We start from the raw sequence: 272,426 nt of genomic DNA on the forward strand, positions 1-272,426 counted from the left end.
GATTGTTAGGGAGAGTAAGCCTTGGTACTCGGAAGGGTAATGGAGCTACCCAACTGTTGGAATTGTCCTTGAAGAACTCTTCATCCATAATCTTGATGAACTCCTTGTCTTCGACTGAAGGGGCAATCTTGTTGTCATCACGAATAGTCTGGTACACTGAATCACCAAAGTCCTTTTGAGAAGTGAGCTTGCAGTTAATACTTTGAAGTGCTTGATATGGAACTTCATTTTTGAAATCAAGTCTTTCCTTCACATAATAGTGCGATGGACATTTCATCAATTGACAGGTAACATTAGTTTTGTAGGAAGCTACATCCAAGAGCTCGTGAGATTGGTCTAAACAGACTTCTCCTATTATCACCCATCCAAGATCAAGTTTCTGGGCCTGAGGAGCATCATCTGGACCGTTACATAACTCTCTTATTTTATGAACTCTAGGAATGTCTCTCCCTAGTAGAATCAAAATCTTAACATCCTTGTTAAGTGGTGGAATGTAGTTAGCAATGTGGCTCAAATGAGGGTGATGACGTGCAACCTCTGGTGTGGGGATTTCTTCTCTGTTGTTCGGTAGCTGATCACATTCGATTAGCGTTGGAAGAGGAAACTCTGTGTCCTCATATTCTGATGCGACTATGAAGCCATGGGCTCTTCTTCCAGAAGTATTGACCTTTCCTGCACATGTCTGCAAGCTATAGGACCAGGTCTCTCCTTGAATGTTGAATAGGTCAAAGAATTCTGTACTGGCCAATGAGTGATTGCTCTGATCATCGAGTATGGCATACATTTTTATGGAAATTTGTGGACATCCTTCAGGAAAAACCCTTACAAGTTATATCTTGCTACAAGACTTGCTATGAAGCCCTTCTCCACATACCTCTGTACACCTTGTGGTTACGGGGTCGGAATATTGCTCAGTTCTCTCCCCGCCATCATCTGATGTAGTCTTGGGGTTGCTGCCGGGTGAAGGTTTCCTTTTGAACAGGTCTGAATGAAGAGCGTCCACATGTTTGGCACTGTTGCAGAGAGAACTGATGGCGATCTTACAGTCTCTAGCTAAATGATCGGAGGATGCACAACACTTAAAACAGATATTATGCTCTTTGAGAAATGACTTGCGTTCTTCAATAGGCTTGTCCTTAAATGCACGACATTTGGAGAGAGAGTGTGGCGCATTATGAATAGGACACTGTTGATTAAGATTGCTTGCTTTGATGTCTGTAGCTAAGACGTTGGATGCGATCGCGGTCTTCCTCACGGCAATAGGATTCCTTAAATCCTTGGATTTACTGTTGGTGGCAGTACCCCTTGAAGTACTTAAAGGAATGGTGGTTGTATCTGGATAGAAGAAGCTTGGGTCATTCTTGGATCTTGCAACCTTCCGCACGAACTCTGAAAAATAACAAAAGGGAGGGAAGGAAACATGATGTTCATACTTATACTTAGATCCTTCACTAGTCCACTTTCCCTGAAGATAACTAGGCAACTTTGCTACAATAGGATTTACGCCCTGAGCAGTGTTTAAATAGCTAAGACCTGGTAAACTAGGATCTAACTTAGCAATTTCAAGTTCTTGAAGGAGGTCACCTAACTCTCTAAGCTTATGATTGTCCTTAACAGAGATTTTAGGAAAGTCGTTTAGTCTCTGGAATAAGGCAGATTCAATGACTTCGGGGCTCCCATAGTCTTGTTCTAGACGTGCCCAGGCAGCATCAAGGCCTGCTTTAAAGTTATAAATGTAGACAGATTTAAGTCTCTTTACTTGTTCTGAAGATTGACGCCCCAACCACTTTATTAGTAAGTCAAGTTCTGCTTGAGGTTCAATGTCCAAGTTCTTGGTTACCGCCTTAAATGTAGATCTCCAACTCCTGCAGTTCTCTGGGCGGTCATCAAATCTAGACAGTCCAGTTGTAATCAACTCTCGTCGAATCATATACTTGCTGAACTCTGCAATGTCAGTGCTTTCAGTTTTTATAGCCACAGGGGGTACTGATGGTGCGTCGTCTTGGACCATGGTTGGTATATGATGTTGGCTGGTAGGTAGAGAGAAAGGTGTTGCAGATGGGTTTAATCTAGGTAAGGGTCTGTCGTCTGAAGGTCTCTGAGCATTTGAAGTTAAAGAGAGCTGTATCAAAGGGGGTATAGAGTTCATTCTGTAGTCTTCTGCTGTGCCCTTGTAATCTCTATGCACATAGGGTTGTGGTGGCACATGAGCTGCGTAGGTTGATTCACTTGATTTTGTGACGTGCGGTAGTTGTGGAGAGTCTGTTAGTAGGTGTGTCTAGTTGACCAGCTTGCTTTGGCGACACATTGCCTTCTGATCCACTTGCTGGATGATTATGAGAAGAATCTCCAACTGTAGGTGGGACTGTATTGTCATGATTCTGAGTTAAGACAAACTGTAGGGTCCTTTCAACAGGGTCTTGACAAGCAGCCAAGCTGGTACAAGCTGCTCCTTCTTCTTCCAATAGGGCTTGTTCCAAGACAGATAACTCTGCTAAAGCTACTTCCTTTTCTCTATTCTTCTGAAGAATTTCTAGCTGAGCCTCTGTTTCTGCTTGTATTCTTGCCTGAATGCGTTTAGCGTCTGCTTCCTTGCATTTAGCTTCTGCTTCCTTGCATTTAGCTTCTGCCTTGATGGCTGCTTCTTTTTCAGAGCAGGCGGCTTGAACCTGAGCTACTGCAACCTTTTGGCGAGCTTTGAGTATTTGGTCGCTCAGTATTGACCTTATAGAGCAGGACCGCAATGACTTAGAAGAAGATTTATGATATGAGCGGGCAGACCTAGAAGATTTTCCTGAGTGTCTGGAAGAAGCAGAGTTACAGGGTGTAGTTTCATGTAGCTGTGCCAATCTACCTTCTATCTGTGCCTTTGCTTCAAGATATGTGCTATGCCTCTGCTGGTCATTAGAAGTAAAGTCCTTTAATTCCAATGCAGCTTCCTCTATGTTGGAATTTGACAATAGGGAATAGTACTTCTCAGAAAGTCTTTTATAATTCTCAAATGCCTTCTTAACCCTTGAGAGAGCAGTGTTCAATTGCTCAGAGTTGTTGCTAGTTTCATTAGTGGCTGTTATACAACTTAAAGTTTTTTCCCACAATGCAGTCAGGTTACTAGATGTTTCTTCCTTACTTGCTTCATAAACCTCCCTTGCCTTCAAGGATGGATGAGGGGCTCTGACAGGACGAGCAGAATGAAGTAAGGAGTCTGCTTTATCTTGACTAAATGCAGGTAATTCTGTGAGATCTCTGTCAGACACAATAAGTACTGTATTTCTGGTGTCTTGTTAGAAATCTGCCAGAGCTCAGCTCTGTAAGTAGTGACTTCTGTTAGTAAGCAGACTGGGCTGAGGTGCTGGGTATTTGATACAATAGCTAGCTATTGCTGGAACTAGTTCCAACTGGATACCTCAGCACAGAAGGCTGTAATAGTAATGAAGCATTCAGTAGGTGTCTGGTTTCATATGCAGAGTAATGCTTCTGGTGACACATAGGTGTGGTACTCACGTTTCTGAAGCTGGAGATTCATGGAAATGTACTTTCTGAAGCTGCAGAGATAACTGTGTGATGGATTACTGGAAATGTATTTTTTTTAAGCTGCAGAGATACCTGTGATGAATTCTTCATGGAAATTTACTGTTCTGTCTCAGCATCGATTGTACCTGTGACCTCCTTGTAGACCCCCAGTCTGTAAGTGTGTGCAGCAGGTTGAATAATGGCTTTAACAGATAGTTTACTCAATGAATAAAGACATCAGAGGTGTTCTCCAATGCTTCTTTATGCTTCAAGTTAGCAAAGGCATAACGTAGAGACTTTTCCATAGGTAAATTTCCAATGAAGTTACACAGCGTCCACACTCTGCAGTCTCCTCATAACAACTAAACAAAATGGGAGTTACAGCAGGAAAATGGAGGTGGGAGCAACCAACTAGCCAGAAACAGCAGGGGTGCAAGGAAGATACCAATAACATAGCATAACATAACATGTAATAACAACTGCTAGACAGTTAAAGCTGCGTGGCAGCACAGAGTCACTCTACAAGGCCAACTCTCCTTGGTTTAGCAGGATACATGTGCAGCACTACTCCCAAGGGAGCTGCTGATGATAGGTTCCCCTGGGTTACCACTAGCAACGGTAGAAAATTCTTCAGTGTTTTTACCTCAGGCAAGGACCAGTCCAGTTTTTTTGGTTTTTATGTTTTATTAGGAACTTGGACAGGAGAAGGGATGAGTGGGATACTCCAACTGAACTGAACTATGCACAATAGGCAGGGACGATCTGAAAAATGCTGATTAACGCTGGTTAACGCTGAGTTGAGTTAGTCACGGCTAAGCAGCTATTTCACTTGGCACTTGCTGTTAAAAGAGTCACTTGAGCTTCCTGAGGTAATCCTTTCCTAAGGCGAGCTACTCCTTGAAAAAGACTGTACTGCTAAACAACTTCAGGGCCCTTCCTGGCTCCCCCTTTATCCCTAATCTTTAGGGCTTAACACTTGGCACCCCCTTTACTACAACACTCTGGGTTAGCTGGCTCTTTGATCCCCTTGACCTCTCTGGAGGCAGACCCCTGGGCAGGTATTTAAGTACTCACGATACTGTTTTTCCAGAGGTCTTCTGCCCAGCAGCTCCACTTGGTCAGCACACTGGATCCTGTGCAGCACAGCTCAACCCCTGGTCCCTAGGCCGACTGCCTGGACCAACTTCCTCACTTCAGCAGGAGGAGAGACAGCCGTTTACCTCCTCCTGGGACTTTGCTCCCGCCAAAAGACACCCTGTCATATGCCCCCTCCGGATTTATTCCCAATCCCAGGATGTATTGCGGCAATGCCCACCCACTGGGACAGTCAAACCCTGATGTGCTATTGGCTAGGTTTCATCCACTGTCCAACAAGGTCCCTCATTGGATACAGTGGGGAGACTCCCCAGACTCAACAGGTCACACCTGGAAGCATGTGACAGGCTAACTAACAGATCAGGTCCTCCTGATAAGCAGACACACATATACTTTACCTAGCACCTACCTAGGAGGGTTCTACACATGCATTAAAATAACCTACTTACCCAAACTTCTATTATACATTGCTCAAAAAAAATGAAAGGAACACTTTCAAAACACATCAGATCTCAACGGGGAAAAATATCATGCTGGCTATCTATACGGATATGGACTAGGTAATGCTTTAGGAATGAGAGGATGCCACATCGTTTGATGGAAATTAAAATTATCAACCTACAGAGGGCTGAATTCAAATATACCCTGAAAATCAAAGTGAAAAAATTATGCAGCAGGCTTATCTATGTTGTGCGAGCTGGAGCTGGTGTGGTCCAGGGGGGTATGGTGTGGTCCGTCTGCTGCCCTACCCGGCCAAAGGAGCACCAGCCGATACTGCACACAGATATAAATGTATGAGTGATATAATTACTTCCACTTAGTGATACAAACAAAAAGTCCACCCAGAAGTCTATATGGGTGTGTATTAACTGAACAAAACAAAAGATCATACAATAACCAGCCAGTGACATAGGTATACTTATATACAGTGGGTACTGAAAGTATTCAGACCCCCTTAAATTTTTCACTCTTTGTTATATTGCAGCCATTTGCTAAAATCATTTAAGTTCATTCTTCTTCCTCATGAATGTACACATAGCACCCCATACTGACAGAAAAACACAGAATTGTTGACATTGTTGCAGATTTATTAAAAAAGAAAAACTGAACTATCACATGGTCCTAAGTATTCAGACCCTTTGCTGTGACACTCATATATTTAACTCAGGTGCTTTCCATTTCTTCTGATCATCCTTGAGATGGTTCTACACCTTCATTTGAGTCCAGCTGTGTTTGATTATACTGATTGGACTTGATTAGGAAAGCCACACACCTGTCTATATAAGACCTTCCAGATCACAATGCATGTCAGAGCAAATGAGAATCATGAGGTCAAAGGAACTGCCTAAAGAGCTCAGAGACAGAATTGTGGCAAGGCACAGATCTGGCCAAGGTTACAAAAAGATTTCTGCTGCACTTAAGGTTCCTAAGAGCACAGTGGCCTCCATAATCCTCAAATGGAAGACGTTTGGGACGACCAGAACCCTTCCTAGAGCTGGCCGTCCGGCCAAACTGAGCTATCGGGGGAGAAGAGCCTTGGTGAGAGAGGTAAAGAAGAACCCAAAGATCACTGTGGCTGAGCTCCAGAGATGCAGTCAGGAGATGGGAGAAAGTTGTAGAAAGTCAACCATCACTGCAGCCCTCAACCAGTCGGGGCTTTATGGCAGAGTGGCCCGACGGAAGCCTCTCCTCAGTGTAAGACACATGAAAGCCAGCATGGAGTTTGCTAAAAAAACACCTGAAGGACTCCAAGATGGTGAGAAATAAGATTCTCTGGTCTGATGAGACCAAAATAGAACTTTTTGGCCTTAATTCTAAGCGGTATGTGTAAAGAAAACCAGGCACTGCTCATCACCTGTCCAATACAGTCCCAACAGTGAAGCATGGTGGTGGCAGCATCATGCTGTGGGGGTGTTTTTCAGCTGCAGGGACAGGACGACTGGTTGCAATCGAGGGAAATATGATGCGGCCAAGTACTGGGATATCCTGGACAAAAACCTTCTCCAGAGTGCTCTGGACCTCAGACTGGGCCAAAGGTTTACCTTCCAACAAGACAATGACCCTAAGCACACAGCTAAAATAACGAAGGAGTGGCTTCACAACAACTCCGTGACTGTTCTTGAATGGCCCAGCCAGAGTCCTGACTTAAACCCAATTGAGCATCTTTGGAGAGACCTAAAAATGGCTGTCCACCAACGTTTACCATCCAACCTGACAGAACTGGAGAGGATCTGCAAGGAGGAATGGCAGAGGATCCCCAAATCCAGGTGTGAAAGACTTGTTGCATCTTTCCCAAAAAGACTCCTGGCTGTATTAGATCAAAAGGGGGCTTCTACTAAATACTGAGCAAAGGGTCTGAATACTTAGGACCATGTGATATTTCAGTTTTTCTTTTTTAATAAATCTGCAACAATGTCAACAATTCTGTGTTTTTCTGTCAGTATGGGGTGCTATGTGCACATTCATGAGGAAGAAGAATGAACTTAAATGATTTTAGCAAATGGCTGCAATATAACAAATAGTGAAAAATTTAAGGGGGTCTGAATACTTTCCGTACCCACTGTACAACAGCACTAACTTTCAGTTTTGCAGAGGTGAAACAGAGTTATAGGCAGCATGGTATATGGGAAACTCACTGCAATCCCTAATGACACCCACTCTAAGTTCCTTAAAATACAGTCCCCATCACTAGAATACAACAGTCCAATGAACCTACACCACTCCCTCCTTTCGCTCTAAAATCACCCTCTATGAAACCAAGGCAACCACCTGCTTGGTGTAACACTCCTGCGTTTTTATTGTAAGCTGGATTTGCAGCTGCAGAATCTCCACTCAGTAGTCATGTAGAGATGTGTTGGAATACCAGATCCAACTCTCCAGACTCATCACTGTGGGCCTGTCTGCTTCAGCATACAGATATACACACACTTAATAAGATGTTCCTGGAGTGATAGGATGTATATGATAGTATGTGTAACGCTCCTGCGTTTTTATATGGTGTGGATTTTCAGCTGCAGAAATAGTTCCACGTCAGCAGTCATGTAAGAGATATGCTGAGATACCATTCCCAACCTCAATGACTCATCATGTGTGGAAGGTCTTATTTCAGCCAGTAAATACACACAATTAGCAAGCTGGTTCTTAGAGTGACTTTATGCATGTGGTAACACAATGATGAAGGTTGAGGGATAGGTTGAGTGGAGGTGGTAGGTGATAGACACTTGAAGGTGAGACAGTAGCAGATTGATGCAGGAAGGTTTAGCAATGTTGTATGATAGCAGATGATAGAATAGCAGGTGGACATACAAAAGAGATCAACCCAGTGCAGAAAAGTAGCAGTAGTCTCAAGAGCTAGCAATCTAGTTTATGCAGATGTGATAAACAGTCTCTACTATGCAGAGCTAGATAGTGTAAGCTTAGTATAAGTTTATAGAGAATTCCCCTGCGGGGTACTTAGCACTATTAGCGATACAGCCGAAGGGTGGTTCAGGAGAGGCGGATGATCCAGTAGCGGGATACAGGGATCAGCGCAGCGAGGTTCCGTCAGCGAAGTAAGCTTGCAAGCATGGAAGCTTCAAGCAAGGTTAGCATCCAGATAAGGGTGTTTGAACGAACACATGTGAGTGAAAACCGACGCCTTAAATAGCCATCTAGTCCGGCGCTGAGTGATGACAGCTCCAGTCTTAAAGGTGTATGCGCACCTTTCCAAAAGTAAATGGTAGGGCGCATACACTTGTGGAAAGTGTAATTTAGGGTACCAAAGGTACCGGAACATTACAATACCCCCCCCTTAAGGCCTGCTCCTGAAGGCCTCTGGAGCTGGTTTGTCTGGGTATCTCGCATGAAAATTGTGGATTAATCTAGGGGCATGTATGTCAGAGGTGTTTAGCCAGGTGTCGTCTTGGGGCCCATAGTTCTTCCATCTAACCAAGTACTGAAGTCTTCTTCTGTAGATACGAGAATCCAGAATCTCTTTTATCTCGTATTCTTCTCCACCTTTAACTTGTACAGGAGGGGGAGGTGGAATATTAGGCCTTATTCCTTGGTCCGGAACATGGGGTTTTAGTAGCGACACATGGAAAATGGGATGGATTTTTAGGTCCATTGGCAATGTAAGCTGCACTGCAGCTTTTCCAATAAGTTTCTTGATTGGGAAAGGTCCCAAGAACAGAGGTCCAAGCTTTTTGCTAGGGATCTTCAGTCTCAAGTTTTTTGTTGAGAGCCAAACGAGGTCCCCGATAGTATACTGTGGAGAATGATAGGTCTGAGACTTGAATCTTTATTGCGAACAAAAAAGAGTCCTGCTGCTGTGGAAGAAGTGGAAGGTCTAATAAAACCTTTTTCCAAGTTCTCATCCAAATAGGTTTTGAGATGGGCAAGTTCATCCTGTGAAAGAGGATAAACATGACCGAACGGCAATTTGCTATTTGGGAGTAGATCAATGCTACAATCATAGTCTCGATGAGGAGGTAATGCTTGAGCATTTTTCTCAAGAAAAACCTCAGAAAGATCCTGATAACATAGTGGTGCAAACTCATCTGTCACCACAGACAGAATCTTCCCGGAAAACGGGAGGTTACACGTTTCCTCGCAATAGCAAGAAGGGAAGGTCAAGGACCGTTTCTTCCAATCTATGGTTGGTTGGTGTGTGTGCAACCAGGGAAGTCCCAACACAATGGGAAAGTGGGGTGATGGTATTAAATCGAAGGTAGAAGTCTCCCTATGAGACTCGTTAATAGTGACTAGAAGTGCTTGTGTCTGATCGGTGATCGGACCAGAGGATAACGGAACACCGGTAATAAGACTTACTGAGACAGGTTTGAGTTTAGAAATAATAGGAATTTTATTTAAAGCAGCAAAACATATATCCATATAATTTCCACAAGATCCTGTGTCAATCATGGCCTTAGTAGTAATCCTGTTCTGGTCCCACTGTAATGTCAAAAAAACAGAAATGTAGGGGTTAGTGAATGAAGTTGTCAATCCTCCTAGAGAGACATGTGAACACTCACCCTTCTTTTTGTTGACTAGGGGACAGACGTTTATCTTGTGATCCGGGGATGCACAGTACAAGCAGAGATTTTCATTTCGTCTTTTGGCTTTTTCCATAGTTGATAGCGGTGGGCGTATGGTTCCTACCTCCATAGGAACGGCCAGACTCCGAGAGGAAACGGATAATGGCATTCCCATCTTTTCAGCCTTTCTTTCTCGTAGTCTTCTATCTATGGTAATACTGAGTTGTATTAATGCATCCAGGGTTTTTGGCAGATCCGCTCGGGCGAGCTCGTCCTTAACGGCTTCTGATAGGCCAAGCCTAAATTGGGTTTTCAGAGATGCATCATTCCATTCTGATTCAAGGGTCCATCTCTTGAACTCTGCGACAAAGTCTTCCACAGGCCTCCTTCCTTGTTTCAAGGATCTTAACTGAAGATCAGCAGTACTCTGCCTATTGGGGTCATCATATAGGCTAGTGAGCTCTGCCAGGAACAAGGCATAGGAGTTGAGAAGCTGGTAGTTTTTCTCAAAAAGAGAATCTGCCCAGGCTCGAGGATCGCTTGATAGGTAAGAAATAATAGTACAAACCTTAATGTGATCAGTAAGGTAGGTACGAGGTTTTAGCAAAAAAAGTAACTCACATGCGTTTTTAAATTCGCGAAATTTTTTTGCGATCGCCTGTAAATACCAAAGGGGGATTTATCTTGGGTTCAGGGGACTGAGCAGAGGTAAGTTGTGTCAGTCTAATTACCTGCTGCGACAGAGCCTGATTGTCTTCTTTTAATTCAGCAAGTGCGTGTATTAACGCAGATACTTGCTGTTTTAATTGTGTCACCTGAGTGGTTATTTCTGGAACTATTTCTGCTGAATCCATTTTTGGGTTCGTTCAATCTGTAACGCTCCTGCGTTTTTATATGGTGTGGATTTTCAGCTGCAGAAATAGTTCCACGTCAGCAGTCATGTAAGAGATATGCTGAGATACCATTCCCAACCTCAATGACTCATCATGTGTGGAAGGTCTTATTTCAGCCAGTAAATACACACAATTAGCAAGCTGGTTCTTAGAGTGACTTTATGCATGTGGTAACACAATGATGAAGGTTGAGGGATAGGTTGAGTGGAGGTGGTAGGTGATAGACACTTGAAGGTGAGACAGTAGCAGATGGATGCAGGAAGGTTTAGCAATGTTGTATGATAGCAGATGATAGAATAGCAGGTGGACATACAAAAGAGATCAACCCAGTGCAGAAAAGTAGCAGTAGTCTCAAGAGCTAGCAATCTAGTTTATGCAGATGTGATAAACAGTCTCTACTATGCAGAGCTAGATAGTGTAAGCTTAGTATAAGTTTATAGAGAATTCTCCTGCGGGGTACTTAGCACTATTAGCGATACAGCCGAAGGGTGGTTCAGGAGAGGCGGATGATCCAGTAGCGGGATACAGGGATCAGCGCAGCGAGGTTCCGTCAGCGAAGTAAGCTTGCAAGCATGGAAGCTTCAAGCAAGGTTAGCATCCAGATAAGGGTGTTTGAACGAACACGTGAGTGAGAACTGACGCCTTAAATAGCCATCTAGTCCGGCGCTGAGTGATGACAGCTCCAGTCTTAAAGGTGTATGCGCACCTTTCCAAAAGTAAATGGTAGGGCGCATACACTTGTGGAAAGTGTAATTTAGGGTACCAAAGGTACCGGAACATTACAATACCCCCCCCTTAAGGCCTGCTCCTGAAGGCCTCTGGAGCTGGTTTGTCTGGGTATCTCGCATGAAAATTGCGGATTAATCTAGGGGCATGTATGTCAGAGGTGTTTAGCCAGGTGTCGTCTTGGGGCCCATAGTTCTTCCATCTAACCAAGTACTGAAGTCTTCTTCTGTAGATAATTTAGGGTACCAAAGGTACCGGAACATTACAGTATGGAGGTGATGTGCTGAAGGGACAGGTGTGAGCAGTGACAGTAATGGTAAGCACTTGATAGTAATGTTCAGGAGAGTAGTAGATGGTAATAGGTAGAATGCAGATAGGTTAGTAATCATGTATGGTAACAGGTGGTAAGGACAGCAGATGACATAGACAGGATAGACTAACCCAGTGCAAGGATAGATGGTAGTAGACTCAAGAGCTAGCAATCTATGTAACAGTGCAGATGGTAGAATTTGTATGCATAGATAGTAACAGTCCTTAATGTGCAGAAGATGATAGTGTAAGTTAGTTATGGAGGATTCCCCTGTGGGGTACTTATCACTAGTAAGGTTTAGTAAGTAGAGGGGTCCAGTAGTGAGGGAGTGATCCGGTAGCGAGATACGGGATCAGATGCGAGGTTCCGGTCTGTTCCAGGTAAAGGCAAATAGCTGGAGGTTCCGACAGCAAGACAAGGCTTGTGAGCATGTAGACACACATTGAACGAACAACGTGAGAGAGAATGCTGGCGATTGAAATAGCCACTCAGCGGCGCTCAGCGATGACGTCATCCGTCTTAAAGGTGTATGCGTTCCACCTAACTAGAAAGGTGGGACGCAATGTTTTGAAAGGAAAATGGTAAATAAGGGTACCAAAGGTACCAGAATCTTACACTTGGCTGGACCCCATGGATTTCCCAGTTCCCTTGTCTCCCATCAAATTCCCCACCTCCTCTCTTTTCATCCTTTCTCCTTTCTTCCCTTATCCCCTCTTTTTTCCTATCCAACACTCCTTACATTCCTCTTCCTTCAGCTGGAACCCTCTTCGCTTATTCCTAACCTCTTTTCATTTACCACTGGCAACACGGATATTAATCACTGTGGATTCCCACAACACGGAGACTACCTACAGCTTTATAATCTCCAACATAGTCTTAGCATACTGCACCATTTTATTCTAAAACACAGCTGCCAGTTGTCCTCCTAATAAGTGTATACTACCCTTGTTATACGCCAAAGTTTCTGCAACACTTTTAACTTCCCCCACTTTTTTTTTCTTATCCCCCCACAGGGTAGTTAGCTTATTGCTCTGTAATCCTAACATTTTCCTGTTTTAATATAATGTTAATCTTCACACTTTTGTATACATCTAGAAATGTAAAAAACCTAATAAAACTCTTTGTGAAAGAAAAGCTTTATGTGGATTTAAAGTATTTTGGAAGCCTCAAAACCTATGTCATTAGATTTCTCGCAGCTAGGAGTTTAAGCTGTGAAGAAGATTAATATCAATAATATTCAGATGTGATGAATGGCAGCTGAGGCCAAACTGCAGAATATTGTGTGATGATAAAGTGGGCTTGCACCCCATACAGTGTTTTCCATCCCAAACTCGCTTTATGGACCTTGCTTTGTGCACTGCTGCGCAGTTTAGATTGAACAGGAAGGGCCAACCCCAAACTGTTCCCACAAAGTTGGAAGCATGAAATTGTCCAAAATGTCTTGGTATGCCAACTCCTTAAGAGTTCCCTTCACTGGAACTAAAGGGCCATGCCCAGCCCCTGAAAAACAACCCCTACACCATAATCCCCCCTCCACCAGATGATTAGGACTGGGAGGAGTGGCTCAAGAAGAAGCACATTAAGGTCATAGTGGCATAGTCAGTCTCCAGAAAATTTATGGAGTGACCTAAAACCACTGACTCTGAGGAAAGGGCAAGTCCCCAAAACATGTCATCTCAAATTTGGCGTTTATAATCTTTCCCCCATTGTCTCACTGATACTCCGTGTGTGGACCCTTGCTGTTTACAACATCTGCAATCTGTTACTGTGTCCCCTGTCTGGCCGCTGACATCCGGTGACGCCATGAGCCAGCGCGGATCAGGACACAGGAAGTGCTGGAGGAGCCGGCGAGCCCTGTGTGTGTGTGGCTGATCCTCCTGTGCGCACATTGGTGTCACCACATCCAGCTCAAGACACCGTGGACTGCACCCTCCTCCACTCCTCTGTGATGCACTCCCTGGTGTGATCCTTCACCTACATCACAGACAGCCCCTTACCATCGGCTTTCCTGGATACATTAGCAACAGCACCAGCCACCCCTGCAGGTATTGTTCCATTGTCCATGTTTCTTATGTTGACGAGGTGGGGTTATTTCTTTTTGCCATCTTCCCATCGGAGCTTCTGTGGACAAGTTTTTAATCATTTTATCACATTAAACTGTGACATTGTATTCCAAGATGTTTAGCCTTGGTGTATTTTTCTGTGTTGGTGAGCACTAAAACTCCGTCTTTGTTTCATGTACAGTATAGTATGCACTCAATACAATACTTGGTTGGGGCTTCTTTTGCATGAATTACTGCATCAATGTGGCCTGGCATGAAGGTGATCAGCCTGTGGCACTGCTGAGGTGTTATGGAAGCCCAGGTTGCTTTGAAAGCGGCCTTCAGCTCATCTGCATTATTGGGTTCTCTATGGGGTTTAAGTCAAGCGAGTTTACTGGCCAATCAAGCACAGTGATATCATGATCATTAAACCAGGTATTGGTACTTTTGGCAGTGTGGGCAGGTGCCAAGTCCTGCTGGAAAATAAAATGAGCATCTCCATGAAGCTGGTCAGCAGAGGGAAGCATTAAGTGCTTTGGATTTCCTGGAAGGGATATACTGACTTAGGACTTGATAAAACACACTGGACCAAGACCAGCAGATGACATTGCTCCCCAAATCATCACTGACTGTGGAAACTTCACATTGGACCTCATGCATCTTGAATTCTGCGCCTCTCCACTCTTCCTCTAAACTCTGGAAATTTGATTTCAGATTTGAAATGCAAAATTTACTTTCATCCGAAAAGACCACTGAGAAACAGTCCAGTCCTTTTCTCCTTAGCCCAGGTAAGACTCTTCTGAGGTTGTCCGATTCAGGAGTGGCTTGACACAAGGAATGCGACAGTTGTAGCCCATGTCCTGGATACGTCTGTGTGTGGTGGCTCTTAAAGCACTAACATCAGCCTTAGTCCACTCATTGTAAATCTCCCCCAAATTCTTGAATGGCCTTTACTTCACAATTCTCTCAAGGCAGCGGTTATACCTGTTGCTTGAGATGATATTTTTTTTAGATGCACCTGTGTACAGTGCCTTGAAAAAGTATTCCTACCCTTTGAAGTTTTCCATATTTTGTCATGTTACATGTATTTTATTGGGATTTTATGTGATAGACCAACACAAAGTGGCACATAATTGTGAAGTTGAAGGACGATGATAAATGTTTTTCAAAAAGATTTACAAATAAATATCTGAAAAGTGTGGCATGCATTTGTATTCAGCCCCCCGATACTTTGTAGAACCGCCTTTTGCTGCAATTACAGCTGCAAGTCTTTTTGGGGTATGTCTCTACCAGCTTTGCGCATCTAGAGTGAATTTTTTGCCATTCTTCTTTGCAAAATAGTTCAAGCTCTGATTGGATGGAGAGCGTCTGTGAACGGCATCCGGGAAGAGAAGAAGGAAACTGGCGAAGGTGAGGGCTGAAACGCACCGTGGACTGCAAATCCTACGCCAGTGATGTCATAAACTTGCGACGCGTTTCGGAGCATGACAAAGGAGTGTGCTATCAGGCTATTGCCATACGGCGCATGCTCTAAAATGCATTGCAAGTTTATGACGTCACTGGCACAGGATTTGCAGTCCACGGTGCGTTCCAGTCCTCACTTTTGCCAGTTTCCATCTTCTCTTCCCGGATGCCGGCCCATACACCCACAGAGGAATTAGAGGAAAACGGCCTGCTAGATCTGCTGGAAGCACACAAGCCCCACTGTCCAGGAGGTCACAGAGGGACTCTTCATCCTCATTCTCAGGCTTTCTACATTCATGGGATATGTGAGTTTTGAACAGCTTGTCATTCCACATTAAATAATTTGCAGTCTGCATTTAGAGGCGGGATTGCAGTTGTACCATACTCCCTCCATTTTCGGATGATGGATGAAACAGTGCTCCATAAGATGTTCAAAGCTTGGGATTTTTTTTATAACCTAAAACTTCTCCACAACTTTATCTCTGATCTGTCTGGTGTGTTCCTTGGCCTTCATGATGCTGTTTGTACACCAAGGTTCTCTAACAAATATCTGAGGGCTTCACAGAACAGCTGTATTTATATTGAGATTAATTTACACACAGGTGGACCCTATTTACTAATTAGGAGACTTCCGAAGGCAATTGGTTCCATTCGATTTTAGTTAGGGGTATCAGAGTAGAGGGGGCTGAATACAAATGCACGCCACACTTTTAAGATATTTGTAAAAAATGTTGAAAACCATTTATCATTTTCCTTCCACTTCACAATTATGTGCCACTTTGTGTTGGCCTATCACAGAAAATCCCAGTAAAATACATTTACGTATTTTGTTGTAACATAACAAAAGGTGGAAAGTTTCAAGGGGTATGAATACTTTTTCAAGGCACTGCACTTCAAAGAGAGAGCAAAGAACAATAAATATAAATACTGAAAAAATAAAGGAAGGAAAGGAGGCGCCTACCTCTATTCACTTGATTAACGTGAATAAATATCAACAAATACAATGTAGCTGCCCCTTTAAGTGTGTGTATAATCAACATTTAATCCATGTATATAATGTAAAGAAAGTTGGCCCAAACATAATAAAAACTGGAAAAACAATTAACCCCTTTATACCTAAGCCTTTTTCTGACATTTGTTACTTACAAGTTAAAATTAGTATTTTTTTCTAGAAAATTGCTTAGAACCCCCAAACATTATATACAGTATCTCACAAAAGTGAGTACATCCCTCAAATTTTTGCAAATATTTTATTATATCTTTTCATGTGACAACACTGAAGAAATTACACTTTACTACAATGTATAGCAGTGAGGGTACAACTTTTATAACAATGTAAATTTGTTGTCCCCTCAAAATAACTCAACACACAGCCATTAATGTCTAAACTGCTGGCAACAAAAGTGAGTACACCCCTAAGTGGAAATGTCCAAATGTTGCCCAAAGTGTCAATATTTTGTGTGGCCACCATTATTTTCCAGCGTTGCCTTAACTCTCTTGGGCATGGAGTTCACCAGAGCTTCACCGGTTGCCACTGGAGTCTTCTTCCACTTATCCATGACAACATCACAGAGCTGGTGGATGTTAGAGTTCTTGCGTTCCTCCACCTTCCATTTGAGGATGCCCCATAGATGCTCAATAGGGTTTAGGTCTGGATATATGCTTGGCCAGTCCATCACCTTTACCCTCAGCTTCTTTAGCAAGGCAGTGGTCATCTTGGAGGTTTATTTGAGGTCGATATCATGTTGGAATACTGCCATGTGGCCCAGTCTACGAAGAGAGGGGATCATGCTTTGCTTCAGTATGTCACAGTACATGTTGGCATTCATGGTTCCCTCAATGAATGGTAGCCCCCCAGTGTCTGCAGCACTCATGCAGCCCCAGACCATGACATACCCACCCCCATGCTTGACTGTAGGCAAGACACACTCGTCTTCGCACTCCTTACCTGGCTGCCGCCCCACACGCTTGACACCATCTGAACCAAATAAGTTAATCCTGGTTTTATCAGACCACAGGACATGGTTCCGGTAATCCCTGTCCTTAGTCTACTTGTCTTCAGCAAACTCTTTGTGGGCTTTCTTACATAGTAGGTGAGGTTGAATAATGACAATAGTCCATCCAGTTCAACCTGTGTAGGTGTGTGTGGACGTATTCAGTTCCCATACCCCTGAATGTTTTGATCTTGGAGATGTATGTCCAAGAGTCTTTTAAAAGTAGCCATACTCCCCGCAGTTACTACCATTTGTGGAAGCGAGTTCCACAATCTTATTGCCCTTACTGTAAAAAACCCTTTGCGTAGCCTGAGGTTAAATCTATTCTCTTCTAATCGCATTGAATGGCCTTGTGTTCTCTTGCACTCCTTGCGACTGAATAGTTTATTTTCTATGTGTTGCACATATGCTGAAAGTATGGTCAATAATTCCAATGTGCGAAGGGATCGGACCGGGTGAAACCAGAATTATTTTTATTGAGAAGTTTCTGCAAATACAAGGACATGAGTGAGGTATGATTCTGAGGGACACAGCACTTCTATTCTGTTCATACATACTATTACACATCTATATATATAATAATATCAACATTTTCATATACAGGAATAACGTTCTCATAGAAAATAATAACCAATTAAACATGTGCTGATATGTTGTTACTCCTTCTGCATCACAGTGGTCTCATAGTACAATCTAATACAGTAAAACCTTGGTTTGAGAGTAACTTGGTTTAAGAGCGCTTTGCAAGACAAGCAAAATTTTCAAATAAATTTTGACTTGATATACAAGCGATGTCTTGATATACAAGTAGCCTCAAGTCACAGCTGAGTATAAAAGAGAAGAGAGGCGCCTCTAAGTGTAGCAATATGGTTACATTTAATGAAGGTACAACATTTAGCAACTCACATGGTTGATGATTGGAACAGGCACATCTAAGGATGCAGGCATCCAGGCTAAAGCTGTCTACATAGGACCATCCTCCGCACCGCCATCTACGTCATCCCTTCCATGCTGCCCCTCGCTTTCAGATCGCTTTACTGCAGGGTGGTCTTCCCGGTCAGGATTACAGAATGGCAGTCGGCGGTGCAGAAGACAGTCTATGTGGACAGCTTTACCCCGGATGCCTGCATACTTAGATGTGCCTGTTTTAATCATCAACCATGCGAGTTGCTAAATGTTGAACCTTCATTAAATGGAACCATATTGCTACACTTAGAGGCGCCTCTCTTATCTTTTATACCCTGTAGCTCCTGCTGGATTTTGCTTCTAATCCCCTTGTGGAAGCGGCTATTTGTGGATGGACATTTTATGGTTATATAACCTGTCGCAATGCTATAATCTTTTTATATGGACTATAAACTGAAGGACTTATGAATAAATGGTTGTGGAACAAATTATCTGAGTTTCCATTATTTCCTATGGGGAAATTCGCTTTGATATAAGAGTGCTTTGGATTACAAGCATGTTTCCAGAACGAATTATGCTCGCAATCCAAGGTTTTACTGTATAAGATATAACAACATAACACTATAATAACCACATTCCTGGTACACTGTAGTCATGTGATGTGACAGTGTGACCCATTAACATTTGTGCAGTATGTTATTCAATCACACAGTAGTGACAGGAGCCTTTACTGATCACAGGGATATAAATTAAATGAATTTCGCCCTGTTTATAACCATAAATATACTCCTTCTTACCTGCAATTACAAGGACATGAGTGAGGTATGATTCTGAGGGACACAGCACTTCTATTCTGTTCCCCAGGAACGAAAGGTCTAACTTTTTAGTTCCTCCCATGCCTTGCTTGCAGTTGAACTTTGTGCTGCCATCTACTGGTAAATTAATAGAAATGCCATAAAACGGAAATGTTTTTTTATGGGGTACCTGACATCCCTTACACTCTCCCCCACAAAATTTGATGTCGTCCCCGACATATGCAGATTTAGTATTAGAACCATTCCATTCCCCATCTCACAATAGCCATTGGGAGCCAAGGTTAAGTAGTAATCCAATTACTGGAGGAACCGTCCTCCCTGCTACATCTACTCCCAGTTATGTCACAGTTTCCCACCAGGTCCAGAGCGCTCATGTACCTGGTGAGATATTGTTGCATATAGCCAACCAATTAGTAAACCTCTACAACACAGGTTTGTGTTGGTTATTGAGAAGAGGGTTTGATGGAGAACTAGGGAACATCTTATTACTTCTGTCCATTATTTTTTTAAGGTGGGATACCCATGGTATGTTATTAATACAATACAGCATAACCACCTAATACTCTCTATCGATTTTGTTGTCGGCCGACTTTACCTTCTTTCGACTCCTAAATGTCCCATATCTTCATGTAATTCTTTCAACACCAATTGATGATATAACTTGGGCAACACTAGTTGAGAACCTGATGATGTTTTCCGTCTCAAGATTCCATCTTCATCGAGGTATAGCTCGGTCCACTGTTTCATTAGTATAAAGAGATCAAGTGGTCCACCTTGTCCTTCCTGTTTTGATGGGAACCGATTTTGGCTCTTGTACTTCCACACTGGGCCAATCACAGTCCTAATGGTCCCTTTTGGTATTTGAGCTACCTTATTTTGGGTACCATCTATTGCTGATGTCATATGGGCGATGGTTACTGGACACAGCCAAGGCATTTCTTCCTTCTGATGTACTTGAAGTGCTTGGGTTATGCATCCGACGATTTTGGGGTCAACTTCTTGCGAACACTGTTGCATGTATTGTTGAGGACTTAATGGCATACGGGAAAGTACATCTGCATCCGCATTCCTATTTCCTGGACGATACTTGATGGTGAAATTGAAGTCAGCTAATTCTGCAACCCATCGATGACCTGTTGCGTTTAGTTTAGCCGTAGTGAGGACATTGTCAGTATATACTACAAAGGATGGACAGTAGTATAGGTAGTCTCGGAATCTATCACATATGGCCCACTTCATCGCTAGGAACTCTAGTTTTCCCGAATGCATGTGATAGTTCTTCTTGGCAGGTGTGAGAGTTCTAGACCCGTAAGCGATTACCTTTAACTTTTCCTCTTGCTCTTGGTACAACACAGCTCCTAGTCCTTCTTGCGAGGCATCACAGTTTAGAACAAAGGATTTGCTGTAGTCAGGGTAACCCATCACTGGAGGATGAGTTAACACCTCAATAAGCCGGTTCAGCACTACCTGGTGGTGGTCAGTCCAGACTATAGACTGATGAGAGGGTAGTTGACCTCTTAGCTTTGGTGATGGCTTCTTCTTCTTCCTGGACTGGCTAGTTGGTGCTGACGATGCAGCAGGTGTTGTATCCACTGACAGTAATTCATAGAGGGGTTTTGCAATTCTGGAAAAGTTTTGGACGTAAGGGCGATAGTAGGAAAGGAATCCTAGTAGTTTCCTGAGTTTTCCAACAGTCTTTGGCTGGTTGTTCTTCAATGCCAGCACAGGCGCAGTGTCTGCTGGATCCACGGAATGACCATCCGTGGACTCGATCTTGCCCAAGAATCTGACTTTGTTTTGGAAGAGTTCACACTTCCTAGCTGTTAACTTGACTCCATGTTGCTGATATCGTTGCAGTACCAACCTGACATGCTCCACATGTTCTTGGAATGATCTGCTGTGAACAAGGTTGTCATATAGGTACGGCAGACAGATTTCATCCCTCAGTCCCATTAAACAGGTTTCCATGCTGCATTGAAATTCAGCTGGTGCAGAGCTAAGGCCAAAGGGTATTCTGATCCACTCATACAGACCCCAAGGTGTGATAAATGCAGTCAGTGGTCGACTGGATTCTTCCACAAATCCTTGATGGTAGGCTTTCCCTTGGTCTAGCACCGAAAACCATGAACTTCCTCCTAAGCTGTCCAGCATGTCTTGGATCCTAGGGATTGGATGGCGGTCAGGGATGGACTTCTGGTTCAATCCTCTGTAGTCACAACACAGTCTTAAACTACCGTCCTTCTTCCTTACGCACACAATGGGTGATGAGTATGGAGATTTTGACTCCGCAATCCATCCACGATTCAGTAGATCCTGCAGGTACTCTTTCACTTCTCGGTGCAGTGGTTTTGGTACAGACATGTAAGTTCTCCTAACAGGTGTGTTGTCTTTGAGGCGAAGTTGCAATTGTAGGGAAGGAATACATCCTACATCAGAGTCATCTTTGGCGAAAGCATTGCATTCCTCCCTTAACATCGTCTTCACTACCTGTTGATCCTTCTCCGGTAGGTGTTCGATAGCCACTGGTGGATCCCAGTGTTCTCGAATAGCATCGCTTACCGGTGATTGACTCGTGTTTAGGTTATCCACTCGACCTTCCGGCCCTGGTCTGGATGTTGGTGGCCGATGAGTTACTGAGTGAGTGGCCACACTCACTGATTGTTTCAGTTTCACCTGAGCTGGGTAAGTTGCCTTTATGGGCTCGAGGCACCCCATCCTCGTCTGACCTGATAAAATAATGTCCTGCTTAGTTGTGTTTCAAACCGGGATGAATAGTTTGGAAAATTGTCCCTTTTGGAGTGATACTAATGTCTCACCTACATGCAGTCCATCAGGCCAATGATGGGCCTCATCAGGTGTAAACAAAACTGTCTGATCTTGCAGTGCTGGTTTGGGGTGAGCCCTACACCTGAGATACGTCCCAGTGTTTGCTGGAATTCTTTGGCTCTTAGTACCAGTCTTTAGTGTAGCACCACCAGTTTCCCTGTGACTGGCTTGTAGTAGACTTACAAGGATCTCTGTTTTGGTGGTCGACAGTTCCATTGCTGTCCCTAGTACATCCACAAAACCTGGAATGGCTTTCTTTCCTTTGGCAGATGTCTCCTTGAAGAGTTCTTCAATGACATTATGACCGATGATGGGCTTTTCAGCTACTTTCTCATCCTCCGATACCACAAGGGGCACTATTAACTTTTGGCAGGTGTTACTTCCCGATGTTAGCTGAAAAACTACCTCAATCCACCCAGAGAAGGGAATCTCAGTCTCATTAGCTGCTTTACCTAGGAGGACTCCGGGCCCAAGCAATTCTTCAAAAGATCGGAGCACCGTATGTGGCAGAACCCGCTGTCTCCAGCTCTCATTGATAATGCTAACCTGAGAGCCAGTATCCCATAGTGCCTGGACAGGAGTATCATCTATTTCACAGTTCACAAGGCACTTTTTCCCAACGAGATTCAGTAACTTGCTGTTTTGTCTCATGGTAACCACATGAGTTGCCACTTCCTCAGCCACCTGGTAGAATCTTTGATTACTGCGGGTGGGTACCCTTTGCAAGGGATCTGGGCTCACCCTTCCAGGCGTGGCACTGATGGTGGTTTGAGAACTTGTTGCTTTGCTACCGACAAGAGTTGCACTTTGGGACACAGGGTTGGTTCTCGCACAGGTTACTGTCGGTCCCTTGACAGCAACCCTCTCCCGTTTAACTGGTTGGGACTGGTCATTTTACAGTATCTCGCTATATGTCCAGATTGACCACAGCGGAAGCAATGGTCACAGGCAGTTCTCCGACCAGTTCTTTTACAAGATTGACAACCTCCATTGCTCATGCCCATTGTTACCTGAGGCCCTTTAAAATCATGGTCTCGCCGAGTTCTCGAACCTTGGAGAAGTGTTTTCATCTCTATCATCTCTTTTTGCATCTGGAGTATCAGCTTTTCCAGTTCAGAGTTGCTCTTTGAAAGCTGTTGGATGATTGGGCTACTTGATCTTTTGTCGGCAGTTGTTGTAAGGACATCTGGTTCCTGAGGACACTGTAAGACATTGGACTGACACTCTTTCCCTTTCATTGAATTGCTGGGCTGAGTTTTCTTTTGCTTCTGTTCCCTTTCCATCTCCATATTAGTGGCTTCATTTGTTTTCTCTATGAGCACCTCATCTGGAATGGACAGATCGTCTAAATACTGCTTTAACTGGAACTTGATGTGGTCACTTCTCAGTCCAGTACCCACTGACCTTAAGAATTTCTTTTGTATCAGCTCAGCGCTGAAGTGTTCATCCGAACCTTCTCCTTGTGAGACAAACAACAGGCGGTCCTTCAATTCTATAGCTCTGAACAGGAAATTCTGAGGAGTTTCCTTACTATTCTGTGAGATGTTTATCAGTTGTTGGTACAGTTCGGGAGCATTTTCCTCCTTGTAATGGCTTTTTAGGATTCTCCTAAGTTACACTAGGCTCAGTCCATTCTTCATTTCCAGCATACCTCTGAGACTAAGGCCGGGACTAATGGCTTTTACCACAGCTTCCACAATCTCAGTCTCGGGATACCCTTTTTGTAGTCCCATGTCCATCTGGTGCATAAGGTTTGTATAGGACAACTTGTCTTTCTGTTCCTTTTCACCTATCTGACCAGCAATCTTAAAGTCCTTCCTGATTGTCACCTCTGGCAAGTTACCATGGTGAAGTCTCTGAGTAACTGGAATAGGTTCTTGTTTTGAATGAAAGCCATTTGAGTCCTGGCTTTTACTACTCAGCTCTTTTATCGGATCCTCGATCATTCTGGATGTTTCCTGGAACTTCTCCTGCATAGTGTGGTATTGTCGTTTCAGATTGGCTAATTTCTGTTCTGGTTGGGGGTCTTTCTCACTGGTGTTTGGTGCTTCGGCATTGTCCCTCTTCTTCTCTAGCTCACTGACAAATCTCTTAGTTGCTTGGAGAAATTGTGTCACGACCAGTTCATCTATCACCTCATTGATTATCCGCATGTAGTGGCGCCGGGTTTTTCCTTTCGCCATACTTGCTTCGGAGGCCTTGATAAACTGGCAAGTCTCTATGAGATCACTGACTGTCATGTGAATCAGATGCCCACTGATTTCATCTTACAACTTTTCTATATCCATCTGTGTGCGATTCCCGTGCAGCAACGGTTAATACCTTAATCTTCTCTCAGCTTCGCCACGGACAGCGTAACCACTCTCTTTCACTTCCGTGACCTTTGCGTTTTCTTCACCCGGTATGGTCAATAATTCCAATGTGCGAAGGGATCGGACCGGGTGAAACCAGAATTATTTTTATTGAGAAGTTTCTGCAAATACAAGGACATGAGTGAGGTATGATTCTGAGGGACACAGCACTTCTATTCTGTTCATACATACTATTACACATCTATATATATAATAATATCAACATTTTCATATACAGGAATAACGTTCTCATAGAAAATAATAACCAATTAAACATGTGCTGATATGTTGTTACTCCTTCTGCATCACAGTGGTCTCATAGTACAATCTAATATAAGATATAACAACATAACACTATAATAACCACATTCCTGGTACACTGTAGTCATGTGATGTGACAGTGTGACCCACTAACATTTGTGCAGTATGTTATTCAATCACACAGTAGTGACAGGAACCTTTACTGATCACAGGGATATAAATTAAATGAATTTTGCCCTGTTTATAACCATAAATATACTCCTTCTTACCTGCAATTACAAGGACATGAGTGAGGTATGATTCTGAGGGACACAGCACTTCTATTCTGTTCCCCAGGAACGAAAGGTCTAACTTTTTAGTTCCTCCCATGCCTTGCTTGCAGTTGAACTTTGTGCTTTGTGCTGCCATCTACTGGTAAATTAATAGAAATGCCATAAAACGGAAATGTTTTTTTATGGGGTACCTGACATCCCTTACATATGCTGAGATCACCGTTTAGGTATTTGTAAATCGCTATCATGTCCCCTCTCAAGCACCTCTTCTCTAGGGAGAATAAATCGAGTGCTTGTAAACACTCCTCATAATTAAGGTCCTCCAATCCCCTAATTAGCTTAGTTGCCCTTCTTTGGGCTCTTTCCAGTTCCAGCACATCCCTTCTGAGGATTGGCGACCAGAACTGGACAGAATACTCTAGGTGTGGCCGGACCAGAGTTTTATAAAGTGGTAGGATTATAGATTTATCTCTAGAATATATCCCATTCCTTATGCATTACAATATTCTGCTGGCTTTGGCAGCTGCAGCTTGACATTGCATGCTATTGCTTAGTCTATCTTCTACTAAGAGTCCCAGATCTTTCTACATTCTTGATTCCGCCAGATTTTCATCCCTAACGCGTATTTTGCATTTATGTTTTTAGTCCCCAAGTCCACCTTACACTTCTCCACATTAAACCTCATTTGCCACGTAGTTGCCCACTCTGTTATTTTGTTCAGGTGATTCTGTAAGATTTCTGCATAATGATGTGAAGTTATTGCCCTGCTTAATTTTGTGTCATCTGTAAAAACTGAGATTGAGCTAACAATCCCGTCCTCAATGCTATTTATGAATTGATTGAACAAAATTGTTCCCAGGACTGAGCGTTGGGGGACCCCACTTATCACTCCAGACCAGTATTTATTATCACCCTTTGGACACACCCCTTTAACCAGTTTTCTATCCAAGAGCAAACCTTGTGGTCTAAGCCTGCAGACCTTATTTTGTTAATTAATCGTTAGTGGGAGACCGTATCACATGCCTTAGCAAAATCCAGATACACTACATCCACAGGTATCCCCCCTATCTAACTCACAGCAGCATCATATTTAGAAGAGGCTTCCTTCTGGGATGACAGCAATGCAGACCAATTTGATGGATATGACGCTGAGCATGTGCACTCAACTTCTTTGGTTAACCATGGTGAGGACTGTTCTGAGTGGAACCTGTCCTGTTAAACTGCTGTATGGTTTTGGTCACCGTGCTGCAGCTCAGTTTCAGGGTCTTGACAATCTTCTTATAGCCTAGGCCATCTTTATGTAGAGCACCAATTCTTTTTTTTTTCAGAGAGTTCTTTGCCATGAGGTGCCATGTTGAACTTCCAGTGACCAGTATGAGAGAGTGAGAGCGATAACACCAAATTTAACACACCTGCTCCTCATTCACACCTGAGACCATGTAACACTAACGAGTCGCATGACAACGGGGAGGGAAAATGGCTAATTGGGACCCATTTGAACATGTTCACTTAGGGGTGTACTCACTTTTGTTGCCAGAGGTTTAGACATTAATGGCTGTGTGTTGAGTTATTTTGAGGGGACAGCAAATTGACACTGTTATACAAGCTGTACACTGAGTCACTACTTTACATTGTAGCAAAGTGTCATTTCTTCAGTGTTGTCACATAAAAAGATACAATAAAATATTTACAAAAATGTGAGGGGTGTACTCACTTTTGTGAGATACTGTATATATCTTTTAGCAGAGACCCTGGAGAATAAAATGGCGCAGCGGTCTTTCAAATGCAATTTTTTTGGAAGAAATACACTTTCATGAATAAAAAAAACCAAAACCGTAAAGTTAGACCAATTTATTTGTATAATGTGAAAGATATTGTTACGCCGAGTAAATAGATACCTAACATTTCATGCTTTAAAATTGTGCACATATTCTCTATGATCTCAGAAGTTGTGGAAAAAAACATAATTCCAAGCCCTGAGATGGCGATCTTGCATCTAAATATCCATGAGATACCTATAAAGTACCGAGTAGTGATTTTACATCTTTTATTAGCGGCAAAACTCTTAATCACAAGAAGATGGTAATCTCAGGAGATACCATCTCCATCTGATACTGTTACATTACTTAATCAGCAATGTGAGATGGAAAAAATTATGGCTACTATAAGTTCGGCGAAGAAAATATTTGTAGATAGATGGAATCCATAGTTAAATAATCTAAGATGTATGGAAACAATGGATTAGATATGGTACGTGTGTTAATGTAAGGATTGGTTAGCAGTAATGAATTTATTGATCACGAGGTAAAACGTGAATGTGCTATGGGGAACAGATCTCTCCTTTATTATAAGATCGACGTCTAGTGACGATAGTTCGAAGATAATGAGTATATATATATATATATATATATATATATATATATATATATATATACAGTGGGTACGGAAAGTATTCAGACCCCCTTAAATTTTTCACTATTTGTTATATTGCAGCCATTTGCTAAAATCATTTAAGTTCATTCTTCTTCCTCATGAATGTAAACATAGCACCCCATACTGACAGAAAAACACAGAATTGTTGACATTGTTGCAGATTTATTAAAAAAGAAAAACTGAAATATCACATGGTCCTAAGTATTCAGACCCTTTGCTCAGTATTTAGTAGATGCCCCCTTTTGATCTAATACAGCCAGGAGTCTTTTTGGGAAAGATGCAACAAGTCTTTCACACCTGGATTTGGGGATCCTCTGCCATTCCTCCTTGCAGATCCTCTCCAGTTCTGTCAGGTTGGATGGTAAACGTTGGTGGACAGCCATTTTTAGGTCTCTCCAAAGATGCTCAATTGGGTTTAAGTCAGGGCTCTGGCTGGGCCATTCAAGAACAGTCACGGAGTTGTTGTGAAGCCACTCCTTCGTTATTTTAGCTGTGTGCTTAGGGTCATTGTCTTGTTGGAAGGTAAACCTTTGGCCCAGTCTGAGGTCCAGAGCACTCTGGAGAAGGTTTTTGTCCAGGATATCCCGGTACTTGGCCGCATTCATCTTTCCCTCGATTGCAACCAGTCGTCCTGTCCCTGCAGCTGAAAAACACCCCCACAGCATGATGCTGCCACCACCATGCTTCACTGTTGGGACTGTATTGGACAGGTGATGAGCAGTGCCTGGTTTTCTTCACACATACCGCTTAGAATTAAGGCCAAAAAGTTCTATTTTGGTCTCATCAGACCAGAGAATCTTATTTCTCACCATCTTGGAGTCCTTCAGGTGTTTTTTAGCAAACTCCATGCTGGCTTTCATGTGTCTTACACTGAGGAGAGGCTTCCGTCAGGCCACTCTGCCATAAAGCCCCGACTGGTGGAGGGCTGCAGTGATGGTTGACTTTCTACAACTTTCTCCCATCTCCTGACTGCATCTCTGGAGCTCAGCCACAGTGATCTTTGGGTTCTTCTTTACCTCTCTCACCAAGGCTCTTCTCCCTCGATAGCTCAGTTTGGCCGGACGGCCAGCTCTAGGAAGGGTTCTGGTCATCCCAAACGTCTTCCATTTGAGGATTATGGAGGCCACTGTGCTCTTAGGAACCTTAAGTGCAGCAGAAATCTTTTTGTAACCTTGGCCAGATCTGTGCCTTGCCACAATTCTGTCTCTGAGCTCTTTAGGCAGTTCCTTTGACCTCATGATTCTCATTTGCTCTGACATGCATTGTGATCTGGAAGGTCTTATATAGACAGGTGTGTGGCTTTCCTAATCAAGTCCAATCAGTATAATCAAACACAGCTGGACTCAAATGAAGGTGTAGAACCATCTCAAGGATGGTCAGAAGAAATGGAAAGCACCTGAGTTAAATATATGAGTGTCACAGCAAAGGGTCTGAATACTTAGGACCATGTGATATTTCAGTTTTTCTTTTTTAATAAATCTGCAACAATGTCAACAATTCTGTGTTTTTCTGTCAGTATGGGGTGCTATGTGTACATTCATGAGGAAGAAGAATGAACTTAAATGATTTTAGCAAATGGCTGCAATATAACAAAGAGTGAAAAATTTAAGGGGGTCTGAATACTTTCCGTACCCACTGTATATATATATGGAAACCCCTTTGGTTGACGATTAAACTGAGTTGGAAGGAAGGTTCCCCCTTTCCTATTTCTTTCCCTGTCCTTTCCCCCCCCCCCCCTTTTTTTTTTGTTTTTTTGCTTTGTAGGTAAAATGCTATGATCAATAATTTTATTGCAACATTTTATATTGATATTTTTTTTTTGTTTTTTTGTGTATGTGTATTATTATTTTGTGGAAAATTACACTAAAAGAGATATTGAAAGGAAAATTGAGCACACTCCTGGAATGGCGACAAACTACGGTACTTAAAAATCTCCATAGGAGACGCTTTAAAAAAAGCTCCAAGGCACAGAGTGAGGGGACAGTCAACATTGTACATCACAGAAGGCTTTTTTTATTGGTGCCTGCACACGGTTACCTGTTTAAAGTTACAGAGAAGGTCTTGTGCTAGATTTATTGCTCTCCCTCTAATGATCACGGCGATACCTCATGTGTGGTTTGAACACCGTTTACATATGCGGGCGCGACTTATGTATGTTTTCTTTTCTGCGTGAGATCACAGGGGAACAGGGTGCTTTAAATAGTTTTTTTCTTATTTATTTACTTTTTTATTTTTACGCTATCCCTTTAAAAAAAAAAAAGTTTTTATCACTTTTATTGCTGTCACAAGGAATGTAAACAGGTACTCTTTATGGAGGGATCTGGGGTCTAAAATACCCCATATCTCTCCTCTGAAATTAAAAGCATTCCAAAAAGCCAAGTTTGGCTGTTTTAAATACTGTCATTTTTTTTTTAAATCTTTTTTAAAAATCATTGTTTTTATTATTCTAAAGTAAGCCGATGGAATAGCAATTGTAAGAATTTGAAATCTGTATTGGATTTTGGGCAGTATAATCATCTTGATTGTGTTTATTCTCCCCAACCATGAGAGCGGGCGACTCAATAATTTTTTCATATCTACTTTTATCTAATTTAACATGGGTATATAATTGACATGGTAGAGGTTTTCTAATGATGGAGTTAAATTTATTCCAAGGTATTTTAATTTTGACTTTGCCCAAGTAAATTGAAATTCCCTCTGTAGTGCCAGTCCTTCGTTCTTAGCCCGATGTTCAAAACTTCTGACTTTATTGGGTTGATCTTAAAATTTGATAATTCCCCATATTTCTTTTGGGAGGGTTATTCTGGGGTTGGTAATGAAAAACAGAATGTCATCGCTCTATGCTGCTACTTTATGTTCCTCCTGTCCTACCTTTACTCCTCCAATATCTACATTATTCTTTATGGTCGCTAGTAATGGTTCTAGCGACAGAAAGAACAACAGGGGCGAGAGAGGACATCCCTGTCTTGTCCCATTACACATCAATTGGGGGATAAATTATCATTTACCTTTACTGACGCTGTTGGGTTCCTGTATAATGCCCTAATCTATTGGGTCATTCTTGGGCCAATACCCAAGTCCTCTATTGTTCTCAGCATGAACTCCCATTCCACCCTGTCAAATGCTTTCTCAGCATCTATTGACAACAAGAGGGCTAGGGTATCCAGGCCTCTAGCTTTATGTAATAGCATTAATGTTCTAATCCCATTATCTTTCCCCTCTCTATCTGTGATGAATCTTGTCTGATCTGGATGGATCCACTCTGCCATTAAGTATTTTAGTTAGTTTGCTAGAACTTTTGCATCAGCATTTAACAATGCTATTGATCTGTATTTAGAGCAAATAGTTGCATCTTTCCATTCTTTAGGTATTACTGTTATATGAGTTAATAATGATTCTACTCTCATCTTCCCCCTTTCTCCTATCTCATTCATAAGTGCAAGGTTTTGGTACCAACATTTCTTTGAACCTTCTGTAATACCGGGTAGTATATCCGTCCAATCCTGGACTTTTCCCAAACTGTGAATTTTTTAATGCCACCAATATCTCCTTCTGAGAGATTGGTGTCTCTAGAGCTAATAGTTTGTCATTTGGTAATTTAGGTAAATATGATTCCTTTATATATTTTTGTATCCTTTGTTTTCTATTTTGTTCTACTTCGTATGATTCCTTTTGCTGCACAGTATATAAAGCGTCATAGTAACTTTGGAAAGCTTTAGCTATATATGTTGAGTGGACCATTTTCCCTGTTCTCTTATTTTTTCTATATTATTGCTTGACTTTTAACTCTAACATTCTTGCTAGGTATTTCCCTGTTTTTTTTCCCCCATTTGTATCTTTCTCTAGCAAATCCAATAAAAGTTACGTCTGGTCTCCTCTTTCAGTAACTCCCTTAATTTATCTCTTTTTAATACCAAGACTTGTATCCCACCCTCCAGGGTCTTTTTATTTTTGTTCCATCTCGTGTATCGTTGTTATTCGTCTATTTATACTAATAGTTCTTTCCTTTTTTTTTTCCTGGAGCTTATTCATATGAGTACTCCTCGAATATATGTTTTATGTGTCTCTCGTATCGTGGCATCTGAAATATCTGGGGTTTCGTTATCTAAAAAATATTGTTCTAGTTTTTTCTCTATACTTTTCCCTACTTCCGCATCCTGTGTTAGCTTTTCATGAATACTCCAAATATTTATCTTTCTCTGAGATCCAGGGAGTTTTATTTCCATATAAACTGGGGCATGGTCAGATATAGTTATAGTTCCAATTGATGTACTGCTTCTATCAACCTATGTTCTATCATAATACAGTATAATCTAATCTTGAGTGCACGGGGGAATGGAAGGAATAGTCCCTCTCCCAAGGGTGTTGGATTCTCTAAACGTCTACCAATTGGCAGTGAAAAAGCTTATCCCTTACCATGCTGAGTTGGCATCCTCCCATTGCCCATGCACTCAACGTACAGTCCAAAGATGGATCTATGCAGAAATTGAAGTCATCTGCTAGGAACAAATTACCTTTTTTAAAAAGAGTCAGCTTAACTAATATTTTCTTCAAATATCCTCTCGGGTCTTTATTTGGGCAATACACATTTACCAAAGTACAATCTATTCCCTGTAGTTGTTCCTTCAAGAAGATAAATCGGCCTTCTGGGTCAGCCAATCTTTCCTCCAAGGAGAACCTCACGTCCTTCGAGAAACCGATTGCCACCTCCTTTGCTCTTTTGGTTGGTGTGTCTCCATAATACCATATCGGATAATATTTTTAATATATTTTCACATGTGTATCTTGAGCAATGTGTGTTTGTTGTAAAAATACTATGCTAGCAAAATTTAATCTAACCTCTTCTAAACCTTGTGTCTTTTAGTTGGCATATTTAATCCTCTTACATTGTATGTCAATAATTTTAGGAAGTTCATGTTGTCTCTCCTTGCCTTTTTACCTTCTGAAATGTATTTCCTCTCCTTCTCCCACCTAGCTTGAGCCAGGTGCAGGAATAGAGGCATCCTCTATAAGCCCTCATTGAGGGCTTAAACCTGAATTCCGAAGGGGAGGTGACATCAACAGATTACCATAGAATCAGCACAATAATGTTTTTTCCTTTAATTCCCCCTCCCCCACCCTATCCATCCCACCCCCTTCCCCCAAACCTCCCACCCAACCCCTCTGAATCCCCCTCCCCCACTTAATACCTCTCTTCCCTGTAACCTCTCTCTTCCCTCCCTCCCCCCACCCACCACCTCTGCACTTGGCATGGTGTTGGTTTGACCATCTCATGGTCCTGGGGTTGGTAGAAAATTTTTCTAAGGCCCTCCTTGCCGTTCTCCTTTCCCGCTGGGTGATACTCTACCTGCCCACACGTGAACCTCATTCTCCCTATCTGGGAAAAAACTATCTGGGCTCAGCTGGGTTACTATCCCATATTCTCTGACACCTTCCTTCTCCCTCCCGTCCACCCCCACAACCCCCCACCTCCCACAGTCCCCCACCGGTGGCTTTCTATTCTTTGCAGGCTTTGGACATCACCTTAGTTCAATTTCTTTTCTTTGAAGCCAGTCATCACTGTTTTTCTTGTATTGTTTCTTCCTGGCATTTTTGGGATTGGGATTTTCAGTCTACCACAAAAGTCATGTATCTCCTCAAATCTAAGTGTTGCCATTCAGCCGTCTCTCCTCCCTTTTAGACAGGCTCTGAATCCCCAGGTGTACTGTATCCCTTGCTTTGCATTGATTCCACAAGTGGTTTCAGTAATCTCCTTCTTCCTTACAGACCTATCACAGGCCACGTTAAGATCTGAATATTGACACTTTGATAATTTATAGGTGGCTTTCTTTTCAGACTTTACCAGATCTGGGCAATTTCCGCATAGCTCTGGAATCTTATGATAACATCTCTGGGGGCATCTGCTGGTATACCTTTTAATTTTTTCTCTCTCTCTCAACCTTTATCTGTTCCGCTTCCCCTATATCCAGCAGTGGGTTAAAGATTTTTCTCATTTTGTCTGTTAAATCCTCGCCGTGCGTCAGTTCTGGTAGGCCCCGAATTTTCAAATTCTTCCTCCTACTCCTGTTTTCTTGGTCCTCCGTTTTATAGGCGAGGCTTCTATGTTCCATTCTTAGGTCTTTAATTTCTCTTCTTAGATCTTTTATTGTTTGTAAATAGCTGTCCTGCCTTTTTTCCAAGTCTTTTATCCATGTAAGTAGATGGCCCAAGTCGTTGTGGATTGTTAGCTCTGTTTTTAGAGATTTTTCTAGTGCTGCGAGCATAGCCACCATTTCACCCTTTGTGGGCAATTGATCGCTCGATGTCTGCTCTGCAATGCGATCCAGCCCTGTATCCACTTCTAGCTCTTGTTCTGATCTTGATTGCACTGTGGTGTCCAGACTTGATGATGGCCTGTTTTGCTCGCTTTTTTCTCTTGCTTTCGTTTGTTTTTTGCGAGCTCCTTGCAATTTCTCTAGGATCTGTTTGTCTAGGGTATCTTCTTGTATCATGAATTTCTTAATTGTTCCAGGGCTGGAGCTCACTTTAGGTGACTTTACAGTCACACTTCCTCTTTCTGATTTACCTCTCATACTGTAGTATTTCATTTTCCACCCCCCCTAAAACTCAAAGACCTCAAAAAGGTCATACAATCTGTCAAGATCAGATCCCCTGGCAGTCACTTAATATTGTTAACAAATAAAAACCAATTTCAGCAGCCTAATATCAAGGGGACAACAAGCAACAGGAGTAAGAGGAGATTGGGTTGGTCTCACCACTATTGTTGATTGTAATTATTATGTCCGATATTGAGCTGACAGCTTCCTAGTATCTCTCCTGGTTTTTTCCTGCCTGTTAAGGCTCTTGTTATGTATGATCCCCGGGGGCTTTCTCCGCTGCCTCCGGATCCCAGCAGAGCAAACTCTCCCTTCCTCTCCCCACCCGCCAGGCAATGCAGTGTGCTCCCACTGTGCTCAGACACCTCGCTAATTCTCCGGCCAGACTACAGGTCCACAGTGCCCACGGGAGGGGGGCCGGAGGAGGTCAGACCTGACCGGGATCAGGTGCATCAATTCCTCCCCCGCCCAGCCCGCTCAGCTATCGCCGTGGCCGGCAAGACTCCTTCCCAGGTGAGGGACCTCAATGGGCGTGAGGGGGGGGAGAAGGTACCCGTCCGATACCCATTCACACCTACCCGATACCCATCATACCCATTCAGGTTTCGATAAGCCCCCCACCCACAGACCCCCACAACCACAGCCAGGGGTTGACAGGGAGACACCCTTGCCCCTCCCCCCCTTCCTGGCCTGCCAGGCTGCATTCTCGGATAAGGATCTGGTATGGATTATGGGAGGGAACCTACACCGTTTTTTTTTTTAATTCTGTCACAGGGTTCCACTTAACCACTTAAATACAAAGCACTTTTACCCCCTTCTTGCCCAGACCAATTTATAGCTTTCATGCTCATTGGCATCTATGGGAAATCTTGGTCAGCTTGACATGGCACTGCTCCCGCACCGTAAGTGACAGGGACACCAAATTTGGGGAGCAACGAGAGGGGATCCAGAACTACAACATATCCACACATTTTAAAAGTGGAATATGCCTGTACACTACACTGATTGAACACACTATCCACTAACTACCTGCCTAATCTCTATTGTCACACACTATGTACGGCTGCCATGTAAGCAGTGTGGGGCGTGGACTTAGCACCTGAGCCATGATTGGCCAAAGACACTCTGCCTTTGGCCAATCATGGCTCTGACAGTACATTGTGCTGTTATTGGCCAAAGCATACAGGTCAGGTGCATGCTTTGAACAATCATCAGCATCAATGCACTGCAAGAACGCAGTGCATTATGGGGCGCTCATCGGTGGGTGAACTTCCTGCCGAGTGCCCCATTTGCTCGAACACCTGATGTTTGACTCAAACACAGAGCCCATCCCTAGTACCAATGGAAAAGTAATTTATGTGCATTTTCCCAAGCTAGAGAACTAATAGAACAGCTAGCAATAGGAGATTTTACTCCATTTTGCAATGTATGGAGATTCCCCTAAATCACGTTCCCAGACACGTGTATATTTGGGTTTAGTTTTGATATGTGGGGAAACATGAGCTGTATATAAAAGTGATACAAGATTACAATACCAGTCAAGTGAGGATTGTTTTTGCAAGTTTTTTCAATTGGGTCAATAGAGTCGGACAAGTCGTGGTGTTTTTGAGGAATGGTATGAATAAAATTAGATATTTGAAGAAAGCGAGATGATTCTGATGCTGGGAGATGCCAGTGTTTTAGGATATAGAGATTTTATGCCATCAAATGTTAGAAGGTCAGGTACATATTTAAGATCTTATTTTAGCCAGCACCTGTCTCCCAAGCCAATGCTTACACATCTCTCCTTCATATAAAATCATCATTTTGTGCTAGAATATTACTCAGGACCCCCAAACATTATATATACACTGCTCAAAAAAATTAAAGGAACATTTTTAAATAAGAGTATAGCATCAAGTTAGACTCCTGGGATATTGGTCTTGTCAGTTAAGTAGCAGAGGGGGTTGTTAATCAGTTTCAGCTGCTTTGGTGTTAATGAAATTCACAACAGGTGCACTACATGGGCAACAATGAGACTACCTCCAAAACAGGAGTGGTTTTATAGGTGAAGGCTACGGACTTTTTATTACCCTACTTCTCTTTTCTGTTTTTCACTAGTTTTGTATTCTGCTAGGATAAGTGTCACCACTGGTAGCATGAGGTCGAAACCTAGACCCTATAGAGGTTGCAAAGGCAGTCCAACTCCTCCAGAATGGCATATCTATTTGTGCCATTGCCAGAAGGTTTGCTGTGTCTCCCAGCACAGTCTCAAGAGCATGGAGGAGATTCCAGGAGACAGGCAGTTACCCTATGTGAGCTGAACAGGGCCATAGAAGGTCCTTAAACCATTAGCAGGACCAGTAGTTGCTCCATTGTGCAAGGAGGAACAGGATGAGCACTGCCAGAGCCCCACAAAATTACCTCCAGCAGGCCACTGGTGTGACTATCTCTGACCAAACAATCAGAAACAGACTTCATGAGGGTGGCCTGAGGCCCGACATCCTCTAGTGGACCCTGTGCTCACTGCCTGGCACCGTGTAGCTCGATTAGCATTTGCCATTGAACACCAGAATTGGCAGGTTCGCCACTGGCACCCTGTGCTTTTCGCAGATGAGAGCAGGTTCAACCGGAGCACATGTGACAGACGTGAAAGGGTCTGGAGAAGCTGTGGAGAACTTTATGCTGCCTGGTACATTGCTTTACACGATTGGTTTGGTGGTGTGTTAGGGATGGTCTGGGGAGGCATATACATGGGAGGGAAACAAGGACCTCTACAGGCTATTCAATGGCACCCTGACTGCCATTAGGTATTGGGATGAAATCCTTGGACCCCTTGTCAGACCCTACGCTGGTGCAGTGGATCTGGGTTCTTCCTCGTGCACATTACTCGGCCTCATGTGGCGAGATTATGCAGCCAGTTCCTGAAGTATGAAGGAATTGATACCATTGAATGGCCCCCACACTCACCTGACCTAAATCCATTAGAACACCTTTAAGAAAACATCCGACGCAGGTTGCACCTCAGTCTGTTCAGGAGCTCAGTGATGCCCTGGTCCACATCTGGCAGTAAATACCCCAGGACACCATTTGTCATCTCATTAGGAGCATGCCCCGATGTTGTCAGGCATGCATACAAGCACGTGGGGGCCATACAAACTACCAAGTACCATTTTGAGTTGCTGCAAAGAAATTTCAGCAAAATGGACTAGCCTGCTGCATCATTTTTTCACTTTGATATTTGAGGGGTCTTTGAATTCAGCCCTCTGTAGGTTGAAAATGTTTTATTTCCATCAAATGATGTGGCCTCCTTTTATTCCTAATACATTACCCAGTATGGATATCCAGCATGATATTTTCCCCCACTGAGATCTTGAGATTTTCCCCATTGAGATCAGCTTTGAAAGTGTTCCTTAATTTTTTTTGAGCAGTATTTTTCAGCAGAAACCCTGAGGAATAAAATGGCAACTTTTTATGTCACACGGTACTGGCGCAGCATTTTTTCAAACGCAATTTATTTGGAAAAAAACAAACACTTTCATGAATTAAAAAAAAAAACAACGCACTAAAGTTAGCCTGATTTTTTATTTTTTTTGTATAGTGTGAAAGATGATGCTACGCTGAGTAAATAGATACCGAACATGTCACGCTTTAAAATTGCGAAGAATGGTGCCAAAAATCCCCATCATATGACATGAACCCCGAAGTGGTTAAAGGTCATTGGATTGTCAAAGGCTGGGTGAAACATATGGTTATTAAGAATCCTTGACAAAGGAAGTTGGGCAGAAATTAGTCAGCTAGAAAACTTGATTCGGCTCCACTAGTTAAGAGAATATCATAGAGTAGGCCATCAATGAAGAGTCGATGAAGAGGAGGGATCCAGACTAAATTGAAAATCCGGACAGGTGAGCTTTGTATAAAAGCCAGAGAAGTTCAAATTGGAGGATCTGACGTCGCATGAAGTAGCACTAAAGGTATCTGAGCAGCTAGATAATATTTTGATGTCAGGAATACCAAGGCCTCCCGTTTTTTTTTTTTTTAGATAAAGAAAATGAGCTGAAATGCAAGGTTTCTGGGCATTCTAAATACATTTCAGCAATTTCCTCTGTTCAGTGTGTGGGACAAAATAGGGATCGGTAATACCCTGAAAAAAAAAGATATGACATTTTTATGGCATTTATCCGACCAAACCAAGATAAAGGGTATGAATGCCAATTTGATAATAGTTGTTAGTTCTCAGATAATAGGTGGGTAATTGGCAGAGTACATGAATTCCTAGGTAGACGAAATGCGGATACCCAGATAAGTCAAGGTGGGGGGGCCACGCAAATCTTTAATTCTAATTAAATTATAGCATTGAGGATCTTGGGAAATATTTTAGGTCTTTGATTTATTTTCATTGGCGGTTAGACCTGATAAGTGGGCAAACTTATTGAGATTTAGTAGCGTAATATGTGGAGAGGAGACGTGAAGAAGAATTTTATTGGCAAGAAGCATAATTTTTATTATTACCCATTTTACTTTAAAAACAATTATTGGAGCCCTCATATTATACAATCCTTTTAAAACCATTATTATTGTATTCTGTGTTTGATATAATTAAAACATTTATGCTTTCACTGTGTTTATTTCCAAAGTTCTCTACTATCAAACATACTATAGGGACTGTGTGTCTAGCTTTCTCCCACAATGCATCAATAGAAAGGAATGAAACAGGGCGAAGTAAGCTGCTCTTTGCAAGAAATGCACACTGTAATAAATGTAGGCAAAATGTTATAATACAATGACCTAGAGAAATTTAAAGAGGAACTTCCGCTTTAAGTGGTACTAACCCCCTGACATGCCACATTTGGCATGTCATTTTTTTGGGGTGGGAGCGGGTACCTAGTTTTGACAGGTACCCACTCCCACTTTCGCTCGGGCCGCCTAGGCAGCTTGGACGGAAGTTCTCTTCTCCTCCCTTCCCTGCAATCTTCTGGGACACGTCACAGGTCGCGGCGCAAGCTGTCACAGACGGGTGCCCACACTAGAGATGCCGGCGCCACGGGGAGAAGAAGATGGAGATCCGAGGCTCCCCCCAGCCGCATCGCTGGACCGTGGGACAGATGAGTATGTGTTTATTAAAAGTCAGCAGCTACACTTTTTGTGGAACTCCACTTTAAAATGCTACAAACAAATGCAGTTCAGAATTGCGTTGGGATAATTATTACTATAATGAGATTTTACAGTCTGATTTTATCAACTTGTTTACTGTATATACTTGGGTTATTCCATTATAGCATACTGTCACTAATATCCTATATTTACATTACATTTGCAGTTTTCAATAGTGAGGTGGATATGGATATCAAAACTTGGATAGTTTTACCTTAAACCTGCATCAACTATGGTTTTAATGCCCCCAAACCACAAACGTAAACGATCCCTTACTGTCCTGAGCCCCCTATAAGGCTGCTTTCACACTGATGCACTGCAGTTTACCTGCACCGCGGGTGCAGCGCAGTGCATCTGCGTATTTCCTGCGAGTTAGGCTGCGCTTATTATATCATGCAGGTGTGGTGCACTTTCTAAAAGCGTACAAAAACTCCTACATTCAGAAGTTACAGCGCCTTGCAAAAGTATTCACTCCCCTTGGCATTTTTCGTGTTTTGTTGCCTCACAACCTGGAAATAACATGGATGGTTTGAGGATTTGCATCATTTAATTTACAGAACATACCCACAACTTTGAAGTGGTTTATTTATTTTTTTTAATTGTGAAGCAAACAAATAGGACAAAATAACAGAAAAAGTCAATGTGCATAACTATTTCACCCCCCTAAAGTCAATACTTTGTAGAGCCACCTTTTGGGGCAATCACAGCACCAAGTCGCTTTGGATAAGTCTCTATGAGCTTGGCACATCTTACCACTGGAATTTTTGCCCATTCCTTTTTGCAAAACTGCTCCAGTTCCTTCAAGTTGGATGGTTTGTGCTTGTGAACCGCAATCTTTAAGTCTGACCACAGATATTGGATTGAGGTCTGGGCTTTGATTACGTCATTCCAACACATTTACATGTTTCTCCTTAAACATGTAGCAGTGTGTTTGGGGTCATTCACGCACAGAGTGGTACAGGTTTTGCTCAAGAATATCCCTGTATTTAGCACCATCCATCTTTCCCTCAACTCTGACCAGTTTCCCAGTCCCGGCTGCTTAAAAACATCCCCACAGCATGATGCTGCCACCACGTTTCACTGTGGGGATGGTGTTCTTTGGGTGATGTGATGCGATGTGTTGGGTTTACGCCAGACATAGCGTTTTCTTTGATGGCCGAAAAGTTAAATTTTAGTCTTTTCAGACCAGAGCACCTTCCTCCATACATTTTGGGAGTCTCCCACATGCCTTTTTGCAAACTCAAAACATGCCATTTTGTTTTTTACTGAAAGTAATGGCTTTCTTCTGGCCACTCTGCCATAAAGCCCAACTCTATGGAGCGTACAGCTTATTGTCGTCCTATGTACAGATACTCCAGTCTCTGCTGTGGAACTCTGCAGCTCCTCCAGGGTTACCTTAGGTCTCTGTGCTGCCTCTCTGATTAATGCCCTGCTTGCCTGGTCCATGAGTTTTGGTGGGCGGCCGTCTCTTGGCAGGTTTGCTGTTGTGCCATGTTCTTTCCATTTGGTTATGATAGATTTGATGGTGCTCCTGGGGATCATCAAAGATTTTGATATTTTTTTAGAACCTAACCCTGACTTGTACTTCTCAACAACATTGTCCCTTACTTGTTTGGAGAGTTCCTTGGTCTTCATGGCAGTGTTTGGTTAGTGGTGCCTCTTGCTAAGGTGTTGCAGCCTCTGGGGCCTTTAAAAAAAAAAAGGTGTGTATATGTAATGACAGATCATGTGACACTTAGATTGCACACAGGCGGACATCATTTCACTAAATATGGGACTTCTGAAGGTAATTGGTTGCACCAGAGCTTTTTATGGGCTTCATAACAAAGGGGGTGAATACATACGCACATGCCAATTTTCTGTTTTCTATTTCTAAAAAATAGTTTTATGTATATATTTTTCCTATTTCACTTCACCAACTTAGACTATTGTGCTCTGATCCATCACATAAAATTCAGATTAACAAAACATTGAACTTAAGGCTATAATGTAACAAAATAGGTAAAAAGTCAAGGCACTGTATATGTGGTTTTTCTTCTGACATTCTTCTGAAAATATTTGTCGTCTGGCTTTTATGACTTCAGCTCAAAGATTTCAGCAGGAATCAGCTAAAATTCTAGCTGTGGGCAACCCTTTTGGCACCACCTGCCTCAACAAACTTTGATTAAAAATGTAAGAAGCCAGGTTGAACATTGTCTGCTGAACAAAGACTGCATCCTATCACAGACAGTCTCTGTTCAGGTATTCTGAACACTATAGCCGGCAGGGTAGATTTCTTCATCCATGCAGTTTAGCATGGATCTGGGAATTGAGTGATTTCTCTCGTTTACTTGTATGGATAGTTTTGTATATCTAAAAATAAATAAGGGGGCTGCAAGAGATGTCAATGTGTATAGCTAACCTATGACCTCTGCCATTTGATGGCTTGTAGTTGAGCCAAGCTCCAGATCTACTCCACAAGCAAACATCTAGAATGGACAGCTAATATTCTTCAAGTCAGTTTGAATGCAGAGGTTACACTCTGATCTGTCATAGTAACATTCAAAATAAGGGATGAAAAATAAAACAAATCTGACTTTAATATGCAGATTTTTTATTGTGGAAGCAACAACACTGCCTTAACAAAGCTGTACATTTCAACACTGTACAATACAAATTATAAAGAACACTACCAACAGATACTTTACAATATATAGAGGTCATTGACATTAGGGGATGATAACAGATCAGAGAAACACACTCAACATCTGAATTAAAGAACAAACTGATAAAGTAGTTATTTACAGAGGAGCAACCGTTGCAAAGAAGTAAACCATATATACAAAAATATTTGCACAATTCATTTTAAAAGCCGCCCACTGCACTTTTTAGAACAGGACAGTCTGAATACGTAAAACTCTCATATGAATTTGGCACCACTAGCAAAAGCTAAAGTAATAGACATATGGAGTGTTTATAAAGCAGCAATTGAACACAACCATGGCACATGAATGGTTTGTGTACCTGGAGACCTCTCAGCCTACCAGATATAATAATAATAATAATAATAAAAGTAAAAAAAAAAAAATCAATAATGATTAAGGCACCGCAGGGTAGATACAGGATACATGAAAATAAAGTGTTTGCCACAGGTAAATTAAATACATCTCTCAAACTCATGCCTGATTGAGAAGCAGCCCCAGTCTTCCCACTGACCATTCTCTGACTACCAGACTTTATACTGGGTACGCAGCCATGAAGACAAACCTAATACGGTTCACTTCAACTTTCACAAAACTAGCTTAGGCCTGAGAATGTCTTTTGCCATGGAATGATTGAAGATGCTCCGAATGCAGCTATGAGTGGCTACCAGATGATCTTCACTGCCATCAAAGAACCACATTTTTGAAAGTGCTTTTTTGTGGCCAAAACATCCTTAAAGGAAACTGGTATCAAAGTATATATGATGGCTCAATCATTGCTGACCGCTTCTTTGGATAATGCTAGTTGCTTGCATTGTCATGCTCATCTACTTATTACTTTCTGAATCACTCACTATAAGTATGCAGATCAGGATTTCTGGTGTTTATCCTAAGCTGCACCTGGCAGCCAGGGCAGTGACCCAAAATACTGTCAGACAGACAGGCAACTAACATTTTCAGGAGACCAGCAGTGAAGCCTCGGTACTTCTCTCAGCACAGGTTCCCTAGAACTCACATTGATTTGTATGACACTTTTATTGACCTTGGTCTAAGCTCTTCTACTGTGCAATTGACCAATGCAGATGACATTACATACAGCTACCAGTCTGGATACCGAGATCCATTCTTATTGTTAAAAGAGAAGTATGGGCTTTTTTTTTTTTAAGGATCATACTTACCTTGGTGGATGCAGCATCGGTCCGATGCTGTATCTGTCCCCCGGCACCTCTAACACTGAGAACCGAAGGATCTAACACCGCAGACCGTTCAGTTCTCACAGAACTCTGCTCTGCCCCCCTCACACTCACTGGAGTTCTGGACTGTAGAGGGGACGGGAGCGGCTGGCTCAGGCTCTCAGCAGCTCACTGAGAGGCTGAGCTGGGTGCCAGGCCAGGTATGTAGATGGATCCCGACTCAATTGTCGCGATCTTGCCTGAGCCTGGATCGACTCTGTGACATCAGCAGACAGCCGACTTCATCCGGCTGTCTGCGATAAACGAGTCACAGGCATGCAGAGCGAACTGCACTCCTTTGATCCACAGGAGAAGTACAGCCAAACAGACTTTGGCTGTACTTTACATTTAAGTCTGATTATGCAACCTGTGCACTTGACAAAAGTGAGTACATGAGTAACAAGCGTAGAGAAGACTGGCAGAAGATCTGTAAAAAGTCAAATTAGTTACTTACAGCCCTCATCACCTGTCACTAATAAAGTACTGTGAGGAGGTTGTAATTTGACAATTTGCAATGCCATACAAAACAATATATTACACAATTTGGCAAGAATTAATTTTAATTAACCAAAATAGAATCCAACTCTGTACAGGTATATACATATAAAAATGATAGCCATGCAAATATTAAAAAGAATTCTACAAATGCATGAATACAAACTTGCACATGCAAGCGATATTGAATAAGAAATAAAAAAACTTACTTGAAGGAAATGTCAATACATAGTTACATAGTTGGTGAGGTTGAAAAAAGACATCAGTCCATCCAGTTCAACCTATGATGTGTGTGTGTTTGCTGTTAACCGTACATTGTATATCCCTGTATGTACAATCCATATAGAATAATCAATAGGAATATAGAGCACATGTAACAAACACCATGAGCCCAATTCCCTCTGACAAGTTCAAAGACAAATCTGCAAATCGATTTCGAAATAAAATGCCTGGCTGCTGACTGTTCCAAGTTGTTAGGGTGAAAGAGAGTACCTGTTACTCTTTCGCTCCAGAAAGGCATTTAGTATCACTAGTAAATGATGAATTGCAACTACTGGAAAGCAGTGACAAAACTAGGGCACAAAACTGATTCTAGTTCAGCATACAAAATGACCTTGTGGTGGGAAATTGGAGTACTTGCTCTTACACCAATCTGGTGAAGCATTTTTTCTTAATAACGGACCACACAGCATAATATAAAGCAGCTTTGACTGTAATTTCCAAGCTTCAGGCTGGATTTTGACTTGAGCTTTAAGGCTCGGTTCACACTATTGCGATGCGGGAAGGCTGCGAATTCGCAGCCTGTTCCCGCATCGCACACGCACCCCCGGCAGTTCACACTGCCATATGCGATCCGCTGGGGGTGTCAATGTAATCTTAACGACACCCCCAGTTTGATCGCATATCGCAGTGCGATCGTGCAGTTCGCACAGGATCGGATCGCACAAGTGTGAACCGCTGTGCGATCCGATCCTGATGCGGCAGCAAAAATGCCTCCTGTGCGTCTTTGCTGCGGGTGCGGTGCGAATTTAGCCATACAAACTGTATGGCTAAACTCGCACCGCACAGCTGATCGCATGTCATGTCGGAGCAGTGCGCTCCGACATGACATGCGAACCCGGCACACGCAGAAGTGTGAACCGGGTCTAACACACCATGAATATTGTCTCTTTGCACCAAGTCATAGGTGGTTCTTTTAATGGTCTGGTTGAAATTCAGATGCTGCTGGTTCAAACAACACTGCTATTTGCAAGATAACATTTGAAAATGGTGCATGTTCACTAACTTTTGGAAAGTTTGTTTAGATTGAACAATTACTATAAATGCATAAAAAGAAAATAACCAAATTGTTTCTATATACATTTACCAAAAAAGATGGAATATGATAACGTTATTCCTTTGCTGTGGTCACAGGGTTAAGTTCAGTTACATGCAACTTTCTATTATGAACTTGTGTGCATGACCATTTGTTTGAGTTTGAACTGCTATTTCTCTCCATTTAAAGAGTAGCTCCACTTTTGTTGAGGAAAAAAAAAAACGTTCCCCTCTGGATGATTCCTGTACATTGCAAGGATTTTAAAAAAATGTTGCAGATTCCTACCTTCTGTTATTCCGAAGAAATTCCTGTGTGCTTGTCTTTGCCCATTTGGTGAGTGAATCTGCATAGGAGTAGTTTCATAATTATCAATCAGCTGCTTCACCTGCAGATCTCTAAAAAGGAAAAATGCAGGGTCTGCATCCCTTTAGACATTATTTCCTATTGGGGGTATCTCACCAAAAATGAAATTTTTGCTGCAGGGAATGCCAGATATCTGATTTGTATCTTAGTGCAGACTTCTGGGAAAATCGGTGAGCCAATCACATAAGCAAAAAAACCATGTCTCGGGGGGGTCTCCAGGTAGCCATATTGCATTTTACAAAAATTATAGAGTTTTAGATTGAGAAGGAAAGGTCATTTTTATTAACATTCAATTACAGTATGACTTAAATCGCAATTGTATACACTATATTATTATTATTATTTTTGTGCGATTTTTCCACATCAGTGGAGTTACCTTTTAAGTCTATGTGAATGCACAGAGAGGACAAAGCAACTCAAAACAACTCCTTGAGCAACCACAAAGGAAAACTGAAGCAACACAAACACCTTACTCATTTTAAATCTGATGCCTGCATACAGGAGCCATAAAATATTTGTTACAAACACTAAACAGGAAGGTATACTGCCTAGTTTATACATCTTCTGTATATAAATTATCAAACACATTCAAGTTTGCATAGTCAAACATAGAAGGAATGTCTGGTGCAATACATTCACCTAGTGACAATGAATGTACTGTGTGTCAAGTCCAAAAATACTATAAGGCCTCATGTACACTACAGCTTCTAAATATTTTTTTTGCCTAAGCACCTAAACTCAACTCCATAAAAGCCCATCTGTCCATGTACACACAGACTTTAACCATTTGCCGACCGCTCACTGAGCTGGTACTGCGGCAAAGTGGCTCGTTATCGTCCAGCGACGTAGACCTACGTCGCTGGACAACGCCCCTTCTCGGCGGAGCGCGCGCGCCGCCGGAGGCCCGCTCCCGCTGTATTCAGACACAACGGGAGTCGGGCCAGGGGAGGAGAGGCGGTGATCACCGCTGCTCTTCTCCGATCGTCTATGATCGAGTGTGGAAATCCGCCCACTTGTGTAAACAAAGCGGGCGGATCTCCTCTGTGACAGACAGTCACAGATTATAGGATTCAGCATAGCTGAACCTGCGATCTGTGTCTGTGTCACACAATCCCCTCCCCCCACACACATCAGTAAGCATGAGGCATACATTTAACCCCTTGATCACCAATAAAGTTAACCCCTTCCCGGCCAGTGTCATTATTACAGTAACAGTGTATATTTATAGCACTGATTACTGTAGTAATGTCACTGGTACCCTCAAAAATGTCAAAAATGTCAGTTAGGGGTCCGATCTGTCCGCCGCAATGTTGCAGTCCCGCAAAAAAAAAAAAAAAAATCCCAGATCGCTGCCATTACTAGCAAAAAAAAAAAAAAACAATAAAAATGACAAATCTTTCCCGTAGTTAGTAAACGCGATAACTTTTGCGCAAACCAATCAAACTGTGCTTATTATGATTTTTTTTTTACAAAAATATGTAGCAGAAAACAAATTGGCCTAAAATGTTAAAAAATTTAGATTTTTAAATTTTTTTTTTGGGAATGTTATATATCAGAATGTAAAAAGTATTTATTTTTTTTTTTTCAAAATTGTCGCTCTTTTTTCAAAAATTAAAAAATCGCACAGGTGATCAAATACCACCAAAAGAAAGCTCTATTTGTGGGGAAAACAAGGACATAAATTTAATTTGGGTACAGCGTCGCATGACCGCGCAATTGTCCGTTAAATTAACGCAGTGCTGAATCACAAAATATAGCCTGGTCAGGAATGGGGTAAAATCTTCCGGTCTTAAAGCGGTTAAAAATACGCTCATTGAGAATTTTTTTGTCAAAGACATGTAGCTAATTACATTTTGGCCTAAATATATGAAAAAAATTGAATATATTGGATATTTTTTAACTATCAAATTAGAAAATGTTAATTCTTTTGCAAAATTTTTGCACAGAGGTGATCAAATACCACCAAAACAAAGCTCTGTTTGTGGGGAAAAAAGGACATAAATTTTGTTTGGGTACAGGGATGCATGATGCAATTGTCAGTTAAAGTCGCGCAGTGCCAAGTTGCAAAAAGTGGCCTGGATGTAAAGCAGGAAAATCCTCCGGTGGTAAAGTGGTTAAGGATCATTTAGGAGCTGCTGCAGTTAGGGGAGGTTCAACCTCCCTCTCCTGTATGTGGAAGAATCGCTTTCAGGATAGGAACGTTTTATACCTCCATGTGCAAAACGTGTCAAAATCACGTTTTGCATTTTTCCCGTGCAGTAAACATAGGTCGTATGTACATGAAGCCTAAAGATAGCTGAAAAGTGTGGTGGCTGTGCAACAAGCATCTTGAAGCATAATCACCTACTGTATGCGGTTTGTCCTAAAAAGCACATTTATAACAAGAGGTTTGCTTTCATTTCAGCAAAGGGTACAATTAAAGCGTTAGAAGCCTTATAAAACACAAGAATCCAACTGCCCAAATAGTAGGCTGACAAAACTTGAAGTGCAACTCCAGGGAAAACTGCTAAAACACAGAGTGAACCGCAGCCAATGAGGAGGTGGTGGGGCCTGAGCTAGGCGTTGTGTCTCTAATGGACGCACACAGCCAACTCAAGAGTGAATTCCCCTAGCAAAAGGCTGGCCATGAGGACACTCTAAAGGGCAAAGGAGCCAGGCGCACAGGTGGGGGACCTGAGAAGTGAAAGATTTGGGTTGCTCTGTGCAAAACCATTGCACAGAGCAGGTAAATAGGACATGTTTGTCATTAAAAAAATAAAAAGGGAGCCTTTAGAATCTCTATAAAGGGGCTGGGTGTGCATTTACTGCAACTGTCTATTAATGTAGTGTCTGCAATCTTAAAACTGTAAAAAACAGTTCATTAGACAGTATAGTTCTTGTGGAAGTACCCCCCCCCCCTCATAGACATCAGCATTGGCATCATGTATCTGCCCCAACACTAGCTTATTCACAAAACACATCCCAGATTTAGCGTGAGGCAGACAACAGCAGCAGCATTATTCTCTGCTGAAACTGAAATAACGGTTTTTAACTTGTTTGAAGAACACTAACATTACTACGCAGCAAAGGTACCTGTGAAATTATCTTCCTGGCTAGGCCACGTGGCAGTGTTTAATGATCTTTTAATAACGTTTAGCTGGCCTTAGACAGGTGAAACAGTGAAGGAAAACATAATTAACCTCTTTAGTGGTTTGCTTGGGGTAACAATTTATAAATTAAAAATATACAATGCCTTTTAATATTTTAAATAGCCATTTAATTCCTTTTTTAAATTAGCAAAATAATACTGGTTAAATGCCTCACATAACAACTAGCACCCTCCTATTCAAAACATCATTTTGGCCTCAGGTTGTATATTTGGTCTTGAAGAAGGGTCGATCCCTGATACCTAGATTAGTAGGTGTAGCCTCCGTCCCAGGAAAACGTTTTGGAGCAAGTTTGATGCCTCAGGTCAAGGAATTGGGACTTTGCGGGCTTAGTAAAATGCTATATTTATTAAAAAAATAATAATAATAATGTGCTGATAGCAAAATAATGATACAAACAATATAAACACAGTAAGTGCCAATCGGTTATAGACCCATGTGAGTAAGTGAAGATAGAACGAAAGGTGACAAGGTGGAATGGTGACTTTGAAGAACTCTGTCTGTTTAGGCTCATGAGTGTGAGCTTTGTTGAGAGAGAGAGTGTCTTGTCAGACAAGACACTCTCTCTCAACAAAGCTCACACTCATGAGCCTAAACAGACAGAGTTCTTCAAAGTCACCATTCCACCTTGTCACCTTTCGTTCTATCTTCACTTACTCACATGGGTCTATAACCCATTGGCACTTACTGTGTTTATATTGTTTGTATCATTATTTTGCTATCAGCACATTATTATTATTATTTTTTTAATAAATATAGCATTTTACTAAGCCCGCAAAGTCCCAATTCCTTGACCTGAGGCATCAAACTTGCTCCAAAAAGTATATTTGGTCTTAGCTGAAGACAAATAGAGTTATAAAAGAAAATAAATAGCAAGCAAGCAAATATGATATAAACACGGGATGATGGTTTTGTGTTTGCTTGCTCTTTTCAAGCTTTTCTAAAAGCCAAAAAGGAGCAACACACCAGAATACACTTTGCCTGTCATTTGGGGTAGAAAACGGAGGCCTACTATTTTGAAAACAGTCAACTCAGATCATGTTGGTACAGCCCACTGAACAGAGTTCATACAGCTACAATTGGAAGTCTCTGTGGTGCTGCACTAATGTTATCGCCTACCATAATACAGTGTACAATTTATGGTTGCAGCTGACTCTGAAACTAGCATTTCAAAGATTTCAGTACATTCCCAGTCTAATTTATGTGTCAGCAGCAAAGCACACAAAGCATAGAGGTAAGTACTGACATAATCTGTATGCATTGTGTAGAGAGGAGAGGGGGGATGAGAGGTGAGAGGAGGAGAAGGGAGAGGAGAAGGGAGAGGAGAGGGGAGAGGAGAAGGGAGAGGAGAAGGGAGAGGGGTGAGAGGAGGGAAGGGGAGGGGACGGGAGGGAAGGGGAGGGGATGGGATGGGAGGGAAGGTGAGGGAAGGGGAGGTGAGGGAAGGGGAGGGGAGGGGAGTGGAGGGAAGGGGAGGGAGAGAAAGGGAGAGAAAGAGGGAGGGAGAGGAAGAGGAGGACAAGACTTACCATCATCAGACTGGTCCTGCTACAATGAGAACAGCCTTTCATAAATGTGGGGATAGCAAGCAAGCTTATCAGAGCACAGAAATATTAAATATTCCCTATGAAAAAGTTGTACCTACCCTTCAATTTTCCTTCACTGTATAAGAAAGCACATAATAGAAAATGCTCATGTACGCTTTTCCTTTCCTGTGACAATATTTTGAGCCTCCACAGCATATTCATTTGTTAAAAAAAACACATTAAACGCTGAGCACGACAACAATAAATTAATGGTAATGGGATGAGACTTCCTAATTTTCCTCATAGATACCCATGAACAGCAAATGAAAGTACATTCTCAGTTCTTGATTTATATATAAATAAATAGGAAAATTATACTTCAAAACATGAGTATTGCATAAATACCTGGAAGAAGCAGGCATAATGTACACAAACACTGTACAAACTATACTGTACACAAATACACAGCCCCCTTCTCATTTTGCCACTTTTCAACAGTGTCCTGTAACAGTCCTTCACACAGGAAGGGGCATTAAATATATTACAAAAAAAAATGTGCAGGATTTCAGAGTCGAAAGGAAATTATGACTCTGACACAGCCTTTGCAGAGGAATGGAATGTCGCACCAACATTTTTCACTTTGGGGACAGATCATCCAGAGATATGAACGAAGAGCAGGAATTGGAACAGGCTGCTGGAGAGTCAGTAACGCAGCCATCTTTAGCCGCAGAGTCCAAAGAGGAGCCAAGGCTGCTACTGCTGTCAAGGTCTGATGAAAGGCTGTGGGAAAAAAAAAATCAATCAGATGAGTCACTTATTTTAAAAGGGCCGTTTTATTTATAGAAACATTGTTCTTTAATTTATTAAATAAATAATTAGGTAGCAATACATCAATATTAAATATCCAGGTAAGCGTTTATTTTGTATGGAGTGGGGAAGGATTAGGAACCCTGTTGGGTTTTACTGCAATCCAGGATTCTGCTACAGGGCCCTTCACACTAAACTGTTCAGTTATACATTATCAAATGCAAGTTAACTTGCACTGTGTTAGGGCAGCCTGTTTATTTAAAAAGGGGCTCTCGCACAAAATGCCGTGTGTTGCAGTAATGCACAATGATTTACCATGCAATTACTGCAAAGCAAACGCGCAAAGCCAGCCAAAGGGGTTTCCCCTCAATTACCGTCCTGGTGACAGTGGTTTCACCAGACAGGAAGTAAGGGAAAAGAATCTCCAACAGCAAAACAGACAGAATTAAAAAGACTTTAGAGACAAGCAAAAGTGTGCCTGTTCCAGAACATGCAAGGTTGAGGATATTACAAACAATCTAAAAGGTTACTGTTTTTCCCACGGTTCCATAATAAGAAACTAAGTGCAATAGTCAATGTGCGGTTTAAGACATCATGCATATTGTGAGAAATTCCTGGTGCACACAATACACGCACCACAGAAAAAATCTACAAGTCAGTAGGTAAAGAAAATATGTATTCAGTTACTTACATACTTGCATTTAACTGAATTGCATTTCCAGCTTTCTTGAGGCACAGGTGACTTAGCCAGGGCCTTCCGGGTGCACCCTGGGAAGGCTTCATCACCAGTGCCTTCCAGTGATAGCTCATCAGGAATGTGGTCAAACGTGAAAATGCAACTTGGTTGCGAAATGAGGTAAACGAAAAATGTGCAGCTGCCCTAAAAAATCTGCCCTCCACATCTCTCACATAAGTCAACATTTAAACATTACAAAATACAATTATGATTTTCCCTTAGGCATTAATGTTGGATGGAGTGGGAAGGCCAAGTGATCCTCCCTGTGGGGCACTGCTCTACGAGTTGCTGGCTGGAAGATTTCTACTCCTGCTCAGATGACAGCTAAGCTGGTTCTGCAAGAGTGAACTCTTCATCTATTTCAAAAGAAGAATCCACTAGGGAGGGGTGAGATGGAAATGCTAAAGCATGCATTACTCATGTATTATCATTTTTAGAAACACCTGTAATCAACATGCCTTTTACTGGCAAACAGCTATAAATTATATTGACTCAAATAGTAACAGGCAAGCCCAGTGAATCAGCGTGCTAAATGTAAACTCCACCTTTGACTTTGGCGATAAATGCAGTATGAATACACTGCAGATTCCCCAATTTACCAATCTATGTCTGGAGAGGACCCTGGATCCTAGGCACAGTCTGCAAACAGCATCAACTGTCAAATGCCAGAGCTAACAAGTAGAAAATGATTGTGTCCATTCAAAAGTCTTATTGCAATAACCAGTGCTTCCAACCACTTGAGACACTCAGTATTGCTTTGAGTTGAAACTGGGAGCTTTGATTGTAATTATCAGATTATTTTGTGGCGATCTTTAATCTGGTTTAATCCAAATTAAAAAAAACTCCCCACAAGGCAAATTACAGTTGTGACTGAGCAACAATGCTAGTCACATTTTGTGACATACAAAAAAAAATAACTACTAGATGAAGCAGTTAGAAATCTCTTTATTTTCTTTAATTTGTTATGTATAAACACAAAATAGTACATCAAAACATGTACTTCCTGAAAATACTATAAATCCCGCAAAAAAGCTCATCTTTAAAGCCTAACTCCACGAATGGTATTTGTTTGGACCAAGCTGGTCTAAGGTTATGTTCACATCTACGTGTCAATGCGGGCAGTGGTTTGCATGGGCAGGACAGCCCAATTCGTTTGAATGGGCTGCTGTTCCCTATGAAAAGCAGAAAAGAAGTCCCTGCACTACTTATTGCAGCCCACATGGGAACTGCGAGTCAACTCAGGAGTCAGCATTTCTGTAACAATGTCCAGTGTGTGTCTTTAGGTAATAATGTAGAAAATGCCTTTTTTACAGCGTCGCCGGGCGACAGGGCACACATGACCCGCCAAAGCTTTTCTTTCCTGCTCCGAGCACTGCCGAGGGAAATGCCGAGATTCCAGCGGACGTCAGCCCTGCCCTGAGCACTGCAGAGGGAGGGGTCGCTGACGTCAACCAGGAGAAGAGGAGGAGAGCTCCGGCAGGTCACATGAGCGCCCAGCGGCACTGTAAATAAGTTATTTTCTACAATCCTGTTACATAAACACACACTGGACATTATATAGTATTTTTACAGCGCGGATTGCATAATTTTATAAGGACTTTAACTGGGGTTCATTTTTGGGGTAGGTCTTATTTTCGGGGAAACACGGTTTATGTAGCATTAGCTACATACAGTAAACTGCACTGTGTTTTCTGGCAGCGGTACAGAGACTTCTCGTCCCGTTCCCGGAAAAAAAAACAGTTTGGCCTGAGCTCTGTACAACTATTCATAGGATGCCTTGTATTTTATGAATGAATACAAGACTTCCTATGATTGGTTAAAGTTGAGAACATGATGTCATCTGCCCACCTCTGCACCTTGGCCAATCAGAGAAGGCTTTGTGTTTAAAAAAAAAGCAAAAAAAATACCCAAAAAAACCCAAAAGGCTTCCTGTGAAAGGCAGGCTGATAAGGTCACAATCTCCACAGCAATCTTAGGCAGCCTTGCATTCATTAATAAAAATACAAGTTTTCTGGTGCAGAACTCAGCTTGACTTGATTTTGTTCTGGAAACAGGACGGGAAATCCCCATACTGCTGTTAAAACACATATATAATGTATACAATGTAAAACACATGTATAATGTATACAATTTTTTGAGGTGCTAATGGCCACTTCATCGATTGATGAAGGAAATACTTAATTTGGACCAGCTTGGTTTAGACAAACTATTTACCATCATAGTATCCCAGAGTTAGACTTTAGAGTTGAAGGGTCAACTTTATTTTCATTTTTTTTTTTTTTAAAGTGTTTACAGGTTTGTTGATCTTTGATATCACTGCATCCATTACGAAAACTTTACTTTACAAAATAATAGTTACATTCATGATGCGTCCAAAACAGTAACTAAGAAAGCCAAGCAATAGCACTGTATTTGCTGACTTTCTCCTCTTAAGGGTCCATTTACACAAGGGCTATAAATTGGGGTGGGAATAACATAGGGGGTCAAGTGTGGGAACTCACCCAAGATTACCACCCCCCCCCCCTCTCCTACAAAATTTAAAAAAGTGTGTGTTAGTGTATATATACCTTTTTAGAAACTAGGGCCACTTGGTAACCGGTTGCGGGCCACAATGAGCGGAGTGGGCAGATCAGATGAGAGGTCCTTGTCAACATATGCAGAGCAGACAAGGACACAGCCCGCTCTACTCTATGGGCCCTCCAATCTGATCTGCCCAGACAGAAGGGGACGGATCCCCTTCTGTTTTTTTAAGTGGATTGTAATGGGTTCCTGCAGGTATCGCTGGCTGCTGCTGTCCCCCAGGCGGGTATGGCTGGTGACTGCTAACTGGCTGTCCTCCAGGGCTGATACTGCTGGCTGGTACTGCTGGTGGGTACTGGAGGTGGCTACTGCTGACTGGTACTGCTGGTGGGTACTGCTGGCTGGTACTGCTAGCTGGCACTGCTGGCTAGTACTGGTGGTGGCTACTGTTGGCTGGTACTGCTGGCGGGTACTATGGTGGGTTACGTATACTTTGAGTTGCAAATTTCCGTCTCTATTTCTCCTTTATCTCTCGCCCCTCTCTATTCTTTCTTTCTTCTCTCTCTCACTTCACTTATTCTTTTCGCCCCCCATCCCTCTCTCTCTTTCCATCTGTCTCTTTATATCTCTCTCGCTCTCTCTATATATATATATATACAGTGGGTACGGAAAGTATTCAGACCCCCTTAAATTTTTCACTCTTTGTTATATTGCAGCCATTTGCTAAAATCATCATGAATGTACACATATCACCCCATACTGACAGAAAACACAGAATTGTTGACATTGTTGCAGATTTATTAAAAAAGAAAAACTGAAATATCACATGGTCCTAAGTATTCAGACCCTTTGCTGTGACACTCATATATTTAACTCAGGTGCTTTCCATTTCTTCTGATCATCCTTGAGATGGTTCTACACCTTCATTTGAGTCCAGCTGTGTTTGATTATACTGATTGGACTTGATTAGGAAAGCCACACACCTGTCTATATAAGACCTTCCAGATCACAATGCATGTCAGAGCAAATGAGAATCATGAGGTCAAAGGAACTGCCTGAAGAGCTCAGAGAAAGAATTGTGGCAAGGCACAGATCTGGCCAAGGTTACAAAAAGATTTCTGCTGCACTTAAGGTTCCTAAGAGCACAGTGGCCTCCATAATCCTCAAATGGAAGACGTTTGGGACGACCAGAACCCTTCCTAGAGCTGGCCGTCCGGCCAAACTGAGCTATCGGGGGAGAAGAGCCTTGGTGAGAGAGGTAAAGAAGAACCCAAAGATCACTGTGGCTGAGCTCCAGAGATGCAGTCAGGAGATGGGAGAAAGTTGTAGAAAGTCAACCATCACTGCAGCCCTCCACCAGTCGGGGCTTTATGGCAGAGTGGCCCGACGGAAGCCTCTCCTCAGTGTAAGACACATGAAATTCCGCATGGAGTTTGCTAAAAAAAACCCGAAGGACTCCAAGATGGTGAGAAATAAGATTCTCTGGTCTGATGAGACCAAAATAGAACTTTTTGGCCTTAATTCTAAGCGCTATGTGTGGAGAAAACCAGGCACTGCTCATCACCTGTCCAATACAGTCCCAACAGTGAAGCATGGTGGTGGCAACATCATGCTGTGGGGGTGTTTTTCAGCTGAAGGGACAGGACGACTGGTTGCAATCGAGGGAAAGATGAATGCGGCCAAGTACAGGGATATCCTGGACAAAAACCTTCTCCAGAGTGCTCTGGACCTCAGACTGGGCCGAAGGTTTACCTTCCAACAAGACAATGACCCTAAGCACACAGCTAAAATAACGAAGGAGTGGCTTCACAACAACTCCGTGACTGTTCTTGAATGGCCCAGCCAGAGCCCCGACTTAAACCCAATTGAGCATCTCTGGAGAGACCTAAAAATGGCTGTCCACCAACGTTTACCATCCAACCTGACAGAACTGGAGAGGATCTGCAAGGAGGAATGACAGAGGATCCCCAAATCCAGGTGTGAAAGACTTGTTGCATCTTTCCCAAAAAGACTCCTGGCTGTATTAGATCAAAAGGGGGCTTCTACTAAATACTGAGCAAAGGGTCTGAATACTTAGGACCATGTGATATTTCAGTTTTTCTTTTTTAATAAATCTGCAACAATGTCAACAATTCTGTGTTTTTCTGTCAGTATGGGGTGCTATGTGTACATTCATGAGGAAGAAGAATGAACTTAAATGATTTTAGCAAATGGCTGCAATATAACAAAAAGTGAGAAATTTAAGGGGGTCTGAATACTTTCCGTACCCACTGTATATATATATATATATATATATATATATATATATATATATATATATATATATATCTTTCTCATCTCTCTTTCTCTCTTCCTACCCCTCTCTCTCCTTCTAGATCTCCTTCCCTCATCTCTCTCTCTTTCTCCCTCTCCTTCCCTCCTCTCTCTCTACCTCCCTCTTTCATCTGCAGAGCTGATTCTTTCAGTTTTGCTCCTGTCACAGGTGGAGTGCATTTGGTCTCACTCCGCCTGTTACAGGAAGCGGCACTATACAGGAAGCATCGGCTCTGCTTCCTCTAGTGCGGCTCCTTTCCTCACACTGTGCTCGGGGATAGCGGGTCGGGAACCTGCAATCTGGGCTTGCCGAACCTCCATCCCAGAGCAGGAGATGGCACCAGGCGCTGAGTTTGTGTCGGGGGGGAACTAGCTGCTAACGGAAACAGCGTTTCTGCTGTAGAAAGTACAGAACGCTGTTCCAATGTGTTCCCACAGGACTCAAGTCCTGATTAACATGCACTAGATTACATGTTAACATGTGTTGCTGAAATCGTACCTGCTGCAGGTAGGTTGTGAAGGTCCTATGAAATGCAGTATAGAATGAAAAACACTGCAGCGCATTAATGAACGTAATGTACATTACTGCAATGCAATAGTGTAAATGGACCCTTACTGATAACTCATATGGGTTTGTAGGCGCAGACAGATTAGAAGGAGTGTGCAAATTCTAGCATATTAAACTTTCTGTGTGTTCTGACCAGAGATGAATAATAGTTGGGGATCACATTATACCAGGTCAGGCAAGCAGGGTTGCTGTTAGAAATCACGGGGCCCCATAAAGCCTATCTGGCAGGTCGAAAGTGACTGAGGACAAGATTTATCAGTTCCTTTCTCTGCAGCCTCAGCAGTACAGATGAATAAATAGGAAGCGCTCTGAGGCTTCCTGCTCATTTACAAACTGAAGCATAGTAAACATTCACTGTGTTCATTCAAGAAAGGAAGGGGCCAGTAAATTACATATTTACTGGCCTCTTCCCCCACTCTTTATCCTGAAACACCCTGTGTGCCTGCAGCAGATGCTGGCAGGAGAGGGGAGGGAAGTTAAAAGCGCTGCGGGGGGGGGGGGGGGGGCTGGACAGCAGATGGAAGGGGCACATGTGCTAGGACAAACATTTCCTGAGACACCAAGCAGTGGTTATCATCAGTCCAAGACAAATGCTTATACCATCTTACCAACTGTAATCTGACAGGTGAGTCATGTCTGGGGACAGCATGTTTGTTGTTCCTTGAAACAGCCTCTTTGGTTGGGTTTCCATTTCCATTTCAACTGAAAATGTAAATATAAAACTGGTTTATTCAAAGTCCAGAGGTTTACATAAACAAATCAATATGTTTTTTTATCTTTCTACAGGAAAAATAGAGAAAATTCCTGGCAACAATTTGGTAATCAGGAATCAAAGTAAGCAGGCTATAGTAAAATCCATTTAGAATCAGATTTTTGTATTTCTAAAACAGTCAATTCAACAGGCCTTTGACAATGCTTCTGGGTGGAGTGGCAACCAGTTGTCATATGCTCAACAATGCCCTGCAAGATCTTGCCTCATCTTGCCTCTTTCTGTTGTTCAGCATCCTGCAGCTGCCTTTTTACAGCATGGCACCAGTGTATTAGCCTTGATGGCTACACTTCAACATCGCTCCAAATCCACACCACATCTCTCTCAATTCATACTATTGCCATTCACTCCAAAGAGCCCTGTGTGCATGAGGCCTAAAAAAACAAAAACAATTATGGGATGCAGTTGACTTACTGCATCTTGGTTTGAGATCGGTTTTACAGCCTAATTCCAGGTTTTCTGTCACTTTAAAATAGATTATTTGGCAATGCTGGCCCAAACAAACAAATTCCTTTACTTATTGATGCTGCTGCTTGGAGTGCTTTGTCATACAGCATCAGCTACACACAGTATGCTGAACTGCATTCTGGTGGCATTTCAGAAAATTTCTTGTCTGATGCTAAACCAGGGGTGCTCAACCTTTTGAGTGAGCAAGGGCCACTTAAGTGATTTGGTGACTGGTTGCAGGCTGCAATTAAATGAATTGGCTGAGATGAAGAGGCAGGCAGGTTACATAACAATCTCCACCTCTGCCAGAGGAAGTCTTATATTTGTGGATCATCATTTGATAAGGGAAATAGTTCAATTGGGCCAGCTTGGCCCAAACAAACTATTTAAAGTGAACAGAAATCCTGCAGTTAGGCTTTAAATTAAAAGACACACAGCACAATTCTCCAGTGCTACATCCTAGAATTTAGTGGATAGGATCTGTGTATTTTTTATTTTTAACTTTGCAAACACATGTTTTAAGTTTTAAAAACAATGTAAATCTATGTTGAGACTGCAAGCGGCATCATGGCACCTCATAAAGGGTAACTCCACTTTTGTGTGGGAAAGAAATTAGAAAATAAAGAAAAAACAATATAGTGTATACAATTGCGACACAAATCATATTGTATTTGAATGTTATTAAAAATTACCTTTCCTTTTCAATCTGCTGCTGTTGTAATGTTCTGAAAATGCAATGCAATATGGCTACCTGGAGCGGTTCTGTACATGGAGTGTAAGCTCTTCTGAGCAGGGCCCTCTTAATCCTTTTGTATTTTATTGTATTGCATATGTACTGTCTCCCTCTAATATTGTAAAGCGCTGCGTAAACTGCTAGCGCTATAGAAATCCTTAATAATAATAATAATAATGACCACACCCCAGAAACATAATTTCCTGCTTGTGTGATTGGCTCACCAATTTTCCCAGAAGTCTACCTAAGATACAAGTCAGATTTCTAGCATCCCCTGCAACAAAAATGTCATTCTTGGTGAGATACTCCCAATAGCAACACGTCTAAAGGGATGGAGACTCAGCAGCTTTTCCTCATTAGAGCCCTGAAGCTGCCACAGCTGAAATGTGTGCTTTACTCATTAGTCCCCCTCCAGCACTGCCTAACCACCTCAAGACCAAACAATTTCATTCCCTTTTTGCCCAGTCCATTGTTCAGTTTAAAGCGATATCACACTTTGAATGACAATTACTGAATGAAATGATAATAATTTTTTGAGACAGAGCTTTCTTTGGTGGTATTTATTCACCAATAGGTTTTTTATTTTTTGCTATAAAAGTGAAATATACGGAAAATTTCAATGGAAAAAAAAAAGGTTTTCTTAGTTTCTGTTAAAACATTTTGCAAATATAAAATTTTTCTTCATACATTTAGGCCAAAATAACTGAAATCAGTGTATATATTTAATCTGTGTGAAAGTTATAGCATCTACAAACTATGATATATATTTTAAAATTATTCAGTTCTGCTTTACTGACTTCTTATTTTATTTCTTGAGGCCCTAAGAGGCCCCAGGACAACACAAATATTCCTAAAATGACCCATTGTTGGTAAGTAGACAGTCCAAGGTATTTAAATATACAAAATGGAGCATGTTTCAAACATATTCCAAACATATGAAGACTGCAATGTGCATACAGTAAATTATAAAGCATAAAGTGAGCAAAGTCCATTTAACCGCTTGCTGACTGCCCGCCGCATATATACTGCAGCAGGCTGAGCGAATAGACGTATGGGTACGTCGGTTCGCGGGACTGGTGCTGGGGGCCAACGGTGCGATCCCGCCCCCACTAGGCAGCAGGGATGCTGATCCACAGGGCCGGAACTCTGACCACCAGGTGGAGCCGCATCCAGGGATGCATCACGCAGGAGTACCAGGGCCTGGGCCATCTGGTCCAAAAGTTCCATCAGTTCTGGGGGAACTACGGATGGGTCCTAGCTCCCTTTCAGAACCCTAATCCATTCCTTAACTGTCTGTGATACCAACACAGACACAAATACCGGTTTCAAGATGGAACCCGCCAACACATGAAGATGGCGGGAAAGGGATTCCATCCGCCTGTCCACCGGATCCGTAAAAAACGGGGAATCTTCCCACAGGCACAACGGTAGATTTGTTCAACCTGGAAACGTGCTTAACGTACCGCCATGCGTCATTCACAATATCATAAAATATCTCGGGACAGGGAAAAATCTTGTCAGACTTTTGGGTCTTGCCAGAGCCAAAGGCCACCCGTGTCCCTGCTGGCGTGGGCTCATCAGCCAATTTTAAGGTTTCCCTCACTGAAACAATCAGCGCTTCCACCAAAGTGCATTCCCATGCTGCAGCTGAAGAAGACAGGTCCTCTTCACCATCTGACTGTGAGGACAGCGACCCTTCAGGTAGGGGGGCATCCATAGCGACCACATCAGCCTCTGAATCAGAGGACTCCACCAAGGATGGAGAAGGCAGTGGACGTTTACGACTATTAACCTTTTTCATGACAAAATCAAACTTTTGTCGCCAGGCTTTCTAGAGCTGCTGAAATCGCGGCCAGCGACTGTGATCCGGACTGTCCGGGAGTTGGACAGAGTGGGTCTGAGGGAGAAATTACAGCCTGGGACTCCATATTCAAAGTTGTAGAAAAACGGAGTGCTGTCACTTTATGAAGCGCCGATCGCGGTTCCCACTGCCGATCGCAGCGGTCTGCAGAGTCCCCCTTAAATATACACTAACAGCAGAGTGTGCAGGAATATGCCCGCAGAGACCCCCCAGTACTGTACCACCTTCAGAGAGAACCCTCCTGTACGGCCTGCAACAGGAGGAAGAATCACAGTGACCATGGCCTGGTTGTAAAAGGTCCGCTGCTAGTGAAATACAACAGAACTACACAAAAATGGGTGCCAATGCAGTTTAATAGGAAGCTCAGGGAAAATGGCTGCTCCATACAAGTCAATGGGAAAATTATATACGTTGCCCACACTTAAGATGGCGGCGCCCATGGCGTGCCACGTGGCCAGGGACCCCCACAAAGAAGGCATCAAGGATCTAAAACAAGACCCAGCAAGAACAAGGTACTATTGCCACCCCCCTCAGGGCGCCAGGCGCCCCAGTGACAAAGCCCCCCGTAGTACCGGGTACCTGACAGGCCAGGGGAATCTTTTAGGAGGTACAAATCCTATTATTCTCCACCCCCCCACGAGGTCAATAGGGCAAGGGGGGGGTTACATTTACTCCCACCCGAAGTGGGGGTGCTGCCAGCCGAGGGGTACGCTGCAACTCTGGGCATTCCAGGTCGTCGTGTCCTGGCGAGGCATCCGCTCGCAGGCTCATCCCCCATCTGGAAAGGGGCACCATCGTGGCGAAGCCTAGTGCGGGACTAAAACCTGCTCACGCTCGTAGGCCAGGCTGGGGGGACCATAAGCATCTAGATTATCCAGTGCGAAGCCATAGCTGGCATTGCTTGTAGATCACCAGGAGGATCGCCCTGAACATTAGCTAGCAAAGTGAGTAAAGAGAAATAAAACAAAATATTCTGAAAAGAATAAAAAACTGAGACCGAAGTCCCAGCAGGAAACCTAAGTCCTACTCCTTCTCTCGGCAGAAACAAAACTGGTTTGCTGGAGCAGAGGGTGTGTGGGTTATGCCCCGTGGGCGTGGAGATTTTAAATTTTTCCTGCCCAGAACTACTCCTGCAGGGGGCAGCATAACCCAATGGCTAATGAAGATGGAGGCTGCGTCTGTCAATGGACGATAAATATTGTGTTTTTTTTTTCAGAATTGTCGCTCTTTTTTTGTTTATAGCACAAAAAAATAAAAATCGCAGGGGTGATCAAATACCACCAAAAGAAAGCTCTATTTGGAAAAAAAAGGACATTGATTTAATTTGAGTACTGCGTCACACGACCGCACAATTGTCTGTTAAAGTAACGCAGCGCAGAATCACAAAAACTGCAAGGGGCAAATCCTTCCGGTCCAGAACAGGTTATATAAAGTGTAAAAGTCAAAATTTAGTGCTTTAAAAATTTTGTGAATGCAACCAAATTTTCTTCCCCACACCAACAGTAGCACACACTGCCTCATGAGAAGTTAATTGCGCTGTGTATTATATCACCCACCACATGGATGGTTCCCTTACAACGTCGGTTATGACAAAAAAAACGCAGGGTGGAGCCATCCTTGACATCACACTCACCGGCGGAGCTTGTGGCGGTCGTCTGTTTGGTTTTCCTTGTGAGCACCCAGTGTGTTTTAAAATAAATGTCTAGCGGTACAACACCATCTTGGCCTTCGTATCTTATTTATTCATGTGGTGCTTTTGGAGTATTGATCGAGCCATCTGTCGAGTACATCCTCATTGCTTATATCATCTATGCAGAGGCTGATATAATCTACAGCACGGTTGATCTCTTCTGATCTAGGGTTGTATGAGTCCGGTAAGTGGTGTGCTACTGTTCGTGTGAGGAAGAACATTTGGTTGCATTCACAAGATTTTTGAAACACTGGAATAGGACTTTGGAAAATTATTTAAATGGATTTTCTTCACACTATGCCTAATAATTCACTTTAAGCACAATGCATTTTGCTGCTTTCATATGTTTTTTTTTTTTTTTTTAAAGAAGCAAGAGTACAGGATTTAAAAAAATAAATAAATCATACCCACAATGATGCGGCATTGGTTTGATGCTGCATCTGTCCCTTGCCGCCTCTACACTGAGAACTAAGTGATGAAAGACCGTTGATCAATAAGTCTTCAGTGAACAGAGAGCTGGTGACTGTCAGCTCTGCTCCTCCAGCACTCCCTGGAGCACCGGGCTGTGGAGGGGGCGGGAGCGTCTTGCTCGGGCCCTTAGTGGTGCTCCAAGAGGCTGAGCCAGCTGCCAATCCAGACATCTTGGTGGATTCCAGGATTAAAGTTGGGATCTCTCCAGGCTTTGGACCAGCTGAGTGATCCCAACCAACGGAGGCTTTAGCCTGCTGTTGGCTGAATATGGGTCACAGTAGTCCAGAAGGAACTGCACTCATGTGACCTACAGAAGAAGTAGCTTTGGCCCTACTTCTCCTATAAAGGGAAAGCACACACTTTTTGTATATTTTAGCACAGTTAAGTATTCAGACGGTTTGTGTGCAGCTTACCCGTTTCACACTGGAGGAACCAAATGTTGGACACCCTGGACAAAGGTACGCACCAGGCGAGTGTGGCCAAGGGTCATTGGAAGAAAAGTGCCAAAGCCGACACCTGGCCCTTGATGGTACTCAAGGCCAATTTCTGTTCAACACCCCGTTGAAGGAAGGTCAAATTCCGAGCCACAGAGAAGGAGCGGGGATGAACCCCAAGAGACTCACACCACGCAATGTACGTCTTCTACGTACGATGTTAGATCTTCCTAGAAGTAGCTTTTCTAGCTTTTAACAGCGTTGGAATGACAGACTCCGATAAACCTCTATTCATCAGCACCTGGCGTTCAAAAGCCAAGCCATCAAAGCCAGCGACTGTAAAGCAGGATTGAATATTGGTCCTTGGGACACCAGATCGGCGTACCAAGCCTGGGGAGGCCAGTCCAGAGCCACTTAGATGACTGGAATCTCTTCTGCCTCGATCATGCATAGAAGTCTTGGCAGAAGCTTGAGAGGAGGGAAGGAATAAATCAGAGGATACTGACTTCACAGGGCCACCAGCGAGGTTGTGGCGTCTGCCATAGGACCGAGCCACTAACCTCTGCACCTTTCTGTTGACCTGAGACGCCAACAGATCCACCTCGGGGATGCCCCACCAGATACATAACTGATGAAAAAAAGGAGAGACCAAAAATGGGACTGTGAGTGAGGTCAACCAGGCATATGATTTTAATGAAGAAATACATAATCAGATACATTACAGAAAAATAACAAATGACATAAACAGATACATTACAGAGAAATGACATGTGATTGTTTATACAATTCATAATGAGTACAATTCATTACAAAATTACAAGGATCCAACAGATCACTCAGAGGTAATTTCAACAGGGCATCATAATTTATCTTATGCTCGCAGTCTCTAAAAAGTATCAAAATAGGGATATGACATCTGAGTTAATGTAGGCTCGACGCGTTTCATGGACCTCCGTCCATTCATCAGGAGCTTGCTTAAAAGATTATGTATCTGAAGAATAAAACGATGATTGTAGTATAGTATAATAGTAAAAAGGGTAAGGTTAAATAGGGAAGGTATATGGTAAGATGAACACTACCTTAGATTGTGTCAATTGTCAAAAACAATCCAATGCTGGAGAGGGAGATCAGAGATGACCCAGAGAGAGTCTGACCCGGGGGCTGAGGCATGGATAAATGCCCGACACGGAAAGGGGCACCAGGGAGAAAAAAATCATAAGTGAAGTGAGGATCATACTTCATGAACAGGTACTCCAAAAGCTGTTAAGGCACATAGGGACCAATGGGATCTAAAGATATATAAGCACATATCATATAATGTGTCATTATATTGAGAAAATCAATTTCTAGATTAAGAAACTATATAGTGTAGTATACATCATGTAGACAGGTTAACCCAAAGGGGTGCCAGAAGTATATTCGCTAAGGCGATATTCAGATAAAAAGTGCCAGGAGATTCTGCACGGATAAGGTCCATAGAATTATAAACAAACAAGGGGAAAAAGGTTTTTATGGGATAGAGTGGGTGCTGAAGAGTGAAAGAGGAGGGGAGAACCTCTTCTACCGAACATGTGCTAGGTTGGGTATTAGCTTGAAAAGTGAGAAAGAGAAGGAGAGTAGGTGATGAAAAAGTAAGTGCAGAGATATAACCCATATACCAACAGTGAATGAATGGGGTGCTCAAGTAGGGGTGCAATGAATGAGATTGAGGATTGAGGATGAAACACCTCCGGATGAAGGGACCATTCCCATTGGTCCAACGCCTGCCGACTGAGGTAATCCGCCTGCCAGTTTTCTACCTCGGGAATGTATACGAGGAAGAGGGCCGGAACAAACCGTTCTGCCCATCTTAGAATGCCGGCTACCTCCCGAGCCGCCACGACACTTTTGTGCCCCCTTGGAGATTGCCATAAGCCATGACCGTGGCATTGTCTGATTGAATGAGCACTGGACATCCCTTAAGACGATCCATCCAATGGTCCTGGCACAGTCTGATCACTCGGAGTTCCAAGACATTAATCGGTAGTCTGGACTCTTCCAAGTGTCCAGATCACCGGAGCAGATTTTTTTCCAAGGACGCCTCCCCAGCCGGACACATCCGGATACCCGGCTCATCCGGATCTGATTGTCCAGAGACTGTGGATTCTTGTCCCATTTTGCCAGAATCTCCCTTTGCAGGGAACTCGTATGGAACTGTGCAAATGGAACCGCCTCGAAAGAAGACACCATCAGGCCCAGCCCCCGCATGCAAATTCGTAGGGATGACCATCTGCTGGACAGTCTGCAATATCTGGAGTTTGTCCAGAGGAAGGAGCACTCTGGCTAAGTCCAGAGTTAGAACTAGATAGTCCAGCTTTGTGGACGGAACCAGAGCAGACTTCTGAAAATTCAGAAACAAGCCGAACTCCCTCAGAGTTCGTATGGTGATTTCCTGGTTTACCACCAGAGCAGTAGGGGACTCTGCTTGCAGAAGGAGGTTGTCCAAGTAGCCCACTACCACGATCCCCCATTGGCGTAACAAACGCTAGCACCGGGGCTAACACTTTTGTGAAGACCAGAGGAGCAGAGGCAAGACTAAAGGGTAATGCCACAAACAGATAATGCTCCTCTCCCACAGCAAAGCAGAGGAAGCGCTGGTGACCAACACATATTGAAATGTAAAGGTAAGCATCCTTGATGTCGATGGAGACAAGAAAAAAAAAAAAAAAAGAGTGAAAACTTGAAACTCGATCTTGTAGCCGGACCGAACGACTTCGTAGACCCACTTGTCTTGTACCAGGGAAGTCCACGGGTCCGGAAACCAATGAAGACGCCCCCCCATCCCCGATACAGGTGAGGGCGCACCTTCATGCTGAAGGAGCCTTGGCCGCGGGTCTGGAGAAGCCTGCTCTCGGCTTGCCAGACCAGGTTCGTTTGGATCCTCCAGAAGAGGCCCTGAAAGGCTTTGAGCCCCTGTCAGTCGACCCTGAGGGATGAAAAAAACTTCTTAAAAGCCGAGAAGGAGGGCCCACGTCTAGGATGAGGTTTCTTGCCCTTAGTAACCTGTGGAAGAAAAAGTACTCTTTCCCCCTGTGAGACCTCTAATGATGTCATCCAGGGTAGCCCCAAACAGGCGATCCCTGTGAAAGGGGAGATCAGTCAAGGCCTTTTTAGAAGTCTGATCCACAGACCAGCATTTAAGCCAAAAGACAAAGGACCACTGCTGAAAAAGAGAGCTGAGCCACTAGGGGAGCTGCATCCAAAGAGGCATCACAGATAAACTGGTCCGCCAGCTCAGCAAAGGAAGGGGGGAGCTGTTCTCCTTCCAGGTCACGGCGTAAAACCTTAGCCCCAATTAGTCAGAGTTTGCGACACCAGGACAATGGTGAATACTGGCCTCAATGCCAAACCAGCCAGAGTGTACACATTGCGGGCCACAGCCTCCACCTTCCTGTCAGCCGGATCCTTAAAGGCCAGGGACTCTTCAACTGGAATCACGGTTGCCTTGTTAAAATCAGAGGGTCCAACACTGGTGGAACAGTCCACTTCTTAATAAGGGACTCCTCATAGGGGTAACGCTTAGTAAATCGCTCGGGGACCCCAATGGGACGCTTTGGTCATCCCCACTCTTTAGCGAGAATTCTGTCAAAATAGGCAGGGAAAGAAAAAACACCTGCTGGGTCGGCAGTGGAGAAGATGGCAATGGAGAAGACAGCAGTGGAGAGAGAAGACAAGAGGAAAAACACAGCACCAGAGAAGAAAAAGACACTTTGGAGCTACGGCAGGGGACAATCTTAATTTTAAATAAAGGACTTGTCAAAAACCATCTCTTGTTTTTATATACACTACAAGGCTTTTTTGGGGGGGGGGTGAATGGGTAGGGGCAAAATGTACCCCACCACTCATTCACATTGGGGGAGGGCCAGGATCTGGGGGCCCCCTTGTTAAAAGTGGCTTTCAGATTCTGGTAAATCCCCTGCCCGCAGACCCCCACAACCACCGCCCAGGGTTGTTGAGAAGAGGCCCTTGTCAAAGCACCCACCCCCCCTCTGTTAAGGGCGGGGACACCACACAGTCTTTTTTTATTTTGGTTTGGGATTCCCCTTCAAGTTCCTCAAAGCACAACTTGCATACCACAAGTCCGACTTGGATGCGACTTCCATTCAAATTAATGGGCTGAAAGTCAGATCTAAAACACTAAACGCGGCTAAATGTGAATTAAGGCCAATGCAAAAAGCTACTAAAAGCACATTTTTACAGCTGCTTTTTCCTGGTGTCGGTACTAGCTTTGCAGCTTGTTTTTTCTAACGCCCTGTGTGCATGAGGACTTAGAAATTACACCCCAGAAAACATCCTGCTACTCCTCCCGTGTATGGCGTGTCTGGACTGATTATCTACTAGATTATCTAGTGTATCACAGAAATCAACCAATTGTATCAAAACCAATGTACTGTAATGGTTGCTTCTATACAAGTGGTCAGGGAATATAGCTTAGAGTAGGGTACAACAGCCCCCATTCCTTTAAGCCAAGGAAACCTAGAATATTGGGACAGGGTTGACCCCAGGAATGCATTGTTCACTGGCCAGGAAGTATGGGAGGCTAAAGAAAGGAAGAAAAAATAAGTTCCTGTGGTTCCAGGAGTGCAGTTGTCTGCAGGTGATGGCTGGGACTGGTCTATCATAGGAATGTAGCCAAATGTGCAGATGGGTCAGTTCAACAGGCAGAAAGGAGATCAATAAAGAGACCAGGATTAGTAAAGGAGGCAGGCAGAGGCAAAACTGCACTGGCAGTGATCAGGAACACGGTTGCTGGCTTACACTGGTCTGGTGACACTGTGGATTAGTGTGGCAGCAATCAGGAGCACTCCTGCAAATTACACTGGTCTGGTGACACTGGGGCTGGTGTGGTGATAGTCAGGGACACTGTTGCTGGAGTATATTGATCTGATGACACTGGGACTATTGTGGTCGGTGATCAAGGACAATATGACTGGTGTGGCAGTAATCAGGGACACTGAGTGGTGCGGCGGTGATTAAGGACACTGACTGCTGTGGTGGTGATTAGGGATACTTACTAGCAACACTGGTCTAGTGACATGGTTCTGCTGTGGCAGTGATCAGAGATAATAGCTGGCGGGACTGACCGTGATATCAGAGCAGCCTGCCATTGTATATGATCATTGCCATCATAGTGACACTGCACCGCCTCTGGTGACAGTATTTTTTTTTTTAAATGTTTAATTAAATATATATATGTGTGTGTGTGTGTGTGTGTGTGTGTGTGTGTGTCTGTGCACTCACACAGTTAGGTCCATATATATTTGGACATAGAAACAATTTTAGTTTTTTCAGGTATTTACCAAAACATATTCAAGCTATAGTTATATAATGGATATGGGCTGAAAGTGCACACTCTCAGGTTTAATGGGTGGGTTTATTTTTTTTTTATTTATTAAATGTTTTTTTACATAGGGTTACTAGGGCAGTGCAGCGTTACCATAGTGACATTTCACTACTATCAGGAGGGGATCTGTAATTTTTTTTACACTATGAATGCCTATTAAGGCAATGAACACTGTAAAAGCAAAAAAGTACACTGTGTTTGGCATCCATTCAGAATGCCATTTTTTACTATTGTGAAAGCTGTGATTAGCCACAGCTATCACATTATAAAAGGGCTGCTGTGATTGGCTCTGTACCATGTGATAACTATGACAAAATCACAGAGATGACAGTAGTAAGAATTGGCGTCATAAATGACAGCCATTGTTTACTACCGGACATTGGTCACAGCGATCACATGGTACCACAGCAGTCCAGTACACCAATTGGTGATCTGCTGTGTCCAATGGACATACTAGTTACAGGTTGTGCTAATACAGATGGGTACATCCTCCCAGAATGATGCTTTAACACCCAGCCATATCTGTACAGTGGCCAGGTGAAAAACGGGTAATAAGCCATCAACATTGGTTTAATCATTGAGCTCAAATCCATCTCGGATACCAGCAATGATACATTATAACACAATCTTGCCGCAAGAATACACTGCATTGACAAAAGAACTGCTTGACACAGGCGCAGCAGTGAGCTGCTAAAGTATTATACATGATGGTTCTTCTGACTAGAACCTCTAGCGGAGAGTACTCTTGGAAACCTTAAATGGCTGAAAACATATAATATAAGTCACCATTACACTGCTTATTCATGCGTGGTATGACCCTGATGCGCACTGGTAACATGAAAGTAAAAGTTTTGCATTAACCGCTTTAATAAAAGACAAGGATTTGGGAGTGATATTGATGGAAAACTCTACTATCATAATTGTTCTTACAGTGAAGGTGTGTATATATGTTTTTTTTTTTTTTTTACAGAAAGTTTTATTTGGTTAAAGGAGTTGTAAAATCAGAAAGTTTTTTATCTTAATGCATTCCATACATTAAGATAAAAAAAAATTCTGTGTGCAGCAGCCCCCCTAACACTTACCCAACGATTTCCACGAGTGTCTCAGCCATCCGAGATTCTCCCTCCTGATTGGCTGAGACACAGCAGCGGCGCTATTGGCTGCCGATGATGTCAAAGTTAGCTAGCCAATCAGGAGAGACAGGGGGCGTGGCTGACACAGGGTCTGAATGGACACAGGGAGCTGTGACTCTGGTGCCCCCATAGCAAGCTGCTTGCTGTGGGGGGCACTGAACAGGAGGGAGGGGCCAGGTTCACACAAGAGGGACCCAAGAAGAGGAAGATCCAGGTTGCTCCGTGCAATCCATTGCAACAGAGCAGGTAAGTATAACATGTTAGTTGATTTCATAGGAAAAAACGAGACTTTATAATCGTTTATAAAGTTTACATTGCACTGTGTATGTATGTTTTAGTTAGAAGCAACGAGAAATGGTATTATAGTTCCATATGCTGTTTTTGATCAAAGGGTGCACATGTCTGCTCCTACAGGCATACCTGGTATAAAGTGTATTCGGAAATCATAGATGTTGCTTATAGTCAGCCATCTCATTGCTATTTCCCCCATGTCACCATAACCTCACAGGGCCATGATATCAAGGGAACAAGATCATCTGCCTATTTAGTGTGTCATTCTAGGTACTAGTTGAAGAGAAACCTTCTTAAAAAGGAGGTCCAGCATCCCCGCGAAAAAATTAAAAGTCAGCAGCTACAAAAACTCTAGCTGCTGACTTTTAATATTAGGACACTTACCTGTCCTGGAAACCAGCAATGTCAGCACCCTAACCAATGTTTCCATCGGCTCTCAGGTGCAGCTGTCGCCATTGCCTGTAAGGGAAACCAGCAGTGAAGCCTTGCAGCTTCACAGACAGTTCTCTACTGCGCATGCGTGAAGTGTGCTGCTCTTTGTGAATGGTCTAGCGGCAGGGTAAGGAGGAGGGGAGCCGAACTTCCGGGGACCACGCTGCAGTCAGGTCTCCCCTGGAAATTTTGACAGGTACCCGTCTGCCCCCCACACCCCCAAAAGTTGTATAATGTGCCACTAGAGGGGGGAGGAAGCAGATAAGTGGAGCTTGCACTTTTGGGTGGAACTCCACTTTAAAGACATTTTACATCAGTTATGGGCAACTGGACGTACTCTTGCTGTTGTGGAGGTACTCTGGCTGCTGTGAAATTACGAAGATTACCAGCATTTATGGTAAAAGCTGGCAGGGTATTATTCTAGGATTTTTTTGTTTTAAAAAAATACAGAGCCAAAAGGTTGCCAGCATAGGTTTTTTTTTACCATACCTTTTCTTTTTATAGGGCCCAGGGCACTTGGACGAATGCAGTTGATGGGGCTCTGGCTCCTCCTGCTAATGAGAATGTGGTATATCATGATCAAAATTGAAATAGTTCACATTAAATGCATTATTTTCTACTGAATTGTTGCCCTTTCTGCCATCGGATCAGTTGCAGCTCTCAGTAAAAAAGACTTTTAAGTACCAATGTATAGACCATGAGAGCTAGACTTGTGGGCCTCACCATTACCATGCCAATTATGAACCAATTTAGTGGTCGAAGCAAAGCCTCATTCGACACTCCTCCCTTGGCTGATATTGATGTAATGTATTTTTTGCGAGACAGCACTTTAGGGTATTCAATTTCACTTTATTCGAATTTTTTTTTCTTTCAATGATTTTTATTGAAAGTTTTCACAAAAATAGTGCAAAATATACACACATAATAAAAAATCAGTGCATAATAAACGTAAACAGTGGTATAACCATAGCAAACATTAGGTAATACTTCTATAAAAGGTCGAAACTATAACGTGGCAAGGGCTAGCACCTCAAAACACAATAAACAGGAGCCTCAAGGTATCTAGAGGGACCTTCACCGAGGGTAAACAGGGCCAACCACCCCGAGCATTTAATCACACTGTGCGTACTACACAGGATAAGTGGCTAGATCGTGATCCCACAGAACCTTGCCCCAGCCTGGGCTGGGGACATGGGGTACTAAGCCCTTAGAATACAGTACCACTGTTAACCTCATATCGTAAACTGAGACAAATCGTAGAAAGAGAGAAAGAGAAAGGACAATAGAGCCACAAGAAAAGAAGAGAAAAGGGAAAAGAGAGAAGAGGAAAGATTTGTAAGATTGGACCCGACCCCGCCCCCGCACCCCACCCCCAGACCTTCCCGAGTCCATCAGGCACCCCCAGAGAGGTAGTTAATCCACGATCCCCAAACCTTGTCAAACACACGCAATTTGTCCTCCAGTTGAGCCGTCAGGCGCTCATTAACCATAATCCAATTCAGTTTGTGCCTAAGCAGCTCAAATGGTATCGTAGGAGACTTCCAGGATCTCGCTATTGTTATTTTTGCTGCAGTAAATATGAACGTTATGAGCCGCCTCTGCGCTCTATTGGCTGTATCCACCTTTTTGCCCAATAGTGCCTGCTGAGGGGACTTGAGTAGGTTTATTTGCGTGAGGGTGTAGATGAAATTGTACACTCTAATCCAAAAGCGTTGGGCCTTCGGGCATTGCCACCAAACATGAAACATCGTACCCTCTTGGCCACACCCCCGGAAACACAGCGAGGATGCTCCTGGCACAAAGGATGCTATCCTGACTGGTACCATGTACCAGCGCAGGAGCACTTTGTAGTTGGCCTCGATGATTGAAGTGACCTGGAAGCCTCTCGAGCCATGTCGTGCCAGTCCGCCAACTCCACAACCTCCCCGACATCCGCCTCCCATCGTTCCATGTATGGAAGCTTCAGGGGCGAGTCCATAAGCATATTATAAATCATGGAAATATACCCCCGTAATTTATCGTATTTGCGGCACAAAAATTCCATGGAGGTCATGGTAGTCAGATCGGACAGGCGAGACAGGGATCGCAGGTAATGATCAATCTGTGCGTACCTATAATACTCAGTGTCAGGCAGGGCATGTTTTTCTATCAGCTGCTGACGTTTGAGGATACCCCTATGATCACAAAAGTCCGCTATGCGAAGCAGCCCCTTGTTCGTCCACCACTGAAAAGATCTGGGGGAGAGACCCGGGGGGAACCCGCTGTTGTTAAGAATAGTGGCCAATGGGGTATGTGGGGACCTAAAGCCATGCGTTCTGGTCAAACGATCCCAAATGGCCATAGAATGAGACAAGGCTGGGCACAGGATGGGGGGACGATCCCTAGGCGATAACCACATTGCATGGGAGACTGCCAGGCCCGGAACCGAGCTAGCCTCCAATTCCATCCAGGGCATCCGGGCCCCCTCAGAGTGGAATCTCACCAACTGGGATAACTGTGCAGCATAATAATAGTTCAGCAGATCCGGTACCCCCAGACCACCCCTGACTTTAGGGGTGAACAGCGTCCTCTTGTTCACCCTAGGCCTCTTGTTCCCCCAGATAAAGGAAAGGACGTGACCCTGAAATTTGAGCAGGTCAGACCGCCTTAGCGCGACTGGCAGAGTGCGGAACAGATATAACACCCTCGGAAGGACATTTATCTTGATGGAGTATAGTCTGCCAAACCACGAAGGGGGCTGAATCAACCATTTATCCATGTCACCCTTCAGGCGTGTAAACAGAGGAGGATAATTCTTTGTGTAGAGTGTAGACAAGGATGGGGTTAAATTAATGCCTAATTAGGGCATAGAGTCCGTGCACCATGCAAATTTGAAAGATTTCCTAAGTGTGTCCACAGTGCGACCCTCCAGGGAGATGTTCAGTGCCTGGGATTTCGTTTGGCTTACATGCAATCCTGATACAAGCGCAAACGCATCCAATAGCGCAAATAAGTTGGGTAAAGTCGTGACGGGCGAGGAGACAATGGCTAAAATATCGTCCGCAAAAAGGGCGCACTTGTGTTCGACGCCCCCGCACACCACCCCCCGCACGTCCGGTGAAGCACGAATTTTAATGGCTAAAGGTTCCAGTGCTAGGACAAAAAGGAGAGGGGACAAGGGGCAGCCCTGTCGGGTACCTCTACAGATAGGAATAGAGTCCGAGGAGAAGCCCTTCAGCCTAAGAACCGCCCTGGGTGTACTATATAGGGTCCGCAGCAACGTGAGAAAGGGAGCGCCGAATCCAAATCTGGTCAACACGTCGAAAAGGTATTCCCACGACAGGGAGTCAAAAGCTTTATGAATATCTAGGGAGAGGAGCATGCCTCTACGATTACCCCCTCCGTCCCAATCTGATTGAATAGCCGTGATGATGTCTACAACCCGTCTAGTCTGATCCGAAGTCTGTCGACCAGGGACAAACCCAGCTTGATCGGGATGTATATATTGAGCCAAAAAGTATTCGAATTTTTTTTTTAATTCTGCAGAAATATACACATTTTTACATGCTGCATGTTCCAACGTTTCATAAATGAATTTAATATACAGTTCTACAAATGTTTCAGCTAGTTATTTGTCACAGGGAATGTGATAAGCAATACTGCACAAAGAAACAGATTTGCTGTATCGCGTTGCTCTGTTGTCTGCAGGTCCCCTGATATTCTGGGTTTAGTTGTGGCTTTCTATCATGTGACACTCTGTATATGGGTGGTGTAAAAAGTGCCACGCCCTATTAGTTACAATCACAAAATACTAAAGCCCTTGGGCTTTTTTTAGGCACCAGATACCAAATAATGACAACCACATAAAAAAGAACATACATAAAACACATTAAAAAAAGAGGGGAAAAGATTCTCAATCGTTGATATAGGTGTACCCAGGACAAATATCCAGCCCTCTACAACCTTATTACAATTGTAAGTCAAAATAACCAACAGTCCAAAAAATTACCATGTGCAATACTATAAAAAAAAATTCTATACAAAGAGGGAGGAGAAGAGGGTCACTGATGAGCTCTACGCGTTTCGCGGCCCAAGTTGCTTCATCAGAAGTACATATCAGAACCTATATTACAATCTAAATAAAAAAAATAAAAAAACAGTAAGTGTATACAGAGTATAACAATATAAATACAAATCACATTTCTTCATTACCACTTCATGTTCTTACCCAAGATGAATTGGGCTTTCCAGGTGTAACCATCAGCCCAAGAACCCCCAGAACAATGCAAGACCACTGGAGCATACTAGGACAGACTGGGCCATCACCACACCAAACCTCCAACATTTGTAGCATACCCTACATGATGGTATCAATTTATATAGTATCCTTTCTGACTGACGTACAGTCCGGGCATTAATTTTTCAACCGCACGTGTTTTTTTTTCCTCTCTGGAATATGGAGAAAAGGACAGGTAAATTATCAATGGGATATTGAGACCAGAGGGGTCCGTCTTTTGCTTTGGAATAACCCTCCAGCTCAAGTGACGGTAGCAGTTTCAAGTTGTCTTTGTTTACATACAGGTCATAAAGGGTAAGGGGTTGGATCACCCCCTTGACTCTATTGTAGAAATATAATGCACGTGGATCATTTGGAAACCAGCCAATTTAGTAACGGTTATGCGATATATATTGCATGTTTTTTTCTCTTTGTATTTATATCCTGGAAGCATGTAGTGTTCAGTGATGGTGCCTGGGTTAGATACTACCAGATATCAGGGGTTGTCTCATCGTTGTGTGCTGTCTCCTGCTTAGTGAGCCATTTGGCCACCCAGAAAGTGGGTGTTTCTTTCCTCTACCTAGAGGGAAGTGGGTGGTGGGACTATTCCTATCCTTTCCTTCCCTCAGACACCTGTGCTAGTTGATTGATCTGCCTATATGCTTGGTTTACTGGCAGTTGGGAGTTTTTTTCCAGCGTATGTCTTAGTGAGTTGTAGATACAGATTATATTGCTTGTAATTTATTATAGACAACGCATATGGCTGGTTGCAAACAGTCAGCAGTGGCATTTGGATCATTTTAAGGGGATTGTACTAGTGTATTTGATGTATATATTAGTAATTATTGACTCGAGACTGGGTGTAACTGGTTATACATAGGATTTGTGTTATAACTAGGGCTTTACACACAGTATCTCAGTATTTTTCGGGATACTATATTTTTATACCACCATCCAGGGTACCCTGCAAATGTTGGAGGATGGTGCGATGATGGCCCAGTCTGTCCTAGTATGCTCCAGTGGTCTCGCTTTGGGAATGGTGCATGGTTCTGGGGGTGTCTCTCCCTCTCTGGTAGGTCTTAGGCTGATAGTTATGCCTGGATAGCCACATGTATCTTGGGTTAGAAAATGAAGTGGTAAAGAAGAAATGTGATGTATATTTGTATTTATATAGTTATACTCTGTCATAGTATACACTGTTTTTTGTTTTAGATTGTAATATAGATTCTAATTTGTACTGCTCCTGATGAAGCGGTTTTGGACCGCGAATCACTTAGAGCTCATCGGTAACCCTTCTCTCTTCCTTTGTATAAAATGTATTTATAGTACTGCACATGGTCTGTATTTGGACAGAGCAGCTGGTTATTTTAACTTACAATTGTAATAAATTTGTAGAGGGCTGGATATTTGTTCTGGGTACACATATACCAGCAATTCAGAATCTTTTCCCCTCATTTTTTTCTGTTTTATGTATAATCTTTTTTTATTTTGTAAAAAATAAATGTATGTATGTTGATATGTGGTTGTCATTATTTGATATCTGGTGCCTTATAGGCCAAAGTGCTTTACCATTTTGTGATTGACACTCTGTATGTATAGTCTGCTGATGTCCCTTCCACAGCCACTTCCTGCAGCAGCTAGAGTCTGTACCACTCCCCCCCCTGTAGTCTTTCAGATTCTACGATTGATATAACTTCAGTCACAGCTCTGATAGTGGGTGAAATTGAATAGATCCTAATTAACATTCAATCCCACCCAGTCACACCTACAGGAAGAGTCCAAACTTCCCAAGTCCCGCCTCACAGATCACAGCATTATTCAAGTAGGAGACATCTTCATACAAAGCCTGTTCTGAAAGCTAGCTGTGCTGCTGCTGCTTGGCAGGTTTGAATGGATCACAATTAGAATTCAATCTCGCCCATTTAAATATGCCGACCAATGTGAACAGGGAGAGTCCCACTCCTAATATCCCACCCTCCCAGAGCCCTTCTCTCTGTAAAGTAATTAATTTTAATATGAAGGAAACCCCTACCATATAACCTCCCATAGCCCTTCCTCTGTAGTCCTGCAGTAAGCCATTATCATTTGGCATGCTGCAAGACAGGAATGACAAGGAGGAAGGTTATGACACATTTACACCTTTCCCCACCCACATGAAGGCCCAGAAACACCCAAAGTAACCCTAGGACCCACCCACATCAACTCCCAGAACTGGTACAAGTGACTCCCATAGCCAGCCCTGAAGCTACAGAGGCTCAAAGGATCATGGGAGATGTGAAATCACAGACACAGAAACCTGCTGGAAAACGTCTCTGCCAAGAGAAGACAGTGATTATCGCTAGCAGCTATGGCAGTTGAATCTGGCAGGCTGGTTGTACCCAAGTTGATCAATCACATCTTGGTACATTTAGCCTGCCAATTGATGGTTCGAATCTCAGCCGGTTCCTTCTGAACCTGCCAAGATTCAAACCGTTTATGGCCACCCATTAGACTCTCAGTTCAAAAAGTCTGCAATAAAATGGGCAGGGCCCTCTGGCACTACAGCGAAAGCACTTTAACTTAAATTAAACACTTAGGAGGATGAATTGTAAAGAGAAAAAGTTTTCAAAAGAAAAAATTCTGTAAGGGTAAAACCACCCACATGAATGGGCACTTGGAGGAGGAGAGCCTCTCATCTTTCTACAGTCAGTCCAGAGTTTATTCAATAAAAGCCCATCATACTTACGTTGTAAAGCGTCTTGTGGGGCTAGGTATGGGGCTTGGAGGCAAGCCATTACTGCTTACAAACATTTGCAGGGATGGAGAAAAACATTGCTGTAGGTGAAAAAGAAAATGCTATTACAAATTGATTGTCTTATATCATGTCCAATTCAGTGAGAAGCTCATTGAGTTTTAGATATTCAGGGAAAGAATAAAGTTGTTAGGTGTGTCATTGTGCCTCATTCATTCCCTGCAGGGAAGGGCAGAATTATTCATGAACTGCTAATGCAATCCACGATACAATAGAAGTATGCGAATGTCAATGCAATTCATTGCGATTTGAGCATTATACTTTCTCTTCCAGCCAAAATAGAGTCTGGCACCAGCAGGTAACAACAAAGTACTTCAACAATGGCTACTTGGTGCACGCCTGTATGGTCCAGTTTTGATGCAAAAAGAAATAGTTAACCACTTCCATACAGCTGGACGTCAAATGATGTCCTGGGCTTTGAGTGGGGATATGTGAATGATGCCTGCATCATTTTAGCCGGCGATTCTCTTTCACCAAAAGAACAATCATAGCGGCTGTCCAATAGCTTGATTTTTCATACAGGCGGCAGGAGGGGACGTCCCCCCACCCCTTTCCTCCAGTGCTTCTACTGGCTCGCCCGTGCGATCAGCGAGCCAGGGAAGAAATCCGCTGGCAGCGGAAGTACACCATAGAGAATACCGAGGACCAGATGGTCCCCAGCAGTCTCTATTGACTCTTGGAGGCCCAGACAGACACAACATTATGATGTCATGCCCTGCCTTGCAGTAGTAAATACTGCCATTATCTCGGCTGGATATCTGAGATCGTTTTTTTTTTTTTCAGGCTTTACAGCCTGTATGAGAGATCTGAGGTCTTTCTTACCCCAAAACTCTTCATAAAAAGGACCTGTCATGCACTACTCCTATTACAAGGGATGTTTGCATTCCTTGTAATGGGAATAAAATTGATCAAAAAAAAATTAAAGGGAAAGTGTAAAAATCAAAAAATCAAATAAACAATAACAAAAATAAAAATAAAAGTGCCCCTGTCAGTGCATGCAGAAGTGAACACATCGCACCCACATATGTAAACGCCATTCAATCTACACATCCACATTCAATCCACACATGTGGGGTATTCGCTGCGAATGTTAGAGTGAGAGCACCAGTTCAAGCCCAAGACCTCCTCTGTAACTCTAAACTGGTAACCAGTGTAACTTTTGCAGACGCCATTTTTTTGTTTTCTGTAATTTTGATAGTGTCAATGATGGAAATAAAATCTAACTTTTGTTGACATATTATAAGAATGTCTAATCTGTAATTTGATGCCTTTTGGAGATTTTTCCATCTTCCCTTGGCTTCTTAATGCACATTAATACAAATTTTTACCTGGGGTGCCCAAACTTTCGCCACTGTAAAGTTTGGTGGTTCAAAGTAATTTTTTTGCAAAAAAATTATATTTACATGTAGGTGCGAAGTGCCAGAACTGACCCGGTATGGAAGTGGTTAAAACACAATGTTCATATCAAGCACTGCAGCAGGTATAAGGGAAGTTCAGACTTTGATCTCAAATCACTAAATTGAAAATCTATACACAACACTGCACTAATCCAGGATGATACCATCATACGCATCAGAACTGATCAAATAAATGGCATAAATTCTGTGTTCAGACAGTAACTCCACAGAGGCAGATATACAATGCATCCAAAAAGTATTCACAGCGCTTCACTTTTTCCACATTTTGGTATGTTACAGCTCTATTACAAAATGGATTAAATGTATTATTTTCCTCAAAATTTTACAAACAATACCCCATAATTTAAACGTGAAAGAAATTTGTTTGAATTCTTTGAAAATGTAATTAAAAAAAATCAATAAATAAAAAAAAAAAAAATCACACGAACATAAATATTCAGCCTTTGCCATGACCATGACAAATTGAGCTCAGGTTCATCCTGTTTCCACTGATTATCCTTGAGATATTTCTATAACTTGATTGGAGTCCACCTGTGGTAAATTTAGTTGATTGGACATGATTTTGAAAGGCACACACCTGTCTATATAAGGTCCCACAGTTAACAGTGCATGTCAGAGCATGTCATGTATTTATATCAGCCGACCGTCCTTCTCCCTCAGTGGGGAGAGATTGCCAGTGTCAGGCAGGAAATCGGAGCTGCCTGATACACTGGCCGACTTCCCCGCTGACGAGTGGGGGCAGAAGCGCGCTGCCGGAGGCGCACGCTCACCCCCTAGCTCCTCCCAGGCAAATAACATACGTGATTCTGCCTGTAGGTGCAACTCTGCCGTCGTTTATATACAGTAAGCGGTCGGCAAGTGGTTAAAGTCCTATATATTTTCTTTCCTTTTTCTGTGTGAATAATTTTTTGGATGTGGTACCACACATGACTGAGTCACGTCTCTATATTCACTTTGTCCGGTTTACTGTTATCTAAAATGAAAGTACGAGAGTGTCTCACATTTTAGGTTGTCCCCAGAACAGTAATAGAGGGGAAATCTTCCTACGATGACACTAGCTCTGGTGACAACCTGGGATTCCCCACTTTGAAGGGATTTCCTCTAACTTCCTGTTTTGGCTATGGGATAAGAAAATCACCCTAATGGGACATAGATGGCAAAAAAAACCAACGGGGGTTATAACCCTCTCTTACTCGATCTGAAATGAAAAAAAGTTTTGCCTTTAGATCTTTAAAGAATAATTGAAGCCAGTATCCAAATTTATGTTTCCAGGTTAGTGGGGTATAGTAGGATAGCTCTGTAGGTCTTTACCCTGTAAAAGACACTATTTGAGCTCCATCTCAATAACAAGCATGGATGTAATAATCTAACACTGGATAAACCTAAGTGGTTTGTACACATTCCATTGAAAATCTACATGAAAAAGCATGACATTTCTGTGTCCTGCAAACTCTAGAACAGTGATGGCGAACCTTTTTGAGCCTGAGTGCCCAAACTGCGACACAAAACCAACTTATTTATTTCAAAGTGCCAACATCCATCGCCATGCATCACACCACCATATAGCACATCGCACAACTCAATCACACTGTAAACTTCTAGTACATAATATGTATTGCCCTTCAGCTCACAACTCTGTTGTCCGGCTACATCACATCAGTGAGCTACACATTACACATCATCATGTAACTCATAGCACACCTACTCACAATGCATCCCACACTCCATGCAGCTCATGGCACACTTTCCTCTCCATCACACATCTGCTCCCCGCTCTGCAGCTCACCACGCCCTCCCCCCTCTGTTGGGATACGGCAGTGGTGCAGTGACACTCATGTAGCCCATCATGCTCCCTCTGCCCACACACCCATAGCAAACGCCCATAGCACAGAACACGGTCACATGGCGCAGCTCATTACCAGCAGTTCTGAACTCATCTCTGGGCTTTCTCCCCAATGGATTGAAGCGGGTGCATTCGGCAACCTCCGGGCAAACAAACACTCACTTCTCCTCCCACGCTAGTCGATTGGCTGTTTATTCCCTGGACGACGGAGGTGATTGGCCGCCCAGTTGATTGGCTGTTCATCCCACGGCTGGGGGAGGTGATTGGCCGCCCTTCCTGCTGGGTCTGTGATTTGATCCCGCAGCGTTTTCTCCAAAGAGTTGTTCTCTGAGTAAAAGTGCTGTGAGTGATCTGGAGGAGGAAGGGCAGTGCCGGGACAGTGCGTGGAGACTGGGCGCTATTTCCTCTCAGTGAAGTGTCTGGAGCTTTTGTGTGTCCGGAGCTGCTCAGAGAACTATAGCTCGCGTGCCCAGGGAGAGATCTCAGGGCCGTTTGAAGGAATTTGGGGGCCCCAAGCAAAATGGACATGGAGGCCCCCCCGCACACACGCAAAGCCTACAGGAACCACAGCATAGCCATACAGTTTAAGTTCACCCACACTTTATATAAATAAAAAATGAGTACAGTGCAAATACTGCTTGAAAAAATATTTGAAATTTGAACATTTTCAACAATTGAACATTTGCAAAAAACACCACTGTACCATAAAATCAAATATACATTAAAAAGTGCACAATAACTAAATCTAACATACTTACACACACACACTCACATTAACATTTTTCAGTTCTCACAAACGTGCAAATTATCTAAAATTGTTGTTTGCGAGCCTTGTTTTCTGCAAAGGCAATCACAATGTCCTCCATGTCCAAAGACTGGCGAACATCACGCTCAATTGACATAAGTGCCAGTCCTGTGAGCCTTTCTTGGCCCATGGTGGACCTCATGTAATTTTTTTATCAGCTTCAAAGCTGAAAAGCTCCTCTCACCAGAGGCCACTGACACAGGGAGAGTCAGGAGTAGACGCAAAGCAATGCTTAAATTACTGTACAAATCCAGTAGCTTCTCACTGTATATGTAATTAAGCATGTCAAATGGGGTGTAACGTTAAAAAACCATACCCCGTGAAGAAACCATACCCCTCGTCACTTCCGGTCTGAAACAGCAGAGCAGCGCAGCAGAGCGCATGCTCAGAGCCCCGGAGACGTAATTGAAGAAGAAAGAAGTTCAGAAGTGCGCATGCTCGGAGGGTATGATATGTTAACGGCACTAATACTTGCGGCGGTAAAATTAAAACAGTTCTGCTGCAACATCAATCATCTCCTCTCCTCTCCCTGTCACTTCCCTGATCTCCCCTAATAAATATAAAAGCGGCGGCAGGTGTATAAAATGTAAGTGACGGCGATCTGTGCTCCGTGATCCGATTTTATATTTATTAACCGAGATCAGGGAAGTGACAGGGGAAGGAGCGGACATGAGGCATGATGCAGAGGAGCTGTTATAATGTAACCGCCGCAAGTTAAACTACCGTGAGAAATCCATACCCTCCGGAAGTGACGAGGGTATGGTTTTCTCACGGGTATGGTTTTTTCACGGAACAGGGGAAGTGGCTACATGGTCTGGAAAAGTGTAGAGAGATGAATTGATCTCAAGTGCCAAGTCATCAGCATCAATGTCATGGAGGTTTTTTTCAAATTTTTGGCATCGTTCATGAAGCTTTCCATTCTTTATTGTCTGCTTCATGTTGTCCTTTGAGACCTGTCACTTAGGCTTGAGTGACAGATGTGTGACAGACTGTCAGTGTGATCATATCTGTCGCTGGCCTGGTCCGGTCCACGTGTGTGAGGAGGATGTGATGACTCGTGGTGTGTCTCTCTCTGGCGAAGTTCGTGGGCCTGGTAAGGTGGTGCCACTCCCGCACGCGCTTTAGGCCGCCTAGGCTGGGTGGGGCTGGTGCGCACTGCAATGATGCGCGCCGCCGCCGTCCACTCTCCCCCTAGCGAGCCGGCGTCGCGTGCCGTCATTCCGCTCCTCTGCTGTGCACCCGCCGGCCTATCACAGGCCGTCTGTGTGTTGTGAGGCCGGCCTGTGTGTGTGAGGCGCTTGTGTTTTGGGTTTTGGGGATATTGTCAGTCTGTGTCTTGGGTCTTGGGGCACCAGGCCAGCTCAGGGGCCCCAAGCAATTGCTTGTTTTGCCTGCCTTGACGCGACGGGCCTGGGCACGCGTGCCATAGGTTCGCCATCACTGCTGTAGAAGATTCTTAACAGAAGAAGCATCCTCAAAATGAGCTTAGACAAGTGAAAACAGTATCTTTGCTGTAAAGCTAGCATCCACCTTTAGGGTGAAGGGGAGTGGGGAACAGCTGTGAAGAAGCAGCTTCTGTGGTTTTGCTGAATGGCTGCTTAAGTGGTACCAGGACTGTAAAAGTGGACCATATATTTATTACCTTTCCAATTCCTCTGGTGGGAGAGGGAGCAGGAGACACTGGTGCAAAATCAATCCGTTTTGGAGAAGAGGATTTATCCAGCTTGTCAAAATCATTGTCACTCTGTAAATGCAGAGAAAAACACATGTACCAGTGTACAGCTAACTCTTCCAAATAATATATCACTAATAAATAATGACGTTTTAGGTATTGTCTGTAAGATATGTATTCAATTGTCATTCAAGCAACAGCAACAGAACAAAGACATGGTTTAGTAGAGAAATCCATCAAACATTCCTGGGAAACTATAACCTATAAAATTACATTTTGAAAGTACTATCAATTATTTTCTAAAAAAAAAGTCGCATAATCCTGCTGGTCTGCTTTCTATGTGATTCAGGCTAGAAGGAGGGACTGCTGCTGAGACTCTAGATTGCAACTTCATGTAGTCACATGATATCAGCGGAATATTTGCTCTGAGAAAAACACTCACTAATTATGACGCAGGAAAGTACTGTCAGTCTCTTTGGACAAACAGTTGGAGAGGCACAGATGTCACAGTGGTATTCCATCCCCAGTGCATACTCCAAGACTAAAGGCATGTACACACGATCCGAAAATCAGACAAAAAAAAAAAAACAGAATTTTTGCAAAATCTTACGGTAAAATTCCTTTCTCTGAGTCCTCTGAGAGTCGCCGACCACTCATACAGTCTTCACTTATGGGTATTGACCTCTTATCCATAGGAGCAAGCTAGGCATAAGACTTGTTAAAAAACAAACAATTTGCATAGACACACCTGTAGGGGGCTGTCTTACTGGTCCAATAACCCCCTGCTATCAGCATTCCCAACTCAGTTTGGTAGCAAGCAGTGAAGAGTTCAAAAACCCCACAAAAGAGCTTCGGGGGCGGCGACCCGTCAGAGGACTGAGAGAAAGGAATTTTCCGGTAAGATTTTACAAAAATTCAAGTTTTCTCTTACGTCCTCTGACAGTCGCTGCCCACTCATACAGTCTTCACTTATGGGATGTCCCAAAGCAGTGTAGACATGAGGAGTGGGAAGAGCAACCGTCACAAAGGCAACGCAGCACCCAGGTCAGAGAAAGGAACCTTATCTGAACCAGAAAGGTAAAAACGCTGGGTAACAGAAAAGCTCAACAGGAGCAAACAAACCCAGGAAAGCAAATCAACAAAGGGGAAAACAACCCCCAAGAGACGGGGACAGACTAACGCCATGTCCCCTTCAAGGTACTGCCGCACACAGAACTTTGCGTCCAAAGGAAGCATCTGCCGATGCCAAAACATCAAGTTTGTAAAATTTTAAAAAGGTGTGCACGGACGACCAAGTCGCAGCCTTACACACCTGGGCCACCGATGCTTGATGTTGGAAGGCCCATGACGCACTCACCGCTCTGGTAGAGTGCACCTTGACAGGGAAGGGCGGCACCCGTTCCCTAATGGAATAGGCCTGTACTATCGTCTGTCTGATTCATTTCAAAATGGTTGCCGCAGACGCAGCCATACCCTTCCGAGGGCCCTCGGGAAGGACAAAGAGAGAATCCGACTTCCTGAAGGATGCAGTAGACAGGTACACCCTGATCGCCCGGACCACATCCAAGGAATGCAAGGCAAACTCCCTAGGATGTTTAGGATTCGCACACAGCGAAGGTAAGACAATGTCCTTGTTAAGATGAAAATCGGATACCACCTTAGGAAGGAAAGATTGGTGAGGTCGCAAGACCACCTTATCCCTATGAAAAACCAGGTAAGGGGAGCGGCAGGACAGGGCCGCCAACTCCGACACTCTGCGGGCAGATGTGATCGCCACCAGAAAGGCAACCTTCCGTGACAGCACAGGCAGAGAAATCTCCCTGATGTTCTCAAATGGAGGACGTTGCAAAAGGGACCCAAGGAGGTAAAGGCGCTCTCCTAGGGGGAGCCAGATGACACACCCCTTCAATAAAGGTGCGTATCAAAGAGTTTGACACCAAAGGTCGCTGAAAAAGTATTGCCAGTTCAGACAACTGACCCTTAATAGTGGTCAGCGCAAGACGCTGGTCCACACCAGATTGCAGGAAGGCTAACACCCTCGCCACCGAAAAGGAGCGAGGATGAAAACCCCGCGATTTACACCAGGCAAAATAAGCCTTCCAAGTACGGTAATAAATGTTACCGGAGGAGGCCTTCCTAGCCTTGAGTAGGGTAGGAATGACCGCCGACGAGAGACCCCGATCTCTCAGGACCTGGCTTTCAACAGCCACGCCATTAAAGCCAGCGACTGTAAAGCAGGATGGAAGATCAGCCCCTGAGACAGCAGGTCATCTCGTAACGGGAGCCTCCAGGGAGGCTCGACAACCAGCTGCATGATGTCCGCGTACCAAGACCGGTGCGGCCAGTCCGGAGCCACCAGAATCACCAACTTCAGTTCCGAGACCAACCTTCTAAGGAACCTGGACAACAACTGAATCGGGGGAAGGCATAAATCAGTCGATACCGATTCCAAGGCACCACCAGCGCATCCGAGGCGTCTGCCACGAACCTTCCCACCTTATTGTTTTGACGAGACACAAACAGATCCACATCCGGGGATCCCCAACGAGCACACAACATCTGAAACACCTCCGGGTGTAAGGACCATTCCCCCTGGTCCAGGGTCTGGCGGCTCAGGTAATCGGTCTGCCAATTCTCCACACCTGGAATGTGAACTGCCGAAATCGCCGGGACCTGCGTCTCGGCCCAAGACAGAATTTTGGTCACTTCCTGGGCCGCCCAGGCACTCCTGTTGCCCCCTTGGTGATTGATGTAAGCCACCGCAGTTGGGTGGTCCGTCTGCACACGCACAGGGCGGCCCCGAAGATGATCCGACCAATGGAGCAAGCATAGTCTGATCGCTCGCAGTTCCAAGATATTTATCGGCAGGGAGGACTCCTCCTCCGACCAAACGCCCTGGGCAGAGTGCCCAGAACACCACCCCAGCCCAACAGGCTGGTGTCCGTGGTGATCACTGTCCACAACAACAGCCCTAAGGATTTCCCCTCCGTCAGAACCGGAGACTGGAGCCACCACAGAAGATCCTCTCTGACTTGGTGACTCAAAGATATCCTCCTTTCCAAGGACTGAGGATGCCTGTCCCACTTGACCAGGATCTCCGCTTGGAGAGATCGTGTGTGGAACTGTGCAAACGGTATTGCCTCGAAGGCTGACACCATCAATCCCAGGGACTGCATGCAGGTCCTGAGTTATGAGGATTCGTTATCCCTGAGGGACCTGACCTCGTTCTGCAGAGTTCGGAGCTTGTCCTCCGGCAGAAAAATTTTGGCATGAGCGGAATCCAGGACCATCCCCAAGTAAGGGAGACGAACAGAAGGGGACAATGTCGACTTCTGAAAGTTGATGGTCCACCCGAACTCCTGGAGCGTCTGAACCGTGGTGGACAGATTGCGTGACAGAGTTTGACTGGAACTCGATCTTAACAGGAGATCGTCCAGATAACCCAGGATCGCAATCCCCTGCGCCCGCAACAGGGCCAGGACAGGAGCCAACACTTTGGTCAAAACCCTTGGAGCCGAAGCGAGACCGAAGGGTAACGCCACAAACTGATAGTGCGCCTCCGCGATTGCGAACCGGAGATACCTCTGATGACCCTCGAATATGGGGATGTGTAGATACGCATCCTTGAGGTCGATTGAAGCCAGGAAATCTCCCGGGCTCAAAGAGGCTACGACCGAACTAAGGGATTCCATACGGAATCTTTGAACCCGCACGAAGCGGTTCAGAGATTTCAAGTCCAGAATCGGACGCACCTTGCCCTCTTTTCTGGGCACTGTGAACAGATTCAAGTAAAAACCCCGAAAATCTGTCCCGATGAGGCACCGGGACGATCAACCCCTGAGCGGTGAGATCCTGAACTGCCCATTGGAGATCCTGTAAACGATCTGGGGTCAAATTAAAATTTGAGGGAAAGAACCTGTCCGCTGGACGCTATAGGAATTCGATCTTGTACCGTGATCGAATGATTTCCTGAACCCACCTGTCCTGAATCCGGGACATCCAAGGTTCGGGAAAATGGCGCAGACGTCCCCCCACCCCTGAAACGGGTGAGGGCGCCCCTTCGGGTCGAGGTGGACTGGGCCGCAGTGCCAGCATGGGCGGCTGTTGGCTTGCCCGCCAAAGGCTTCTTCTGGCCACCAGCGCCTTTGAAGGATTTGCCCTTGTCCTGTGCCTTGAAGGCACGAAAGGACCCCTGATTTGGTTTTAAGGAAGGGCCCTACTTACCGCGGAAAAACTTACCCTTGGGTGCTTGAGGCAGCAGAGTGCTTTTCCCCCAGTGACCCCCTTAACCAACTCGTCCAGGGAGTCCCCAAAAAGGCGATTCCCCGCATAAGGGATGTCAGACACCGTCTTCCTGGAAGTCTGGTCAGCCGACCAGCTCTTCAACCACACCATACGACGGATTATCACTGCGACAGCAGATAGTCTCGAGAATAAAGGGGCCTCATCCAAGGCCGCGTCACACAGGTATAAAACAGCCTGAATAATTTGGTCCACCATCTTCAAAGTAGCAGGAGGAGTGGAATCAGCCACAAGGGTGCGTCTGAGCACCTTGGCCCACTCTACCACAGCCTGAGAGACCATCACAGAGGCGAAAATAGGTTTCATCAAAGAACCCGCCACCATATAGGAGTGACGAGTAAGAGACTCCACCCGCCTATCCGTAGGGTCCCTAAACACCGGAGAATCCTCCACGGGCATTAAAGTGGCTTTGTTCAACCTGGACACTGTGTAATCCACTTTAGGGGCCACAGTCCAGCGCAAATCAGTAGGAGACGCAAAAGGATAGCGGTACTGAAACCGCTTTGGCATCTCAAAATTGCGGTTTAAATTGCGCCACTGTTCGTTCACCATTTCGTGAAACTCAGCGTGACAAGGGAACACTTGTGCCGTTTTCTGGGTTCTGCGGATCCCAAAAGAAGACCGTTTACCCGGCGGGTGGGGCTCATCCTCTAAATGTAGTGTTTCCTTAACAGAACTAATAAGCGCAGACATAGCCGCGTGTTCCCTGGCCGTCCCGGGGGGGGGGGGGGAATCGTCCCCCTCCTCATCCTCCGCCTCCCCGTCCGACTGAGACCCTTCAGGGGGTACACTGTCCATGGCAACCATATCTAGCTCTGAATCAGAAGAATGAGAAAGCCTAGGCCTTTTCTTAGAAGCCTGCTCAGACATCAACAGGTCCCCTTTGGACGATAAAGTCGCAAGGGCCGAGGTAAGGGAGCACATCGCAGAGGATTCAGGCATACCTGAACCCTCCACCAAAGCTGGGGGGAATTTGCTGTCCTGGGACTCCATGAAAATTATTTGACGCTGGCCCTTTAAATCCGTGACAGCGGCGAATCCCACCGCAATGCACCGCAATGAGGACTAGCCTGAGAGACCACCCAGAGAGGAAAATGACTGACAGCAAAGGAATATCCCCTGAAAAAACAGCAGAAAAAGCCCCCCAGAAGTGTAGCTGTACAATTACCACTCTTGCAGCACGATCCGACTGTCTGAAGAAAGGAAATGATGTCACACCGCTAGAGGCCAAAATAGGACTTGAGCCAAAGAAAAATGGTTGCCAATGTAAAGTAATGGGGAGGCTACGGGAAAATGGCCGCCGAGCACATGTAAAACTACATTGCCACACACAAGATGGCGCCCGAAGGGCGCGAATCACTACAGGGAAAATGGCTGCTGAATGCCCATAATGAAGCCAGAGCAACCTGCCCACACCCAAAATGGCGGCCCTGCGATTCCGCAGCTGCAGCGGCCCCCACAAGCAGGCCTGCACCCCCAAAGGTACACCAAACCCTACCCAGGGATTCAGGGACCCCCACAGTGAGGCCTGGCCGCAACAGCGCCCCCACAGGGACCGGGAGGAACAGCGGGACCCGGACACACAGACATGAGGGGGATAACACAGACTCCACGCAGACTGCCATGCCCTAGACAGAGGCCCCACATACACCCCTGGACATACAATGTCACAGACAGAGGTGGTAGGTACTTACCGATCCAGCGAAGGCGTGGGTGCCTCTCTGCGACGGGAAGCCTCCCACCCCTGGCGGTGGGGGTGCCGTCAGCCAAACAGGACTCTATCAACACGCGGCGTACCGCAGTTGAGACATCCTTGCGAAGTGGCCACTTTGCGGGCTTTGTCCCTGAGGACAGGGACAGGTAGTTTGCGAGGCCAGGGCGTACGCATAGAAATAAAATCAAGAAAAGGCTGAGACTGTAGCCCCAGCCAAGGGAAGTCTATCTTACTCCTAACTAGGCAAAAGACAAACTGAGTTGGGAATGCTGATAGCAGGGGGGTATTGGACCAGTGGGACAGCCCCCTACAGGTGTGTCTATGCAAATTGTTTGTTTTTTAACAAGTCTTATGCCTAGCTTGCTCCTATGGATAAGAGGTCAATACCCATAAGTGAAGACTGTATGAGTGGGCAACGACTGTCAGAGGACGTAAGAGAAATACCGCTTTTGAAGAGATCGTACGATAATCAGATCTTTGGTACAGAAGTTTCCAGAGCCGATCACGAAAGTTCATTTGATATTATCCGATCGGAAAAGCACGAAAATGTTTCTCGTACGATACCAGATCGTACAATTTTTGTTTACAGTTGTCATCCGAAAATACAATACAAATACACTACAACACATTACATCACTTCCAATTTTTTATTCTGTCATTTGAGAATTTTCGTAACTTTAGTAACCTCTCCATTTTTGATATGCGACTAGCATGCAAAAAAACCCAGACGATCTGTCGTCCGATTTTCAGATCATGTGTATTGGCCATTAGTGGCATCTTCATTTCATTTGATGAGGATTCCCATCACAAATGTAACTATGCTAAAAAATCCAAACCTGGAGTTCAGCTTTTACTGGATGAAGTAAGGGTGCATATTGACTTTTTTTTTTTAATAGCATTTTTTTAATATACTATTGAAGGCATTATTGTTAATGGTTTATAAATGCAAGAAAAAAAAAACCCAACCCTGTTAATTTTGTGGGAAATTAAGAAATGTAATGTGCTTTCTCTCAGTGTAATCTCAAAGAGTCTGTATAGCCCTCCCTGTTCTTATCTTGCAACTATGCTTTGGAAAGGAAGACAATTGGATGGACTGAATAGTTAAAGGCCTCATGCACACTGAACATTGTTACAGCTGCTGTTTTTGGCATCAGACGTTTTTTTCTGCAGCCAGTAAACTCCCCAGCATGGTATCCATGTGTCCATGCACGCATAGGCTGTTATAAGCAGTTTTTGGCAGGGGTGTTTTCTGGCCGGAAAAAAACCCCAGAACTAGTGGGTTTTGAAAGGAGTTTTTCAGCTGTAAAAATGCTCTAAGGGTCCTTTCACACGGCCGCTCCGTGTGAAAGGTCAGCTGCGGGACTTTTTTTTTTTTTTTTTCCACGGAGCGGATGACATTTCTGTCATCCGCTCCGTGTGCCCGCATATCATCCTATCCGTTTGCGGATGATATGCGGACATAATGTAAGTATATGGCACTGCGGATGTCAGCGGATGACACCGCTGACATCTGATTTTCCTTCCTTTCCATTTTTTACACGGAAGAAAAAATGGGGTTCTGTTCCATTTGTAAAAACGGAACAGAACTGAAAGGAGGAAAATCGGATGTCAGCGGATGGTATTCCGCTGACATCCGCAGTGCCATTCACTTACATTAAGTCCGCAAATCATCCGCAAACAGATGGGATGATTTGCGGACACACGGAGCGGCCGTGTGAAAGGACCCTAACTGATAAAAGCTGAAAAACGTAGCTATTCAGCGTTTATCAATGTTTTTGAGCCATAAGCTTTAGTGTAAGTATAGTTTTGCTTAAAAACGCTACAGCTGAAAAAACGCTGAAAAACACTACTGCAAAAAGCTGAAAAACTCCCTCTACAGCTTTCTACTGGCGTTTTGATAACTTCCAGTGTGCATGAGGCACTAAAGAAAGCTGGGAAGGGCTGACAGCACTCAGTCCAAAATAATGCTGTGTGTTCTCAGCCCATAAATATAATTAAAGCGCTAAATGCGTTTCTGGCAGATTAACAGATATTTTTCTATAGTTGTGGGGTCTTTAAGGCAGGCCATACACAGTACAAATTCCTTTCCTGCAACCACGGTTTGCAGGAAAGAAATTCAAACGATTCCCACATGAACACAGACAGTGCTGACAGGGGAATCAGCAATTGTCTTCAGCCAGAAGCCGTCCCCGCCAGAAGAAGACAGTGAATATCGATAGTGCTTATAGCAGCGACTTGCGATAATTGGAAGAAAATCAAGCAGGATGGTTGTACCCAAGTTGATCGATCGATCAACTTGGTACATTTAGTCTGCCATTAACGGTTTGAATCTCGGCTGATTCCTGCTAAACCGGCTGAGATTTGAACTGTCGGCCTAAGGGGGAAAAAAAAACCCACACAAAGATAATCTTCATTTTTTATTATTTTGACTTGACATAAGCTTTAAGAAAAAAAAAAAAAAAAAAAAAAAGGGGGAGGGGGGGACTGCTAAATAATATTATACAACAAAATATTCTTCACTAAGTCTGATTAAGGCTGGCTATACATAATCAAGGTGCATGTGCTCAATTCAGTATGCTTCTATGACAAATGGGCATAGGTCAAGTTGTGTAAGTTTTCTGTTGGAGAAAAAAAAAAAAACTTATGTGTAAGGAGAGTTTAAAAGGCATCCCCTAAGCATGTTATTTAGTGGATTTTTACGTAATTTTGGCCATTACGAATGGTTATGAACAAAGGCAGACAAGCTTGAAGTTCAGCCTTAGTTGAACAATGGCTGTTTCCTAAGAAGCCACCTCATGTAAGGATCGACAAAGTGCAATATACCATGTTTTTTTCATTTGGCTTTGGATAGGCTTAACTGGCAGCCCAAATCCATCAGTATCTTACCAAACTGAAGCTTTCTTCCCAGGAGAGGCTCATCTGCATTGCAGCTTGGACTTCTCTGAATAAAGCAAAAAAACAAAAAATACATAAATAAAATGAATATTGTTCAAAAACTCTTTTATACTTTACAGAGAAATCTGGAATCACTGATAGAACAAATGTGTTTAGGTGCTCTAGTGGACTTCAATGAAATCTGACTATTGCAGACTAGCAAGATTTTTTTTGAAGATAAAGCCCACCAAAACCCTGGTATCGCTTTCAGAATTTCTTAGATCTCTTGCCATGCAATCCGGTGCCATGATGTCCACAGGTCTGCATATATTCTGCAGCCATTATGCGGGATCCCATTTCCATTGTTGAAATATGACGTGTAATTTTATACACTAAGGTGGGTGTGAATTGCTAGGACTCTAAAGTGGGGAAGAAGAAACAATGGCAGGGAAATGTGCCTACTTAAATTGATTGTAAACCTGAAAGATCAAAATTAAAAACGAGCAGTCTACCTCACACAGCAAAGCAGCAGAAGTCATCTGTCACCAGTCTGGCAAGGAAAGGAGCAGCCAGTAATCTGAAATCCTCTCCACCTTCCTGCAGTGCAATAAACCGACACATAAAACCTTTTGTGTCGCCACACCCCCTCTCCTGTGACTGACAAAGAAGCAGTCTCAAGCACAAGCATGACAGAAGGGGGTGTCCCAGAGCCATGCACACAGCACTTCAACAAAGATAGCTCCCCCTATCTCCTCCGGCTCACCCAGGATTGACTGTGCATTGTGGGATTTTTCCCAAACCTTGCACGCTCCGAAACCTTGCTAGCTACTGAGTGTACATGTGGGAGGAGTCAGTGGTGTCACAACTCAGCCTCTCAAGCTCCACCCAGTGGACATGCCCACGAACCAAAGACATTCACAGGGCTGACAGGCACTGGGATCATCATACAGAGGTAAAGAGGAATGCGATTTGAATTTTATTGAGGCAAAATATAAAAACGTGCATGTCTTTTACAATGGATATAGATGGGGATTTCAACCAGTTAAAAACGTATATGTCAAGGCAAAATTAGAAAAAAAAAAAAACATTTGTAGCACATCTCTGCAATACATTACATGCACTTTCTCCTTGTTTTATCTCTTTACAGACCCTGCAAGTACAGAATACCAGCTGATCTGTCAAAAATGCACTCAGCTCCAAAGTTCTGTTGTGGGCTCACAACATACAATTTTTGTGGAAGGAGTGGCCAATGACTACTCAAAAAGTTCACTCCCATATGTGTACAATAAAGGCTAATCATTCTGTAGTACAAGATAAGAACTGGGAGCGTGCTTTTAGATAACAGGACACATGACAGCTTTAAATTTATAGCTTTTTCTGCACTTCTCAAACAAATAGAATGCTTAAAATGTATACAAAAGAGACTAAGGCTCCATGTACACGGGACGTTGTTAAAAGTCCCTTTGAATGCTGGAATTTTTAGGACGTTTGAAACGTCCGTTCGGTCGCGTTTGTACCCACGTTTAGCGGACGTTAAGCGGCGTTTGCATTTAGAAGCGTTCCTAGAGGTCAAAAAAATTATTCCCCTTTAAAATGGAAAAACACGAACGTTAAACGCGGGTCATCGCGTTTGGACGCGTTTGTGCGTTTGAAACGCCGGGAAACACACGTTCGAACGCAAATAATTGCGTTCTAAAAACAGTCCCTGAACGCAACTGCCTGCAAATGACAGGGTTCAGGGGCTTCTGAAAAAAACGCCCAACTGCTCCTAAACGGCCATTTCCAGCGTCACGTGTACATGGAGCCTAAAAGGGAAGGAATAATAGGATTTTTGTACTTACCGTAAAATCCATTTCTCTGAGTTCATTGACTGACACAGTTCTCCATATTCAGAACCATAGGGTTATATTGCCCCCTACAGGTGTAAGACACTAGGCAGAAAAAAGACTTGGCTACGCCTATGGGCAGTCCTAGGTGTTATACATCTTCCTGTCAGCTATAGGCCTTCAGTTTAGTAACTGTTAAATATTTATTCCAAATTCATAATTCGGCACTTATTGGAATTATATTATATTCACAGCAAGCTTGCAAAATATATGTGATTTTATGATTAATCATAGTATTAAATATGTGTGAATGACCTTGATCCGGTGATTAACAATGAGGTTCTTCTTCTGAGCTGAGACAGTAAAATGTCAGATAATTCTGGAGTATGTAGCTAGTTGGAAGATGACATATAAGGTATCTGAGGGATAGTATGTCATGGAAGTCAAGTATAGGATTCATGTGTATACTAGGAATAGCATATATTAGTTTAAATAATGTTAGTAATAAATTAATAGTATTTGTATGTATTTACTTAGTGTTATACAAGTCATATAAGTTGGTTATATATGTTACTTATTATGTAAGATAAATGATGGTTATTTAACATGACATCAGCCACACTAGACGTTACAAGAATAGGGTGTTACATGTGGGCTTGTCAATCAAATAGTTCAAGACTAATCAGCTTTTTGGTCATATACATATTAGGAATTATGACTTTATGGGCTTAGTACCTCCTCTTGTATAGTATAACTGACGTTAGCAGAAGTTATGATGCCATACAAGGCTTGGAGTGTGGAAAGATGATGACGTCTACATGTAAGATAAATTGCCACGCGATTCGGACACTCGAGACACAGACTAGGACACACAGACACTCAGACTAGCGAAGATCACACACATTACTTTTGCTCTACACAAATCTATTCATAGACTCTTATTTTACAACCTAAGCAGGTGTTTTGCTCTCTGAAACCTAGCAAACGTCATTTCCTGCTTCTTCTCAGACGAGAAAAGATTAACACGGAAGAAGGACACACACAGAGGAACACACATGGCTATATTGCCATGAATTCACGCTGAACACATCTTTTCCATGAATTATTGTTTTTATTCTTCATATTTTTGACCTACACTGAACTGAACTGTTATACCTTTTACATTGTATTGTTGATGCCAAGTGTGTTTGAATAAACTCACACTTTGTTTTTAAAGTCAGTCTGGCTATCAATGCTAATCGTCCAGAAACGCCTTAAGAGATTGGAATATAGAGATATATTCTATATTTTACAGTAACAAACAGTGTCAGAAGTATCAAAAATCCATAGAGGGGTGGGTGCTGTGTCCTTCAATGAACTCAGAGAAATGGATTTTACGGTTAGTACAAAAGTCCTATTTTCGCTTTCATTTATTGACGGACAACTCTCCATATGCAGTGCCAAACATGAGGGGTGGGACAAAAAAAAATACGAAGGCTAAACACAATAAATAGCCAATCAAGCAAACAGGAGCTCATCAAAAAAACAACTGGAGCCCAACCTGAACAATACACCCGCCAAAGAGGGAACAGACCCTCTAAACAGCAGCTTGCAAAACCTTGCGGCCACAACAAAGCATCTGCAGATGCCAACACAGCCACTTATAATTTAGTGAAAGTGTGCACCGACGACCAAGTGGCCGCTTTGCAAACCTGCGCCACTGACGCCTGACGACGGAAGGCCCAAGAAGCACTAAGGGCCCAAGTAGAGTGTGCTGTTACATGGAAAAAAGGAACCTGACCCTTGATAGAATGGGCCTGAGTCAATGTCTGTCTGATCCATCTAGAAATGGTCGCAGAAGAAGTGGACAGCCCTTTTCTTGGCCCGTCCGTGATCACAAACAGTGAGTCTGACATCCGAAAAGACTCTGTGGCTGTCAGATACACCCGAATCGCTCGAACCACATCCAAGGCATGCAACTCAAATTCCTTAGGATGTTTGGGCCTGGGACACAGGGAAGGCAACACAATGTCTTCATTCAAATGGAAGTCAGAGACCACCTTAGGAAGGATTGACAGACGTGGGTAAAGAACCACCTTATCTTTGTGGAGCACCAGATAGGGAGTACGACAAGATAACATTGCCAGATTGGACACCCTGCGAGCAGAGGTGATCGCCACCATCAAAAAAAAACCTTCTGGGACACCATAAGCAGGGGAATCTCTTGAATAGTTTCAAAGGGAGGCTTCTGGAGAACTGAAAGCACTAAGTTCGAATCCCACAGTGGTAGAGGAGATTGCACCGATGGAGTCAGATGTCGGACCCCTTGAATAAAAGTACGCACCAAGGAGTGCGTGGCCAGGGGTCGCTGAAAGAAGATCGTCAAAGCCAACACCTGGCCCTTGATGATACTCAAGGCCAATTTCTGCTCAACACCTCGTTGAAGGAGCGTCAAGACCCAAGCCACCGAAAAAGAATGAGGGTGAACCCTGATCGATTCACACCACAAAATCTATGCTTTCCACGTATGATGGTAGATCTTCCTAGAGGTAGACTTCCTAGCCTTCAGCAGTGTCGGAATCACCAACCCCCATCCTTGAGCAACTGGCTTTCAACACCCAGGCTGTCAAAGTGAGCGACTGTAAGCAGGATGGAAGATCGGCCCCTGGGACAGCAGATCCTCCATTAGAGGCAGTCTCCAAGGGACGTTTGCTACCAATCGCACAGATCGCTGTACCAAGTCTGGCAAGGCAAGTCTGGGACCACTAGAATGCCTGGAATTCCTTCGGCCTCCATCTTGCGCTAAGCCACGGCAGACGCTTGAGAGGAGGGAAGGTGTAGATCAGACGATACTGGCTCCACGGTACCACCAGAGCATCTGTGGCCTTCGCCAGAGAATCCCATGACCTTGCCACAAACCTTGGTACCTTTCGAGACACCAACAGATCTACCTCTGGGGTGCCCCACTGGAGATCTAGCTCATGAAACACGTTGGGTGAAGGGACCACTCCCCTTGGTCTAACACCTGCCGACTGAGATAGTCCGTCTGCCAGTTTTCCATTCCTGGAATGTGTACAATGGAGAATGCCGGCTTCTTCTAGGGCTGCCAACACTTTTTTGTTCCACCCTAGTGACTGACATAAGCCACCGCCGTGGCATTGTCTGACTGGATCCGTTCCAGGAGCCCCTGTAGTCGATCCGTTCAGTGATCCAGGCCCAGCCTGATTGCCCGAAGTTACAAGACATTGATCGGTAGTCTTGTACTAACAACCAACGTCCAACAACACTGAGTGGAGCTCAGACCAAGGACACCTCCCCAGCCGGACAGACTGGCATGCTGAAGAACTGGAGAGCGAAGCCATCAGACCAGGGACCCCTTGGTTTCTCGGCTTAGCCGATACGGATTGTCGAGAGACCTCGTACACTTGTCCCATTTCACCCGGATCTCCCTTTGAAGGGACTTAGTATGGAACTGTGCAAAGTGAACTGCCTCAAAAGTAGTTACTATCAGGCCCAGCACCTTCATGCAAGTCGGGAAGGAGGACCACCTGCTGGACAGCAGTAGATAAATCTCAGCATGCAACTTCTGGAGTTTGTCTAGAGGAAGGGATACTCTAGCTAGAGCTGAATCCAGAGTCAGACCCAGCTAATCCTTCAGGGTCTGTGTCTAGTGATCTCTACGTTGTCCATCAGGGCAGCAGAGGACTCTGCTCGCAAGAGGAGGTCGTCCAGGTATCCCAGTACAGCAATCCCCAGCTGGCGTAGCAGCGCTAGAACCGGGGCCAAAACTTTTGTGAAGACCCAGGAAGCAGAGGCAAGACCAAAGGGTAACGCCACTTACTGATTGTGCTCCTCTCCCGCAGCAAAACGGAGGAAGTGCTTGTGTCGGGCACATATTTGAATGTGCAGGTAAGCATCCTTGATGTTGATAGAGACAAGAAAATCCCCCTGATGTAGGGATGCTACCACCATGCAAATTGACTCCATTCTGAATTTTTGTACCCGAGTAAAGCAGTTCAGGGCCTTGAGGTCCAGAATCCGACGTAGCTTGCCCTCCTTCTTTGGGACCGTGAAAAGGTTCAAATAAAAATCTTGAAACTGTTCCGATACCGAAACTGGGACAATCACACTCTGAAGCAATGGGTCTTGCACTGCCCCGAAGAGATATTGCAATTGGTCCGGGGACAGATGTACACTGAAAGGAAAGAACTATTCCGGAGGGCAAGAATGAAACTATCTTGTAACTGAACAGTATAACTAAGTGGACCCATTTGTCGTTTACCAAGGAAATCCACAGGCCTGGAAACCAGGGAAGACGTCTCCCCACCCCAGGTATGGGTGAAGGTGCACCTTCATGCTAAAGGAGCCTTTTCCGCGGGTCTATAGAATCCTGCTCTCAGCTTGCCAGACCAGGGCGGCTTGGAGCCTCCAGAGAAGGAATTTAAAGGTTTTAAATCCTTGTCAGTGGAGGAAAAAATGTTTGTGAGCCAAGACAGACGGGCCACGTCTGCGACGAGGTGCTTTTCCCTTCCCGGACTGTGGAAGAAAGGTACTCTTCCCCCCTGTGAGACTCTTATTGAGGTCATCCAGGGTAGCCCCAAACAGGTGATTGCCTTGATGTAAATCAGTCAGAGCTTTTTTTTGGAAGTCTTTCCGCAGACCAACACTTAAGCCACAATACACGCCTAAGCACCACTGCCGAAACAGACAGCTTAGAAATCAGGGGAGCCGCATCCAAAGAGGCATCGCAGACAAACTGCAGCCCCTGGACCAACTGATCTGGCAATTTAGCAAAGACGGGGAATCTGCTCACCCTCTAGGTCACTGGGCAAAAGTTTAGCCCACTCAGTGTTTGCGGTCAGCTGAATCTTTAAAAGCCGGAGATTGAGAAGTGACTCTTCAAAGGGATACCTCACAGCAAAACGTTTAGGAACCACAAAGGGGCGTTTTGGACGCTCCCAATCTTTATAGATAAACTTATCAAAATAGGAGGGATAAGGAAACATTTTTGCTGTACAAGACGGCTTGTGGGTGCCAAGAGGGACAATCACCTCCACCGCAGTCTCAGTTGCATCCTCCATTTTTAAAGTCTCCCGCACAGATGTAATAAGTATGTCAACTAGCGCCTTCTCGTGCACAGCTACAGGTGTGGAGGAATCATCCTCACTATTTAATAGATCAGGAAGCGTGGCTACAAACTCCACAAGGTGGACCACGTCCGCTGCGGCAGAGTCAGATTCAGGATCGGACGAGACAGATAAGGCAGGGGAGGGAGGGGACACGCTTTTTGCTAGCCCGCCGCCCAAAGGTCACCTCCACCTTGGGAAACAAAGGACTCAGGACCACTGTCAGTGCATCAATGGATGGCTGGGACCCCGAGGGACCTGCTGCCTCTGAGAGGGGGTCAGGTAGGGAAACATGCTCCTGAGACTCCATAAGGTAAAAGGGGGAACTCACCATAAAAAGTGTCTAGCACCGCTATGGGACTCCCCACCACACCGGTAACACCACCAGGGCACAAGCAAGCAGAGCATCCCACAACCTGCAGCAGGGAGAGGGAGGGACCCCGCCAGACTAGAACCGATCTGCACCAGAGATAGCTCAGTATCCACGTGCGGCGTCCAAGAAAAAGAAAACCCAGTAGTCAACACCAGGGGAAAAGGAGGAGCTCCCACAGCCAAAATCACCGCCCAGAGGCTCCACTGTCATGGTCGACCGCTCCTAATGCATGCCTGACCAACCAAACATGGCCACCGATCAATAGATTCCCACAAGCCCCAAAGAAAATGGCGCTAACCATGGCAAAATTGCCGCCACACGCGGCATGGACGAGGCACCCAGGGGGGAGGGCTTGCAACGGCCACCATGTAGAGAGGGGATCTGGGCACAGGACCACTATCAGCGGCCAGTGCCACCCCCCCCCCAGCCGTGAAGCCCATCCGCCAGCAGTGCGGTACAGTGCAGCACACAATCCCCTACCATCTACCAACCCACCACGCTACCCCAGTGGGGGGTGGGGGGAGTACCAAGATGGCCCATAAGGAGCACCAAACAAAAGGGGGGGTCGGGGGGGGGAGGAGGGGAACCCACAGATCCGACTGTGCTAGGGAGGGGCCCACGTCCCCCTTAAATCACATCCAGGGGGAGAGGGTGGACAGTTACTCACCATACCGGGAAACCAGGCAGGCATCACTCCAGACAGAACCTCCTCACCATCAAAATGGGGGGCTGTCAGCCAGGAGGAGAGCTGCGACTGACCAAAACCCAGTTGCATGTGACCTCGCGAGGCATTTAAATCGCAGGCCAGCCCCTGTCCAGTGGGGCTATGTCGCGGCCGATCCACTGCGGAGCTGGACAGACTGGGGGGACCACTGGATCTAGATATCCAGCCCATTGCCCAGTCCAACAGTTGATTGTAGATCTCACAGGGAAAAACAGGAGAAAAATTGCCATGTAAGAGATCCTGGCAGGCAACTAGGTCCTTACAGAAAAAACTGAAGGCTTATAGCAGGGAGTGGGATGTGTACCACCTAGGACTGCCCATAGACGTAGCCAAGTATTTTTTCTGCCTAGTGTTCTACTCCTGAAGGGTGCAATATAACCCTATGTTTCTGAATATGGAGAGCTGTGTATGTTAATGAACGAAAGCGAAAAGGGAAGTTTTTTATTAGAGTTATAAAAAGTCATAGATGAAACTCCTCCACTAGGACAGGTATCCTCAAACTACGGCCCTCCGGCTGTTGCAGAACTACACAACCCATGAGGCATTGTAAAACTCTGACATTCACAGACATGACTAGGCATAATGGGAATTGTAGTTCCCGAACATCTGGAGGGCCATATTTTAAAGACCCCCTGCAATAGGATATAGCTATACCTGAGTGGCGTAAGGCCTGCTTTATTCGTTTTCACAGGACAATTGCAAAAAAGACAATTACAGCACACCACTGAACTACACTCTGTTTTATAACATATAAAGGAGCTTTTAAAAACCAGCCACTCAGCCTTAACATATAGGACTGCCAGGTCTTTACCTAATTCAGCTCTTACACCTGAACACCCCCTACGGACCTGATCAGTTTTTACAATTTTGCTATGGACCTTTGTATTAAGTGATAACTAGGTCATTAATTAAAGTGGTATTAAATTCAAAACCAAAAATGTAATATATTGAAGCTTATATGTGGTGGCTGAATTCATTCTGTTTTTTTCCCTCTGTTTTCACTTGGTGAACTGGCCAGTAACACCTCCTATATTAGAGTGCCCCCCCCCCCCCCCTCTGGATGAAGGCGCAAAGGGGGCACATTTGGGCAGCAGCATTTTCAGTGTGGGGGGAGGGTAGTGTTAGACGTACTAGCAGATTTAAATGCACTAACAAATTGAAGCCAAACTCCAGCTAACCCTTAATAAGTCAGACCGGGGCAAACTGCAGACCCAGAGCCACATCTGGCCCTGTGGCGGTCTCTGCCTGGCCCGCAATGCCTCCACTGTCAGTATGCCTCTTTGAGACTGTCCGCTTTAGCTAACAAGTGCAGAGAGATGTGCTAACAGATGTCTGTTTGAAAAGCTGCAAGGACTGGAAGGAGAGGGCTTAAAGAGTTGACTGGTACAGTGAGAAGGCTCAGTTTTGGTGGAAGAGCATGCCTAGCAGATGTTATGATGCTCTCCCACCACTCTGCTACCCAGCCATGTTTTTCTGTGTTAGCGCCTGCACGCTGCAAACCTGTTCTTCACTCCAGGTCAGGATCTGCAGAAATCCAAGTTGTACTGATCTCAGGCTCTCCAGTCACAGTGCTTGTCAATTATCTCCCTGAGCCAGTCAGTCACATATGAGTACTAAGAATGGCAGATCTGTTCATTAAATCTATGTCTGTCAGCTACCTTACTGCTTTTACTAGCCTGCCCTACACCAACACTGTGACTAGCAAAATAGCAGAGGACTTTTCTTCACTACTACTTTTAATAATCGTGAGTGTGTACACAATTTCATGAGCAGTTCTACCCATTATTCTTGGCACCAGATGTTTGTTTTTCATAAGATTACATAATTATGGACCTTTCCAGTCCAGTGGCGTTCACCCAAGGCTGTTGGTTTATTCAAAATATTTCTTACTAAACTAAACTAAACTTACTAAACCACAAGAGTCCCCGTTTCTCATGTAGCCCCTTGGGAAAAATAATTGACCATCCCGAGTTACAGCAATCAGTGGTTTTTCTTTTGAGATAATGGTTTTATAGATATAAATAACAGCTGATCATGTAAGCTCCCCTGCCTGAATGGCTTGTCTCATCCATGTAACTGATATATCTTGATATATCTGAAAGAGTGCTTGTCATTTTGAAAAACAGTGTTACTGACCAGATGAAAAAAGAAGAAAGAAAGCCTAAAAAAGAAAACTAATAGAACCATCACATCTAAGAACCAATCCTAGTGATCACATAATACCTGGTTACCAATAACTGTATTCTGCCACGTCCACTGGTCACAGGAGGGGCGAGCTGGGCGCTCCTAACCCGGAGCAGGCACAGTGTATATTTAAAACAGCACTAAAATTATAATTCTGGTAACAAGCAATGCAAACGTATTTACAAATTAAGTAAAGAGTTTTGTTTTTCAGTTAGAGATTTTTTTTTCCAAGGGACCCCTGTTAGGACACAAAAGAACAGCAGGGGAGATAACTGTACTAATGTCGGATTGTTAGTACAGTGGCACCTCCTGAGCTGTTATTTTTTTTTCGTTCAGCCCTGCTGGGTAGCCAATCAGCTTCCAGATTTTATTGCCAAAGCCCAATTTAAAAAGCTGAGTTTAGAAGAGGATTGGTTTCTATGCAGAAGTAAACCTAATTTTGCACTCTCCAGCTTTAGTAAACAAAAACCCCAAAGTATCTAAACATGGTTTATAAACATTGTTTTAGATGCAGTGTTAATTTTGACATCAAATTTTGATTCAGTTTTAGTCAGTCTTTAAACAAAAAATGCCATTTTAGTTTTAGTCGTATTTTAGTTATAGAAATTGTTGTAGTTTTAGTCTTATTTTAGTCAACTAAAATAGTGTTAATTTAGCATGAAAATATTTTAGTCGACAAAATTAACACTGAAATCAATTGGTCATTTTTTGACAGCAGCAGCTTCAAGAACCGCTATATTTACACAGCGACTCCTGGCTTTCATTTTAAGAGCTGGAAATTGCCAGCAAATATGAGGGGGGGGAGAGGTAGTGATGCAGATGGAGAGGTAGTGATGCAGATGGACAGGACGTGCTATACACTCCTTGTGTACTCCGATTAACTTTTTTTTTTTTTGGGCGTGTGTAGCAAACCCAGTGTCAACGGGTTAAAAGATTTAGCCATACACAAACATGAAATAAGTGAATAGATTTTTGCATCTCACAGGTGACAACAAAATAGTTAAATAAGAAATATATATCTGAGACAAAAAGATGTGGAAACACTGGATCAGAAGTTTTGACTTTGAGTTTATAATTTGCAAGTTTGTTCTGGAGTGACTGTGCACTGAAGCCAAACACAGCCAAGCAACAAAGACAGCTCTCTGTATTTCACTTGGTACAGATTTTCTGAAGACATAAGTTTCCTACAAGTGGATTTCCCATTTTACCTATAGATAAAAATAAAATAAAACATTTTCAAAACAATCTTGGAGAGATACTCTGCAGGGTGGCATACCTTGCCACTGAAACAGCTAATGCTTAGGCACATAAACTGTATGTGAAAGGGGGGGGTCTATGTATTCTGAACCCCTGCACTGTATAAACATGGGGAATAACTATTTCCATGTTGATACTAGATGAATATTTTCCTACACTGCTTCAAAACTGTTTATATGACAAAGCATTCTGGTTTACCACATCCCAAGAGGGTACTACAAAGCTCCAAGCAATAAATATAAATCTTACACAAACTCCAGCACCAGTGTGTGCTATAAACAAAGGATGTTGTGTGACACAGCGAAAGTAAATCTTAAAACAAAATCGATTACTTTAAGGTCACCTTTAGTTAAAAAAACCAACACACCTTCTTCCTGCTAAACCTAAACCTACTGAAAACTCAGACACAATTAATGTAGCCATACATGCAACATAAGATGGTTCTGACTTCTTGCCTTCCCTCTCAGTCTGCTAAATACACCATTAAAAGAGTTTTGTTGTATCAATTCAATAAGAGCAAAAAAAAAAAAAACGTAATCCTGCAAGCTGGTAACATCCTGTACAATCTACCTGGGCTAGCTGTTTTCAGTTTGCATTGTTTCCACCTTTCCCTATGGACTACAAAAACAGTTCTATCCTAGGTTATGGAGAACAGAAGAGGGAGAGGTGTTCTACAGTCCTGTTGTAGGGTGACAACCCTATTCCTCATAGATATGGTAAAGTAAGCACCCTGACCCTAGGACAAGAAGTATGTTGGCAAAATTAAGAATAAAGTTTTAGAAATTCAGAAAAAAAAAAGTATTGCAGCCACCACATCTAAGAACATTAAAATGTTTTGTTCTTGGGTTTAGGATGTGCTTTAAAGGAGGAGAAGCAGAGTTCTAAAGCTATTTTGACTATATTGCTCCTGGGATCTACAGTAATGCAGTTCTTTCCTGTGACCCTAAAGCCCGCTGTCATCACAGGGTCGTTCCAGGCTCTAAAAAGATCTCGACCATATGGTTGGGATCTGTCCAGAAGCCTGGACTGGCAGCTGGCTCAGCCTCTCTGTCAGGCGATGAGAGCCTGAAGCAGCCGCTCTGGCTGCCTATACAGCTCAGTGCTCCAATGAGCGTTTGTGGGGCAGAGCAGATAACCGGTGACTGACAGTATTTGTCTGTTTACTTGTTGACATTGTAAGAACCAATAAACTTGCATTTTAGATCTCATCACTGGGTGTGTGGCACCTAATTTAAAGTCCCAAGGGCAAACTGTTGCAACTTCTGTTATTTAGGGAAGGAGGTGCGTCACGGGGTGCATCAGGCCATAGTTTTTTTATTGTCACCGATTCTCTGCTCACTGAAGGCTGAGAACTGAGCGGGCAGCAGTGTTTGATCGCTCGGTTCTCAGTCTTAGTGCAGGGGGGCTAGATGCACCAGTGGATCGATGTTGCATCCATCTAGGGGAGTATAATTCTTTTTTTTTTTTTAGAAGCCCATACTTCTCTTTTTAAAGCCTTTTCTTTATTCATGCAAGATATCTTTGCTGTGTTCTTGAGGTTCCTGGCAGAGACCAGGGCAAACACAAAAGAAAGTTCAACTAGGAGCACGCAGATACAATATCTAGGATCTATAATAGTATCTCAAAACAACTATCTCATCTTTGATAAGTCCTTAGGCCCCTTTCATCAGCTGAGTCACGTTTTTTCAAAGAATAAAAACGTATGAAGTTTGCATACGTTTTTCATTCCTTTACATCAGTTTCTCATCAGTTTTTACATCCACTATTAATGCAAAAACGGATGCAAAAACGGACTGTTTGTTCATTTACATCTGTTTTTCGTCCATTTCGTTTTTTTTTTTTTAATGGAACAAAAATTGGGCTTTGATCAGTTTCAAAAAAGTGATGTTGACGAATGCGTATGTAAACTGATAATCAGACAAGTGGACAAATTGGTCACTGCTAGGACACATAGAAAACAATTGTTTTTTGTGTGTCCTATTCACACTGCAACACAGCTGGGAGCTGTGATAAAATGCAGACATGCTGTATATCTTAGCAGCGAGCCTTACAGAATCGCTCGTCACTGCACAGCAGAGCAGCACATCATGCCCCTGTACAGTTACATGACGTGTCATTATTGTACACTTCAAAGTTCAGTGAAAAAAAAAAAGGAAACGGTGTGATGCACTGAATCGCACACCAAAAAGCCCCCTACTGACCCTAAACCGCTGAACTTTACTCTCCAGCAGCTGTCCATTCAGTCCTTACTCAAGAAGCCCATGTAAGCAAACATTTTAGAGCAATGATATGTTTAACCAAAAGACAAATATAGGCAGCGCTAGCAGGTAAAATCTATAAATAAGTGCTGGATGGTAAAAAAGATATAATGTGAAAAAATTGTACTAAGAATTAAGTGCATATAATTCAATATATAAAATCATAAATGCATAAAATACTACAGTGAATATGATTAAGTGTATGCACAAATCAGAAAATTCATAAAGTGCAACAAAAAATATAATCCAGTGTCCACAAATTTTAAATAAAGTGCAAGATGTGTTTAAGGTGCAGTCCAAACTTATATTCTTCCAAAGAAGTTTATAGTGCAAAAAAGTGCTCAAAGTCCAAATAAAGTGCCCAAGTGCTCTTCAAAGAAAGTCCCCCTATGGGGATGCACTCACCAGATTTGGGATGTAAATGAGCCTTAAATATATATAATATTCCGTTTAGAAAGTCAGAGCAGCCACACGGAGACTAAAGGTTTCCCTTGTCCGGATGGATGGATAGCTGCAATCCTTTACTATGGGCTCCTTATTAGCTCCTCTCCACTCTCTCCCAAATGGTGTAATCAGAAAGAAGGAAAGAAGCCAAACAGCGGCAGCGGACACGGAAGAGAAGGACATCGCTGTATATGCCGATTAATGCCTAACTATACCTTACCTTTGTGAGTACCATTACTTTTAAAACTTATAATAAATATATTACGGGCTTCACGATGTTTGGCTTCTTTCCTTCTTTCTGATTACACCATTTGGGAGAGAGTGGAGAGGAGCTAATAAGGAGCCCATAGTAAAGGATTGCAGCTATCCATCCATCCGGACAAGGGAAACCTTTAGTCTCCGTGTGGCTGCTCTGACTTTCTAAACGGAATATTATATATATTTAAGGCTCATTTACATCCCAAATCTGGGGAGTGCATCCCCATAGGGGGACTTTCTTTGAAGAGCACTTGGGCACTTTATTTGGACTTTGAGCACTTTTTTGCACTATAAACTTCTTTGGAAGAATATAAGTTTGGACTGCACCTTAAACACATCTTGCACTTTATTTAAAATTTGTGGACACTGGATTATATTTTTTGTTGCACTTTATGAATTTTCTGATTTGTGCATACACTTAATCATATTCACTGTAGTATTTTATGCATTTATGATTTTATATATTGAATTATATGCACTTAAAGAGGAAGTAAAGTCCAAAAAAAAATCCGAGAAAAAAAAAGCCCTGTAAAGAGAAAGGCATAATGAGCTAGTATGCATCGCATACTAGCTCATTATGTAGTACTTACCTTAAAACGAAGCCCCCGCCGTGCCGCCACCTCAGCGACAGGATGGCGACATGTCCTGCCGTCCCGCTTCCGGGTTCGCGTCCTCCGGCCATCTGATTGGCCGGAGGCGCGATTACATCACTCCCGTGCATGCGCCCGGGAGCCGCCGTTCACGGCACTGAGCTCTGAAGGAACGGCACGGGTGGCCGTTCCCTCAGAGCGCCTGCGCCGATGACGTCATCAGCAGTTTGCGCTGTAAATATCTCCTAAACGGTGCAAGTTTGGGAGATATTTATAGCACCTATAGGTAAGCCTTAATATAGGCTTACCTATAGGTAAAAGTTATACAAGAGGGTTTACAACCTCTTTAATTCTTAGTACAATTTTTTCACATTATATCTTTTTTACCATCCAGCACTTATTTATAGATTTTACCTGCTAGCGCTGCCTATATTTGTCTTTTAGTCTTTCCCGGTTTTTTACTTGGTGAGCAGCAGCTTCAGGATAGATAGATATATATATAATTTTATAACTCACTAATATTTATTCATCACAGCGCGGGTATTAACTTATTGTTTTTCACATATGTTTAACCAGCAAGTGAAATAAAACCTTTCTAAGTTCCAATAAAAAACTGGAACTGAGGGCCAGGATGGACATCTACAATATAACATGAAAATGTTAGAAACGTATAAGTTTTCTTATTTAAGTAGGAAGTGTACTTACCGCTCACGGGCAGTTTCACGATTCATCAAATCGACACCTTCCTCCTAATTAAAATAAAACGCATAAATGGTAAGAAAAATCAACTGGAAAATTAAGTACAGAAGTAAAAATATGCAAAAGATATTATTCTGAATTTTGACTTGGGGAATTGCACACTCCCCTCCTAATTGCTTCTAAACCACTGTAGGACAGATTTGTGAAACAGCAATCAGAATCATTGTTTCATTTTCCCACACAAAGAGAAATAAAGCCCAATTGGTTGTCACTAGCAGCTGCTTCAGCCTTACTTTACTGTTCTCTGCTCTAGTTTACATAAGTCACCCCTAAGCTATTTAAAGAACTCTCACTAAAAGATAAAATGTTTGTTAAATCCCCTAGGGGACCCAGTACAAATCGCACCTGTCCCTGTTAAAATATGTGCCGTGTTTTAGAAATACTGTGATTTTTTTGTTACTTGACAGACTCAGCTCTTCAGAATCTTGACCATAGGGTTTCATAGCTCACCTACAAGAGTAGGACACTAGGTAGAAAAAGAGTACAGCACCCCCTATGGGCAGTCTCCTCTAGTATAAACTGCCCTCTCTGCTATAGGCAATCTAGTTCATAACAAAGCAGTGTTAAATGTATAAACTCCAATAGAGGGGCGAGTGCCGTCTCTGTTAATGAACTCAGAGAAACGGTGTAACAAAAAATCCCATTTTCTCCTATGTTCATTGAGGCACTGAAGCATTGCCTCAACGAGGGGTGGGCAAACCAAAAAAACTGGAGCAACCAGGCAAACATGCCAACCACCTAAAAGGGGTAAACAAGAAATCTTAAACAGCAGCCTGCAAAACCCTGTGGCCAAAACAAGCATCTGAAGATGCAAATTTGTAATATACTGTAAAAGTGTGCTAAGGCGACCAGGTAGTCGGCCTTGCAAACTTGAGATAGACGCCTGATGCTGGAAAGCCCAGGAGGCACTCCCAACCTGGTGGAGTGTGCCCTAACAGAGAAGGGAGAAGCCAACAGGAAAGGGCGGCAAACAAAGTCACCAGGCCTTTCCCTGGGCCATGCATGAGCATTTATAAGACAATCGGACAACCAGCAGGAACCCATAGTGGAGAGGTACACGCAAACCACCCATACCACATCCAAGGAGTGCAACGCAACCTCCTTAGGATGAGACAGCTGTGGACATAAGGAAGGCAAGACAGTGTCCTCAGGTCTAAATCTGACATTAACTTCAGAAGAAAAGAGGGGAATGGACGGAGAACTAACTTATCCTTATGTAGAACCAAATAGACTTACAAGATAAGGCCCTATTTACACTTGTGGGACCTGTGTAATCTTGAAGTCTACGGACCTCAAGTCGCATCAAAGTCAGACCAAAGTAGCGCAGGGACAACTTTGAAATTGCACAGATATGAAAGGTACTCATTGGAAATCATGGGGTATGACTTGTCATGCGACTTTGCAGTTTCAAGTTGCAGGAAAAGTTGCATAAGTGTGAATGGGGATCAAAGTTCCCAGCTCTAACACACGTCTCGTGGAAGTAATGGCAGCCAAGAAGGCAACTTATTGTGAAGGAATAAGCAGGGGAATATCCCAAATGCGCTCAAAGGGAGGCTTCCTGAGAACCAGAAGAACCACATTCAAGTTCCACGTTGGTAATCAGGAATACACAAGGGGCATCAGACAAAGAATCCTTTATTAAAAGGTGTGATGCAAGGAGTGCATGGTCGAGAAACTTGACCTTTAATGTTACTCAAGACAAGTTTGTGTTCAACACCCCAAGGCCAACACCCAATCCATCGAAAAAGAATGTGGATGGACACACAGAGCTTCGTTCCAAGCAATATAAGCCTTCCAGGTGTAAAGATATATCTTCCGAGAGGCAGACTTGCGAGCCTTTAAGATTGTGGGGTTAAACAAACTCAACAACCCCCTTCCCCTCAAAACCTGGTTTTCAGTAACTATGCCAGACATTAAAGCAGGGTGGTAGACTGGAATTTGGGACACGAGGTCCTCCCGAAGAGGCAACCACCAAGGAGGCATTCATGACCAACTGCACCATGTCGGCGTATTATGGACAACGAGGCAGTCTGGAGCTACCAGAATGACCGGAAACCCCTTCAGCCTCCATCCTGTGCAGCAAGCGAGCGAGCAGCTTGGGAGGAGGAAAGGGGTAAAGGAGAGGATACTGGTCCCATGGCGCCATCAGCGCATCCTTTGAATCAACCAGGAGGCCCCGAGCTCTCACCACAAACCGAGGCACCTTCCTGTAGAGGTGGGATGCCAGAAGATTCATGTCCGGTGTTGACCAGCTTAGTTAGCTCTGGCAAAACACATCCTGGTGCAGGGACCACACCCTTTGATCCCGCGTCTGAAAATGCCAGGAAAGCGCATTGACTTCTCCCTAGCCATACAGGCTGGCATCCGTTGTGACGATTGTCCAATAGAGGTGGAGAAAGATCTTCCCAGCTTGCAGGACAAGAGACTGCAGCCACCAGAAGAGGGAGGCGCTCAACAACCGGTCCAGACTAATCTGCTTGTCTAGGGAGGCTGTAGATTTGTCCTATTTGGACAGGATTTCTCTGTGCAGAACTCGGATATGGAACCGCGCCTATGGAAACTCCTCAAAAAGGTGGACACCAAAAGACCCAGAGTTTGTCCGCAGGGAGAAACTTTGGACTGCTCTTAGTTGAGAATCAGGTCCAGACACACCAGTCTCCTGGTCAGTGTTAGGGTAGACTTCCTGAGGTTTAAGACACATCCAAAGTCCTGAAGGGAGCACATTGTCCATCAGTGCAGCCTGGTAGTCCACTTGCAGGAGCAGGTTGACTAAACAACCAGTCAAGGCAATCCCCTGTTGTCTCAGCAATGCTAGGACTGGAGCCAGCACCTTGGAGAAAACCCAGGAAATAATGTGCATCCCTAACTGTAAAGCTTAGGAACAGCTGATGCACATGCAGGTATGCATCTTTGAGGTCTATGGATGTTAGAAAATCCCCCTAATAGAGAGTACCACTGAACGGATGGGTTCTAGCTTGAACCTCTAAACCAACACAAATCAATTCAGCGCCTTTAGGTCCAAGATTGGGTGACCCTCATCTTTTTTCAGGACTGTGAATAGATTTGAATAAAACCCTCAGAACTGTTACAGCTCGGGTACATGGACAATTGCTTCCTGTCAAAGCAGGTCCTGCACCTCCCTAAACAGGGCACGATGGCGGAAGATGAAGATTGATGGGAAAGAATTTATCTAGGTGGATAAGAATGAAATACTATTTTGTAGCCAGGCACAATCAGTTCACTTGTAGGGAATAAGAGGTTTGTGGGCCTTAGAACTAGCTAAGAAAACCTCCCCACCCTGGAGATGGATTAGGGCAAACCTTCCTGCTGAGCTGGACATATCTGTGGGCTTGGTGGGATCATAGAGCACTTGGCCCCACCGGCAGGAACCTAAAAAGGGTTTGGAGCCCTTGTCAAAAGAACCAGAGAAGTGAAAAAGTTACTTGTGTGCAGCATAGGAAGACCTGGATGTAGCTGGCCAGCTAGAACCTGTCCTAGGTTGCTAATATGATCTACATGCATATACAGCTAGACCTGTTAATAACCTCAATACAGTGCATATGTTTATATGTGAGAGACAAAAGCAGAGTTATTTACTGTGATTTCATGTTTGAATGTCACATAACAGTTGTATGTTGTGTTCACAGAAGCAAAAGGAAATTTGCCTGTAAGATTCATTTGTATGCATGTAAGGTAAGCTCAGACACAGCAGAGTTGAAACCAGAAAGCACAGAGTTAAACTTTATTACCCATAAGGAGTTTTTGGCCAATCACAGCCAATCTCACACTCAGCAACAGTCTTGGCCAATCACAGCCAGCCTTACACCCATTTTTTTTCTCTGAAGCCTCATGCTTCAGCCAGCCTTCTCATTTTCCACTACAGAAGAGAACTGAATAGACACACAGATCCACAGAGCAGTTTTATGGAAGCAAGTGGCCAAAAATAGGTAATTAACAGTTATACATGTTCCTATTGTTAGTAATGTGATTAGAGCTGTATACTGAACTAGTTATGTGTTCACTTGTAGTTCCACCAAACAAACTCTAACAACTCAAAACCAAACCCAAGCAAACAAACCCAAGCAAACAAACTCAAACAGCAAACAGCAATACAGAGAGAAATATATCCACCATTTGTTATACTGTATTCAGCACATGTTGTACATGGATTGTCTGCTGCAAAAGTGTCACTGTTATCTATGAAGAAAAGTTGAAGTTAATAAAGATATCTTAAGCGTTTGGTGTGCTCTTTAAACCTACTGCTTTCCATAGAACGGTATTAGAGGAATTTATAGAGTAACAGACAGTCTGGTTAGACTGAAGTCAGAGAGATCCAATTCTTCTAATGCCACAGCGCATAAGGCACTTTGTAGTGCTGCGCCTGCCACAGTGGAACTATTTTGCCCTTTGAGGGTGAAGTGATAGTGCTCCTCAACTTGCACAGTAAAGAGCGCATTTGAGCAGCGGAGCTACATAGAGGCCATAACGTGTGGGTTTAGTCAAACTGCAGCCGACTCTTAAAGTGGCAGAACGGCTAAGGCAAGATAGACACAGAAAGAGCGCCAACCCTCCTGCGATTCCTAGAGACAGAAAGACGCATGGTGGGAGGCCAAAGTCCAGAGCTAGAGTGCCTGCACCGCTACCCACGGAGAGACCACGTACTGCAGCCAGCTAGTTTCCCGCCACTAGGCCCAAAGCCTGCAGCACAAAGCATCGCAAGTCAGCGCAGAGCATCGCAAGTCAGAGCAGAGCATCGCAAGTCAGAGCAGAGCATCGCAAGTCAGCGCAGAGCATCGCAAGTCTGCATAGAGCATCATATCAAGAAAAGACAAGTCTCCTTGAAGACTGATATTTGTTCCAGCAACTTACAGATCGCAGTATCCTGCTCTTCAGAATAAGGTCAGAACTTTCCTTTATTACTTATCATTGCAATAGGCTTGACAAGAAAGAGACATTTTCGTGTTCAGGAATAAAAGGACTGTAAGTAAAAAACAAGGGTCAGTTGTAGTACACGGACTCTAAAGTATTTAAAGTGAATGTCATTTTTTACTGCCTGCCCCTATTGCTATTGCACTTAAAGTGAAAGTCATTTTTATTGCATGTACCTATTGCTATTGCATTTAAAGTGAAAGTCTTCTTAATATTCTTATTGAGTGTTATAGCATTTAGAGTAAAAAATGTCTAAGTCTAGTATTGCTATGCCACTGTTAGAGGATACAAGGATAGATAAGTTAGAAAGTGAAGAGCAAGGGAACGTGTCTGAGGTAAAAGAGTCAGATGCAGCATTAGTCTTGCCCCAAACTGATATATCCCAACCAGACGAACTAAGACGTTCAGAACGTATCAGAAAACCGACCGCAAAGATGCTGGAAAATTTGGAGCAAGAAGCAGCATTAAAAGGAAAAATGTTCACCAGAATGTATGATAAGTGGAAATTATACATTATAGGTGTTCGTAGAAAGCTAAAGCAAGAAAGTATAAAAGGAAACTTGAGTGATATTATAGAGATGATAGAAGAATCTGAATCAGAGCTCATGGCAGCATATGTCAACCTGCGGTCATCCACGACCCCTTCCCAGGATATTGTAAGGAACATGGACACACGTACTGCAGTCACTAAAGACTTAGTAAAGCTTGTGAGAGAACTATCATCTGAAGCTAACTATGATGAAGTTAAGGCACGAAAGAGAATGAACGAGCTCTTTATGAGAGACTATGCTAGGTCCTTAGGGGGAACCACAATCTCAAGTGGGACTTCCTTCACTAGCAGAAGTGCCAGTAACATATCGGAGTCCTCAAGTACCTTAATAGCCAAAAGAAAGGAACTGGTCGAACAACTTGCTGTCAAGAAAGCAGAAATTGAGATGGAATCTGCCATTGAGACGCAGCGCCTACGAAAAGCTGAAATGGAAGCTAAAATGGAGGCACAGCGCCATCAAATGGAAAGTCTGGAGAGGCTGAAAGAAGTCAAGATTATAGAAGCCAGACTAAGAGTACACGAAGAGGACATAAATAGTAATCATAAGTCCAAATCTGTACTAAGTGAAGATGCAGACTCCTACTTCCTTTCATACGCCCAGGAGAATGAAAGGAAATCACCAGTACGTAGTGAAGAAAAAAAGTCAGTGCCCTTCTATCCCTGCTCAGAAAGACAAAGAGAGAGACTTACCTAATTCAGAACTAGGTGAGAAAATAAAACTAGATGATCCTATTCCTAGATGTCACTGCAATGATCAGGAAAATGTTGCAACTATTGTCCCAGCAAGACGACAGAGAACAGTCCCAGCAAGACTGCCCGTTCCAGAACCTGCTGTATTTTCAGGAGACATACTGAAGTTCATAGAGTGGAAGGCGAGTTTTGAAATGATCATTGAGCACTATTGTTCCAGGCCAGTTGACAAGTTATTCTACCTTCAGAAATATGTTGGTGGAGAAGCAAAGAAAGCTCTTGAAGGTAACTTCTATAGAACAGACGAAGAAGCCTACAAACAAGCTTGGGAAAAGTTAAATGCAAGATATGGTCATCCTTTCTTAGTACAAAGAGCCTTTAGGGAGAAATTGAATAACTGGCCTAAGATAGGTCCTAAAGAACATTTCAAACTCCAAGAGTATGGTGACTTCCTGCAAGCATGCAGCAATGCCATCCCACATGTACGAGGACTAGAAGTACTGAACGACTATCTGGAAAACCACAGGATGCTAGCTAAACTACCTGAAGGAGTGGCTTCTAGGTGGAATCGCTATGTGACTGAACAGTTAGATCTAAATAAGGACTTCCCAAGTTTTGAAAAGTTCTCTGAGTTTGTCAATAAGGAAGCACGAATAGTAACAGCATCTTATGCCTTAAAATCCTTAGAAGAAAGGCCTGCGAGAGATATAAGACGTTCAAGAGCAGCTAGCTTTGCAACCAACACAGCAGCTAAAGGTCTAGATACCTACGAGAGCAAGTTCAAAGTCACTACTGGGAGCAGTAGAGAGATGGAACCGACAAATCCTCAGACTATCTTTAAGTGTATGTTCTGTGGAGAGAACCACTCCATACACAAGTGCCAACAATTGAAAGAGAAGTCCTCAAATGAAAAGAAAAAATTTGTACTTGATAATCAACTGTGTTTTGGATGCCTAAGGAAAGGCCATATTACTAAGGAGTGTAAGAAAAGGGCCACATGCAGTGTTTGCAAAGGACGCCATCCTACCCCATTACATGAAGAACGTCCAAAGAAGGATGAATCCTCAATACCTAAAGATGCTGAGGAAGAAAAGAAAGTATCAGTATTCTCTTGCAGAGTAAGGGAAGGAGAAAGCAACGGCACATCAATGGTTGTACCAGTGTGCATTTCAAATCCTAAAAGGAGGAATAAGAAGGTATATGCCTATGCACTATTGGATGACCAAAGCGATGTTACCTTCATTGATCAAGAAATCTGCAAGAAATTACAAGTGGCTACAGAACCAGTGAAGCTCAAACTCACCACAATGACGGGGAGAGATACATTAGTGAACAGTCAAAGAGTCAAAGGATTGAGAGTTAGAGGACTTCATTCAAACCTCACATTAAATCTACCTCCAGCCTATACAAAAGACGATATACCTCTAGATCGAGATTGCATACCTACCTGTGAAACAGCCAATAAATGGGAACACCTATCTGTCATATCACATGAAATGTCCCCGCTTGGTGTTGGACTGTTGATAGGCTACAATTGTCCCGAAGCTTTGGTACCACGAGAGGTAATCACAGGAGGAAAGGGTGAACCCTACGCTGTTCGAACTGATCTAGGATGGGGTGTTGTTGGAGGAAAACAGCAGATTGCAAACTCAAGACAGGTGACAGGATTGTGTCATCGAATATCCGTCCAAGAGTTACCAACTGTAAGTTCAGCAAAAGTAATCAAGATCCTTGAGTCTGACTTTGCAGACATATGGCACTTTTCCACTGCAAGTACCGGCTAGGCTCTACTCGGCCCTGCTTGGCCTGGTTTGCTTTTCCACTGCTGGTACCGCATGGTATAGGGTTGGAACGGTTCGGTACGGTACGGTATAGGTTTGCTTTTCCACTAAAGCAGTACTAAAGTTAAGTGGGTGGGATAACAACGGGGTGGGTGGGATTCTCTGACCAATCAGTGGCTAGTAGTGACTGCATGCAAAGGATTGTGGGATATGGTACCAGTTTGGTACCTGTTGGAACCACAATCGAGTAGGTACTGTTTTTTCAGGGCCGTACCGTACCGTACCGTTCGGTTCCATGCAGTGGAAAAGCAAACCTATACCGTACCGTACCGAACCGTTCCGACCCTATACCATGCGGTACCAGCAGTGGAAAAGCACAAAAGGGTGCCGAACCGGTACGGTTCCATGCAGTGGAAAAGCGCCAATAAGTTCTGAAGAAAAGAGTGTATCTCAAGAAGACAAAGTTCGTACACACTCTAGAAGAAAGAATTCAGCAGAATCAACAAGGTTATCTTGAAATGCCCTTACCCTTTAGAGAACGACCTTGTCTGCCAAATAACAGAAATCTTGCCCTAGCAAGATTGAAATGCCTGAAGAAAAAGATGGGAAGAGATCCCAAATTCAAGCAAGATTATTTTAAATTCATGGAAGGCATCCTTGAAGAAGGACATGCAGAGAAGGTGAATAACCAACCTAAAGAAGGAGAAGTGTGGTACATCCCACATCAAGGTGTTTACCACCCAAAGAAACCAGATAAGATTAGAGTAGTATTTGATTGCTCAGCAAAGTATGATGGTGTTGCATTGAACGATCATCTACTAAAAGGACCAGACCTTACAAACACTCTGCCTGGAGTACTCTGTAGATTCAGAAAGTATCCCGTAGCGGTCATGTGTGACGTTGAAAAGATGTTCCACCAGTTTCATGTGAAGAATGAAGATAGAGACTTCCTGAGGTTTCTATGGTGGGAGGACGGAGATACAGATACAGAGCCAGCAGAATACAGAATGAAAGTACACTTGTTTGGAGCAGCATCGTCTCCAGGTTGCGCCAATTATGGTATGAAGTACCTGGCCAACAAAAATTAAGAGAATTGCCCATCAGCAGCAAATTTTCTTAAGAAAAACTTCTATGTAGATGATGGTCTTATAAGTCTAGAGTCCACAGAATCTGCAATCAAACTAGTAAAAGAAAGCCAAGAGTTATGCGCAAGAGGAAATCTGCGCCTTCATAAATTCATCTCAAACAACAGAGAGGTACTGGAATCCATCAGTGACTCTGAACGTGCATCAACAATGAAGGATGTAGATCTCAATTATGATCATCTTCCAGTTCAAAATGTACTTGGATTGGGATGGAATGTAGAGAATGATGAGTTCTTCTTTGAAGTATCCTTTCAAGAGAAAGTTGCAACTAGACGTACCATTCTTTCCGCAGTGGCTTCTATATATGATCCATTGGGATTCTTGGCCCCAGTGATCCTCAAAGCAAAAGAAATACTACAAGAATTATGCAGACGGAAGTTGGGATGGGATGAACCCATACCTGAAGATTTGAGGCCAAGGTGGGAGGCTTGGATAAGAGACTTGCAGAATTTAAGAGAAGTTCGTATACCCAGATGTTTTGTACCTCGTGATTTCGGAGAGTACAAGAAAATAGAACTTCATCACTATTCAGACGCCAGTAGTTATGGTTATGGTCAGTGCTCCTACATCAGAGTATAGGAGAAGGAAAAAGTAACTGAGTATTTGTCACGGAATCAATGTGACTTTCATATGATTGCTCCACATGCAAGCCACACAGGAGGAGTTTGGGAAAGACAAATCAGAACTGTAAGAAATGTGTTAAGTTCAATGTTGAAAAAGAACTCCGGAAGAATGGATGATGCTTCACTTAGGACCCTATTCTATGAAGTAATGTCTATTGTTAACAGTCGTCCACTTACAGTTGACAACATCAATGATCCAACAAGTTTGGAACCTTTAACTCCCAACCATCTACTTCATCTTAAGTCTAATTACATACATCCACCACCTGGCAAGTTCACCAAAGAGGATTTATACGCCAAAAAGAGATGGCGAAGAGTTCAATATCTATCAGAACAGTTTTGGAATAGATGGAGGAAAGAGTACTTAGCTAATCTTACGCTAAGAAGTAAATGGCAAACACCCAGAAGAAATGTCCAAGTTGGTGACATAGTATTAGTGAAAGAAGAAGATTTACCTAGAAGTCAATGGAAATTGGCTAAAGTTCTAGAAGTTCAAAAGGATAAAGACAGACTAGTAAGAAGAGCGTTGTTACAAATAGGAGACTCAAAACTTGACAAAAAGGGAAAACGTCTCACTACTCCACTCATGTTGGAACGTCCTATACAGCAGTTAGTTGTTCTACTTGAAAGTGATAAAAGACACTTGGAAGTTGAGAACCTGATAGAAAATTCCCCAAATTCATATTCAAATCCTACTATAGAGAACATAGAATTATAGGTAATTTTGGTGGGAGTGTAGCTGGCCAGCTAGAACCTGTCCTAGGTTGCCAATATGACCTACATGCATATACAGCTAGACCTGTTAACCTCAATACAGTGCATATGTTTATATGTGAGAGACAAAAGCAGAGTTATTTACTGTGATTTCATGTTTGGATGTCACATAACAGTTGTATGTTGTGTTCACAGAAGCAAAAGGAAATTTGCCTGTAAGATTCATTTGTATGCATGTAAGGTAAGCTCAGACACAGCAGAGTTGAAACCAGAAAGCACAGAGTTAAACTTTATTACCCATAAGGAGTTTGTGGCCAATCACAGCCAATCTCACACTCAGCAACAGTCTTGGCCAATCACAGCCAGCCTTACACCCATTTTTTTCTCTGAAGCCTCATGCTTCAGCCAGACTTCTCATTTTCCACTACAGAAGAGAACTGAATAGACCCACAGATCCACAGAGCAGTTTTATGGAAGCAAGTGGCCAAAAATAGGTAATTAACAGTTATACATGTTCCTATTGTTAGTAATGTGATTAGAGCTGTATACTGAACTAGTTATGTGTTCACTTGTAGTTCCACCAAACAAACTCTAACAAACTCAAAACCAAACCCAAGCAAACAAACTCAAACAGCAATACAGAGAGAAATATATCCACCATTTGTTATACTGTATTCAGCGCATGTTGTACATGGACTGTCTGTTGCAAAAGTGTCACTGTTATCTATGAAGAAAAGTTGAAGTTAATAAAGAAGATATCTTAAGCGTTTGGTGTGCTCTTTAAACCTACTGCTTTCTATAGAACGGTATTAGAGGAATTTATAGAGTAACAGACAGTCTGGTTAGACTGAAGTCAGAGAGATCCAATTCTTCTAATGCCACAGCGCAAAAGGCACTTTGTAGTGCTGCGCCTGCCACACTGGACATCCGACAAAGGTTCTTCCCCTTCTTGGCTTGTGGGAGGAAGCTACTCTTGCCACCCGTGCGGTTCCTAATGATGGTGTCCAAGCACCGAAGAGATATTCCCCCTGGAAGGGCAGGTCTGCCAGTGTCTGATCAGCAGCCCAGCATTTGAGCTGAAGCACCCACTGAAGAACCACCACCGAGACACCGAGAGCTTAGAAAGGAGTGGAGCAGTATCTGAGGATGCATCACATACTTACTTCAGGCCCTGGTCCACCAGATCCACATGTCCGGTGTTCAAACCTTGCCGCAGAAGCTTGGCTCATTCAGTAAGCATCTCACAAGGACTGTGGCCAACACAGAATGTAATGCTGACCCCGCAATGGTAAACAGAGAAGGCAGCCAACTCTGACCTGCGGTCCACAGGATCCTTAAAAGAGTGAAACTTCTCTACCAGTATCACGGTTACTTTATTCAACCTAGAAATGGGAGGATCCACCATTGGAGAAGAAGTCCACTTCTTCAGAATGGGTAACGTACTGTATCTTAAGTGCTTCAGGGCCACAAAAGGCAACTTAGGACATTCCCAAACTTTGTAGACAAATTTATTAAACTATGCAGGAAGGAAAAACCTTAATGAATTTTGCAGGTTTGTGTGTACCCACGGGACAGTCACTTCGTCATTGAATCCTCAACTTTTAATGTCTCTCGCACAGAAGTAATCAGTGCTGTCCCTAGCACTTTCTCCTGTGTGGCTACAGAGGCGGGAGGGCTTGTCCTCTCTATCCGATGAATTAGGGGATGCATCGACAGGGCCCGCAGAAAACACAGGGGCCATGGCAGCAGAGCCTGACTCTGGTTTAAAAATATCGAAAGTAGGGATGGGCTCAGGCCTGTTCAGATTGTAGTCAATACCTACCTGAGCAATCCCGCCAGGAAGCCGCCACTGCAAACCGTCAATCATAGGCAATTAGGCATTTCCAGTGCCGCAGCTGCACATACACACGCTGCCTATTACTGGCGGTGTGCAGTGGAGAGGATTCACCACCCAACAAACAGCCAAAAGGAATTGCTGTGCTGCTGTGGATGGGTGCCAACTGAGATGGATGCTTCCAGAGGAGGGATGCCAGTTGTTAGAAACTGCCAGCCAGATCATCAACTGGCTGAGTCCCAGAGCGATTTGCCCACTAAGTCATGTCCCAAGGACAGCCCAACACACCTTCTGAGAAGTTGGGCTCAGATAAGACTGCCACTGACACACGGCTACAAGAAAATGGCTGCCATGCATATCCCCAGTCAACGACCATGCATGTCCAGAGGACTGGTCCACCGCAAAATGGCCATCCATCTTGTCCTGAAAAAACATAGCCACCAAATCACCGGCAAAATTACTACCATGGCTCCTCAAAAATGGCTACTGGTCAATGCAGAATACACATCGGCTGCCATGCGGTCTCCCAGACCTCAGGAGGGGGAAAACCCACACAGGACCCTCAGAAGGGACAGAGCATACCAACCGGAGGAAGCAGGAGATTGTTGGCACGGTATTTTATTTATACAATAAAAGCAGAGAAGGCACAGTACTGGAGTATTGTGGAGGGTTGTACCTCAAAAATCCCACAAAAAGCTTATATTTTAAAGTGTTTAAAGGAGATGGAAGGGTTTACCGTTCTTTGTGCTCTGAGTCTGTACAGTCCTCTTTGCTTTGTGTACAGTCAGAAGTCTGTCTCCTTGTTCCAGTGTGGTCCGATAGAGGTGAAGGGGGGATAGCTATCCAACTCAGCTCAGCAACCAAGGCACACATTTTATTGGGGGCAAGTGCTATGTGTCCCTTTGAGAATTTACCAAACCTTATGATATAACTTCTTTAAAGCAGACTATGAAAAAAGGTCCACTGTATCAACAGACCCACAAACATCTAGCCTTTTGTAGCAGCACAATCTGGCAGCACCCAGCTTTCCCAGAAGGAACAGAGAGGCATAGTCATGTCACTCATGCCTCCTGAAGTAATGGAAACAGGGGTCAAGATATTTTATTTTTTAATAAAACGTTTTTATTTCCCACAAAAGTGTACAATTTTCCAATGCATAAACGTATTCTTTGTTCAGTACAACCATTCCATATGTGACATCTATGGGTGATTCCATGGGATCCTGATCAATTACAGAGATTATTGCTATGTAGTAACACTTAGGACATACTTTGTGATTATATATACAGTACATGAAACAAACATAAAAGTGGCATATATGACCCAGGCCTGGCTGAACAGCACACAAAAGGGGGAGACAAGTTTAGCAGTTCTATACACGTGTCAGATGCATTAAACCAACGGTCCCAGACTTTATTATATTTTGCAGGGCATCCTCTATTAATGTAAATTAATTTTTTATAAGGCAATGTGATGTTTACGTCAACCTTCCAGTCAGATAGTCTGGGGGGAGTTTGCCTCATCCATAGTTTGGCTATTTTCCGAGCAGAAAAAGGTTTCATGCAGAAAAATTTTAGTATATTGACATCGGCATCTGGAAAAATTCCCAGTAGGCAAGATTTGGGGTCCAAAGGCAGCGGGGACCCCATGCTGTCATGAAGAAAATCCACCACCTGTTTCCAAAATCCCTGCATATATGGGCAGGACCATAGGAGGTGGTAGAATGTGCCTGGTGCTTGATTGCATAATAGACATGTAGAAGGTTGTCCCTGATTGAATTTAGCCAACCTTGCAGGAGTGAGGTATGTGCGATGCAGAATGTATATTTGAGTCAGTCTATCAGATAATTTGGGTGAGACAGCTTTGCATGTATCCAATGCCTCACTCCAGTCTTCATCCTCTAGATTCCCTAGGCCTTTCCATCGTGATTTTACATTCTAGGCTATTTTCGTTGAGGAGAGGGAAGGGGTATGCAGCATGTTATAGAATATAGATATTAATCTCTGGGGGTCCTCACTTTTGACTACCTCCATGATAGGATTTCGAGAGGGATGAGGTATCGATTCTTGAAACTGAGCATGCATAGCATGACAGATTTGTAAAAAGATGGAAAAACATACGATTTGGAAGAGTGAATTCCATTTTCAGAGCATCGAAAGTTTTAAGGAGCCAGCAGAGAGTAAGTGCGAGAGGTAGAAAATTCCCTCTCTACACCATACCTCTGAGTCTGGTACAGTCAAGAATTCTTGGAGCGTTCTGTTGTGCCAAAGGGGAGAGTAAGTGTATGTCTAGTTGGACAGAGGCCAGTCTCCATATCTTTCTATAGTGGTGCAAGAGGGAACTGTGTCCCTCTTTTTTGATGTTATCCTCGATTCCTGCTGCTATAGCACAGATAGGGTCCATTGTTAGTTAAGCCCAGGCGGGGCATAAAAGTAGGGTGAATCTTCCCTTTCAGTCTTATCTATATGGAACAATTGGGATAGTTGGGGATGCTAAGTAATATAGGCTGAAGTCTGGTAGGGCCGTACCGGCCAAATCAGTGGGATTTTTGAGTAGTCGCCATGCTAATTTATGCCTATTCTTCCCCCAAACAAAGAGTTTGAGAATTGCATCTATAGTTTTGAAATATTTCAGTGGTAAATATACATAAACACCCCAAGGTATTTGATATTTTTGACTCTCTGGAGGGGTAATTGGGCCTGCAGCTCAGTCTGGGGAGCATGAGCAATTGGGAGAATTTGTGACTTTCCCCAACGGATCCTAAGCCCGGAACATGAGCCAAAACATTCAATTGTTTGTAGTGCCTCAGCCAGAGAGGGGCCTGAATCAGCTAAATATAACAATGTGTCATCTGCATACATACTTATTTTTTCTTCTAGATCACCTATGCGCAAACCCTGTATCAATTGGTTGCCTCGGATGGATATTGCTAGGGGTTCTGTGGCAAAAGCATACAGTAGGGGGGATAGAGGGCAGCCCTGCCTAGTGCCTAGTTCAAAAGTATCCGACTGCCATCCATTAGCCGTTACCTTGGCAACAGGGGCCTGGTATAACAAGCGGACCCCCCTAAGAAATTTAGGGCCAAAGCCGTACCGTACCAGGCATTTCCACAAGTAATTCCACTCTAGCAAGTTGAACACCTTGGCCGTGTCAAGTGTTACCACCACCCTCTCTCCAACATTGTCATTATGGGCTTGCATATTTATGAATAATTTCCTTACCCGGTTTGGGAATGAGCACGATAATAGCTTCCCTCATGGACGGAGGTAGGGTGAGGGTTTTGAAAAGGTGAGTATAAAGGGTAAGCAGTTGAGGTATGAGGGTCTCGCTGTATTGTGAGTAGAATTCAATGGGTAGTCCATCAGAACAAGGGGACTTGGATCTAGTAAAGCTGGCGATTGCTGTTGCTATCTCCTCGGTCGTCAATGGGTGTTGTATCATTAGATGTAGTGGTGGTATATAGGGAACTAAAGAACCTGCAGAACATAGCCATTACCACCGGAGGTTCGGTGATCATCTCACCAGATGGGTTGCGCAGGGAGATCACCACTGGGGGTCTATTCTCACTGTGGGCCATGTATGCCAATAGTTTGCCCCGCTCTCCATCTTTGAAAAGTTTCTGTCTAGAGAAGAAAAGCTTTCTTCTAGACATCTCATATTGCAGCTGGTTAACTACCCTAGATTGCAGTTTAAGGCGGGAGGCGTTATCAGGAGATGGGTCAGTCTCATACTGATGTTCTGCGAGGGAGAGCTCTCCAGTACTCTATCTGCCCTCTCAGCTGTGGTAGTTTTAAGCCTATTTATTCGAGATATTAAAGTGGCCCTCACATGAAGTTTAAATGAGTCCCATATACTTGCAAATGAGGCAGAGTAAGCGTTTTCGTGGAAATATCCTTTCCACTCATTGTCCACCTTACCATCATCTGGTAGTAACGATAGCAAAAACGGGTTTATTCTCCTAGGTGGTTTGACTGTAGGGACAGTTACTGTCATCTAATATGGGCTATTATCTGACAGAAGCCTAGGGCAAAAAGCTGCATCTAACAGACGAGGCACTAGTATCTGGGATATAAAAATAAAGTCTATACGGGACATTGTGTTATGGGTGGAGTAGAGGCACGGAGTATGCTCTGATGCTTGCATGTTTAGTCCTCCATTAGTCAACCAGATTGAAAGATGATATCAACCTGGCAAACCTGGTGGAAGTACAGTAGGCTAGAATTCGGAGCAGGTTGTTGCTCTCTGTCCAGGTCAGGGTTTAGGGTGGCATTGAAGTCCCCCAGCCAGATGGCTGGGATAGTCAGGTGTTGTGCCATATAGTCGGGTCCGTCCGTCGAAACTGTCATGCAAAATGGAGGTGGTACATAATATGCCATCAATAAAAACTGTTCACCATATATCTTAACATGCAAGAAAACATAGTGACCCTGTGGGTCTGAGCACAGGTCACAGAATTCAAAATGCTAAATACTTAGTTACGAGTAATGACACCCCTCTTGCGTGTGGTATAAATGGAGTGATATGCCCATCCAATCCAGGGGCGTCTAAGGGCCAGCTGTAAACGGCCATCTAAATGTGTCTCAACAATAACTATGATGTCAGACTTTTGCTTTTTAAGGTAGGATAGGACGGCTGTGCGTTTGACTTTGTCTCCCAACCTTTTAACGCTCCAAGTTAGGAATTTCAGAGACGTCATAGAGGAGTGTGATGCAAGTAATGTAGGATTGTGACTGTGTAGTACCCTAAAGTCACACAAGAAGGGGTCAGCCCCCTAGGTACCAAAGCAAGTAGGAATACACTGAACATATCATTGTTCAAACAATAACATTTGTACTTGATGCATTGTACTTTTAATATAACAGTCCCCCCTCCCTCCCACCCAGCCCAACACCGACCCCAACTGGTGTAGGCATATTCCCATAACAAAACAGTAAATTGCATGCGAAGTGGATAAAACACTTCATTCAAGTGCAACAGTAACAAATAGAAAACCTGGATCTGGGCCCTAAGTGATAGAGGTTAATGCGGTAATACAGTCCTGTAACCATACCCAACAGGGTGTGTTGTGGTTGGGCTTTTGCGGCATGGTGGGGCGGATTCCAGAACGACCCTAAATCCGTAATCCAGGTCCCTCTGGTAGTGCAAAGGGGGCGAAACTTCACTGAATAAGTCTCGCATATTTTAAGACTTTTGTGACTCTTAGTAGTATTTCTCCATTCATGTAGGGGAATGTTTCTGTAGGGGAATTGGCCTTAGTGTTTTGTGCATCACGGCCATAACACTCAAGAAGTACTTGTTAGCCCCCATTGGTTTAGAATGTCTTCAATGGTGAGGTGGGCACGACACCGAATGTTGTAGGTCACCAGGTGACAAACATTGAGGGAAGGGCCCTGCTATCATAACAGGAGGTAATGGGGAAAAAGAAAACCAGGGGTGGGTAATGCAAACGGTAGACTGAAATTATTGAATGGGAGGCCCGATAGGAAATGTACAGTACCTGAGAAAAAGGTGTAGACAGGGAGGCTTGTTTTCCCCGGCAGCAGTACACAGTCGAACACTGTGCATTGTAGGTTAATTGTTTGCTCTCCTGTTGGTTTCTCAACGCTCCAGCCAGGCAATGGTATCGTCAGGAGCTTCAAAGAAAATGGCGCAGTCACTGTCTGCCGAGAAAAGCATGGAATATTTAAGGTTTTTGATGCGTAGGCATCTTTTGGCTTCTGTAAAACGTTGTCTGCGCTTTTGTACTTCAGTGGAAAAGTTAGGGAAATAGCCACAATAACATTGCCAATGGATATATTTCCCTTCACTCATGCCATACTTAGTGCCATGTCTTGGTCTTTGTAATTCAGCAGATTGGCAATAAACGTGCGCGGAGGCGGCCTGGCCGGCATGCGGTGTGCTCTTTCGATAGCGAACATGGCCAAGAAGACCTCTCTGCCATACGTTGTGATCAGCAATTGTTCTAGGAATGTAGTTGGGTCCTTCTGGTAGGCCAATGAGGTGGAGGTTACACCTGCGGAGTCCGTTCTCCATGTCGTCTTGTTTTGCCAGGAGTTGATTGATCTGGTGCTGCATGCGTTTGGAGGAATTCTGTAATGACGGGTTCGCATCCTCCACCTCCCCTATTCTGGTCTCGGATGTTTTAACCCACACCTTGAGCTTGAGGAGGTCTTGCCGGACTAGGGAAATATCCACCTTCACCTACTCAATTTTAGTGGTAAGGGTGGCCTGCAAAGCTAAGCAGAGATGACCTCCAGTACCTTGTCTGTATCCCCTCCCGCCGACCCTCCGATGTGGTTCCACCATCCTCCTCCAGGCCATCCTACTCTTTCCTACGATACTTATCCAGCTTGGTAGCTGCCTCCGATTTGGGTTTCGGCTGAGCCATGGCAGGAACAAGGACGTGGCAGGTGCAGTAGGTCGAGTGGTGGTGGCGTCAGTATAGAGGTAAAGCTAGTCACCAGGGAAGCAGGCAGGCCGGGAAGGAGGATGGCGTGGGAAAATGGCCGCCATGGGTAGCACCAGGAGCAAGGCACCAACCACCCCTCCCTCCCTGATGGAGTAGGAAGTTCACTGCAGATGGAGCCAGGGGCAGCGGACTATCAGGCTGGGGGTTCCCCGGTGACCATGTGGGGTCTGAGTCTTGCTGTAAGTGGTTAGGGTGGCTGTAGGGATCGCCCGCAAGCCGATGCTCAATGGTGACTGTGAGAGGGCTGTAGGGAGCGGTGGGGAGGCTGAGCGTCCACCAGTACCTGTGGTAGGCGAATCCAGAAGTCAGCAGGGCCGGGATGCAGTGCAGGCTGAACGGCCGGGAGTAGCAAGATGGCCGTGGACTTCCAGGACTAGGCCGAAGCCGGGGTCTTGCCAAGAAACAATAGCCGTGTGGGGAAACGTCACTTCGCTCGGGCCGCTGTCCACCCGGAATTTCGTGAGGCATTGGCTGGCTATGTGCAGGGTCCTCAGGGGGACCTGTCAGGCTGGCACAGGAGGCAGTCAGAGCACAGGATCAATAGATAAAAGGAGTAAGCTCAAGCCACACACCTCCTACGCCATGCTGCATCAGGCCACGCCCCCGTAATATATATATATATATATATTTTTTTTTTTTTTTTCTGGATGGCAAAGGCTGTAAGTAAAGTGGACCTTCCATTTGCATGGAAGGTACACTTTAAAAACAAACTGTGCAAAAAATGGAAACATCACGTTTCTGGAAACTTGGGACATTGATAGGAAATAGTGAGCACTCCTGTCTGGTGGTCACACAGGTGATTTCTGCTAAAAGAGACTAGCATGAATTTTTGCTGAGAACTCATTTTGAGTCACTGCTTATAGATGATTTAAAAGTAATTTAATGATTTTATGTGTTTTACCCATTAGTAAAAGTTTATTGACAGAGCTTTGCCCATAGAGATGGGAAGTAGTAAAGTACAATAAAAGTGCTATAGTACTAACAGAGAGTACATCTGAAATGGTTCTCTTTTAAAGCACTTTCATTCAAAAATGCAAGCTGGATCCAAAAAATGGCACCTCAAGGTATATTCACCTGTTCAACCCATTTATGATTTGGATTTGTTAACATGCAAACACAACACTTGTAGAACTTTTATGTTACCCTTTTTAGCTGATACAGACGGCTGCTTGGGATTCGGATGGGAGAGGATGATGGTGCCTACAGACAGAAAAAAACAAATATTTAACTTTCTAACTTTAGCATTCCTAATTTAGGCTCCATTCACACTTGAACGACTCCAAAGTTGTGCCTCCAAAGTTGCGCCAACTTTGGAGTGCAACTTTGATAAGACTTTGGCTTTGACCAGTGATTATGGACAACTGTTGCATTTGTATAAAATTCAGGTACAACTTTCATGCAACTTTTGAGGGTTAAAGTCTATGGCCCTCAAGTTGCATGAAAGTCAGACCAAAGTAGTGCATAAACTACTCTGAAGTTGCTGCAACTGTAAGTTGCACATATATGAATGGTTATCATTGGAAAACATGAGAAACGACTTGTCATGCAAATATGATGTCCAGAGTTGGATGACAAGTCGCAAAAGTGTAAATGGAGCCTTATTAAATTATGTTAAATGCACGGCACATTATATAGCAATTTCAGCCTTCTTACAGACACCAGACTCACATTTTCGAACAAATGTAAAAGCAGGACTTCACTCTCTCAATCAACTTTTTCTTTTCTTGCTTTTTACATTTCCTCAGTTAGTTCCTGGTTTCCGTGCCTAGGCAAATGAGGATACATCCCAGGAGTAGTTTTCCAGCCAAGCACACCCTCTTGCCTGTATGCCTGAAGTAGATGGCAGATAGATTCCAGGAAATAAATGCTACATGAATCATCTGCCCTTACTCAAGATGGCTATAGCCAGAACTGCTAGGGGGTGTTTTTCAAAGTAATTTCTCAGCAAAATAAAGCACGAAGACTCAGATGGATAGGGGGAGTTTGCTTTAAATAATAAAAATACATTAAATAGCATTTTTGTTTGTGGTGCTCAGATACAGTGTAGTTCTGCTTTAGGGATCGCATATGAACAGAGATTTCATGCTCAAGGTAATATCATGGCAGATGGTTTTAACCAACACAAAGCTTCCTGTCTGCACTGCAATCAAGAGGCTGCCAATTTGAAAACATTTGAAATCACCATATGGGACATGTATGTACACTATGCAATATTTCTGACAAGATATCCAGGAAAATGGAACCGATCTGTGTAGGATAAGCAAAACCCTTCAAGGCTAACATATGTTGCAGAATTTACCTCCTTTAGAGCGCATTCAAAACAGATGCATTCTGGCTATGCAGGCTGCTATCTCCAGACCATCGATAAGGCAAAATGCTTTGTTTCTTGTGATGTCAGTTCACACCACAGCTATGGTGTGTGCTGAAAAAAAAAAAATTTGATTTTTGTCTTACCGTAAATCCTTTTCACTGATGTTCATTGACCGACAAAGCTCCATATCTTCTTGACCCTTGGGTTCATGCTGCTCTCCATAGGAGTAGGACACTAAGTGGAAAAAAAGTTTTACTACACCCATAGGGCAGTCCCAGGGGGTTTACTCCCACTTCCTGCTCTAGCTCTTCAGTTTTGTAACAAGCAGTGTCAGAAGAACATAAACCCCAACTCATTAGAGGGGAGAGTGCTGTGTCTGTAAATGAACATCTGAGAAAAGGATTTTACGGTAAGACAAAAAATAGAGTTTTTGTAAGAACTTACTTTCTCTGAGTCCTCCGACAGTTGCCGCCCGATGAGATTAGCCTTCACTAATGGGTAATGGCGCCCTCTGCAGGAGCAAGGCTAGGCAGATTATTAATTATTATACAAAAAAAGGGGGGAAATGGTCTAGCTGAAATAGTTGGGTGTGATATCCCTGGTGACACCGCAAGTATAGCGGTCCATCCCCTGGCTCTAGGACGTGGGCAGAAAAAAAGCTATACTGGAAGGGACCAGTAGACAAAAAGAGAGCCTTTTGAGGATGGATAATAAAACCACAGGGTCACGAGTAGGTCAAATAGAATGTGTTTTATTGGTGTAAATAATATACAGTTTTAGACTATGGTTCAAGCAGAGGAGTACAGAGGTGTGGTTAGTGCAAATAAGGGTGTATATAGAATAACACTTGTGGTGTAACCAACGTAGTGAGAGGTGGTAAAAATTATCAAGTCAAAATGATCAACAATACGATACAGTAAGATATATAAGTTTACATATAGATTGCAATGAATCAAACAGTACAGTACAATAAGATGTATAAGGCTGGCCATACATGTTCAACTTTTGTTGTACAATTTTCTGTTAGATCCACCACAAACCACATAATGTGAGGTCAAAGCTAAACAACACTTTCACCTGTATTCAATTAGGCAGGCCTTCGAACTACATACTTGAAGGTAAATTTCAAGAAAATTGTACAGAAAATTGTATCATGTATGGCAAGGCTAAGTTACATATAGATTGCAATGAATCAATCGGACGTCTGTTGGGGGGGGGGGGGGGTGGCACTGGTAGAGAGATCCCTCAGGCGATTATTTATTATTAGGTTAATACAAAAACTTTTATACCTTGGCACGCCTCTAGGGGGCCATCCCTCCTGAACCCGATCTCATAATTACCTCAGTTTGTAGCAAGCAGTACCGGAAGGCAATAACCCCCAGATCCAAAAACCAGAGGGGTGGGGGCGGCGACTGTCGGAGGACTCAGAGAAAATCATTTTACGGTAAGTTCTTACAAAAATTCTATTTTCTCTTACATTCTCTGACAGTCGCCGTCCGATGATATTAGTCTTCACTAATGGGACATCGTTCAGATGGATAGTCTCGCAGCGGAAGCTGCCAGGGAGGCTCGACGACCATCTGAACGGTGTCCGCGTACCAGGACCGACGTGGCCAGTCCGGGGCCACCAGGATGACTGGTATCTGTTCTCGACACCAACCTGCGGAGGAACCTGGACAACATTTGAATCGGAGGGAAGGCATACAGCAGCCGATATTGGTGCCAAGGCACCATCAACACATCCGTGGAGTCCGTCAGAGGATCGCGAGTTCTGGCCACGAACCTTTCCACCTTTTGTTGAGACGGGACGCGAACAGATCCACGTCCGGAGTCCCCCACCGGGTACACAGGAGGCGAAACACCTCCGGATGCAGGGACCATTCTTCCTGGTCCAAGGTCTGGCGACTCAGATAGTCCGCCTGCCAGTTTTCCACACCTGGAATGTGAACAGCCGACATCGCCGGGACGTGCGATTCGGCCCAAGACAGGATCTCGGCCACTTCTTTGGCCGCCCGGGCACTCTTGGTGCCCCCTTGGTGATTGATATAAGCCACAGCCGTGAGGTTGTCCACCTGTACACGGACCGGACACCCCTGGAGCTGAGACGACCTACAGAACAGACAAAGCTTGATCGCTCGGAGCGGCAAGACATTTTTTGGCAAGGAAGCCTCCACCACCGACCACGTCCCCTGGGCACAAAGCGGGCCCAGAACTCCTCCCCAGCCCGACAGGCTGGCATCCGTGGCGAGTATCGTCCACAGCAGAGGCCGGAAGGTCTGGCCCTGCATCAAGGATGGGGACCGGAGCCACCACAAGAGATCCGACCGTACTTGGTGACTCAGAGAAATCCTCCTGTCCAAGGACTGAGGCGTTCTGTCCCACCTCACCAGGATCTCCGCTTGCAGAGTTCTGGTGTGAAATTAAGCAAACGGGACGGCTTTGAAGGCCGAAACCATCAGACCCAGAGATCGCATGCAGGTCCGCAAAGAGGAGAGATCGTTGTCCCTGAGGACCCTGATCTCATCCCGCAGGGTCCAGAATTTTTCCTCCGGAAGAAAAACTCATGCCTGAGCAGAGTCCAGGACCATTCCCAGGTACTGAAGACGAGCTGAAGGAGTCAGTGCCGACTTCTGAAAATTGATGGCCCACCCGAACTCCTGGAGCGTTTGAACCGTCATGGCCAGATCGCTTGTCAAAGTCACAAATGAGCTCGACCTTAACAAAGGTCATTCAGGTAACCGAGGACCGCAATGCCCTTTAAACACAGCAACGCTAGAACAGGAGCCAACACCTTGGTGAAAATCCTGGGAGCCGAAGCGAGTCCGAAAAGCAACGTCACCATCTGGTAGTGTTTCCCAGCCACCGCGAAGCGGAGATATCTCTGATGACCCTCGTAGATAGGGATGTGCAGATACGCATCCTTCAAGTTGATGGAGGCCAGGAAGTCCCCGGGACTTAATGACGCCACCACCGACCGGATGGATTCCATCCTAAACTTCTGTACCCGTACAAAGCGGTTCAGAGACTTTAGGTCCAGAATCAGACGCACCTTCCTGGGCACCGTGAACAGGTTGGAGTAAAACCAGCGAAACCCGTCCCGTGATAGAACGGGTACAATGACTCCTTGGGCAAGCAGATCGTGCACCGCCCCCATAAGATCTCTGAGATGATCGGAAGTCAGCTGGAGATTGGACGGGAAGATCCAGACTGACCGGCCTTAGGCTTACCTAACCACGGCTTCTTGTGGCCACCGGAAGGGTTCACCCTTATCCTGCGCCCCGAAGGCACGAAAGAAACTACGCTGAGTTTTGAAGGAAGGCCCCCGCCGTGGGCCGGAGGGACTTACCCTTAGTGACCTGGGGCAACAGAGTACTCTTACCTCCCGTGAGCCCCTTAATTAACTCATCCAGTGTATGCCCAAAAAGATGACTCCACGCATAGGGAACATCAGACACCGTCTTTTTGGAAGCGTGGTCAGCCGACCAGCTTTTTAACCAGGTAATGCGGTGGATCGCGACCCTGACCGCGGACAACCGGGCAACTAACGGAGCCTCATCCAAGGCCGCGTCACACAGCCGAGCCGTTAAAGCCAGTGACTGTAAAGCAAGACAGAAGATTGACCCTTGATCCAACAAATCTCCTTTAAGAGAAAGTTTCCAAGGAGTATCGACGACCAACCCTATCAGATCTGCGTACCAAGACCGGCGAGGCCAGTCTGGAGCCACTAGGTTGGCCGTAATCCCCTCTGCCTCGAGCCTATGCAGGAGTCTTGGCAGAAGTTCCAGAATAGAAAAGTCGTATATCAGATGACATCGGCCCCAAGGAGCCCCCGGTGCATCGGACGTTGGCCAGAGGATCTCGAGACCATGCCTTAAAACCCAAGCACCTTCCTGTTGAGACGAGAGGCCAAACAGGACCAACTCGGGAGTTCACCACCAGAGACAGAACTGAAGAAACACCTCTGGAGGAAATGTTAAGTATATTGATCAATAGTCTGGATTCTTCCAGAGTCCAGACCCCCTGAGCACAATCCGTGTTAAACAACGCCTCCCCACTCAGACAGGCTGACATCCATGGTGACCACCATCAAGTACAGGGGAAGAAGATTTTCTCTGTCAATGTGCCAGGGAGCGAAGCAACCGAAGCAGGGAACCTCTCGTACCCCGGCTCAACAGGATCAGATTGTCTAGATCAGTGATGGCGAACCTATGGCACGCGTGCCACCGCTGGCACGCAGAGATCTCTCCCTGGGCACGCGAGCTATAGTTCTCTGAGAAGCTCCGGACACACAAAAGCTCCAGACACTTCACTGAGAGGAAATAGCGCCCAGTCTCCACGCACTGTCCCGGCACTGCCCTTCCTCCTCCAGATCACTCACAGCACTTTTACTCAGAGAACAACTCTTTGGAGAAAACGCTGCGGGATCAAATCACAGACCCAGCAGGAAGGGCGGCCAATCACCTCCCCCAGCCGTGGGATGAACAGCCAATCAACTGGGCGGCCAATCACCTCCTTCGTCCAGGGAATAAACAGCCAATCGACTAGCGTGGGAGGAGAAGTGAGTGTTTGTTTGCCCGGAGGTTGCCGAATGCACCCGCTTCAATCCATTGGGGAGAAAGCCCAGAGATGAGTTCAGAACTGCTGGTAATGAGCTGCGCCATGTGACCGTGTTCTGTGCTGTGGGCGTTTGCTATGGGTGTGTGGGCAGAGGGAGCATGATGGGCTACATGAGTGTCACTGCACCACTGCCGTATCCCAACAGAGGGGGGAGGGCGTGGTGAGCTGCAGAGCGGGGACCAGATGTGTGATGGAGAGGAAAGTGTGCCATGAGCTGTATGGAGTGTGGGATGCATTGTGAGTAGGTGTGCTATGAGTTACATGATGATGTGTAATGTGTAGCTCACTGATGTGATGTAGCCGGACAACAGAGTTGTGAGCTGAAGGGCAATACATATTATGTCAGGCCTCGACAAACCCCGGGCGCCAGGTCGCATTTGCGACTAGAATTAGCGACCTGGCGCCTGGGGGGCCCTGCAGGAGGTGTCCTGTCCCTTTTGCGCCCCCACCTTCTTTCCCGAGTGCACGGACTTCCACGCCATCCATAAATTGAGGCCCCGGCTTTTCGGCCTTCTTCTGTTAGATGAGAGGCTAGGGGAACTGGCGCCCTCTTGTGGTGGCCGGGAGTAATGCATGTTCTCAATGCCTTCCTTCTCATCTGCTCTTTGGAAGGAGATGGGAAGTTTTTGCAGGCTTCATCTCTCTGTCCAGTTACCTTTGCTTAAAGGTAAGTGGACAGGGAGTGTTTTTATTATTATTAATTTATTTTTTAAATTAAAAAAAAAAAGAAATAATAAATTTTTTCATTTTTTTTATAAGAATAGAAAAAAAAAAAAAAGATATATATATATATATATATATCATTTTTTTTTTTAATAAGAATTGAAAAAAAAAAAAAAGAGTGTTTATATTATATATATATATATATAATATAAACATTCTTTTTTTTTTTTTCAATTCTTATTAAAAATAAAAAAAATGATATATAAAATATATATATATATATTTATATATTTATATCTTTTTTTTTTTTTTCTCATCGCCGTGCCACAGCCGAAGGCCCCTTTCACACGGGCTGTCTGATTGGGTCCGCCTGACAGTTTTTCAGACAGACCTGATCGGACCCCTCATTCTCCTCTATGGAGCGGTAATCGGAGGTTCGGATCAGATGGCATCGGATGGAAAAAGAGAGACAGTCTGTTTCCATCCAATTGCGCTATAGAGGAGAGTGGGGTTCTAGTCGTATTTATGTGTAAATTTAGTATCCGTTTTATTAAATAAAGCTTGGTTGTTAGTTTAAAAAAAAAACAAAAAAACTGGCTCCTAACTTTTTTAGCTGGCTCCTAGATTTCAGGCAAATTTGTCAAGCCCTGTATTATGTACTAGAAGTTTACAGTGTGATTGAGTTGTGCGATGTGCTATATGGTGGTGTGCTGCATGGCGATGGATGTTGGCACTTTGAAATAAATAAGTTGGTTTTGTGTCGCAGTTTGGACACTCGGGCTCAAAAAGGTTCGCCATCACTGGTCTAGATGGTCTTTCTTGCAGAAGTGTCATGTGGACAGATTTTGGAACTCATCATGGGAGGAACACCCTGGTTGAGGCCGAGTCAAAAACAGACCCAGATAGTCCAACATGGTGGACGGAACCAGAGCCAATGCCTGTAAATTAAATTTCCAACCAAACTCCTTCAGAGTCCGCACAGAAAAAGATCATCCAGGTACTCCAGTACCGCAATCCCCTGCTGATGCAACAATGCCAACACCGGGGCCAACACTTGCGAGAGCCCGAGGGGCTGAGATGAAACCTCTTGATAATGCTCCTTGCCCATGGTTAGCAGAGGAAGAGCGGATGACTGTCATATCGGAACATGACTGTAAGCCTTCTTAATATCGATAGAGGCCAGAAGATCCCCCTGATGTAGGGATGCCACTACCGTACGAATGGACTCCATTCGAAACATCTGTACCCACACAGATCTTGAGGTCGCTTTCCTTCCTGGATCCTGCAAACATGTTTGAATAAAACCCATAATACAAACGTTCTAAATCCGTGACCAGAACAATCACCCCTTGTAGTAGCAAGTTTTGCACCGCCCCAAAGAGACCTTGCAGGCAGTCTGGGGATAAACGCAGGTTGGAAGGAGAGAACCTCTCTGGAGGAGAAGACCGAAAACTTGATCTTGTAGCTGGCCTAAATCAGCTTGTGGACCCACTTGTCTTGAATCAGGGAGGTCCAGGGGTCCGGAAGGAAGCGAAGACGTCCTCCCCCAACCTAAACACGGATGATGGCGACCCTTCAGGCAGAAGAGAACTTGTCTGCAGGCCTGGAAGGACCCGCTCTCCACATACCAGACCAGGTCCCCAGAACAGGCGATTCCCCACAAAGGGAAGATCACATAAGGCCTTCTGGAAAGCCTGGTCCATAGACCGGTATATTAGCCATATCATGTGCCAAAGGATCATTACTGTCACAGACAGCCTAGAGACTAAGGGTGCCGCATCCAGAGAGGCATCACAGACGAACTGCAACCCCTGGACCAAATAGTCTGCCAGCTCCACAAAAGCAGGATGGAGGCTGTTCCCCCTCCAGATTTCGGCGCAAAAGCTTTGCCCATTTGGGAAAGCCAGAGACACCAATGATATGGTGAAGGACCGAACTGGCCACAGTAAATGTGGCGGACCAAAGTCTCGGCTCTCCTGTCAAAAGGACCTTTTAAAAACCAGAGACTCCTCCACTGGAATTATGGTGGATTTATTCAGCCTGGAGACCTGAGAGTCCACCACAGGTGGGACTGCCCACATATTTAACAGAGACTCCTCAAAGGATACCGTCTATCAAAACGCTTAGGCACTTAGGCGTTTAGAACAACTCTACTGACTTGCATCAATTTTGTCACAGTAGGCGGGAATAAGTGAATGCCTTTGCCACTTTTGAGGATCTCCGGGCCCAAGAGGACCGGCGCCCCCTTAAAAGGGGCCGCCCGCCGCAACGCAGATGCACAGGCAAAGTACCCTGATGGCCCCGCAGCGCTAAAAAGGACCAGGTGCCCCACACAATAATTGAGGCAATGCTATCATTCACAAATGAAGTGCACCCACAGCGCCACCCCTTCAAAGGGAGGCACCAAGCTGACCTAATAGCCTAGTAGGCCGCAAGCTGCAGCCTAGATTTTTATGGAGGCCCAGCCGCAAGTGCATGGAACCTCAGCCCGGCAGATGCCCAAAGGAAGAGCAGGGGCTTCGGCTAAACACACTGGGGCCGCCCCCCAACTGAGGCGCCCGACTCAGCCATATAGCCTAGTAGGCTGCAGCCTAAAGTTTTGTGAGCGCCCAGCCACTTGGACGTGAGCCCCAGCGGAGTCGACCACCCAGGGGCAGCGGAGGGGGAAGACGGATGCCCAAATGGGAGGCAGTGGTCTCACCCGCGGCCTAAATTTTTGGCTGGCTCCAGCCGCATGAGGCGCGCACGCACGGTCAGCCCAGCAACCACCGCAGGAAGCAAAGAGGAAATCCCTAGTCACCAACCCCCAGGATGGCAGGGAACCCTGCTCAACCCTCCGTTGCGCACAAGGAAAACCTGGTCAGCAGCCCTGTCAGCAGCAACTCCAACCAGCCCCCCTTAAGAGCATGTGGCAACAGCCAGCCCATAACCTCACCCAGAGGGGGGAGGGCAAAAGACCCACAGTGACCACCAAAATTTTAGAGGGGCTGGGGGGGGGAGGGGAATCCAGGGGTCCCACCGTCCAAGGGAGGGGCCCACGTTCACCCCAAAACCCTCCAGGGTTAGAGGGGAACAGCTACTTACCACACCAGGAACCGGGTCGGCACCGCTCCGGACAGGACACCGCTCTATCCTAATGTGGGTGGTGTCCGCCAGGAGAATATGCTGCAACTCAGGCCGAAGCCAGTTCGTATGCGTCCTCGCAAGACATTTAACTCGCAGGCCAGCCCCCGTCCACGCGTGATATTTCAATAGATTTATGTGAGGAAAAAAGAAAAGTAGTAGACCATGTCTTACAGCATACACCAGCAGCCGTGCAATCAGCACCACTCACTGTCATGAATAGGCCCTTAAGGAAATTGTAGATCTTGACTGCTTTTCTGTAGATACGTTTGTCCAGTGAACAAATATCTTTCAAAATAAATACCAAACAGGAAGCTATTTTTTTTAATTTTATTTTTAACATAAGAATGCGGTTAACAATTATAGAGGCCGCAACATTTGGCCGATAAAACCATACAAAAAAATGACAGTGTTAGGTTTGTTAATACGTCTTAAAGAGGCTCGTCAATTTTTCATCTTTCCATCTAATAAATCCTCTGCCCTTGTTATTTTAACTTTGGATAGAAAAAATTGGATTTTTGACTTACCGTAAAATCCATTTCTCTGATGTTCATTGACAGAGACAGCTCCTGCTATTCATAACCATTGGGTTATACTGCCCCTACAGGAGTAGGACACTAGGCAGCAAAAGGATTGATCACAATCAAATTCATTAATTAATTAAAATTAATTAAAATCTTTGTTTGGCAAGCATCTGTAAAGTACCCTGTAATTTTTTTTATTAACTGCAAATTTTAAAATATAAGCACTTTTGGCTTATTTTTTTTTTATCTTTTATTCATTATATCGGGATACGCCTAATTGCGGTGATCACATTACCCCAGGTAAGAGTATTCCTGCTGGGGGGAGCACATAGAGGTGGCACACTTGTTTTTTTGCACTGAGAAGGAATTGCACAAAGGATCAAGCATTGTGTGTTTTTCTTGATTTTTTTGCTTTATATTTTCCTTGCAAGCAATCATTTGCATGGACTCTTTCGTTGTTATAGGGTGATGTTTATGTTGGACAATATTTCATTAGATGTATGCACTTTTTAATATGGTTATATTCTGACTATACAGTCATTTACTATTCACATAGCGCAGCATTTATTGTAAATCAGACGATAATGTCCCCATGGGGCAACGAGCACGTCTGTGGTGTCCGCCAGAAGATCCCTTGACCGAGCCACAAATCTCTGCACCTTGCTGTTGAGCTAAGACGTCAACAGATCCACCTCGGGGACGCCCCACCGGAGACACAGTTGATGAAACACCTCCGAATGAAGGAACCACTCTCCTTGGTCCAACGTCTGCCGACTGAGGTAATCCGCCTGCCAATTTTCCACCTCGGGCGGAGAGGGCTGGAACGAACCATTCTGCCCACCTTAAAATGCCGGCTGCCTCCAGAGCCGCCAGGACACTTCTTGTGCCCCCTTGATGATTGACATAAGCCACAGCCATGGCATTGTCCAAATTAATGCGCACTGGACAACCCTGAAGACGATCCGTTCAATGGTCCAGACACAGTCTGATCGCTCGTAGTTCCAAGACATTGATTGGTAGTCTGGACTCTTCCAGCCTCCAGATCCCTGGAGCAAAATGCTTGCTGAGGATGCCTCCCCAGGCTGGCATCCGTGGTGACCATTGTCCAATACAAGGGGAGGAAGGAATTTCCCCGCAGAAGCACAAGAGATTGAAGCCACCATATCAGGGACTCCTTCGTGCCTCCTTCGTGCCCCTGGATCGGATTGTCCGGAGACTGCAGAGTCTTGTCCCATTTGGTCAGAATTTCCCTTTGAAGGGGCCTTCGTATGGAACTGTGCAAACGGAACCGCCTCGAAGGTAGACACCATCAGGCCCAGCATCCGCATGCTAATCCGGAGGGATGACCATTTGTTTGACAGCAGGAGGCGAATTGCAGCCTGCAATTTTTGGAGTTTGTCAGGATAAAGGACCACTATGGCTAAGGCCGAGTTCAGAGTCAGGCCCAGATAGTCCAGCTTTGTGGACGGAACCAGAGCAAACTTCTGAAAATTCAGAATTCAGCCGAACTCCCGCAGAGTTCGTATTGTGATGTTCAGGTTCTCCACCAGAGCAGAGGGAGACTCCGCTTGCAGAAGGAGATTGTCCAAGTAGCCCAGTACCGCCATCCCCCATTGGCATAGCAAAGTTAGCCCGGGGGCTAACACTTTTGTTAGGCATCCTTGATATCGACAGAGGCGAGGAAATCCTCCTGACTCAGGGATGCCACTACCGTTCAAATGGACTCCATTCTGAACTTTTGTACCTGCACAAAGCAGTTTAGCGCCTTGAGGTCCAGGATTGGAAGCACTTTGCCTTCCTTCCTGGGAACTGTAAATAGGTTTGAGTAAAAACCTTGAAAACGTTCCAAGGTCAGAACCAGGACAACCACCCCTTGAAGGAACAGGTCTTGTACTGCCCCAAACAGGCCCTGTAAACGGTCCGGGAACAGATGCAAGCTGGAAGGAAAGAACCTTACCGGGGGACAAGAGTGAAATGCGATCTTGTAGCCGGCCTGAACGACTTCATGGACCCACTTGTCTTGTACCAGGGAAGTCCACGGGTCTAGAAACCAATGAATATGTCATCCACCCCCGATACAGGTGAGGGTGCACCTTCATGCTGAAGGAGCCTTGTCAGCAGGTCTGGAGAAGCCCGATCTTGGCTTGCCAGACCAGGTTAGTTTGGATCCTCCAGAAGAGGCCCTATAAGGCTTCGAGCCCTTGTCAGTCGACTCTGAGGGACGAAAAAAATTCTTATGAGCTGAGAAGGAAGGCCCTCGTCTACAACGAGGTTCCTTGCCCTTAAAAGCCTGCAGAAGAAAAGTACTCTTCCCCCCTGTGGGACCTTTAATGATGTCATCCAGGGTAGCTCCAAACAGCCGATCTCCTTGAAAAGGAAGATCAGTCAAGGCCTTTTTGAAGTCTGATCCGCAGACTAGCACTTGAGCCAAAAAACACGCTGAAGGACTACTGCCAAAACAGTGAGGGGAGCCGCATCCAAAGAGACATCACAGATAAACTGCAGCCCCTCAACCAGCTGGTCCGCCAGATCAGCAAAGGCAGGGGGGAGCTGTTCCCCTTCCAGGTTATGGTGTAGGAGCTTAGCCCACTCGGTCAGAGTTTGCGATACTAGGGCAATGGTGAACACCGGCCTCATTGCCAAACCAGCCAGAGTGTACATGGTGCGGCCCACAGCCTCCGCCTTCTGGTCAGCCGGATCCTTAAAGACCGATGGACTCAGGAATCCGGAATCCTGGTTGCTTTGTTTAATCTGGAAACCGGAGGGTTCACCAACAGTGGCACAGTCCACTTCTTAAGAAGGGACTCCTCATAGGGGTAACACCTAGTAAAGCGCTTAGGGACCCCACGCGGACGCTTTGGTCATCCCCACTCTTTAGCGACAATTCTTTCAAAATATGCAAGGAAAGGAAACACCTTTGCCGCTTAGGATGGCTTGTAAGTGCCAAAGGGCACCTGCGCCTCCGTCACAGCTTTAGCTGCGTCCTCCATCTTCAGGGTCTTACGCACAGATACAATCAGTGCATCCACCAGCACCTTTTCGTGCGCGGTGACAGACATGGAAGAATCATCCTCACTATCGGAAGGTTCCAGGGGCGTGGTTGCAGACCCAGCAGGGTGACCCACATCAGCGGCGGTCGAATTAGATTCAGGATTTAATTAAACAGATGAGGCAGGGGAAGGCGGGGGCGCTTTTTAGCTAGCCCATTGCCCGCAAGCCACCTCCATCTTACAGGGACCCAGGAGGGAGACCAGGCCTTAAGGACAGATCCAAGCAGGATGGGGGGCCCTGGTAGGAGCCCCCACCAGGTACAACCCTCCCCCCTCCACATAATCCATCTTCCGGCGCCCTGCCCCCATCCCAGGGAAGTGACCAGACCGCCCAAATAGACCACTCAAATAGCCCCAGCGTGGGGGGGGGGGAGTAGGGGCAGGATAAGGAACTTGGCAAGAGGGGGTGCCTGTGGGAAGGAGGGGAACCTGAGCCTTCGACTGTCCCAAAGAGGGGCCCATGCCCACCCCAAAACTCTCCGGGGGGAGAGGGGGACATTTACTCACCATAACAGAAACCAGACGGGCACAGCTTCAGCAAGAACCCCTTTCCATCTAAATAGGGGGGCTGTCGGCCTGGAGGAACGCTGCGACTCGGGTTTAGACCCGGTTGTATAAGCCTTCACAAGGCGTTTAACTCGCAGCCACCGTCCAGTGGGGCTATGTCATGGCCGACCTAGCGCGGAGCTGAGGTCTGCGCATGCTGGTTGGCCAGACTGGGGTGACCACTGGATCTAGATTATCAAGCCTTGTCTGGTAAAACGCATAGGCTTAGGACATCATGCACAGCTCCCTCTAAATCTCGTGAGGGTTTGCCAGCAAGGGAGGAAGGGATTAGTCATAGGAGAGACAAAGAGAGCTGGAGGGGGCTGGATGAGGGCGGAGATAACAGAAGACTACAGATATCTATGAGCATTCGTCAAGAGAGAAGAGGAGAAATGTGCAGGCAAGCAGTGGGGTGTGTGTGTATCCAGGAAGTGAACAGGCAGCAGCTTCAGCCGCTCATAATTAAAATGGCTGCAGCCAGACTTCGTGGAGGGAGATTTCTGCAGCATATTTGGCAAGTACAGAATCACAGTATATATCAAATAATATGCAAAGTGGTTGGAAGGGAAGCATTAGAATGGCAAAGATGTTTTTATTACAAATTATGTGAGCAGACTGCAGTTGCTCTTTAAGAGCAAAATAGCAGTACCAAGTCTAATGTGCCGTAAACACGATCCGAAGCGGTCGTACGATAATCTAAAGCTTAGTATACAGCTTTCGAGAGCCAATCACATTTCTCCAGATATCTGATTGGAGAAGCAAGAAAATTTTTCTTGTACGATACCAGATTGTACAAATTTATTTTTAATTAGTACAGTCATCGTTCTAAAATACAATTAAAATATATTACAACACATTACATCACTTTCAAATTTTTACTCTGTTGTACAAGAATTTATGTAACTTTAACCACTTCCCACACCTCGACGTACCTGTACGTCAGCTTGAAGAAGTGGTTGTACTGGGGTGATGCCTGCAGCTAGAGGCATCACCCTGGTACTGTTTAGAGCCGGCGGTCAGCTTTCTTATGATAACAACCAATGCAGCTCAGCAGCCGTTCTGCCGTTATCATAAGGAGCAGGAGGGGACGTCACCCACCCTCCCACCACTCTGCCCGGGTCTCCCGTCCCACCGGGAGACCCGAGCGACCGGCTGGTACGTCCGCCGGCTGGTCAGAGTCCCGAACAAAGCCGGATTCAGCTTCGATTGGGTCTTTGATGAAGTAACCCAGAAGTGACGTTGGTATTTTAAGTATTTTAAATGCAAAGGAGGAATTTGGGGTCTTTTAGACTATTACTGTCAAAAGGGATGTTTACATTCAGATCAGATTTTTTTTTTTAAAAGAACAGTGAAAAAATAAATAAATTATTATTTTTTTTTTTTTTAAAGCACCCCATGTGTTCATGCACCAAAGACAACGCATACGTAAGTCGCACCAGTAGCAAATGTAAACAATGTTTAAATGACATATGTGAGGTATGGCCGCGAACGTCAGAGCAAGAGCAATATTTCTAGCAAAAGACCTCCTTTGTAACTCTAAACTGGTAACCGTTAAAAATCGCCAATGGAGATATTTAAGTATCGTAGTAGTTTGTCGCCATTCCACCATGTGCGCAATTTTGAACAGAAATATGTTAGGTATCTATTTACTCAGCGTGACATCATCTTTCACAATATACAAAAAAATTGGACTAACTTTAATGTTTCAGTTTTTTTAAATAAAGTGAAGTGTATTTTTTCCCAAAAAAATTGCGTTTGCGCAAATACCGTGTGACATAAAATGTTGCAAAAAACACCATTTTATTCCCCAGAGTTTTTGCTAAAAAATATATATATATAATGTTTGGGGGTTCTAAGTAATTATCTAGCAAAAAATACTGATTTTAACTTGTAAACAACATGTGTCAAAAATAGGCTTGGTCCTTAAGTGGTTGTTAACCACTTCCATACCGAGTCATGTAATATGACGTCGGCAAAGTGGTTGTGAGGATCCGGGCCGCCGTCATATGACGTCGCCCGGATCTCCCCTCTACTGCGCGCCCCCGGATCTCCCCTCTACTGCGCGCAGCGCGGCGATCGGGGGTGAGGCTCGTCCCTCGGACATAGCCCATCCCTGATCAAGGTAAACAGCCAATAGAAATTGGCTGTTTACCACGTGATCGGCTGTGTCAATCACAGCCGATCACATGAGCGGCTCCAGCACGAGCCGCTCGTTCTCTCTGCAATGCGCGCCCCCGGGGGCGCGCAGAGCAGCGATCGGGGACGAGTCGATCCCGATCTAGGTAAAGAGCCAATGAAATTGGCTCTTTACCACGTGACCGGCTGTGTCCAATCACAGCCGGTCACAAATGTCAACAGAGAACACGGTAACTAGCTGTCACCGTGTTCTCCTCCTCACACACTGATCCTGTGTGAGGAAGAGAGTGTGGTAACAGCTAGTTACCAATCATAGTGCACCCCAAACACACTGATTGCCCCCCCCCCCCAATAAAGAGCACCTGTCACTAGCCCATCAAAGTACCCGAGTACCTGTCACCAGCCCATCAGGTACTCAGATGACAGGTACTCGGGTACTCTGATGGGCTGGTGACAGGTACTCGGGTACTCTGATGGGCTGGTGACAGGTACTCGGGTACTCTGATGGGCTGGTGACAGGTACTCGGGTACTCTGATGACAGGTACTCGGGTACTCTGATGACAGGTACTCGGGTACTCTGATGACAGGTACTCGGGTACTCTGATGACAGGTACTCGGGTACTCTGATGGGCTGGTGACAGGTACTCGGGTACTCTGATGGGCTGGTGACAGGTATTCGGGTACTCTGATGACGGGTACTCGGGTACTCTGATGACGGGTACTCGGGTACTCTGATGACGGGTACTCGGGTACTCTGATGACGGGTACTCGGGTACTCTGATGACGGGTACTCGGGTACTCTGATGACGGGTACTCGGGTACTCTGATGACAGGTACTCGGGTACTCTGATGACAGGTACTCGGGTACTTTGAGTACCTGTCAACGGAGTACACGTCATCAGAGTACCTGAGTACCTGTCACCTACCCATCAGAGTACCCGAGTACCTTCCACCTGCTCATCAGAGTACCTGACGCCCATCACTACTCATCAGTACCTATCACGTATCAGTACTGATCATCAGTACCCATCAGTACAGTATCACCTATCAGTATCAGTACTACTCATCAGTACTTATCACCTGTCTGTCACCTGCCCATCAGAGTATCCGAGTACCTGTCACCTGCCTATCAGAGTACTCGAGTACCTGCCACCTGCTCATCAGTACCAGAGTACCTGTCACCTGCCCAAGAAAGTACCCGAGTACCTATCACCCTTCATACAGCCATCATGTCCAAGTCCAAAAAGGTTTATATACGTCCTCCGTTTAAACCTAAATACCGGTGTTATGGCAGCAGATAGCTGCCATAACCCTGGTATTTTTTTAAACGGTGGACGGTTGGCTTTCCGATAAGGGTGGTCCCAGTGGCGGATTCGCCGTGGGATCACCCTTCCGGGATGGCGGAAGAGGCGCCCCCCCCCCCTCCCGCCACGTTCCGGTCCTTTTCCCCGCTTACCGGACCCGCCGGCAGCGGGGAAAACGATCCGGTTACAGATCCTCACAGACAGGATGTCGAGTGAGGGCAAGCTTGCCCTCACTTGACTCTATGGTCTTGGAGGACCGGAGCTACGGAAAATGTTGTTGCCTAGCAACCAGTTTAAAGGTCCTTTTTTTTTTTTTTTTTCATTTTATATAATAATTTTTTTTTTTTTTTTTTTTTCTATCTTTTAGTGTACTTGTGAGATCTGAGGACTTTTTGACCCCAGATCTCACAAAAAAGAGGTCCTGTCGTGCCTATTTCTATTACGAGGAATGTTTACATTCCTTTTAATAGAAATAAAAATGATCAATTTTTTTTTTTTTTTTTTAACGGTGTAAAAATAAAAAATAAAATAAATAGTAAAAAAAAAAAAAATTAAAGCGCCCTGTCCCCGTGAGCTCGCGCGCAGAAGCGAACGCATACAGAAACCCCGCCCACATATGTAAACGGTGTTCAAACCACACATGTGAGGTATTGCCGCGATCGTTAGAGCAAGGGGAATAATTTGAGCCCTAGACCTCCTCTGTAACTCAAAGATGGCAACCTGTAGAAATTTTTAAATTGTCGCCTATGGGGATTTTTAAGTACCAAAGTTTGTCGCCATTCCGTGAGCGTGCGCAATTTTGAAACATGACATGTTGGGTATCTATTTACTCGGCGTAACATTATCTTTCACATTATGGAAAAAAAATTGGGCTAACTTTACTGGTTTCTTATTTTTTAATTTAAAAAAGTGAATTTTTTCCAAAAAAATTGCGTTTGGAAGACCTGTGCGCAAATACGGTGTGATAAGTGATAAAAAATATTGCAATAATCTCCATTTTATTCTCTAGGGTCTCTGCTAAAAAAAAAATATATAATGTTTGGGGGTTCTAAGCAGTTTTCTAGCAAAACAACTGATTTTAGCTTGTAAACACCAAATGTCAAAAATAGGCCTAGGCAAGTGGCTAGGATGCATGATGGTGCGCCTTGGATGTTAGGCCCCTCTATATGGCTAGGCTGTGAAAAAGTCTCACACATGTGGTATTGCCATACTCAGGAGGAGTGGCAGAATGCATTTTGGGGTGTCATTTTTGCTATGTACATGCTATGTGTTAGGAATATCCTATAAATTGACAACTTTGTGTAAAAAAAAAAAAAGTTTTCAGTTTTTTCCCACATTTTCCAAAAACCTGTGGAAAAAAGGATATGCTCAAACGACCCATAATGCCTCATAGAATATACGTTGGAGTGTTTGCTTTCCAAAATGGGGTCATTTTGTGGACTTTTCCATTGTATTGGTGCTCTAGGGCCTTGAAAAGTGTGATAGGTAGTAATAAAGTTTTATGTGTATTTATGCTCGTAGAACGCCTGAAGGTGCTTCTTGGACGTGGAGTCTCTTTTTGTGGCCAGGCTGTGTAAAAGTCTCACACATGTGGTATCGCCATACTCGGAAGGAGTAGCAGAATGTATTTTTTGCTGTGTACATGCTATGTGTTAGAAATAGCTTATAAATTGACAACTTTGTGGGGAAAAAAAGAAAAAAAAAATTTTTTCTTCATTTTCCCAAGAATTGTGGAAAAAAATTACAACTTCAAAAAACCCACCATGCCTCTTACTAAATACCTTGGACTGTCTACTTTACAAAAAGGGGTCATTTGGGCGGTATTTGTACTGTCCTGACATTTCAGGGCCTCAAGAAAGGAGATAGGCCGTCAGTACATCTGGTGTGATCAATTTTCAGTAATTGGTACCATAGCTTCTAGACTCAATAACTTTCACACAGACTAAATAATATACACTAATTTGGGTTAATTTTACCAGAGACATGTAGCATTATACATTTTGGCCCAAATGTATGAAGAAAAATTAATTTTTTGCAAAATTTTATAATTGAAACTAAAAAAAGTGTTTTTTTTTTTTTTAATTTTTGCTCTTTTTTTGCATATATCACGAAAAAAAAAAAACCCCAGTTGTGATCAAATACCACCAAAAGAAAGCTCTATTTGTGTGAAAAAAATGATAAAAATTTTGTTTGGTTACAGTGTAGCATGACTGAGCAATTGTCATTCAAAGTGTGAGAGTGCTGAAAGCTGAAAATTGGTCTGGGCAGGAAGGGTGTCTAACTGCTCTGTATGGAAGCGGTTAAGTAAACTCTTATTTTCGATATGCGACTAGCATGCAAAGAAAAATGGACGATTTGTCGTCCAATATTTGGATTGTGTGTACAAGCCATAAGGATGAACAGTAATAAGCACTTTAATGGATGGTGGTTGATCTTACAATTTATGAGTGGAGGAAAGGGGGGAGGGGCTCAGCTATTACAGTATAATGTATATTTTGGATTAAGTGGGGGGTAGGATGTCAATTGAATGATTACTGGTTATTAAGCTGGCAAGATACCATTAGGTGCATTGGAAGTATTGTACTATAGATTGTTTGGTATCTGTAGGCAAGATTGGAATGAAAGATTCCCAGACATCACAGAATTTTTTACCGGTAAAAACATAGCAAAATTTGTTCATAAACATAGTTCAAGTAGATCCACTTTTGTAGAATGGCTTTTCATTCTATGTGGGATAGGATGTTTTCACTGTAGTATGCAAGTACGTACTCCATTGAAGATATTTATCCTCCACCTTCCTGTCCACATTTTTATCTATTAGCACTTTTAACATACATGGTTGTAATACAGGTTTCCCAAAATAGTGAACTAACAAATTACAACGTGAAATGTATCCAAATATCAGACAAATGTCCTCAGTGTTGGTTAGCTTATTTTTTCTTAAAGAAGAAGTATAGCCAAAGCCTTTTTAGCTGTACTTCTTCTATGGATCACAGGAGTGCAGTTCGTTCTGCACTCCTGTGACTCGTTTTCAGCAGACAGCGAGCTAAAGCCCGCTTTTGGCTGATGTCACAGTGTCAATCTAGGCTTGGGAAAGATCCTGACTTTACAGTCGGGATCCATCCAGATGCCTGGACCGCCACCTGGCTCAGCCTCCCAGTGATTCGCACAGTCCAGTGCTCCGGTGAGTGCGGGAGGGGCAGAGCAGAGAGCGGTCTTTGATTTCTTAGTTCTCAGTCTGTAGCAAGTGGGGGCCAGATGCAGCATCGGACCAATACTGCATCTACCTAAATAGAATTTAGGTAGATGCAGTATTGGGACTAATCTTGTTCAATTTATTCATAAACAGCATTGATGACGGGATCATTAATTCTATATCGGTTTTTGCAGATGACACAAAATTGGACAGGGCAATAACTGCACAGCATGAGGCAGATATCCTACAGAATGACCTGAACAAAATAACAGAGTGGGCAACGACATGGCAAATGAGGTTTAATGTGCAGAAGTGTAAGGTTTTGCACTTGGGGACTAGAAACATAAAAGCACAATACACTTTAGGGGGGGGAACCTTTGAGGGAATCAAAAATGGGGAAAGATCTGGGAGTCTTGGTAGAGGATAGACTAAGCAATAGCATGCAATGTCAAGCGGCAGCTGCCAAAGCCGGCAGATTATTAGCATGCATAAAGAAAGGGATGTATTCCAGAGATAAAACTATAATGCTACCACTTTACATAACTCTGGTCTGACCGTATCTGGAGTATTCTGTCCAGTTCTGGTCGCCAGTCATCATTAGGGATGTGTTGGAGCTGGAGAGAGTCCAGAGAAGGGCAATTAAACGAATAAGGCGATTGGAGGATCTTAATTATGAAGAGCGCCTACAATCGCTTAATTTATTCTCCCTGGAGAAGAGACGCCTGAGAGGGGACATGATAGCAATTTATAAATACCTCAATGGTGATCTCAGCATAGAAAAAAAGCTATTCAGTCGCAAGGATTGCATGAGGACTCAAGGGCATACAATGTGATTAGAGGACAAGCATTTTGACCTCAGGCAAGGCAGGGGGTTCTTTACTGTTAGGGCTACAAGATTGTGGAATTCTCTACCACAAGAGGTAGTTTCTGCGGGAAGTATGGCTACTTTCAAAAGACTCTTGGACGTACATCTCAAGGATCAGAACATTAAGGGGTATGAGAGATGATTACGGCCACGCGCACCTACATACGTTGAACTGGATGGACTATTGTCTTTATTCAACCTCAACTACTATGTAACTATGTAAGAATTTAGTCTTTTTCAAGAATCCAAAACTTCTATCTTTTTAGGTGATATTGAAGCTTCTGATTTTTTTTTTTTTTTTATTATTAAAATAACAAATGTGTCATACTTACCTGCTCTTTGCAATGTTTTTTGCACAGAGCAGCCCCGATCCTCCTCTTCTCGTGTCCCCAGCCAGCACTCCTGGCTCCTCCCACCAGCTGGGTGTCCCCATAGAAAGCTGCTTTCTATGGGGCCACTCATGCGGACTCGTTCCCAAGCTGTCTGGTCTGTGTTTATGGACACAGACAAAGGGACTCAGCCCTGCCCCCGCTCACCCCTCCTCATAGACTTTGATTTACAGAAGCAGAAGCGAATGGCTTCTGATGCTGTCAATCTGTCCCATGGGGAGAGAAATAGCTGGGAGAGCCCTTGCTCTTGTGCATATCGCTGGATCAAGATTGGGCTCAGGCAAGTTTAATGGGGGGGGGGGGGTTGGGGGGGATCCTCTGCAACAGAAGGTTTTGCACCTTAATTAATAGAATTAATTAAGGTAAAAAAGCCTTAAAGTGGTTGTTAACCTGAAAAATCTAAATTAAAATGAGCGGTCTACCTCACACAGCAGAGCAGCAGTAGTCATCTATCCCCAGTCTGGTTAAGAAAGGAGCAGCCAGTGGTCTGAAATTCTCTCCACTTTCCTGCAGTGCAAATAACCGACACAAAAAAATTGTGTAGCCACACCCCTCTCCTGTGACTGACAGACAAAGAAGCAGTCTCATGCACAAGCATGAGAGAAGGGGGTGTGTGTCCTGCAGCCATTCACACAGCTCTTCAACACAGATCACTCCCCCCCACACCTCCCCCGGGATTGGCTGTTAGGCACCTGAGCATTGTGGGACTGGATCGCCCACTGGTCGGAACCCATGAGGGGGCCTGGCTAGCCGACCGAGGTTCGCGCTGTCCCACCATGAGCTTGGAGATTTGCAGGAGCACCAGTGAGGGGTTGAGCAACAGTGCGTGTGCTAGAAATCTGCTGTACACGCTGCTATTCCAAGACAAGGAAATTTGTGGGGGCATGTACAGCTGGGAGGGTAGTCCAGTGACATCACAACTCTGCCTCCCAAGCTCTGAGCCGTCAACAAGCCCCCGTAAAAGATATTCAGCTGGGTGTAACAGGAATACATAGTGGTCTAACAAGGTACAAATAATGCAATTTACTTATTATCCTACAGACTGCAAACATCTGTAAGTCTTCAATAATTATGGCACATGGGGTTTACAACCAATTTAGGCCTTTGTCCCAGCTTTCACGAACATTCTCCAAAAGGACATTTAATAATTAAAGATTACCCATGGGACCAAGTCATAAGAACTGAAGGAAAGGAAAGTGCTCTGTTTTCCAAAGCTACCAATCACCTTCTAAATGTCATCTTTTACCAGAAATAACAGAAAGCATCTTACACTTTTTTCCCCCTGCAGTATTAAAAACCAGCTCTGTTATTCCTCCATTCTTACCAGACTTTGACGATTCACCACAGTAGTGCTGTTTCTACGAGCTCTGGATCCGTAAGGCTGAAATACCTGGCAGTGATCACTGCAAAACAGAAAGTAGGTTACATTGACCACTTTCTTGAAAACAATGTATCTGCTATTAGCCAATTTGTAGAGCTGTAGGTGCCAGTGTTATTCTTGCTTCAATACGTTGCTAGTCAATAGGACAAGCATGCAGCTATTAAAGCTGAGACTCCTTATATATTTATCTGTTCTAGGGTAGAAGATCACTAAGTAGGAAAAACAGGGCAGCCCCCAAAGCTTATACTTTTACCAACAAGCCAGCACCCCATCCCTATCATGACAGAATCTGTTTAAAGGGCAATTTCCATTTATACCATTTTCTATACGATACAAAAATGTGATAAAACCACCACTTTGAAATGTGTAAGTTGATATGCAAATGAAGTGTTAGCGTGAATCTGCATTTGTTACTAATGCCTATCTTTCCCAAACATCACTGCCAAGCTCATCAACTGCCATTCCTCCATTCAGTGAGATTGCCTCAGAGGCCTTTAAGGAAAAAGAGTTTGAATTTCAGATACAGGATATGTCATTTTGTCTCTAATGCTGTGAATACTCCCTAAAACAAATCCATAGTTTCATAGTTCAGAATCCGCACTAAGGCAAGCCATACATTATACATTTTGTATGTGTGTCGATTTCCCCATCCACATATTCGAGGTGGATGGGGGAAATCACTCCCACTATCGTGTTCTGCCAGCAGGGAGCCTTCCTCGTCAGCAGAATACAATGATCAGTGTTGCCGATTAGAGATAGTGGCACTGATCATTCAGGAAAAACCTGACAGGCTGGCTGTACACAAGTTCAATAGGTTGACTTGTGTACAACCAGCCTACCTTTACATGGATCGAAAATTCATCCAGTTCCTGCTGTAACGGCCAAATGACGATCCATGTAGGGTTGGCATAACAGGATGTAGATTGGCAGGCAGCCTGTACAAAATGCTCTTACATCAGGAAAGTTAGAGTTTGCTTGTCCAATGATAATGTTTGTTGCTCTCAAGTCACAACCTTGGAAGAGAAGAGGGGAAAAAACACTGAAGACTTCAAGAACATCCCTGTATCCTTTCTTCCCTTCTTGGGGGATAACATAAGAGGACTAGATGTTAAAGATGAACTCTAGGTTTGATTTAACTTTAATAGTTTGGATTAGCTGCTCCAACCAAACTATTTTTTGTTTTTACTAACAGATGCACTCATTGCAAGTGCTGTATGAATCGTGTGTAGCATCAGCTACTTATAGTATACAGTGTGGTGTTCCAACATTGGTATGGGGACTTCCTGTCCCATTCCTGGACCGAAATAGAGTTGGGTTGAGCGATGTCCAGTCATTCACAGGAAGCTTTATATTTTATGAATGAATACAAGGCCTCCTCCTAGGAATGGCAAATCAGTGGAAGCTTTCTATGAATGGCTGATCAGCGCTCAGCCCAACTCGATTTAGTTTCAGTAATTCAGTATGCAGCGCTGTGTTCTGGCAGCGATACGCAATTTAGTCCCTGCACTGCTGCCAGAACACTTTGCTGTATACTACATAGTTATAAACCAATGCTCACAATGGGCACATCTGTTAGTGAAGGATACAGTTCGTTTGGACCAACTTGGACCAAACAAACTAAAGTTAAATCAGACCTGGAGTGGGGCTATAACATTGAACAGGCAAATAAACCCCTTGGAATCAAGTTCATCGGCGGTCTGCAGGACAGAACCTGGTGGCCCTGATTGATATGACTTGATCCAACATGAAGTCTTATTACCCAATCTGTGGCGATATAAGAAAATGGATCATGTAACTGAGTGACAAAGCTGTATTCAAAAGGATTTCCCCACTGTCAATATATTAGATTATACAGTATATACTGAGATTATCTCCTATTTTGCTGTTGCTGCCCACACTGTATTCATTTACTTTAGTGGATGTGGGGAAACTCATTACAAAGTGCTGTGCAACAACCTCTCCCTCCGTGTTTCTTATATGTGAATAATATTTAAATAAAAAAAAAAAACTCATATACAAACAATGTTGTCAAAATCTTTTCCCATACAATCTAGAAATAAATATATATATATATATATTTATATTTATATTAGGGATCGACCGATTATCGGCAAAGTTGATATATCGAGGGCCGATATACACTTTTCCCGATATATCGGAATCGGCCCCAGAGGTTACCGATATTTCGGGAAAGTGCTTGTACCGGAGTGATGCCTGCAGCTAGAGGCATCACCCCGGTACTGGCGTCCATAGCTGACAGTCGACTGTCTTGTAATGACAACCGATGTGGCCGAGAAGCCGCTCGGCTGTCATTACAAGGAGCGGGTCGCCTGGGTCTCCTGTCCCACCGGGAGACCCGAGCAACCAGCCGGCACAGTCGCCACATTCGGCTCTGATCGGGTCTCAATGCAAAAACCTGGAAGTGATGTCATGAGTGACATCACTTCCGGGTACTGTCGGGCACCGGATTTAAAAAAATTACAGTATTCAAAACAGCCAAACTTGGAGTTTTGAATGCTTTTAAGTGCAGAGGAGGGGTTTGGGGTCTTTTAGACCCCCAGATCCCTCCACAAAAGTACCTGTCAAAAAAAAAATAAAAAAAACATTTTTTTTTTGAATTTACAAAAGTATTGGCCGATACCGATATGCATTGGCCAAAATATCGGTATCATCAAAGAAAAAACGATATCAGTCGATCACTAATACATATATATATATATATATATATATATATATATATATATATATATATATATATATATATACACACACACACACACACACACAATCCCCAGCAATAGTAAGTGCATTAATATAATAGAGCACTTGTTATAAAGTCTATTAGTAATTAGTAAACAATATGATGTTGATTTACCAAAACTGGAGTGCGCAAAATCTGGTGTAGCTCTGCATAGAAACCAATCAGCTGCTAGTTTTTTTTTTTTTTTTTGTCAAAGCTTGAACAAGCTAAAGTTAGAAGCTGATTGGCTACCACGCACAGCTACACTAGATTTTGCACGCTCCAGTATTATTGAATCAACCCCTATGTGTTGACATGCAATGGTGCCCAGTGAATTCCACCACCTTTCACACTGCGTACTCCCCTTAGCAGACTGATCTATTTTGTAAGAATAGGTTACCATGTGCATTCCCCTTCAAGGGGTCTCATACAGCACTTCCAGATGTTTACAGTCCCCTCTTCATCAATATCAATGCTTTCTCCACTGGCTCCTCCACTCAAAAAAGGAAAAACTTGCAAAGTGTTATACCAACATACAAATAAACACTTTAATAAAAACTAAAAAATATTACACTCACAAATAAAGTGCATTATAAACCACAGTGCACCACTTAGAAGCCATACAAATAATCCAGGTACATATCCCTTTAAGGCTAAGACCACAGCATCACTTTAACCAGCAATCTGACAGCGACTTTCAGGAAGCCGTGATGACATCATTTCAAAGTCCCGTGCCTGTGACGAAACATGCGAGGTGGAGCCTAGTGACGTCATCATCTTAAGGGTACTTCGATTATTTATAAGGCTTCTAAAATGGTTCAATGCTGTTTCTAATGTACTTTAAGTTTTTTTTTTTTTTTTTAACTAATGAGTTTATTGTATGTTGGTACAACACTATGCAAGTTTTTCTTTGAGTGAAGGAGCCAGTGAAGAAAGCATCGATACTGCTGAGAACTTTAGTGGGATTGATAAAGAGGGGACTGGGTTGGAGAAACCACATGTGACCTATTCTTACACAAAAGGTCAATCTGCTGAGCTGAGCGCACAGTGTGACAGGTGATGAAATTCACTGGGAAACAGCGCATGTGAAGGAGCTAGGACGACACTACACTCACCGGCCACTTCATTAGGTACACCTGTTCAGTTGGTAACACAATATGCTAATAAGCCAATCACATGGCAGCAACTTAATGCATTTAGCCATCTAGACGTGGTGAAGACAACTTGCTGAAGTTCAAATCGAGCATCAGAATGGGGAAGAAAAGGGAATTTAAGTGACTTGGAACGTGGCATTGTTGTTGGTGCCACATGGGCTGATCTGAGTATTTCAAAAACTGCTGATCTACTGGGATTTTCACACACAACCATCTCTAGGGTTTACAGAGAAATTATTAAAAAAAAAAATATCCAGTGAGCGGCAGTTGAGTGGACGAAAATGCCTTATTGATGTCAGAGGTCAGAGGAGAATAGGCAGACTGGTTTCAGATGATAGAAAGGCAACAGTAACTCAAATAACCACTCGTTACAACCAAGGTATGCAAAAAAACATCTCTGAATGCACAACACATGGAACCTTGAAGCAGATGGGCTACAGCAGCAGAAGACCACACCAGGTGCCACTCCTGTCAGTTCTAAGAATAGGAAACTGAGGCTACAATTCGCATGGGCTCAGCAAAATTGGACAACAGAAAATTGTTGCCTGGTGTGATGAGTCCCGATTTCAGCTGCGATATTCAGATGGTAGGGTCAGAATTTGGCGTAAACATGAAAGCATGGATCCATCCTGCCTTGTATCAACGGTTTAGGCTGGTGGTGATGGCGTAATGGTGTGGAGAATATGTTCTTTGACCACTTTGGGCCCCTTACTATCAATTGAGCATCGTTTAAACGCCACGGCCTACCCGAGTATTGTTGCTGACCATGTCCATCCCTTTATGACTACAGTGTACCCATCTTCTAGGGACTACTTCCAGCAGGATAACACACCATGTCACAAAGCTCAAATCATCCCACCACTGGTTTCTTGAACATGACAATGAGGTCACTGTACTTCAATGGCCTTCACTGTCACCAGATCTCAATCCAATAGAGCACCTTTGGGATGTGGTGGAATGGGAAATTTGCATCATGGATGTGCAGACGACAAATCTGCAGCAACTGCGTGATGCTATCATGTCAATATGGACCAAAATCTCTGAGGAATGTTTCCAACACCTTGTTGAATCTATGCCATGAAGAATGAAGGCAGTTCTGAAGGCAAAAGGGGGTCCAACCCGGTACTAGCAAGGTGTACCTAAGAAAGTGGCAGGTAAGTGTATATAGAGTGATTTAACTCTAAGGACATTGTTTTGAAGCACATATTATTTGAAGTATTAATGCAGATATAGGAATATTGGAATACATATTGTTTACTAATAGACTTTATAATAAGTGGTGTATTAACCACTTGACCTCCGGAAGACTTACTGCCCTTCATGACTAGGCCATTTGTTGAGACACGGCACTGCGTTACTTTAACTGACAATTGCACGGTCAAGCAACGCTGTACACCAAAAAATGTATGTCCTTTTTTTCCCACAAATAGAGCTTTCTTTTGGTGGCATTTGATCACCTCTATGGGTTTTTTTTTTTTTTTTTTTGCGCTATAAACAAAAAAAAGACAATTTTTTTAAAAAAGCAATATTTTTTATTTTCTGCTATAAAACATATCCAATAAAAATAATTTGAAATAAAATCAAAATGTCTTCATAAATTTAGGCCAATATGTATTCTGCTACATATTTTTGGTAAAACAAAAATCCCAATAAGCGTATATTGATTGGTTTGCGCAAAAGTTATAGTGTCTACAAACAATGGGATATTTTTATTTATTTTTTACTAGTAACAGTGGCGATCAGTGACTTATAGCGGGACTGGGATATTGCGGCGGACATGGACACTAACTGACACTTTTTGGGGACCGGTGCTAAAAAAATATGCACAGTCACTATACTAATGACACTGGCTAGGAAGGGGTTACCATCAGGGGCGATCAAAGGGTTAACTGTGTGCCTAGCCAGTGTTTTACTATACTGTGTGAGGTGCTTTTACTAGGGGGGAAGAGAGATGGAATTTATTTATTTACACATTTCCTCCCTTCCCTCCTGTCAGAGCAGCAATCTGCCTTGTTTACGTCGGCAGATCGCAGTTCTGGCTCTGGCTCTCTGCCTGATGATCAGAGGATGTCGGAGGACATTGGGTCCCATGCACCCGCTGATCGGCTTCCACTGTGTGTAATCTACTAAAGGGTGGACCTTAAGTGGGTAATATTTATCACTGTGATTATTGCTGGGGATAACACACATTAGGGCTGCACGATATTGGGGAAAAAAGTACATTGCGATATTTGGTTTTCAACTATATATATATCGCGATATTTCTCTGGGTGGAATGCAGAAGACACTGAAAGTGTGGATTAGGCAGAGTCGGGACTCACAGTGGTAATAGGAAGTAGAAGAAGTTAGAACACAGCCCGACATGAGTGGAGCAGCCACAGCTCCTCACTGTTGTCCTGTCTGGAGCTCAGGATCAGATGGTGACCCGTCAGGCACAGGGTCCCGCCCACTGGTGGGTGGAAGGGTCGGTACAGGACCACCTTGTCCACCCGGGGGGTTTTGATCAGCTCTGCAAACTCCATAGCGGACACCGGAGGATCCCCGTCACTGTCCTCTCATCACCAGTACTACACATGACACATCGCTCCCCCTCCCTCACCGGAGACGAGTTTCCCCTTGCTTTCGGCTGTGATCCCAGCTCTGCCTCTAGTCTCCAGCCGACCATTACTCCGCCTTGCTCCGCCCATTGTCTCTCCATTGACTCTATTTACAACACATTACAGCCTGATCCCGGCCCAGTGCATGCCCCCGATGCAGCCAGGAGAGACAATGGGTGGAGCAGGGCAGAGTAATGGTTGGCTGGAGACTAGAGGCAGAGCTGGGAGAGCTGGATTGCATCGGGCTGGAGGGGCGGAGTTCCGATCACAGCGGAAAGCAAGTGTCGGCTGCCTGCACAATATTGTGTCTTCGGCGATATGAATATCGCCCACGCCCGCAGAACGATAGTCGATATCACACCGACTATCGTTCAGCCCTAATACACATTATATATTCTAAAGCAGAGTTCCTCAACCAGGGTTCCTTCAGCAATTTCTGCCTCTCAGATAAGTTCCCATTGACACCACTCTCTAGCTTTCTGTAAGGGGGTAATTTTTCCCAATGACCACAAGTGTAAGGCGTATTCTTCCTATTGACTATCACACTAATGTATCATGAGTTGTAGATTTAGAGATTTAAGCAGGGGCTCCCTCCCGGAAAGATATTATAAGAGTTCCTCTGCGTTAAAAAAAAAAAAAGGTTGAGAAAGGTTGTTGTTGTTGTTCTAGATCAGCCTTTCTCAACCATTTCAACACAGAGGAACCCTTGAAATACATTTCTGGTCTCAGGGAACCCCTGCTAAAAATTTAAAATCTACAACTCATGACACATTAGTGTGACAGTTAGTGGGAAGAATTCTCTTTACTCTTGTCATCATTGGGAAGAATTACCACCTTAGCTTAAAGGAACAATGGTGTCATTGGAAACTTATTTGAGAGGCAGAGACAGAAAATGACCCATTTGCTATATTAAGGTTCCCCCTTTTTTTATCAGCAGCAGCTTGTAATTATTTATAGATATTTATCTCCTAAGCGCAGGCACTTGCCTTTTAATTTAAGAAATTGCCCATTGCTCAAGGAACTCCTAGCAACCTCAGGAGGAACCCTAGGGCTCCACAGAACCCTGGTTGAGAAACCCTGTTCTAGTGTATGGAAAAAGATTTTGACAATATTGATTGCATACAAAGTTTATTATATTATTATTCACACAGAAAGAAAAACAGGGCAAAAGGTTGTTGTGCGGCACTTTATATTAATATACTACACATGCAGATTAAAGAGGTTGTAAACCTCCCAAAAATAAAAAATAAAAACCTGAAAGTCAAAGACATAATGAGCGATTATATATATATGATATGCAATGCATACTAGCTCATTATGAAATACTTACCTTAAAACAAAGCTCCCACAGCGCCGCCTGCACAACACTCATATGGCCGACATGTTAACCCGTCTTCCTTCCGGGTTCGCGTCCTCCGGCCGTCTGATTGGCCAGAGCCACGATAATGTCACTCCCGCGCATGTGCACGGGAGCTGCTGTTCACGGCACAGGGCTCTGAAGGAACGGCAAGGGCGGCCATTCCTTCAGAGCACATGCGCCAGTGGTGTCACTGGCTGCATGCAAAATAAATATCTCCTAAACGGTGCATGTTTAGGAGATATTTACAATACCTATAGGTAAGCCTTATCATAAGCTTACCTATAAGTACAAGGCATAGAAGAAGTTTTACTTCCTCTTTAAAGCTTTCCTAATACAGAAAAACCTTGTTCTGCTCAATCTGCCTTCCCATTCACATGCAGGAGGTATATAAACTCTGAGGAGGAGTTTGTTACTGTGGCAATATAGAATAAACTTGGTCGCCAATTGTTAAACTGTGCCACTTTCCTTTTGAACATGTTTTTAGTTATTACATTGTGTAAGCATTTTTCCTTTTATATTTCTTGTTACTAGGAAAAGTCATTTTAAAGATTAAAACATCTGTAATGCACACATCACACCTCCTTTGTTCCTGTAAACAATAGATTGAAAACCATTACAAACAGCCGTGTGTACGGCTCCATTAAAGTCAAGAGGGTTTTGCTGATCTGCATTTGAAGTATTGCCAAAGCTCTTTGGCCACTTAAGTGGGGTACACACTATAAGAAAATCGGGCAAACAATTGTCAGTTTTTTCCTCATTGTTTCACAGCAAATCGGAACCGATGAAAGAATTTTCTTACAAAAATTCTCGTACGACAAAGGCTTTTATTATTGTTTCTGATCATGCGCAGTCTTTCTTTTCTGACTATTCTTGCACAAAAAACGTACGAAAATGGTACACATTTAACGTAATTCGTTCATTTTTTTCCGTACGAGAACAATTTTGGAGATTGTTCATCCGAGAATTTTCGTAAGAAAATTCTGAATTGTCTGTAGAAAGTTCTGTACACACTATACGAAAATGGTACGAAAATTTTCGCCCGATTTTCATAGTGTGTACGAGCCTTTACTTTTGCCTCCTGTGACCCAGAATCAGCCGACAGCGGGCTAAAGCCTTGTTGTCAGATGACATCACAGAGCTGCTCCAGACTCTGGAAGGATACCCACAATTTGGTTGGGATCCACTCGGATGCCTGATCGGCAGTTGGCTTGGCCTCTCAGTGCACTTGTGAGAGCCTGAGCCATCTGCTCCGACCCCTCTCCATCCCGGCGCTCCAGTGACTGCTGCAGAGAGCGCACTGAGAGCTGAGCAACCAGCAGTCGCTCAGTTCTCAAGCCCTGTACACATGGACCGCATATCAGGCGGTTAAATAAAAACAGGCTGACATTCAGCCTGTGTGTACGGCAGCAGGTCTGACACAAGGCGGCCGAACATCCCACTTCTGTCAAAGTGGGCATGACCGAAAAAGGTCTGCTGATTGGCGTAAGATCAGGGCTCTCAGCCAATGGCAACTTTTATTTAGGGTTGGCTCACTTGCTTTTACAATGTGGCTTTCTAAGGTTCTGCCATCGCACCGGGAGCCAGGATCGCCTTTGATTGACATTTTCAAAAGTCAATAGCATTCCAAAACACCGATCTTGGTGTTTTAAAAGCTTTTAAGGGCGGATGAGGGATTTGAGGTCTTGTAGACCTCAGATCTCTCCATAAAGAGTACCTGTCACATGCCTATTAATGTCACAAGGAAGTTTACATTCCTTGTGACAGCAATAAAGCTGATTCATTTTTTTTTTTAAGCAAAAGTGTAAAAATTTGAAGAAGCGCCCTGGTTCTTGCTCGCAAAGGCGAATGCATGTACATAAACAGTGATCGTCCCACAGACATGAGGGATCATCAGATGATGGGCAGTAATCCTAGCACTGGACCTCCTCTGCAAATCTTAAGTGGTAAATTGTAAAGGTTTAAAAGCATCACCAATGGATAGCAAAATGTACATTGTTTGTTGCCGCTGCACAGGTGTGTGCAATTTTAAAGCATGACACGTTTGGTATCTATTTACTTGGCGTAACACCTTTTATATTTTACAAAAAAAATTAAAAATCCAAGAACTGTATTTTTTTCCAATAAATTGCTTTTGGAAAACAACTGTGCGTCATAAAGAAATTGCAAAACCCACCAATTTATTCTCTAGGGCCTCTGCTTTAAATATATATATATAATATTTGAAGGTTTCTGAGTAATTTTCTAGCACAAAACACTGATATGTAAACAAAAAGTGCCAGAAAAAGAATGGTGTGGAAGTTGATATACCATACCTAGCCAATGTCCCTGGAAGCCATTGAAGTAAAGTCCAAGGGTCTTCAAATTATGGCCCTCCAGCTGTTCAGGAACTACAATTCCTATCATGCCTAATCATGTCTGTGAATGTCAGGGTTTTACAATGCCTCATGGGATTTGTAGTTCCGCAACAGCTGGAGGGCCGTAGTTTGAGGATCCCTGATAGTACATTGCTCATCCCCACTAGCTTCTGAGTCCCACGGCGAGCGGATGCACCTCTGCTTACTGAGCACAGGAGGTTGGCTGCTCGGCACAGAAGCCATTCTCTGACTGAAGGAGGTAGAAAGTGTGACATCACCACCCTGCCTCTCTACCTCATCCAATCAGAGAACGCTTTGCCTCCATTTAGAGAATGCAAGGTATTCTAAGAATGGCACCTGTGTAGGACCAGGAAGCAAATAAAGATGACTGGAGTAGTGGTGTCGTCTTCTGAGTTTTCCAGCGACCAGGTATGGTGCATACACAGTTAGTCCCGGTTCACACTATAGTGACAACAGACATCGCATGTGATTCGGAGCGCACTGCTCTGAAAATCACATGCGATGCGAATTCAGCCATACAGATTGTATGACTGAATTTGCATCAGATTCAGACTGAACACGCACAGGACCCTTTTTTTGGGTTTGCAGCAGAATCAGATCGCATGGTGCTCCACACCAATGAAATCTGATTCATGTCCGAACTGTCAGCTCACGCTGCGATATGCAAACTGATCCGGGGGTGTCGTTAACTTTGTATTGACACCCCCAGGGTTCCTGCATCGCATATATGTGAACCGGCACTTATACTGCTCCATCCCGGATCAATGTAACTAGGTATAAAATATCCATACCTGGAATTCTTCTTTAACCCCTCACTGGAATTCCTATACACAAGCCAGGTATTTATGGAGTCTGGTCCCTCTAGAAAGGACTACTCAGGAATATGCAAAGTGTGGCCCTCCAGATGTTGCAGAACTACAAGTCCCATGAAGCATAGCAAGACTCTGACAGCCACAAGCATGACACCCAGAGGCAGAGGCATGATGGGACTTGTAGTTTTGCAACAGCTGGAGGACCACAGTTTGCATATCCCTGGAATGAACCCTCCACCCCCTCTCTATACTCTGCCTCAGCAGCAGAGGGGTCCTGGAGGCAGTTCTGTACAAAGTTCGAGTCCCTGCACACAGCTCAGGATGGACCTCCCCCTTACAAAACAGCCAATCCCCAGCAGTGCCCCCCAGCCTCACCTGAGCCCGTTAATATGGGGGGCACTATTGGACCTCCTCAGGCTGCCATCACTGGGGATGTCCACGTCCAGCTCCATTTTCTCCTGAGCCATGATGGCAGCAGCGATGCAGCTCCTCCTCCCTCCCCAGTACAAGGCCTTAGTAGACAAGCTCCGAGCTCAGGGCTCCATACCACAGCCAGGGAAAACGTTCGCCGCTCTCCAGCCGCCCTCTGCACTGTGTGAGGCCGAGGAAGCCCCCGCTCAGGCCCAGCTCTCCAGCCCTCCCTATGCCGAGACTGAGCAGCGCCCAGCACGCATGCGCACAGCTGATGACTGAGCGCCGAGGACGGCCTGAGTGTGCTGTGAGGAGACACCTCCGGGCCGGGGCAGACTCGTTTGTGCTCCGACTCCCCGAACAGAATAGAATTCATCAGCTATTCTATCCCGGAACACCGATCTCAGGGAAGCCCTGGATACATCTTACAGCTCGCCGTATATTGGAGTGAGCTGGAGATGTACCAATATACAGTGTGTGTGGATGTAACGCACACTATACTCAGGATAGAACGATCCTAAAGTTATTTTATTTTTGTCTTAATATCCAGTGTGCATGAGGCATCGTGTACACACGATAAGACGTCCGACGAACGATCTCTCGACAGCCGATTACAAATTTTCGGACGAAAAAGACTGCATGTGCAGACTAGAACATTTTTTTATTGTACGTGAAAACAATGTCTGATTTTCGTTTAATTAGTAGTTTTTGTCCGAAAAAAATCGTAAGAGCAAGACAGTAAACAAAAGAACACATACAAAACTATTCAACACAATAGATCACTTCTGAAGTTGAATTCTGTCCTGCGAGAATTTTCATATGAAAATAACCTCTTTACTTTCAATGAGACTAGCATGCAACAAAAAACGGACAAAAATGACGTCCGATAATCTGACCATGTTTACCAATACCACTTTCGAAGCGATCGTACGATAATTTGATCGTTCATGCACAGCTTTCTAGAGCCGATCACGACAGTTCATCCGATATTATCCGATCAGAAAAGCACAAAGATTTTTCGTTTAAATAGGAAGTAAACCCTCCTCTGACACTTTTACCTATAGGTAAGCCTATGATAAGGTGTAAATATCTCCTAAACATGTACCGTTTAGGAGATATTTACCTGACATGCAGCCAGTGACGTCAGTCGCGCATGCGCTCTGAAGGAACGGCCGCTCGCGCCGTTCCTTCAGAGACCCGTGCCATGACCGTCGGCTCCCGCGCGCGTGCGCGGGAGTGATGTCACCGCAGCTCCAGCCAATCAGATGGCCGGAAGCCGCGATCCCGGAAGACGGGCGACTGGACATGTCGCCCATCATACAGGTAAGCGGATGGCACGGCGGGGGCTCGTTCTAAGGTAAGTATTTCATAATGAGCTAGTATGCGGTGCATACTAGCTCATTATGTGTTTCTCTTACAGGTTGCAAAAAGAAGAGAATTTTTTTTTCAGGTTTACAACCTCTTTAATCAGTACAGATGTCCTTCAAAAATACAATACAAATACATGACATCACTTCCAAATTATTATTCGGTCAGAAAATAATTTTCATAACTTTAGTAAACTCTTTATTTTTAATATGTGACTAGCTTGATCTGTCATCCGATTTTTTGATCGTGTGTACGGGACATAAGTCAGGATCCCCATCAGAGTCCCCCTTAAACCTAGTATACACCATCAGAAAATCCGACGAAGAATATCGCTTTCTGAATGATCCTCCAATAATCAAATTTTTTTTTTTATGCATGCTAGTCTCATATCGAAAATTAAGAGGTTACTAAAGTTACAAAAATTCTAGTACGACATGTATTTTTCCATTTCCAAGCATGCGCAGTCTTGCTCTTCAAAATCTTTTTTGGGACGATAATCGTACTGATTACACAAAAATTGTATGATCTGGTATCGTACGAGAAAAATGTTTGTGCTTGTTCCATCAGATAATTTTGCATGAATTGTGTTCGGCTCTCGAAAGCAGTGTACTAATGATCAAATGATCGTACAAACTGTTCGAAAGCAGTATTTTCTGATTGAGTGTATGAGCTAGAAGCCTTTTACTTATGATGAGAATATTGGATGAAAGATTGTCCAGTTTTTTTTTTTGCATGCTTGTCTTATATCGAAAATGAAGAGGTTACTAGACTTACGAAAATTCTCATGTAACAGAATACAATTTTGAAAGATGAAATGTATTCTGTTTCTGAGCATGTGCAGTCTTGCACTTCAGATTTTTTTTCATATGAAAACTCCACTGATTAAACAAAAATTGTATGATCTGGTATCGTACAAGAAAAACTTTCATGCTTGGGACAATTTGGATCCAATAATTTCAGATGAACTGTCATGATTGGCTCTCAAAAGCTGCGTACAATGAGATAATCAGACGATTGTTTTAAAAGTGGTATTTTTCATCCAAATTTCTGATCACTGGGCTTAATCCAAAAGGACAAACATGAAAAGTTCTCTCGTACGAAACTAGATCATATGATTTTTGTTCAATCAGTAGAATAAAGTAATTTGAAGAGCAAGACTCAGAAATGAAATACATGACATCACTTCCAAAGTAGTATTCTGTCATACAAGAATTTTCATAACTTTAGTAACCTCTTCATTTTCGACTTGAGATTAGCATGCAAATCATACGGTTGATAATCTCATTATCTGTACGAGGCATTACATCGGGGTCAGAGTGGAGACGATTTATATCAGCTACGGGCCAGATAAAATCTTGTAGTGGGCTACATGTGACCCCCCCCATGTATGGGAGGCTGAATGTAACAAAGTTTATCGATCTACGTGGGTAGAACCAGCCTTGTCAGATTTTGCATGCAATTATAGACGCTAGCAGTTAATCACTTGTTCTCTCGAATCTAGACTGTTAAGGGGGGGGGGGGTTGGGCTGGAATCAAGCAATTTTTTTTCCTACAACCTGGGGTTGCTCCATCTATGGCCAACCTTAGGCTACATGCACACAAGCGTATGAGTTTATGCTCCGAATATGTTGGCAGATAAAATGCCTAAATGTAAGCTTATGAGTACAAACACATTCTATTGGCTAGAATATTCATTTATTTTAGCCAATGCAATAAATGTGTGTAAATGCAGGCATTTAGGTGGATTAACAGGCCTAAATTACATTACAAAACTCCTCTCTGAACAATGGTTTAGTTACTTTTTTTTTTTTTTTTTTTTTTTTTTACACCCCTGTAAATGAGACTATATGCATTAGAAAAGAAACACCACACACCTTTAAAAGCAGCATTTTATTTTCTGTCTATGTGCAAATGGCCTTAGGAAAATTCGTAAAGGGTATGTAAGACACTGTTTCAAATTTCAGCGTGCCTCCATACCACAAATGTCAGTGTGGGAGACAGATTCATTTATCGGTTGTAGACCCGTAAATTAATCTGGGGCATGCACCGCGTGTGGCGGGGCTCTGAGGCTGGAGTCTCCACACAGTGCCTCATTGGAACCATGTTTCCTCCATGCAGAGCTTCTGCGTTTAAGTAAAAAGTAGTTCGATGAAAAAGGAAAAAAAAAAAATCCCAGGTACTGAGTTGTAAACACCTTTTCTTGGACAGGAGTAGCCATCTGTTAAGCACTGTCTCCAGAAAGTCAGAGGGGACACTGACTAAATGCATTATCCTACAGATACTTTATTATGTAAGTCAATGAAAAATATATACTCACAAACCATGTGTGTTCACCACACATAAGCACTAGCTCGTGGCACGATCGACCCGGGGTATTCCAACACCAAGAGAAGCTGTCTAGGATCCAAAGTGGCTTATGCATTTCAAAGGTGAACACTCTTTTTCAGAACCAAAACAAAGTGATTCACCATCAAAACGCATAAGCCAATTTGGATCCTAGTCAGTGTCTCTTTGGCGTTGGAACACTTTGGGTCGAACTTACCGCGGGCTGGTGGCTTGGTGTGCTGTGAACCCACATGGTTTGTGAGTATATATTTTTCACTGACTTGTAATAAAGTATCGGTGGGAAAATGCACTAGGCCAGTGTGCCCTCTGTTTGTCTCTTGTAGTGCTCTTTGGACCACCCCAGTCTTCAGCAGCAAGGCCTGTTTTATCCCCTGGTAGTGCCTTAAAAGGAATGCATCTGTTAATTCGACCCTAGTCCACCACACTCATGTGCAGGAGGTGTTAAAACTGTATGTCTTGCAACCAGATGGCATTGCCAGTTCTCGGACAATAGATTAGGGTATATGAGAGCAGTGCTACTTGGCATTAGGAGAACCATTATTGCCCCAGTCCAGCTTATGATCTTTTTGTGGCAGTATGACTTGGCTCCTATGGCTGTATGTAGGCAGGTTGCCTATTGCAGTTAAGTTAGATGTTGCCCTGGCCAGGGGGAATAACATAACCTAGGTTTCCTTGGTCCAACCCACTGGTCTTGTGGCATTATAATAATAAAAAAAAATAAAGGGACAGGGGTCCAGATCCCAGGATTTGCTGCTGGTGTCATTGCCAGAGTCCATCCAAGCAGTCTGCTGTGCCATGCCAAGTTCCTGAACACCTGGCTACAGGAGTCTTCCTCAGACTGCTGGGACCTGTAGCCTGCCCTGAAGATACCAGCCCTGGATACTGCCACCATTGACTATCAATTATAGACTCGTTCCTGTGCAGGTATGCTGGGGCAGCCACAAGCCTGAGACAGGGACTAGGGATGTTCGGAAAAGACTTCACTTTGTTTGGAGTTGAAATGTTCAGAAATTTCAGTAAAGCTTTTGAAACTTTGTCCTGGCCCGGTCTAAAGTTTTGGCCTGGTATGAAGTTACTAAAGAAGTACAAAACAATCAACCAACACAGTTTTTAGAGTGGGTCAGTGAAATATATTGGGTTAGGAAGACACAAGTGGTTACCAAGGCTAACAAAGGTTTTACAAAGAGCCTGTAATGAAGCGTGTACCTGTGAGAGATGGGATAGTGGAAAAACACTGGACAGGTAGAGTGGGCATCGGCTTAGCGTGTCCCACCTCAATGCCACAAGTGATATTAGTGGTGTATGTTAACATGAAGAAGAGTTACGTACAGGTGTTAAACTGGCAGCCCTCCAGCTGTTGTGGAACTACTAGTTACATTAAGCATTGCAAGGCTGACAGTTACAAGCATGACACGCACATGCATTGGCATAATGGGACTTTAGTTCCGCTAAAGCTGAAGGACCTCCTGTTGGACACCCAGCTTTTAAAAAAAAAAGTGCACTCCTCAATCAGCACAAGCACCATCACATACATGTACGCAATTGTGCCTACACGTGGCGCCTTGACGTAGTATAAATGACTGTGGCAAGTGGTAAGTATAAATCGTCGGAAAAAAAAAAAAAAAAGTCAACTTTATTAATACACAATAAACCCGAGGACAACACACGTGCAAGACATGCATACATTTATTCCAAGAATAAAACATTACAAATATAGGCATTTGTGAAAATCTTATCTATACAAAATAGACAGCTAGCCTACTTAAAGCTCTATTTTAACAAAGTAATGAGCCATTTTCATGATAGTGTCAAAATAAAAACCACATTAAAAAGGACACAGACATAAGCTTCAAGCTTAAATATACATTATAGACCAGAAAAAAATAGGGATCCAAAATTGAAAGTAAACTTAACATTCACAGAGAATTTAAGATTTTACACTTTTTCCAGGATGATCCAAAATGTAATGAACAATTAATGGAGTAAAAAAGCAAACTCACCAAAAAAAAAAAAAAAAAAGCGTCAGAATGGGGAAAAAAAAAAAAAAAAAAAAAAAAAAAAAAACACACTATGAAAGTGATTACATCTCTGTAATACATTCACATTTCCCACATTTTTACCCTTTAAAACTGCTGCAAACATAGAAAAAAAAATCCTGCTGATCTGCCAGAAATCCAGGGTACTCCTTTCGGTTTTAGCGGACACCACAGTCCCTTTACTGCTCCAACATTTGAACCAGCATTGTGAGGCCCGCCTGTTGGACATCAGAAAAATCCATCTATCCTCACCCCTCCTTGTCTCTCTCCACATGCATACATTAATTTCACCCCCAGCAATATAATGCTGCTACCTTGACTCTGAAGATCCTGCCCACAGGGAAAGGGCTCTTGGGGACATCCAAGGAGGTGGGTTTTTATGTCAACAGGAATTGGGCTGCAAAAATTTCACAAGCCTATTTATTATGTCACAGTGAGTAACACAAGCCGTTTCTAGCTACAGTAATAAGTTAAAAATGTAAACAGTGCTGAGACATGCTCTAGAGGAGAGCGAAGATTGGGAGTAAAATTGGTTAACACTTAGACAAACTTTAAAATGTCTGACAGTAGTCAACACAGTGTGTGCCTACACATCCGTTTCCCCTCCAAGATTGCTCTTGAACAGTCAAGGGATCCCAGAAAAAAAAAAAAGAAATAATGTGTGTACTATACACAAATACACAAGCAGGGTCAAGCATTGAGACAACCATGCATTCTGCAATGAAAAATATGCACACTCCCATTATGCTGTGCAGCAGAAAAACAACGGCTTTGCATTGTGGGATCCAGCGGTGTCCCAGATCACTTTAACGTTAACTTACATAAAAAAAAAAAAAAACATTCTTATGTACAGGCACCTCAAATTGCCCTGGTCTCAGACACTCAGCACACACTGATGCTTCTCATCTTGTGACCGGTTTACTTTAAAGAATAGGCCTGGCTATGCTTTTACTTGCAAATAAAATCCAAACATGATTATTGCTAAAAAAGGATTCTTTCTGCTAGTAAACCCATGTATCATGTAGGGTAAAAACAAACAAATGTACATTTCTAGCGAACAGCACTACTTTTGCAAGGGGTTTGTTAGATGTATAATAATAATAATAATAATAATAATAAAGTCAGCATGCTCTATCAGCCAATATTGCCTCGTTTCCACTGAGCGGAGCGGTTCGGGTCGGTACAGTTTGGAAGGGTTAGAATGGTCCGGTCTATTCAGGTGAGCGTTTCTACTGCAAGTTGGGCCACCAGGGACCATGCAGGGTTTACACCAAAGGAGGTGTTTGTTTTGCTCTTTCATTTGACGTGAGCATTGATGGTTTCCTGTCCGCCAATCAGTGTAATCTATCGTGTGACGCCAGTAGCTCCGCCCTAACCGTACCGTACCATTTCCTATGGCCCTACATCTGAAGCAGGACCAGGAATGGTGCGGTTTGGTTCGGTTGTATGGGCCACTTTCATAATGGAAACACTCAAATAAGCGTACCGTACCGAACCGACCCGAACCGATCCGCTCAGTGGAAACGAGGCATATGTGTTCTATCAGCCAATATGTATTTCGGATTGTTAAAAGTGCTTTGCTTTCAACAATCATATTTGGCATTTACTGTACACTGCAACTTTAGTGGTCCTGCCATAGTTTGAAAAAAAACTTTGGAACGTTCAGCTACAGAATGAATGCATACAATTCACTGCACACTAGGTTACATGACCTAAAAGGGCAACAGATTTTTTTCAGCAATAGCTAAGGAACAAGGGCATGTTAGCACCTACAGTTTCCTCACAGTGTTACAATGCCCCCCCCCCCCCAAGAATACATACAGTCCAAACATATGGGCTTCGGATTTCTGGTAAGAGACGTCATCTCAGACTTTGCTCACCACCCTATTATTCATTACTCAATAGAAGCAGCAACATTTCTTAAGGGAGGGATCAAAGGCAGCTAATGAAAGCATGAACTAAAGAATACTGGGTAAATTTTTTTTAACCGCTTTCCGACTAGCCGCCGCAGGCAGGTTGGCTGGCACAGGCAAATTGCCGTACATGTACGGCGCTCGCTCTGGGGAGGCTAGGGGGCGAGCACATGCCCCCGCTTGTCAGCCAGGAAGCTGGTGCGTGTGTCAGGCGGCTCCGATTGCCTGACACTCTCGATCTCTCCCGCTGACAGAGAAGGACAGTCGGCTGATGTAAACACAGCCGTCCGTCCTTCTCCCTGCAATGATCACAGAGACTAGGTGATCCTGCTATATAGGATCGCATGTCTATGATCATCGCACAAGTCCAACACCCCCACAGTTAGAATCACTCCTAGGCTTACATTTAAGCCCTTGATCACCAACTGTCGCAGTTCCGCAAAAAAAAAAAAAAAAAATTGGAAAGGTGATCAAATACCACCAAAAGAAAGCTCTATTTGTAGGGGGGGGGGGGGGGGGGGGAGGACGTAAAAATCCTTCCAGGGCTAAAGTGGTTAAAGCAACAAATCTGGGTACAAACCATCCTCTCAGAGGGCAAGGCTGGAGTTCAGCTTTAATGACCCAGTCCAGTGGGTGCTGCTGTACAGGGGAATTACAGCCAGTATAAATGCTTGATTCAAGTATTTATATTCGCTGCATTTCAAAAAGCATGGCATTATCTCAATCAACATAACATTTATGCTCCTTTCACACAGTGAGTCAGTCAAACGGACTCCGCTTTTCTCAGCGGGGGATCGATCCGCCGATCCCCCGCTGAGCAGGAGAATGACAGCTGTCACAGCCCCATAGATATCTATGGGGGAATCGGATGAGAACGGACGGTCGGTCCGTTCTCATCCGATCCGCTGGACGGATGGAAAATAGGGTTTCCATCCGTCCAGATTTGACGGATCGGATGTCAGCGGACATGTCTCTGCTGCCATCCGATGCCCCATAGAGATGCATGGGGGGGACCGTTCAGATCCGCCAAAAAAACGGACAGGCGGATCTGAACGGTCCGCCTGTGTGAAAGGGGCCTTAAAGAGTATTTTTAAAATAAGTCTCTAAAGTTCTGCTTAAGCTTTTGGTCACACCAAATCAGACTTTGAACATGTGCGACTTCACCGCAAAGTTGGAGTTGCACCTATTTGAACAGTTCCATTGCCGACAATAGCAGAATGTGGGGGAGATGTACTAAAACTGGCGCACATAATCTGGTGCAACTGTGCACAGTAACCAGGTTACAGGTTATCAGCTTTCAGCCAAGTTCCACACAATTTTTTTTTTATCCAAATGGTCATCCGCAGTGCGTTTCCAAAGAGATCATTTTTTTTTTTTTTTTTTTAAATGTCTCAATACCTTTTTATGATCTGTGTACTCAGCACATCCGGTCCGGCCACCTAGGCGATGTCATAAGGCGATTTCCTATGGGCTCCTGGGATATCGGCATCATCTATCCCAGGAGTCCATGGCAATTGCCTAAAGAAGAAACTGGGCCATGCAGTGTCATTACTGCGCAAGCGAGAGATCGGGAGGTGTATGCTGAGTAGCCAGCTGCACCAAATCCCAGAAATAAACACAAGCGGGCTTCAGATGCCCACAACCTCAATGGCCCCTGCCTGCTTTCGAGATTAGGCAAGAGTTTATTGATTTAAAAGAAAACAGGAAAAAATGAACAACATTTTTTCAAATCGTAAAGTAAAAGCTCGAACGATCCCAGCGGAGCATAAAAAAAAAAAAAAAAATTGATTATGGGGAGTGAAACTCTGCTTTAATTGAACAAGCTGAATTTAGAAGCCGATTGGTTACTATGCTCAGCTGCACCAGATTCTGCGTGCACTAGTTTTAGTAAATCTTCCCCTTGGTGTACCATTGAATCTACTTTTTGCAGCCTTAGTGGAAAGATCTAACACTGCACAGTTCCTACAGCAATCTCCCCCAGGTAAATGTTGCTGCTTGTTGGGGCCCATCGGTCAGTTTTTCAGGCGGACCTGATCGGACGCTCCATGCACCCCTATGGAGCATCGGATGTCAGCAGTGACATGTCCCCTGTCACCCACTGCTATCCGAGAAATCCAGACAGATGGAAACCCTATTTTACATCCTTCTAGGGGATCGGATGAAACCGGAAGAGAGCAGGGATCTGACAACTCTGTCGCTGCAAAGTAAGCAGAGACGGACCTACCCTCCACCTGCTCAGCAGGGATTAGCAGATCGATCCCTGCTGAGCAAAACGGAGTCCACCGGGTGAAAGCCCCTAAGGGCTCTTTCACACGGGCGCTCCGTATTTCATCCCATTTTTTTGCGGATGAAAAACGGACATAATGCATGTCAATGGGATTGCGGATGTCAGCGGGTGACCATCCGCTGACATCCGATTTTCGTCCTTTCAGTTCTGTTCCGTTTTTTGGAACGGAACAGAACCCTATTTTTCTTCCATTTAAAAAACGGAACGGATGCATAATCGGATGTCAGCGGTGTCATCCGCAATCCCCATAGACCTACATTATGTCCGTATATCATCCGCAAACTGAAAAAAAAAAAAAAAAAAAAAAAATCGGAGTGGCCGTGTGAAAGAGCCCTAAGAATGCTCTGCCCCACTGATTGTAATGGATAACCCTCTTCCCACACAAAAGGTAGTAGTGGTATAAGCACTCATGGAAAGAAAAGTGCCAGCACTTTACTTCCGCCAGGCAATGATTACTTTAAATATATTGACTACCTTATCCTCAGCCAAGCCATTTTGAGAGGTCTATATTAATAGTGCAACTTAACCAAAAAAACAAAAAAATGTAAGGTATTGTAACTTTCAATTATTGGGGGCGGTGGCTGTATTCGTTTTTTAGATTTTTTTGTCAGGCTTGGATTCCTTTTTTTCACCTGGTGATCATACAGGAACATCTCCTGTCTTAGGGCGACACCCTTGAAAAGCAGTATAGCCAGTCAGTGGAGAGGGTGGTGTTGGATGGACTAGTAGAATTAGCAACTAACAATGTAAAGCCCAACTCCAGCTAACACTTTAAGCAGTTACAGCAAAAGCATTTTCTCCCCTTTTAGGGGCTAAAGGTTTTACATATAAGTGAATAAAAGCCAATAATTGTAAGCACCCCCTAGCAAAGTTAAATAGTTTCGGCTGTTAAAAAGTTGAAGAAGAAAAAAAAAAAAAAAACCCAACAGACTTACTGGCTGAATTACCAGGTAAATAAAAAAAAAAAAAAACTAGGTAATTTTTTATTTTGGTCACAGTTACACTTTAACTCGAGTCACCATGAAACTAAGATTAATTAAAAATGAATAGGCTGTTTATTTCACACATTTGTAAGAACATAGGAAGTCTCATTCTGGAACAGGCACACCTTTGCTAGTGAAAGTTAAATGCTAGTCAAAACATGACAGACATGGCAAAGAGCAATTCTTTTTGCATTCGATTAGTCCTTTTGTGCACCTGGCTACCCAGGCTTTAAATCCCTATACCATCTGGACTAATGCCTCGTACACACGCATCGATAGTTGGCCGTGAATTTTCGGCCAACGTCCGATCGGCCGGTTTTCGGCTTGTTAGTATGATGCTTTCGACAACCGACTGCGACTTTTCGACCGAATAAAATCTGGTGTGCATGCTATAAAATTTTTGTTGGCCGTCAACAGAATGGCCGATTTTCCGTCAGTCAGTACAGATTTCGGCAGACAAAAATCTGATGAGCAAGACTGGGCATGCTCAGAGCAGAAAAAACACACGGAAAGTAAACCAGCACATGACATCACTTCTGAAGTTGGTTTTTGTTGGCCGAGAAAATTTGTTTGCAGTCTAGAGCACATTTCAACCAACACAACAACACTGGACAAAAGTCGGCTGATCGGTCGGCCGATAATCGTTGCATGTGTACGAGGCATAAGGCTCGGTTCACACTGCCAATATCAGTCAATGAGAGCTGTCTTAACCACTTCAGCCCTGGAAGATTTTACCCCCTTAATGACCAGGCCATTTTTTTGAGATACGGCACTGCGTTGCTTTAACTGACCATTGCGCGATGCTGTACCCAAATAAAATGTATGTCTTTTTCCCCACAAATAGAGCTTTCTTTTGGTGGTATTTGTTTACCTCTGCGTTTTTTTTTTTTTTTTAGCGCTATAAAGAAAAGAAAAAAAAAGACAATTTTGAAAAAAAAAAAAAAAAAATTTTTTTGTTTACTTTCTGCCATAAAACATTCCCAAAAAATTTTCTCATGAATTTTAGGCCAAATATGTATTCTGCTAAACAAAATCCTAAGTGTATTTTGATTGTGTTGTTCTAGCATCTACAAACTATAAGATGGATTTATGGACTTAATTTTTTTAAAATTGTTTTTACTAGTAATGGCGGCGATCAGTGATTTTTAGCAGGACTGACACTGTGGCAGACAAATCTGACACTAAATGACATTTTTTGGGGACCAGTGCTAAAAAATGCACTGTTCCTGTATAAATGACACTGGCAGGGAGGAGGCTAACACTAGGGGTGATCAAGGGGTTAAGTGTGCTCCAAAAGAAGGCTTTCTAACTGTGTGGGGGATGGATGTGCTAGAGGAAAAGCAGGATCTGCGTATCAGCTTTGCTGAAACACAAGATCTCCCTCTGCCTCTGACAGAACAGCCATCTGCCTTGTTTACATAGGCAGACAACCGTTCTGTCTTTCCCCTGCACAATAGCGGGTGGCCATCTCGGCCGTCGGACCCGCTGTGTTCGATCGCGCGCCTGAGAACCCCTGCACAAAATCATGTACCTATACATGATTTTGCGCAGCTGGGCCGCTCTGCCGCAGTATATATATGCGGTGGGCGGTCTGGAAGTGGTTAATTAGTACTACTGAAGTTGCTCCGACTATAGAAAAGGTTCCAGTACTACTTCAAGGTGACTTCTATCAAATTAGTACTTAAGGTCGCCAGGCCAAATTGCACCGCAGGTCACAGCAGTGTGAACCGAGCCTTAAAGAGGTTGATTTACTAAAACTGGAAAACAAAATCTGGTGCAGTTCTGCATAGAAACCAAAATCAGCTTAATCGAGCAAGCTGAAGTTAGAAGCCGTTTGACTACCATGCACAGCTGCACCAGATTGTGATCTCTCCAGTTTTAGTAAATCAACCCCATTGTCACCAAAGGGTCACCTCTAAATACAAGGCAGCTTGTGAAATAAGAGCGAATGAATACTTACCTTTCCAGTGACCCTTTTGTTGAAAAGCTACTTGCCACTTCTGCCCACTGTAGGCATTAGTCCCACTGGATAGATGGAATACCTGTTACCCCGCTGCACACAGTGGGTTCTCTTGTGTGTCCTGTAGTGAGGTATGGAGCCAGTGGTATTAACTGCAGCTTGCAGTGAGGTAGCAGATATTCTATACACCCGAAAGACATGCTGTAACTGGAGAATAGCAAAAGCTACAGCTTTTTTAATACACAGCCTGCTGGAAAGGCAAGAACATTCAGTCTTTTTCCAGGCTGCCCTGTGCATCGGTCTTTAAGCTACACATTGGTTTTGCTTTTCATCCAGCTCCAAAACACAGAAACTCTTCAGTTTTATCAGCTTCCTAGTTCTCAGGAACCACTTGACAAACTAATTAAAAAGATGCCAGTTGAACTGCACCTTGAACCAATTTATCATTTGATCACCTGAAACTGGGAAACAAATGAATGTTAAGTGAAGGTTTCTGTGGTAGAAAGGAAAAGAAAACCCTACAAAAACACTGCAATTTTCAGGCACTCGCTACCTGATTTATATTGCAAAAACAACCAGCTACATCAAGGCATCCAAAAAACGGTTTCTATTATAGCAAGTAAAAAAAAAAAATATATAAATAAAATTGGTAGATTGCCCTAAACTATTCGTTTTGTAAAGTTAGCTGGAGAGTTACAACAGTAAAAAGTGGCCAAAAAAAAAAAAAACACGAGAGAACATTCAGAAACATTGGAGGACATTGACAGTAACAATTTGATTTGTCAATTTCAAGTGAAAGAGAAAATCGTATCAAGTGGACACACACAAAAAAAGAAAAAAAAAAAAAAGCCACCAATGACAAAATTACTGGTTGGCAATTTTTTTTCTGCAACAGTCAACGCTGGTCAAAATCTGTCACCAAGCACTTAGAGTACATTCTTAAACCAGGATTACAGACCTTACATCCTTTAAATTTAAAATAAATAAACACTAAACATCAAAGAGCAAAAATAAAATTCACAAAGACCTGGAAGTTACAGGCAATATAATATGTACACATACTATTCTGTACACAAAATATACAGCCCCCTACTTTTTCTGTAACAGTCCACACAGAAAGGGGCATTTATTATATACATAATAATTATAAAAAAAATAAAATAATGAATACACACACAGGGACCGGGCTTGAAGAGTAGAGATCAATTTGCTCCTTTACACTGCCATGCAGTCTCCAAACAACATGGGCCAAGACCCTCACTTTGGAGAAAGATCATCTAATGATATGAATGAAGAGCTGGAGTTTGAACAAGCCACGGGTGAGTCAGTCACACAACCATCTTTAGCCGTCGAGTCGGAGAAGCCAATGCTGCTGCTGCTATCAAGGTCTGAGGAAAGGCTGGAAATGGAGGAGAAGAGTTAATGAACTGGAGAAACCCCAATAAACTTGCTGTCCAGTACAACAGCTGAAAAGTAGCAATACTGCCTGAATTTTCTCACCATCCTATGGATACATTCCTTGGAACTCCTCGTTCCAATGCTTTTCCTTAAAAAAATGCACAGGTAGAGCTCAGCTCCAATACAGATGTGCATTATGCAAATGTTGCACCACAATTGCAAAAACCAAAATTATAAGCTGAGGGTATAGCATTTAGTAATGAAATTTTGTCAAAAGCATTATGAAAACTATTTTTTTTTTTGCATAACCACCATGTATTCCCCCCCCCCCAAAAAAAAATAATAAATAAATAAATAAATAAATTCAGCCATGTGAGGGTGCAGATGCTGGAACATGTTAAAATGTTCTATCCTAAAAAAAAAAAAAAAAAAAAAAAAAAAAAAAAGAAGAAGAAGTGGAAAAATGTGCCAAAGATGCACCTTTCCTTTAAACATGGGGTAGGAAATCACGGCACTTCAACTGTGGTGAAACTACAAATCTCATCATACCGGTCAATCTTGCAGTGTCTCATGGGACAACACTTAAGCTGCCATTGCTGACCTTGTCCTGAAAGTCCTAATTGGTGGGATCAGCAGGTCTGACGTGACTAATGTAATGTCAAAAAGATGGCCGATTTCCTTTCAAAAGGAAATCTCCACCTGTGACCACTCTGTGTAAGCCCCCCGCCCCCTAGCTTGTAATGTGTATGTAAATCCTAATAAAGGTCTTCTTTGTTCTGTTAAATATACCATTGTAAGAAGTTTGTTATTAATGCTCGATGAGTATACAAAACAAACTTGATGTCCTAAATTCACAGTAGTCCTCTGTATTGCTCAGTAATTAGACCTTCTAGCTATTATTCTGGACTACAGAATGACTAGACTTAATGTTTTGTAGATAGGGGAGCAGGCAAGTTTAAGTAGTTTTAGCAAAAGAAATCTGGGTAGGGTTGACATCACCAAGTCCATACAATGTTGTGTGTCGTAAGCGCAAAACAGGTCACATTTCTGAAATTTGCTTTGACATACGACCTCGTACATTTTAAATTGAAATCAGTCCTTTCATTTCCATGGTGCCCCACACCACTAAACTCTGGTACTGCTGCCGAGTTCCTGCCCTCCCAATAATTCTAGATAACCAGAATGAAATCTTACCAACTGTAATCAGATAGATGAGTTATGTCAGGGGACAGCATGTTTGTAGTTCCTTGAAACAGCCTTTTTGGATGGTTTTCGATTTCCATTTCAACTAAAAACCAAATAAAAAATGTAGTTAGCATTTGGCTTAAACCAGGAAAGATTTTGGTTTTGGACTTGTACATAAGATTTCTCAGCATGTGCATGCGCTGGTCTTTCCTTTGGAATTACAGAAAGAAAAACAAATGTAGGAGTAGTATACTACCACTCAGTATGTACTTTACAACTGGCAGCCCTGATGACTCCATATAAGTTTGCTTTCGCATGACCTAGATACATCGATGCCCCACCAACAGGTACACCATAATATTATCTGTCATGCATCCTGTAAGACTCTCACACAAGCAAATAGGATTATTAAAGCCATGTTATACCTTACCTTTTCTTTTTATGGGACCAAGTGCACTCGGGCGAATGCAGTTGATTGGGCTTTGACTCCTCCGGCTAGTGGAGATAAAAAAAAAAAAACACATTCTTAAACAGTCTAATTACATAAAATATTGGTGCCAAGTGCTAGAATCATGAACCTGACCAGGACTATAAAGGTAATAATTTTGTCTTTAGAAAAATTGAGTATAAAGCACACCCTTGCGAAAATAACTCAAAGAAAGCAGTAGACAACGCTGACCCTTTTGAACACCAGGGATGCTATACAAGCAACCACCAATCCAGAGAAAGGCTAGGAAACTCAGGGCCTAAAAATAAATCCTCTTGAAATAGAATGTTTATTGACATACAAGCTAGTATAGTGCGGTAAATACATCTCAGCTATTAAGCATAGATTAATGACTCGAGGCTCCATAAGATGGAAGAGTGCCAGGTTTCAAAAACCTATTAGCATTCAAAATGTATGAACTATGCAAAGTGCATTATTTTCTGTGATATTGCATGCTATATACCTTACGTGAACAGTGAAAAGTTTGACTAGGACTGAGACTCCCATTTACACTTGTATGACTGGTCATGCAACTTTGGACATGTCCCCGCTGGGCAAACTTCGTAATTATTGCTGTACCAGCTGCTAGCAATAATCACATGTAAAATCCGGAAGCCTGGTTGTACCCAGGTTGAATGATCAACATGGGTACACATTCAGCCTGCCCATACGTGGTTTCAATCTTGGCCTTCTAAAATGGCCGAGAGAAGAGCCATCTATGGCCAGCCTTACCCTTAAAAAGCCAAATCTATGGAAGTAGAGCTACTGCCCCTAGCAACCAGAGATTGTTTTCCGTCTGTTGGACAATATATTTAGGCTTCCTTTTAATCACCTTCACAGCAAAGTACAAACCAAAAAAAAACAACAAAAACAAAACAACGTAGAGTCCTAAAATACAATACTTACGTGGTAAATCGTCTTGTGGGACTAGGTATAGGGCTTGGAGGCAACCCATTGCTGCTCAGACACATTTGTAAAGAAGGCGAGAAACATTGCTGTAAGTGACAAAACAACAATGATGTCCTTTGATCTGTACAAGCATTTATATTTAACAAAGGAGATTTTTTCATCAGAAGAGGTGGCAAAATTGTTACAGCTTACACAGTTTCAGAAATTGGTTGGCATTATATTGGGAGAAAAAAAAAATGTACACACATTCTAACCTGTAGTTAAGATATTCACACTTTTAATCATGTAGGAGTTTTATACTACCACTCAGCCTGTTCTTAAAGGCTGGCAGCCCTGATAACCCCTTTGGTCTATATTGCATGTGTAAGAGTACATGTGCCCTATAGGAAAAGGGCACATAATGTCAATTAAACATGCTTACCTAGAAGGTGTTAACCTAAAATCAGCAAAAGTAAATTCTAATGCCTTTCCAGCAATCAGTGTTGGGAGCAAATTGTCCATGTGATGGCCCAGGAGAGCTCAATATACCTAGACCTGCAGGTATATGTACCTTGGAACTAGAACCTTTTCAATCTTCCTAATGGTGGATACTGCATTCATTCTTCTATTTAAGAACCCTGAAACTAATAGAATTACACACTCCCAGCCACTTGGTAGGTTTTTTTTCCCCACACAATTTCTAAAGAAACGCTTGTGCTGTTAGAACGATCATTTGAAACCGTTTATTTTTTTTTCTTACACTATACGTGTTACTGAGGACTTTTCTAGGTTCCATGTGAAACAAACTTCTCTTCATATGCTCAAAATATTAAAAACATAGCATAGCAAATGGAATCGGAGTACCAGAATAAAAACCAGAGAGACTAATATAAAGCAGGGAAGAGCACAATGACTAGAGAACACATAGTAACACAGGGAATCCAATTTAATCTCAGGCCTCATTTGACTACAATAAATAATCAAATTGGTCCCTACAAGGGTTAAAACTTTTCCACTAGAGAAAGGAAGACCACAAGCAGAAATAAAAAAGAAACTACCTTTCCTATGCCTCTTGTAGGCGAAGGGGCTGGTGACACTGGAGCAAAGTCAACACGTTTTGGGGATGAAGGTTTATCAAGCTTGTCAAAATCATTATCACTCTGTAAAAAGAAAGTGTTTTAGGCTCACAAGAAGCAGAAGGAAGCAGAAGGAAAAGTTAACTTCAGGCAAATACCAAACAAAACAATATCAACCGCAGCCTCACAAAAAAAGCTGGAAGGAAAAAAGCCATAGATTTAAAAACCTTCACCTGGAAACGGTGGCTGCCTGTACATTGCCCCCATACTACCCTCCGAGTCACTGACCCTAAACCATCACAAATCCTGAACTACATACTTGTTCCAGGCCAGCAACTGCAAAGGCGCTAAAACTATGATCAAACAGCCAGGCAACTAGAGGTTATAGGTAAAAGGTGAAGAGCATGCTTTACTTATTTTTCAGCATGCCAAATTAAAATGCCACTGGGAAGGGGTCTGCATGCAGCTATAGTTTTCTTATAGAACTTTGTGGGAGTCCCAAAGTAAGGGTTCTTGAATATGCAAATCTCAAAATTTGAGATAAAGTTAAAAGGATGCTCCACCCTTCCCCAATTCCTTCTAAATTTGGGGGGTGGCCTTGCTGGCTGGTAGCAAATAGCAAGGGTGGGAAAGTTGTAGTTCAGTGCAGTCCTTCCAGAAGTAAGCAGTCACATTCCGTAAATTCACATTCTAATCTTGACACCTCCCAATCTTTCAACACAAGGTTCCAAGCCGGACAAATAAAAAAAAAAAAGGGGGGGGGGGGTGCATGCAATACAGGTAGGCTCCACAGGTGATCAGTTGTCTTGCTTTAGGCCCATATACATAGGCCTGCACAGTAAAAAAAGTAAAAAGCAGGGTTTTACTGTGCAGGCAGCTGCCACTTGAAGGTCATGGTCGCAGTGTTGTGCATGCCATTTCATTCATTTCTATGCAGCTCGGCTATGGTGTGTAGAAACAGGTATTGCATGGAGCTTTCAGGGGTAAGCTCTTGTCCGTTTCTTGCCACCCAGGGGCTCTGTTGCAGTGTTTTTTGTGTGCTCTTGCGGTGACTGCCCTTGAACTGATGCAGGAAAACACCAGTCACCACACTAGTGTGAATGAGCCCTAAAGGCTTTAGTCAGCTTTGCGGCTATAAAGTAGTAATAGGTTCACTATACCCAGAACAAAAATAATTTATGGGGATTTATGGAGGGGTATATTTATAAAGCTATAAATGTGATATTCACCAAACATTTACTGCAGGTGTATTTGTGCATTTCCTGGTGCATGTGTTGTAAATTACAGTAACCGATTCACTGGCAGTAACTGTCACATTCACTGGTTTTATATTAAACTTTTTTTAATCTGTGTACAATAAAAGAAATAAGTAACTACTTACCAGGCTGAAGCTTTCCTCCCAGGAAAGGCTCATTTGCATTGCAGTTTGCACTTCCCTAAACACATTAAAAATAAAATTAGTGGAACTAAATGACTGCTCTAAAAATAATTGAAAAGACTACACAACAACCAAACAAAATACCACAAAAAAAAAAAAAAATGTAAACCTGTATAGAGCTAAAAAGGTCTACACTGCAGCAAAAAAAAAACAAAAAAAAAACGCTTTTATTTTTCTGCCTAAAAGCTTGAAGAAACTTGTGCTTTTATTGAGCTTACTTTAGCATAAGCGTTTTTCACAAACCCTGTCCTAAGCTCATTTCACCTTTTTTTTTTTTTTTGTGTGTGCATGTTTGCGCTTTTTCGGGGACTTAGGAGTCTTTTTCTGCTTGAAAGCTACTTTCAAAAACGAGTTTGGTGTCCTTAACTACTGGACACCTCCCCATGTGTTATGAAGAGGAGGAGAGAGGGGGGGGGGGTGTGTTCTGTAGTTCAAAATAAGGAGCAAGCAGCTTTGGGTGACCATGCTGTTCCTCCATAGAAACAGTACATTGAAGGAGCGTTCTCACCATAGAATGAGTTACTGGCAGCTTTCATAAGGTGAAAGTTGTTGGAAAATCCCCCAAAAAAGAAAACTAATGCAGCATTGAATATTTAACTACAATAGATATTTTTTTATTTTGATTTAGACTCATTTTTACACGGTAAAGGGGGAGGCTCAAAAAAGGAACACTCTTACCGTTCACGTGCGGTCTCTCGATTCATCAGATCCACTCCTTCCTCCTTTGAAAGACAAAATAATATTATTGATTCGTGGCTCCGAACCTTGTGGTTATAGCATGCCAGACAGGCGAAGTGACCTAAACTGTCTTGCAGCAATTAGTCTGATACAACAGCCCAATAAATTGTTGCAGCAGGATAAGGCTATTCAAGTCTAGCTTAAGAGGCTATACCAAGTTTGTTTATCCTCAAAAGTGCTTGAAATGTCCCTTTAGATTTTTTAGTTTACTGCAAAACAAAAAAATTTAAAAAAATCACTGCATAACAGGCCCAATGGTTAAAGAAGCAACGACCATGTGACTGCTACTGCCATTTTGCCAGCCAAGTACTGACACTGGAGGGAAACGGTATTGACAACGAGCAGATGTTTCAATGCCTAGCTATTGTTCCTGGGGAGAAACCTGTGCACCTATGGTAATCATAACTAGCCATAATAAATTTGCAGTCTCATTTAGCACAAGTCAATGGACACTTTAAAAAGGTCTCGGTTGTTTAATATATAAATAACACAAATTAAATTTTAACAGGGTGCCACTTTACTTGTCTGGGAGCCTGTGGCTGTGCAGAACTGAACGCAGCAAGTCCTCTAGAATGACCAGTCTGTTTTAAATGTATGCCTACAATATGGCAGGGAACTAGCACAGTCCTGCACAGCACACAAAACACAGGAAAGCAAAAAAAAAACAAAAGGCACTTAATCCTAAATGATCATCCTACGAGGCATGTACTTTTAAAGGGCAGGACAGGCAGCACCCTACCAACTCATTCTTAAAACAGGTAGGAGAACACTCAAGCTGGCCATAGAGGGTTTGTAAACCGTCTGGTTCAGCAGGGACCAGCCAAGATTCAAAAGCATTTATATGGAGACCGATTGTACTAAAGTCAATCCATCAATTGACTTGGGTACAACCAGCATATTTTTTTGTATTCTTCATGCGAATATTGCCAGCGGCTATAGCTGCTAGCAATGATCACTGGGTTGTCCCCGCAGGGACGGCTCCCTGCCAGGAAAACACAATAGCACCCCGGGAGGGATTCGCCCATCAGCACAGTTTGTGTTGATGGGGGAATCAAGCGATTTTCTCAACCAAGGGTTGCAAAAAAACACACACCATCTATGGCAGACTTTATACTTTAAAAACACACTCATTAAACAAGGCTGCATTATTTCCAAAGAGTTTTCATTTACACAAAAGTTAGTCAATTCAATCCTATATAGAGCTAGAGATAAACAACTGACAATCATTCTTCCGCTGTGGCCTTACTACCTAGCACGCCAGTGACCGGGAACAAGCACGCAGCTTGTAAAATTTTTAGTCAACAGGGTAGACATTATTTGCATCTTCCCTAACAAAGAACCCCTTTCAAAACATCCCTAAAATTAAATTAGATATCCAACTGCCATCCGTCACACTATAATTTTAATAATGCAGAGGATGAAGAAAACAAAAACACACACACTTGCACCATTTAGGAGAGGTTTACTTTTAATGCAGCTGATTACATCATCAGCGCATGTGCTCTGAAGGAACGGCCGCCCGTGCCGTTCCTTCAGAGCCCTGTACCGTGAACAGCGGCTCCCACGCGCGGGAGTTAAGTAATCGCGCCTCCGGCCAATCAGATGGCCGGAGGACGCCGAACATGTTAACCGTCCTGTTGATGAGCGGGCGGCACTGCGGAGGGGCTTAGTTTTGAGGCATTTCATAATGAGCTAGTATGCGATGCATACTAGCTCATTAAGCCTTTGTCTTTACAGGTTTTTATTTTTCTAATTTTTGTGCCAAGGATTTACTTCCTCTTTAAAGAATGTACGGACCTGATATTCTTTACACTACAAGCATCTGGTGACCTTTTAAAAGTACAGAACCACAAATATGCAAAATAAGTTTCACACGTTTAGCAAAATCTCCCATCAAAAGGAAAGTTTCAATTGGATAAAAGGGACTACACAGTTAAGTACTATCCGTGACAAATTTTCTTATTAATCAAATTATTCTTAAAATAAGAGCTTCATTTTTTAGGACAAGCTTTAGGCCTCCTAAAGGTCCAAGCAGTACTGAGCTACAAAAAGGTTTTAACAAACATTCAGCAATATAGGACTACCATAAACAACTGGTCAGGGGAACAAGACATTTTCAGGATACACAAAGCCCTGAGAAAAACTGCCTGCGTAAAGCGGTGTTCAAGCTGTGGAGAAAAAAAAAAAATTAAAAAGCGGGGGAGGTTGCACTCAGGCAGCCATTTATAGATTTAAAACAGGTCCTGTGGCTGGATATAGGGGCTGAGCTAGATCATATGTATGCTGACATGTTGGCGTCAGGAAAAACTGAATTTTTGGAAAATCTTACCTGTAAAATTCCTTTCTCTGAGTCCTCCGACAGTCGCTGCCTCTTCATATTCGTCACTAATGGGGTTATTGACCTTTGCTTCGTAGGAGTAGCTAGGCAACAGAATATATTAATATCAAAGCTTTTAGCATATCCCACCCCCAGGGGGTGATCCCCTCAGTCAATACCTCCCTGCTTCCTGCATTTCCAACTCAGTTTCAGTAGCATAGCAGTAGAGTACATAAACCCCAAAAGAGGGGCGGGGGCGGCGACTGTCGGAGGACTCAGAGAAAGGAATTTTACAAAAATTCAGTTTTCTCTTACGTCCTCCGACAGTCGCCGCCTCTTCATATTCGTCACTAATGGGGACGTCCCATAGCAGTGTAGACATGAGGGGTAGGAAAAAAGCAACCGCGCCTAAAGCAACGCAGTACCCACATCAGAGAAGGGAACCTTACCAAAGTAAGAGAACCAACCAGGCAACAGGAAAACGTGCTTAACAGGAGCAACAACCCAGGAAAGAACAAGTAACCTAGGGGTAAAAAACACCCCAACAGCCAAGGGCCCAAACAAGGGACCCTAAGGCACAGCCGCACTAAGAACTTTACGGCCAAAGGAAGCATCTGCCGATGCCTGAACATCCACTTTGTAAAATTTCGAGAAGGTGTGAACGGACGACCAAGTCGCCGCCTTACACACCTGGGCCACAGAAGCCTGATGACGATAGGCCCAAGACGTACTCAGAGACCTGGTAGAGTGCGCCTTCACAGGAAAAGGAGGAACCTTCCCCTTCAAAGCATAGGCTTGCACAATGGTCTGTCTGATCCATTTGGCGATGGTCGCAGCAGACGCCGCCATGCCCTTCCGAGGTCCCTCAGGAAGGACAAAGAGAGAATCCGACCTGCAAAAGGATTTAGTCGATGACAGGTAAACCCTGATTGCCCTAACAACATCCAAGGAATGCAAAGCCACCTCCTTTTGGATGCTTAGGCTTCGCGCAAAGCGAAGGCAAGACAATGTCCTCATTGAGGTGAAATTCCGAGATCCTCTTCGGAAGAAAAGACGGGTTAGGTCGCAAGACCACCTTATCCAAGTGAATCACCAAATACGGAGATTTGCAGGACAAGGCCGCCAGCTCCGACACCCTGCGAGCCGAAGTGATCGCCACCAAAAAGGCAACCTTCTTGGACAACAGAGACAACGAGATCTCCCTGATATTTCCAAAAGGAGCATGTTGCAACAGGGACAGAACAAGGTTCAAATCCCATGGAGGCAAACGCGTAGGGTAAATTAGCCAAAGTCTTGCGGGAAGACTGGTCAACGGACCAACATTTCAGCCATATCAGGCGACGGTTCAAGACCGCCACACTAGAAAGACGCGCAGCCAAAGGGACTACATCCAAGTCCGCATCACACAAATACATGACACCCTGATGAATCTGATCCACCATAGCCAAAGTTGTCGGTGGGGCAGAGTCAGCCACCAGAGTGCGCCGGAGCACCTGCGTCCAATCCGCAATAGCCTGGGCTGCCATAATGGAAGCAAAAATAGGCTTCAGCATAGAGCCAGCAACCGTATAAGCATGACGGGCCAGAGATTCCAACCTCCTGTCCGTCGGGTCCCGGAACACCGGGGTATCCTCAGCAGGGATCACAGTTGATTTATTCAAAATCGCCACCGCATGATCCACCTGAGGTGGTACACACCAACGCTCATCAGTAGCTGGTGTAAAGGGATAACGCAGCTTGAACCTACTCGGCACAGCAAAAGGCTTCTTCAAATTGCGCCATTGCTCATCCACCGCGCGCTGAAATTCCGTAGAGCAAGGAAAAACCTGCGATGTTCTGCGTTTCCTTTGCGTCCCATAAGAGGACATCAAAGCAGGAGGACATGGTTCATCCTGCAAATGCAGCGTTTGATAGAAGCAACCAACCCATCCATGAGTGCAAGCTCTTCAGACGAGCCAGGGGGAGAAGTATCAACCCCTTCCACCTCAGCCTCCCCGTCAGACCCCACAAGGTCTAAGGATGAGTGAGACCCTGAGAAGGGCACTCCAGCCATAGCAGCCCCATCGCCCTCTGAATCAGAGGAAATAGACACCCTGGGCCGTTTTGTGGATCGATCAGCCACCAGCATCTGCACTTGAGCAGCTAAGTTTGCCACAATAGTGGCCAGATCAGCCCCCTCGGGGGAAGCAGCAGCCCCTTGGCCCCCCACCAAGGTGGGAGGAAACTTGCAATCCTGAGAATCCATGCCCCAGCAAAAAAGTAATAAAGGGTACTGCCCCTTTAAGATCGCGGCGAGCGCAGCCCACAGCACCCACTGAATACACTGACCCCCACAGGGACAAGAAACTGGGCAAGGAATACAGGAATAAAGGAAATATAAAACCTGGAGAAAGCACACAGGCTGCTGCACCGATCGCTGTCCCAGAGCAAAAGGAATTGATGCAAGACTGACCGCCCCTATGAAGCCTATGCAAGGCTACACAAACATGGCCGCTCGGCTGAGGAATCCTTGGGCAAATAGAACATGGCGCCGACATGTGGCCTGATCGATCGCCGCTCAAAATGGCGGCGTTTGGCGCCAAAAACGCCGTGCAGTACCTCACAGGACCTGCCACCATGATTTTGCCTCAAAAAAATGGCGGATCGCCGCAGCGATCGCCGCACAGCATGCCCAAAATCTGACTGATTCACTATGACACCCAGCAGAGCGGGAGAGCCCCCCCCCCCCCTCACAGCCCACACACAGGCAGCAAGTCCACACAGGAACTGACAGGGAGCACAGCAGCCACACGGACATGCAGGGTCACACAGTCCCAGACTGACACCCAAATAGACAGGTCCCCACATAGAGTTACACTTACCAGTCCGGATGGCGTGGGGAGCCTGCTCCAGCGACCAAACCGCTGCACTGAGTACAGGGAGTGTCGCAAGCATGACGCAGCTGAACTGCGGTGCGAAACCGCAATGGCGTCCAGTGAGGTAGCCACCTCACCGATAGCATCCCTGCAGCGAACAGGGATGGGTCGTTCAATGTGCCAGGGCAAAACCTAAGCTGAACGCTCGATGGCAGGCTGGGAAGCCCCTGGCCCTGAGCCCTGGGAACCAGGGTGGCCAGACTGAGACCCAGCTCCGCACGATCATCTTCATCAGAAGAAACTAACTAACGCTGAAAATAAACAGCTAGATAAAAGAAAGAGAAAAAACTTTAAATAAAATCAAAAAGAGAAAAGAAGCTGAGACTAAGAGCCCCAGCACAGGAACAGCCCAACCTACTCCTGAGCTAGGCATTAGAAACTGAATTGGAAATGCAGGAAGCAGGGAGGTATTGACTGAGGGGACCACCCCCTGGGGGTGGGATATGCTAAAAGCTTTGATATTAATATATTCTGTTGCCTAGCTACTCCTACGGAGCAAAGGTCAATAACCCCATTAGTGACGAATATGAAGAGGCGGCGACTGTCGGAGGACGTAAGAGAAATGTTTTTTTACTATGTACAGGATGCCAAGGGTGAGTCCTGGACAGGAAATATACAGTATCTCACAAAAGTAAGTACACCCCTCACATTTTTGTAAATATTTTATTATATCTTTTCATGTGACAACACTGAAGAAATGACAATTTGCTAAAATGTAAAGTAATGAGTGTACAGCTTGTATAACTGTACGTTTGCTGTCCCTTCAAAATAACTCACACAGCCATTAATGTCTAAACTGCTGGCAACAAAACTGAGTACACCCCAAAGGGAAAATGTCCAAAATTAGGCCCAATTAGCCATCTTCCCTCCCCGGTGTCATGTGACTCAGTAGTTACAAGGTCTCAGGTGTAAATGGGGAGCAGGTGTGTTAAATTTGGCATTATCGCTGTCACTCTCTCATACTGGTCACTGGAAGTTCAACATGGCACCTCATGGCAAAGGATCTGAAAAAAAAAAAAAAAAAAAGTATTGTTGCTCTACATAAAAATGGCCTAGGCTATAAGAAGATTGCCAAGACCCTGAAACTGAGCTGCAGCATGGTGGCCAAAACCATACAGCAGTTTAACAGGACAGGTACCACTCGGAACAGGCTTCGCCATTGTCGACAAGTTGATTGCACATGCTCAGCCTCATATCCAGAGGCTGACTTTGGGAAATAGACATGAGTGCTGCCAGCATTACTGCAGAGGTTGAAGGGGTGGGGGGTCAGCTTGTCAGTGTTCAAGACCATATGCCACACCCTGCATCAAACTGGTCTGCATGGCTGTCATCCCAGAAGGAATCCTCTTCTAAAGATGATGCACAAAAAAAAAAAGCTCTAAAAAGTTTACTGAAGACAAGCAGACTAAGGACATGGGTTACTGGAACCATGTCCTGTGGTCTTATGAGACCAAAATAAACGTATTTGGTTCAGATGGTGTCAAGAGTGTGTGGTGGCAACCAGGTGAGTAGTACAAAGGACAAGTGTGTCTTGCCTACAGTCAAAAGCATAGTGGTGGTAGTGTAATGGTCTGGGGCTGCACAAGTGCTGCCGACACTGGGTAGCTATAGTTCATTGAGGGAACCATGAATGCAAACATGTACAGTGACATACTGAAGCAGAGCATGATCCCCCTCCCTTCAGAGACTGGGCCGCAGGGCAGTATTCCAACATAATGACCCCAAACATACCTCCAAGATGACCACTACCCTGCTAAAGAAGCTGAGGGGAAAGGTGATGGACTGGCCAAGCATGTCTCCAGACCTAAACCCTATTGAGCATCTGTGGGGCATCCTCAAACGGAAAGTGGAGGAGCACAAGGTCGCGAAAATCCACCAGCTTTGTGATGTCCTCATGGAGGAGTGGAAGAGGACTCCATTGGCAACCTGCGAAGCTCTGGTGAACTCAATGCCCAAGAGGGTTAGGGCAGTGCTGGAAAATAATGGTGGCCACACAAAATATAACACTTTGGCCATATATTGGACATTTCCACTTTGTTGTCAGTGGTTTAGACATTAATGCCTGTGCTTTGAGTTAGAGGGGACAGCAATTTTACACTGTTATACAAGCTGTATACTCACTACTTTACATTGTAGCAAAGTGTCATTTATTCAGTTGTCACATAAAAAGATCTAATAAAATATTTACAAAAATGTGAGGGGTGTGCTCACTTTTGTGAATATATTTGTAGCACCCTCCTAGGTAGGTGCTAGGAAAAGTATATGTGTGGCCCTGTCTGCTTATCAGGGGGGCCTGATCTGTTAGACTGTCATGTGTTTCCAGGTGTAGTCTGTTGAGTCTGGGGAGTCTACCCACTGTATCCAATGAGGACTATTGTTGGACAGTGGAGGAAACCTGGCCAATAGCGCACCAGGGTTTATAGCTGTCTCAGTGGGCGGAGTTGGCCGCGATGCACCCTGGGATTGGGTATAAACCTGGCGGGAGCATGTCACAGAGCGTCTTTGGCGGGAAGTAGAGTCCCAGGAGGAGGCTGGCGGCTGTCTCTCCTCCTGTCAGAGCGAGTGAAGGTATCCTGGGCAGTAGGCCTGAAGGACCGGAGGTTGAGCTGGGCTGCAGAAAGGGATCCAGAGTGTTGCTGACCGAGTGGAGCTGCTGGGCAGGAGTTTCCGGGAAAAACAGTGTTACGAGTACTCGAAATCTGCCCAGGGGTCTGCCTAAGAGAGGGGGCCACTCCAGAAGGTCAAAGGGATCCATGAGCCAGCTAACCGGTAGTTGTGGCATAGAAAGGGGGTGCCAAGTGTTAAGCCCGGAAGATAAGGAGTGAAAGGGGGCGCCAGTGTGGGCCCTGAAGCGTTTAGCAGTGCAGCAAAAGTGTACGAGTAGCTACCTCAGGAAGGAGTACCTAAGGCAGCTAAGAGGATTTCTTTAGTTGCAGCTCAGTTACAAGAATAGTTCAGCGGTAACCGGCATCTGACCAGCGGTAACTGGCACCCGGCCAGCGGTAACCAGCAGCAAGCCAGCATCAAACAGTACTTCTTAAGTGTCTCCGCCCAATTGTGCATAGTTGAGTTAAAGGACTATCCCACTCATCCCTTCTCCCATTCAAGTTCCTAAATAAATCAATCAAAAAACCCAAAGATACTGGACTGGTCATTGTCTCCGTGCTCACACTTGGAGAAACATGCTTAAATGCGCTGTTGTTGCTAGGGGGACCCATATCCAGCAAACGTCTGAGAATCATTATATATATATATATATATATATATATATATATATATATATATATATATATATATATATATATATATATATATATATATATATATATATATATATATATATATATATATATAAAAATAACACACATACATTTGCCTGTCCAGGGAGCCTGGGATGTCAACACCCCAGCCGATTTTCAAATTGGCTCACGAGTGTGCCATTCACTCTAAGGGAAACCGGCAATGAAGCCTTTCGGCTTCACAGCCAGTTCCCTACTACGCATGCGCACTCTCATTGGCTCGGCGGCAGGAGAAGGAGAAAGGGGACGGAACTTCCAAGGGACGGCGCTGTCTCCTGGAAGTGGGGAAGGATACCTGTCAGAAACAGGTACCCCTCACAACACCCCCCCCCCCCCAAAAGGTGCCAAAGTGGCACAGAGGGGGCTGCCGGGGAAGCAGATGAGCAGAAGTTCCACTTTTGGGTGGAACTCCGCTTTAAGCCATAGAGAGCCAAAAGCATTGGGAGATATAATACAACCCATATCTGGTTGGCAGCAGACTCTTTGGGTCCTTTCACACGGCCGCTCCGCCGCGGGACTTTTTTTTTTTTCACGGAGCGGATGACATTTGTGTCATCCGCTCCGTGTGCCCGCATATCATCCTATCCGTTTGCGGATGATATGCGGACATAATGTAAGTACATGGCATTGCGGATGTCAGCGGATGACACCGCTGACATCCAATTTTCCTTCCTTTCCGTTTTTTACACGGACGAAAAAATAGGGTTCTGTTCCATTCGAAAAAACGGAACAGAACTAAAAGGAGGAAAATCGGATGGTATTCCGCTGACATCCGCAATGCCATTCACTTACATTATGTCCGCAAATCATCCGCAAACGGATGGGATGATTTGCGGACACACGGAGCGGCCGTGTGAAAGGAACCTTTATTAAATGTGTATTGCAAAAACAGACAGAAACGGTTCTAAAGTCTCACCCTTTACCTGAAAGGAAAAAAAATAAAAAATAAACTTGCATAAAAACCAATACAACACTACTGTAGTTGGCTTGCTCTCAGAGACTTAAAAGAAGTCTCCAGAAATAAAAGTGGATTTTTACCCATAACAATTTGATAAAAATAACGTTCTTTAGCAAGGAACATACATTCCATATTAATAATTATGCTACCAAAATGAGTGTGTGCTGTAAATTGTCTTTAGTATTGTTTCATTTTCTTCTTAATGGAGGCCTCTATTTTGCTGAACCCCAGAGCTCCTGAACAGCAGTAAATCCTTAGGCTGTCAGCAGACTGGCCTCTACAAAATCAGTAGTGTGCCAAAAAAAAAAATAGAGCGCAACTGAGCATGTGCAGAGCAGGGCAAGACCATGTATTACTGGATTTTAAAACAGTATAGGCACCTACTTTTAATGTTTTACATAACTATACCTGCAAAAGGGGGGGGGGGGGTCAGCCTGAAGAGATCTAGCAGAACTTAATTTTTAGACTAAAGTTCCACTTTAAGAACACTTGTTAAATTTCCCTTGAGACCAAGCGCACAAAGCCCCTGTCCCCATTAAAAACAGAGCTATGGTTTCAAACCATTTCAAACCAGAGCCGTTGGATAGCTAGCACCCCCCCCCCCCTCAATTATTCAACAGCATTGGACAAAGGAGACGGACTTCTGTCTGATGGCACAGAGGAGAGGGAGCAGTGCAGACGCAGAACATCTGTAGCCTCCCTTGCCATTCCTTCTCAGCTCTGTCGTACAGATAAGACTAAGCCTGCAGCCCCCCTCTACATTCTGCAGTCATGCCTCCTCTACTACAAGACTGAGCCTGTACCCTCCTGCAGCCATCATTTAATTCTGAGGAGAGGACTATAGTAATAGCTGACGGCTTGCACTGTGTGAATGACACAGTGGGGGAGAAGCACTGCCGTCATTAACAAAAACACAAAGTAGCAGCTACTACATTATCTGAAAGAATAGTGTAGTAGCTGCCGACATGTGCCATTTTTAGGAGGTGTGTAAGATAGCATGCAACAGAACTGGTTAAAACCAATAAGGAGGCAGGGTTCACCAACATGTGGTCATTTCCTACACAGCCCTACAAAAACACCACATATTGCTTTGTGCACTGGTGTGCAGTCATGTTGGTGTAATGGATGTAATCCTGAAATTGATGGGGCAGGAAGGGGCCATCTTCAAACTGTTCCCACAAAGTTGGGAGCATTATATTGTCCAAAATGTTTTGGTATGCTGACCGGGACCCTGACCCCAACCCATTTTCTATTTTTTTTTTTTTCTTTAAACACACTTTTGTTTGTTTTTCTGCAAGGAGAGGAAATTACACTATCTCCCTCCTCTTCATTAAGAAGAGGAAGTAAACATTGGGATGGGTTCACAGTGACTGATCACTGTGATAGCCAATCAGAGGCTCGATCAGGTGACCTGGAACTGATAGTCCCAAGTCCTGACTATTGGCGAGACCAGTCTCGGTGCTGCGTGCCCAGCACAAAGGGAGATATGCATATATAAGACCCCACGGAAAAAATCCCACTTACCGGAGGCCCCAAATATTTGTGTGATCGGCAGGAAGGGGTTAATATAAACATCGATATAACATTTGTTTTTCCTCATCTCATGTCTGTGTGCACACAAACACTGTAAATCAACGTAAACATTTAAAACAAAAAAATTCCTACCCTTTTCAACTGATGAAGTCTGCTGCTTGGTATTCGCACAGGGGAGGAAGATGGTACCTGTACAGAACAGATTAATGCACAGGGTTAGTTGCACACAAAAAGTTCTAATGAGTAAACATAATAAAATGTTGGCTGCTGTGTTAGGCCTCATGTACACGGTACTGACGTTTGAGCATCTGCTTAAACACACACACATACACACACACACACACACACTGTACTGAACTTTTTCAAGCTGCAGTGTGCAAGAGATCTTAAAGAGAACCTGTACCACCTTTCGCCGATGTATTCAAGAGGTACCGGTGTCTACAGATTCCTGGCCCCCTCTGCATTCCGGGGTTCTCCTGGAAACTAGGGATGCACCGAAATGAAATTCTTGGCCGAAGCCGAATAATAATGAAATGCTTGGTCGAAGGCCGAATACCGAATGCGGTGTTTCGCATTTTTTCCATTTATTTTGCCAATTTTTAGGGGGCACGCTGATGGGCACATTTTATGTTAGGGGGCACGCTGATGGGCACATTTTATGTTAGGGGGCACGCTGATGGGCACATTTTATGTTAGGTGGCATTCTGATGGGCAAAACAAAACATTTAAATCAGCGTTGCTCTTAACATAAAATATGCCCATCAGAGTGCCCCTTAACATAAAATATGCTCATCAGCATGTCCCTTAGCATAAAATAAGGGGCACGCTGATGGCCACATTTTATGTCAAGGGAGCACTCTGTTGGGCACATTTTTTTTTCTTTTTTTTTTTAAGGGGCACTTTATAGGGCACTCTAATGAGCATGGCAACATATGGCAAAATATGCCAGTCTGCACACTAATGCTTGTGCAGCTACCGTATTCTCCCCCAAATGTGCTCCACATACCTGAACTGCAGCCAGGTCGGAGCCAAAAGCCGCGAACAGGGGGGCGGGGCGTGCACATAGTGTCGCGTCCTAGCTCGCTGGACTGAGTGTGAAGGAGCCGCAGTCAGGAGCAGGGGGCGGGATGCGCGCGTGACGTCACACCCCCTACTCGCGGCCGGACAGGACACCGGCGGCGTGTGAGCAGGGAGCCGAAGTGAGGAAGGGTACTGAAGGACTCCTAGGTAGCGGGCCCGCGGTCCGGGCGGAAGCATCTCGCAGGCCGCCATTTAGTGACCGCCGCTGTAGTGATGGCGGGTCGCCGGTCAGGACATTGTTCGGCACAAATTTATTCGGCCTTTTTACTTATTCGGCCGAACACCGAAAGTGCTTTTTTTGCTATTTTCGGCGAATAATGTTCGGTTGCCGAACATTCGGTGCATCCCTACTGGAAACCCCTATGACACTACAGGATACAGTAGAAATGCAAGGGCCAGTGAATGAACGTACAGCCACAGACCAGATACCAAACACATCTATTAAGTGTGCCAGATGCATAACTTGAATATAATGGAAACAAGCAATGTTGGCAGTGGACCAGGTATGCGTTGAAACACTTCCTGAAAGACTTAAAAAATTATGAACTCAATACTTAGCTCCATTAAATTGCGACATTCATGCAAAATTTTCTTTGCATACAGATCCCCCATTTGATATGACTAACTATGCTCCGTTAAATTTTTTCCTTTAAAATACATCTAAAAAATTAAGGTTAAACAGCGACATGAAGACGGAGTTGACTCTGCATTTAAGCATGTTAATGATGGGTTATAAAATATACAAACCTGTTTAGAAAAAAAAAAAATACAGCAATGCAATTCGCTGATGTCAACGTATGTCAAATCAAATGAAACGCATATTAACACAAACTAAATGCAACAGACATGGCGTGAATCCAGCCTAAAGTAAGACTTTAGACACCCATACTCTTCCAGATGCAATCCATATCGGTTTTCCCCAGTGTTATCCACAAAGAATATTGTGCTGCACCAAAACCTGCACAACATATTTGGAAATTAAACACAAAAAATGTAATGATATTTTTGTTAAGTGCTGACAGGTATATATGAAACTGTATATTTTTTCTTTCACGTTACTTCCTGCCTGTCAGCACTTTGTTCTGCAAGTGTACACTGAGCTGTGCATCTCCCGTGTACAGTTCTGGCACATTTCTGTGCATATGAACAGAAGTTACAATATCTGGGCCCTGCCAATCAAGGTGCTGAATCCAGAAAAGAATCAAGAAATGGTGGACAACATTAATTCGGTCTGGTGGCTTAGGTCCGCTTTAAATGATCTTTTGGATGCCGTTGTACACTTACCAGGGTCTGGCGATTCACCACAGTGGTGCTGTTTCTACGTGCCCTTGCTGCATAGGGTTGGAACACTTGTGAGTGATCACTGCAAACAAAAAAAAAACAAAACTTTACTTTTAGTGACAAAACCCCCTTCTCTTGTGAAGCCCTGATCCTGATGTGCATCTTTACAAATGAACAGCACAGGTTTTACAAATGTCAGTTGGTGAAGCAGCAAAAAAAAAAAGCAACAGAGCTAAAAAAATTTTTTTTATCTATGTGACACTTTGAAAACTGCATGCAGCACTGTACCTAGATTTATTTATATAAATGACCACATGTTGGTGAACCAATTTTTTGAGACACTGATAGACTGCACTGATAGGCAGCACTCATGGACACAGATAGGCTGCCCACCTAGCTGACATTTTGCACGAGCCAATGTAGAATTTCACACCGCTCCCCCCAGAGTTTATCCATCCCCCTCACAGTGTGCAGCTGGATCCCTTCAGCAAAGCTGACTCTCACTTGCTCCCCTCACTTTCAGTCCAGCAGTTTAGCACCTTGAGGTCCAGAATTGGACGTACCTCGCCTTCCTTCCTGAGAACTGTAAAGAGGTTTGATAAAAAAAAAACCTAAAAACATTCCGAAATCAGAACAATCCCCCCTTGAAGGAACAAGCCTTGCACTACTCCAAAGAGACCCGTTAAGTGCTCTGGGGACAAGTGCAGGTTGGAAGGGAAGAACCTATCCTTAGGATAAGACCGAACTCGTTCTTGTAGCCTGACCAAATAACTTAGTGGACACACGTGTCTTATACCAGAGGGATCCATGGATCTGGAAACCAGGGAAAACATCCCCCCCACCCACAAACGGGTGAGGGTACCCCTTCATGCAGAGGCAGCCTTGCTTGCATGTCTGGAAGGCCCTGACATTTAAAGTGGAAGTAAACCCCCCTATCGTTTTAAGCCAAGGAAGCTGCCATCTTAGCCTCTGTTTAATTTGCAACTGCCTTGATGCTGAACATGTGAGAAGTTGCCACCAGCCATTGGATGGTCTGACAGTTTGGTTGAGAGCACAGCCAATGTGACAGCTAGCATTTCCGGCATGCCGGGAATATTAACTCTTTTTTGAAACTATCAAATCGATGGGTTTACTTCCGCTTTAATCCCTTGACTTGAGACCCTGAGGGACGAAAAAACCTCTTCTGAGCTGAGGAGAATGGGGCTCTTTACCCTTGGTAGCCTGCGGAAGAAGTACTCTCCCCCCCCCCCCCCCACCCTGAGAGACCCTTAATGATGTCATCCAAGGAAGCTCCAAACAGGCAATCCCCTAAAGGGGGTGGGGGGGAATCAGAGAAGGCCTTCTTAGAAGTCTGGTCCGCAGACCAGTATTTCAGCCAGATAATACGCCGAAGGACCACTGCTGGTACAGACAGCCTAGAAAGCAAAGGAGCCGCATCCAAGAGGCATCACAGATAAACTGTTGCCCTCAGACCAACTGATCCACCAGCTCCGCAAAGACCAGGTCCCGGCGTAAAAGTTTAGCCCACTCGGCCAGAGTATGTGACCCCAGGGCAATAGTAGTGCCAAACCAGCCACAGTGAACATATGGCGGGCCAGAGCCTCCCCCCTCCTATCAGCTGGATATTTAAATGCCAGGGACTCCTCAACTGGAATGAAGGTAGCTTTATTTAACCTGGAAACCAGTGAGTCTACCACAGGTGGGACCGTCCACCTTTAAAAAGGCAGTTAATCCTCATAAGAACACCACAAGCAAAAAACATTTAGGAACCACTGCGTTTTGGACAACCCCCATTTCATGAAAATGTTGTCAAAGTAAGTGGAAAAAGGAACACCCTCGCCATTTTGGAGGGCCTGTGGGTGCCAATAGAGATTGGCGCCTTCCACGCAGCATCAGCCGCAACCTCCTTTTTTAAAGCGTCACTCACTGACACAAACCGTGCATCCACCAGCACCTTTTCCTGCACGGCTAGAGCAGAGGAAACATCCTCACTATCTGAGCACTCAGGGTGCGTGGACTCAGACCCAGTAGGGCCGCAGCGCTAAAAGGGGCAGGTGCCCCACACAATAATGGTGGCAGGGCTGTCATTTAAAAATGAAGTGCCCCCAAGCTAACCACATAGCCTAGCAGGCCACAGCCTAAATTTTTGTGGAAGCCCAGCCGCAAGTGCACAGATCCCAGCCCAGGAGATGCCTAAAGGTAGAGTGGGGGGCTTCAGCTAAACGCACTGGGGCTACCCCCCATCAGAGGCGTCCGACCCAGCCGCATGGTCTAGTAGGCCACAAGCCGCGGTCTAAATTTCTTGGGTGCCCAGCCGCTTGGACACAAGCCCCCGCAGAGCCGACCACCCAGGGGCAGCGGAGGGGGCGGGCAGATGCCCAAACAGGAGGCAGTGGCTTTAGCCACCCTCACAGGGGCCACCTCACGTAGTTTCCGACTAGTAGGCCGCAAACCCGGGGCTGGTTGAGGCGCTACCCGCGGATGCTAAACTATCCGCTCCTCCAGCCCAACAACCGCTGCAGGTAGCCCAGAGGACATCCCTGCCCTAGTCACCAACCCCCAGGGTGGCAGCGAACCCTGGTCAACCCCCCGTTGCGCACCAGAAAAACCCAGTCAGCAGTAACTCCAACCAGCCGCCCCCCCTACCCCCTTTAAAAGCATGTGGCAACAGCCGGCTCATAACCTCACACCGGGGGGGGGGGGGGGGGGTTTAAAAGACCCACAATGACCACCGAAATTTTAGAGGGGGGGGGGGGGTGTGGAGGGATTCCATTCAAAAAGAAAAAGATTGCCAGGACCAGAGATCCCAGCAAGGAGAGCCTGTAGCTGAAAGTGGGTGAAATCTATTAAACGCGAATTACCGGGTTTAGACATGTTTGCACACTGTTACAAGCATTTGGCATTTCAAATGCCAATAAACTTCGGTCTGAATGCATTTTTTCACTTAAAAAAAAATGCCACTAAACTCAACTGCCTCTAAACAACTATAAATGACTCAGTGTACATGGACAGATAACAGAGGAAAGTTCAGGGGCTGCTGAAAAATGCCCAACTTTTCCTAAACCTCCATTTATCAGCAGCAGTGTACATGAGGCTTAAGTCTAATCTATCTAGTCCTGCAAAGAAAAAGAAATCGCTACACTTACCAATTCGGAAGCTGCTCTAGTCCGGTCTCCAGCGGCTCCCTATGTGTGCAAGAGAAAGCGGATAACGGCTGGAAAACACCAAGGAAGGGACGTCACCCATAGATTTACTATGGGGCTTCCGTTGTGAGCTGCCTCTCCTGCTGAAAGCTCAAGCTTGGGACCAGACAGGAGAGGCTGCGGAAAAGGCAAGTATAGGGTTAGGCAGATTAGGCTTAGAATTTGTCCGAGAGTAGGTTTAGAGTTAGTTAAGCTTTACATTTACTTCCACTTTAATACTGCAAATCTCCAGAACAAGCACTCAGCTAAAGTCAGACAACCAGGAGTGCATACTTTTTTTTTTTTTTTAACAAGATCAGCAATGGCAGCCTTTGCAATTTGTGGTCTTCCTCCTTTGAAGAGCAACTCCACTGTATTTAATCACTTGCCATCCAGCCGCCATAGTTTTACTGCGGCAGGTCGGCTCTGTTACGCGAAACGACATACCTTTACGTCGCTTAGTGTAACATATAGTTGGGTGTACCAGAGGGGGAGCCAATCAGCGGGTCCGACGGACAGATCGCTCCCCATGGAGACAGAATGGCAGTCTGCCTATGTAAAGAAAGCAGACTACTGTTCTGTCAGAGATGACCACAGGGATCCTGTGTTCCTCCTATTTAGGAACACAGGTCTCTGTTGATCCAGTGAGTACAGTCCCCATACAGTTAGAAAGCACTAGGAGCACACCTAACCCTTTGATCCCCCCTGGTGTTACCCCTTCCCTGTCAGTGTCATTAGTACAGTAACAGTGCATATTTTAGCACTGATTACTGTAGTAAGGTTACTGGTCCCCTCAAAAGTATCAGGTGTCTAATCTGCCCCCCCCCCCCCCCACAATGACGCAGTCCCGCTAAAAATCATTTTAAAAAAAAGACATAAAATGTATCCCCTAGTTTGTAGACACGATAACTTTTGCGCAAATCAATAAACACTTATAACACTTATTGGGATTTTTTACCAAAAATATGTGGCAGAATACATATTGGCCTAAATTAATAAAAATTGCTTTATTTTTTTTTTTTTATTGAGAATGTTTTATAGCAGAAAGTAAAATATATTGAGTTTTTTTTTCCAGAATGGTCGCTCTTTTTTTGTTTATAGCACAAAAAATAAAAAGAGGTGATAAAATACCACTAAAAGAAAGCTCTATTTGTGAGGAAAAAAGGACATCAATTTTACTTGGGTACAGCGCCGCACGACTGCGCAATTGTCAGTTAAAGTAACGCAGTGCCATATTATAAAGAAAAAAAAAACCTAGTCATTAGGGGGTAAAACCTTCCAGTACATAAGTGGTTAAAGAAAGTAAAACCCAAAATATAAAGACAATTTGCACCAGAGCAGTACAAATAGTTTACTTAAATCATAATTCATGCACACTGCTTATAGGAAAGGAAGTTTAAGTGCCGGTTCACACTAGCGCGGCAAGACTTCGGGGGCGACCTGTGAAGTCGGGTGCACCGCGACTTGCAGGGACTTTACATAATGAATGTCAATGCAAGTCACTCCGATGTCGCCCCGAAGTAGTACAGGAACTACTTTCCAAGTTGGAGCGACTTGAGTCGCTCCTATTAGAACGGTTCCCGTAGCACTGCATGGACCGCGACTTGTCAGGCTGACAAGTCGCGGTAGTGTGAATGGGCTCTAACATTGCACACATCACTTTGTTAATAGTTTAGTGCAACAGCCATATATAAACTTTCACATAAGCAAATACTGAAGTGAATGGTTATTGCAGACTGAGGGCCGGTTCACACTGGCCTAATGGGGGAACCCTGCGAATCCACTGTGGGTTCCCGCATCGCACCCGACTCGCAGGCAGTTCACACTGCCATATGCGAACTGCTGAGAGTGTCAATACAATACTGTTAATGAAACCCCTAGATAAGTTTGCATATCGCAGTGCGAGCTGTCAATTTGGACAGGAATTGGATTGCATGGTGTGAACACCCATGCAATCTGATTATGGTGCGGACCAACAAAAAGGGCCTTGCACGGCTTTGGTCCAAATGGGATGCGAATTCAGCCATACAATCTGTATGTCTAAATTTGCATCGCATGTGATTTGCATAGCAGTACAAATCACATGCGAGGTCTTCCATCACACCAGTGTGAACCAGCCTTTAGGGTGTGCGAGTTATTAGGTTAAAGTCGCCAGGTTGCTTCAAGCAGACCATTTCAGAGTGAAATTTTCCACCAATCTAGTCCCCCCACTTTAAAACATAGCAAACTTTTTTTTTTTCCAGCCCTGCTGCCATTCTCCATGTGAGAATGAGGTTTCACCCACCTCCTGGGCTACATATGTCACATTTCATGAGGCATTACTTCCCCCATTTAAAAAACTCAATATGTGGCATTCTGCGTATGGGCTGCATATATGGCTATAGAGATGTATAAAGAAATGGGGGAAGTAAACAGAGGTGGTGGCAGTTCTCACGCATGCGCAGATAGATCTGTCACCAAGTAGGTTTACATATTTTTCTATGAATAGAGGAAAGCAATGCCTCCTGGGATATACAATATTGATAAGTCAGGAAGCATTATTATCCACCATATATTGTACAATAGGGATGGACCTTTCTGCACATGGGCCAGATCCAGCACAGTGTCACTGCAGGGCTGGCTGCAGGAACTAGAAACAAAAAGGTGACTCCCTGTAAAGCAAAAATAATATGATGGCAGCACAGGGCGGGACCTGTAGCAGGACACTGGGGCAAGTCAAGTGGACAACACTAAATCCACTGGGCTTGAAAGTATACGATTACAGCACAAAAAGACTACCAAAGGAAAGAATGTGTCTCTTTTGGAGGGCAAAGTTTCTTTCTAAGGGGATTTTAATGACATTATACGTTATAGTGTGCTTCCAACAACACAGGTGAATACGGTTTGTGATACTTTGTTTATAGGAATGCCTCATTCCCATGGCCATATTGATTTATGCAGAATCCTGCTGGTAGCAAGATCCTGTGTAAAAAGTGGTCAGTTAGTACGTTGTATGCAAGTAATACTTGTGCCAATGTTTCCTCATGTACTTGGCTGCTATTGACCGCTTCTTAGGGCCAACATGTAAACCAGGTAGCCAGTGGCACCTATGTTTACACACTATTGATGTAAATGATTGAAGTTAGAAGGCATTTTGTGCATGTGTTGCCGCTGCATAAAAGATTTATTCTGAAGATGTAAAAATCAGTAGCGAGTTCTCAGTGACTGCAGTGCTGCTTCCATATTGTGAACGTAAACCAACTTTAGGGTCTCTGCTTTGACATCTATGTCCCCAATTTATGGTGTTCCACAGAGGGTGCAGGTCAGTCTACGAGTCCGCCCTGACTCAATGTAATCCACAGAACAAATAAGAGGAAAATCTCAGCAACTGCAATAAGTGATAGCAGCCTAAAGCTGGATACACACTAAACAACTTTCTATAGATTTTTTCCTTTAGATTTAACAAAAACATAATATGAGGTCAGACCTAAACACTTTCAACTTGTATGCAATCAGGCAGGCCCTTCCACTACATAGTTGAAGGTAAATCTAAAGGAAACCAAATAAAAGTAAGCCTAATGCCTTGTACACACGATCAGATAATCGGATGACGCATAGTTCGCATTTTGTTGCAGGATACTATTATCGAATTCAACAATGCGTACTAAACGTATGATTTTTTTTTTCCCGTACAATTCTGGAAAAGCTTCCTGGTTGTATCGGATAGTGCAAAACAAAAACCATGGCAGTCAGGCTTTTTCAGGGTTATTTTAGTGTTTCTGATCATGCGTGGTCTTTGCCTATTGATTTTTAGGGGACGCATAGTGTACTGATTTAAACGATTGCCTTTTGCTAGGCCATCGTACGACAAAAGTTTTCATGTTTGTCCTTTTGGATTTTGTTGGACGAAATGTCAGTTCGAAAGTGATTTTTTTCGTACAATTATCTGATCGTGTGTACAAGGAGTTAGTCCATCGAGGCCACGCAGTGTTCCAGCTTTCTGAGGTCTGCTCGGCTCTTCTTGGCTGATGCAGTACTGATTAGATCAACAATGGGGGTGACCCCAGAAAGCTTGTCCTGAAATACAGAATCTCACTGCAGGTATGATGTTAAAAAATTTAAGGCTAAGCTTAAAAATAAATGCACTTTTTATTTGCAGGTAAAAATAAAAAAATATGTCCGTTTGTTATTTTATTTTTCTAAGTAGCTTGCAAAGCATTGCACTTGCAATCAGCAGATCTCGGGTGCAATCTCAGGCTCCTGCAGACTCTCAGTTACCTGAGAGTAGGAAGAACCAATGAACTACCAGAGCACTCACCAGCACCCTCGTAGTTAACTTCAAGCCATCAGCCACAATGGCTGATGGTACTTGTAGTCTATTCATTCACAAGAACTGAATGAATGATGCGACCCTATGGGCGGAGCCCCGAACAGTCACGCTGTGTTCAAACTGTGACAGCAGGTGCAGTGAAAGGATCCCCCATTCACTGTCACAGGGGGATTGCAGATGCTGGAACATGTTACGTCATACCGGTCAGTCTTGCAATATCTCCTAGGACTTGTAGTTCCACAACAGCTGGAGTGCCGATTTAAAGCCCTGCACAGGAAGTACACATGATCAACAAATGATTAGGTTATAGACCACCCACAACTAAAATTATTACCTACATGCAGCAGATTGTATTATCCAGCAAAAAAAAAAGTATTCAATCACTTAAAGCGGAGTTCCACCCTGGATTTTTTTTTTTTTTAAATAACCCCGGGACAGTCAGAGCTAGTACATTCCACAATGGCTAGCCTCTGATCTGTCCCGGGTTGCACTTACCTGTTAGGACAAATACTTACCTTGAAAACATCTTGTCCAGCGCTGCCATCTCAGATGTGGGCAGCTTGAAGCCAGCGAGATCCCCTTCGGCGTCTTCTTCCGCCTTCTTCGGTCCCACGATGCCCTGCGCCGGCCCCGCCGTCACTTCCGGTGCGCGCGCGTCATCCCTCCACAGCTTCTGGGCATGCCCAGAAGCTGTTTAGAAGGGGGATGACGCGCGCGACCCGGAACTGACGTCGGGGCCGGTGCAGGCGCAATGATTCCTGGGAGCGATGACGTTCAGCTCCCAGGAATCATTGCAGAGCCAGGAAGTGATGACGGGCCGCGGCCGAGGAAGGAGGAAGAAGGAAGTAAGGCAAGTATATTTTCTTCGCTACGAGGCAAGTAAAAAAAAAAAAAAATAATAATATGCGATTATCCATTTCGTTTTCAGGTGACCCGGAGCGAGAAGATGGAGGTAAGTATTAAATTAGGGTGGAACTCCACTTTAAGTTTTGTAAAACTACAGATCTCATCATACTCTACCACATTTAGGTATGCTGGGATCTGTAGTGTCACAAGAGCCAAAGACTGCCTATGTTAGACCAAGGCATAAACATAGGCAGACTAAAGCATAAACACTGCTGATCCTTGACACACAGCCCCTATCAGTTGATTTCACTTCTTTAGCATGAGTTATGGCGCTTTTGCACTGCATGGAACCGAATGCTTCGGCTCGCTTTTGTGCTTTTCCACTGCTGGTACCGCATGGTATGGTGTAGGAACGGTTCGGTACGGCAGCGCTTTTCCACTGCATGGAACCGAACGGTACGGCTCTAATGGCACTTTTCCACTGCATGGAACCGTACCGGTTCGGCACGCTTTTGTGCTTTTCCACTGCGGTACCGCATGGTATAGGGTCGGAACGGTTCGGTACGGTACGGTATAGGTTTGCTTTTCCACTGCATGGAACCGAACGGTACGGCTCTGAAAAAACAGTACCTACTTGATTGTGGTTCCATCAGGTACCAAACTGGTACCATATCCCACAATCCTTTGCATGCAGTCACTACTAGCCACTGATTGGTCAGAGAATCACACTCACCCCGTTGTTATCCCACCCACTTAACTTTAGTACTACTTTAGTGGAAAAGCAAACTTATACCGTACCGTACCGAACCGTTCCGACACTATACCATGCGGTACCGCAGTGGAAAAGCAAACCGGGCCAAGCAGGGCCGAGTAGAGCCGAGCCGGTACGAGCCGGTACTTGCAGTGGAAAAGTGCCAAAAAACAGTACCACCTCGATTGTGGTTCCAACAGGTACCATATCCCACAATCCTTTGCATGCAGTCACTACTAGACACTGATTGGTCAGAGAATCCCACCCACTTAACTTTAGTACTACTTTAGTGGAAAAGCAAACCGTACCGTACCGAGCCGTTCCAACACCGTACCATGCGGTACCAGCAGTGGAAAAGCAAACCGGGCCAAGCAGGGCCGAGCTGGTACTTGCAGTGGAAAAGTGCCATTATATAACCCTTAACATCTCCCATTCCGTCACAGGCAATCATCAGTTACCTAAAATATTTCTTCGGACCCTTGCCCATGTTGTGCTGTGTATAGTGGACTGCACACTATAAAAGGTCTACATGAAGACATCTCTTATACGATTCTAAGGCTAGGTTCACATCTATGCTAGTGTGTACGGCAAAGAACAAAAATGCACTACAATCCATTTAACACTTTCTATGGGTCCTGTTCACATCTATGCGGTTTCCTGAATTTTTATACACACGCAGGATGGTGTGTTTTTTTTTTTTTTCTGGCTCCGCAGACTTCAATGGAAGCACATCAAAAACAAAATTTTTACATGCATTCTAGGTAGGGGTTTGTGTTTAACTAGCAGTCTACCCCTAAAAAAAAAAAAAAAAAAAAGGCACAAAAAACTAAATCAACCAGACATGCACAGATGTGAACCAAGCCCAAGGCCCTGTTCACACCGGTGCACTTTTGCCATGCTAGAACGCCCCTTCACCGCGAATCAAAAGCACATGAAAAATAGTTCTGATGAAACTCCAACCTTCACACATCTGTGTGCTGCACTTTTCAGAAGTCCTGCTTGCAGCACCTTCCGCAGACTGTATACTGGAACATGCACCTTCCATTGAAGTCTATGGGGTGCCCCAAAACACATTACACTTTGAGTCATCTGTACATTTCCCCCCCCAGGTGACAATTTTAAGTGGTTTAGGCAAAGCATAAAAAAAATAAATAAAAAACACACCACGCTAAAAATGCAATGTGTTTTTTTTTTTTTTAAATGCATCAGGTATTTTCCAACGCGCTGATGTGATTGGGCCTTAAGATCACGCTTTTGTGTCCAGCAATCAGATTCTTTTTTGTCCAGACAGACATTCCCCTTACACTAAGCTATGAGAATCAGAATGGAAGGTCACAATTAAATGAAACATTCCAAAACAAATCCAATATCTAGGATCTTTCCAGGGACAAACCTCCAGGATCTGGGACATGGGTGGAATCAGGGACTGCAGGCAGACAATGCCCACCATCCACACATTACAAGTTATTCAGAAGGCCAGGCTGGAAAACTACAAATACCAGCATGTCCAACCAGCAGGTACTATGCTGAGTGCTGGAGCTCCTTCCTTCCCAGCTGGAAATCCACAGGTTGTCTCCATCCTGAACACATCATCCACAGTCACCTGATGCTCCATATAATACACAGCCCCCCCCCGTACCCCCAGCCTCACCTGAGCCCGTTAATATGGGGGGCACTATTGGACCTCCTCAGGCTGCCATCGCTGGGGATGTCCACGTCCAGCTCCATTTTCTCCTGAGCCATGATGGCAGCAGCGATGCAGCTCCTCCTCCCTCTCCAGTACAAGGCCTTTAGTAGACAAGCTCCGAGCTCAGGGCTCCATACCACAGCCAGGGAAAACGTTCGCCGCCCTCTGCACTGTGAGAGGCCGAGGAAGCCCCGGCTCCGGCTCAGGCCCAGGCCAAGCTCTCCAGCCCTCCCTATGCCGAGACTGAACAGCGCCCAGCACGCATGCGCACAGCTGATGACTGAGCGCCGAGGACGGCCTGAGTGTGCTGTGAGGAGACACCTCCGGACCGGGAGTCTGTTCACTCTGCACAATGCATTGCACACTACACAATGATGGGAGAGGAACTACGGGACTTCTAGACACTCATATACATAACTAAACCCGAGCGACTGTGTTATCTCCCCCACCTCTCTGCAACAAGAGATTGGCGGGCTTCTGTGCCTAGTGTAACGATTGGTAAGCTGCAGTAACCCAGAGCAACCAATCACAGTCCAGTTTACTCTGATGATTTCAATTGATAGGTGCTGTAACTCTAAGCAACCAATCAGGTTTAGGTTTACAGTAGTGATAGGTAGAGTAACCCTAAGCAACCAATTCTTTTTCACATTTACTGTAATGCTATCAATTAAGACATGCAGCAACCAATCACTATCAGTTAGAGTAGGTGTACAAAGGGCTGCTGATAAGACAGTGCAGTCAGTCCTGTACTGGGCCCATAACCTATTACTTCATAAGGGGGGGGGCTGGGCACCTGGCTGTACTGTCTTATTGCAGACACCAATCCTCTTCTTCCTCCCTCTGCAGCACTGCTAGCTTCTCCTCTTTACCCCACTGGCTGCATTGCAGGGGAATTGGTTCTAACACATGTGCCCCTTCCATCTGCTGTCCGGGGCCCCCCTATGTGCCTCTTTCCCCAGCAGTATTGCCAGCTTCCCTCCTTTCCTGACTGCAGCTAATGTGAGATAGGCCTCTTTCACGTGATCCGCCCTCCGTAGGCGGATCCATGTTGCTCAGCGGGGATCGATCCGCGATCCCCGCTGAGCCGGCGGATGACAGCTCCATCTCCGTTTGCGGAGAGGGAGGTGTCTCAGCCTCCGCTGCCCTCTATGGGGGGATCAGATGAGAGCGGACCGCCTGTCCGCTCTCATCCGATCCGATTACTGAACGGATGGAAAAATAGGGTTTCCATCCGTCCAGATTTCACGGACAGGATCGGACACGGATGGCAGCGGGTGTCAGCTGAGGTGTCTCCGCTGACATCCGCTGCCCCATAGAGCTGCATGGAGCATCCGATCAGATCCGCCTAAAAAACTGACAGGCGGATCTGATCGGACCGCCCGTGTGAAAGAACCCATAGTGAGGAGCCAGTAAATATGTAATTTACTGGCCCCTTCCATTCCTGAATGAACACAGTGAGCGATTGATTGGTATCAATCACATCTGTGTCTATTCGTGACTGAAGCATAGTAAACTTTTTTTTCTGATTTAAAGTGAGCAGGATCGGCGCTAATTCATAAAAAACTAAGAATGTGCAAATGAGATGTGTAGTAAATAAACCAATGGTGGATCCAAAATTAATGCTAGTGTGTAATCAGTCAATCCAATAGTGTCACAAAAAATAAATACATAAATCAAATCGTGCTTCAACCAGTGATGAATCAAAATGATACTCATATGAAATAATCAATCCGATAGTGCCAATGTCACAGTAAATAAATGAACCATAAATGCATAGAAATAATAGTGCTGCAAAATGAATGTCCAAATAAATCCAATAAGATGAATCACTGTGTAAAACGGCATGCACTCCTATGTGCAAAAAACTTCCACAAAAGTGTCCAAAAACAAGCGGGATAGATAAAGAAAGTATAATCCAAATCTTGATGCTTTAAAGTGTGTAGTGGCCACTTACCTCAAACACACAGGAAAAACGCATGTGTGTAATCCATTATAAAGGTGGTGTATTCCAAAAACACTCTACAGGCAGCCCTCCTCGGATGGATGGATGGCGGGATCACTGTAGTAATCAGCGATTCACATATAGTGGTATGGGTCCTCCGCTGCACACTCCTATATCAGCGGCACCAGTCAGCAGTTGTTTCCGGTTCGGGTTCTTCTGATCATTCAACTGATACTGAGTCTGGTGTTGTTCCCAATCTATCATTACTGTACACTCCAACATGCATCTCAGGACAGGCATATATCTCTGTGCTTCTATTACATCTCATAGATATGACATATAATACATATAATTAGCGCCGATCCTGCTCACTTTAAATCATTAACACTCACGGTGGGGACACCGATTCAGATTGGCAGCTTGTTCACTTTATTGATTTTAATATTTTTCCGCATTCATCAGATTCCTCAGGTAGCGCATTGATCCTCGTTTTTTACTAAACTGTGTTTACTATGCTTCAGTTTGTGAATGAGCAGGAAGCCTCAGAGTGCTCTCTATTCCTTCACATGTGCAGCCGAGGCTACAGAGAAAAGGATTGATAAATCTATGTCTTCAGTCACTTTCGGCCTGGGAAAGGGGGCCCTGTCAGGTAGACTGTATGGGGCCCTGTGATTTTTAACAGCAGCCCTGGGTGTACACCACAGTGCGCAGGTTAGTGCGAATCCATTGACGTGCCTTGTGGTGTGTTGGCTATGAGCAGTGCATATTTTATTTTTTTTTACTCACATTTTTTCTTTTTACCTAATATACATAAAATGCTGCCTGACACTTTCTTTAAAGCGATTTTGGGCCATCCGCTTGCTTTTTGTCACCTGAAAAAGAAATGAATAGCTACGTTTTTTGTTTTTTTTTTGTTTACTTACCGTGTTATTGAAGAAAAATATACTCACCTTTTTTCCACTTCCTCCCTCTGCAGCCGTGGCCCACCCCGTCACTTCCTCTTTGCATTGATTCCTGGGAGCTGAACGTAATTGCTCGCAGGAATCAATGCGCCTGCACCGACACGCTCGTCAGTTCCGGTGCGGTGCCTCATTCCCTGCTAAACAGCTGTGGAGGGATGACGCGCCTGCACCGGAAGTGACGAGCGGGGCCAGTGCAGGCGCATTCTGGGAGAAGAGGACACGGAAGAGGACGCAGAAGAGGACGCCCTGGCTTCAGCTGCCCACATCCAAGATGGCAGCGCTTGAGAAGAAATGTTCAAGGTAAGTATTTCTTCTAAAAGGTAAGTGCGACCTGGGACAGTACAGAGGCTATCCATTGTGGAATGTACTAGCCCTGACTGTCCCGGGGGTATTTTTATTGAAAAAAAAATTTAGTGTCCGGAACTCCGCTTTAACCACTTATGGACCGGAAGGATTTGCCCCCTTAATGATCAGGCCATTTTTTGCGTTTCGGCACTGCGTTACTTTAACGAACAATTGCGTGGTCGTGCGACATTGTACCTAAATAAAATTTATGTCTTTTCTTTCCCAGAAACACAACAGGTATGGTGTGAACAAGCCCTTAGGCCTCATTTACGTGTTGTAAATCCTCCATGGTGCTACAAGTACAGTGCCTTGCGAAAGTATTCGGCCCCCTTGAACTTTGCGACCTTTTGCCACATTTCAGGCTTCAAACATAAAGATATAAAACTGTAATTTTGTGTGAAGAATCAACAACAAGTGGGACACAATCATGAAGTGGAACGAAATGTATTGGATATTTCAAACTTTGTTAACATATAAAAAAACTGAAAAATTGGGCGTGCAAAAATATTCACTTTCAGTGCAGCAAACTCTCTCCAGAAGTTCAGTGAGGATCTCTGAATGATCCAATGTTGACCTAAATGACTAATGATGATAAATAGAATCCACCTGTGTGTAATCAAGTCTCTGTATAAATGCACCTGCACTGTGATAGTCTCAGAGGTCCGTTTAAGGCGCAGAGAGCATCATGAAGAACAAGGAACACACCAGGCAGGTCCGAGATACTGTTGTGGAGAAGTTTAAAGCCGGATTTAGATACAAAAAGATTTCCCACGCTTTAAACATCCCAAGGAGCACTGTGCAAGCGATAATATTGAAATGGAAGGCGTATCGGACCACTGCAAATCTACGAAGACCTGGCCGTCCCTCTAAACTTTCAGCTCATACAAAGGAGAAGACTGATCAGAGATGCAGCCAAGAGGCCCATGATCACTCTGGATGAACTGCAGAGATCTACAGCTGAGGTGGGAGACTCTGTCCATAGGACAACAATCAGTCGTATACTGCACAAATCTGGCCTTTATGGAAGAGTGGCAAGAAGAAAACCATTTCTTAAAGATATCCATAAAAAGTGTCGTTTAAAGTTTGCCACAAGCCACCTGGGAGACACACCAAACATGTGGAAGAAGGTGCTCTGGTCAGATGAAACCAAAATCAAACTTTTTGGCAACAATGCAAAACGTTATGTTTGGCGTAAAAGCAACACAGCTCCTCACCCTGAACACACCATCCTCACTGTCAAACATGGTGGTGGCAGCATCATGGTTTGGGCCTGCTTTTCTTCAGCAGGGACAGGGAAGATGGTTAAAATTGATGGGAAGATGGATGGAGCCAAATACAGGACCATTCTGGAAGAAAACCTGGTGGAGTCTGCAAAAGACCTGAGACTGGGACAGAGATTTGTCTTCCAACAAGACAATGATCCAAAACATAAAGCAAAATCTACAATGGAATGGTTCACAAATAAACATATCCAGGTGTTAGAATGGCCAAGTCAAAGTCCAGACCTGAATCCAATCGAGAATCTGTGGAAAGAACTGAAAACTGCTGTTCACAAACGCTCTCCATCCAACCTCACTGAGCTCGAGCTGTTTTGCAAGGAGGAATGGGCAAAAATTCCATCTCTCGATGTGCAAAACTGATAGAGACATACCCCAAGTGACTTACAGCCCGCAAAACATGTAGAGAAAATTGTGGAGATATTCCGACTACTCTTCACACTTCAAGTCAATTTTAGCAGACACTTACTGTGTCAATTGTGTGTTATTTATATCAATTGATGTAAATTCAATATTTGTTATTGCTTTATATTTAATAAAATTATTTTTAATAAATGCTACTCTAGCTATATTATTTACCAAGTTATCGGTACCCAAAAATCCAGATAACCTCCCTTTTCCCATTCCCTCTTCCCAGTGAGTTCCTCTACTATTGGGGAGTTTGAGGTCTCACTTACCCCTTCACCCCATTTTCATACTAACATTTCCTGGAAGTTGGTACCATTTCTTTCATTTATTACTTTAGGCACCCAATATTCATTTTTTTATTTGTTAAAAAAGTTTGAAATATCCAATAAATTTCGTTCCACTTCATGATTTTGTCCCACTTGTTGATTCTTCACAAAAAATTACAGTTTTATATCTTTATGTTTGAAGCCTGAAATTTGGCAAAAGGTCGCAAAGTTCAAGGGGGCCGAATACTTTCGCAAGGGACTGTATATTGCAGACACCAGCAGCAGGGGGGGGGGGGTAGGGGCAGGAGTTCCGACCAAAGCCAGTCCTTAAAGGGATTGTAAACTTTCATGGTTTTTCACCTCTATGCATTTGGGTGAAAAACCTTCTTTGTTGCAGCTGCCCCCCAGAGCCCCTTTTTTTCTTACCTGAACCCATCCGTTCCAGTGATGTGCACAAGCCCAGCAGCTCCAGCCACTGTCTCTGTCCTCATTGGGTAGATTAATAGCAGCGGGAGCCATTGTTTCCCACTGCTGTCATTCAAATCCAGTGACGCGTCCCACTGTCTGTGTCTATGGACGCAGCAGCAGGACTCGGGAGCGCGCCCGCACGGGTGCTCACATGGAAAGCGGCTCTCTGTGGGGGCACCCAAAGAAGGGGAGGAGCCAGGAGTGCCGCAGGCACCCCAGAAGAGGAGGATTCACCACAAAGAGAAGCACCACAAATCCCAGCATGCATGAAAAGGATGATTTTCCCCAATCCTTAATAAGTGTGATCACCAACACTAATCAAAAGATAAATGGCCACTTACCAGAACCAGGTGACCTCCAAATTAATGGAAAGGCCTACAATGCTTGATCAGGCAAGTGTCCAAGGCATATGGAGACATCGATAATATTCATTCAAACGGATGTCCACACAGTAAAAAAATCTTATCAATGGGAGGTTTAAAATCTTGACAGTTTATTTGAATTTTTTATGGACACTTCAAAGAATTCATATATAAATTATGCATTTATGATCATCACTTTATTTGTATATATGGTTTCCATGATTCACTGTGCTTTTTATATCATCTCTGTGTTTCTAGGTCCCGATTCTCTGCTTACGTTAACATTTTTAGAGACAACTAGTGAGCCCAGGAACGCCAAGGGTAAGTCCTTGAATTGGACAGCATGCAATGGACAGACAATGCTTGTGTTTTTATAACAAAGTAGTAGAAATGGATCCTTACAATACATTTTTATGAGGATAAAAAATAAACGTTGTAGATTGTGAAAAAAAACCTGTGTTAGGGTCCTTTCACACGGCCGCTCCGTGTGTCCGCAAATCATCCAATCCGTTTGCGGATGATTTGCGGACATAATGTAAGTGAATGGCACTGCGGGTGTCAGTGGAATACCATCCGCTGACACCCGATTTTCCTCCTGTCAGTTCTGTTCCGTTTTTACGAATGGAACAGAACCCCATTTTTCCTTCCGTGTAAAAAACGGAAAGGAAGGAAAATCGGATGTCAGCGGTGTCATCCACTGACATCCGCAGTGCCATATACTTACATTATGTCCGCATATCATCCGCAAACGGATGGGATGATATGCGGGCACACGGAGCGGATGACAGAAATGTCATCCGCTCCGTGGAAAAAAAAAGTCCCGCAGCGGACCTTTCACACGGAGCGGCCGTGTGAAAGGAGCCTTAAACTTTTTTTTTTTTTTCATTTTGGACAGAGTAAAGGGCAGTTTTAACCCCTGGCAAGTTTTTTTTTTTTTTGCCATCTGTGTCCCATTTTAGAGATTTCCTTACTTTCTGTCCTGTAGCCACATCAGAAAGTGAGAAGAAATCCCTTAAAGGTGGGGGGAAATGCAGAACTAGTGGATTGTTTTGGTAACAAATCAGAATTCAAGATGTTATTTTTATTTTGGTATCAGTGGTCACCAGGACAAATAGACAGGGTAAATCTCCCTAATGGAGGCATAGGCAGCAATAAAAGCCTGACATGTGTTACAATCCCTCTCTATCCAAGTAAAAAAAAAAAAATTTAACTTTAGCTATACTTTAACATGTACACTTTAGTTTGGTACCCCAAAGGAATTCTCTAAATAATTTGCCTTCATTAGGAAGAATGCTCCCCTCAGGGTATGTTTGTAACAGCCCCTGTAATGGGCACAAAACACAGAGGCTGGTGTGTGGTGCAACCTGGCCTGATAAACGCAGTGCTCATGCGCCGATCTCTCTCACTGTTTACTTTTGTTTTCTTTACACTAACTTTATTGAAATGTCTTAGAGACAATCGATTGCCTTGCACTTCACTGTGCTAAAAAAAATTACTGCATGCAGGACTTTTATTTCACTGTACACCGCCCACAGTGGTAGAACTATGCAGATAAGGAGACAAGGCGTTTTTACTTGTTATGCTGTGGTAATAGGCTAGAATAGCTGCCTAAAGCAGTCCCACCACATGCGGTAAGAATGTACCCTAAAGCCTCATACACACGCTTCGAAAATCGGCAGGGAATTTTCGTCCAACGACCGATCCGCCGATTTTCGGCTTGTTAGTATGATGCTTCCGACAACCGACTCCGACTTTTCGGCCGAAAAAAATCTGGTGTGCAGGCTATAAAATCTTTGTCCGCCGTCAAAACACGGCCGATTTTCGTGCAGTCAGTACAGATTTCGACAGGGAAAAATCTTATAAGCAAGACTGGGCATGCTCAGAGAAGAAAGAACACAAAGAAAGCAAACCAACACATGACATCACTTCTGAAGTAGAATTTTGTCGGGCGAGAAAATTCTTGTGCAGTCTAGGCACATTCCAACCAACAAAACCCCACTCTGGACAAAAGACGGACGACTGGTCGGCCGATAATCGTTGCGTGTGTACGAGGCTTTAGACTAAAGCCTCGTACACACGCAACGATTGTTGGCCGACCGATCGGCCGTCTTTTGTCCAGTGTTGTTGTGTTGGTTGAAATGTGCTCTAGACTGCACACATATTTTTTCGGCCAACAACAACCAACTTCAGAAGTGATGTCATGTGCTGGTCTACTTTCCGTGTGTTTTTTCTTCTCTGAGCATGCCCAGTCTTGCTCATCTGATTTTTGTCTGCCGAAATCTGTACTGACTGACGAACAATCGGCCGTTCTGTTGACGACCAACAAAAATTTTATAGCATGCACACCAGATTTTTTTCGGCCGAAAAGTCGCAGTCGGTTGTCGGAAGCATCATACAAACAAGCCGACAATCGGCCGATCAGACGTTGGCCAAAAATTCACGGCCAACAATCGTTGCGTGTGTACGAGGCTTGAGCTAACACTATCTTCAAAAGCAGGTGATTCATGACCCACCCCTGTCCCTGCCTCAAAACAAAATGCAGCTCTGTCTTCAATTGCATGTAGTAGAAGGGGGAAGCAGTTACAAATACAAGTGTAAATGAGGCCTACAGCTACAGAGCATTTTTACTCAGAAAATAGGTGCAGAAACTCTATCACGCCCCCATTGTACCACTCGCCATCAACATCATCAACCCCCCTTCCCCCACCCAGTGTGCTACATACAGAATGCAGAGTTCAGTAGTGCGCTACATACAGAGTACAGGGTTCAGCAGTGTATTATGCACAAAGTGCAGAGTTCAGAGGGGCGCTATGTACAGAGTGCAGAGTTTAGAAATGCATTATACATGAAGTGCGGGGTTTGAGCTGTGCACTGAGAGTGCAGAGTTGAGGAGTGTGCTATGTACAAAGTGCAGAATTCAGCGGTGTGCTATGTACAGCTTGCAGGGTTAAGGAGTGCACAACCTATAGAAAGCAGAGTTCAGGAGTGCGCTTTGTACAGAGTGTGCAGAGTACAGAGCGCAGAGCTCAGGAGTGCAAATGCAGTACAGGGATCTGAATTGTGCTACGTACAGAGTGCATGGTTGAGGATTGTGCCACGTACAGAGTGCAGGGTTGAGGATTGTGCTACCTAAGAGAGCAGGGTTGAGGATTGTGCTATGTACAGAGTGCAGGGTTGAGGATTGTGCTACATACAGAGTGCAGGGTTCAGGATTGTGCTACGTACAGAGAACAGGGTTCAGGATTGTGCTACGTACAGAGTGCAGGGTTGAGAATTGTACTACATACAAAGTGCAGGTTTGAGGATTGTGCTTTGTATAGAGTGCAGGTTTCAGGTTAGTGCTATGTACAGACCGCAGGGTTCAGGATTGGGCTACGTACAGAGTGCAGGGTTCAGCATTGTACTAAGTACAGAGTGCAGGTTTAGGATTGGGCTACGTACAGAGTGCAGGGTTCAGGATTGGGCTACGTACAGAGTGCAGGGTTCAGCATTGTACTAAGTACAGAGTGCAGGTTTAGGATTGGGCTACGTACAGAGTGCAGGTTTCAGGATTGCGCTACGTACAGAGTGCACGGTTCAGGATTGAGCTACGTACAGAGTGAAGGGTTCAGGATTGCGCTACGTACAGAGTGCAGGGTTCAGGATTGAGCTATGTACATCAGGATTGCGCTATGTACAGAGTGCAGGGTTCAGGATTGCACTATGTACAGAGTGCAGGGTGGAGGATTGTGCTATGTGCAGAGCGCAGGTGTGCATATCTTATAGGTCACCCCCCCCCCCCCCCCGGTAACAGAGCTCTCCCCGTAAGTTACCCCTAGTACAGATCTCTTCTCTCCTCCCTGCCAAATGCAGAGTACCTCTCTCCTCCTTTTGCAATAAAGACGTCCCTTCACTGTCTAGGACACAGCCCTCTTCTGCCCCACAGAAAAGAATGGACTGTAACTTACAGGAGGTCAGGCTGCCGGCGCGGGCTTCTTGTGTTGCTGCGGGCTCAAGGATTGAGCTGTGTGCCCCGCCCCTCCTCTGTTGAATATGCAGAGAGAACAGGGAGGGTTTTGAGTGTGCCGCTGGGATCGCTGTCACTTATAAAATTCAGAAGCCGGGCTTCTGTGTTTTATGAGTGGCAATGCAAGGGGCCAGCGCTGAAGATTCCGGTTAAAGAAAAAGAAAAAGAAAAAAAAAAAAAAACTTTATCAGTGCATTAAAAACTTGAAGCTGCCGGCTGGCCAGGCCCCCTACATCAGCGTCCCTGGGTCCAGTCACCGCCTCCTCAGCTTCTCTCACCGGCAGTCCCCCGCTCTCTGTGACACATGTGCAGCCTCTCATGGGGCCGGGGCCCCCTACTGACTCCGGGCCCTCAGACCACGGCCGATGTGCCGACCGGTTAGTCTGCCCCTGCTCCTATGGTGTTTACAGTGTGTTTGAGATGCATTTAGAAAGTGTTACTAGCCATGATGATAATACAAAAGTCCATACACAAAAAAAAAAGTCCAGCAAGCGGTTTCTAACGTTAACGCATCTTAATGCATTTGGTGCAGTAATGGGCCCACAGATTTTTTTGCATGTGTAAATGAATGGTAAGAATGCCACTCTTAGGGTTCCTTCACACATGTGTTTATTACTGTATGAAGAATGAAGCAATGCTCATTATCTTACCTACAGCATTTAGAATATGTTTTTGTTGTGTTTTTGAAGTGTTAAAAAAAAGCTTAAAAAAAGCTTGATAATTGGCCATGAAAAAGTTTTTTTCCAGTGGGAAGTGATGCAGAGGAAATTATTTATTGGGGCGTCGTTAGGTTGTGGTGTGACAGCAGACATTTTGTCAATTCTCTGCAGGATGGATTTTTATACTGTGATCACTTTCACACTCCAGCTCAAATTTGCTGACACAAAAAGTTTGCCACTGACAATAGTACTTAATGCCTTTGCTCCTGCCTGGTACTGTCAGTATTGCTGGCTGGTTGATGATTTTACCCGCACACAGAAGCAAATGGTGCTACCACAAGGCTGCTGTGTACAAACAGGAAGTGGCTGAAGCTGCATTGTCATAATTCTTTATTATTTCCCAGTGCATTCTGAGATACAGGAACCTCCACTGCCTCTCCCCCAGTGCACAGCGAACACTTTATAAATGGTCTTGGTGCTGTTACAGACCATTACCATTGAAATCAATGGAGGCAGCTGATAGGCATCTATGCCTCATTAAAGCAACCTGCTGCTTAATTTTTAACACAACACAATGCTACCATAGGCCATACCATACCTTATGGGTACAGCATTGTGTGGTGCCCATTGTAATATTCATGGCAAGTGTTGAAGGGCAGTTACGAGGATTTAAAAATGCTACAACTCAATTCCAAAAAAGTTGGGACACTGTACAAATTGTGAGTAAAAAATGAATGGACTAATTTACAAATCTCATAAACTTATATTTTATTCACAATATAATATAGATAACATATCAAATGTTGAAAGTGAGACATTTTGAAATGTCATGCCAATTATTGGCTCATTTTGATTTTTTATGAGAGCTACACATTCCAAAAAAGTTGGGACAGGTAGCAATAAGAGGCCAGAAAAGTTAAATGTACATATAAGGAACAGCTGGAGGACCAATTTGCAACTTATTAGGTCAATTGGAAACATGATTGGGTATAAATAGAGCCTCTCAGAGTGGCAGTGTCTCTCAGAAGTCAAGATGGGCAGAGGATCACCAATTCCCCCAATGCTGCAGTGGAGCAATATCAGAAAGGAGTTTCTCAGAGAAAAATTGCAAAGAGTTTGAAGTTATCATCATCTACAGTTTTATTTTATTAATTGCTCCGCTTGAATATGAATATATATCCCCCCCCTTATTCTTTAACAGTGTTCAGGCTGTGGTGAGACCCTGATGCCAATGCCCCCCCCCTCCGCACCCCCCCCCCTTCCTACTCCTCCTCTCTTCCTTTTCTTATTATTATTCTCCTTTTCCTTCCGTCCTTCCGTCCTCTATTTCTCATCTCCTACCCTCTCTTTACTTTACATTTTCCTTTTTCTCTTTCTCTTCTTGCATTCCTAGCTGTTTTTTTTTTATGCATTTACCTTCCAACAGCTCTATTACGGGTATTTGTAATTGTTGTATTGACTTTAGTTTTATAGCTGCATTGCTTATTTCTTCTATGGATGCTCTGGATCTGTAATATGTTCTCATATTGTTGGTTTCTTCCTAATAAAAACGTATTAAACAAAAAAATCATCATCTACAGTGCATAATATCATCCAAGGATTTAGAGAATCTGGAACAATCTCTGTGCGTAAGGGTCAAGGCCGGAAAACCATATAGGATGCCCGTTAATCTTCTGACCCTTAAGTGGGGTACACACTAGTAGAAAATCTGCTGAAAATTGCCGTCCGAGGTAAAATCGTACGATTTTCGGCTAGTGTGTACACAACTTTCAGCAGCCGATGCCGACATTTTCAACGAAAAAAAAACGGAGGGACGAACACAAAAATTTTTATCGTCTGTCCCCAGACTACCTATTTTCATTTAATGTGTATGCAGTACGTCCATGAAAAATCGGATACGAAAGACCGCGCATGATCTGAAGTTGCTGACAACCCGGTAGTCTGGGAACAAATTTCCCAAAAAAAAAAAAAATCGGACGAGAAATTTTGTGAACATTTATGCACTGTCAACTAAAAACGGTAATGAACGCTGAGCAAGAGAGAGAAAAATCGGTGGATATTTTGTCCGATTTCCGTCAAGTGTGTACAGGCCTTTAGGCGGCACTGCATCACATACAGGAATGCTACTGTAATGGAAATCACAACATGGGCTCAGGAATATCTCCAGAAAACATTGTTGGTGAACACAATCCACCGTGCCATTCCTCGTTACCGGCTAAAACTATAGGCCAAAAAAGAAGCCATATCTAAACATGATCCAGAAGCGCAGGCGTTTTTTCTGGGCCAAGGCTCATTTAAAATGGACGGTGGCAAAGTGGAAAACTGTTCTGTGGTCAGAGGAATCAAAATTTGAAGTTCTTTTTGGAAAACTGGGACGCCATGTCATCCGGACAGAGGACAAGAGGACAAGGACAACCCAAGTTGTTATTAGCGCTCAGTTCAGAAGCCTGCATCTCTGATGGTATGGGGTTGCATTAGTGCGTGTGGCATGGGCAGCTTACACATCTGGAAAGGCACCATCAATGCTGAAAGGTATATCCAAGTTCTAGAACAACATATGCTCCCATTCATACGTCATCTCTTTCAGGGAAGACCTTGCATTTTCCAACATAACAATGCCAGACCACATACTGCATCAATTACAACATCATGGTTGCGTAGAAGAAGGATCCGGGTACTGAAATGGCCAGCCTGCTGTCCAGATCTTTTAATCATAGAAAACATTTGGCGCATCATAAAAAGGAAGATGCGACAAAGAAGACCTAAGACAGTTGAGCAACTAGAAGCCTGTATTAGTCAAGAATGGGACAACATTCCTATTCCTAAACTTGAGCAACTTGTCTCCTCAGTCCCCAGATGTTTACAGACTGTTATAAAAAGAAGAGGGGGTGCCACACAGTGGTAAACATGGCCTTGTCCCAACTTTTTTGAGATGTGTTGATGCCATGAAATTAAAAATCAACTTATTTTTCTCTTAAAATTATACATTTTCTCAGTTTAAACATTTGATATGTCATCTATGTTGTATTCTGAATAAAATATTGAAATTTTAAACGTCCACATCATTGCATTCTGTTTTTATTCACAATTTGTACAGTGTCCCAACTTTTTTGGAATCGGGCATGTAAATACATGCCACTTAAATACACAGGGGTTGATTTACTAAAGGCAACTAGACTGTGCACTTTGCTTAGTAAATGAGGTAAAGCTTCACTTTGCAAAGAATACCCAATTACATGCAAGGAAAAAAAAAAACCAGCATTTTTGCATGCATATGATTGGACGATGAAAGTTAGCAGAGCTTCTGCTCATTTCCTAAGCTCTGGAGCAACTGCACTGTGCAAAGTGAACATCAACCCAATGGCATTGATGCACGTGTGATCAAGCTCTTAGACAGCCTGTTTATTATGACTAGGCCACCGACGTGCTAGAACAGAGCAAAAAATGCACACAACCCTTTTTTATCCACCACAACGCATATGCACATTGGCCTCTAGAATACACTGCATTGGGGTGCTATTCACAATGAATTGCTCTATACATAGAGCAGTGTATTGACAGACTTTTTAACCACTTAAGCCCCGGAAGATTTTACCCCCATTCCGACCAGGGGGTATTTTGCGATTCGGCACTGCGTAACTTTAACGGACAATTGCGCGGTCGTGCGACGCTGTACCTAAACGAATTTGGCGTCCTTTTTTTCCCACAAACAGAGCTTTCTTTTGGTGGTATTTGATCACCTGTGCGATTTTTTGATCACGCGCTATAAACAAAAAAAGAGCGTCAATTTTGCAAAAATAACAATATTTTTCACATTTTTTTATATGAAATTCCCCCAAAAAAAATGTAAAAATCAAAATTTTTTAACATTTTCGGCCAATTTGTTTTATGCTACCTATGTTTGGTAAAAAAAATCGCAAAAAGCGTATTTTGATTGGTTTGCGCAAAAGTTATCGCGTTTACTAACAAAGGGAAAGATTTTTGTCATTTTTGTTTTTTTTTTTTTAACGCGTAATGGCGGCGATCTGCGATTTTTTTTGCGGTACTGCGACATTGCGGCGGACAGATCGGACCCTTGACTGACATTTTTGACACTTTTGGGGTTACCAGTGACATTTCTACAGTAATCAGTGCTATATATATGCACTGTTACTGTAAAAATACACTGGTAGTGAAGGGGTTAACTTTATTTGGGAGGGAGGGGCTGTGTGTGTCCCTAGGGGCGTGCTTTCTACTGTGATTGGCTGTGGCTTCAGCTGTAAGGACACTGATCAACGGATCTACATAGTAGATCCATGTGATCAGTGTCTTTGCAGCGAGGAGAATGACAGGCAGCTTGTTTACACAAGCTGCCTGACATTCTCCCTCTCCCCCGCCGATCGCCGAGTGGCCGGCGGACATCGGGTCCGCTGGTCACACGCGCGGGGGGGTCCGTGACCACGCGGGAGCGCGCCTCCGGGGGCGCGCGCTCGCTCCCTAGACCCTCACAAGCAAGCAACGTAGCCCTACGTTAGTTTGCCTGTGAGGGGCTGACCGCCGACGTAGATAGTCGTGCGGCGGTCGGCAAGTGGTTAATAATGCACGTTAATCACTTGCCAACCAGCATCATGTCCGTATGTCGCTGGACTTCAAGTGGTTAAACCGGGATGATGCCTGCAGTTGCTAAACTGTTGCACCTCCATTGTCAGGCAGCGATTCTAGCACCAGGCCCCCTGTGTAAATTTAAAGTGATTACCTGTAAAGGCTTTTAAGCATCACCTATGGATAGTAAAATGTATGTTGTTTGTCACCATTGCATGGGCGTGCGCAATTTTAAAGCGTAACATGTTTGGTATCTATTCACTCAGCGTAACATCATCTTTTATATTTTACTAAAAATTGGGTTATACATTGTGTCTTTTTTGCATTAAAATTTTAAAATGTATATTTTTTTTCCAAAAAATTGCGTTTGAAAACCCGCTGCTCAAATCCTATGTGACATAAAAAGATGCAAACCCACCGTTTTCTTTCTCTATGGCCTCTGCTTTAAAAAAAAAATTATAATATTTGGAGGTTCTAAATAATTTTCTAGCAAAAAATATTGATTTTTACATGTAAACAAATGTGTTAGAAAAAGGCCTGGAGATCATGTGGTTAAACAGGAGTTTTCAATGCCCCCCCCCCCCCCCCCCATATATCTAAAAGCCTCGTAGACACAATCATTATTGGACAAATTTTCGTCCGTTTTTTGTTGCATGCTAGTCTCATATCGAAATTGAAGAGGTTACTTTCATACGTAAATTCTCATCCAACAAAATTCTACTTCAGAAGTGATGTAATGTGTTGAATTGTTTTGTATGTATTCTTTTGTTTCCGAGCATGCGTAGTCTTGCTCTTATGATTTTTTTCTGATGAAAACTGTACTAATTAAACGAAAATCGGACGTTGTGTTAACGTACGATAAAACATTTTTAGCCTGCACATTCAGTTTTTGTCGTACGAAAATTTGTAATCGGCTGATCGTTTATCAGACAAATTTTTACTTCCGATTTTCTTATATTGTGTGTACGGGCCTTAACAGTGTACAGGGCCGCTGATAGGGGGGGGGACCACCATCCCTCTTGTAGGGGGCCCGAGCACACAGGGGGGCCCACACAAAGAGGGGGATTAGTGATGGACAACAAATACAGATATCTTCCTCCAGCACCTGAATCTGATCTGTCCCTCTCCCTGCTATCAGCTTTTATCTGTTGAGAAAGAGACAGTTGTCCCTCACTAATCCCCCTCCCTTGTGTGGGCCCCCCTCCCAGCACTTATCTCTGCTCAGGAGTTTATTTGTAAATTGTAACTTTGTTTTTCTCTTTCTCTCTCTCTGTCTCTCTGATCCCTGAGCTCCAACTGCACAGCTTGTATATTTTTCTCATCTCATCTTCTTTTTTATTTAACATCGTTTTTTTTTTTAGATTTAGCAGGAATTATGCGAGTTATGTTATATTTGTGTCTTATAATAGTGATTTTGTTGTAATTTTAGCTAAATACATCTTTAATATTTTCTTGGGGGGGCCCTGCCAGGTAGTCTGTACGGGGGCCCGCGATTTCTAACAGCAGCCCTGACAGTGTATGTGGTTTTTGTTTGGTAAAGGCTATTCATTCTGAAATCAAATTTTAAAAGCAAACAAAATCTTTGAATGTTTTAAGAATTTTTGTAATAATTTTTCTTAGAAATTTAATTCAACATTCTATCTATCTGTGGCCAGCTTAACACAACTGAGTGAGTTGTAAAAGGCATTTAGGAATCATGGATGTGACTCACAAGTTTGCAGTGAAAGCAGCCGTACAAAGGGGAATGCTTGTACTTTTTATTTCACATCTGCAGTTTTTCTAAAGCTGGGAACCAATGTGAGAGAACATAGTGACCACCAAAGAGTTTTTTAAAGATGCGCATAGAAATGAACTGTAATCAGACAAGCTTGCATATCTGTGCACAGCGGAGACAGCCTCAGCAACTTCTTATCGAGAGAGAACAATAGCAATCAGCCAAGAAAGGTCAGCTGACTCCCCCTTCCCTAAGAACAATTGTGGGTGTCTGCTCTAATGTAATGCTGGTCATACATATGCCAATTTTCTGGCAATTTCAACAACTTTTAATCGTACAGATGACTGAATGGATCAAGGCTTTAGATAGTTTCACATTGTCAACAAAACTGCTTAGTGGTAGGTTTCAACTCTTTGGTTTTTAAAGTTGAGAGTGGAGGAAATGAAAAATAATTATTCATGTGTCCATAATTATACTAGCAATACACTACCAATTTTCAGTGATTTTAGCTACTTAACCAGCTTTGGATCACTAATAGGATCAAAAGAGAAATTGATTGAAAACAAGAACCCCATCAAGCAGTCTCATATTAGGTGAACACATTTCTGTTCTTTATTAGCAGAACTTCACCCATGAATTTTTTTTCCATCCCCCTGCCTCTAACACAATTGGAAAAAATGTTTTTAAACATAACATACATTTTTTAATACTAATACTTTTTTGCTTCTTGTATCAGGGGTCTTTAGGATTTGGCAGAGCCTCAAGGCTCATCCATGCCTGTGCAAAATCCTGCAACATGGGACCCATAAGATAAGTATGTTGTGTCTACACATGCACAAATGTACCGCAAAGCTCTGACAGGTCCTGTAGACCTGGAAAAGACCTGTGTTTGCCTATGCATGAGTAGTATATATGTCCAGCAACGCCAGATCAGAGGAAGGAAGAAGATCTTTAAGTGGGGTACACACTAGTAGAAAATCTGCCGAAAATTCCCACCCGATGTGAAATCGTCCGACTTTCGCCTAGTGTGTACACAACTTTCAGCAGCCGATGCCGACATTTTCAACGAAAAAAAACGGAGGGACAAAACACCAAAATTTTTTTTCGTCTGTCCCCAGATGACCGATTTTCGTTTAATGTGTATGCAGTACGTCCGTGAAAAATCACATACAAAAGACCGCGCATTATCTGAAGTTGCTGACAACCCGGAAGTCTAGGAACAAATGTGCCAAAAAAAAAGAAAAATCGGACGAGAAATTTCGTGAACATTTATGCACTGTCGACTAAAAACGGTAATGAACGCTGAGAAGACAGAGAAAAATCGGAGGATATTTCGTCCGATTATCGTCAAGTGTGTACGGCCCTTTAGGGCTGAAAGGATGACAACACTGGTCTCCATAGAGTATGTATTTAGATACAGGAACAACTCAAAGGACTAGAAATAAAATAGTGGTGATTTAAAATAGTAGTGATTTTATTATTTTTTTATTTCAACCTCTTTTGCGATTTAACAATTGAGGATGAATAATCAAATTGCTTTATTTATATGGCCAGTAGAAGGGCTGATATACATGATTGCCAGGCGCCCAGTGTTTTAAAATTCTCATGTTGATCAAGCTGTGAGCACCAATTCAGGACTGGCTCAATAGAGGTCGATTTCCTCTGATTGTTCAGAGTTGTTAAGTTGTTACAAAGAAATAAAGTAGGAAGGCTCTGAAATTTACCTGGAAACCAATGCATAGCTGTCACTACACACTGTGTGCTAATGACCAATTTATCCTTAGCAATCATTCCTCCATTGATGTAATAAAATATTGTAATATATCTCAAATGGCTGTTTAGTCTTTTATATCATTACACAATGGCCTCCTGCACACAGGATGTAAAAAATTGAGCTTTTACAGGTATTTGACATTTTCTTTTCATCCTATAAACGCACCTTTGTGTTAGCCCATGTGGTCATGCACACCGAAGCGTTTACAGCTGTATTAGAAGAGGAGAGTTTAGAGGTTGAAACAAATGCGCCACTCAGGAGAGGAGCTTTTGCGCCGAAAAAATCCTGAACATGTCTAAATGCGTGTAAATGCATCCAAACGCACCTAAAGGGTCAGCGTGTTTAGCGCTTAAGTGTTCATTTATTCTAGTAGCCAGAATAACGTCTCGTGCGCACTGGGTGTTTGCCCAGCTGTTCTTAATACCTTTTCTCCTGGTATGAAAAAAGCAGCGTGGAAAATGCATCTAAAGCCACGTTTTGCAAACGTGTTTAGGCATGTCAGGCTTTTGGAGGTTCATTCATTCCACTGACCAGAATATTAATTTTCTCTGGCCTCTAAAATAAATGAACGCTGAAGTGATAAACGCGCCTAGCTCTTAGATACATTTAGCCAAGTTTGACATTTTTTCTGTCAAAAGACTCCCATCCTGAATGTGCAAGTGATGGTTTTTTTTTGCCTCTAAATGTCTGTAAACGCCTGTGTGCTCATGAACACATACTGTAGGCTAAGGCTCCATGTACACGGGATGCTGGAAATGGCCGTTTAGGAGCAGTTGGGCGTTTTTTTCAGAAGCCCCTGAACCCATCTACATTTTATCTTATCTGTCCATGTACACCAGGTCGTTTACAGTCATTTGCAGGCAGTTGCGTTCAGGGACTGTTTTTAGAACGCAATTATTTGCTTTCGAACGCGTGTTTCCCGGCGTTTCAAACGCACAAATGCGTCTGAACGCGTCTGAACGCGATGATCCGCGTTTAGCGTTCGCGTTTTTCCATTTTAAAGGGGAATAATTCTTTTGACCTCTAGGAACGCTTCTAAACGCAAACGCCCGCAAACGCTGCTAAACGCGGCTACAAACGCGACCGAACGGACGTTTCAAACGTCCTAAAAATTCCAGCATTCAAAGGGACTTTTAACAACGTCCCGTGTACATGGAGCCTAACACGGAGGGCGTTTAGAGGCAGAAAAAAAAGTCAGATGCCAAAAGCTGCATTTTTGTTTGTTTTTTTTATGCCCAGTGTGCATGAGACCTTAATTACTATTCTGGCCAATGGAATCAATGAACAGTCAAACTCACCTAAACACATGGTTAGACGTGTTTGTTAAGCTGCTTATTTCCTGCCAGATGCAAAAGCATCCACGGGAAGAAAAAAAAACTAAAATTCTGTGTGTATGAGGCCTAAAGCTTTTGCTTTGCCAATGTTAAAGCATTTGTTACCCCAACAAATTTATATTCCTGATATGCGCCTGCTGTACCATGAACTTTTATGAGAAAGTATCCTGTTCTCTTTGTATTGCTTCCTTTATGTGAAATCCCTAGTGTTCCTGCCTGACCTCTGCTTTCTTATTAAAAACTGACCACACTAAGCAGGAGAGCACAATGTGATCAGTTCTCTAGCTATGCTGGGAACTCAATGTACCCTCCTCCTATGATCAGACTTGTCCTGAAACACGCCCCCAGTGTACAGCCATTCACTTGGAAGCTCAGTGTGACTCTGGTTCTCCTCCCCCCAGCCCTTGTGAAGATGAGAACCGAGGGAATGTGATCACTTTTAAAAAAGGGAAATTTATATATATATATATATATATATATTTTTTTTTTTTTTTATCTATACAAAACTGTTTTCCCTTTCATTTCTATTTTAAAATGAATGGGTTGTTTTACAAGGTGATTGTTTACAATCACTTTAAAAGAAATTGCTGCTAATTACAGACCATTTTGTTTACAATAATTTATACTCTCACTGGGGCATACACAATGAATAAAACTTCGCTCCACTGTGTACCCCAATATTCAGTTATTCCCCCATTGAGCACCACCATCTTGCCTCTTGCTCAGCACAGTGAAGGTAATGTCAGACTGTCAGTTGTAGCCTGAACGTCAAAGACATCTCTGCCTTTTCTGTGACAGTTATGGGAAATACGCCTAGCTGCTGACCTTTTACAAAAAGTTGCTATTTGAATAATAGTAGCCACACTGTTTTGTCGGCTTAGGCTGAACATATAAGGGAAAGGGATGCGTCTGCAACAGCAGATGGAGCAAATTATAAGGGTTCCCCTATGTTCACATGCCTATTGGCTGTGACATTTGATGCTTTGGCTTCAATGCTTTCTGAGCCAAAAGAGCAGTCACAAGTATACAGATAAACAAGTGTGGCTTTTCTAGAACTTTCATTTACCATATGTTTATTATGGGTTTTGACTCAGAAGTAATGAAGCCGGACATTGCCAGGCAATGATCCTCTTGACAAGGTCCACACAAGACAAAAACATGTAGGGGTGGAGCCTATCTGGCACTTGCATGTAGGGGTGGAGCCTCTTGTGTCTTTGAAAGCATATTGGAATTTGAGCTGTAATTTTACTTTTTTTATATATATTTCAGTGTATAATAAAGAATGTGTGGTGACTACATGATGTGAGTTTCTTTCTATAGTCCAATCCTTGTATCCATTTTTGAGTGTTTAAATCAAACAAATAGTGTAGGCGGGACTCTTGGTGTTATTTAGGGCCCATTCACACCAGAAAATGCTTGTTTACTGCATGATTTTGCATGCACAGTGATGTGCATTTGACACAGATTTTTTCAATGTGCATGTATTTGCAGTGCATTTTTCGTAAGCTTTTATTTCCTTTGAGGTTACTTCCTTCTGCATTGCAATGCATTTGCAGTGCAGGTAAATGCAGCATGCAGTACTTTTTTTTTTTTTTACTGCACTGCAGCAGCATTAACTATGCCTGAAGGATAACCTGGATTTTGGAATGTTTATGCAGTTGGAGTGCAATCAAAAATTCATCCCACTGTATCTGGTGTGAATGGGCCCTTACACTGCATACACACCTATGCCTGTGGCTGTGGGTGCGGGAATCACAGCAATTTTTGCACCCGCAACCACCCATAGGGTGCAATTTTCCTGCAGCTGCATTTTTGTAAAGGGGGTTGCACCTTTTTTTTTTGCAGAAAAGCAGGCACAGCAGCCCACGCATTTGAATGGGCTGCCGTGCCCCCGCAAATGCTGGTCACAAAAACGCTAAGGTGTGAACTTAGTGTTCATTTATGAACATTTGTGGTGAAGCACAAGCGACAACTCTGTTTATTTTGTAGCACTTTATTTTGCAATTTTGTTTTACAACATTGTTTCATTTGTAGTTTGAGGGCTGCATTTGTATGGAAGAGTTATATTTCTTACTAGGGATCGACCGATATAGTTTTTTTATTGCCGATACCGATATTTTAGTACTCGCTTATCGGTATCGGCCGATATTTTCGTACATTTAAAAAAAAATTTTTTTACTTGACAGGTACTCTTGTGGAGGGATCTGGGGGTCTAAAAGACCCCAAACCCCTCCTCTGCACTTAAAAGCATTCAAAACCCCAAGTTAGGCTGTTTTGAATGCTGTCATTTTTTATTAATCTGGCGCCAGTACCTGGAAGTGATGTCATGACATCAATTCCGGGATTTTGCATGGAGACCCGATCAAAGCCGAATGCGGGTTTGATTGGGTCTATGGCGGCCGAGCAGACTGGTTCCCCGTGTCTCCCGGTGGGACGGGAGACCCAGCTGCATGAGTTGTCATTACAAGACAGCCGACTGTCGGCTATGGACGCCGGTACCTGGGGTGATGCCTCTAGCTGCTGGCATCACTCTGGTACAAGCACTTTCTGAAATATCAGTGGCCAAGTTGGCCGATTCCGATATATCAGGGAAAGTGCATATCGGCTCTCTATATATCGGCCTTGCCGATAATTGTTCATGCGCATGCATTGGTTATGCCATCCTGGGCACCAACCAGTCAAGATGGCTAAAGAAGCCCGGAAAAAGGCAGGGAGAAGATTTTGCATCGCTGGAGTGGAGTTAACTGTGGTGTTTGTGTGTATGTGTGAGAAGGTGATGCCCAACTTTAACAAGAGGCAAGTTAACCTTACAGTAGAACATGGAATTTAATTTGTATATTACTATGTTTGCATGGATAGATTACCAAAGGGAAAACAGGAGAAACAAATTACTGGTACTTTCTGACTGAACTCTCATGATAAGGTCTTGTGCATACCTGCAGCCACAGCCTCCTACGAGACCTAGACACTGGGTTGGAAATTTCTTCCCTCCCAACGCACTTTCAAATCTCACTACTGCAGAGCCCAATCTAAAAAACACCAGAGAAAGATGAAAAAACTGTTTTCTCCATGAATTATTAATACTTTGAAATCCCATACTCTGTATATATATATATATATATATATATATACATACATACATATATAAACAGTATCTTACAAAAGTAAGTACACCCCTCACATTTTTGTAAATACTTTATTATATCTTTCCATGTGATAACACTGTAGAAATGACACTTTGTTACAATGTAAAGTAGTGAGTGTACAGCTTGTATAACAGTGTAAATTTGCTGTGCCCTCAAAATAACTCAACACACAGCCATTAATGTCTAAACCACTGGCAACAAAAGTGAGTACACCCCTAAGTACACCAGCAAAGCTAACAATTACCACATGTTCCTCCTGCAAATGTTGTCCTTCCTGTAAACAGCAAATGCCATCAGTTTTACCTTTCCGCTCTTTATAAATGGCATTGCAACTAAACTAAGGTTATCACCTGGCCCCATTTACCTAGGACAGTCCCCTTTTGACGGATCTATCCCCAGCAAGCAAACAACCACAGCAAAGTCCAGAGCAGTTTAGTCTGGGCCAGTCATGTCTGCTCACCAATAGGGGATGGCAACACATACTTACTACCCCAACATGGTGCGACAGCTGTAGCCTTCCAATGCCAAAGAGCAGTGTTGGGGTAGTTACTCAAAAAATGTAACTAGTTACTTCTGTAAATTGTAACGAGATTACTTTACTAGTTACTGCATTTGAAAAGTAACTTCACTACTTATTACTTTACTTTCCTCTTTCTTAATTGACCGTGTAGAAGAAGATACATGACACTCTTTCTGCATAGAGTTTATTGTATAAACACAGACTTTGGGAAACATGAGAACAAAACCTGAACAAACAAAATAAAACATAAAGTGCAACAAAAAGTCATAAACTTCATCCCTCTCTATTCTTTGAAATAACGATTGTATCGCACGGCTTGGGTAACGCAGGAAAGCGCGTTCCTATAGCCTAGTAAAGTAGTGTAGTTACCTCCTATAGCCTAGTAAAGTAGTGTAGTTACCAATATTAGTATTGTAACTAGTTACTTTACTTCGTTACCAAAAAAAGTAATGTAGTTACTGTAATCAGTTACTTTGTAACTAGTTACCCCCAACACTGCCAAAGAGACAAGAGAGGTTTGGATTAGGTGGAAGAATAGCTCCAGAAATTGAGAGGGGCAAAGACAAACATAAAAGACATTATGGGGTTGATTTACTAATACTGGAACAAGGACATTTTGGTGCAGCTCTGAATAGAAACCAACCAGCTTCCAGTTTTGTTTGTCAAAGCTTAATTGAGCAAGCTGAAGTTAGAAGCTGATTGGCTACCATGCACAGCTGCACCAGAATTTGCACTCTGCAGTTTTAGTAAATCAACCCCTATGCCAGGGAAACGGGCACCATTTTTATTTAGCCTTCTGATGATGAGGGCCCCACCACAGCCCAATGAACAGTAACTGTAATGTACTTTGGTTTATTGTAAGTCTAGTGTGTTCTAACACGGTTTGGCATGCAATTTATCTGACTTGTCCTGCTCTCTCATATACATTCATGTGATCTGGAACAAATAAATGATGCTATTGTGCATATCTTGGTGTCTCCATTTAGCGCTTAATTTATAAAATAAGGTCTGCAGGTATCGACAGCAGGGTTTGCTCTTGGATACGGAACTAGCTAAAAGGGCGTGTCCAAAGGGTGGTAATAAACAGCGCATACTCAGACTGGTCTGAGGTAGTAAGCGGGGTGCCCCAAGGCTCAGTCCTGGGACCAACCTTGTTCAATTTATTCATAAACAGCATTGAGGAGGGGATCAGTAGTTCGATATCAGTTTTTGCAGATGACACAAAATTAGGCAGGGCAATAACTGCACAGCATGAAGCAGACATCCTACAGGATGACCTGGACAAAATAACAGAGTGGGCAACGACATGGCAAATGAGGTTTAATGTAGAGAAGTGTAAGGTTTTGCACTTGGGGACTGGAAACATAAAAGCACAATACACTTTAGGAGGGGAACCCTTGGGGGAATCAAAAATGGAGAAAGATCTGGGAGTCTTGGTTGATGATAGACTAGGCAATAGCATGCAATGTCAAGCGGCAGCTGCCAAAGCCGGCAGAATATTAGCATGCATAAAGAAAGGTAGGTATTCCAGAGATAAGTCCATAATCCTTCCACTTTATAAAACTCTGGTCTGACCGCTTCTGGAGTATTCTGTCCAGTTCTGGTCGCCGGTCCTCAGGAGGGATGTGTTAAGAGCTGGAGAGAGTCCAGAGAAGGGCAACTAAACTAATTAGGGGATTGGAGGACCTTAATTATGAAGAGCGTCTGCAATCGCTTGATTTATTCTCCCTGGAGAAGAGACGCCTGAGGGGGTACATGATAGCAATTTTTAACCACTTAAGCCCCGGAAGATTTTACCCCCTTCCTGACCAGGGGGTATTTTGCGATTCGGCACTGCGTGACTTTAACGGACAATTGCGCGGTCGTGCGACGCTGTACCTAAACGAATTTGGCGTCCTTTTTTTCCCACAAACAGAGCTTTCTTTTGGCGGTATTTGATCACCTGTGCGATTTTTTGATCACGCGCTATAAACAAAAAAAGAGCGTAAATTTTGCAAAAATAGCATTATTTTTCCCTTTTTTTTATATTAAATTCCCCCAAAAATAAATGTAAAAATCAAAATTTTTTAATATTTTCGGCCAATTTGTTTTATGCTACCTATGTTTGGTAAAAAAAAATCGCAAAAAGCGTATTTTGATTGGTTTGCGCAAAAGTTATTGCGTTTACTAACAAAGGGAAAGATTTTTGTCATTTTTGTTGTTTTTTTTTTTAACGCGTAATGGCGGCGATCTGCGATTTTTTTTGCGGTACTGCGACAATGCGGCGGACAGATCGGACCCTTGACTGACATTTTTGACACTTTTGGGGTTACCAGTGACATTTCTACAGTAATCAGTGCTATATATATGCACTGTTACTGTAAAAATACACTGGTAGTGAAGGGGTTAACTTTATTTGAGAGGGAGGGGCTGTGTGTGTCCCTAGGGGCGTGATTCTAACTGTGATTGGCTGGGGCTTCAACTGTATGCAGAGTGATCAATGGATCTACATAGTAGATCCATGTGATCATCTCTCATACAGAGAGGAGAATGACAGGCAGCTTGTTTACACAAGCTGCCTGACTTTCTCCCTCTCCCCCGCCGATCGCAGAGTGGCCGGCGGCGATCGGGTCCGCCGGTCACACGCGCGGGGGGGTCCGTGACCACGCGGGAGCGCGCCTCCGGCGGCGCGCGCTCGCTCCCTAAACCCTCACAGGCGAGCGACGTAGACCTACGTCACTTTGCCTGTGAGGGGCTGACCGCCCACGTAGATAGTCGTGCGGCGGTCGGCAAGTGGTTAAATATCTCAATGGGGATCTCAGCTTAGAAAATAAGCTGTTCAGTCGAAGGGATTGCATGAGGACTCGAGGGCATACAATGCGATTAGAGGAGAAGCGTTTTAACCTCAGGCAACGTGGGGGGTTCTTTACTGTTAGGGCTACAAGATTGTGGAATTCTCTACCGCAAGAGGTGGTTTCTGCGGGTAGTATGGTGGCTTTCAAAAGACTCTTAGACGTACAATTCAAGGATCAGAACATTCAGGGCTATGTGAGATGATTACAGCCACACACACCTACACAGGTTGAACTGGATGGGCTATTGTCTTTATTCAACCTCACCTACTATGTAACTATGAAAAGTTTATTTTTTCTTTATATCTTGAAAATCTGCCTCTTGTTCCAAAAGTCTGAGAACCAACTGTTTGTGGGTGCAATAAAAATGGGGGCTTGATTTTGTGGGTGTGGCCACAAATAGGTGTGGTTAAAACAGAGCTTAGTCAATACCATGTTCACTGATTTTGTTTTGAAAATCCTGTAAGCATAAACAGTACTCACCCCCATATAGTAGGAACCCCACCTTCAGTATACTAATGCCCCCCTGTATAGTAGATACCCTGTCTATACTCACTTGAGACTGTCAGAAGTACAGTCTGCAAAACAAAAACACAAATATTATACTTTGGTATTTATTGTGTGTGTTTCTCTCCCTCTCTTCCCTCATAGAGCAGGCAGTGCTGTGATGCTCACAACCTATGTGCCATTGAGGATAGGTATTCAGAATAATAAGAATTGCAGGTAATTACAAATTGCAAAAAATAAATACAATTTGGATAATTTTCATAGTTATGGACAACATTGGATTTTTACAATTACCTGAAGTAGTTTCCTGGTAAAATCAGAGCACGCACAGCTGTTCTGAGATATGATTCGTGTAGTGCAGTATTATAATGTAAAATGCACCATAAAACCAAAATTCTGTATTTTTAAAACATATTCAAGCAAGTCCTGTCTCTGCATTAAATAATATGGGTATGAAAAATAAGTCCTTTGGCTTGTCCTTGAAAGATAACAACAAAGGACTTGAAGAAGATAAATTGCTAAGTCACGATAAAGGAAAAATTATAAGTATGCTTTATCGTCAAATGGCTCATATGGGCAAACATTGTAAAATAGCTCTAAGCTAAAGCTGTATAGGTGTATTAAATCAACAAAGCCGTTTGGAGGTAGCAATTTCCAGGCGCTACAGTCCTATAATGCCATCAAACTCTAATTTACGTTCTACCATTTTGTTTAGGATTTTGTATCTTTTGTGGGCCTTTTGTTAAAGATGTCTCAGGTGCTGCCCCCAGGAGGAATTGAAACAAATTACACTGTTTTCTGCTGCTATGGATACTTGGAAAGAGTGATGGTATTGTGCATCTCTGCACTGTTTTCTATTGTTCATAACAGCAATGGCTTGGAAAATCTACTTGTCCCTCATGATAATATACTTGCTCTAATAAAAAAAAATATATATATATTTTAACCAAAATCATATTTAAGTCTGAGGCTTTTAAAAACAAAAGGGGCTTTTTGACGACTTAAACCTTTAATATCTTTTACACTCACCTCCCTGCCTGTCTCCAGCACTGTTCCTGGGGACTAGCATGGGGAGACCCATTGGGTGTTCATCATGAAAATGGAATGTCCGGCTCTCTTAACGTTTAGAAGAAGCGCATCTGCTGTGCAAAAGGAAACGTTATTCCTTCAGGTTACAAGCGCATGCTGAGCTGCTAAGTCAAGCTCCGGGTCTGCTTTTTAAAAGGTGAACTTAAAAGATAAGTTCACCTTTTAAAAAAATTATAAATGCACATTTTTTGTTGCAGTTAAATAGAATGTGTATTTCCTTTTATTTTTCAGTAGATAGTGGGTGCAATGCAGGACTACTGCAGAATGTCAATGTAAGCTTCATTGAGAACTACAAGCCGACATCCACAAAAAATGTCCCCATGCGGCCTCGTTCTATTCAAAAAGTGATAGCTGGTACCGTAGAAATTCTCCCCATACTGCTGTCACAGAGGACTACAGGAGTGGGAACATGTCACATGTTCCACCCTAAAAATGGGGTGAATATTTAATATGTTCCTGAAGTTGAACTTATGCTTTAAGGGTCCTGTCACACGGGCTACCTGATCCGATCCTGCCCGCAAAAAACACATGACCTGATTGGACACTGCATTGAGGCGATCCGATCCTGCCCGCAAAAAACAGGCGGATGGTGGTCCTATTTTCCATTCGTCCAGTGAATCGGATGGAAACAAACCACCTGATTTCCCTTTAGAGGAGAGCTGGACTGTGTCCGTGTCCTCTCTGCACATCGGAGCCAACATGGACCTGTAATCCGCCTGCTCAGCGAGGATCAGCAGAGCGATCCCACCGCTGAGCAAGCAAAACTTGCTACACAGAGGCGCTGTGTGAAAGCGGCCTAACACTTTTGCTGCCAGAGCCGTTTTTGCATTTTTTGCACATATTTAAAAAATAATTTTAGGCCTGAAGATTACATAGCCCCCCAAACATTATATATTTTCTCAAAGCAGACACCCTCGTGAATAAAATTGTGGTAGTGTCGATTTTTATGTCATATGATATAAACGCACAATTTCAGTAAAAAAACGAAAAGGTAATTTTGGGCACAAAAGCACAATAGTTATCCAACATGCCAAAGCTTAAATTTGTGTGCATCCGTGAAATGGCGACAAACTTCAGTACCCTATATTTTCTATAGGTGACGCTTTCAAAGCCCCCTATAGGTCATCTGTTTAGTTTTATGGAGGAGGTCTGGTGCTAGAATTATTGCTCTCATTCCGACGTGCGTGATTTGTAACATGTGTATCACAATCAACGTTTTCATGCCTAGGCGTCCTGGTGTGTGCGTTTCCGTATGTATGTGCGTACATGTGTTATAGTGATCATGACTATAAAAACAATCGAAGTGTAAAAAAAAAACAGTTACTCTTACTGATAACGTCTTTTCCAGGAGTCTTTCAGGACAGCCACCTCTGAGAGATCTTGGCTCCTCCCTTCTCGGGAAACACCGCCTCAACCATGTAGATGTAAACCCCCTGTCATCCAGTGCCCTTCAGTTCTCCGAGAGTACCTCCGGCCAGCTGGGGAGACACACAAACATATCATACCAACCTCCATTCTTCTTCTGGTCTTATGTCCAGAACTTCAGGTGGGTAACTGTGCTGTCCTGAAAGACTCCTGGAATAAACGTTACCACTAAAAAACTGTCTTGGGTTAAAAACTTCACTGCACAAGACTTAATAGGTTCAAACGGCTCTCCTAAGAGATCCTCCATCCTAAGAGATCCTCTCCTCCATCTCTGAATGCGCAATCTGAAGACATCCTAAATGAGGGTCCATTCGCCTTCCTTTAAGGTTTTATTGCTCAGGAAGTCGGCCAATTGGTTCAATTCTCCCTTTAGGTGAACCGCTGACAAGGAGAGCACCTGGGCTTCGGCCCACTGAGAAATTCCTTCTGCCAGAGCCCACAGAGGCTTGCTCCTTGTCTCCACTTGTCAGTTGACATAAGCAACTGCTGCAAAATTGTCCAAACGGACCTGCACATTGTGTCCCTGTAGTTCTGTCTGGAAAGCTCTGAGAGCCAGCTCAATTGCTCTCAGTTCTCTCCAGTTTCAAGGTCGCCTTATATCTTCGCTCTTCTAGGACCCTTGCACCAGTCAGGAGTCCAGTTGTGCTCCTCAACCTGTCCGAAGTGATGACTCTGGACACTGACGGGACCCATGAGAGACCCTAAGACAGGTTCGAGACCCTTCTCCACCACCAGAAGGATCTTTTTATTTGTACAGGTACATGCACCAGGGAATCCAGAGAGCACTGAGTGAGGTCCCACACCCCCAAGATATACAGTTATAGAAGGCAGAAGTCAAGTCCTGCCCACTGTACTGCAGAAATTGCAACCGTTAGCAACGCCAGTGCAGACATGGCCTGTCTTACTGATATACGCCGACTGCTCTGTAAAAGGCTCATAGCTCTGTCTATCTTCGGACTCTTCTCCAGAGGAAGAAAGACTTTCTAAAGTGTGGATTCTCACTCATAGCCCAGAAAGGTGACCTTTTGTTTGAGCCTCTGCAAGGATCTTGGTAAAGATGCGGGGGGAAGAGGACAGGCTGAAGGGAAGGGCCCGAAATTGCAGATGTAACGTGCCCTCTTCTGTCCTTATGGCCAACCTGAGAAATTTCTGACACCCTTCCGATATGGGAATGTGCAGGTAGGCATCTCTCAGGTCTATCGAGGCCATGAAGCAGTTTGGGGGAAGCATAGCCCTTATCGAGAAGGTCTAATCCATCCTGAATCTTTTGTAAGCAACTGAGGCATTTAAGGGTTTTAGGTTCAGGATTAGCCTGAACTTGCCTGAAGGTTTCCGTATGATGAAAATGTGGGAATAAAGCCCTCCGCCTATCTCCTTCGGTGGTACCTTCACCACGACCCTCTGCTCCTCCAGCTCTCCCAGGTAGGAAAGTAAGACTGACATCTTTTCAGTGCATCTTGGTAATTCGGTGATGAACATCCTGCGCGGAGGGGGGCTTCAAAACTCCAAATGAAAACCCCTCCTTACGATCCCCAAAATTAACTTACTGGAGGTGACCACTTCCCACTGTGTGAGGAAGGTGCCCAATCTTCCACCCACTGCAGTCAGCTCGTCATTGAGTTTTCTTGGGCAAAATCGCTCCCCCTCGGCCTCTGCCCCTTTGGCCCCAAGATTTCTTCTACTCCTCGGTCCTCAGGGCAGAACATTTCTGAGGGTAAGACCCCAAATAAAATGTTAATTCCGTCCACACTTGACAGTAAAGGATTTTTTCCTGTCCGCTATCCAATCTGAGACAGTTTCCAAGCCTGGCTCCAACAAGTGGTCCCCTGTAAGAGAAATCCTACAAAGTTTAACCTTGGACCCGCTATCATTCTGCCAAGTCTTAAGCCAACTGGCTATGGCTGAAGATCTAGCGGACATGCGTACAGATTCGGCTGACACATCCACCATATAAGCCATGCCCCATAGAAGGAAAGGAAAACAGAATTGCCCAACGAGGAATCCCAGGTCTTTTTAATGAGAGAATCTATCCTTTTATCCATGGGATCAGAAAGAGAGCCCATATCCTGAAAGGCTAGGTCTGTCTGCCTCGAGACCTGAGAGAAGGCCGTGTCCAATTTCGGCGACTTGTTCCACACAGATGCATCTTCCTTCGAAAAGGGAAATCTTAGTTTCAGGGCCCTAGAAAAGAAAGGCTTTCTCTCAGGATCCTGCCATTCCTTTTTGACCGCTTCCACCAGGACTTAATGTACCAGAAAGACCCTTCTTTTTTGTTTGCCTAGGCCCTGGTACATCTAGTCATGAAGAAATAAAGTCTTCTTCTCCTCCTGGATTCCCAAAGTGGTGTGGATAGCTCCCAAAACATCCTCCACCTCTTCCAGGCTTAATTTGTACCTAGAAGCTCTAGTGGATTCACCATCCACCCCTTCTCCCTCTGACTCCCTCTGGGACCTTAAAGGTGTACTATCACAGTCTTCACCCTCTTTTTCAGTGCCCCCCTTGTGTACCTCCCCTAGTGGAGGGTACCACCGGTGGGGGTGGAGAAATGTCCTGCTGAGCTGGCTGAGGGCGGCCGGGGGCTGAGGAAACTGTAGGCCCTCAAAACAAAGCGCCTTGGTCCAGGATTCCCCCATAATAGCCTTGCATGTAGGCATCTTCTCTTGGAGCTATGTGGTGATTTAGACTTGTCTTTGGTCTTACCCTGAAACACAAAATAAATGGACAAATCCTAAGCACCCATACTGGGCCCCCAAGCACAGCCTCCCAGGAGTGTACCCAGGAATGTACCTAGAACCAACCACCACCAGGGTCCTAGAACCACCAGCACAGATCAACCCCCCCTTCCAGACCACCAAGGGGGGAACTACACCATGGAGCTAGTGGGGGAAAGTAAGGGAATACCACCCTAGGGTTCTCCTTACTATGGAATGTCTGGTGCTGGCTTCACTTGGAGCAGTCCCTGTGGCCTGTGCCTCTGACATCTCCAGGAGTGGTCGCAAGCCTGCTGTGCCTTCTGCTGTTCCCCAGCATTCAGGTCGCACCAGCCTATTGTCTGGCCCGCTCTTCAAATCCCCTGCGGCCGGAACCAGGAGCCGCAGGACTTTCAGCGGAAGTGCCTGCCTCCACTGGAAGTGAAGTCACCCGCCACCCGGCCCAGCTGGAAGCTCCACTGCTGGGCACGAGATGCGGGAGGACTGGCCGCACCTCTGCAGCACTCCCACGGGTAAAGGAAAGCGAACCCCTGCAGCCCCAGACCCCCCCCTGTGGAGAACACCGGAGGAAACACCAGAATTGAAGGGCATCTACTGACAGGGGGTTTAAATCTACATGGTTGAGGCGGTGTTTCCTGAGAAGGAAGGAGCCAAAGTCTCTCAGAAGTGGCTGTCCTGAAAGACGAGGGGGGAAAAATCCCAGTGACATTATTCTGAACTATGTTGATGAAAGTATGTAAAAAAATAACAGTAAAAATTTTTTAAAAAAGTATGTTTAACGAAGTAAATAAAAAAATATATATATATTTTTTTAACATACGGTACTGTCATCAGCCAGTATTTCTGATCACCATCACCACAGTCATATAATGACACTGTACTACACTTGTGGCGTATCATCCATGGGTGCAAGGTGTTAACTGAAAAGGGGCAGAGAGAACAGGGCCCACTGTGGTCTGACCCGCACTGCACCCATGGATGTTTCATCCCTGGTTGACAGGGGATGATCGGTGCGGTGGTGGGGGCAGATACAGGCACCAATCTCCCTGTATAGCTTTCAATGAAGCAACTGACAGCCGCAGAAGGTAGAGGAGGAGAAGCTCCTCCCACTCTGCTTCTCCTCCTTTTCCTCCTGTGGCTGTCAGCTGCTTCATTTAAAGTTATACAGGGGGATTTGTGCCTGTAACTTCCCCCACTACCACACCAATCACCCCCAACTTTCCCCTCGTGTCCTCGTCTGGCCCCCCTGTGTCCTCCTCTGCCCCCCCCCCCCCATGTCATTCTCTGCCCCCTGTGTCAGGATGGAGAGAAGAGGAAGGGACCGGTAAACATGTAATTTACTGGCCTCTTCCTTTTCTGAATGAGCAGAGTCCGTGATCCATTTATAACTGAAGCATTGTAAACTGTGTTTGCAATGCATCAGTTTATGAATGACAGGAGCCTCTGTCTCCTGTTTATTCATCTTCAGTGCAGCTGAGGCTGAAGAGAAAAGAGACTTGGGAATCTGTCCTCAGTCCATTTCTCCGTCTCAAAAGAGAGAACTCAGGGGTCTGATTTACCAAAGCCTCCCCAGCAGGGCTAAAAAAAAGAATTGTAATAAATATTAAAAAATAAAATTGTTAGAAAAATAAATAAATAAAATTGTATTAAAAAAAAAAAAGCTTTGGGGAAAAAAATTAATACAATAATTAATTGTAAAAAATATTAAAGAAAAAGTAAAAATTAAATGAAAAAAAAAAGAAGCTACTGACACCGTTCACTGCTCTACTGACACTGTCCACTGACCAACCCCCCCTCCCTCCCCCCCTTCCCAGAGGCACTGTGAAAAACATAATTAACCACTTACCGCATATCGACGTAGGGCTACGTCGGTAAACTTTGCGGGCTTATACCGGGATGATGCCTCTAGCTAGAGACATCATCCCAGTACCGTGGCTTGAAGCCGACGGTCGGCTTTCCGTCGGTAACGACCGATGCGGCTTGGGAGCCACTCGATCGTTACCCGGGGGGGGGCGGGAGGGGACGTCCCCCCCCCCTCCCGCCGCCTTCCGTGGCTTTGCTCGGGGCTCCCGTCCCACCGGGAGCCCCGAGCACCCAGCCGGCACGTCCGCCGGCTGGATGGAGTCCCGATGAATGCCGGAAATGGCATCGATCGGGTCTCCGATGACGTAACCCGGAGGCGGCATCCATGACGTCACTTCCGGGTTACTGTGCTGCAAAAGGCGGCAGTTTTAAAAAACGGCTGTATGCAAAAATGCCGTTTTCGGCGTTTTGCATACAGGGAAGTGTAGTGGAGGGGTCTAGGGTCTTTTAGACCCTCGATCCCTCCATAAAGTGTACCTGTCACACATATTGCTGTCACAAGGGATGTTTACATTGCTTGTGACAGCAATAAAAGTGATCAGATTTTTTTTTTTAAAAAACCTGTAATAAAGTTGAAAAAAAATAAAAAATAAATAGGAAAAAAAAAAAAAAAATTAGCCGCCCCCGTCACCGTTAGCTCGCGCACAAAAAAAAACGTATACGCAAGTCGAGCCGCGAATGAAATCGCTGTTCAAACCCCACATGTGAGGTATTGCCGCGATCGCCAGAGCGTGGGCAATAATTTAAAAAAAAGAGCTACACTCTACCTCTAAACTGGTAACCGTTAAATAAATTTAAAGCGTCGCAGATTGAGATCTCTATTGACCGTAGTTTGTCGCCATCCCACGGGGGGGGCGCAATTTTAAACCGTAACATGTTAGGTATCTATTTACTCGGCGTGACATCATCTTTCACAATATACAAAAAAAATGGGCTAACTTCACTGTTTAGTATTTTTTAAATGCAGTGAAATGTGATTTTTCAAATTTTTTCCAAACAAATGGCGTTTTAAAGACCGCTGCGCAAATACCGCGTGACAAAAAATTTTGCAATGACCGACATTTTATTCTCCAGAGTCTTTGCTAAAAAAATATATATAATGTTTGGGGGTTCTAAGTCGTTTTCTAGGAAAAAATACTGGTTTTAACTTGTAAACAAAAAGTGTCCGAAATAGGGCTGGGGCTTAAGTGGTTAAAAAAAAATATATAATAAAAAATAAAATTGTAAAAAATAAAGAAATAGAAAATAAAATAAAAAAAAACAAAACAAAAAAATGACTACATCACCCACTGCCCTACTGATACTGTCCAGCTGTCTAAACCCCCCCCCCCTCCTCCCATACATTGTGGAAAAATTTGTAAAAAAGTGAAATATTAAAAAAAGAAAAATTGTGTCACTGTGCATTGCTCTACTGACACAGTCCACTGCCCTACTAACACCATGCACTGGCTCCCAAGAAGCATTTTGAAAAAATACAAAAAAAATTACATTGTAAAAAAAATTATAAAAAAAAATAAAAATTGTAAAAGAAATAAATAATAATAAAAATAAAGAACTACTGATGCTGTCCACCATCCTGCACATACTACCCATCTCCATACACCCCGCACTCCTCTCCTGCACATACTACCCGGTGCCATATACTTCATAGCTCTCTTCTGCACATACTACCCACTGCCATACACTCCACACTCCACTCCCTGCACATACCACCCACTGTGCTACACTCTGCACTCCTCTACTGCAGTGGTTCCCAACTCCGGTCCTCGGGACCCACCAACAGGCCAGGTTTGCAAGATAACTAAATTACATCACAGGTGATCTAATTTGCTGCTCAGTGATTGCAGTATTCTAGTCTGCATCCCCCAAGGTAATACTTAAAATCTGGCCTGTTAGTGGGTCCCGAGGACCGGAATTGAGAACCACTGCTCTACTGCACATACTACCCTCTGCCATACACTCTGCACTCCTCACCTGCATACTAGCCACTGCTATACACTCCGCACTCCTCTCCTGCACATACTACCCACAGCCATACACTCCACACTCCTCTCCATGCACATACTACTAACCGCCATACACTCCACACTCCTCTCCAGCACATACTACCCACTGCCATACACTCCGCATTCCTCTCCTGCACATTCTACCCATAGCCATACACTTTGCAGTCTGCACTCCTCTCCATCCACATACTACCCACTGCCATATACTACGCACCCCTGTCCTGCACATACTACCTACTGCTATACACTTTACACTGAAAATTCCCTATTTAACATTACCACATTCTGCACTATGTAAGCAATCTCAGACTCTATTTAACTACACCCTCTGTAAGCCCTGCCCAATATTTAGCACAATTTAACAACTTCACATTTTCACCCCCTTCCAGTCCAGGCCAATTTCCAGCTTTTGGCACTCTCACACTTTCAGTGACAAATACTCAGACATAAAACACTGCATCCAAACGAAATTTTTATCATTTTCTTTAAACCGAAAAAGCTTTCTTTTGGTGGTATTTATTCACCACTGGGTTTTTTATTTATATATATTTTTAAAAAAACACTGTTTTTCTTAGTTTTTGTTATAAAGGTTTGCAAATAAATAATCTCAGGGACGTTCATTTGCAATATATGTGTGCGCATTTGTGCGAGTGCGGCAATATTGGAAAATGGCCACTGTGCCAGGCCTATGGGCAGCTCTCCTCCGGCTAGTCTCCTGACACTAGAACTCACTAGGACATACTTTATTAGTAAACAATGTAAAGTAACAAGAGGGAGTGTGCACCCCAAAAGTAGGCACCGGAGACCCAATATATTCTTTTTTTTTTTTATGATGCCTCTATAGGCGAAATGCATAGAGATCGGGTTGCTGCTTAAAGTCTGTGGATAACCGTTTGACATCATTTCCGGGAGTGGTGGATGGCACGCCAGCCAGGGAACCACTGCTAGTGGCGAGGGAGAGTGAGTCCCTAATCCACCAGGTCTTGACTGCAGCCCCGTACACACGTACCGATCGTCGGCCGACAGAACGTCCTACAAATGTTCACGGCTGGTGTGTTTGTTGTTTGTCTGTTGAAAAGTGCTCAAAACTTGCCCAGGACATTTGTCTTCCGACAGAAAATGACGTCACTACGTTCCACGCACGTTCGCCGCTACAAAAGAGGAAGTGAGTGTTTGGCCGTGACCCTTCTGGGCATCTCGCGCTGATTTCGGTAGCATTTGTTTGGTTGACGACATTTCGCTATTTTCCGAAACATCGTTCGAGAATTTATTATGGCGACCGTGAATTCGTCCGTTGCTGTCGTTAGTGTTGGAGTTTTGGCTCTGAGACGACGTACGAGCAATAGGAAGAAGAAGCGGACCTCCTGGACGAAAAATTGGTTGCTTAACCGTGATCAATTTTCTCATATGTCCTTGCTGAGGGAGCTCCAGGAAAATAATCCTGATGACTTCAGGAATTATTTGAGGATGACGGATCCCATCTTTCACCGTCTTCTTGCCCTGGTGTCCCCCTATATTCTGAAGCAGGATACTTGTATGCGGCTTGCAATTATTCCTGAGCAAAGGTTAATTGCGACGTTGAGGTATCTTGCAACAGGGAGAAGCCTGCAGGATCTGAAGTTCACCACAGGCATCTCCCCCCAAGCACTTGGAGTCATCATCCCTGAGGCCTGCTCTGCCATCATCAAGGTCTTGCAGAAGGACTATATCAAGGTATGTTTGATTTTTTACATTACATTACATGTATTACTAGTTTCACCCGAATTATGATGTTTTTGGATGTACAGCAATTGACACAGGCCATTATTTGTAAACTACCCTCTGTCCGCATGCACATAGTAGTAAAGATGTAGATTATCTTTAACCATTTGTAAAATTACCCACTAACCACCCCACCATTCTCTCCTATGTGTCCCTAAACGCATTGCCTGTTAACAGTATGTCGAATTTTTCTAATTTTATTGCTTTCCCTCAAACAATTATTCCTTGGCCAATGTTTTAGTACCTAGTTAATGATTTATCTAAAATACATCAGTCCATCCATTCCCACCTATGATTCTGTATGTTTATGTAATGATGTTAAAACCTTCACTGACCACAAGCCCTTATTGATGTATAAATGCCCAGTTTTACTTACCCATCCCCCACCCACATGCTAAATCTCAAAGTCAGCATATACCAAAGCTCAAGTTCAGAGGTCTTCAAACTATGGCCCTCCAGTTGTTCACGAACTTCAATTTCCATCATGCCTAGTCATGTCTGTGAATGTCAGAGAATTACAAGGCCTCATGGGATGTGTAGTTCTGCAACAGCTGGAGGGCCGTAGTTTGTAAATCTCAGCTCTAGCTGGTGAGTATAATGGGCCATACACACTAGAAGATTGTCAGAACAATTTATCCTTCCGATTTACCAAAACCAAATAATATGAGGTCCAACAAACACTTTCAAATCCTATGCAATCTGGTAGGCCCTTGCACTACATAGAAAAGGTAAATCTGCACGAAAGAGTCTTCAGAGAATCTTCTAGTGTGTATGGCCCTTTACAATATAAGAACAATAGGAGGTTGAAAATAAATGTATGTAGATGTTACATCCCCATATCCAAACCTTTGCCTTCCTGTTGTTTATTTTTTTAGCAAGTTGCATAAGCATTTAACAGACAACTGTGTGTGTAATTAATAATGTGATGTGCTCAAGCACTAATTTTATTTTTTTTTATTTTTTCCCCACAGTTTCCTTCAAACGCAGAGCAATGGCTGGAGATTTCTGATCAATTTCTGGAGAAGTGGAATTTTCCCAATTGTGGGGGTGCTATTGATGGGAAGCACGTCCGCATTGTCCCCCCTCCGAATTCCGGCACATTTTTTTATAATTATAAAGGTTTTTTTAGTATAGTCATGCTAGCCATAGTTAATGCAAACTATGAGTTTATTTTTTTGGATATTGGCAAAAATGGCCGCAATTCGGATGGGGGAGTTATTGATCAGACGGAGTTCGCTCGTCGTCTAAAGAACGGCACTCTGAACCTGCCATCCAGGGAGCAAACTGTTGAGGGTATGAGCTTTGTGTTTATCGCAGATGAGGCTTTTGCGCTTGGGGAGCATCTCATGAAGCCCTACCCTCAGAGGAACCTCACCCCAGACCAAAGGATTTACAACTACCGGTTGTCCAGAGCTCGCAGAGTTGTGGAGAATGCCTTCGGGATAATGGCCAACCGGTTCCGGATATTCCTGACGTCCATAAACCTGGCACTGTACAAAGTGGATAATGTGGTCTTGTGTTTCTGCATTTTGCACAACTTCCTACGCAGGAATGCACAAAATTATGTATTGCAGCAACTGGATACTGACCCTGCTATGCCAGGTACAAGTGGAGAGGCCCAACCTTCTAACCAAGTGGAGTCCATGACGTCAATGGAAGTTGGACGGTCAGCATTGGCATCACACAGGGCCCGTCAGATCCGCCAGGAATATCTGGACTATTTCGTGGGGAGAGGAGCTGTGTCCTGGCAGCAATCACTGTCACACACCCATTAATCTTGTTAAAGATTGGACACACAAGATAAATGTCAGAGATATATTATTTTTCAACACATTAAAAAAAAATTGCAATGATTCAGTATTGTGGATTCTAATCATTTGGGCACATATGCCAAACACAATTATTTGGGTTAATCATGTGTTATATATGTGTGACTTTGGAAGGGTTAATACATTCATCAGTGTGTTTCTTTACTGTAGTCTCTCACCAGCTGATCCAAAGTGATGATGGCCATGTGTTATTTTTGAGCCAGTGGTGTAAATACAAGGGCCTTCTGCACCCCACAAAATTTACACAAACCCTGTCACATTGAGAACTAGGTCACACCCAAGGTTCATCTAATGTCACCTTACATTGGTGGTTCTTGTCCAGAAGTTGCCCATAGTATATATTTAATATAATACATTAGGGTATTAACAACGTACCTACACCTGTTATGTTGTGTTCATTTATGACATCCTTCTCACTGCCCACCAATGTTAGGATATGTCAGTGTTATGTGAAACTTGATCATTGTTCATCTCAAAGTGTTATATATATAAGTAATGGAAAGTGAACTAGAGCAACGAACAAGCAATACACTATAGATTACACTGATCTCCCTACACTGATTTCTACTGCCAATATCAATGCCATATTGAATCCTAGGACTGCTAGTACCTTGAGTGTTGAGTCACACTTATGCAATGCGGGAAGTCTGTGACTTTGCATCCTTCCTGCATCGCATAAGGGTGACCCACCACTTACTTTTTCCACAGGATTGTATTACACAAGTCTGAAGAACTGTGCCATCCAATCCTGATACATCAGAAATAAAGGGTCATGTGCGACTTGTGTGCGTGTTCAGTGTGAATGTAGCCATACAAAGTGTATGTCTCAATTCGCACTACACTCGCACAAAAGTCGCACATGATGCATTTATTCAGCTGCATCAGGATAGGATTGCACAGTCGTTCACACTTGTATGATCCAATCCTGTATGAAATGTCAGATCGCACTGTGATATGCGTATAAACGGTTGGGATCTTTAACATTTCATTGACACCTCCAGCAACTCGCATATGGCAGTGTCCAAAATGCTGTCATTAACATGTAAATGTGGGAATAGGACAGCCATCATACATGTAATGCTTCTTTACACAGCTTTAGATCTCGACCCCCCAACGAAAGTCAAATAAAGAATGGAACACACATTGTTGAATGTACAAAATTTTTTTTTCAAAACATTCACAGGGTTAGGGTTAGGGTTAGGGTTAGGGTTAGGGTGTTTTCAAGTTTTTTTCCCAAACGTGGGTACACTCTTAACAACTGAGTGCCATCAAGATATCATAAAATATTACAAAACTTTTGTAAGAAAAGGAACCAATAAAAACATAAAAAATGTCTTTAAAACTTTTTAAAATTTAGCAATCATGTCGACAAAATCTCGCATTTTTGATTGCAATGCCGTTGCTGTTTCCTTGATTTGCTCGAGGTCTGAGCAACATTGGAGTGCCTCACGTGTTAATTTTGCTAAAGTGCAAGTAGGTAAATCATGATCTGTAAAAAAATATACAACTGAGTCAATGTGAATCACCTACATGAGGTCATAATAGAGAAACATTTGGTGTCCAGGTTATTTTTAATTACTCTCGAGTTAATACCTACCCTGTTCTTATGCTCTTTTGCCCTAGGCTCTTCTTCTTCCTCCTGTCCTCCTCTGATCCTGTTGCTGATGATTCTGCCGGTCTCCTGAGCTTACTATATATTCATTAGGGGTGTGAACGCATGATGACGTCATTGTGAGGGCATGGTCGTAATGTATATATATTAAGCTACAGAGAACAGAGACGGCCAAAATGCACGGCAACAGCATTGGAGGAGGACAGGAGGAAGAAGAAGAGCCTAGGGCAAAAGAGCAGACAACATAAGAGCAGAAGATTGGACAGCAGAAGAGTGGAGAGGAGAAGATCCAAAGAGCAGAGTGGAGAAGACCGGATGAAGATATTTAAGAACATTTCATAAACGTCTCCTGTCGTTATTCACATACACTTCCATTTATGTGGTTAATGTGTAGGGGTACTATGTACCCCATACCCATTCACACAGTGATTGGTGTCCGGGATCTGGGGGCCACCCTTTGTTGAAGGTTGCTTCCAAAGTCCTAGGAACCCCCTGGCCGCATGACCCCCCAAAACCACCAGACAGGGTTGTGGGGATGAGGCTCTTGTCCTCCTCTACATGGGAGTAAGGTGCTTTTGGGTGTGCGGTGCAGAGGCCCCCTGGCCCAAAGCAACAAAACCCCCCCATGTTGAGGGCATGTGTCCTGCTGTGGTCCAGGGGGTGTTTGTTCCGCTTGCTCGTTCTCTTTCCTGGCCTGACAAGCTGCATGCTTGTATAAGGGTCTGGTAGGGGTTTTGGGGGTAACCCACGCTGTCTTTTTGTTGTGGGCATACCCTCAAACTCAATACCACACACAAAAGGCCGGGTTGTGAACTTGGGGGGGACACCCACGGTGGGTTCTTCAATTTTTTGGTGTAGTTCCCCCTCAAAAATCTTCACAACGCAAGTGGCCCCGCAAGTCAGAGCATCCTGATCCGACTTACGGTGCGACTTCCATTCAAATAAAGAGGCTCCCATAGGGAACTAGTGTTGTAAATTGGAGGCTAAAAATAACACTGATAAAAATCATTCTGAAAAAACCTACGTGGGCACACAATTGGCTCTTGGACACTTGGTCCGGGATCCTCAAGATTTTGGGAAGTGGCTTCCACGCTGCTTGGCAAGTTGCCAGGAGATCTGGGTTCTGAGCTGGCTGGGGATGCCACATCCTGGCATGATGCAACATCTGCAATGTAAATTTGTAAGGGAATACAAGAATATAAGGTTAAACAATCATTGCAAGTACACATATTTCTATGATCCCATTACACAAAAATCTGTGCCTACCAACCTTCTTGTTGCTCTGGTGTCTGGTCACTTGTTGTCTCCACCAGAATCACCTCAGGCATAATGTCTTCATCTACATAATACAAAACATTGGCCATATCATAAAAGTCACAAGAGGTACATTTGTTAGGACATGGTGCCCTGCTTGATAGCTCTTTCAGTAACAAATATGAAGACATGTACATGGTTATCTACGAAAAATATGGTACATTAATGTTTGACAGTGCATAGGAACCAATTACCTTTAGTCGAATCTGTGCCACCATCTGGGCCCATGTCCTCCTCTTTTTCCACAACTGCCGATGGAGCTGCCAAACCTCTCCTCCTCCTTTCCCATTGTTTGGCACGGAGTTTACGTTTTTCTCCTATTTAAAGGTTTGAATAATAATCTGTGATTAATAGGAATGTTTGCTGAGAAGATTCGTGCAGGAAAGAACGTTCGTTGCAACACAATACATATATTTTTAACTATGGCTTCCTGACTTTTAATGTCATATACTAAAACATCAACAATAGATCGATCTAATCACGACATGACAACTAAAATGAGTAATCTAACTTTTTACATAGACATTATAATCTAGACATGTTAATACAACATACACCAAATTATAAAAAACATATTGCATGATTAAAAAAAAAAAAATAATAAATAAAACTTACTTTTTTTCAAAATCCGATGGATTTGGCCCAGCTGATCCTGCTCACGGTGTTTCAGGTCAGACCACCGTTTACGAATCTGATCTTTCGATCGCTCCACACCGAATTTTTTTACCAAACAGGCCACCACCTTATCCATGATGCCATCTTTCCTGGCATTGGGCCGATCGTAATTTGCCAACTTGCCATCATAGTCCATTTTTTCTAAAATGGAGACCATCTCCACCATTTCTGCCTTTGTCATGGGTGTAGCCCTTGATTTTCTGGTGGCCCAATCACTTCGGCCCACACTAATTGAGCTCCCAGATTGTTGAGACATGGTTCGTAATTAAAAAACGATTGTTCCTCTGCTTCAGGTGTGAGTGTCGCATGTAGGCCTGATCTTCGGCACGTACACACCCCTGCACAAGCCCGCCACTGGAGGAGGAGTTGACGCCTGCGCTGTATTTAAAGGACGCAAGATCGTTCGTCCGACGATTCGCTAGCGGACATATCGAGAGTTGGAGCACGATCGAGCGGCGAATCACGACTTTTCCCCACAAACAAAGGTACGACTCTTTTAATAGAAAGTGTGTGTTTTGGGCCCTATACAGCTTTTATTAGGAATATCTTTATTATGTGCCAAAATACATGCTATTTTATTATGTTTTGTGTTGTGTTGTGTCTTGCAGGCATATACTGTCCTGCAATATGGTGGACAATTACACCAGCCACAACTTTCTAATAAGTTTTATTGACGAGTACAGGCAACTGCCGTGTTTGTGGCAAGTGAAGTCGGCAGAATATAAAAATAAGAAACTAAAAAAACAGGCCATGGAACATTTGGTGGCCTTCTACAAGCCCGTCTGTCCTGGGGCAAATTTTGATTATATACGCAAAAAAATAAACAGCATTCGCACTGCCTACAGGCAGGAGGTAAAAAAAATAGAAGATTCCACCCAGTCTGGAGCAGGTGCACAGAATGTACATGTACCACGGCTGTGGTACTATGATAACCTGCGATTCCTGGCAGACACCTTGGAATCCAGGCCGTCAATTTCTACGCTGCCTTCGACTTCGGCAGAGGGCTCAGTGTCTGTAGATCCAAGCCAGGATGAGGATTTCCTGGAGGAGAGTTTTACTCAGGTATGGCATTTCACAATATATTGTCTGCTAAAATGTAATCATGTAACAAAATTATAAGCTAAACCATAATTAACCCTTTATGTAAACGGGCATAGCAAGGGGTTGGCATGACAGGCAACCGCCAGGGGCGCAGGCCAAGGGGGGTGGGTCACAAAAACATTGGCATTGTTTTATTGTTTATTTTAACAATCCACTCAGCCTGCACACCCCAGAACCCCCAGTTTGCAGGCGGATTCATGCAGGTGTAAAACATTGAGAGCTGCTTCATGCAGGTGTAAAACATTGAGAGCTGCTTCATGCAGGTGTAAAACATTGAGAGCAGCTGAGCCAAAAGACCAGGAGACTGAGACTGCCTCTCACTGCATCCCCAGCACACCTCCGGTCTTACAAACACTGCTGCATCCCCAGCACACCTCTGGTCCTAACAAACACTGCTGTAGCCTCAGCATTCCTCTGGCTCAACCTTTTTTAATACAAAACTAACAGCTCCTGCAAATGATCCATCCATCCTTGCTTCCATGTCTCTGGTCTCTCACTCTGGGTCAGCAAGGCAGGTGGCTCCCTTATTCCTGTTTCCCTGCACTGCTTCACCCTCAATGCCCTACATCAAGCCCTCTGCAAGTTCAGGCCCCTCTCTCTCTGCAACCCCCCTCCTCTCTCTCTCACACCCCCTCTTTCTCTCCCTCTCTCTAGCTCTCAACCCTCTCTTTCTTTTTCACACCTGAGACAATGATTGCCCACTAGAGAGCTCTACACTGGGCAAACAAGGGGCAAATTAGAAACTTTTAATGCCCTTTAATTTTTTTTTTGGGGGGTGGGTTACAGTTTTACATTGATCTTGGGGGGGGGGGGGGTTGTTGCCAAATACAGCTCCTCAACAAGGGCACTGGAGACCCTAGATACGCCACTGTATGTAAAGTCTGCTATTTGTTCACAATAATATAACAAACATGACTTTTTATATACACTATAACATTCTAATCAATTGTTCATTTCATCAACAGGGAAGTGTCACTGAGGAGGAGCCAGGTTGCAGCCAGGAGCCTGGGGAGCCTGCGGAGCCTGAGGAGCCTGTGGAACTATTTCCACCACCACCTCCTCCTGCCAAACGGAGGCAAAAGAGGAAGCATGTGGATGATATCACAGGCGAATTTATCCAGGAGGCCACCATAGCCCTACGTCGGAAACCGGAGGCCAATGAGTCCTTCGGCAACATGACGGCCAAAATTTTGGATAAGGTGGACCTCAGGCAGTGTCAGTATGCCAGAAAAATTATTCTGGATGTGCTGCAAAACGCAGAAAACGGCATACTTACTGAGCACAGCCATGCATGCCAGGAGCACCCGTACCCTCCACCTCCACCTCCACAACACCCACCACCTCGCCAAATGCCACATAGCCAGTGGCAATATGGCCAGCAGGATCCAAACCTGCCCTCATGGCAACCTGATTATAGCTATCACCAACTTTAATTTGTGTAACCCCCTATTATTTATTTTACCCCTGTTTGCCAGTTTCTATTTTAATTTTGTCAAAATGGACCTTTTTTATGTTTAGTTATACGGAAAGTATTAATGTTTTCTTTGGTTTATTTTGCTGAGATACAAAAAATAAAGAAAATGAAAATAAAAAATGGCCTATCTGAATTTGTTAACATGTTTAATATTGTGCATAACCTGAAAAATATGTTTTAGACATTAATTCATACAAGAATAAAGGGTCATATCAATAGTTAGATCTTTGCTGTTTACAAAATAATAATGGTGAAGAGTTCAAATTATTTAATTATAAAATTTGATAGAACAGATAGAATAGACAAACATTATCTTCATCATAACAGAACACATGCCTTTTTATTAGAAAAGTATGGCATTATGAGCAGCATCTTCCTTCTTCTCACATTTATCAAGATGAGCATGTGCTCCGCATTTCACCTATTTCTTGGACTGCCGCGAGCCGAAAGTTCTTTCTGAATAAAATGATGAGTTTACTAGAGAAAATTCTTCCGGGAACTCATTTGGTTTGATCATGCGTGTTGGGATTTGTAGCTGTGTGTCGGCCGAATTCTGTACTGACAGGCGAACAATCGTCCGTTCTGGTGTCCGCAGACAAAAATTTTCATGTTTGCAAGAAAGACTCTTGTCCGCGGATTGTGCGCAGACAGCTGTCGGAGGCACCATACTAACACGCATACAATCGGCAGATCTTTCGTCCGCCGACGTTTGTATGACGACGATCGGTACGTGTGTACGGGCCTTTAGGCATTGTGAGGGTTTATCAAGCTAGTGATGGTCAGGGCACCTTTAAATGTAAGCACAACTACTGCAGAGTTGTTTTTAAAATTTTTATAGATTTTATTAAAAGGTGTTGCACGATCATCTTGTCATTCGTTTTTTATACCAATTGCCATCGAATTTCTGAGGGGGGATGCTCCTTCACGTGGATTGCTGTTAAATATGGAAGAGCTTTAAAATTCTACAAAAAGTTGTAATTACCAAAAGGCATGTATGGTTCCTGGGACCTGGGGGCTCTGGTGCGTTTAATATCTGCATGTGGTGGAGCATTGAATTTTTCACTGACACTGACTCTGATGTGCCCATCAGCCGGCCCCTTAACATAAAATAAGGGACAATCTGATGGGCACATTTTATCCAAGGGGCAGTCTGATGGACACAACAAAATGTTCCCATCAGCATGTCCCTTAGCATAAAATGTGCCCAGCAGCGTGGCCCTTAACATAAAATATGCCCATCAGCATGCCCCTTAACATAAAATAAGGGGCATGCTGATGGGCACATTTTATGTTAAGGAGCATGCTGCTGGGCACATTTTATGTTAAGGGGCACTCTGATAGCCACAACAAAATGTGCCCATCAGTGTGCCCCTTAACATAAAATAAGGGGTATGCTAAAGGGCACATTTTATGTTAAGGGGCACTCTGATGAGCACAACAAAATGTGCCCATCAGCGTGTCCCTTAACATAAAATAAGGGGCATGCTGATGGGAACATTTTATGTTAAAGGGCACTCTGATGGGCACAACAAAATGTTCCCATCAGCGTGCCCCTAACATAAAATGTGCCCATGAGCATGCCCCTTATGTTATGTTAAGGGGCAGGCTGATGGGCACATTTTATGTTAAGGGGCACACTGTTAGAAAATGTGCTCCTTAACAGAAAGTGTGCCCCACACAACTTGAGGGCAGGAGCCAGCAGAGGTGGCAAGCTGCAGGGGGCGGGAGCTGAGAGATATTATACCTCACGGCCAGCAAGGAGTGAGAGTCGGGAGCCATGAACAGCAGGGGGCGGGGCGGGCACGTGACATCACGCATTAACTCCTGGCCCGGCAGGGAGTAAGAGCCAGGAGCCGCGGTCAGCAGCAGGGAGCGGGCACATGCACGATGTCACTGGTTGCTGGGACGCCTGTGGTCCCTGCAACCAATGACTGCAGAGATGTGGCACTACACTGACGGCCTGATGCTCCGAACAGGAGCGTCACTCGGTCTGTGTTCAGACCACCGGCCGCCATTTAATGACGCGGCTGTTTTATATTACAATTTCCCTTTTAAAAGTAGAACAGAATGGCACTTTCAAATGAGTATGTTATATGTTAGTTCTTACAAGAATGGCACTTTTACATTGGATGAGTTGCTTCTCCGGATATCATCACACAAACGGATTAAGGAATGTAATATCATGATTTTTACGGAAACATGGCTCAACAACAACATTCCTAGCGCCATTGAGCTCAGGGGTCGCAGTGTTTATCGGGCGGACAGGACGGCAGAGGACTCTGGTAAGTGTAGAGGTGGAGGTCTGTGCATGTATGTCAACAACTTATGGTGCACGGACTCTACTGTTACTGAAAGTCATTGCTCCGTTCATTTAGAGTATTTGATGATTAAGTGCAGACCCTTTTATTTACCGAGAGAATTCTCAGCCATTGTTGTGATTGCAGTGTACATTCCACCGGATGCTAATGCTAAACTAGCTATGGAGGAACTGCATGCAGCTATCAGCAAACAGCAGTCTGCACATCCTGAAGAACCTATCATTGTTGCTGGAGATTTCAATCACGCCAATCTGAAATCTGTTTTACCAAAATTTCACTGCAATGTCTCCTGCTCTACCAGAGAGGATAAAACACTGGACCAGGTGTATACAAACATACCTGGGGCATACACAGCCATTCCCCTCCCCCACTTGGGTCAGTCTGATCACCTCTCCTTGTTCATGCTACCCAAATACACACCATTGATCAAACGTGTGAAACCAGCTCTGCGGACAGTAAAGGTATGGCAAGAGGGGGCCATTTCTTCTTTACAACAGCAGTTTCAGGATAGCCTCACAGGCTATCCAGTGTAGCCTCACAGGCTACACTGGACTCTCATACAGACATGGACACTTAAGCCTTGTACACACGTACCGATTGTCGGCCGAACGATCGGCCGTCTTTTGTCCAGGGCTGTCATGTCTGTTGAAAACTGCAAAAGACTGCACACGAATTTTGTCAGCCAACAACGGCCGACTGCAGAAGTGATGTCATGTGCTGGTTTACTTTCCTTGTCTTTTTTCTTTTCTGAGCATGCACAGTCTTGCAAATCTGCTGTCTGTCGGCCGAAATCTGTACTGACTGGCGAACAATCGGCCGTTCTGGTGTTGGCCAACAAAAATTTCAATGCCTGCACGACAGATTCTGTTCGGCCGAAAATGCGCTGTCGGCTGTTGGAAGCATCATACTAACAAGCCTACAATCGGCCGATCGGTCGTCGGCCAAATTTTTACGGCCGACAATCGGTACGTGTATACGGGGCTTTACACATCATCTGTTTTGGACTATATTAACACGTGCATTGACAATGTCACTACCGTCAAACACGTGAAATGTTTTCCTAATCAGAAGCCGTGGATGAACTCTGAAGTCCGTCTCCTGTTGAAAGCAAGAGATGCTGCCTTTAAATCTGGCGGTGTAGAGGACTATAACAGAGCCAGGTCCAACCTGAAAAGGGGCATCAGGAAAGCAAAGCTCATATTCAAATTACACATAGTAGAGCACTTCCACAACTCTGATCCCAGATGCATGTGGAAAGGCATCCAGTCAATCACAGACTACAAACCTATAGCTCAATCAACCAGCAGTGCCTTTCAACCGAACAAACTTAATCACTTTTTTGCTCGTTTTGATCAATGCACAGGACATTTTACACCAACCATGGACTCTGCTATTGCTTACAGCTCACTTTCATTCTCTACAACTGACGTCTATTCAGTGTTTAGCAGAGTGGATGCGCGTAAGGCAGCTGGCCCAGATGGCATACCGGGACGTGTTCTCAGAGCATGCGCTGGACAACTGGCACATGTTTTTTCTGACATTTTCAATCTGTCACTGGCTCAAGCCACAGTACCAACATGCCTGAAGACCACTACTATTATACCAGTGCCTAAACACTCAGCTGCAGAATACCTGAATGACTTTCGCCCAGTTGCACTCACCCCTATTGTTATGAAATGCTTTGAGAAACTGGTCCTGAATCACCTTACTGCGGGCCTACCACCTACACTGGACCCACACCAGTATGCCTATCGCCCGAATAGGTCAACTGAGGATGCAGTTTCCACAGCTCTTCATTCTGCTCTCACCCACCTGGATAAGAGCAATACATACATTAGAATGCTGTTCATTGATTTTAGCTCTGCGTTCAATACAGTCCTCCCCACTGTACTGATCACTAAGCTTAGGGAACTGGGTATCTGCACCTTCATTTGCAGATGGATTCTGGACTTTCTCACCAACAGACCTCAATCTGTCAGGTTGGGAAACCAGGTATCCTCAACCCTCATTCTGAACACTGGCATACCGCAGGGCTGTGTTCTGAGCCCACTGCTCTACTCCCTGTTCACCCACGATTGTGCTCCTCTGTATAAATCCAACATCTTTATCAAGTATGCAGATGACACCACCGTGGTCGACCAGATTGAAAACAATGATGAATCGGCCTACAGGGAAGAGATCTGTAATCTGGCAGTATGGTGTGCCACCAATAACCTGACTATCAACGCCACAAAGACCAAAGAGCTCATTGTGGACTTCCGGAAATCCGACAGCAGGAGACATCTACCAGTCAACATCAATGGAACCGAGGTAGAGCGAGTCTCCAGTTTTAAGTTCCTGGGAGTTCACATCTCTGAGGATCTGTCCTGGCAGCAGAACACGTCAGCTCTGGTAAAAAAAGCACAACAACGTCTGTATTTCTTGAGAAGTCTCAAGAAATCTCATTTGTCCCCGGGGATTTTAACGAGCTTCTACCGCTGCATCATTGAGAGCATCCTGACCAACTCCATCACTGTATGGTACGGAGGCTCCACTGTGAGTGAACGTAAAGCAATGCAAAGGGTGGTAAAAACCGCTCAACGCATTACTGGCACCCAATTACCTGCCATTGAGCACCTTCACCACAGCAGATGTTTGCGCAGAGCTCACAACATCATCAAGGATTCTTTGCATCCCAGTTATAAACTGTTTAACCTCCTTCCGTCAGGAAGGAGATACAGAAACTTGCGCACTAGAACCAGCAGGTTCAGGGACAGTTTTTTTCCATCCACCATCATATTACTGAACTCAACATTACACCGCTAATCATTACAAAACAAACACAAACAAAAGACTGTATGTAACCTCTGTACTATACATGTACATACTACATAGTATATCTTTTCGCTCCTTAGTACATCTGCACTATTTATATCTGTATGTATCTTTATCATTACTGTACATTTTGCCCAATATTTCACATTCATTTGTGTATATAATGCATGTGTATGTATTTATATATATATATATATATATAGTGTATATATATTTTTTAATTATGCTAGATGGTTATCTGCACTGTAAATATGCTAGATATTTATCTGCACTTTTGCACGATTGCTACATTTTGCACTTCTGGTAGATGCCAAACTGCATCTCGTTGCTGTGTACCTGTACTATGCAATGACAATAAAGTTGTATCTATCTATCTATCTATCTATCTATCTATCTATCTATCTATCTATCTATCTATCTATCTATCTATCTATCTATCTATCTATCTATCTATCTATCTATCTATCTATCTATCTATCTATCTATCTATCTATCTATCTATCTATCTATCTATCTATCTATCTATCTATCTATCTATCTATATGCCTTTGCTCTGAGAAGGAACAGTAATTTAGGATACAGTAAAAAGACTCATTACCCATAGGATTTTAAAGGTACATCACCATTTACATAATGAAATTTCATTAAAATCATAGTATGTTTTATTGAGACAAAAAATCAACTAATAAAAAAACACTTCACAGTTACAGTGGGTACGGAAAGTATTCAGACCCCCTTAAATTTTTCACTCTTTGTTATATTGCAGCCATTTGCTAAAATCATTAAAGTTCATTCTTCTTCCTCATGAATGTACACATAGCACCCCATACTGACAGAAAAACACAGAATTGTTGACATTGTTGCAGATTTATTAAAAAAGAAAAACTGAAATATCACATGGTCCTAAGTATTCAGACCCTTTGCTCAGTATTTAGTAGAAGCCCCCTTTTGATCTAATACAGCCAGGAGTCTTTTTGGGAAAGATGCAACAAGTCTTTCACACCTGGATTTGGGGATCCTCTGCCATTCCTCCTTGCAGATCCTCTCCAGTTCTGTCAGGTTGGATGGTGAACGTTGGTGGACAGCCATTTTTAGGTCTCTCCAGAGATGCTCAATTGGGTTTAAGTCAGGGCTCTGGCTGGGCCATTCAAGAACAGTCACAGAGTTGTTGTGAAGCCACTCCTTCGTTATTTTAGCTGTGTGCTTAGGGTCATTGTCTTGTTGGAAGGTAAACCTTCGGCCCAGTCTGAGGTCCAGAGCACTCTGGAGAAAGTTTTTGTCCAGGATATCCCTGTACTTGGCCGCATTCATCTTTCCCTCGATTGCAACCAGTCGTCCTGTCCCTGCAACTGAAAAACACCCCCACAGCATGATGCTGCCACCACCATGCTTCACTGTTGGGACTGTATTGGACAGGTGATGAGCAGTGCCTGGTTTTCTCCACACATACCGCTTAGAATTAAGGCCAAAAAGTTCTATTTTGGTCTCATCAGACCAGAGAATCTTATTTCTCACCATCTTGGAGTCCTTCAGGTGTTTTTTAGCAAACTCCATGCAGGCTTTCATGTGTCTTACACTGAGGAGAGGCTTCCGTCGGGCCACTCTGCCATAAGTCCCCGACTGGTGGAGGGCTGCAGTGATGGTTGACTTTCTACAACTTTCTCCCATCTCCTGACTGCATCTCTAGAGCTCAGCCACAGTGATCTTTGGGTTCTTCTTTACCTCTCTCACCAAGGCTCTTTTCCCCCGATAGCTCAGTTTGGCCGGACGGCCATCTCTAGGAAGGGTTCTGGTCGTCCCAAACGTCTTCCATTTGAGGATTATGGAGGCCACTGTGCTCTTAGGAACCTTAAGTGCAGCAGAAATCTTTTTGTGACCTTGGCCAGGTCTGCGCCTTGCCACAATTCTGTCTCTGAGCTCTTCAGGCACTTCCTTTGACCTCATGATTCTCATTTGCTCTGATATGCATTGTGATCTGGAAGGTCTTATATAGACAGGTGTGTGGCTTTCCTAATCAAGTCCAATCAGTATAATCAAACACAGCTGGACTCAAATGAAGGTGTAGAACCATCTCAAGGATGATCAGAAGAAATGGAAAGCACCTGAGTTAAATATATGAGTGTCACAGCAAAGGGTCTGAATACTTAGGACCATGTGATATTTCAGTTTTTCTTTTTTAATAAATCTGCAACAATGTCAACAATTCTGTGTTTTTCTGTCAGTATGGGGTGCTATGTGTACATTCATGAGGAAGAAGAATGAACTTAAATGATTTTAGCAAATGGCTGCAATATAACAAAGAGTGAAAAATTTAAGGGGGTCTGAATACTTTCCGTACCCACTGTATATAAAAACAAATGGCTGATTTGATATAGTCATGATGTTTTACTTCTTGTCAGTTTATACATCAACACAATCATCTATTTGACTTAAAGTGGTTGTAAACCTCACATAAAAAATATGAACAACGCATATCCCCCTATAGTGTGTACTTTTCTCAGTTAAGAACACTAAGGCCCCTTTCACACAACGTCAGTTGTCATCCGTTTTTCGTCAGTTGTTATCCGTTTTTCGTCAGTTGTCATCCGTTTTTACATAGAGATGCATTGATGTCCGTTTTTCATCCGTCAACGGATGGATGAAAAACGGACAAATGGACAGCGTGTGTGAAAGGGGCCTTAGGGATTGATTTGCTAAAGGCAAATAGGCTGTGCACTTTTCAAAGTGCAGTTGCATTTTGCAAGTGAAGTAGCTCCAGCTTAGTAAATTAGCAGAAGCTCTGCTAACTAACACTATCCAAACATGTGCAAGCAAAAATGTTGTTTGTTTGTTTTTATTTTCCTTGCATATGATCAGGTATTCTTTGCAAAGTAAAGTTTTACCCCATTTACTAAGCTTTGGAGCAACTGCACTTGCAAATTGGCACCAAGAGAAATAAGGTAGCAGGGGAGGGATCTCCAGCCGATTGACAGCCTCAGCTCTGTTCCTGTGTGCTGTGTGAAGGGAGGTGTGTCCGTTCCCTCCAATAAGCTCTCAGAACTCTTCCCACTGAGCTCTGCAGAGTGTAACTTCAGCTCTCCACCCCCTTTTTCTGAACTCTAAGACAAGATTTCTAAACTCAGGCACTTTAAATTAATGTAGAGAAGAGAAGACTGCAGATAAACTAGTACAAATAATGTAGGAGGATTTGTTTCATCTCTGTGTTTTTACTAGGCCAGTCACTTCATTGGGTATATGTAGGGGTTTACAACCACTTTAAGTATTATTTCCACCAGGCTGGTCAGAGAGATGTTCTCATACTGTTCCACTGGATGAACTAACACTTCACATTTTTAAAATGTGTTTTGTGAATTTTAATTTAGTTCCTCAGGAGTAGGTGCTATTGACAGAGTTTCTAAAAAAAAAAACGAATTTGTGTTGCGTTTTAATAATCAAAGTACAATAAAATATATATACAGTGGGTATAGAAAAGAATCACCCCTTTAAAATAATTGCATTTTGTTGCTCTGCAACCTGAAATGAAGACAGACACAATTTTTGTCTTATTCAGCTGTGAAAAAAATAACACCAAAATTTCAGAAAATAAATACGTAAAAAAGAATCATTGAGTTAGAAAAAGGACCACCCCCCCCCCTCCTAAAAATGACTTGTAAACTCAATAAGGTATAGCTAATCACCTTCTCAATGGCACACAAAGCCATTTGACTTTCAACTGTGATCAGCTGTGATCAGTTGTGGTCAGTTCAATTAGCCCAGCATGAAAAGAGCTGTCCTGGAGCATTTCAGTCCCTGGTAGTGCAACTGAAGCAAACAATAAACTATGGGTGGCAAGGCAATGTCACCAGAATCCTCTGGATAAAATTGTGGACAGGCACAAGTCAGGAGATGGATACATAAAAATTTTAAAGGCTTTATCAATGCCTAGAAGCACAGTAAAGTATTTTATGAAAAAGTGGAAGGTATTTGTTTGGTACAGGACATACCCTCCCTGAATCAGAAGGCAACCAAGAGGCCTACAGCAACTCTGAGGCAGTTGCAGGAATTTATGACAAAGAGTGGTCATTGTGTGCATGTGTATAGGTGTGCACAGCCTATTGCATTAGGGTGTGCACCCCAAAGCTCAAACACATATGCCTGTATGTGTGTGTGTGTCTCTAGATATATATGGTCCCGGCACATTGATCTCCCTGCTGACACAGTGAAAGAGAAGTGTGTGAGCACTTCTCTTATAACAGAGCCGGTAGGAGAGAGATCTTACCCATCTCTACACCTGCACACAAAGTGATAATGCTAATGTGCACTAGGTGATTAGGGTGTGCCCAGGCACACCCTAGACACCCTCTGCAAACGCCTATGTGCATGTGACAATATCACAAATTCTCTACAAGTGTGGCTTGTATGGGAGGGTTGCAAAAAAAAAAAAGTAGCTCCTCAAGAAAGGCCACAAGCAGTCACAACTGAACTGAAAACGCACCTTGAAGATTCTGAGGCCACATGGAAAAAGGTGTTATGGTCAGAGGAAACTAAAATGTAATTATTTGGCCTCAACACCAAACGATATGTCTGGCATAAATCCAACACAGCTCACTATCCAAATAACACCATTCCTACAGTAAAGCATGGAGGTGGTAATATCCTGTTATGGGAGTGTTTCTCTGCAATGGGGACTGGATCACTTGTCAAGATAGAAGAAAAATTGACGGGGAAAAATACTGTCAAATTCTTGAGGAAAATCTGTTGCCCTCTGCCAGAAAGTTGTCAATGGGAAGAAGGTTTACCTTCCAAAATGACAATGAGCCAAAGCACACTGCAAAAATGAGCACACAGTGGTTGAAGGAGAAAAAGGTGAATGCCCTTGCATAGCCTACTCAGAGCCCAGACTTAGTGTTACTAAAATGACAACAGTCTGTATATGCCCGCGATCCGCTACGCTAACATGTGGACCTAGCCTGAATCTCCAGGAGGACCAACGCCAAGGCAATCTGCCCTGGGAGTTGTGGAGGATTTAAAAAACACAAAAAGAGAGGGAAAAGCAACAAAAGGAGTAAGTGCCCAGAGGCCACAGGAACACACCTGACGATCCACATGCTGTGAATCCTATAAATATACAGTATATAGAAAAAAGAAAGACAACTACTACTGTAATAGTATAATCCAATGAAGTATAGCTATAAAAAGCCCCATCACAGATTTTGTTTTGATATAATTGTGAGGCTATTAACACATTTTTTTTATCAATAAAACATGTTATGATTTTATTGAAATGTCATTGTGTAATGGTGGTGTACCTTTAACCGGTTGCCGACCGCTGCAAGTACATATACTGCGGCGGTCAGCCCCGGCCAGGCAAAGTGACATATGGGTACGTCACTAGCCTGTCACTTGCTTGTGAGCCAATAGCAGGCGAGCGCGCTCCCGCTGAGGCGCGCGCCCGCCCCGGCTCGTTCCCTGGGAAGTCCGTGCGTGTGACCGGCGGACCCGATGTCCGCCGGTCACTCGTGATCGTCCGCCGTGAAGGGAGAAAGGCAGGCGGCTAATGTAAACAAGCCGCCTGTCATTCTCCCCTGTGTATGAAATGAATAGTGATCATACGGTTCTACTATGTAGGACCGTTGATCACTGTTCCTACACCAGTAGCCATGTCCAATCACAGCTAGAAGCACGCCCCTAGGGACACACTTAACCCCTCCTTCCCCAATAAAGTTAACCTCTTCCCTGCCAGTGTCATTTTGCAGTAACAGTGCATATGTATAGCACTGATTACTGTAGTAATGTCACTGGTAACCCCAAAAGTGTCAAAAATGTCAGTCAAGGGTCCGATCTGTCCGCCGCAATGTCGCAGTACCGCAAAAAAAATTGCAGATCGCCGCCATTACGCGTTAAAAAAAAAAACACCAAAAATGACAGAAATCTTTCCCTTAGTTAGTAAACGCAATAACTTTTGCGCAAACCAATCAAAATACGCTTTTTGCGATTTTTTTCACCAAACATATGTAGCATAAAACAAATTGGCCTAAAATGTTAAAAAATTTTGATGTTTACATTTTTTTTGGGAATTTCATATAAAAAAAGTGAAAAATATTGTTATTTTTGCAAAATTGACGCTCTTTTTTTGTTTATAGCGCAAAAAGTAAAAATCGCACAGGTGATCAAATACCACCAAAAGAAAGCTCTGTTTGTGGGGAAAAAAAGGACGTCAAATTCGTTTTGGTACAGCGTCGCACGACCGCGCAATTGTCCGTTAAAGTCACGCAGTGCCGAATCGCAAAATAGGCCCTGGTCAGGAAGGGGGTAAATCTTCCGGGGCTTAAGTGGTTAAATTCCATGGGTAATGCTTTTTTTTTTTTTTTTTTTTTTTAGTGTATTTCATTAATAGGTACATTACTTTATGTACCAGGTCACATCAATAATAATATAGTCATTTTGAGTACGGATAAACACTGATTTCTGGAACAAACATATGTAATGATACTAGTACTAAATCCTTCAACTCCAGCTATTTTTTTATTTTTCAGTTCCACCATAACTGCGATTGCAGTCTGTGGGAATCCTGTAGTCATTGTACCTGCACTATTGACTGTTAGTGTCCCGAATGCTATAGCTCTTCGCTGAATACAGATGATCTCCCCCTCTGGCTGTTATGGGTCAGCAATGCAGATTAGTTCTGTGTGACTAGGCAGTTGTAGAGCTGATAAACTCACGCTTTAGTCTATTCATCATCTCTAAAAAGCACATTTGACATGTAAGCAGGAATGATGACTATGGATATTACCATTGTGATGGATGAAATGACTGTGACACTTCTACCCATGGGGTGCTGATTAATTGCTTAATTGTTTATGCATCTTTGTCACTACTAAATACAGAGCTGGCCTGGGGCTGGATTCCATACAGTGCAAACAGATGCTAAAGTTCACATCTTTGGAATGGACATGGCCAAAATGTGTTCACAACATGCATTCTTTAGATAAAGTACACACCAGTTATTATACACTGCTCAAAAAAATGAAAGGAACACTTTAAAGCGGAGTTCCGGCCACAAAAACGACCTAATCGATTGCTATTTGTCACCTGAAAAACAAAAGGGTAGTTACGATTTTTTTTTTTTTTTACTTACCTTATTATTGTAGAAAATATACTCACCTTTCCTTCCACTTCCTCCCTCTGTGGCCGCGGCCCGCGCTGTCACTTCCTGTCCTGCAATGCGTCCTGGGAGCTCTTACTCGTCACTCTCAGGATGCAATTGGCAGTGACGTAGGCGGCCAGCCGCTCCTCTCATTGCGTTATTTGCAAACAGGAGATAACGCGATGATAGGCATCCCTATACTCTGCCGATCGCATAGTACTGGGCATGCGCGAGATTTCGCGCTGCATTCACAGCATTCACCGGCCCCTCTCCATCTCGGACCAGGAAGCAGGGCATCCATTAACACACAGCGTCTTCAGGGGAACCCGGACAAAGATGGCGGCGCTCAGGACACATTTTATAAAGTAAGATTTTATAATTGCATATTGATTGTTATACTGTAAAAAAAACGGATTAATTGATGTATGAAGGGGGGGGTGACAGTTTGGGAGGTATATATAAAACAAATGATTCTGTGGCCGGAACTCCGCTTTAAAAACAAATCAGATCTCCATAGGGGAAATTATCATGCTGGATATCTATACTGATATGGACTGGGTAATGTGTTAGGGACGAAAGGATGCCACATTGTTTGATGGAAATGAAAACTATCAAACTACAGAGGGCTGAGTTCAAAATGACCCCGAAAATCAAAGTGAAAAAATGATGCAGCAGGCTAGTCCATTTTGCTGACATTTCATTGCAGCAGCGCAGAATGGTACTCAGTAATTTGTATGGCCCCCACCTGCTTGTATGCATGCCTGACAACATTGGGGCATGCTCCTAACGAGATGACGGATGGTGTCCTGGGATTTTTTCCTCCCAGATCTGGACCAGGGCATCACTAAGCTTCTGAACAAACTGAGGTGCAACCTGGTGGCATCGGATAGACTGAAACATAATGTCCCAGATGTGTTCTATTGGATTTAGGTCAGATGAGTGGGGGGGGGGGGGGGGCATATCAATTCCTTCATCCTCCAGGAACTGGTGCATACTCTCATCATATGAAGCTGAGCATTGTAGTGCACCAGGAGGAACCCAGAACCCACTGCATCAGCGTAGGGTCCGACAATGGTCCAAGGATGTCATTGTCTAGCCTGTAGATATCTGTGTGTCCCTCCATGGATATGCCTCCCCAGACCATTACTAGTAAAAAATAAATAAATAAATAAAAATGACATAAATCTTTCCCCTCGTTTGTAGACACAATAACTTTTGCACAAACCAATCAAAATACGCCTATTAAAATCTTTTTACCAAAAATATATAGCAGAATGATGAAAAGATTTTTTTATTTTTTTATTTTTCATTGGGAATGTTATATAGCAGAAAGTCAAAAATATTGTTTTTTTTTTTTTTTTTCAGAATTGTCGCTTTTTTTATGTTTATAGCGCAAAAAAATAAAAATCGCACAGGTAATCAAATACCCCCAAAAGAAAGCTCTATTTGTGGGAAAAAAAGGACATCATTTTATTTGGGACTGCGCAACTGTCCATTAAAGTAAAGCAGTGCCAAATCGCAAAAAATGGCCTAGTCATTAAGAGGGAAAATCTTCAGGTCCAGAAGTGGTTAACTGACCAGATCAATATCCCAGGAGTTTAATTGACTTGATGCTATACTCTGATTAAAAAGTGTTCCTTTAATTTTTTTTGAGCAGTGTACTGTATATGCTGTGATCTGTTACTTGGAACTCAATAAAAGAACATAATGATATTAAATAATTTTTCAAGCACCAGTTTCCATCTATTTACTATTTCTATATTATTAAAGTGGAGTTCCACCCATTTTAGTGACTTTAGATCTATGTAATCCCCTTTAAAACGACTTTTACCAATGGAAAGTTTATATTTTATTTTTGTTGCTAGTAAATACCTTATTTTCTGCTTTATTTATCCTCTTCTCACTTACGGGTCCGGTCGGCGATTACATCATTCTGCGATTCGCAGTGTGTGCTGGGATGTATATCAGGCCATGAAATCTTGCATTATTACACAGGAGATGAGCTGTACTGCGTGCTCTGCCCCGCCTCCTCTCAGTGAGCTGTATGTATGTATTGTATTGAGGCCGTGCTCCGCCCCGCCTCTGCCCTGCCTCCTCTCAGTGAGCTGTATGTATGTATTGTATTGAGGCCGTGCTCCGCCCCGCCTCTGCCCTGCCTCCTCTCAGTGAGCTGTATGTATGTATTGTATTGAGGCCGTGCTCCGCCCCGCCTCCTCTCAGTGAGCGAGGACTGAAAGCATTATATCCTCACTGAGCTCACTGAGAGGAGGCGGGGCAGAGCACGGCCTCAATACAATACATACTTACAGCTCACTGAGAGGCGGCGGGGCGGAGGCGGGGCAGAGCATGCAGTACAGCTCATCTCCTGTGTAATAATGCGAGATTTCTGCCCTGATATACATCCCAGCACACACTGCGAATCCCCAAATGACGTAATCGCCGACCGGACCCGGAAGTGAGAAGAGGATAAATAAAGCAGAAAATAAGGTATTTACTAGCAACAAAAAAAAAATATAAACTTTCCATTGGTAAAAGTTGTTTTAAAGGGGATTACATACATCTATGTAATCCAATTTATTAAAAATGGGTGGAACTCCACTTTAACATTAAAGAAACTCATAGAAGTAAAGGCCAGCAGATATTTCAAATAGGATTTCACAAGAAAAAAAAATGCCTATGAAGGCTCCTGGATGGATGACAATTAGGCCTAGGCCAGAAACCAAGAAGCAACTGATGAAGTGTCAAAACAATTCTAGCAGCATAATAGTCAATGCTGAGTGAGAGAGTAAAGTTCTGCTTTGATATGCAGTATAATATGTATGCAATATTTGTCACTGATGCAAGTAGGGTGTTCATCTCAATCATATTATTTTACATCTAATGTGAACCTGTGACCTGGCTATGGACATTTTAAATAGAACTTCACTTTCTCAATCAACATTGACTTTTTTTTTAACTTTAGGCTGCTAGCATAAAGTTGAGTCCTGTAGATAGAAAAATTATATCATATTTACTTGTTTTTTTTTTACATTTCTTCAAGTATTTGCTGGTTTACAGGCTTTTGCAAATTATATCACACATCCCCTGAGTCTTAATGAGGGTTTTTTTCAGCTAAACACACTCTTCTGCATGCATGCCTGAGCTAAGGACAGATGGATTCCAGGACGTAAATGCTACATGAATCATCTGCACTTACTCAAGATGGCCATGGCCAGAAATGCTAGAGGTTGGGGGTGGGGGGTTCAATGTAATTACTCAGCAAAATATTAGAAATTAATTAAGTAGTGTTTTGGTTTGTGGTTCTCAGATGCAGTGTAGTTCCACTTTAAGTGTTTAAAACAAGCAGCGGTGAATGAGCTTTAAAACAAGCCCTTATTGAAAATGAAAGCACTGTGGGAATATTCATCCTCAAATTTCACAATAGAGACACTGAAGTCAGTTCTATCCTATTTCTCAGTCTGGAGCACCTGCTTCATGTTTACAGTGGAAGACTGCCATTTCATTGCTGGGAGAGGGAGCAGGTTAGACTAAATGTGCTGAACTGCCTTTGTGCCTGTGTCAACGGGCTTTGGGCTTGTGTTTAACATTAATTTGAGATACTTCTGAAATCATTGTTCCAGGAACGGTATGGGAAGTCCCTACATGTATATTGTATGTAGCTGATGCTACATACATTTTTTTTACAGCATGGACAGCAGGCAATAGAAATAGTTTGTGTGGGCCAAGCTATTTAAATGGAAATGAAACCTAGAGCTAGGCTTTAACCACATGCATACTGGGCGCTTAAACCCCCTTCCTGCCCAGGCCAATTTTCAGCTTTTGACAATAGCTCGGTCATGCAACACTGTACCCAAATTACATTTTTATCATTCTTTTTTTAAACAAATAGAGCTTTCTTTTGGTGGGGTTTTTATTTTTTGCTGAACAAACAAAAAAAGTCTGAAAATTTTGAAAAAAAAAAAACACAACAAAAACTTTTTATATTTTGTTATAAAATTTTGCAAACAGGTAATTTTTCACCTTCATTGATGTGCGCTAATGAGGCGGCACTGATGGGCACTGATAAGGCAGCACTGATGGGCACTGATAAGGTGGCACTGATGGGCACTGATAAGGCGGCACTGGTGGGCACTGATGGGTGGCACCGATGGGCACTGATGGGAGGCACTAAAGGGTACTGATAGGTGGCACTGAAAGGAACTAATAGGTGGCACTGGTGGGTGGCACTAATGGGCACTGATGGGAGGCACTAAAGGGTACTGATAGGTGGCACTGGTGGGCATTGATAGGTGGCACTGGTGGGCACTGATAAGTGGCACTAATAGGTGGTACTGACCTGCACTGGTGGGCACACATGTGGCTGCAGTGGCTCTTCCTCTTCGGGACTGATGTCCCTCTGACAGCAGCCGGCGATCGGCTTCTTTTTTCTCCTCATGCGGTCAGTGTGAGGAAAAAAAAAAATATTTGGTTACATCACGTAATCAGCTGTGCCCCTTTCTCCGATATGTGACCAGCCGAGTCTCATGGACTTGCTGATCACAGAGCCACACGTGCCCCACAGGGAGTGCGCAGGCAGCTCATGCATGGAAGGACGGAAATAGATGCCCTCCAGGCAATTTAGGCATGCGCCATAGCCATATTTCGGCTCTAGCATGGTAATGAAAGGGTTAAAGCAGGAAGAAAGTAAATGCTCCTGCGATTGAGAGGTGGTAAAGTGACTGATGGAAGCCGAGGGTCCACTACCACAGGCGCCATGTGGGCTGTGCTGCCACTCTCAGCAGGTAAGGGGGAACCCAAATGGCACTCTGGAAAGAAAAAATAAAGAGGGTGCATGTGCCTAGTGCATTACCTTTGCAAAAGAAAGGGTTTTATTTAAAATATATGCACATCATACTCACAAATAAGGAAGACAATTCAAGCAGATAAAAGTATAAATTAACCCAGATTTCCACCTAGCATGGCCTGCTGGTCAACAGCAGTCATGGAATGGATATCTGCAAAGGAAACTGACGTGTTTCAAGGGGTGTCCCCTCTTCCTCAGAGCTGGATTTGGAGTGTGGGCAGCTGATCTTTAAAAAGTCATATCTACAGTGGGTACTGTAATTCTAAGCGGTATGTGTGGAGAAAACCAGGCACTGCTCATCACCTGTCCAATACAGTCCCAACAGTGAAGCATGGTGGTGGCAGCATCATGCTGTGGGGGTGTTTTTCAGCTGCAGGGACAGGACGACTGGTTGCAATCGAGGGAAAGATGAATGCGGCCAAGTACAGGGATATCCTGGACAAAAACCTTCTACAGAGTGCTCTGAACCTCTGACTGGGCCGAAGGTTTACCTTCCAACAAGACAATGACCCTAAGCACACAGCTAAAATAACGAAGGAGTGGCTTCACAACAACTCTGTGACTGTTCTTGAATGGCCCAGCCAGAGCCCTGACTTAAACCCAATTGAGCATCTCTGGAGAGACCTAAAAATGGCTGTCCACCAACGTTTACCATCCAACCAGACAGAACTGGAGAGGATCTGCAAGGAGGAATGGCAGAGGATCCCCAAATCCAGGTGTGAAAGACTTGTTGCATCTTTCCCAAAAAGACTCCTTGCTGTATTAGATCAAAAGGGGGCTTCTACTAAATACTGAGCAAAGGGTCTGAATACTTAGGACCATGTGATATTTCAGTTTTTCTTTTTTAATAAATCTGCAACAATGTCAACAATTCTGTGTTTTTCTGTCAGTATGGGGTGCTATGTGTACATTCATGAGGAAGAAGAATGAACTTAAATGATTTTAGCAAATGGCTGCAATATAACAAAGAGTGAAAAATGTAAGGGGGTCTGAATACTTTCCGTACCCACTGTAAATGACCCTAAAACACAAGTCTAATCCCACAATGGGTTGGGCTATAGTGTTAGAACTCCCAATTGGATAAATGCAACAATAGAACATGCATGTAAATAGGCCACAACATACAGATACACAAAAAGGTGTCTTGCCAATGACCTTTCAACATACAAATACACTTTTGTGTAAGAAAAATGCTCTATCAAAACAATATATACAGTATCTCACAAAAGTGAGTACACCCCTCACATTTATGTAAATATTGTATTATATCTTTTCATGTGACAACCCTGAAGAGATGACACTTTGCTAAAATGTAAAGTAGTGAGTGTACAGCTTGTATAACAGTGTAAATTTGCTGTCCCCTCAAAATAACTCAACACACAGCCATTAATGTCTGGCAACAAAAGTTGAGTGCACCCCTAAGTGAAAACGTCCAAACTGGGCCCAATTAGCTATTTTCCCACCCGGTGTCATGTGACTCATAGGTGTTACAAAGTCTCAGGTGTAAATGGAGAGCAGGTGTGTTAAATTTGGTGTTATCGCTCTCACTCTCTCATACTGGTCACTGGAAGTTCAACATGGCACCTCATTTCCTTTTCTACATGCCCCCCATGGCTGATGTTTATAGATTCCTCTCATGGAATGTGAGGGGGCTTAATAGCAAGTATAAGCGGGCTGCTGTATTTCAATATCTTAAGCAACACAGACCACACGTGTTCCTCCTTCAGGAGACTCACCTGGATGGTAGTTTGGTCCGGGCACTTAGAAAACCCTGGATACAAAAGGCGTTTCACGCCACTCATTCCACCTATGCACGGGGGGTCACGATCCTGATTAGTAAAGCGATTCCTTGCTCCATCCACCAGGTGGTCTCCGACCCGGAGGGACGCTATGTGGCTTTAGTCGTTACTTTATATTCTCTCAAACTGCTTCTGATTAATGTCCATGTGCCTCCACCCTTTAGGGTGCAACTACTGTATGACCTTATGAACAAACTTTCTGATCATGTTTCATTGCCAGTGCTCTTGATGGGGGATTTTAATGCCATTCTGGATGGTGGGTTGGATACTTCCAACTCCAGTCGGCCGGCCTCGCTTGACCTCTTGGCCTGGGCATCTGCTTTGGGCCTGGTGGAACTCTGGCGTTGGAAGCATCCTGATGATCGGTGTTATTCTCATCTTCCCGCCTCGCATCGTTCTGCGGCCCGCATTGACCTAGCTTTTGGGAACGCTCGTCTGCAATCCCTCCTTTCCACTGCTGACTATCTGGCCGGGGGATGTCTGATCATAACCCGCTTCTCTTGACAGTGCACCTCCAGGTGGAGGCTAGAGAGCGGGGCTGGAGGCTGTCCTCTGGATGGCTCCAAAATGAGCAGATTACCTCCCGGCTGGAGAAGGTTATTCAGACATATTGGGAGAGCAACGAGGGTTCTGCGGAACCTGGGATGGTGTGGGAGGCATTTAAGGCGGTGGCCAGGGGTGAATGTATAGCCGGTATTAAGTCTGCTAGGAAGGATCATAACAGTACGATTGTGTCCCTACAGGAGGAGGAGAGAGAGCGGGCGAGAGAACATGCGGAGTCGGCCTCTGATTCCACTTACATTTCTTTAATGGAGGCGCGGCGCGCTCTCTCTCTCCACTTCTCTGACCTCGCCCACACCGAGGCCTCACATGTGCGGGCTTCGGTGTTTGCGCAGGGGGACAAGAACGGCAAGCTTTTGGCGAGGCTGGTGGCGGATCAAAAGGCCCCGATTAATGTTCCGCTTCTCAGGAGCTCGGGGGGTGACCTCTTGACGGACCCCGCGGACATACTGGCTGAGTTCAGGAGGTACTTTGAGACCTTGTATACCCCTGCCACTGACTACGACCAAACTGCCATGGAATTGCTCCTTCAAGGTCTCGACCTCCCCACACTGACTGCTGACGACAGCGCCCTTCTGGACGCCCCTATTACCCCTTTGGAGGTGGAAAAGGCTATTGCCGCATTTCCTCCGCATAAGGCCCCGGGTCCGGATGGGTTCCCCGCAGATTTTTATAAATCATTTGCTGAGCAGCTGGCTCCACGCCTTAGTAGTCTATTTCAATATTGTTTGGAGGAGAAAGCTCTTCCCCCTTCCATGCTCGATGCCACCATGGTGTTGTTGCTGAAACCAGGTAAGGACCCCGTGGAGTGCTCCTCCTACAGGCCTATAGCCCTTCTAAATGCAGATCTGAAGGTCCTTTCCAAAATCCTGGCGTCCCGACTGGCGGGGGTCATCCATACATTGGTTGACCCGGACCAGACGGGTTTTATGCCGGGGAAGTCAGTGGATACCAATATCAGACGCCTCTTTACCCATCTTCAGCTACCCGCTGCTGACTATCCGCAGCG

General features: G+C 43.9%; 1 protein-coding gene and 1 pseudogene across 6 annotated transcripts; both read right to left on the bottom strand.

Annotated features, from left to right (window-relative positions):
- Positions 1-1,355: 1,355 nt before the first annotated feature.
- LOC309560531 lies at positions 1,356-13,616 on the bottom strand (annotated as a pseudogene). The gene is made up of 4 exons: positions 13,550-13,616; positions 2,625-3,265; positions 1,788-2,558; positions 1,356-1,389 (listed from the first exon to the last, which is right to left on the bottom strand). The product of its transcript is annotated as an uncharacterized misc_RNA (transcript).
- Positions 13,617-49,955: 36,339 nt separating this feature from the next.
- On the bottom strand, positions 49,956-206,181 carry PABIR2 (PABIR family member 2). Of its 5 annotated transcripts, none has more exons than XM_082263313.1 (10): positions 205,959-206,177; positions 150,228-150,306; positions 127,322-127,378; positions 107,390-107,433; positions 91,678-91,732; positions 82,746-82,847; positions 76,972-77,060; positions 70,481-70,545; positions 56,956-57,049; positions 49,956-50,183 (listed from the first exon to the last, which is right to left on the bottom strand). In XM_082263313.1, exons 1-10 carry the CDS (start codon positions 206,048-206,050, stop codon positions 50,039-50,041), a joined length of 822 nt encoding a protein of 273 aa, XP_082119439.1. In that variant the 5' UTR covers positions 206,051-206,177; the 3' UTR covers positions 49,956-50,038. The 5 variants fall into 5 exon arrangements, with proteins under 5 accessions (XP_082119439.1, XP_082119440.1, XP_082119438.1 ...); XM_082263314.1 differs by lacking the exon at positions 205,959-206,177 and adding an exon at positions 161,698-162,014 and having other exon boundaries at positions 70,481-70,542; XM_082263312.1 differs by lacking the exon at positions 205,959-206,177 and adding an exon at positions 161,698-162,013.
- Between the last annotated feature and the right edge of the window lie 66,245 nt (positions 206,182-272,426).

Source organism: Pelophylax lessonae (genome assembly GCF_965119305.1).
Source record: "Pelophylax lessonae genome assembly, chromosome: 7".
Taxonomy (NCBI): Eukaryota; Metazoa; Chordata; class Amphibia; order Anura; family Ranidae; genus Pelophylax; species Pelophylax lessonae.

Bases quoted from the DNA above. Each gene is read 5' to 3' on its own strand.
- PABIR2 (XM_082263313.1), bottom strand. From the start codon at position 206,050: ATGGCTCAGGAGAAAATGGAGCTGGACGTGGACATCCCCAGCGATGGC. The intron at 82,848-91,677 runs GTAAGATACTGA...CTGCATTTACAG, and splicing joins GGGAAGAAAGCTTCAGTTTG to AGTGACAATGATTTTGACAA. The intron at 50,184-56,955 runs GTAAGATGGTAT...TTTTTCCCACAG, and splicing joins CACCTGTCAGATTACAGTTG to CCTTTCATCAGACCTTGACA.